The sequence below is a fragment of the Ceratotherium simum genome, chromosome 4 (assembly GCF_057802395.1).
Source record: "Ceratotherium simum simum isolate JZ-2026a chromosome 4, ASM5780239v1, whole genome shotgun sequence".
In the NCBI taxonomy this organism is placed as follows: domain Eukaryota; kingdom Metazoa; phylum Chordata; class Mammalia; order Perissodactyla; family Rhinocerotidae; genus Ceratotherium; species Ceratotherium simum.
Window position 1 is genome coordinate 3,697,712 of NC_141903.1, and position 274,622 is coordinate 3,972,333.

At 44.5% G+C, this 274,622-nt stretch overlaps 7 protein-coding genes across 34 annotated transcripts in view; 3 read left to right on the forward strand and 4 right to left on the reverse strand.

Annotated features, from left to right (window-relative positions):
- RGS14 (regulator of G protein signaling 14) overlaps window positions 1-4,510 on the reverse strand; it is a 15,268-nt gene extending 10,758 nt beyond the window's left edge. For all 3 annotated transcript variants that reach the window (XM_087429322.1, XM_087429323.1, XM_014786071.2), the window contains exon 1: window positions 4,308-4,510. In XM_087429322.1, coding sequence (XP_087285448.1) covers window positions 4,308-4,352 — 45 coding nt within the window. In that variant the 5' untranslated portion in view covers window positions 4,353-4,510. The remainder of the gene's footprint in view (window positions 1-4,307) is intronic.
- A 5,546-nt stretch (window positions 4,511-10,056) lies between these two features.
- On the forward strand, window positions 10,057-27,368 carry LMAN2 (lectin, mannose binding 2). Its single transcript, XM_004428469.3, has 8 exons — window positions 10,057-10,438; window positions 10,614-10,732; window positions 20,206-20,323; window positions 20,982-21,061; window positions 21,245-21,406; window positions 21,510-21,624; window positions 24,441-24,560; window positions 26,701-27,368. Exons 1-8 carry the CDS (start codon window positions 10,243-10,245, stop codon window positions 26,859-26,861), a joined length of 1,071 nt encoding a protein of 356 aa, XP_004428526.1. The 5' UTR covers window positions 10,057-10,242; the 3' UTR covers window positions 26,862-27,368.
- A 27,700-nt stretch (window positions 27,369-55,068) lies between these two features.
- On the forward strand, window positions 55,069-59,976 carry MXD3 (MAX dimerization protein 3). Of its 3 annotated transcripts, none has more exons than XM_087429335.1 (6): window positions 55,069-55,607; window positions 55,857-55,962; window positions 56,404-56,503; window positions 56,638-56,910; window positions 59,216-59,399; window positions 59,474-59,976. In XM_087429335.1, the coding sequence occupies exons 1-6, from the start codon at window positions 55,538-55,540 to the stop codon at window positions 59,587-59,589; spliced, it is 849 nt and encodes a 282-aa protein (XP_087285461.1). In that variant the 5' UTR covers window positions 55,069-55,537; the 3' UTR covers window positions 59,590-59,976. The 3 variants fall into 3 exon arrangements, with proteins under 3 accessions (XP_087285461.1, XP_087285460.1, XP_004428527.1); XM_087429334.1 differs by lacking the exon at window positions 56,404-56,503 and having other exon boundaries at window positions 55,074-55,607; window positions 56,638-56,667; window positions 56,757-56,910; XM_004428470.3 differs by lacking the exon at window positions 56,404-56,503 and having other exon boundaries at window positions 55,077-55,607; window positions 56,638-56,667; window positions 56,796-56,910.
- A 258-nt stretch (window positions 59,977-60,234) lies between these two features.
- On the reverse strand, window positions 60,235-63,636 carry PRELID1 (PRELI domain containing 1). Of its 2 annotated transcripts, none has more exons than XM_087429333.1 (5): window positions 63,306-63,636; window positions 62,577-62,802; window positions 61,217-61,330; window positions 61,025-61,103; window positions 60,235-60,793 (listed from the first exon to the last, which is right to left on the reverse strand). In XM_087429333.1, exons 1-5 carry the CDS (start codon window positions 63,482-63,484, stop codon window positions 60,645-60,647), a joined length of 747 nt encoding a protein of 248 aa, XP_087285459.1. In that variant the 5' UTR covers window positions 63,485-63,636; the 3' UTR covers window positions 60,235-60,644. The 2 variants fall into 2 exon arrangements, with proteins under 2 accessions (XP_087285459.1, XP_004428528.1); XM_004428471.3 differs by having other exon boundaries at window positions 63,393-63,632.
- A 99-nt stretch (window positions 63,637-63,735) lies between these two features.
- RAB24 (RAB24, member RAS oncogene family) lies at window positions 63,736-65,960 on the forward strand. 2 transcript variants are annotated; one of them, XM_004428473.3, is made up of 8 exons: window positions 63,742-64,232; window positions 64,315-64,383; window positions 64,575-64,653; window positions 64,763-64,830; window positions 64,914-65,013; window positions 65,237-65,287; window positions 65,426-65,488; window positions 65,609-65,960. In XM_004428473.3, exons 1-8 carry the CDS (start codon window positions 64,116-64,118, stop codon window positions 65,671-65,673), a joined length of 612 nt encoding a protein of 203 aa, XP_004428530.1. In that variant the 5' UTR covers window positions 63,742-64,115; the 3' UTR covers window positions 65,674-65,960. The 2 variants fall into 2 exon arrangements, with proteins under 2 accessions (XP_087285463.1, XP_004428530.1); XM_087429337.1 differs by lacking the exon at window positions 64,315-64,383 and having other exon boundaries at window positions 63,736-64,232.
- A 1,268-nt stretch (window positions 65,961-67,228) lies between these two features.
- NSD1 (nuclear receptor binding SET domain protein 1) lies at window positions 67,229-232,025 on the reverse strand. Of its 11 annotated transcripts, none has more exons than XM_087429327.1 (25): window positions 231,896-232,025; window positions 228,630-228,743; window positions 227,800-227,889; window positions 225,309-225,443; window positions 163,344-163,479; window positions 150,980-151,152; window positions 146,866-149,437; window positions 129,570-129,694; window positions 126,886-127,156; window positions 125,292-125,401; window positions 119,787-119,862; window positions 116,936-117,054; window positions 115,851-115,994; window positions 112,655-112,778; window positions 104,148-104,348; window positions 102,405-102,584; window positions 93,824-93,980; window positions 91,945-92,150; window positions 89,168-89,280; window positions 83,780-84,049; window positions 82,304-82,420; window positions 80,801-80,942; window positions 77,692-77,798; window positions 75,245-75,449; window positions 67,229-73,644 (listed from the first exon to the last, which is right to left on the reverse strand). In XM_087429327.1, exons 2-25 carry the CDS (start codon window positions 228,657-228,659, stop codon window positions 72,014-72,016), a joined length of 7,434 nt encoding a protein of 2,477 aa, XP_087285453.1. In that variant the 5' UTR covers window positions 228,660-228,743; window positions 231,896-232,025; the 3' UTR covers window positions 67,229-72,013. The 11 variants fall into 11 exon arrangements, with proteins under 11 accessions (XP_087285453.1, XP_087285456.1, XP_087285455.1 ...); XM_087429330.1 differs by lacking the exon at window positions 231,896-232,025 and adding an exon at window positions 230,660-230,866; XM_087429329.1 differs by lacking the exon at window positions 231,896-232,025 and adding an exon at window positions 229,864-230,000.
- Window positions 232,026-255,089: 23,064 nt separating this feature from the next.
- FGFR4 (fibroblast growth factor receptor 4) lies at window positions 255,090-269,078 on the reverse strand. Of its 12 annotated transcripts, none has more exons than XM_087429339.1 (18): window positions 268,969-269,078; window positions 263,031-263,174; window positions 262,124-262,387; window positions 261,952-262,032; window positions 261,652-261,818; window positions 260,951-261,074; window positions 260,233-260,423; window positions 259,963-260,101; window positions 259,409-259,602; window positions 259,161-259,306; window positions 258,952-259,073; window positions 257,623-257,733; window positions 257,347-257,537; window positions 256,820-256,942; window positions 256,667-256,737; window positions 256,280-256,417; window positions 255,900-256,005; window positions 255,090-255,801 (listed from the first exon to the last, which is right to left on the reverse strand). In XM_087429339.1, the coding sequence occupies exons 1-18, from the start codon at window positions 269,030-269,032 to the stop codon at window positions 255,655-255,657; spliced, it is 2,523 nt and encodes an 840-aa protein (XP_087285465.1). In that variant the 5' UTR covers window positions 269,033-269,078; the 3' UTR covers window positions 255,090-255,654. The 12 variants fall into 12 exon arrangements, 11 of the variants coding, with proteins under 11 accessions (XP_087285465.1, XP_087285464.1, XP_087285467.1 ...); XM_087429338.1 differs by having other exon boundaries at window positions 256,820-256,960; XM_087429341.1 differs by lacking the exon at window positions 268,969-269,078 and adding an exon at window positions 266,300-266,430 and having other exon boundaries at window positions 256,820-256,960.
- Between the last annotated feature and the right edge of the window lie 5,544 nt (window positions 269,079-274,622).

Here is a 274,622-nt window from a genome sequence, read left to right on the forward strand (position 1 = left end):
GAGAGGGCAGAGGCGCCCGGGGTTAAGCCAGCATGCACTCCTATTTTGTTTTATTCTTTACATTATGCTGAATTGACTGTGTCTTCAGGTGGTGCTGGCTCCCAGGTCCTCCTGCCCTGCTCCCTGCCCTGGGAGGTGGAGCAGTTGCCGGCTTACAGCTGAAGCTCTGACTAGGCCTGACTAATGAGCCCCTTTGCCTCCCCCATTTCCCTCCCTCACCTCCACCCTACACTTTGTCAAACTTTTCTATTTTCCCCACACCCCTACACACTCCTGCTTCCTGCTTTGCTGTTTCCTCTGCCTCGGTATCTGCTCCTGCTCCCCCACCCAACCGCTCTCCCATCTCTGCCAGTGACACCAGTCATCCCCAAACACCAGGACCCCTGAATCCCTCTGCCCACTCTGCCCCCCATGTCTGGGCCTCTCCCTTGCCAGTCTGGTAGCTCCTGGAGGGCAGGCCTGTTCGTAGGAAGGAACCAACCTGCACCCCCTCCCACGAAGCACCCTCCTTGCCCGGTTCTCCCAAGCAGGCATCAAGGCTCTGAGCAGCCCTCACCCTCCCAGGAGGCCTTGGCAGCCCCTTCACCAGGGACGCTCTGTCTCTGAACTGCAGCCTGTAGTCCTCCTTCCTGAGCCCCTCTCACCCCACCAGATGTTAATCCATATAGCTGGGGCTAAATGAGACGGAACAGAGATCAAGAGGTGGGAGGGAGCGGGGATGGAGTCCAAGTTCAGTGCTACCATTCCGGGGCAAGTAACTTCCCTTCTCTGGGCCTCAATTTCTCCCTGGGTAGCATGGGGTTCAGCATTCCCAACCTCCTGGGGCTGCTGGGAAGGGCGATAGAGGCCTGTCTGTGAAAGCAGCAGGCATGCAGCGGTGGCAGTGGTGTGCTGATGCTGCTGGCCGGCTCCCACCACCTAGGATCCCAGGACTGGGGAAGTTGTGCTGAGCAGGGCCGACCTTGCCCCGCCCGGCCTGCCTGCGAGGAGAAGTGGTGGGTGAATAGGAGAAAAGGGGAAGAAAGGATGAGGAAGGGTGTGGTGGCCAGTGGCAAACCCGACCCCCCAGTGAGGCCTCAGTTTGCCCTACTTTTTTCTTAGGAAATGGGCCCTGGGAGGCTGCTGGTATCTGAGAATACTAAGGTGAGGGTGGCCTGACATTTCCTGAGCTCTGATTGTGTGGCCGGCATTGTTTGACAGCACACATCCATGTTCTCACTCCATCCTCACATCCTTATCCTGTGCAGCAAGGATTATTACTCCCATTCTACAGATGAGGAAACCTAAGCCCAAAGAAGTCACGCAGCTGGGAAGGGGCCGAGCAGAAATCAGAACCCAAGTGTGCCTGACTCTGGAGCCTGAGGTCTTTCCTCCACTAAGCTGCCTCCCTGGGTGGACGGGAGATGTACCAGGGAGCTGGGAGGCCCAGGGCCTCAGTCCTTGGGGCACAGGTGGGCAAGGTCAATCGGAGGTAAAGGGCCCAGGGGCCTCTTTTCAACTCTGCCCTCTGGAGGGGTCAGACCTCAAAGGGAGGGCTGATTTACTGAGCGTCTTCTGTGCTGAGCAGTCTGTACCATGATCTCATTCATCCCAGCTTGGGGAAACCAAGGCCCCAAGATCCTCTCTGGATACACCCCCAGAGAACCCAGGGTGCCTGGACCCTTCAGCTGGAGCCAGCCTGTGGGGCTGACCCTGTGTCCTGAGCTGAATACCAGGGATGCAGGCAGAGGTACAGTGGGCTCTGCCTTGCAGGTCTCCTTGTCAGGTGGGGCAACTAACTGGGCCCCCGAGAGTGACAGGACACAGGGAATGCCCCTCTCCAGGCTCTAGGCCCAGCCCCACCTCGGGCCATGTCCCTGTGCACATACCCTCTTTCCCCATGTCCTGGCCTTTCCCCATGCCATCCCCTCTTCCAGGTCATGTGTCCCTTCAGGCGTCTCCTATGCCACAGTGCATGATATGAATTGAGAAGTTGGCTTGTCCTCTCCAGGTCCTCCTCGAGCTTTCTCTAAGCCTGAGCCCCAGCTCTTACCCAAACTCGAATTTTATTCTGCTATTTGCCCCATGTCTTTTGTGCCTTGCCAGACTGAGAGCTGCTTGAGGGCAGAGGCTAGGGCGCTGGGCCTGGGTCTTGAGTGCCTGGGGCAGGGCTGGCACAGAACAGGCCCTAAGGAGGGGTTGTTGAATGAATGAGTGAGTGAAAAAATGAAGTGGCGGTTGGGGCTGTGTGAAGACATCTCTGGGAGGGGTGCTGGGGGCCATCTCTAAGTGACAGGTTTCCTTGCAACTGCCTGACATGCTGAGTGGCAGAAAGACGAGGCTGACAAATGAAGCTGCCTCAGCAGGGATGACAGCGCAGTGGGTGGGGTGGCTGCAGGGGAGGTGGGGGAGGACAGAGCCAGGCGGCAGGGAGGTGGAAGAGCCCTGGCATGGAGTCAGATCAGCTGGGTTCAGATACGGGCCCCTCTACCTGCCCGCTGTCCTCAGCACGTCATTCATTCCTCTGAGTCTCCCTCATGGAAGGAGCCAGACACCTGGCCCACAGGTGCCTCTCTGCACATCCCTGCCACAGACACTGATGCCTGTCCACCCCTCCCCATCTCCGCTGAGCATGGCCTCAGAAAGCTGCCCAATGGCTAGCAAGTGGCCAATCTGTGACCCTCAGTATTCCAAGAGGTGGCACAGGGAGTGCAGAGCAGGCCCAGGAAGGGCACAGATAAACCTGTGTGTGAGGTTGCTGAGAGCAGCGACGGTGTCTGTGGGCTTGCCAGGACTGGGGGTGGAGTTTGGGCCCTCCCTGCTCTGAATGACTTTTGGGTAGAGAAGCTGTGGGCTGACACGGAGGGGGAGAGGCTGGGTCTGTCTCTGGGCCCCTCAGCTGCCCTGCAGTTCTGGGCACTGCTCGGAAGCACCAAGCCAGCTGCCCTCTGGGGTGGGCATAGGAGTGAGCATGCTCCTTCTTGGCCTGGACACCCAAGTGTCATGCTGCCAGGGTGGGACTGCCAGGCATGGGTTCTTGAACTTTCAAAGTTAGGTTGATGGTAGAGACAGTGAGGTGGGGGACTGGGCCAGCTTAGAAGAGTTGGTCTCTCTCCCACCCAACTAGCCTGGGGCTGAGCAATAAAGAGATGCTGGAAGGAGAGGTGGAGACAAGTCTTGGGAATTAGGAGGCAGGAGTGGGGATGGGGGGTGGCTCAGCTTCTTGGTGAGGCAGGGAATCCTTGAAGAGGGGCTGAGAATGAAGGCGGGCATTGGGCTGACATTTATGGAGCCCCTGCAAGGAGTCAGGGGCCTCATATTCATCATTCCACTTAATCATCTCAACAAGCCTTTGACATCTGTTCCAACGGTCTCATTTTACAGATAAAGAAACTGAGGGTCAGAGAAGACCCCCTAGTAAGAGACAACAGAGCCAAGACCGGAACCCAGGTCTCTCTAGACCCATTGGCTTTGTCCTCCAGTACTAGGCTGGGGCTGGGTGGGAGGCTAGGACACTGTCTCGCCTTCCTGGGGTTGTTAGGAGGGGCTGGGGCTCTGCCAAGTGGGCTGATATCCTAGCGGGAGAAGGGAGGCCCAGCATAGCTTGTCCTATCTGCTGAATGAATAAAGAAGCTGGATCCTCTGAGGGCAGCTCTGACCCGGACACCAAGCACCCAGGGAGTAGGTTTAGGGGGTAGGGCAGCAGCAGCAGCCAAGGGCATCCTAGTGCCCAGCTAACCCCCGTTTCCTGGTGCCCCAGGAATAAGACAGACAGAGGCTGTATCAACGTGGCCTGACCCTGCTGACCCATCCCAAGCTGCCCAAGAACTGCTACTTCTGGCAGGAACCTCGGGGGCACGTCCAGCTGGAGGGCAGCAACCCATTGAGGGCCACCCCTTACCTGACCTTGGGCATCAGGACGTGGGATGAGGAGCGGAGGGCTGAGGCTAAGCGAGGTGTGGGGGCTTGGGCCACCGTGGGGGTGTGCAGGGGGCAAGGGGCATGCAGGTTTCCCTGCTACCCTACGATGCAAGCAGCCCCAAGTGGTGCCAAAGTAGCAGGAGAGGGAGCAGTGAGGGTGGACCAGAAACCTGTGCCTGCTCTCCTCTGGTCTCATCCCCAGGGTTGCCCCAGGTTCCCAGCAGGGCCATCTGGAAGCTCCTGGGCTCAGGGCACCAGTTCCCACCGCCTGCTGCTGTCTGTACCCAACTTCTTCTGCCCGCCGGCAGCATGCAGGCTCTTGCCCAGCCCTGCCGGGTGTGCCTCCCGGGCTCCACCCTGGGTGTGCCCACCCCTCCCCGTGGGCCTGGCCTGGAGCCCGCACTCACCATGCGTCCGTTGGGGACGCCCAGGTGCTTGGGCTTCCCTGGCATGCCGTCGCTGTTCACGGGTCCCCGCCTTGGGGGGTGCCCACCATGTGGACTGTGGGCAGCGCCGGCCAGAGCTTGCACGGCGGAGGGCAGGCAGCGGAGAGAGCCGGGCTCCGCTCCTGTGGGCCCTCACATCCTGAAACACCAGCTCACTACCTCTTTTCTCTGCCACAGGAAGTGTCTCTATAGAAACCGAACCACAGAAAGAAGCAAGGTCTAAGAGAGCGAATGCCTCTTCCTACACACACACGCGCGCGCACACACACACACGTTCACGCACACACACACATGCCGCCAACGCACACTTGGCAGTGCCCCACGCAGGCACCAACACACAGCAGAGGCCTCTGTGTGCTCAGCGAGGAGCCCAGTCTGGTCTGGCCCAGCCCAGGGAGCTCTAAGTTCACGTCTGGGCACAGAGAAGTGTATGCTCACACACCTGGGCACACCCTGGCAGGGGCTCCCATGGACATGCATACATGTGCACTGAGTATCCACACATGTACTTCACACAGCACACACTTATCTCACACCTGCTGGGTGCCAGGCATGTGCACACTCAGCACCCCTCCCCCAGGCAGTTGTGCACATGCAGAGTCACTACCTCTATCCCTGGACACTTCCCAGAAGTGTGCCATGGTGTGCAGACAGAGGGCCACCTCTCATGCATGGTCATGCACACACACCACACCAGTTATAAACACACTGGCTCTCCCTCATCTGGAACACCTGGGCGTTCAGTCATATGTATGTACTGTCCCTTGGCCAAGTGCCTGTGACAGGCACAACTGCACACAGGCACATATGTACTCAGACACGCCAGTGACCTGTGTAACCAGGTGTGCACAAGCTTGCCCACCCAGGCAGGGGAACGGATCAGGTGTATTTGTGTGCAGACACATATGTGCATTCACACTTGCTCACATAAGAATCCCACCTCAGAGCAGGACTGTCGACTACAGAGTGGCCCCTGCCCTCTCAGCCCTGGCCGGGTCCCAGATGACCCCAGGGCCTTTAGCCAGAGTCCTCAATTCGCCTCTTTCTTGCACACGCATGTGCCCACTACGAGGACTTGTATTGGACTCTAAGTCTGGGCTTACTTAGGGCCCTCAAGTTGCCCCACCACGCCTGTCTGGGCCCCTCTCTCTACAGGCACAAGGTGACACTCCCTTTCATATTCTATTCTCTGCCTCACTGCCCCCTTCTAGGGCTGTAACCTGATCCCTTCAGTGGCAGAAACTGAGTGACTTTTCACCACAAATTCATGTCCTCTTCCTCCTGGGCACATGGCTAAACTTTAACCTCCCAGGCTCCCTTGCAGTCAGCTGTGGCCATGTGACTACAGTCCTGCGTCGCTTAACACCTGGGACACGTTCTGAGAAATGCGTCGTTAGGCGATTTCATGGTTGTGTGAACATCACAGAGTGTACTTATGCAGATCTAGATGGTATAGCCTACCCCACAGCTAGGCTGTATGGTATAGCCTATTGCTCCTAGGCTACAAACCCTACAGCATGTTACTGTACTCACTACTGTAGGTGACTGTAACACAATGGTTTGTATATCTAAACATAGAAAAGATACAGTAAAAATACAGTATAAAAGATAAAAAATAGTACACCCATAGAGGGCACTTACCATGAATGGAGCCTGCAGGACTGGAAGTTGCTCTGGGTGAGTCAGTGAGTGAGTGGTGAGTGAATGTGAAGCCTAGGACATTACTGCACACTACTGCAGAATTTATAACACTGGACACTTAGGCTACATGGAACTTATAAAACAATTTTTTTCTTTATTCAATAACAAATTAACCTTACCTTGCTGTAACTTTTATACTTTATAAACTTTTTAATTTTTTTAACTTTTTGACACAGCTTAAAACGAATACACTGTACAGCTGTACAAAAATATTTTCTTTATATCCTTATTATATAAGCTTTTTTCTGTTAAAATTTATTTTTCCTTTTACTTTTTAAACTTTTTTGTTAAAAACTAAGATGCAAACACACACATTAGCCTAGGCCTACACAGGGTCAGGATCATCAATATCACTGTCTTCCTCCTCCACATCTTGTTCCACTGGAAGGTCTTCAGGGGCAATAACATGCATGGAGCTGTCATCTCCCATGATAACAATGCCTTCTTCTGGAATACCTCCTGAAGGACTGCCCGAGGCTCTTGAGGAGGAGTCACTCTTTTCAGAAGTGTGTCCATGGTGGTTTGCTTGTTTTTTTTTTTCTTCTTCATCCCAGATTTGTTTGTAAGCAGATAATGCACGATGAACATTCCTCTCTATTAATGAAAACTTTTCAGTGTTGGGGTCCATGTTTTCAAACTTTTTAGGGAGCTTCTTGAGGTCTGCAAAAACTTCTGCTACACCCTTCACCATGAATTTTCTTGGAGGCTCTTCTTTTTCTTCTCCTGCACTTTCCTTTTCTTTTGCCTCTTCTTCAGCTGTGTGTTCCTGTTTCAGTTCCAACAACTCCTCATTAGTCAATTCCTCAGGGACCACCTCTAGGAGCACCTCAATGTCATCTTCATCCACACCTAGGTTAAAGTTGTTTGCCATCTCAACCACAGTCTTGTTGATGTTTTTTTTTTTTGGTGAGGAAGATTAGCCCCGAGCTAACATCCATTGCCAAACCTCCTCTTTTTGCTGAGGAAGAGGAAGATTGGCTCTGAGCTAACATCTGTGCCCATCTTCTTCTATTTTATATGTGGGACGCCTGCCACGGCATAGCTTGATAAGTGGTATGTAGGTCTGCACCTGGGATCCAAACCTGCAAACCCTGGGCTACCGAAGCGGAGCACACAAACTTAACGACTATGCCACTGGGCCGGCCCCAGCCTTGTTGAATTTGCAACCTCCTCATCCTTGGCAAATCCTTTGAAGTCATGGACAAACCTATTGAGTGTCTTCTTCCAGATGCCTCTTCCAGAGGCAACAGGAATTTTTCAATTCCATTATAATCTTATGAGACCACCATCATATATGTAGTCTGTCGTTGACTGAAATGTTGGTACGCGGCACATGACTGTAGTTCCCACCAATTGAATGTGAGTGGGATGATGTGTGCCATTTCTGGGCCAAGGCTTTTAAGTAGTACGCCGTCCACATTCTCTTTTCCCCTTAGCTGGCTGGATGCAGAAGATGCTGAGGTTCTAGGGAATTGTGGAGCCACGAGAAGGAAGGAGCCTGGGTCTCTGCGTTAGTGCATGAAGGCAAGCCACCCATCAACCAAGAACAGCAGCTTTGGACTCTTATATGAGCAAGAAATAAACTTTGAGCTTGTATACACATTAGGGTATATCTGTTAGGGCAGCTAGCATTACTCTAGTTAATAGACCATTTCACCTAGCCCTGACTCACCTCTTTCCAGGCACCTTGCTCCAGGCCACCTAGACAGAGGGATTCAGTGAGACTTGGTGTGTGTATTGAGGGTTGCTTTTGAGACTGGAGCATTGCCAATGATGGTCTTAAGGGGCATGACAGTGTCAATGTGCCTGTAAGAGGGTTATGTGTGTGAGTGGAAACTGCCCGCCTGTCTGCTGTGCCATGGATCCAAGCCTAGGCTTCATAGGGAGCTTTACAGTTTACAGAGTCTTCTCCCAACATGACCTCATTTGATCCTCACAACCTCTTTGTGAGCAGTGCTCATTATTCCCATTTTACAGATCAGGAAACTGAGACTTAGAGAGAAGTGAGTTGCCCAAGGTTATACATCAAATTAGGGATCTGCTAAGCTGTGAATGTGTGTACTTGGGGTGCCAGGAGCTGGGTCTGGGCCACCACCAGCCCAGGTGCCCACAGCTCATCTTCTTCCCCCCATGGGCCCAATCACAGGTTCTGCCTGGGCCACACCTAAGGTCATCCTCTCCTGCTGCAGCAGAGATGCCTCTCCCCTCCTCTCCACCATGAATGCCAATTTCAGCTCTGATCACATCTTCACCCCAGGGACCCCAGCCAACCTGGGGACTTCCCATCTCTCACCCCTTATCCAGTTTTCTCCACTTTACGAGAGTGGTGGGGGTACCCTCACCCCACAGAACACTGTTCTCAACTTCTCTCTCCCTGGCTTTCCACAGGGAATCAGTTACTGAAGTCTAGTCTCCCTGTGGGATTTCTGATCCCCTCGCTGGCTCAGGCCTCATGCTCTCTCATCTGGTCATAATGACCTCCTATTCAGTCTTCCTACCTATTACTCTCCTCCAATCTCTTCTCCTCACCACAGCCAGAGAAACCCACATTGGCCACTCCCATGCTTAAAACCACCCCATTGCCTTCTGGAAAAAGAGTATGTTCCTTAGCTAGGAACTGAAGGCCCTTTGAGTTCTCGCCTCAGTCAAACTCTCGCCCCCTACTCCTCAACCATCCAAACTGCTCCTATTCCTTACGTTTTCAGGCAGCCCTCCCTGCCTTTTCGTTTCCTGTTCCCTCTGCTGAGAATGACTTTCCCCTTTCTGGTAAATTCCTACTCATTCTCAATGACCCGATTCCAGGTTCTAGAACAAACATTCGTTCTTTCACCAATTACTTATTAATCACCTCTATGTGCCAAGCACTGTTCAGTAGTGACCACAGCTGACAAAACCCACAGCCCTCCTGGAGGTCTAGTGGAATGTACAAGTCCTCATTTATATATAGATAGATAAATCTCTGGACGGGTCTGCCCCCTGGGAGGGGAGTGGCAGAGCACTTTTGTGACCCAAAAAAGATGTCTCAGCACTTAATCCTGAACGAGTTCATTTATTCAAAAGGACAGCTTCTTAAAATAAAATAATAAAGGAGCAACCAACCATCTATCCCACCCTGTGATCTATAAAGGGGTCATTAATTCAAATATCTAGAGGGGCCAGGCAGGTGCTGTAAATGAGTGGCCAAGGTGGAGACTAACTTAGAAGATGGTGTTTGTAGGGCCTTATGCGCATAGTGTGGTTGGATCCCCCGATTTTTCCTGAGAAACTAGAAATTTGAATTTCTGATGTGAATTTAAGTCTCCTGGTTTAAAAATATCAGTAGTTAAATCATTTCTTGAAATAGCATGCGCAGGTAAAACAGAGCTCTATTTGGCTGTGGGCCAGCAGTTTCCGACCTTGGGTCCGTGGCCAGCTTTCCTGGACCTTTCGTGGACACTTCTAGCTGCACCGGGCGGCAATGCGATCGTCTGGATGGGTCCCACCTCCACTGGGGTCCCGGGACAAGATCCAGGTCTGCTCCTCCTGCTTAAACCCGACTGGGCCTGAGGAGCTGGGAGTAGCGGACGCCCTCAAATAACTGGGAATTCTACGTCTCCAAAGGTGTGGAGCTGGGTGGGGCTGGAGACGCCAGAGACGGCTAAAGGCTCTCCTGGGACCACCCAGTGATTCTGTGGCGGCGCGGGAGTTGGAATTCAAGCCCTCTGCCTTCAATTTAGAGCTCCATTCCCCCCAGACTGGGAAAGGTTACTGCAGAGAGGCAGTCAGAGGCGAGAGGTCGTGGGCGTTGTAGTCTTCCTCAGTCCGGCACTCGCGAGCGGCTCGCCAAAACTACAAGTTCCAGCATGCCCCGCTTCGCAGACGACCCTCGTGCTGCCCTCGACTCAAAACAACCCTCTGCTCCCCATTGGATTACAAGCCTAACGTGCTGTTCCATGATTGGTTGCGGCTCTTGTCGCTCGTGAGATCGCGTTGTTGAGGCTGGCCGACAGGTCACTCGGAGCCGCCAAGGAGATTGACTGACGCTCGACTGGGATGTAGGCTGCTCAGCAGATAAAGCCGCTGTCCTCTCGGCTGCGAGGCTTTGCTTTTTAACTCCCCGGCGACACTAGAGTTGGAGGGTTTCCGGCCGGAGGCCATTAGAAGGGACACCCGGAAGGCGGAAGTCCTAGGACGGAAGTGCCGAGAGGAACGGAGAATGGCGGCGGAAGGCTGGATTTGGCGCTGGGGCTGGGGCCGGCGGTGCCCGGGAAGGCCTGGGCTTCCCGGCCCCGGCCCTGGCCCCGCTACACCTGTACTTCTTCTCTTTTTGCTGGGGCCGGTGGCTGCGGATATAACTGACGGCAACAGTGAACACCTCAAGCGGGAGCATTCGCTCATCAAGCCCTACCAAGGTGAGGGCGAGGCCTGGGGCGGGAGTGAGTGCCTGGTGAGGGAGCGGCGGACGGGGTTGGGAAGGGGGTGCCCTCTCTCCTGTACAGAGCAGCTCTGTGGGTTTCCTGCCTCTGGCAAGACTTGTCCTGGCGGGGCCCCCTGCGCATCTGTCTATGCCGGTCTCTCTGCGCGCAGGGGTCGGGTCCAGCTCCATGCCCCTCTGGGACTTCCAAGGCAGCACTATACTCACGAGCCAGTACGTGCGTCTGACCCCTGACGAACGCAGCAAAGAGGGCTCTATCTGGAACCACCAGGTGAGTGGTTCCCAAAAGGCAGACTCTTAAGTCAGCCACTGCTCCCTGTCTCCGCAGCAGCCCAGACCTGTACTTGGTTTGAAGGCTTGCCCCCCCCACCCTGCCCCCTCCGCATCTTGGTCACACCCACCAGTAGTAACAGATAATGGCTATTGAAGCTACTGTGTGTCAGGCGCTGTACTTGACACTTTACACCCTTCTCACTTAATTCCATAAAAAGCCACGTGAAGTAAGTGATGTTATCTCCATTTTACTGACTAAGAAGCTAGGGCTCAGAGTTGAAAGTGCCTTACCCAAAGTCACACAGCCAGCAAGTAGTGGAGCTGTCAGGCTCTCTGAATTGAACCCTCTCAGTAGTGTGATAAATGGAATGAACGGGATTTTTATTGGGTATTTTGCTGTGTGTTAGCCACTGACCTTAACTTGCCTTATTGCATTTAATTCTCACACAGGCTGTTTGTTATAGATGGCTATTGTGACTTTATGCAGAGCTAACACAGACAGGGTAACAGTATTTAAACTCTGATCTATCTGTCTCCCACCCCAGCAATTGACTCGTTGCACTTGACACCCCTGCCATCCCCAACAGTGGAGGAACCCCTTGGAAATACTTGCAGACTCAGTCCCCTTCCCCAGTGCTTGGTTGAGGGTCTCGTCATCAGTGGTATGGAGGGACTGGACTTCTGGGCCATTTTAGTTTCTGTGACCTTTGCTCCAGAGGTCAGGGAGCCTCAAGTGTTACTGGCATGTCATACATGAGCAGTGGCCAAAATCAGCTGCTACACAGACCCCACACTGAGAAAGTATAGGTTAGGAAAGGGGTGAAAGGGGAATAATTTTGGACTGGGTCGCAGCTTGAGGCAGAACCTGCTCCTGCCCCAGCCTGCCTGATCCCAGCATTTCCCCTGGCCTAAGCTGTTGGCCAGTGTCCTAATTTTCTCTGTCACCCTGCTCTTTGGTCCCTTCTGGTTGACGTCTCCATTTAGTTCTGGGAATCCATATTGTCCTTGTGTTGCTTCATCTGCCTGTCCCCTCAGCTCTTCCTCTCCTTCCATCTTGGGGCATCTGGGGTTACTTTGTTCAGCTTTCACTCTGATCCTCAGAGCCTGGGATCGCCTGTGAAAGGATAAACATGCAGTGTGTCTATATAGTCTGGTGCTCGGTGCCTGGCATCTCCTGTCATTTGCCCTGTTAATTTTGTTCCAGCCTCTCTGGGTGCCTTCTTGCCTCAGGACCTTTGCACTTGTTCCTCTGTCTGGGATACTGCCTCCTGGCTCTTCATGCCTGCTTGGTTCCTTCTTCTCTGGAACTGTTAAGTCTCAGCTTGAGTGCCACCCATTCAGAGAGTACTTCCTTAACTACCGTATCTCTTCGGAGTCGCATTTTGTCACATTATTCTGTCTAGGGCTTTCAGATAATTTTTAAAAATGATAATGTAGCCTTATATTTTTCATGGAAATGAGTTCAGTATAGCATTTTTTTTTTTTTTTTAAAGTTACGTACAAATAGTGCTGGAACTGTTAGAAATTGGTTTGGTCACAGGTAACTTAATTATGGTTGTAGGGAGCTGGTGGTTGGCGTTGTCAGTGGCGTGGTGATGTCACAGGGCTGAGAGGATTGTGTGCTTGTCTCCATTGAATTTTCAGTCTGGATTATAATTGTCTTCCTTCCCCCCCCCCCCGTCTCCCCCTTCAGCTGCAGGGACCTTTCATGTTCGGCCGTGTAGATATTCCTTAAAGGGTTGGAATGTTTCCTATGATTCCTGAAGAAATTGCTTGGAACTCTTAGAATTTTCTGCCCAGTGTTTCCCAAGAAACACCTCTTCCTTTATTGGGCTAGAGAGAGGCTGTCTGGACTTTTTCTTGTCCCCTTCACTCATTCCACTTGGGGGAGGCCCTAAGTTAGCAGACACTTCTGAGCACCTGCTGTCTTCCGAGCAGCAGAGATAAGACGCAGCTCTTGCCGTGGCGTGGGGGCGGAGCGGTCCAGATGAAGGAGTGGCCCAGCGGTGCCTCATGGCTGGAGCACAGGACGCGGGGAAGCCCAAGGGGCTGGTCAGGCCCATCCTGAGGGTGTCTTATGTGGAGGCTGTAGCAGTGACATTTAAGCTTTTTTTTGCTTATGGGCTGTCTGAAAGTATGTACCCTCTTGTGCTTTAAAGGTTGATATCCAGGATTGTTTATCATAGTTTAAATATTTGCAAGGGATGTAGTTTCCAGCATTTTTTAAATATTGCTATTTTAAAATAAAACTGTTCAATACTCTTCAATGTATTCAGTGGAATCTAAATATTGCACTTTGATATCCACTCTTTTAATCACTATGAATAAGCCCAAATTATACATCAATTTTTTAAATTAAACTTGTATTTTCATTTCGTTTCCCACACAGAATTTTATCCTAATGCAGTATATTTAATGCTTGAAAATCTTTTATTGAGTAGCCTATCATATTCCTCTGCAACTAAGATAAGTGTAATGATTTAAACTTTTAACTTTGTTGGGACCTTGAAATTGTTTTAATATTTTCTTTGGAATCATTATAATTATTATCGGTACACAGTTGATAAAAAGAAATGCATTACACAATTTTTGAATAATTATTATACAAAAGAAAAAATTTATTGAAATGATAAAGATGTCAATTCTCAAAAAAAAAAAAAAAATCGCTTGAAATGCATCTCAGTGCCGTGTCATCCCCCCACCCGTGTCTGGATGGATATTATTGTGGAAATGAGATGGGCCTCAGCACCACTTCTGCTTTCTGTTTTTATAGGTGTGAATGCTGAGCATCTGTGTTCACTTAAATAGTAAATGGAGATGCAGGGAGGTTGTTATAGCAGGATCCCTCAATATTTTGAACTACTTTTGGTTTATAAACCCAAAATCATGTAGTAGTCTTTCATCAGAATTTTTAATGATGTATCAGCTGACTATTGGATTAGCTCTGCCTTCCACTTAGTTGCAAGCAAAGACATGGAAACCACCCAACTCTAAAATGGTCCGTGGCTGCCTGGTGATTCTGTTTTAGTTGACCTGGGGGAGGGCCAGGGCATTAAGATTTGTGAGCTTCCTCGGTGGCTCAGCTGTGCAGCCAGTGTGGAGAACCATGGCAGTGTCACGTTCTGCCCCCAAAAGCAACTTCTAACTCAGTTCCAGCCCACACCTCACCTGCTTAAGATCCTTCAGAGGCCTTATGTTATCTGTGTTGTGTTATTCTGTCCGCTGCTCTGCAGTCTTCAATCTGCAGCTAAGTGGAGACTTTCTGAGGCCTGGCTAGTCTTGTAGGAATCAGATTCCAGGTCCTCCGCTTCCGTGTACACTCTTTCCTGAAACTGATCTCCCTGCGAACAGGCCAGGGATGGGAAGTAGGTTTTCCTTCCCGGTTCACAGTTGCCCTTCTGCTCAGAGGCATGCCTTGCACCAGCCAGGGGTCTTATCTCAGTGTGTTATTCCAGGTGCAGAAAACCCCTGGGCACCGAAGAGACCATTTGAAATCTGGTTTCTGGGCTGACTTTTGTATTTGTGAGATACGTTGTAAAATTTTTTTCAAATATATGAGGGCTTTTCTAGTTATCTTTTTTTAAAGTTGTTATTATTGATAACTAGTTTAATTTTATCATGGTCAAGGAACATACTCTATGATTTCAATCCTTGAAGGTCTGAGATTTGCAAATGGTTAGGATTTTTGGAAAAATATTTCGTGCGTGCTTGCAAAGAATGTGGATTCTCTGCTGGTTGAGTCCAGCGTGCCGTTTACGTCCTTAGGTCAGGTTGGCTGATTGGGTTCAAGTCGCTCTATCCTTCCTGACATTTTTGCTCATTTTTTTCAGTTACTAAGAGGTGTGTTAAAGTTTCTGTGTGTGGATTTGTCCTTTTCTTTGTAGTTCTGTCAGTTTCTGCTTTATTTATAAAAAAAATTTATGCTTTATATATATATTTATCAGGCCAAAATTTTCCTGGTAAATGGAATCTTTTGTTAAGAAGAATCCCCTTTTAAACTTGGTTGTTGGTATAGCTGGAAGAACTTGCTTTTGGTGAGCATTTGCACACTATACCCTTTTCTGTCTTTTTACCTTCTTTCTCCCATTTCCTTATGTTTTAGAGTTGTCTCTTGTAAACGGCATATAATTAGGCTTTTGGGGGATTGTTTATTTTTATTGTGGTAAAATACATATAACATAAAATTTATCATTTTAACATTTTTTTTTTTAACTTTTAAATTATGAAACTGTTCTGTTCAGTAGGATACACGCTGGCATTGAAACAGTGTTTAAAAATGTAACAAAATGTAACGGCTACTACAAAAAATTAGTTTTGATTATTGTGTTTATGTATCTGCACATGCAAAAGAAAATAAAATTCTTCAAACATTTTTTTACTATGGTAAAATGTACATAACATAAAATATACCATCTTAACCATTTTTTTTTTTTTTTTTGTGAGGGAGATCAGCCCTGAGCTAACATCCGTGCTAATTCTCCTCTTTTTGCTGAGGAAGACCGGCTCTGAGCTAACATCTATTGCCAATCCTCCTCCTTTTTTTCTTCCCCAGAGTCCCAGTAGATAGTTGTATGTCATAGTTGCACATCCTTCTAGTTGCTGTGGGACGCGGCCTCAGCATGGCGGGAGAAGCGGTGCGTTGGTGTGCGCCTGGGATCCGAACCCGGGCTGCCAGTAGCGGAGCGCGCACACTTAACCACTAAGCTACCGGGCCGGCCCCGTCTTAACCATTTTTAAGTGTACAGTTCAGTGGCATTAAGTACTTTGTTGTGCAACCCTTACCACTATCCATCTCTAGAACTTTATCTTCCCAAACTGAAACTCTACATATTAAACACTAACTCCCCATTCCCCGCTCCCCACAGCCTCTGGTCACAGTATTCTACTTTCTGTCTCTAAATTTGACTATTCTAGGGACCTCATATAAATGGAATCATAGAATATTTGTGTCTGGCTTATTTCAATAGCATACTGTCTTCAAAGTTCATCCATGTTGTAGCATGTATCAGTACTTCATTCCTTTTTATGGCTGAATAATGTTGCTGTGTTTGTGAGTGTGTGTGTGTGTGTGTGTGTGTGTGTGTGTGTGTACACCACATTTTATTTATCCATTCATCTGTTGATGGACATGTGTGTTGTTTCCACCTTTGGGCTATTGTTGTGAATAGTGCTGCTATGAACATGAGTATACATGAATGTCAGTTTGAGTCCCCTGGCTTTAGTTATTTTGCTTATATTTTACTTTTTGAGGGCCAATGAACTGTTTTCTATAGCAACTACACCATTTTACATTCCCACCAGCAATGCACAAGGGTTTCAATTTCTCCACATCCTCGCCAACACTTATTTTTTGTTTTTTTGATAATAGCCATCCTAATGGGTGTAAAGTGGTATCTGTGGTTTTGATTTGCATTTCTCTAATAACTAATGATGTCAAGCATCTTTCTTGTGCTTATTGGCCATTTTGTGTATCTTCTCCACCTTTGCCCATTTTTGAATTGAGTTTTTTTGTTGTTGAGTTTTGGGAGTTCTCTATATGTTCTGGATATTAATCTGTTATTGGATATATGACTTGGAAATATTTTCTTCCATTCTGTAAGTTGTCTTTTCACTCTCTTGATATTCTTTGATATGTAAAAGTTTTTAATTTTGATAAAATCCAATTTATTTTTTTTGTTGTCTGTGTTTTGGTGTCATATCCAAGAAATCTTGCTAAATCCAATGTTATGATTTCCCCCATCTTTCTTCTAAGAGTTTTGTAATTTTAACTCTTAAGTTTAAGTCTTTGATCCTTTATTTACTTTTTAAATTAAACTTTTTATTTATTTATTTATAATTTTATTTATTTATTTATTTTCCCCCAAAGCCCCAGTAGATAGTTGTATGTCATAGTTGCACATCCTTCTAGTTGCTGTATGTGGGACGCGGCTTCAGCATGGCCGGAGAAGCGGTACGTCAGTGCGCGCCAGGGATCCGAACCCCGGGCCGCCAGCGGCGGAGCGCGTGCACTTAACTGCTAAGCCGCAAGGCGGGCCCTAAACTTTTTATTTTGAGATAATTGTAGATGCGCATGACTATTCTGGATTCATTTTTCTCTCTGGTCTGGATTTCTTTTAGCTTGCTTAATTTTTATTCCATTTTTTTCTCTTCTTTTGTCTTCAAAGTTCTGTGCTTGTTTCCCAATTTTTTAGTGGCGACTGTGGAGTTTAAAACACGCAGCCGTGTTTTACCAAAGTCTAATTGTAATGTGTACCTCCATCCCGGACAGTGCGAGGATCTTCAAACATGTTAACTCCATTTACCCTGCTGTTGTCATTTATTTTAATCCTTTCTATTTTAAATCACACAAAACATTGTTTTATGCAGTCAAATATTTATTTAGATTTTTACCCTCATATTTACTGTATTCGTTGCTCTTGATTCCTTCCTGAATCTCTGACTTCACATCTGGATCTGGATCATTCTCTTTCTCCTGGAAGGATAAAAGACAGTTTTAATGTTTTTGTTTGTCTGAAAATGTCTTAATTTCACCTTTATTCTAGGAGGATACATTTGCTAAGTATAGAATCCTGTGCTGATTATTAATTTTCTTTCAACTCCAAATATATCCGTCTATTGTCTTCTTGCTGCTAGTGTTTCTGTTGAGAAGGCCAGTATCAGGCTAATTGTAGCTCCTTTGAAGGTAATCTGTCTTTTTTTACTTGTGGTTGCTTTTAAGAGTATATGTTTTTCTGTGCTCGCTCTCCCCCACCCCTTCCTTGTTAATGTGCATAGGTATGATTTTATTTGTCTCCTTTGGTTTTATAAGACTTAAGATTTGTGGCATAATATCTTTGAATCAGTTTTATTAAGTGCTTAGACATCTCTTTAAATTTTTCTTTGCCCTGTTCTCTTGCTACACATTCTGAAACTCCAGTTATACATATCTTAGACTTACTTTCTTCCGTCTCTTACCCACAATTTTGTTGTATCTATTGTGCTTTTGCTCTCTGCTTCATTCTGGGTATTTTTATCTGGCTGGACTTGAGGTAAGTAATTCTCTTTTTATCTGTTTTTAATCTGTTGAAAATCTTTCCATTATGTTGTTAATTTCAGTTATTGTATTTTTTAGTTCTGGAATTTTTTTATAGTGGGATTTTAAAATATTTCAGGGGCCGGCCCAGTGGTGCAAGTGGTTAAGTGTGTGCGCTCCACTGCGGCGGCCCGGGGTTTCCGGGTTCGAATCCCAGGCGTGCACCGATGTACCGCTTGTCAAGCCATGCTGTGGCGGCGTCCCATATAAAGTAGAGGAAGATGGGCATGGATGTTAGCCCAGGGCCAGTCTTCCTCAGCAAAAAGAGGAGGATTGGCAGATGTTAGCTCAGGGCCAATCTTCCTCACAAAAAAAAAAAGAAAAGAAAAGAAAAGAAAAAAAATTTCAGTTAAAATTTCAGTTATCCACCAAAATTCTCAATCTTGTCTTTTATCTCCTTGAACATAGTAAACTAGTTATTTGAAAGGCCAATATTTGGAGTTCCTGTCGGCTTCCTTCCATCTTCCCTTCCTCCCTCTCTTCCTTCTTCCCTCTGGTTTTTGTTCAGATCTTATCTCTTCATGTGCCTGATATTTTTGATTGTGTACCAGATATTGTATTTGTAAGATTTTTTTGTTAAAAAATTTGAGGCTTAGGTGAGTCTGTTTAGTCTAATTTTAGGGATTGAGAGGACTCAAACCTGAGCTACAGCCCCTCGGAGGGCCTTTCTTGTTCATTCTTACTTTTGGGCTGCAGCCTTTGTGGTCCCAACCCAGAGCAAGGATGCGCTCAGCAGGCCTGGGACCTGGATTCTTTGTCCCAGGCCTGAGAGAGCTGGTTTTCATCACCTGTCAGTTGCCCCTCCGGAATCTGCAGATTCTCCCAGAGCCAGTGAACCGTCAAGAACCGAGAAGGCTGATTTCACACCACTTGCAGGCTGTTGTCCAGATGCCTGCTGGCTCCATGCTCTCAGGGGCCGGGGTTGGGTCTCCTCACCTGGGTTCCTGGTACCCAGAGCTCGAATGTGAGTCTGATGAATCAGTGAATGCACAAGCCAAATCACCCACGATGGGATGTAAATTTTTTTATTTTTGATTTGAGTTTTTTCTGATTACAGAAGTAATGTGTTCACTATACAAAATTCAAACATAGAAAGTAAACACTCCTTGAGTTTCTCCCCCAAAGTCACCTATTGTCAATGTTGGTTCATATTCCTTTCATTTTTTTTCTTGCTTTACACATGCACTAATTCCTTTGTTTTTCAAAAACGAGAAGATAGCACTGATACTGTTTCGCAACTTACTTTTCCTCTCTTAGTATCTTTGATGTCTTTAAGTGTAAGTGCTTATGGGTTGGCCTTGGTCTGTTAAACAGCTGCAACAGCCAGATTGTCCCCAAGAAGGCGAGAGCACTCACGATCCCACTGGTTGTTTGAGAGTGTGTGTTTCTCTCCATGCTTGTCTCCAGTGGTGTTAATGTCTCTTTAGTAGTTGCCAATCTGATAGGTCAGCAATATCTTGTTTTAGTTTGCCCTTCTGGTGGGCCTTTGTTTAATCCTTACTCACACACCCATCTGCAGACTTCCCCTAAGTGGATTCTTGTCAAATATGTGTTGACACCTTAGTTTTCATGAGCAACTTCCTGGTGGGTGAGGCCAGGCAGTTTCCCTTGCTGTGGCAGTGCCCAGCTCTGAACTTGATGTTCCTGGCTACCAGGAAGCATCTGCCTCCTCCCGCATTATGGTAGCCCAGAGGCCCCAGAGCATGACCCTTCCAGCCCCCAGCCCTGGCGCTATCACCACACTGGGGCTGGGCTGGGTCCGCAAGAGGCAGGAGGTGTGCTGGCCAAGAGCTTGGGGTTTGGAGTCAGCCAGACCTGGGTTTGAGTCCCTCACTTTGGAAGGTTAGAGGGAAGACAGTGAGGGTGGGAGGCCAGGTGCACTTTGTATTAAAGGCCTGAAGGCCATGGGAGGTATAGAAGACAGAGCACGTTTCCCAGTCAGACAGACCTGGGTGTGGATCAAGACCATCCATTTACCTGCTGTGGACAAGTTATTGTGTCTCTGAATGTGTTTTATTTTTTATAAAATACGTGGCTCAAATAGGGGTAGTAGTCCTACAAGATCCCAGGGCAGAAGCTGTGGGGACGGAGAGAAAACAGGACTAACAGGTTTGGCTGGGGTTGAGGAGAATGGATCAAAGTGTGAGAAGCACCCAGGAGAGGACTGGGCCGGGGTGGGTGGAGTCTGGGCCTCGGGCAGCCTTGGGACCCTGTGGCCTCCCCCTCCCTTCCTGTGGAGAATACTGAGGGGTCTGTTGGTTAGTGGCTTTTGTGACCGTGCTGCCTGGCCCTGTTCTGAGCAGTGCCCAGTGTCACTGGGGGCAGGGCCTGGGCCAGGTCACCCCAGCTGGCAGGAAGGCCCTGGAAACTCTGAGCAGCCCCCTCTGCTCTCCCTCCAGCCTTGCTTCCTCAAGGACTGGGAGATGCACGTCCACTTCAAAGTCCATGGCGCAGGGAAGAAGAATCTCCATGGAGACGGCATTGCCTTGTGGTACACCCGGGACCGCCTGGTGCCAGGTAGGGTGGGGCTCGCTGGTGGGATGTCTGTGGCCACGGATCCTCCACTCTGCACCCTCCTGTTAGGGTGCTGCTGCTCCTCTTTGAGGAAACCTGGACTTCAGGGCGGCTCTGGGGGAGTGTTCCTTCGGGAAGAGGAGCTGCTGGATCCCGCAGCTTAACTCAGTACCGCGTTGTGGCCTGGCATTGTACACCAGCTAAGAACCTGGGAAAGAGGAGGAATCTCTGGGGGGTCTCAGGAGTGCAGCAGAGAGGACTCAAGTTTGAAGCCAGAACTGTGAGGGGACAGCATCTGGCCATGTACTCTGAGGAGTCAGGTGACGAGGGGTATCCAGCCTCTGAAAAACAGGTGGTGACGCAGGAAGGACCGCTCCAGAGGAAGTCTCATGCTCTAACCAAGGGGTCAACAGCTTTCTGTTAAGGGCCAGAGGAAACATTTTAGGCTTCGAGGGCCAAATAAAGTCTCACATAGTCCTTGTTTTTGTTTTTTTTTTAAAATAACCCTTTGAAATGGTAGAATGGTAAAAATCATTCTTAGCTGTAAAATATGTGGCCACACGTCCTCTCTTGCTCCGCCCACCCAGGCATTACTTTGTCCTTCAGGCATCCCGGGGACAACTCCAATTTCTCCCGTTACGAGAATGTCTTCTAATTTCAGGGCCTGTGTTTGGAAGCAAAGACAACTTCCATGGTTTAGCCGTCTTCCTGGACACGTATCCCAATGATGAGACCACGGAGGTAGGCCCCTGCTCTCTCCTGCAGAGCAGGCCAGGCATGGCTGGGCAGTTGGCTTGGGGATGGGGAACGGGACTTCTCCCTGGTCCCTGCACAGAGAGAACCTCCAGGGATTGGGGTGGCGCGTGCCCCTGCTGCCTCCTGCAGGCAGGGCTGGCCATGGAGTAACCGGTGTCTTGGTCTCAGCGCGTGTTCCCGTACATCTCGGTGATGGTGAACAATGGCTCCCTGTCCTACGACCATAGCAAGGATGGCCGCTGGACCGAGCTGGCAGGCTGCACAGCCGACTTCCGCAACCGCGAGCACGACACCTTCCTGGCTGTGCGCTACTCCCGGGGCCGTCTGACGGTGAGCGGGGTTGGAGGCAGCTCTGCCTGCGCTGGTGCTGCGGGGGCTCAGGAAGGCGGGCAGGCTGCCCCCGGGATGTGCTTGACCTGCTGGCTGGCCGCAGGTGATGACTGACTTGGAGGACAAGAATGAGTGGAAGAATTGCATCGATATCACTGGAGTGCGCCTGCCCACTGGCTACTACTTCGGAGCCTCGGCTGGCACCGGCGACCTGTCTGGTGAGTGAGTGGGCTGAGCAAGGCGCTGAGTCTCAGTAGTGACCTTCCCTGGTCTGTCGGGAGCGTGTGACACAGTTGATCACTTTCTTCTGGAAATTCCCTCATTTGGTTCTATGCTCGCCTGGGTTTCTTCCTCCTCTTCCCATTGTCTGTAAATGTCGGCACGCCCAGAGCTTAGTCCGTGAGCCGTGAGCGATCCCTCGGCAATCTTCCCTTCTCTTTAGGAGGTAGGAGGCTTTGAATCTGGACACTGTAGACTCCCAAATTTCCATCTCCAGACCTATGTCACTGACAGGCCTCTCAGCCTTCACATTTTCACAACTGAGGACCACATCTTGCCACAAAGACATAAATGGCACCTCTGTCCTTGCTGCTCAGGCCAAAAACCCTTGGTGTCATTCCGTACTGTTTCTCTCACATGCCACCTCTTATCATTGGCGAGTCTTGCTGGCTTTGTCTTCACAGTGCAGCAGACCACTTCTTGTCCCTCCTTCACTACCTGGCAGGTGCAGGCCACCGTCCTGTCTCTCGGATGACCGCAGGAATCTCCCAAATGGTACCCCCTTCCACACCAGCCCCCAGCAGTCTCTCCTAGCACAGCAACCAGAGCCATCCAGTTAAAACTCTCGTGAGGTTTCATCGCTCCTCCACTCGGAGCTCTGCCATGGCTCTTGTCTCACTTGGAGTCAAGGCCACTGTCTGTCCTGGCTGTGGTCTGCCAGGCCCTGTGTGCTGGCACCTCCCCGCCCCATCGCCTCTGACACATTGCTCCCTGCTCCTCATTGACATTGCCTCCAGCTGTTCAGACACACCAGTGCCCTCCTGCCTCGGGCCTTTGTGCTTGCATCTCCTCAAGTCCTGTCATCTCCTTCAAGTCTTGCTCAGATGTCACTTCCTTAGTAGGCCCTTCCCTTATTCAGAATTGCACACAGCACCCCCTCCGTGCCCCCGTCCCAGTCTGCTGCACACTCTCCCTCACCTTTCTCGGCTTTATTTTTCTTCGTAGCACTTAACCATCTTGGAATCTACCATATAATTTATTTCATTGTCTGTGTCCTCCTCACTGAGTTGTCGCTCCATATGTCAGGGCTCTGTCTTATTTGGCCCACTGTGAGCACTCTGTAAGCATTGGGGTGCCACCAGCCTGTGCAGGCCTCACTGGGCCACCAGGCCTGGGTGGCACTTGAGGGTGGCCCTTGGCCATGCTCCTCATTCATCTTCTCAGGGCCCTCAGAAGGCCCCAGGCCCAAGGCCAGCTCCTCCCCACCAGAATTGGGAAGCGACATGGAGGACCGACAGAGGGCTTGTCTATCCTCAGGATAGACCTTTCCAGGGCCTATAATCCTGTCACTATCTGGGAGCTTCTTCCTCACCATGGAAGTGTCTTCTGAGTCTACTTGGTCCCCAGAGTGTTCATTGTTTTGGGGTTTTATTTTAAAGTTTTTAATCTGGTAATTTCAATTCTATACCCAAAAGAGGGGAGACTGGTCCAGTAAGCCCCCTCATTCCCGTTACCCAGCTTCAGACAATGATTGTGTGGTCATCAGTCATCAGCTCATTGCCAATCTTGTTTCATCCATGGATCCACCATAACCCTTCTCCGTTACCTTGAATTTCATCGGACAGAATCTCTGTCTTATGAGAGGGTTCTGGGAACAAAGTCAAATCTGGGGCACGTGGATTGCTCTCTAAGCTGTTTGGAGAGGCCCAGTGAAGAGTGATAGAGAGGTCCGGGCACATTGTAGTGTCTGACCATTAATCGGAGTGTTGTGAATGCCAGCTCTGCACCAGGGTTCTCACGGGCAGTCACGTGATATGTTCTTAGGTGGCACCAGTCTCTTTTCCCTTGTACACCAGTGAGACTGTTGGGAATTTGAGAGTTGAAGGCATTTTCCCAAATCACACACCCCAGAAGTGACAGAGCTCAGATGGAAACTGCAGTCTGACTCCAGAGTTGTTGCTGGTCCTTGGGCTTCCAGGGCCTGTGCCTGCTGGGCTGTCATGTACTGCTTGCCTCTGCCTGACCTGGCTGCCAGGTCCTTGCTCTTTAGGCTCTCCCGATTCCAGGCCTTTCCTTAGATTCCAGCTGAGCCTATAGCTGGAGTCAGGCTGACTGGGACCCTTGTCTTGGCTCTGAGCCTTGACCTCCCCATCTTAAAAATGGATGATCAATTAGTGACAAGCCGAGGTTCCCTCCTGCCCGTACTGGTTAGACTGGGCCTTTCCCAAGTCTCCTCAGGTAGTCACTGACCATGTATGGGGGCCGAGCCCTCAGCCAGTCGCCGAGTTGTTGATCAGCATCCTGTACTTGGGTCTTTGTGTCAGGAGCGTCTGGCTGCTGCCTGTCATTAGGGGGATCAGGCTTCTCAACCAGCCATAGGACAATGCGCAGGTCCCTTTCTGGCTCTGTTTTCAAGTACATGCTGCCAGGCAGTATGTCTTTTGCATCATTTGTACCTTCTCATTGACCTGCCACCACTCCCATGCGACATGGAGATTATCACCCCCATTTACAAACAAGAAAGCTGACCCTGGATTTAGACCCGGATGATTTTGACTGTAAAACCCATGCCTTTTTCTGTCCACTCTGCCTCCTCCCAGGTTTCTTATTGCTGAGTTCTGGAGGTATTCCAGCCCCTGAATTACTGCCTGCTGGGGGCAGCTGGAGGTCACTGGGAAGAAAACAGACCTGGCAGTGGGCAGGAGCAGGGTTCTCTCTGGGGGACCTGGTCACTTTATGTGGCTGGGGAGGGGCATGCGTCACGTGCCCCAAGGCAGGCTCCAGCCCCCTTATAAGTTAACTCTCTGTCCTACAGATAATCATGACATCATCTCCATGAAGCTTTTCCAGCTGATGGTAGAGCATACGCCTGATGAGGAGAACATTGACTGGACCAAGATCGAGCCCAGCGTCAATTTCCTCAAGTCACCCAAAGGTACGTGTGCTCGGCCCCTCCCGGCCTGGGTGGCTTGGAATGGGGCTAGGGCTGAGGCCAGTTTGGGTTAGTGCCTGTGGCCCATCTGCCCTTGCCTGGTCCAATTGTGGTGGTGGCTGTGGTTCTTGGATGAGCAGTCAGCGCTAATGAGCAGATGTGTGAGCATCTGACATCTGCTTCCTCCTGTGCTTGGTGCTGGGATAATGGCCAGGAAAGCCAAAGGGGCCAGTTTGTTGGTGTAGATGGTGTGAGGAGCACACTGATCCCACATGTGCGTGACCTCAGCATACAGCCTGGGAGGTAGGTCCTGCCACTGGCCAGGGGAACCCATCCCCCAGGTTTCCTAAGCTAGAATGAGGTAAAGGCAGGATTCAAATGTGAGTTTTTGCAAAACGCCAAAGCCTGGGCTCTTACTGTGGCACTAATTAGCCACCACTCCACCCTAACAGTGAGGGTTCTGGTTGGAGAAGTGAAGTCCCTGTGTGTGGAGAAGTCCACCCTAAGAACCCTGAAGTCGTGCCTGTGGGCCCGGCAGGTGATGGAGCACAGGCTCTGCCGGGGCGAGGCCGCTGAGGGGCCTCTCAGCCCAGCCCAAGGCCACCGTGCAGAGTGTGAGCCAGAGTGGAACCGAGCATTTTATTTGACATCTCACTTTTTTTTTTTTTTTAAGTTGTGGGGTTTTTTTGTTTTTGTTTTTTTGTGAGGAAGACTAGCTCTGAGCTAACATCTGATGTCAATCCTCCTCTTTTTTGGCTGAGGAAGACTGGCCATGGGCTAACATCCATGCCCACCTTCCTCTACTTTATATGGGACGCCTCCACAGCATGGCTTGACAAGCGGTGCATCGGTGCTTGCCTGGGATCCGAACCTGCGAACCCCGGGCCACCAAAGCAGAGCGCATGCACTTAACTGCTATGCTACCTGGCCGGCCCCTGACATCTCACTGTTTTAAGATACAACTTGCTTTCAAACATTTTAGGGGGCAAATAAATCCTCCCATACACCACTGTTTTGCAACCTTTAGTTGCAGGGTTTCTGGCTGCCGAGGGCTTTCAGAGACATCATCTGCTCTGACCTGCCTCCAGCGACCCCATGTGGCTAGCAAGGCAGAGATTAACTTGTTTTCAGACTCATTGATCCATTTGTTTCTGTAGCAAACAGTTCCAAAGCTTTCACTCACTGCCTAGCTGTGGCTGGGCACTGCCCCGGGGTTCTGTCTAGTGACTGAGGCGGAGAAGAAGGCAGAGGTGGAGAGAGGCCAGTGATGAGACCGGGTCAGCAGGCCTGCCTGGGTCAGGTTGTGTGGGAACAGAGGTTGTAGGTGGGCTTGTGGCTGGCCTTCCAGCAAGCTGAGAGGGAAGCCTGGGGGCTGAGGTCTGGCTGGGAGGAGGCCTGAATGGACCCCATAATGCAGAGCTGGGGGCCATAGCTGGGGAGGGAGGAGAAAGGCAGGAGCAGAGTGTAGGCCGTGTAAGGCAAGAGGACCTGAGTCTAGACCCTAGCCCCTCCACCACAGGCTGGTAAACTTGAGAAAGTCAGTTTCTGCTCTCAGCTTCCTCTGAAAGGGAGATCATGAGATCCACATCCTAGGGTGGTCAGGATTCCAGGAGATCCCTGTGTGTCAGGGGCTGGTGCCCAGCAGTCATCAATGGTTTTAGTGGGCGGAGGAGTGGTGTGGCCAGAACAGATGGATGGGGTGGAGGAGGGGAGCTGGGAGCCTGGAAGACCCCCTAGGAGCCACCGAATACATCCAAGTGTGAGTCAGGGCACCCTGTGGCCAGGGCTGTGTTTCTCCAGATGGGGACCTCGGACCACTGCGCGGGGTGGGGGGGGCTTGTGAGAGCAGATCCCGGGCCCGCCCCAGGCAGACTCAGGCTCTGCGAGGGAGCCCAGGTATCTGGTTTTCACCAGCTTCTTGTAGCAGAAGGCACTCGGGGCCTCAGTCCCTGGGAACCTCGGTCCCAGTTGGAATGTCCCTCTGTCCACTCTCCTGCCCCTCACTGGTGCAGCTGTGAGAGGACACAGCTTCAACCTGTGGAGGGGTGTGGGCCCTGCTGGGTCCTGTTGGACTGCCCTGTTTCCTGGGGGCCTGCCCATCCTCTCAGCTTGCCACTTCACTCCTCCCTTTGTCCTCCCTCAGACAACGTGGATGACCCGACGGGGAACTTCCGCAGTGGGCCCCTGACAGGGTGGCGGGTGTTCCTGCTGCTGCTGTGTGCGCTCCTGGGCATCATCGTGTGCGCCGTGGTCGGGGCCGTGGTGTTTCAGAAGCGGCAGGAGAGGAACAAGCGTTTCTACTGAGCGGCTGGCGCTCGGCTTGGCTTGGAGAAAGGCCTGGCCTTGGGCCCGGCACTAATGTGAACTTTTTTTTACTGGGATTGTAAAAGAAAAACAAAGACAACCTTATTTCTTAACCGTTTCAAAGATATAATTAAAGTATTTTCCTACATTTGCTTTTTGCCCAGCAGGAACGGGCTGCAGGGCTGGGGAATAAGGGTTTGGCACCCCACAGCTAGGGACAGAGGCCCTGGCCTGTTGCCAGCATCTCAGGAGCAGAGATTCTGTGCCTGGAGCTGGGCCCAGGCCCCCACTGTACTGGGCGGGCGCCTGAGGACGGGAGCAGTGATTCTGTCCTGTGTGTGTGGCAGAAGAGGAGGCCGATTGGGGAACCTGGGCCTTCCTGTTCACCCTCTGAGCTTCTTCATGAGGCAGACCCTCGACTGAGGCTGGAGGAGCAGTTTGGAGGGGCTCAGAGTGTGGCCGTTTTCTAAATAAAGTGAAATAACCCACATCAGCTGGGTAACTGTCCTGAGAGTCTCGCTTTTCTTTTTTTCCAGATAACTCCCAGCTAGCCAGTGCTTTCCAGCTGGCAGCCACCTCCCCTCTGGCCTGCAGCACAGCCCAGGAGGCGGGTGCTGGGCTCCCGGTTTCCTGGGTGGGGAATCATGGCTCTCAGAGGTCAAGCAGGACTCGCTTAGTGTCACACCACAGTGGGGTCATGGGGACAGGACCCTGTGCCATCTCCCATGTGCTCTGGGTCTCTGGGTGAAAGGGTCTGGCAGGGGGAGGATTTGGGGTACCACACCGAGGGTGTGACCTCAGCCCAAGGGAACTCTAGGGCCCTCTGGCTAAGGGGGCTCTGGGATGATCTGGAAGGGATTGGTGGGTGCAGGACAGGTTGGGGTCAGTAGCAGTATTCCCTTTGGGATGCCTCGAGGGGACAAAGAGGGTACAGCGGGTGGAGGAAAGCCAGCAGCTGAAAGGAAAGTGCCATCTGGCGCCTTCCACGGTTCTCTCCACCCAGGCCGTGGTCTGCTGCTGCCATCCAGTCCTCCCCTCCCGACCCTTGACCCCACCTGGAACAGTGTTTCCCCATCCAGTCCAGAGCCACCTTCAGCGTCATCCCACCCATAATTAAATAACATTTGAGTTTCCATCTTAAAAGCAAATGCAAACCCTATCTTCCTGTTGCAACAGGCTTTTTGTAATTATCAATTAGATGCTCATTGTGAAAAATAGGTAGTATATAAGCAGATAAAGTGAAGAATAAGAATTTATTTTCCCCTCAGTCTTTCAGTCTCTCTCCAGAGCTCTTCATGGATCCACTATTCCACGTCTCTTGTCCCTCGCGGTGTTCCCTGTGCATATGTGGGACTCCTTCCACAGGTTAGGTGGTTCACAAGCTCACAGTGACGGAGACATCTGAGCTGGGTTTTCTTCACACGGGTCTGGGAGCCTATTCATGAAGCTGTGAGAGTAAACATGATCCTTTTTATTGAAATATTTTACTGAGTACTTGCCCAAAACAGTTTCTTTACTTGAAAAGTGGCTAACATTGAGTGCTTACCGTGTGCCAAGTGTGGTTCTGAGCAGTTGACACGTGTTAACTCACTTCACTCTACAACACTTACCCACGTGGACGCCGGAAATCCGCTAGGGCTGGTGGCTCCCTCCTCACTGACCATCTCCCTCTGGGGGGAGTGCTGTGTCCACAGTGATATGAACAGCTGAGGCCTGGGGTCTGGAACACTCCATGGCTGCTACAGCCACCTCATCAGCACCACACTCGGCCTTCCTCAAATTCCCGAATTATGAGGCAAATTGGCAACCTGCACTGTGTGGCTCTCACCCTTGACTGTGTATTAGAGTCACCTGGAGTACGCAAGTGAGCCTGCCTCGTTCTCCACTTCCGGTTTAGGAAGTCCGTGGGGCCTGGGCAAGGGCAGTTGTAAGAGGCCTTCCACCCCCTGCGACCCTCAGTGGTTCTGATGAGTATCCAGTTTGAGATCCGGCAGGTGTTAGGCTACTGACTAAGAGATTAAAGTGACCGTGCTGGTCTGTGCTTGGCTGTCAGGGTCTTTGCTTCACACCTAGAGGGGCTTCCCAGGAAGCTCAGACGTGTGTTCTTTCATCTGCCTTTTCACACACCTGGGGTCTTGATGCCATAACCTACATGTTTGTCATGTGCATTTAAAAGTTGAGTTATTTCATCATCTAAAGTTAAGTGTAAATGTATATCCCTGGACCTGCCGTGCAACATGAGAAATAAAACATTGCCACCACACTTGCATCTCTCTCTGTCCCCTGCCCTAAACGCACACCCCACCCTCAACAGAGATGATTGCTGCTGCTGCTGCTTATGTGTTTTTTAAAAATGTTAGTTACCGTGGAGCTATGTATCCCTAAATACATAGTATTATTTTGCATTTTTAAGAATTATAAATGGTACACAGATGTATTCGTCACTTTTAAAATTCAGCATTGTTTGTGAGTCTTTGGGTTATGTGTAGCTCAGGCTGTGGCCTGAGTGGCCTCCAGTTTCTCCATCAGCCACTGCTGGACATTTTGGTGGTTTCCAGGTTTTTGCTCTTAGGTGCAGCACTGCTTTAAGCATCATTGGGCACATCTTGAGCACAAGTGTGCGAGAACTTCCGGGTTGAAACTTAACGTACATTTCAGTTTTACTGGATGTCGGATTGCTGTCCAAAGCTCAGTAACTGAGCTCCCCTCTGCCCACTTCTTAACATTTAATGTTGTCAGAGTTTAATTTTTGACAGTCTGATGGGTACAAAAGTTTCAATTTACATTTCTGTACTAATCAGGTTGAGGATCTCTGTATCCTCAAAGATCCGTGTGTGTCTCCCGTGGGGTGCTCTGCTTTCTGCCCCCTCCTGGTGGAGGTCCTGGAGCTCCCGGCTCAGGGTCCTCAGTTGTGTACTCTGCGGGGGCCCCAGTGTGCTTGTCCTTTTGCTTTTCTAATGATGTCGTGTGATGTACAGGCTACGTTTTAATGTCATTTACTAATCTTTTCCAAAGATTTTTTCCCCCAAAGTTTTAAAATTTTGCTTTTCAAATTTAGTATATAATCTGCTTGGAATTAATGTTTGTGTAGGTTGTGATGTAGGGATCTCGTCGTCCCCACTGTGTGCAGCCAGTTGTCCCAGCACATTTCCTGACTCATTCCTCCTTCTGCACGAGCCGCAGCACCACCGAGGCAGGGCTCAGCGGCCTGCAGGGCCCCTCCTACCACCGCTCCCTCGCCTTCTCCTCTTCCGTGGCCGGAAAGCTAAGTCCTCAGCTAACCCTCCCCGCTCCTCAGCTCGGGTGCCCTGTGAGAGCTGTGCCTCAGGAGCGGCTGGAAGCAGTCTGCTGAGGAGGTCCTGGCTGAAAAGCGTCAGGAGCAGCTGGTGTGGCTGTTTGCCCCTCCCTCCTCCTGCTGGAATGTGCAGGTGACCCCCGAAGGTGCAGAGGCCCCGTGACCGCAGGGGCAGAAGTGAGCACCAGAGCTGGGTGGAGTGTGGGTCCTCAGGACGTCGCTGAGCTGCTGCCCCAGCCCTGGACTGTGAGTGCTAGGCTATTATGTGAAAAAATAAATCCATATTTGTTCAAACTACTGAGTCATTGTTTTCCATTATTTGTGGCTAAAAACAGCTCTGCCTCTGTCCGCCTGTGTATATGTCAGGTTTTCTAACACGTAGAGGTCTGCTCTGGACTGCAGGTAATATTCACACACCCACTCTGTATCACCACTGTTTTAAAGCACTTGGACACAACAGAGAGCAAAAGGGACAGAAATCTGCCTCCGTGGAGCTTACAGTCTACTGGGGAAATCAGGTGAAATATATAAGTAAAATACAGTCATGTGCTGCATAACGATGTTTAGGTCAACGACAGAGCCATATACAATGGCAGTTCCATAAGATTAGTACCATGTAACCTAGGTGTGTAGTGGGCTATGCCATCTAGGTTTGTGTAAATATACTCTATGATGTTCACACAATGACAGAATCACCTAATGATGCATTTCTCTGAACGTATCCCCATCATTAAGCGACGCATGACTGTATACGCTATGTTAGGTGGTGCTTGTATTAGTTTCTTAGAGCTGCCATAACTAAGTGCCACAAACTGGGTGGCTTTAAACTACAGAAGTTTGTCGTCTCACAGCTGTGGAGGCTGTGCTCCTTCTGACGGCTCTAGGGGAGAATCCTTCCTCACCTCTTCTAGTTTCTGTTGATTCTCGGCAATCCTTGGCCTTCCTTGAGTTACAGGCTTATCACTCCAATCTCTGACTCCATCATTGCACAGCTGTCTTCACATCGTCTTCTGTCTGTCCCCAAATTTCCCCTTTTTAGAAGGACACCAGTCATATTGAATTAGCCATCCCCCATGACCTCATCTTAACTTTGTTAAATCTACATAGACCCTATTTCCGAATAAAGTCATGTCCTGAGGTACTAGGGATTAGAACTTCAGCATGGCTTTTTGGGGGATCACAGTTCAACCTAGAACAGTGGTTAAGGAGAAAAAAATTAAGAAAAGGGGATAAAAAGAGTTGGGTGGAGATGAAGGAAGGCTGTGATTTGGCTAACAACCTGAAAGAAATGAAGGAATGAAAATTCATTGAGCCATGTGCTTAAGATTTATGCATTTTTCCATATACAGTATTTGAATAAATGTTAATTTTAAAATGTATGCATTTCAAAAAGGCAGCTTTTTGTAAGAATCTCATGATCAATATTTGGCATTCCTTGATTTCTGTCAACAATATTGACAATGCATATGTGCAGTGAAATAATCTTTCCCATGGTTTTATCATGCTTCATTTCGATTTTCAATGTTAGTTCCATCAGAGACTAAAGGACTAATTAATTAAACAAATCTTTATTAATAAACTTCTAGTATGAACTAGGCAGGAGGCAGGGGATGCAGAGGTACAGTTCCTGCCTTCATGGAGTGAAAGGTAGATTGTATGATTCAGGATCCAGTCTGGAAACACACGCTGCACTAGGTATTTCAAACAGAGAGGCTTTAATATAGGGCACTGGTTACAGGGCTATGGGAAAGCTGAATGAGCCAAAAGGGGCCCTGAGGTATCGCAGAAATTCAGTGTAGGAAGCGGATACCTCCCAGAGGGAACAAAAGGAAGAGGTGATGTCACCAGAACCCCAGAGCTTGGAGTGCCTTTGGTTAGTGCTCAAACCTCTGAGAAGGAGGAACTTCCAAGGGAGGCACAGCCCCAGTCTGGAGGGAGCGTGGTACAGCTGGTGTTTCTGCTGATGGGCAGGGGAAGGTCTGTGCCACTGGTGGCTGCTGTTGCTGGTAGCCTGGGAATAAAGGAAGTCCCTTTTTCCAGCTTCCCCTTCCAGTCTCCATCCAATGTCAGAAGCCACCAGGAGGCCAGCTGGCTAAGAGCCTGGGAAACAGTTCTCCGAGTTCCAGAACTGGCATCCTACAACAGTATAGAAAGCTGGGCTTGCGGCTTAGAGACGATGGCTGAATACCCCGCAGACAGCAGGCTGCTGGGCATGCGGCTGTCTGGAGGGTGGCATGCCAAGTTCCCAGGACTGGCCACCACTGCAGACAGCATTCACAGGGAGAGAAATCAACTTGGTGCCTGCATTGTGTTGGGTTTTCTTTTACTCAAAGCTGGACCTAATCCTAACTCATTCAAGTGGGGAATGGTGATTAGAGGGAGAGTCTATTATGTAGAAGGAGGGAAAGATACTAAATGGTTAAATTGGGAGATTTAGGGGAAACTTCACAGGTCAATGAGTGGGATCTTAGGGAGAGGGAATGTTAGGACTAACTTGCCTGAAGTCATGCAGTGGAGGTGACTGAATCATAACGAACTGGGTGGCTTAGGTCTCGTGCCTGTGCAATGGCACATCCTCATGGTCTCAGCTGATCGACTCCTTAGGAACTACTGCTCAGCTGAAAACTCCAGAAATCTGGACTCCTGAACCCAGGTCTCTTAGGATCCTGTGGGAGCAGTCTTTTTTTTTTTTTTTTTTTTTTTTTTGCTGAGGAAGATTCACCCTGAGCTAACATCTGTTGCCAATCTTCCTCTTTTTGTATGTGAGCCCCTCCCACAGCATGGCCACTGACAGACGAGTGGTGTAGGTCTATGCCTGGGAAGTGAACCTGGGCCGCCAAAGCTGAGCATGCCAAAATTAACCACTAGGCCACTGGGGCTGGCCCAGGTGCAGTCTTAAGTAGCCTGTGCTCACCACCATCCTGGGAGGGGCAGAACAGGGAACCAACAGAAATTATTTGGGATTTTGGTTCCAAAATTGCTATTAATTTTTTAAATTACACAATTACTTGCTTTCTTGGTCTCTGCTCTCCGCGTCTTGTGTCCTGTGTCTTCCTTTTGCATTTTTTGGTTTTGTTTTGTGTAGCACATACCCTTTAGAAACTCTTTTAGAGATGGCTTGGGGTAGTATGAATTCTGAACTCTCCTCTGAAAATAAATATATTTTACCCTCATACTTGTGTTTAGTGTTGCCAGCTGGAAGTCTAATGTCATCTTCTGATTCTTGTTCCTTTTGAGTAGATTATTTTTCTTTCTTTCTGGAAGTTTTTAGGAATAGTTATCTTTGGTGATCTGAAACATCGTCAGGATGCGTCCAGGTTTGAATCTTTTTTCTTTTTTTTCCTCCTTGGCACTTGGGGGTCTTTTTCAATTTGAAGCTTTCTTCAGCTCTGAGAATTTTTCTTCTATTATCATTTATTATTTACTCTTCTGATGACCAGCTGTGATGGTTTTACAACACTATCCCAAATTCTTTGATGTTTCTCCCATCGAGAGGTAGGGTTGATGTTCCCTGGGAGGGTTTGTGATTACCTCCATTAGTGGAGTGTGGCAGAAGTGATTTGCTGTGACTTTGGAGACCAGGTCATAAAGGCCAGGCAGCTTCACCTGGCTGGCTGGGACGCTGGCCTTTGGAGCCTTGAGCCACCGTGTAAGAAGCCCCACCACCTGAAGCGCCACGCTGGGGAGCCTCGTGCAGGCCTCTGGTTGTCAGTCCCAGCTGGTGCCCATCCTCAGCCACTGGGGCCCAGGCGCCAGATGTGCGAGGGAAGAAGCCATCTGGGTGCTCATCTGGTTCTCATGAATCATGGTTCTCATCTGTCTGCTGTTCAAGTCATCCCAGCGGAAGCCCAGACATCGTGGAGTAGAGAAGAGCTCACCAAATTCCCATGCTCCTTCCAAATTCTCAACCCACAGAATCCATTAACACAAAAAATGATTGTTGGGTTATACCACTAAGCTTTGGGGTGGCCTTTTATGCAGCAATAGAAAATTGGACCATGCACACACCCCTGACCCCTCCTTGCCATCTCTTGGTTCTCTCCTTCTGAACTCCTGTTGAGGAGAAAGAGCATTGAAGTGGTCTCGGCCTTGGTCATCCTGTGGTCTTGTGCTTCCGGTTGGAACACAGACCTTGCCCACTGCAGGTGTGAACCTTTTGCCAATACCTCATGTCGACTCTACAGTTCAGATGCTTGACGTCTGGACTAAAGGCATACACGCCCCCTCTGTCAGCTGACCCTTGGGGACATGGCACCCAACTTGCCACCTCCCACTTCTTCCCACTGCAGCAGGCGGGGCCAGGGCAGTCCCTGCACATGCAAGGCCACAGGTTTGCAGTGTCAGGATAAGTGGCCACTGACCTATTGCACCTACTTTAATATACAGTAAACATGCTGTGCAACTACTAACCAGAGAAGTTCTTCAGAGCGGTGGGTGCCGAGGCCCAGGTCTTTGAAAAACGTGAGTGTTCCCCTTTCCAGTCTCAGGAAGGTTGGATGCAAACATCCAAATGATTGACATTAAGTTAGACCACGGTTCTCAGGAGGGGTTCTGTGAGTCCCCAGGCCTACGAGCCAAACTGCTGGCAGTGGGCGTGGGAATCTGCATTTTAATAAGCACTTGAGGGGAGTCCTGTGTACCCCACAGGCTGCGGCACACTGGATTAGAGCCTTGTGTCGTGTTAGCATTCTGTAGTGGCTTACACAAACCCACCACAAAGCGAATTTGAAACCTATGATAATAATAAAACAATCCAAAGAAAGTATTGCTTTATCTGCTGTAGAATGAAACTGTGTATATTTCAGTATTCATCCTGGACACAAAATCCATTTGGTAATGGTGTTCCCTACTCTCCCTCAGGAAGCAGACAAGCACAGGATTGAAACTCTAGCGTGCTAAGCATTCATCTCGTTAGCCAATCTCCACGTAAGGATGGGTGCAGGGAGCAGGGTCAGTATAAGCCCCCAAAAGTGCCTCTCAGCAGCTCGTTCCTGCTAACACTCCAGAGTCAGATATAAAGTCATTTAGTAAGAAAATTCCCAAACTGAGGACAGATCCAATCAGAATTTTGATCTCATATTTTCTGTCTCAGAGACCCAGGGTCAAGAGTTCTCTCGGTTTTGAAGAGCACAGCCACGCTTGAAGGGCACTTCATCCGAGGGGGAGCCTGCTGGGTTTTTCTTGGCTGGTTTTTGAAGCCCCAAGGTTGTGGGTTGGAGCTAAATTTTAAAATCAGCCCTTGATTTCTTTTTTTTTTCCTCTGCACCCTTGAGCTGTCTGATTCTGGATTTTTATAAGGAGCCTCTCCCTTAAATCTACTTACAGAAATTGAAACCAGGGGCCGGCCCCATTGCATAGTGGTTAAGTTCAGCGGGTTCCAATTTGGTGGCCCGAGTTTGCAGATTCGGATCCGGGGGCCAACCTACACCACTCGTCAGCCACGCTGCTGTGGCGGTGACCCACATATAAAAAGTAGAAGACGGTTGGCACAGATGTTAGCTCAGGGCTAATTTTCCTCATCCAAAAAAAAAAAAAAATTTAAACCTGGAATGCAAAAATAAACTTTTTAGGATGCAGTCTAATTCTTAACGTCATTATTTGACTTCCTTAGGTTTCTGTTCATCCCTGCACATCATTTGGGAACAAATTTAATATCACCCAGAGTATGCACAGCAGTACAAGTTCCCTTAAGTAAGCCAGCTCACCATTCACGTGAGACAGGTGAGAGAACCATGCCCTAGAAACACTTATGCCTCTGAAAAAGGATACTATTCTCTCAAAGCAGAAACTTACCATCATGTTAGGAACTTAACTTTTCACCAAGGAAAGAAAAGACCTTGCTAAAAACAAATAACTATGTGAGTTAATTGAAATGATTTACAGGTAGTATCAATTTTGTTTAGTTTTTATTTAAAAACACATCAAACAATATATGCAAGAATTTAAAAACCAAACATACCAAAGGCCCATGGCAACAACAAAAGTGACCATTCTGCTGTGATCCAGGAGCAATGATTTTCAACTTTCAGCTCTTTCTCCTAGTAGTTACTTTTGTATTTCTACATTATATGCCTGTGTTGCTTTTGTCTTAATTTGTAAATTTTCAGCATTATCTATTTACTTCCTCATATGATACTTGAGGATTAGCTCTTTTATATCCCGCCTTCATTCCAACCTCCAAATATGATTGTATCCCTATTTTTAGCTAAATAAACGATCATGATCATTATGCAAATGTATTCCACTCTCAAGCTAGGTACAGTGTCCCAATTATAGCGCCCTGACTGTGCGGCTTTGAAGTTTTCCTGGAGCTGACACTTACCTCATTTTTAACTTGGACTATTTGCCACATACAATTCCTCAGTTCTTTCTAAAGCTCCATTGCGTTGTCTTAGCCTCCTTTCCCAAACGTTCCTCCTCTGGCCCAGGGTGGCCAGCAGGCTGTGAGGTAGCCACACACCCATGCCCATCTTCCCTTCTTTGCCCCTTGAGTAGGAGCCACTTCTGGGGCTCACATCTCTCTCTTTCCAGGCACAGCTGCCTTGCTTTCCTAGAATCGAACTCTCAACCCTGGCGTGGCCTTGGGGTCTCTTTCTCCTCCCAACTCTAAAATAACCACAGAACTTTAGTTAAGCATCCGCCTCAACCTGTTACATGCACCCAAACAGCTCCCATGCCACTCTTCCATGAACACACCATAAAGAAAATGCCTTAACCTACACAGTGTTGTATGTCAATTGTAGCTCAAGAAAGCTGGGGGGAAATTTACATGAAATTTTAGATAAATTTAGATAGTGACAGAGTGCAGTGGCTGTAGACACCTGGATGTGCTTGAATCCTTTCTCCATCCCTTTCTAGATGTAGGAAAGGAGCAAGTTCAGCTCCTTCTGTGTCACAGTTCATCTTAAACTGGGGATCATGTTATCGTCTGCCTCAGCACTGCTGAGAGTAATACAGACATGAACCGACATAAGTCACGGAGTTTAATTTCTGCCACAGATAGAGCATTCAATAAGTGTTAGCTGTTACATTTATTACAAATTATTCTCAGGCTAATTCTTTCCATTTAGTAACAGCCTATCCATATATGCAAATTATTTTTATGTCCTTCAGTAAAGTTTGTAGTTTTATGTCTAAAAATTTCTGAATATTTCTCGTGACTTTCATTCTAATTATTTTGTTGTATGTTTAACAAAATCTAGTTTATTAAATCTTTTTTATTTTCTGATTCCTCTTTTAAAAAATAGGAAAATTTTGAGTTAATTGGAATCCAACAGCTTCCTTACTTTCTAATCAGAGCAAGTGTATCAGCAAGATTTAAAAAAAAAAATTCATATCACCTGCAAACAATATAAGATTTTCTATCTAGAAGGAAAGAAAGAAAAGACCCACAAGTTTCATACATTCTCAATTGGGGGACTGATAGTTGTATCCCCAATATGTGATATCTCCTCCTCCCATCTTCTCAAAACCCAGATTTAACTTGGGGTGGCCTTTTCCAGCTCTCTTGCTGGTGGTGGTTAGGGAGAAGCTAGTGGGAGTCATTAGTGGCACTTCTAGAATGTTCTTTGAACTAGCTGGCTCAGCCAGAAGATCACCCTTCCGCCCTTGCCCCTCCTTCCTGGAATGTCCAGCTAATGTTTGGAAGTGCAGTGGCCACCTCGGACCATGAGGTGGACTTCAGGACAGACAGCCCATGCTAAGGATGGTCTAGAGAAAGGCAGAAGGGCCTGCTAGCCTGCAGCCACCCTACCAGCCCACACCCAGTGCTAAGCACGTCCTCTATGGGAGGGGAAAACAAGTCCCTACTTGGTTAAGCCACGGGCTGGCCTATGTCACCAGCAGCCCGACTCCATTTCTGACTGATGCATGAAAGACTTCGATTATTTAATGAAAAGACCACTTTCCCTCAACAAAGATCTGAAGAGTTCCAGTTAACTATGAAGTAATTTGCATTTATCCAAAAACGTGTCTGGGACCTACTTCTTCACTCAGAAAGGCTCAAGTCCTATTTGAAAGTAGACAAGGAATGGCAGCATTTTCATGGAAAGAACTCACGATTCTATCATCTCCAGCACGCCCTGAGTCTCACCTAGGCCCTATTGCGTTTGCTCTATTGCGATGCCCTCATCCCGTGTCTGCAGGGCACCTGGGGGAGACAGGGCCAGTCCGCCTTTTGTAGCTTGCCTGGTCCTCCCGCAAGCCCTCCAGATGAGCAGGGGCGGGAGCCCTGCCTACATTTCTGCTTCTATTTCTGGTGCCTTCCCTGTTTCTGACCAAGTTATGCTCCAGCTTTTTTTTTTTTTTTTAAATCTCCTTTAAAAAAGGCAAGAGGCAGTGGAGGGACAGGACCCCCTCCCACAGATCTAGTTGGTATTTTCCTGAAGCCCCCTGCCACAAGTCTAGTTGGTATTTTCCTGAAGTTTTCCGGTGCTGTGCCCTCCAGTCCCCTGGAATGTTTGAGACCCGACTTGCTCTGCTCTGCCCCAGGATCAGCTCCTATTTGTAGAGCAAGTTACATGCGGTCCTCCCCAGACCACCGACATGAAAAACTGTGTCTTCTTTTAGTTGGTTTCCTTGAGTGCTGTGCAGTGGAGTCACTTCCCATCTATTCTCCCAGGGGTTAACCTCTCTGAACAGTCTCATCCTGTGGGTTTTGGTTTTTTCCTGCTTAAATTTTCTGTCAATCTGTATCCAACTTCTAGAAATTTCTTTCAAAATTGTGGAGGCTGGCAATACAATATCTAGAAATTTGTCTCAAAATTATGGGGGTCTGAACACACCCTCTACATGTTCTTTTTTTTTTTTTTAATGAGTTTAATGGAGTTTTTGGAGAGAGGAGAAGTAAATGTCTGTGCCTTCCATCAGGGTCTGGTCTGTATTTTTCTGGCAGTCAGTTCGGCTTTTCTTTGTGGCGTAGAGATGTAGTTGATTTCTGTAGATCGGCTCCCCCCTGGTAATTGTATAATTAGTCTTCAGAGGTGGAGCTTGACATGTCTGTATTAGATTAGCCTTATTCTATTGTTCAGATACTTTATTTATTTATTTATTTTTTTGTGAGGAGGACTAGCCCTGAGCTAACATCTGATGCCAATCCTCCCTTTTTTTCCTTGAGGAAGATTGGCCCTGGGCTAACATCCGTACCCATCTTCCCCTACTTTATATGGGGCGCCGCCACAGCATGGCTTGATAAGCAGTGCATCGGTGCGCGCGCGCCTGGGATCCGAACCTGCGAACCCGGGGCCACCGCACTGGAGTGCACGCACTTAACCCCTGCACCACTGGGCCAGCCCCTAGATACTTTATATTTTTCCTTTTTGTGGTTTGTGTGATAACCAGTGAGAAAAACTAATTGAAGTTATTTGTTTTAGAGTACTTTTGGTATCTTTAATAACTTTTTATTCACGTATAACATACATAGCTGGTTTTCTTAACTTTTTTTTTTTTTTCTGGAAGACATATGAGGAAGCCCTTGATCTTTTTTTCTTGATCTGTCTCTAATCTTTAGTCTACCCAGCTATACTTGTACAAACTGGAATGAAACCCTCTTTAAATGATATCTTGTTCCAACTGAATTAAATCAATCAGTATTAAGGAAAAATAGCCATTGGGATATCATATAGACTATAGGCTAATGAATTATCAGAAGATCTTAACAAGATGATTCTTTGAAAATATGACATATTGACTTGCCTTGTCTACAAAACTACCCAGAATAGTGGTCAAATGTTAAACTGTCTGTACCAAGTCACTTGCCTTTTTAAAATTTTTCAGTAAAATATACCTACTGTAAAATTGACCATTTCAACCATTTTTAAGTGTACAGTTGTGTAGCATTAAGCACATTCACATTGTTGTGCAACCACCATCACCATCCATCTCCAGAACTTTTTCATCTTCCCAAACTGAAACTCTATGCCCATTAAACAATAACTCCCCGTTTCCCTTCCCCTCAGACCCTGGGAACCTCTATTCTACTTTCTGTCTCCGAATTTGCCTATTTTAGATACCTCATATAAGTGGAATCATGTATGATTTTTTCGTCTGGCTTATTTCACTTCTCATGTTTTCAGGGTTAGGGTTAGGGTTTCAGTGTCATTAAGGTTAGCGTGTATCGAATATCATGGCCAAATAATATTCCATTGTGTGGATAAACCACATTTTGTTTATCTGTTCATCTGCTGACGGACACTTGGGTTGCTTCCACCTTTTGGCTGTTGTGAAGAATGCTGCTGTGAACTTGGGTAGACAAGTATTTGAGTCCCTGCTTTCAATGGTTTTTGACATCTACCTAGGAGTAGACTTGCTGGGTCATATGGTAATTCTGTGTTTAACTTTCTGAAGAACCACCAAACAAGTGACTTTCCTTTCCATGGCGCTGTAACTGTGTGCATGCGCTCAGTCAGAGTCTGTCCTCCTTCCTGCCAGGATATTGCTGGATAAACTGGACTTGTGACCGTGCCTGTGCCCACTGTGCCTCACTCACTTAGGGCTGGCTGGCTCGCTCTGAACACCTGTGGGAAAGTGCCCGTCCAGTGCTCCAGGAAGCTGTGAGGTCCCAGCCTACAGGCAGTAAGGAGGCCACTTCCTGGCAAGTCGGGCATGTAGGCAGACTTGGGGCTATCAAGAAAGGTGACACCCCTCTAGTTAAATGTTCTGCCCATGAAACCTGGTAGGGGCTAGTGTGATATTGAACTAGTTCCTGAACCCAAAATGGAGGAATGATAAGGACCGTAAAAAATACTTCGGGCATGACAGAAGTTGTAAAAAATATGACCACTGGGGCTTAAGCCCCAGCCTCAGTGCCAAGATCGAGTTTTGCTAGCTGCCCAAGGAGGCTCTAAGTATCAGAGAACAATTCTTGTTCTACCTCTGCAGAGAAGACATGCCAAACAGCACTGCACATCAAGACAATTATACACATTCAAAAATGCGGTGAGGGCTCTCACCCTACTGGTGGAATTCTTGGTTCCCTGACATGTTCTCAGGACAAGCGGTTGGCTTCTTTGAGGAATAGTGTCATTTTTGGCCGAGTTTGTGTTTGCCCGAGGTACTCGCATGTACTTTTGGATCACAATATCTCATTGAGGAAATATTATTCAGCCTGAGCCAGTGCCTCGACAAGACAGACACACAAGTCCTAGGACAGAAGGAAACAAGCAACCCTGTGTCCCAGATGCCTCGGGGCACCTCCTCCATCCTCTCAGCCATTTTGAGCCTCAGTGGCCTACAGAGGCGACCAACTCCCTGACACCCCCTTGTATTGACTTCCCTCCCTCCCTCTCTCATTCCCTCAGCCCCTACTCCTGTTTCCTTGGATCATTTCCCAAAATAACCCAGCTGTGCACTAACCCTTGCCACAGGTGCAGCTTTCAGGGGTGGGAGGTCCCAGCCTAGAAACCCACGTCAGTCCAACCTAAACCCTGACACCTAATACCTGCTCTCATCTCTGCCAGATGCAGCACAGGGCCAACAGGGGAACTGAGGAAGGCCCTTGATCACGGTACTGGCCTCCATCTTTGGTTCCCTACTCTTGGTTGGCTTTGCCACCATCAGCAGAGAATGGACAGCACATGGGCACAACTCCTAGAAAAACCAAAATGTAACAGACTGGACTGGCCAACGCCATCTTTAGGAAAACCACAAGTTCATAGACCAGTAACCAGCCTACACTGCACACTGCTGTACCAGCCAGTCCTGAAACAGACCACCCACAGGCTTAACTAAATACCCCTTCAATTTTGTGAGTGGATTTTGGTTTTTGATCGTTTGGCCTTTGTAAGTCTTGCCTTTGTGCTTTGTTCAGGAGAAACTCTTAAGAGAGGCTATTCTCTCTCATGAAAAAAAATCAATCCTACCATCCCCACCCTCCAGCCCTAGGGAACCAGTTTTTAAACTCTTCTAGTTGTTTCTCTCAACCCAGGAGAATGGTGGCAGCAAGACCCAGGCTCACGGAGAGGCAGAGGCAGCCCCCAGTACTCTGCATCAGACAGAGATAACACACCTGCGTTCGTGTGGGTTCACTGAGAAGCCAACGCCAAGCCTGGCTTAGATGAGCTGGAGATTTTTTGGTGCAGGGAGCAGGAGAAGGCAGGGAGAGCCTTCAGACCACAATGCAGGCCAGACACCTGTGCAAGGAGAGACGGAGGGATGGAGAACTGGGTGGGAAGTTCTCAGACTGCAGCACGGTTCCAAGAAAGGTTCAGTCAAGCAGACGGGGAGTTCGCAAGCCAAGAGGAAGACTCCCACATCTTGCCGGAATGGGCCTGCCTTTCTACCCACTCTGTGCTCAGTCTTCGGCTCAGGGACGTGTGGTCTCCATGAAAGTATGGCGGTGGGTCCAGAGGGGAAGCAGCTGGAGCCATGTTCCCAGCCACCACAGTCCACCCATTGCACCACACAGATCTACAGGTTCAGGAAGGAGCTCCTCCGTGGTTCCTGTTGGCCTCTTTTCTTGGCAGGAGGGTACCTTTGAAAATGAACGTTGGTGAAACAAACCACAGTCTCTGTTGCTGCATGTGGTCTCAGGGCCACAGCTGGTTTTGATCCTCACCTTCCTCCACTACCTATTCCAAGTTGCCCTCACCCTCATCTATCCCCTTGGCAGGTCTTGGTGCTTAGCTGGTGGTATAACCCAAACCTTCATTCCTGAGAGATCTGGACTCCTGAGGGTCACACCCCTCTCAGGCTGGGCTTGCTGCCTGTGGACATTAATGAGGCCACATCCTCAGGAGTTTGGGGAGAGCTCAACCCAGATGTTCCTTTCCCTTCCCCTGTTTCATTAAACATTGAGGCACTGGTGTCCAGGGATGGGCCCCTGATATCCCACTGGGTCAGGGGATGAATTGTGACAGTAGTAAGCAGACAATTGCAGAGAGGTTTGTGACCTGAACAACGACATTTGTGGGGTGCCATGGTCCCTTGAGGATGCCCTCACACTGACCCCATGAATGGCCTGTGACACGCGAGGGAGTGTGCAGGCGGAGCACTCTCCCACTACTCTGTGGAACAGGCTGGAATTTTGACTCAGCAAGGCTCAGAAGGAGAAGGGGCAGTGGTTTATGGAGTGCCCTGGGAGCACATAGCATCCTGGACACTAGGCACTTTCTATAAATGACTCAGTTGGCCCCACCACTGGTCAGTGCTGCCTGGTCCATGGATCAGGCTTGTGCCGTGGCACTAGGAGGGTAGTCACTCCTCATCCCCTTTGGAGGGAGCTTTTTGAAAAATTGATGTAGGGCCGGCCCTGTGGCTTGGTGGTTAAGTGCGCGCGCTGCGATGCTGGTGGCCCGGGTTCGGATCCCGGGTGCGCATCGAGGCACCACTTCTCTGTTCATCCTGAGGCCGAGTCCCACATACAGCAACTAGAAGGATGTGCAGCTACGACACACAACTATCCACTGGGGCTTTGGGGGGAAAAATAAAATAAATAAAATCTTTGAAAAATTGATGTAGCCAATTAGCTATACACCCCAGGCACTCCATCTGGCCCCTGGGTGCTCCACCAACACGGAGAAGGATGTCGCATGCCTGTGCACTCAGCCCAGACACTCGACGCTGCATCCTACGCAGCAGCTCATGGAGGACTCAGCTTTTCAAGATCCTCAAGGTTGGGAATCCTTAGCAATATCCCCAAAAAGGCAACACAATGCAGCAGCCATCAAGGGGCAGGCATGTCAACAGCCAGCAGTGCCTTCCCAGGCAATGGCTGCTGCCTATTGGATCCAGTTAGCAAGCCAAGAGCAGTTTAAGGACACAGCATCTCCATCTGGTGTCAAACCACCCTGATCACTGCACCAGTTGTTGTCAGGGTACCTGGGATTTGTTTTAATCCGGTATGGCAAGACACACACACAGAATGACTGTCATAAAGGAAGAAGTTTATACTTACACTTCCCTAGAAACAGGAGGCATGCCATGCCATGCAGGGCCACATGGGGAAACACCAGGGTTGGTCAGGAGGCAGAGGGAGAGGGGAAAACGTGGGCAGGAGCCTTTATTGTGGTTTCCATGGGAAGGAATGGCAAGGCAGGCTAAGTGTCTCAGAATTGGCTAGTTTGAATCATTTCAGAGGGCTCTGGGATGTAGGGGCCGTCCCAAGTTGTCTGGTACCTGGCTCTGGGGTGATCAGGTCAGGGGGAGACTGGCCCAGAGTGTAAGGGCCCAATAAGTGAGGTGGTGAGGGTGTGGGCTCCGGATTGCTTGGTTTGAGTATGAAGGTGTGCTCTCAGGTGAGTCGTTCACAATCTCTAGGAATTGGATGAGAGGTGGGGTATGATGAAGCTTTGATTTCTGGAGGGTCATGGGTTCACCATGTTATGAAACTGCAGCCACGGTGCCATCAGGTACTGGAGGCAAGTCAGTAATGAGATTTAGAAATGACAGATCCATGGGCCGGCCCTGTGGCTTAGTGGTTAAGTGCGTGTGCTCCACTGCTGGCGGCCCGGGTTCAGATCCCGGGTGGGCACCGACGCACCGCTTCTCCGGCCATGCTGAGGCCGCGTCCCACATACAGCAACTAGAAGGCTGTGCAACTATGACATACAACTATCTACTGGGGCTTTGGGGGAAAAAAAATAAAATAAATAAAAATTAAAAAAAAAAAATAGAAATGACAGATCCAACTCCAGAGGAGTTGGTTCACTGGATGCATGAAGAAATGCAAAGTAACAAGAAACAAGCAAAATATGCCATCCCTTGATTATGTGATCAGTAATAGCTAAAATGAAAGCCAAAGAGAGTGTTGAGGCAGATCCTGAGATTGGGCCAAGCCTGGATTACAGCTGGTCTGAGCTACAGCAACTAGTCTCAGGGCCACTCTCGAAGGGAAAAGTGATGCTGAAACAACAAACAGCGAAGACAGTTGGCATGAATCACAAGAAAGTGAGGAAAAACAGAGGGAAAGTCATGGGACTCATTGCAGCATGGAAATCTTTAAATGATTATTAAGAAATGGGATGAATAAGGCAGGTCAAAACAGAGGTCATAAACTCTTGCAAGTTTGTGGACTGATGCGAGCCCCTGCTGGTCTCCCAATAGTGAAGGGCCCTAAACAAGTCTGCTTTATTCACACCCCTCTGGAGGAATTTAAACAGCTGGAAGGCAAAGATGGCTATGAGAAGTCGGACCTCCAGTGGCCTGGGCAATAGTCCTGCAATATAATCAAGAGAAGGACCGACCCCCGCTGAGGACCTGTGGCCACTTGAACTTGAGTGGGTAAAATGGTCAGAGGATGCAAAAGAGGCTTTTCTGGGACTCCTTGATATGGACCCCCCATTCACTGTGATTCCAAACCCTGTTTGATGAGTCCTAACAGGTGCTACAGCTAGATTGGAAGGATATAGGAATGCAGTGGTTGACTGGATAAAGAAAGTCTGGATGAAAACTGGAAGGTTTGGACAGACTTTATGTGAAGTGGTTGCGTCTCCTTTACCTGGATGTATTATGGGAAAGGACATTGCCTCTGACAGGGGAAAGCTTCCCCTACCTAGCATTGTAAGACAGAAGGCATGGAAACCTACCCTTCCGCCAGTATTGACTGGACATGCTAAACAGGAACCAGTGAGATTGCAGGAGCCCACACAAATTGTTAATTAGCTATACCACAGCCAGACTGGAGCATATGGCAAAAGCCTGTGAGTGGCACCTAGTGGCAACTGCTGGGATTTGGGACCAGAAAATTTCCACTTGAGACAATTACTAACTAGCTTGCTATTGGACATTAATTGAGATTTCCCCTATGACTGAAGGACATAAAATAATCTTGAAAACTGAAATGCCCACAATGCCTTGGGTGATGTTGGAGAAATGCTCTAATGGGGAGGGCATTGATGCCCAGTAGTGTTCCATCATGAAATGGAAATGGTTTGTATAAGAACATGCTACCAGGAGAATGCGAGGAGGAACTCATGAGCAGGGAGCCTCTTTTACCCTGAGGAGCTGCTGGATCCTATGGCCACTGGGCTATTTGGGCAGTGCCCTATGAACAGCTCTCCATTGACCAACAAAGAGCTGCATGGTTTGTGGACAGTTCCATGGTGAATGGACAGCTCCTGTTTGAAGGCAGCCGCTCCGATGGAAGAAGGTCAAAACAAATCAGCTTAGTGGACTGAATTGCATGCTGTTTGCCCCATGTTTGGGTTTTTACCAACTCATGGGCAGTGGCCAATGGCCTGGCCATATGGTCAGGCAGAGAGTAATGGAAAACTGGCCTATTAGTGGGATGTCCGTATAGGACACAGCCCTATGGAAATGGCTACGGGAATTTGAGGGGTGCATTAAAGTAGGACATGTGTGTGACCATCACAAGAACCCCCATCCAGGATCGGAAGGTGATTGGAACCGGTGAGTGGACATTCTGGTGTGCTCACTTGAGGTGGCCACCTGGGTCCAGGAAATGAATGGATGGTGGGGGCTGCAGCAGTGCAGAGATGGGCTGAGTTTGGACAAATTCTGCTTGCACCTCTGACTCCAACAAGATGCCAGCAAGAACTGCTGTGTCTGCCAACAGGCGAGACAGAGACTGCGGATGGCTGTGGGCAGACTCCCCAGGGATGGCCCCCACGGTAGCTGGCAAGTCAGACTGATGCCGGTAAACCCTGGGGTGGGGTACAGATGGGTCCTGACAGGAATATATGGTTACCCTGGACTGGGTTTAGCTCACCCTGTGGTAGATGCAAATACTTAGGGTACAATAAAAGGACTGGAACAGAAGGTACTAGAACAATTTGGACTGCCAGGTCACATATCTTCAGACCAAGGAACACATTTTACAGCTCATTAATGTGCAATGATGGGCAGAGAGATATTATCCTCAGAGTCATGGTTTGATGGAGAATTGGAACAGGCAAGATTTTTTGTCTAAAACGGGGAAATAAAGGCATGAAGGGCTGGCTTACACACCTTCATGAGTCTGTGCTCACACTCAACACGAGGGGGCCAAAGGTTCCCACTAGACATATTCCTCTGCTTTTTGGGAGGGATTTGGGGAAGAGAGGGTGGGAAGGAAGCTGGTATAACTATACTTTTTTCTTTCTGCCCCACATCACCTCGACTCCTTTGTCCTACCTGCTGCAGTAGTCCCAGGGCTGCAACTGTGGGGGCCGGAAGCAGAGATGATCCCTAAGTGAGAAACTGTAACTAATCCTTTAAGCCTTTATGTCAGAATCCCTAAGGGTCTGATGGGATGGGTTGTGTCTTCACCCTGACCGGGCTGGCAGCAAATGCAGCAATACTGCTTTGTGGTTGGGACAGCGCACAGTTCTGCACCCAGGTAACCCCACAGGAATGGGAGTGGCCTGAGGGGGGCATGTGCTAGACTAGTACTGCTGCTGGCAATCCGGACCAGCACAGTGGCTGAACCTAACATCCCTTCCAAAGGTGGAAAAGTTAGGGTATAAATGGAGAGGAAGAGGAATGGTAGCTGAGGGTAAAGGAATGAATAAATGGTTTATGCGATAAGAGAAATCCGATATCACACTGGTGCCTCGAGAGAGGCCCAGAGCGAGATGTTATTGTCTCTTAGCTCAGTTACAGCAGGTGGCTGAAAGGGTGGAGTCATATGTCACTGAGACCACTCCTGCTTTCGGAACCAAAAAAAATTGAGTGGAAGTCTGCAAACCGGAATGCATCACTCTGGGAGACATCTCAGTCACACAATGTGATGATGGACTGGACTAACTGTTGATGGCTGGGGGGACGCTGGTAAGGTGCCAGAGGTTTTCAGGACACATCTTCTGCCACACTGCGATAGGGTGTAACACCGGCCTTGTTATAATACTGATATTGATAGTCAAATGTATTGGGAAATTGAGTTAAGCCTCCTCGGCAAGTAAAACAGATGGAAAAATGACTGGCCTGAGGAAGACCTGGATTTACCTAACCATCAGCTAATTTCTATGCTTAAATAGTTCTGCACAAATTTATCATAAAATACAAGGTAGAAAATGAATAATTAAATTAGTACAAAATGTATGTCCTGGCTTTATAGGATGGATGAGTTGTTTCTTTAAATCTATCACTACTCCTGCACTGGCCCCTCCAAATGTTAGGCAACATGATCATTTGGCTGTAAGAGTCTTGACCAAAGGCAAGGAGTAGCCTGTGTCCTAAAGAATTCAACTTTGCCCCAGAAGAGGTCTGGCTGTTGCCCTCACTTCCTGGGAGATAATCTTTCTTTGCCCAGGGGACTTAGACCAGCTAGGGGGTAACAATGTGATTTAGGGTGGGGGCTGACCACACCAGCAAGACCAGCAAAGTGATTTAGGGTGGGGCTTTGGGTCATGTGATATCAGATGACCTGCAGACTGAGATCCACCACATGAGCCACCAATCAATCAATCATGCCTATATAATGGAGCCCCAAACTGGAAACTGAGGCTCAGATTAGCCTCCCTGGTTGGCAATACTCCATGTGTATTGTCACGCATTGATACCAGGAAAGTAACATGTCCTGACTGCACGGGGAGAGGGAACAGAAGTCCTGCATCTCATACTTCCCCAGACTCATGAGCTTGTCCCCTTGGCTGATCTTAATCTGTATGCTTTCCCTGCAATAAACTGTATAATACAGTATATACAGTGAGTATAATAGCTTTGAGTGGGTTCTGTGAGTCCTAGCAAATTGTCATCCCTGACAGTGGTTTTGGGAATCTCCCCAAACTTGCAGTTGGTGTCAGAAGTGAGGGTGGTCTCAGGTGGATTGTATTCCCTCTAGCTGTAGAGTTTGCTAAACTCCTCACTAAGCTCAGCTCTAGAGGAATCTGAATGATAAGCCCCTTACTCTAAATGCCAGACAGATAAGGACTTGTACTCTCAGGAAAATAAACAAACAAAACAAAATACTTTGATATAATTATACTCCATTATATTTTTCCTCACTTTTATATTCTAGAATCAAGAAAAAATTATAATACATGAGAAGAAGCAAGAAAATGTACTTTATAATCAAGAGAAAACACAGTCAATAAAAGAAGTCCCATAAAAAATCAAGTCATTAGAGTTAGCAGACAAGGACATTAAACAACTGTTACAAACATATAAAATAATTAATGGGAAAAGATAATAATTGGGATAGAGAAGGGGTATAATGAGTTGAATAGTGTCCTTCAAAAACTCGTGTGCACCCAGAACCTCAGAATGTGACCTAATTTGGAAATAGGGTCATTACAGATGTAATTAGTTAAGTAAAATTAGGTCATATTAGAGTGAGCCCTAATCCAGTGACTGATGTCCTTACAAGAAGAGGGAAATTTGAACACAGAGAGACACAGGGGAGAATGCCTTGTAAAGATGGAGGTAGAGATTGAAGTGATATGTCTCAAGTCAAAGAATGCCACAGATTGCTGGCAACCACCAGAAGTGAGGATAGAGGTGTGCAATATATTCTCCTACAGAAGGAACCAACCCTGCCCACACCTGGATTTTGGACTTCTAGCCTCCAGAACTATGAGAGAATAAATTCCTGCTGTTTTAAGCCACTCAGTTTATAATACTTTGTTATGGCAGCCCCAGGAAATTAATATACGGGGTAATGAGATATTCTGGGATAGGGATAAAAAACTTTAGAAAATGAACCAAATGGAAATTCAAATTTTGTATTCTGAAAAATATAAAAGCTGAAATAAAAACTACAATGGATGAGCTAAACATCAAACTGGACGCTATAGAAGAAAGAATAAGTGAACTTGAAGACAGGTAAATTGAAATTATCCACACTAAAGCAGAGAAAGGTAAAAAAACAAAAAAACAAACAAAACCCCTGAGAACATTAGCAGCATCAGTTACTCAGGAGACATTATCAAACTGGGAAGCATACATGAAACTGGGGTCAGAGTAAGAGAGGAAATAGAAAGAGAATAGGGCAGGAAAAAATATTTGAAGAAATAAGGACTGAAAAATTTCCCAGAAGCTCAGAACACCCCAGGAGATGAATACAAAGGAGAGCAGCCCAGGAGTTGCACGGCCTGGCCTTTGCTCTCACCTGGGAGACAGCTTTGTTTACTAGGGACCTTGGCCAGTCAGGAGTAACAACGTGAAAACCAAAGTCAAAGAGAAAATACTAAAAGTAGACGGAGGAAAAAGACACATTACATACAGAGGAAAATGACGAGAACTCCAGCTGACTTAGGAAAACAATGTCAGTCAGAAGGCAAATGAGCGACATAATTAAAGTGCTGAAAGGCTCTCAACCTCGAATCCTATATCCAGTTCCTCAGGCTGAAGGGAAATGATACCAGATGAAAGCACTACAGGACGGAACAAGGAATGCTGGAAACGGTAAACGTGCGGTGAAATAGAAAAGACTATTTATTCTTAATTTTTGAAATTCAGTTGGCTATTTAAAGAAAAATTATGGCAGTGTGTTTTAGGATTTATAATATATGTAGAAGTAAAATATTTAACAAGAGTAGTAAAAAGGATGGTAGGGAGTAATAGGAGCACAATGGTGTATAGGAAGATGTTATTATATATCATATATTATAAATGCTATAATATTAATTCAAAGTAGACTGTAATAAAGACATATACTATAATTCTTAAAGGAATCACTTAAAGGACCACTTAAAAGAGGTACAGATAAGAAGCCAATTGTGGATGTACAATGGAATACTAATAAAGACTCAAATAATTCAAAAGAAGCCAGAAAAAGAGGAAAAAAGGCAAAAGGACAGATGAGACAAATACAAAATAAAAATCAAGATGATAGACCTTAAACCCAACCATACCAAAGTAATTTTATTAAATACAATTTAAAGGCAGAGATTATCAGACCACAAAAGGAAAAACCCCCAACCATATACTGTTTGCAAGAAAAACATGTTAAATATTAGACACTGATAGGTTAAAAGTAAAAATACGGGAAAAAAACAAACCAGCAAAACACTAATCAACAGAAACCTGCTGTGATTATTTAATTTCAAAATAGTCTTAAAGAAAAAGAGATTGCCAAAGATAAAGAGGGATTTTTCACAATGCTAAAAGAATTAAGTCATTAAGAAGATATAACAATCATAAATGTATATGCACCCAATAATAGAGTTTCATAATATATAAAGTAAAATGTGACAGAACCGAAGAGATAAATAGGATAATTCCACAATTACAGTTGGAGATTTTAACACTTGTCTCCCAGTAACTGATACAAGTAGACAAAAAAAATCAGTAAGGATATAAAAATTTTTTTTACAACACAATCAACCAACTTAATCCAACTGACATTTTAAGAACACTACACATAACAACTAGAGGATGTGTGTTATTTACATGTGCTTATGGAACATTCATCAAGATAGATCATAAACTGGACCATACAAGCCTTGATAAATTTCAATTGGTCAAAATCATAAGAGTATATTCCCTGACCACAACAGAATTAAATTACAAACCAATAACAAAAAGATATCCAGAAAATTCCCAAATATTTGGAAACTAAAGAACACACTTCAACTTATCCATAGGTCTCAGATCAAAGAAAAAATCAGAAGGGAATTTGAAAATATCTCTTTCTAAATGAAAAACAAAACAAAACCATAACACATCACAGTTTGCGGGATGCAGTTAAAGCAATGTGCAGAAAAGAAGAAGGGAATAAAATGAATTATCTACATACCTTATGCAGCTGGGAATAAAGGAGCAAATTAAATCCAAAGTTGGTTCTTTGAAAAGATTAATAAAATTGATAAACTCCTAGCAAGACTTATCAAGGAGAGAGAGAGACAGAGACAGAGAGAAACAAACCACTTATATCAGGAATAAAAAAAAAGACATACTACAGGTCCTACAGAGGCCTCTCCTGGGTGGCCCCACCCAGGGTAACTGGGACTGTCAGCCACTTCTGAGACGTAGTCTAGCCAGGCCTGCCTCATGGTCTATTCCCCTGCAATATCAAGTGAGGGACCAGCTGGCTCCCCCGACTCTGTCAATCATTGTGCCGCATTGCCCCTGACAGCCTGGGGGTGGCATTCCAGCAGTGGCCTCCAACTTGGGGGTCTGCTGACTGCTACACCACCAGCCTCCTGTGGGCCTGGAGACCCAGGCACACCAAAGCCCCCACCCCCTCCCCATGGCTCAGCCAAGCCTCTTTCTCAGCACTGGCTTCCTCTGTCATGCGGTCATAGTCAGGTGGAAGAGGCTGACCCTGAGGGACACAGCTGCACCGCTGTTTTGGGAGGATGCCCTAAAGGAGGGAGGCCCTGGAGAAAGTGATATTTAAGCCAAGATGGCAGAGGCAGGGAGATGGGTAAGGGCATGGCATGTCACCGGCCGTGGCAAAAGGAGGGGCGCAGCCTAGCTTGAACTTTGTCCTGAGGGCAAGGGGAGCCCAGGTGGGGCTCTCGGCAGGGATGTGACCTGGTTAGCTCCATGACTCAGGAGTGCTACTCTCTGGGAAGAGAGGAGGCTGAGTGAAGGGGAGAGCTTGGGGGCAGGGAGCCCAGGAAGAGGGCTGGGCAGGAGTCAAGGATCTGAGCCAGGCCCCAGCTCCAATACTGCCCCAACTCCCCCCCTCCCTCCGACTGCCATTGTCACCTGTAAGGAAGAAGGTGAAAGGGGGGACAGGTTCTGGCGGGACAGCAGAACCCATCTCCTGCATCCTGTCCATAGGGTGGGAGAAGATGGTGAGCCCGGGGCTGGGGCCCCTGCAGTCCCCTTCCCGCCTCTCACCCAGGGCACAGATGTAGGCTCTGTCCCTTGGAGCTCAGAGGACACTACTGCCTGACAGAAATTGCACTGAAGCGCAGGCAACATAGCCACATTACTTTGGGCAGGCCAGGCTGAGGGCTGGGGAGCCCACAGGGCTCCAGGGTTCAGGCTGGACCTGGGAGTCTGGGACAGAGGTTCTAAGACCAGTCACTGCTGAGGGGGCAGGAGCACCCAGGTCCTCTGCTCAGTCCTTCCCCAGTTGCCACTAGCACTAGCATTTCCTCAAAGGTGCCCAGAGGGGCATCCAAGGGCTTGGGGCAGGAACCCCCCTCTCCCTATTCACCCTGCTCCCTGGGAGGTATTGTTTCCTGTCCTCCTGGCCAGTGGCCCTGACCTATATTCATGGGGGCCCGAGGCCAAGCTGACTTTGGCCTCCATGTTGTTCCCTAGCTCGAATCTTACCTGAGGCTTCTAAGATGTGGTGGTCACTCCAGCCCCCCTTCACCACCTGCCTCACTTCCATAACCTCCAGTCCCTTACTCTGCTGGGAACTCTCCTCCTTCAGAATCCCTCCCCCTGATCCTACTCCCACCCCAAGGCCAGGCCACTTAGGTCCCAGATGTCTGACCAGAAGGTTTGTGTCTGCACTGTGTGGGGGCTGACTTTAGTGAAATAAAATTGGAAATTCATTCACAAGCCTTGTGACTCCTTCCTTCAGACATAACTGTTTGGGGGTGAGGGTTTGGGGAACCCATCAGCCTGTTCTGGACCCTGCCAGCCTCTCCAGCATCAGTCTGCACCACACTCTTTGTTCTCTCTGTGCTAGCCACCTGGGCCTTCTTTCAGTCTGCATATATTCCTTTCAGCCTCAGGGCCTTTGCACCTGCTCTTTCTGTGTCTGGAATTCTCGTACATCCCTCCTATATAGGTAACACCTATTCATCCACTTCCCCAGAAAAACCTTTTCTGACCTCCCTGATTCGGTCAAATGCTCCTTAGGATATGCACTCACCTTGTGTCTTTTCCTGTGAAGACCTGTCAAAGCTGCAACTCTATTGTGTGATTACTATTTCCGTGTCTCTCCTCACCTGCAAGCTCCACAAAGGTAGGAAACCTGTCTGCTTTTGCCCATTGTTTTATTCTCTGTACTCCAGCACAGTCCCTGGGGTCCAGTAAGTGCTCAGCAAATCTTTCATGAGTGAATGGTTAGGTGAATGGGTGGATGGTCCTGGGCAGCAGTTCTTGGCTGAGCATGTCAGTGATTCCTCTGGGATTGACTCTTAGAGAAACCTCAAGGTTCTTTCCAAGAAACTGAGGGCTGACTGTCGTGTGCCGTGTGTTTACCCAGCACTGTCTCTATAAAGGATCTAGTCCCTCCTTCTCCCTCCTCTCCACTTCCCAGTCACAGACTCAGCCCCAGCCTGGCAGTAATGCTCACCCTATAACAGCTGCTTTTATCTTCCTGTCTCCACCCTTAGACTATCACTGTCCCCGCAGGTGTGGCCACACCTGCTGGCGCTGCCCCTAGAAGTCACTGCAGCTACTCCTTCGGGAGGCTCGAAAGTCACGTTAAGGAAGGGCTGGTGGGCTGGAAGGCAACGGGGGCTCTGTGGAGGATGTCTGCGTCTGGTCGCACCGGCCTGAGAGATGAGCAGCTCCTACGTCCCGGCAGGGCATAGGCCTGGGTTCCGATCCTTCTACAACGCTGTCGCAGCTTCTCCAGTTTACAGGAGGGAGATCACTTCCCAAGTCACACGGCTGAGAGCAGCGGTGACAGGAGAGGAACCCGACTCTGTTGACTCCAGAACCCAGGTCTCTCTAGCCAGCCAGTTTGCGTGCTTCCAGGGTACGGATGGCTTGGGGAGCTGGTCCCCTACTGCCGTTTTCGAACAATAGCTTCCCTGCAGATGAGGAGGAGGAGGCAGGAGGCTATTCCCATTCGCCACAACAGGAAGCTGAGGCCCAGCGGGGGCCTTCGGGGGCAGATGGCAGGCAGGCGAGGGGACAGACCCCGGAGCGCGAGCCGGACCCGCGCCCCCCTCCCCCAGCGCCTGCGCACTGCGGCCACGTTCCCCGCTCAACCCCGCCCCCACCGCCCAGGTTTTCAAATTTGAAACCTGCTCCTTTTCCCGCCCGAACGTGTTGACCAGCAGCGGGAGAGGGCGGGGCCGCGCGCAGCCAGTAGTGCCTCAGAGGCTGCCTGGCCCCGCCCCGAGGGTGACGACAGCGAGCCGCAGGAGGCAGCGGGCAAATGGGCGAGGGCGCCCGCCCGCTCCGCCCTCGCGGGGCCCACGTGCAGCGCCGGAGCCAGGGGCCTCCCAGGGACCGGGGGACCCCAAAGCACCACTCTTGTACCCTGCCCTCCCCATCCGTACGGGGCTGGGAACTGAGGCCCAGAGACGCCAAGAAACCAGCACGGGGTCGCTGAGCAGAGAGGGCAAGGCGCAGCACCAGCCAGCCCAGGGGTTCACCCAAGGGCCAGGCCTGGAGCCGGCGCCCGTCCCAGCCCCGCAGGAGTCCGAGGGGACGAGCCGGAAGGCTCGCGGAGGCTGGGCTGCGGTTCCCCGGCGTATTCCAGAGGGGCGGGGCTCAGAGCTGGGCCGTCCCGGGGGCGGGGCGCCCTGGGGGCGGGGCCGGGCGCTTGTGTTTGTTGCACCGTGTCAGTTACATTGTAACAAAAGTGGTGCAGCCGCTCCTCCGGCCAGCACCCCAGGCCCGCCCGGCGCCAGCTGTCGCCGACATGGAACCCGTGGCTAGCAACATCCAGGTCCTGCTGCAGGCGGCCGAGTTCCTGGAGCGCCGCGAGAGAGGTGAGGAAGAACCCTTGGCTGGACTCCAGGCGGCGACCTCGCTGACACGGGCCTGGGCTGGACTTGGATCCCAACTTGAAGGATGCATGGCCTTAGGGGTCTCCACTCGAGAGGGGTCTGCGGGCAGTCGGCCTGGGAGGGGTTGGGGAAATGGCCCTCGCGCCAAAAGCCCCTCCCTGACCGCGCTGTGCCAGGGGCGCCCGCTGGGATCAGCCCCAGCCTGACGCGGGCGGGGGCTCTCTCTGGCAGAGGCGGAGCATGGCTACGCGTCCCTGTGCCCGCACCGCAGTCCGGGCCCCGTCCACAGGAGGAGGAAGCGACCCCCCCAAGCTCCTGGCGCTCTGGACAGTGGGCGGTGAGGAGGGCTGGGGGCGGCGGGGAGTAGGGGGGATGGGCGCCGTCCCTCATCAGGCCTCTCCTCTGCCCACTTCCTCCTTGTTGCTTACATCTTCTAGGCCAGGTACCCTGCTCTGGAGGCATTCAGACCCCTCCTGCCATCTCCCCACCCTCTAAACACACGCTTTTCCATTCCTTCAAGGACTATTTCTTGATGTGTCAGGAACTGTGAGCAAGACAGTTCTGGGTCCCGCCTCCACTCACCCCTACACTCCACATAAACCACTTGCTTTCCCCCACAGGTTTCCAATCCTTTTCGCTCCTCGTCTCAGCCTTTTTTGCACATGCTGTTCCCCGCAATTTGAATGCCTCTCCCTCCACTACCCGCTTTGAGTAACTTGTGTTGCTGGGCACAGCTCAACTGTCACCTCTGTCCAGGAATTCCTTCCTGACTGCTGGTGGGGGCCCTCATTTGGACCCCACAGCCACCTGGGCAGGACTCTCTCAGTATTTGGCCCCCTGTGTGTCTCTGCCTCTGCCTGGGGACTCAGGTGACCAAGGCCAGCACAAGGTCCCCACACTGGGCTAGTTGAGGCAGACATCTGTGGTGGATTTTGAGCCTCTGGAAACCCTGGGACTGAGGGGGTGGGTAGTAGCTAACGCCCCCTCACCGCATCCTCCCTGGCATTGGCAGGTCTGTGCACAACGAACTGGAGAAGCGCAGGTGAGTCCCAGCCCTGCCCTGACAGCACCAGGTCCCAGGAACTGCCTCCCTCTGACCTTCCCTTCCCTGCTGTCCTTCTGGCCAGCAAGGCTGGGCTGGCACTGCCCTCCAGACCCCTTCCTCTGCAGGAGGGCCCAGCTGAAGCGGTGCCTGGAGCAGCTGAAGCAGCAGATGCCCCTGGGGGCTGACTGTGCCCGCTACACCACACTGAGCCTTCTGCGCCGTGCCAGGATGCACATCCAGGTAAGGAGCTGACCCTGCATCCTGCGGCCAGCTTGCCAGGACGGTGACGCGTAGAAGTAGGGAGGGGCTGGGTGGAACTGGGGAGAGAGGCTTGAGGTCACAGCCCAACTGAGTGACATGGGACAGTTCTATATGCTTTTGGTTTCCAAATTTGTTAAATAGGAAGAAAAGCAGAAAATAATTCAGAGGATTGTTCTGAGGCTTAAGTGAGTTCACCCAATAAGCATTCACTGTTGTTATTACAGCTCTTGTTACTTCCATCCCAACTGTGAGACCCTGGGCCAGTCACTAAGCCTCTCGGGACTTCACTTCCTCTTCTGTGTGGGGGGCATGGCTGTTGAAAAGATTCTGTGATGGGTCATGTGTGAGGGTCCCTCTGACTGCAGAGGCCTGGTCCTTGCTCTACCTCTCCCCCATCCTTCAAGGCCTCCTGTTCTGGGTGATCTGTTCTGGTGCCACTTTGGGAGGCAGCTCCAGTGGCCAGGAGGGGAAAGGACTGAGAGGATGCCAGTCACCTGTCCTCGCAGGACCCTTGCCCTGCCTGGGCTGATCTCAGCGCCCCCTGGTGGACAGGGGTGGGGTGTGCTGACTCAAGCCCCGGCAGTCCCAGCGTGGGGACTAGAAGCGCCTTGGGACCAATACAGGCCTTTTCCTGCCCTCCTGGCCCTTTTGACAGAGGGACAAATGGGGGCACATCCGGGCTAACGACCAGGTACTACAGCTGAGGAGAGGCAGATTCAGAACGCAGGCCCAGGTCTCCTGACTTGCATTCTTTCCTTCAACAAGTATTTATTGAGCACCCACTCTGCCAGTACCAGGACCGTGGCAGAAACAGATCCACGTACCACACAGCAAATAAATCAGGTGTGGGAACTGTCCCACTGCCCGATGGGTGCCTGCATTCCCCTCATTGTGGCTGAATGAAACCCTGGCTGGGTGGTGGGCCCCAGTTTCTCACGTGGAGCTTGCCTGGCCTGGTTCTTGGAGGATGAGATGCCCCTCAGGTGCTGGCTGGCCCATGGGCAGGACCTGGGGATTACTCCTTCCGTGAAGCCCCATCACCCCTCTCCTGGACTCCCTGCTTCCTGTTTTGCCTATACCAGGCTGTCCTCCACCTTGCCCCAGAATATTCTTTGCAGCACAAGATCTGTGCAGGTCTGTCTCCTGCTGAAAACCTTCCATGGCTCCTGACAGGACCGTCTCAGTTCCTTACTCTCTGTGAAACCCAAGGCCCCTCACAACTCAGGCCTTGCCACTGGCCTGCTTTTTTGGTCTCATCTCCCCCCATTCCCCACCAGAACGCTTAATTCTCTGTGCTCTTCCCAGTTTCCCTCTACCTGGATGTGTCTTCCTTCCCCATCCCTGCCTGGGCAGCTCTTACTCCTTCTTCTACACCCAGTCTAAATGCCCCCTCACCCACTTCTCCCCTTGTTGGCTGAATGCAGGCTTCTGCCCACTAAGGGCTCCGCTGGAGGGCCCTTGGCCCTCCATCCCTGGAAGTCAGGGACGGCAGGGCTGGCAGAGCTCAGTGCAGGTGGGAGTGGGAAGGAAGAGATTAATACTGAATGAAGCCTTAGGGTCCTGGGACGGTCTTGACCAGGAGTTACAAACTGGTAGCCTGTGGTCTGTCGTTTTCTAAAAATTAAATTAGTTGGCAGCACTTAAAAGGACATTTGAGGGCTGGCCCCGTGGCTTAGTGGTTAAGTGCGTGCGCTCCGCTACTGGCGGCCTGGATTCGGATCCTGGGTGCGCACTGATGCGCCACTTCTCCGGCCATACTGAGGCTGCATCCCACAGACAGGAACTAGAAGGATGTGCAGCTATGACATACAACTATCTACTGGGGCTTTGGGGAAAAATAAATTAAAAAAAAAAACAAAAAAAACACATTTGACATGAAAAAAATTGGACTTTCAAGCTTCTCTTAAAGAAATTGGGAGATCTGGCAGCACTGCGCCTGTTTCCATGTGGCAGTAATTGGCTGGAACCTGGAGATGACCACCTCCTTGAGCCGTACACTCACCAGTCACAGTCCCCTGATCCCTGTTGCTTGCCATCAGCACATGCCCCCCTCACATCACTTGACTAGGCCCCAAGGCCTGTGAGAGTGTCCTGCCCTCCCTCCCCCACCCTTCTAGACAGAACTCAGAGGCTTCCTGGAGGATGTGGGAGCAACCCTCTGGGACCCAGATTTAGGGAGCTCCTTGTCTGGAGCAGGCAGAGTCACCAAGTGGTCATGGCCCGCTGCTGTGTGCTGAGCCCCCAGGCAGCTGACCCCAGCCCCTTGCTCCTTTGGGATCTGCAGAAGCTGGAGGAGCAGGAGCAGCGGGCCCAGCGGCTCAAGGAGAAGCTGCGCAGCAAGCAGCAGAGCCTGCAGCAGCAGCTGGAGCAGCTCCGGGGGCTGGCAGGGCCGGGCGAGCGGGAGCGGCTGCGGGCAGACAGCCTGGACTCTTCAGGCCTCTCCTCCGAGCGCTCTGACTCAGACCAAGGTGAGTGCCCTGAAACAGAGGGGTCACGTGGGCCGTGCGGGTGAGACCTCCTGACTGGCGTTCTTGCTGTGCAGAGGAGCTGGAGGTGGACGTGGAGAGCCTGGTGTTTGGGGGCGAGGCTGAGCTGCTGCGGGGCTTCACCACCGGCCAGGAGCACAGCTACTCACACTGTGGCGGCGCCTGGCTATGACCCTCGCCACCCCAGAGCGGGCCTCTGCCCTCAGACTACCCTCCACTCTGCCAGGCAGGAGCCTCCTCAAGCCTCAAGGGCTGCTCGGAGTCACCTCCTGTTGGAATGGACTAAAAGGACCCTTGTGTGAGAACAGGAGCTCTCCCCACTCTGCTGCTGGCTGCTGGCAGGCCCTCCTGGGAGGGGTGCCTGGGTCCCCCCTGAGCCCTGCAGGGCAGGCAGCTTGGGCCTGCACTGCCCTTCTAGGCGTCTTTTGTAGCACTTGGCTCTGCCGTCCCCATGGGGGCAGGAAGCCTCTTGGGCCTTCACATTCCTTCCTAGACAAGGGCCACTGGCCTTTGCCCCACAGATACTGTACAGTATTTTCATTAAAAGCCTCTTTCTTAACTTCCTGTCCATGGTTTTGCCTGATGAAAATGGGGAAACTCCCAGCCACAGACAAACTGGAAAAGAGGAAGTGCAATCAATAGCCACCACTAATACTGTTGACCGTGACAGGTGCGGCCCCTTTAACCCCCACAGCTTGGGAGGCCGTCTGTCCCCACTTTGCAGGGGCACTGAGGCTGAGTGATGTGACTAGCCTAAGGTCCAAAGCCAAGAAACAGTGGAGTCAAGATTCGAACCAAAGCTTTCTGACTCCAGAGCTGGGCTAACTGAACTCAACAGATATTTATTCAGTGCCTGTTATGTGCTAGATCTTGTTCCAGTACCTAGACACAGCAGAGAACAAAACACAGGTCTTGCTCTCGTGGAGCGTACAGTCTAGCATTTATGACCACGTAACCCACATGCTGTCTGTGACCCTGAGCAGGTCACTGCACCTCTCTGTGCCTCTGTCCTCAGCTGCCCAACGTGAGAATGAGCAGGCCCGGCTCAGATATGGATAATGTGCCTGGTGCACTGTAGATGCCTAACAGGATACCCCATCCCCAGCCCACCACCCAGACAGTAGAGAGAGCTAGAAGTTGCCTTTTAATCATCAAGTACGAGGGGGAGAAGGCAGAGGGACCTGAGCCTGGTAGTCTGGTGGGCCGCCGCCCCAGGGCCTGGGCTGCCTACACAAATTGCTGTTGCTGCTGCTGCTTCTTGGTGGCTGCCTTGCTGGCAAGGTCCTTGGCCTTCTCTGTAGCTGCCAGTGCTGTCTCCTTTGCCTTCTCCTTGGCTTCCTTGGCTGTCTCAACAAGAGATTTGGAAGGAGCCTCACCTGCAGCAAAGGGCAAGGGGCTGGCTTCAGAGGACGCCACAAAGACCCACCTAGTCACCCCCCGCGACATTCACCTCCTGTGGGCCGGGCCCCACTGGAAAGGCAGCGTTTGCCCCAAGGTACAGATGAGGCACCCCAGGCTTAAGAGTTGGTAGTGACAGCCCCATGCTCCACACCAGTCAGGGCAGCTAGGACTTGACCCCAGCCTCTGCCTGTGCCCAGAGCACTCACCTTGCAGCTTGGCCAAGATGTATTCAAAACCTTTCATAGTCTTGGTCACGTTGCTTTTGAACCGGGCAAGACCAAATTCCTGGCAAAATGTGGGAAGGGAAAGGATTCAGAGCTGCCCACTGACCCCCAGCCCAGCCTCTCTGCCAAATGCTCTGGGCTCCAGAGCCCCAGCACCCCCACAACGCTGCTCACCTGGACAGCTCTGGAGACGCCAAATAAGCTAGAGGAGACCCAGGCTTCCCGGCGGATTTCGGTCCAGCCACTGTTATCAGAGTTCACACAGTAAACACATCGTTCCTCCACCACCTGTGCAGGGAGTCGGGCCAACCACAATCATGTGGCAAAGTTCACTTTGCCAACTTGCATATAAATTTGATCCCCTGTCTCTTTTCACGAGAGAAAGCAAAAAAATGAAAATCCATTCCTTTCCCTTATTGCATCCCCAAGCTGCATTTCAGGAAAAGAGTAAGAACATAAAATAGGTTATTTTGTTCTCTAAAACCTCTCCTCTGACCCTTCAAACTAAAAGGCACGTGGAAGGCAGAGGGCCTTCCAGCTCCACCCTGGCTCTGGATTTTGTTTTGTTTTGTTTTGTTATGTCTAGACATGTGCAGTGTTGTTAGCCTGCCTTCCACCTATCGCAGCTCTTGAGCTCCCTGGCAGTCCAAATAAAAACGGAAATCTGGCAATCCTCACAGCTCTCATTATGAGAGGAGTGTGAACCAGTACTTTCAAGAGAAACACTTAAAACGTGTCTCATAGCTGGATTGAAAGACATTCTCACAACTGGATGGCTATCTTGGTTATTTACAGAACAGAGGTAATGCCCTTAGGATAGTCAGCTGGGAGGCCTTCAGATAACTCTGGGGCAGAGTATTAACGTGCCTACTCACTCTGTGACCTCATAGGACACTACCCCTCTCTGAAGCTCACTTCCTTCTTTGCACAATAGGGAGTAACAGATTAGCTGAAAAAGAGAATGAGCATTCTCTGAAAGCTTTCAGGGTATTCACATGTGAGAAGATACTGTAGAATGTTCTTTGAACTGTGGGCTTTCAAGCTTTTTGAAAGGCAAGAGATTAAAGGTATGTGGAACCTCTTTTCCCCAAATTCTCAGGAAAAAACCCATTATATAAGACAGATAAAAGTGCAACTTCTCTAGCCAACGTGAGGCAAGGGCCCCAGGTCCTCTCTCTCAGGCACATCCAAGGCACCCTTATGGCTTGGTGGACTGCTGGTTGAAAACCACTGCCTCCCTTTCTCAGCATCACTCCTGTAGGCCCAACCTATACATGTGCCAGGAACAGTGTGAATGCCCTGCATTTACTACCCGCAACAACTCTGTAAAACAGGTACCCCGCCCACTGTATGAAATGGGTTAAAAGAGAGGTCAAGAGAGGGTAGCCAACTGAAAAGATCATTAGAATCTGTACTCTAGAGCCATCATTCCTCAGTAACCCAGCTCTGCCTCAGACCATAGAAGCTCCCTCGTGGCTCCCTAGCCACATGTACTGGAGCTCTCTACTTTTGGGGGGACCAAGGAGGGTCTCACCATCAGCCGTGCGTGGTTGATGTTCCAGGTGAAGGTGGTCATGGTCTGGTTCTGTGGGTCCACAATAGAATCCTCCAGGATGTACACCGAGTGAGCAACATTGGCAGGAAACAGTCGCTCTGCCCAGCGGGGCATCCTGTTGGTCTTGGTCAGGAGTCGCCGGGACAGGAGCTTCTGGTCAGGGGTCACCTCCCGGTGCACTATGTCTTCCGTCAAGACATGTTTGCTGCAGGTGTCAGAGTGAAGGTGACCCTCTGGAGCCTGCCCCTGAGAGACGGCCTGTTGGGGTTCCCATCTGGAGCCCCCCAGCCCAGAATGGCCATGCCTTCCCCTAAACTTGCAGAGTGATCTGTGCTGTGGCTCAGACCTGAACTCGAAGCCCTTGAGCCTATCCTAGGGCAAATTCCAACTCCTGCCCCCTCGCTGACCTGGATTCCTGGGCCATCCAGCAGGGCTGGGTCTCATGATTTATTGCACCACCGGAGAGCGCCACAGGCAGAGGACTAGGCAAGCGCCAGGATTTCCAACCCCAAGGTCCCTCCCAACTCCTGTGCCGCCGGCTCTTCCAGTCTCACCACCCAGAGATGAGAGAACCTTAGACTAGGGCCTCAAGTAAACCACCGCCCAGGCCCAGCCTCCTTCCAAGTACCTTTGCAGGCCTGGCCCGGCCGCTTCCCGGATAGGGTCCCTCTTGCCCTACAGACGGCCACAGTGCCGGCGATCCCCTACCTCGGACTCGATGTCGAGTCTTTCCTGGCCCCACACTTCGAACTCCAAACAGCGAGGGGGAGGGCTGCTCTCTCCAGGGCCACGTACCTATAGGGATTCGGGTAACGCTGCCAAAAGGCAGCGAACACTTGGTCCCAGGAACTCCGGAGCACGCTCTGGCCCAGGAAATACTTCACCATCGTCCCAGCCGGGGCGGGCTCAACAACCGCGAAGCATCAGGGGTGCGGAGCCCGGGGGGCACGCGGAGGCCGGGCCGGGGCTCGGCGCACGCCCGCCAGGCTCGCAGCTCAGTCACCACTGCGCCGCGCCCAACCAGCCACCGCCGCCATGAGGAGCAGTCGGGACGCGCACTACTTCCGGCGCAGCAGCGCTGAACCCACCACTTCCGGCGCCTGTGCACGTGACCTCGTGGCCCCGCCCCTCCCTCCTCCCCCTGCGGGAGTCCAGGCGCAGCAGGCCGGAGGCAGGTCGGCGGGACCCCGGGCTCGGTGAGGAATCCGTGCCGGACAGCGCCTAACCGGGCGGGCGAGCGGGCGGCGGCGTGCGGCGCCGTTGAGGGCGCTGCCCCGCGCGCTCCCAGGCCGCCCCGGGTCCTGGGCTCTTCCTTCGAAGGAGCAGCAGCGCCCGGGACCGAAGAGCGGGGGCGGACGGGGGCGCTGCCAAGGCTCGAGCCCGACGCGGTATCTCGAGTCGCAGGTTGGCGCCCCGGGTCAGGGACTGAGGCTTGGGCGCCGCCTGCCCGACCGGAGATTCGGGTTTGCCTCCCGCCGCCGCTCAGGCCCCTGACGTGGGTGAGGCGGCCCCGGGAGCATGAGCGGGCAGCGCGTGGACGTCAAGGTGGTGATGCTGGGCAAGGAGTACGTGGGCAAGACGAGCCTGGTGGAGCGATACGTGCACGACCGCTTCCTGGTGGGGCCCTATCAGAACGTGAGTGCGCCCCGCGGGAACAGGCACGGGTGGGAGGGGGCCAGCTCACACCGCGGCCCTGAGCCCTTCGCTCTGGTTGCAGACCATCGGGGCCGCCTTCGTGGCCAAGGTGATGTCTGTCGGAGACCGGACGGTGACTTTAGGTATTTGGGTAAGTCCCGTGGGCAAGTAGTCCTGGGAGACCCCATTCTTGAGGAGGCTTAGGTCCTGCCTATTACTGACTGACTTGTGGCTTCACAGAGGCCATTTCTCTTCTAGACCCCAGTTTAAAAATGGGGGTGTGGAGGACCTGGGGAGTGCTCAGGAACTCAGGCCAGGTCTGAGCCTCCCCCTGCCTTTCAGGACACAGCAGGCTCTGAGCGCTACGAGGCCATGAGCCGAATCTACTATAGGGGCGCCAAGGCTGCCATCGTCTGCTATGGTAAGGAGGGTTCTGGCCTATTCCTCAAACAAGAAGGGGTGGGTGCCAGGCTGGCCTTAGAGAACAGCCCCTGACTCTTGGTTGTGTTTCTTGCATGTCCTATACCAAGACCTTACGGACAGCAGCAGCTTTGAGCGGGCAAAGTTCTGGGTGAAGGAACTGCGCAACCTAGAGGAGGTAGGCAGCGAGACCTCACCAAAGGACCAGGAGCTGGGGCGCTGGTGGTCTGTGGGGGTGACCCACCTTGTGTTCTGCTTCAGGGCTGTCAGATCTACCTGTGTGGCACCAAGAGTGACCTGCTAGAGGAGGACAGGCGGCGTCGACGTGTGGACTTCCATGATGTCCAGGACTATGCTGACAGTAGCTGCTCCTCAGCTCCCTGGGGGAGGGGGAGGGAAGTGGCTGCTTGGGTGGGTCACAGAAAATAGGGACTGCCTTGGCTGCCATGGCAAGATCACCTGGGAAGGCTTTCTAGCCTCCCTGGACCTGTGGGGTCCAGAAGATTCCCTGAACTGCTAGCCTTCCCCTTTGTCTGTGTCCACCTGATTGTCAGATATGAGGCCTTAGTCACTTCTCTTTACAGATATCAAAGCTCAGCTCTTTGAAACATCCAGCAAGACAGGCCAGAGTGTGGGTGAGTGCTGTCTTGGGCCTCACAGCAGGAACAGGCAGGGCACCAGAGGAGGCAGGGAAGAACCTAGAGAGCTGGGTCACTGGGTGATCCCAGGGCTACTGGGATTGGGCCCTCACTGACCGTCCTTTTTCCTGCCAGACGAGCTCTTCCAGAAAGTGGCAGAGGATTACGTCAGCGTAGCTGCTTTCCAGGTGATGACAGGTGTGTGCTTCCCTAGCCTCTTTGGAGACTTCCTCCAGGCCCACGGCATCTGGCCCCATTCACGGAGTTACCCGATCCCCCAGCAGAACGGTGCTGAGCTACCATCTCTCTCTCTGACAGAGGACAAGGGCGTGGACCTGGGCCAGAAGACAAACCCCTATTTCTACAGCTGTTGTCATCACTGAGTCATCACTCATCTGGCCTGGGGGAATTAAAGGAATTCCTCCAGAGGGGCTGGACCTAGCTCTTGTCCGGGCCTGGGTGGTCAAGCGTTTGAGCTACCCCAGGTCCCCATGGCAGCAGAGGTGGCACCTACCTGTGCTGGCCCATGGAACAGAGGCAGCATTGGGCTGACTGATGGGCATGAGGGTAAGGGCTGATTTGGACCTCAGGCTTCTGCCCTGGACAGCACTTGTCTCTGCGGATTACTTAAGTGGCTTCTGATTTGTAAATAAAATCAATGCACTGTGAATCACACTCACCCCTTTCCCTGCTGTGTGGACTGGGTGTCAACAACCTAGTTCTTTCTGGGGCCACCTGGCTGGCCTCATTTCCTACATTAAGGCTCCTCTCAGGTCTTATTTTCCTTTGGAAACCAAGTAACTTCACCCCAGGGTTGCGACTGAGATAATGGAGAAACAAAAGGGCCCTTTCCTATTCTTTAGTGGGGGCAAAGATAGGGTGAGAGATTGGGCAGTGGAAAGTTCAGTTTGTTCCTGGTGCTGAGTAGAGCAAAGCAGGCACTAAATGGTGTCTAGAGATCAAAGGGTCAAGCACTTCCACCTCAGACTGGCTGGCTCTACCACATCTGTCATGTCTAGGTCTGTGAGTTATGCCTGTGGCTCAGATCCTAAGCTTACCAGCAACATCCTACAAAGTGGTTCAACAGTAGAAAAATCATAGGTTCTGCAAGACAGAAAGGTCTTATGGATCCAGACTGGGATCCAGTTCAGCTACTAACTTAGAAAAGGGACTTGAACTCAGCCTGAGTTTCTCTTCTGTAAAATGAGGTGAGCACTACCCAGTTCAGGACTGTGAAGATCAAGAGTGAAAAGTAACTCTAGGACTAAATGTTTGTCTTCCCTCACTCTTCCCTGGAGAGCTTTTTGCCCAAGGGGCAGGAAGTTCAGGACTAGTTCAGAAGAGAAGGCAGACTCCCAAGTTTCCCCCAAAGTGTATTTTTGGACCTTGGAGATCCAGATATTTCTGAAGGATCTGGTGTTACTGTAGACAGGGCTGAAGCTTCCTGTTCAACCAAAATGAAGTGTATGCAGCCCTTTCCGGTATGAGAGGCTTGGCCCCTTTGCCTCTGCTTTCCTGCCTTAGGCCTGGGCTGGGTCCTCTGCAGTGCCCAGCACCTGCCTCTGAAGAACTAAAGACGTGGCCAAGATGGTCAGACTCACACTCGGTAAATTGGTTTGGTTCCACTTCCTTTTTTAAAATGAATTCCTCAAAATACCCTTCCTTCATGGTTAATATATATAGGCTTCCTGTGTAGGGACTGAAACTGACACCAGCCACTCCCAAAAGAAGTGAAAAGACATTCCAGCAGCTGGTGGCTACTGGCAGGAAACACACCACCACTCCCATGAGGTGCTTGGAGGAAGGGCTTGGCTCCACTGTGTCCCCACCTGGGAACTATCTCAGGGGCTGGCTTCTGCTCTCACCCCAAACCCATCCTCCCTCCTGTTAAGCTACATCTCCCCACGGACAACAAAACAAAACACAGGGCAAGGGCCATAAGAGTAAAGTTAAACTTTACTTTACAGTAATTTTTTTCTATATACAAAGAATTACAGTACATGTTTATGGGGACTCCTAACACAGGGCTCCCCTCTTTTTCACTAGGAGTTTCACTTACAGCTGACAATCTGTGGGGGTGAGGAGGAGCAAAAAAATCAGTGATGGACCTCAGCTGACCCCCCCACCCCTTTCGTAAAAATATAAAGATAGATGTCTATTGTCAGCTTGTTTCTTTGCCAAGACTTAGAAAGCTGCTCTTCCTGTGTGAGCTCCTGTGTGCTGCACTCACCCATCTTCAACACATTCTCACCTACATGCACACACAGGCAGCACCCCCTCAGACTTGGACACTGCCTGTTCTCTGCCCCTACCCTGGAAGTCTAAAGCACCGGAACCATTCATCTCTCCTACTCCAGGGGTTCACCTTCTGTCGACACAGCTTTGCTTGACTTCCAGGGTGTTACACCTGAAGCCCCTCAATAGCCTGATGTTTTGAAAGGCATGAGAAAGCAGCTCTAGAGAAGGGACCACATACGAGTTTAACATGTGCTGTTTTTGCTTATGTTGATAGGAAACATTTCTTCTCAGGCTGTGGATTTCTAATTAAACTCTTTTCCACTTAAGAAATATTACCCTTAATCTTCATTAAGCAATAGAGGTCCTCCCATGAGAGTGGAAGAGGTAGTGAGGGGCAGAAGGTAACCGAGGGAGACCCCACAAATGGAGCTTTCTACTGACCTGTTCCAGGCAGTGTGGACGGAGGCTATGGACAAGGTGACACCAGCCCTGAGAAACTCAATGGCCACCCTCATCTACCTACGGCATCTCTTCCACTTCTGGATTGCGCTGGACCACTCCAGGGTCAGGTGCAGGCTTCATGGAGGCTCTGCCTTCTCCTTCTCTAATAGAGCCTCAAAGAAACTGTTTTACATTAAATCTCTTCCTCCCAAACAGGAACCTGGGTTTCTCAAGTCGCCAGTCCCTCAACCCTTGGCAGTGCTTGTTTATACCAGGAAATTAGCACCATCATTACATTTTTTTGTGTACAATTATCTATTCTTATTTCAATTTATACTACAGCAACCTCTGGCCCTGCTGCACTGGCCTAGGAAGCTCAGCTGAGAGCTAACTGGCCACAGCCAATGCAAGTCTCATGCAGCAGCTACCTAGCTCTAAATGATCTGGAATGTCTAACACATGGAACAGCCCAAACATTATTCAACAGAAGGGGCTTGTGGGAGCTCCTTTCCTGCCATGATCTGAGAGGGTAGGACTCTGGGCCACTCTGACCTCCTGGCTGACAAACCCCAAGAGGATGACAATATCCCCCAAAAAAGCCTTAGGAGAAAACCCGCTTTATAGGAGCTGAGGGCAAAATCCATCCACGTTTAAGCTCTCTTGACTCCTCTCCACGGGGGAAGCTGCCAGGACCAGATTTCCTGCCACTCTGTTCTCACAAGGCGACCTGGGAGACCAGCTCCAGTGAGTAGACACTGGCGAGCCTGGGAAAGGATCGCTGATGCACACTTCATGCCCTGACCGTAGTGTGGGGTAGAGGATGTTAAGAATAAAATCATTACTTTCATCAATGCTAAAGATGTAGATTTCGTAGTTGAACAAGGAGGATCAACAACACAGTGATTTAAATCACCTCAAATGCAGTAACTTTGGGGGGCGGGAGCAGATATTTAAAAACTTGGATGCTTTTGTAGCAATGACAGCTATTTTGCTATTAGAATGGGTTTGCTCCTGTAGAAGCAAATGAGGCTTTGAAATCTAATTTCAACACTTTCCATACAATTTTCCTGACTTAACAGGGCTAGGAGAGGTATTGGTTCTCTAGCTACCTATGGAAGCTATGGCTTCCCCCTCAAAATGGCTTCCTAGGGAAATTGGCTTAGAGGCAGACTCTCTTGAGATCCCAATTTCCAAGCACTTGGCCAAGGACCAAAATACCATCCTGGAAAGAGCAGGAGTTTATAAGAGGAAAGATTTCCTTTTAACTGCCAATCCATACCCCCTGGAGAAAAGATCTCGGAACAGGCTCCAGGAAAGTCCCCGAGGGCCAGCAGGGTCACTCCCTCTCCAACAACTGCAAGTCTCACTTCCCAACAGTCCTTCCGACTCTGCTTCTAATTGTACACTGATTGCTTTCCTGATGTTAACAAGCTGGATCAGATGCTGCTATCAGTGGGCCTGACAGTTGAATTTCTAGTTTCCATTCAACCTGAGAGGGTGTTTCAATGGCCCTCACGAAAGCCTGGCTGTCCGTTCATGTACATAAAGAACTGACCCCCCCTCTCCCCCTGCAAACAAAGCACAGCTCAGTTGTTTTCCCAGGCAGGTCTGGAAGGAAGTTTCCAGTGAATGGTGAAGAATGGAAAGAATCAAAACAAAACCACAAAGTGGCCAATCATGGCCCACCTTTCCCTCACTCCTTCCTGTCCTGTGAGACATTTCTAGAGTGGCTGTCAAGTCAATTACCTACCAAAGCCTACTTCAGAGAAGCTACTTCAGGATCAAACTTCTCCAATTTTTCTTTTTACATAGCCTGCACACAACCCCTCCCCCCCCAAAAATTCACAGTTTATTTCATGAAACAAAGAGCTACGGTAATTTAACACATAACAGGGTGAAGGATTCTGACAGTGCAGTGCAGATATCTTTTTCTGATCACAACTACAGATGACAGTAGAGAAGAGGGCACAGGACTGGCACCAAGCAAACCCTACTCATACAACCTAAGAGGTCAGGGAAAGGGACCTACTAGCTGCAGTTATATACTTATTCTCACACATGATAAATACTTAATATAATGAACTTTACGGTTCTGGGTGGATTTCTTTAAAAATATCTTTTCCATGATTTAAAATTTTTTCAAAAGAAAATAAGATGCTTTGTTTTCTCTTCCTTTTAAACAAAGAGCTTTTCCTCTCTGATGATGTGGGAAGAGAGATAGGATGAAAATAGAGAACTAGGCAGGTGGAATTTAGAGGAGCTTCTGGGGTCTGAGAGGCAGGGATAGGCCCCTAAACTTGGGGCTCCCCTGCCCAGCCTCGTGCCTCCGCCTGAGTTCAAGTGTCTCAATACCAGAGACAGACTTTGGAAAATAAAAGCAAATTCTTCTTTAAATTTTTATATAAAGCGCAAATGCTTCTATAACAACTGTTCCCTCCTTAGAAGTGATGGGAGTAACCTCAATAGGAACCTAGGAGGAGGAAACTGGGACAAAATACAGAATCCTGTTGAGGGTGTAAAAGCCATAACTGAGACAGAATGGCCAGGAGACGTTTGGGCCAGGAGATGGCCTGTTGGCTAAAGCTGCTGGCTAAGTTGGCAAAGCAGAGAGGTAAACATGTTTGGTCTAGGGACAAAGGAAGGGTGGGTGAAGGGGAAGGAACTGGCCAAACAGCACTTCCTGTTGGCAGTCGGCGAGCTGGGTGAATGGTAGGGCAGGGTAGCACCAACAGATTTCCCAGCCCTTGGGCCCCAGCTCAGGGCAGCAGTAACAGATAATCAGCAGTTATGAGGAGTCATCTCTTAGACTGGACATTGCTCTAAACGCCACATCTTGCCAGTCCTAGGGGAAGGGTTCTGGCTTGCCTCTGAGCTAAGTCAGTAGGCAGGTGCTCTCAAGAGAGAGCACAGCAATTCTCAGGGAGAGGGTGGTAGAATCCACTAATGAAGAAGAGGACTCCCTCCATTCAAGTAGGAGGTCAAAGGATCAGAAGTAACTTTCTACCAGAATCTGGCACTCTCCCTGAGCTGGTGGAGGATCTAGCCCAGAGCTTGCCAGAGATTCCCTATGTCCACTGCCCGAGATTCTGAAATCTGAAAGCACCTGAGTGTTTGGGGGACAGGCATGAGGTGGGTTATGTAAGAGTAAAATCGGTAGAAAAGAAAGGTAAGCTTGCCAATTGACTTCTTACACTGCAGGAAAGCTAAGTCCTCAGATTGCCCAGGCCCCCCAAGCGGATGCTCCACCAAGGACACATCTTCAGACTCTGTGCAGCCCAGAAAGCAGAGGCCTGAAAAGCCCAGCTTGGACTCAGTGCAGCCCCTTCCTGCATATAGAGACCTCTGCATGAGGGTGCATGCGTACACACGCACACCTGATCAGGAGACACTTACTCAACACAACCACTTCTGGGACCACAAAGGACCTTACAAAATGAGTCTGGAGCCCTAGGGCTCCTCAGAACTTCCTGTTATTTCCTGGTCAAAGGTTCCTGAAAACGGCCTGAGAACCCAGGCAGCACATTAGGCTCACAGAGATCAGGTCTTATTTATCTTTGTATCTCCTGTCAGTGACTAGCACCTGGCCTAGCACACGTGAATGCTCAAGAAATCACCACTGATTTGAATGGATATCAGTTCCTCCCAAGGGTTCATCAGGTGCCTTCAGTGGGGCTCTGTAGGGCTAGGGTAATAGCTTTGGGAGCCCCTCTACCTTCCAACCTGACCAGCGGAATTGAATCCCATGCTTGACTCCAGAGTGGACTTTTTATTTCAACTTGACCACATGGTAAAGGTTGGGGGAAAGAGACCCAAATCTGTCTGTCTCCTTGGCTGAGGCCCACTTGGATTTCCATACATGATTCATACAACCACAAGCCCCCACTGGCTAATGTCACAAGAGTTCTGAGTGTTGGGATTAAAGAAAGAATGACAGTGGAAAAATGTTGGGGTCTATCTGTTTTTTAAGGGGGAAAAAGAAAAGAGGATTTCCCTTCCCCAAGAACTCTGGGGGCAGCTGGTCTGGTCATATGACGTTTACTGGTATTATTTCGGTTCTGACTCTGCACATCTGTGACTAGGAGGACCCTGGTTAAGAGCTGGAAGTGTATTTTGCTCTGGCTTAGGGTCTTGCCCTCTTCCAAAAGACCAGCAAGTCTGTGCCAAAGTCTGTGTGCTCCCAGAGGACCAGCAAGACTGCGCCAGTGTCTGTCCAGCCACCATGGGCCAGAGCCCTGGCCCTGGTGAGGCCTTTCCCAGGGCCCAGGGACTCTGCTCTGTAGTTGCCAACTTCTTCTCTTCAGTGGAGAGGGATGATGGGGCCTTCCCAAGAGGCCTGAAGGACTGCCCACTCTTGGCAGCAAGTCCAGGTAGTTGCTGGACTCCAGCCATCTGCTTCACTTGTTTCACCAGGCCCGGTGCTTGGCTGGGAGGCCCTGGGGTCTGCTCAGCCCCTGGGGGTGCTCTTCCTGAGGCCTGAGTTGCTGACTCATATAAAAAAGCCTTGGCAGAGGGCTGAGAAAGAAGTCTGGCCTGGGTGAGCGATTTAACAGCTTGCCAGGGGTGCTCCAAAGGGGCTGCTGCTTTCCCAGGTGGCTGAAGGACAGAATCTGACACACTGGCTCTCTCAACAGCTCGCGGTATCTGCCCCAGACCTTTGCTGGCAGGCCACGAGCTAGACTCCAACACTGGCAACTTCTCATCAGCCTGTGGTGTGACCTCATGAGGAGAAGGTGCCCGCTCCTTCTGGCGAGGAGTTAGGTCTATGAGATCCATCACCAAAGCAGCTCTATTTTTTGACTGAGAATTCTGGTCCACGGGCCTCAGTGCTTTTTCTTTAGCTACCAGGGTCTGGACCACAGCTGATAGTACTTTGTCAGGAGGTGGGAGTCTCTGGGACAAAGAGGCATGGGATTTGTCTGGGAGCCTGTCTGAAGTCTGGGGTTTGGGACCGCTGGGGACTAGCAGTCTTTCTGGCGGTGGAAGTCTCAGGCCAGTAGGGACTAGGGTTTTCTCCACTGACTGGGGCCTCGGGCTGGCAGCACCTATGGATTTATCCAGCCTTGGGTCAGCTGTCCCCAGAGGTCTTTCCAGTGGTAGGGACCTGACTGAGGTTGAGGAGCTTGGGCCGGTCACTGGAGAGGGTTTGTCAGATAGTTGGGGTCTTGGTCTTGCCACTGCAGGTGGCCTGTCCAATGGCTTCTGGCTGGATACCAAGGATTGGGGTTTGGTCCCTGACCCAGCAAGGTCCCTGACCCTATCTACAGGCTGGGGCCTGGAGTCAGTTCTCTCAGGAGGTCTTTCAGGCAGCGGTAGCCTCTGACAAGTCCCAGCCAGAGCTTTTTTTGACAGCGACAGTGTCTGGTTGGTGTCAGCGGGTGGCTTGTCCGACATCTTGGGCCCCTGAGCAGCCACTCCTGACGATTGCTCAGCCAGGTGAGTACTTGGGCCTGGAGGCAGCGGTACTGGGGGAGGCACATACTCACGGATCTCCCCAGGTTCCAGAGGGTTGGGCCCACAAGGGTCATGTTCAGTACAAGACAGACGCCCATCCAGTTTGGAGATAAAGAGCATCCCTTCCCGATGCTGTTTGCAAAAGGAGCTGGGACACATCTCACAGAAAGAGGCTGCTTCCTTCCCACAAATGTCACACTGATGCCAAGGACACTCCCATTTCCCTGAAAACACAGATGTGAAACAAAAGCTTAGGAAAATAAGAGATGCATATGAGATGGGCCATGGTTCTAGAACCAGGTCAAAGGAATGATTTCAAACTGCTGCCTTCTGCAGCGACACATGCCACTTCCCTGGACCTCCCCTATCCCAGGATCTCACCTTCCTCTTCTGTACAAGGCATAAAAAAAATACAGCCAAGTATCAACTGAGTATCAACTAAATACATAGGCAGGAGTAATTCTTTATTTTGGCACTATTGCCAGCAAGGAGAAAAACCCCAAAGCTCCCCTTTAGATGGAATGTGAAGATATTACTTTCATATTTTTGCAAGCTCTATTTGTCCTATATAGCCTTTAAATATTCAACTCTAAGCAGAAAATCTCAGCTATTTAAACTCCTACTTATTTGGTTATTAGTAGGAACAGGGAGCAGATATACCAATGTGAAAAATGGAAGCGGATTTATCTTTGCCCAATTTTAAAAGTCTTGAAACTAGCAACAACTTTACCTGTGTTGTCCACAAAGAATCAGTGGAAAAGACGCAAAGCTAACCTGAGCAGTTATCCATTTGTCCCCATTACATGACACCTGAGTCTCTGCCATGGACAGTGTTTCCACCCCAGCTCCTGCCAAATAAACTATGCTAGACGTTGTTCCTGGCTCATAGGCAAAATCAGTTCTATCACAGCCTGTGCCACCTATGGCCCTGAGTAACTGATTCTGAAACAATTCCCCATTTTCACATCCTGGCACTGTCAGGTCAATGTTATGGCCTTGCCCTCACACTGCCTCAGTTTCTATTATTTCATTACCCTGGCAACTGAAGGAAAGCTAATTCAGGAACAAACTCCTCTCACTCCCACCCCAAAGTTCTTCTCTTTCTGCAATTCCTGGAGGCAGGCCACTAGTGATGTATAATCTGCTCACCCAGAATGGCTCCCTAGTGGTTTCTCATCTTGTCATTTAAAACAGATGGCACATGTAAATCCCTTAACTGCTCTAACCCCACATCACCACCCAAAGGTTAGTAACTTCTCCAACCACAAATTCCTGGGTACCATATCTGCCTAAGCAGCTTTCTCATGTGTTAACTGATACAGCTACATCTCCTTCAGAGGAAGAATGTGCTGGGAGGGAGGCTAACGGTGTCAGTCCATACCTCACTGACTAGAGTGACCCCAAACTCCACTCTGTCTCAACCTTGCTTTCTTTAGAAACGGAACATGATTTAGAGGTCTTGAAATCAGAAAACCTGGCTTTCAATCCAGCTCCTCCATCTATATGCTCTAATGTGACAAGTCATCTCACCAAACTTAACTCTCAGTTTCCTCATCTGCATCATGGAAAGGTGAAAAGGTCTCATCTTTATGGGTTGCTGGGAGGATAAAATAACATGACATAAATGTAAATAAAGTGCTTGACACACAGCAAGTGAGTTTCTGTGCCCTTCTCTACAATCTAGGGTCCTGAGCCTTTGTTGTCATTTATTTCCAGAATGAGAACATGGACCAGACCCTGTCAACATTATGCATGGGAAGACCAAAGGGCTCTGAGAATCCTGACTAAGAACAAGGAGCACTCTGAATGGATCATGGCACCAACCTGCTGGTCGCTTGGTTAGATTGAGACAGTCTGCATGGTAAACTTTTGGGCAGCCTGGCTTCTTACAGGAGACGAGCTGGCCAGCATCCCCACAGCTGAAACACTCATCCTCTCGCTCCTTTGTGATTTCACCCTGGGTCCTGCGCTTCCCCTGTTGCTTCTTCTTGAATTTCCTTGACTTCTCTTCCGTGGCAATGGGTTGATTCTAGAGGTCAGATATTGAGCAGTCAGCATTCTGTCGACACATTAGTTGTGTGATCTTGACCAGGTTAACTATCCTCTCTGAGCCCCAGTCTCTCCTCTGGGAAGAGACTGTCCTCATAGACTGTTGTAAAGGTAAGAGAAAATGCAGGAAAGGCACCTGGCAAATCATAGGTACCCAATAAAGGGCTGCATTAATTGTAACTTTTTTATCAATTACTTCTGCTATGTGAATGAAATAAAAGAGAAATGTGCTTCTCTTTGTTGACACACAAGACTGGTGTTACAGGTCACCCTTTCATAAGTTTTAGTTTTATGTTTGTCTAATTTCAAAACTAAAGAAGACTTCTCTAGGTGTGTGCGCGCACATGTCTTAACTTATTCAACAAACCTTCACTGAGCACTTAGTATGAGTCATGTGTCAGGAAGACACAGAAAACTAATTCATGGTCCTTGCCCTCAACAAGCTATGAATCTTTAAGTCAAATTAGGTTCATGTCCACCACTCCCCAAAGCAGGTCCTGTTGCAATGAACAGGTCTTCTCTGTGCTCCCTACAGCCCACACTTGGTCACCAAACCCCATGGTTTTCATCATATTATCTACCTTGGCCTAGAAACATCCAGGACCAATCTGATTTATTATTAGCCCACACTGATCTCCTGCCATTTCTAAACTTCTGCTCTTGAATTTGTCTCATTGATACACGTGTGAAATGCTACACAGACCTTAAGGATATAGAAACTGACATCCCCAGTGCACACAATACCATTAAACTTGGGTTAAACTCAGTTACTATTTTAATTTACAGGGAGTAAGTCAACTGGCCATCTTAAGGAACTAAGACCATTTAACCAACCATCTGAACAAAAGACAAAACAAAATCCAATAATATAAAGATAATTTTCCTTATTTAATAAGATAAAATAATTAATGAGTGTTCTTCATCTTCATGTGTTATTGCTCAAAGTGATTATCCTCTTTAGTTATTGGTTTCTATGCTAATTTGCATTTTTTAGTCCTTCATCTTGACTTCATAATCAAAAAAGCATAATGGGAAATACCCAATTAGAGTTACTGTGTAGTCTACTTTGCATCACAAATTAAACTTCAATTTTCAATGTGAGACTTATGATAGAGAAATCTGGAAGCATCCAGATGTTCATATATTATGGTCCATCTATTATATAAAAAATTTAACAGTCACTACAAATGATGGTTAGGCAGCCCTGGTGGTCTAGTGGTAAAGATTAAGTGCCTTTACCGCCATGCCCTGGTTTGAACCCCGGTCAGGGAACCGTCTGTCAGTCGTCATACTGTGGTGGCTTCCTGTTGCTGTGATGCTGAAAGAAAGCTATGCCACCGGTGTTTTCAAATACCAGCAGAGTCACCGATGGTGGACAGGTTTCAGTGGAGCTTCTAGACTAAGACAGACTAAGAAGAAGTAACTGGCCACCCACTTCTGAAAAAATTGGCCATGAAAACCCTATGAATAGCAGTGGAGCATTGTCTGATATAGCACCAGAAGGTGAGAGGATGGTGCAAAAAGACAGACAGGGTTTCACTCTGCTGTATACAGGGGGTGCTAGGAGTTGGAATAGACTTAACAGCACTACCAACAACAAAATGATAGTTAAGAAGACTATGTAACAGTAAGCAAAATTTTTTATAATACCTAAGAAAAGCAGGATACAGACTTGTAAACAATTCTTAACAGTTATGGAATTAATAGTTCAGTTAAAGTGCACATAAAAAACAAGGAAGACACAACAATGTTTATCCTTTGTTACAATGTTAAGATCATGGATCCTATGTTTATCTACAGTGTTATATACTACATTTAGAATCTTAAATTCAGTATCAGATTCTTTGATATCTTGAGAGAGATACAGACACAGATACTGAGAATCTAAGTAGCTTATTAAGAAAGGTGAGTGAGATCAGCTGAGACAAATAAAGATTCTGAAGTAACCTACTTTAAAGATTTCTATTTTACAGCTTTTTAAGCCAGAAATGTATCACAAATTAGAAGTCAGGTTGCTCAAAACACTTCAACAATACCCAAAGATCCTCTCTTGTATAACCACAGTGATCATCAGAATGCTTAGTAAATTACCAGTGGTCCTACTATCAACTATTCAATGTTGTTATTTTAAAGATATCTTCTTAAAATAAAGGCTCAGCCCTGCCACTGGTTAGGGAAGGAGGATCACACCATTATTCCAGATGCAAACATTTGGAAGGTACCTTTGGCCTTACACCCAAAAAGCCACTGCAGTTCGGGGCTCCACATTTGCAAACGGTCTTTCCATTCCCGAGACATTCTAGGTTGTAGTTGAAGGTAAGTTCAGTGCCTGCATGAGAGACCATGAAAATATTAATATCTATGGTTTTAAGTACATTATTTCTATATTAATCACAAAGGATACTGACTTCCAAGAGAACAGATTAATTTTAGAGGATAAAAAAGGATTTAACTCTAACTCCACAATATTAATAAAATATTAATAATTCTAATCCTGTAACATTAACCAGCTAACACAACTTAGTAACAGAAAAACTTATGGCTTAACAAGTAATATTTAAAATAACTTTTACTATAGAGGTGTTAATTATCCCAAGTTGTTTTTTGTTTTCTAACCATTTAAATTCAAAATATATTAATTCCTTACCCAAAACCAAGAGACAAACAACGACTTATTGTATATTGATGTGCAAGGCACAGGGAATGCAAGTCTGAAGAAAAGCTGTCATTCTGTGCCAAGGTGAGCATACCTTACCAGGCAGCACTCAAGGACAGACATCTCAATACAGAGTAATACTAGAGGACTCTAGACCATAGACCTAAGCCCTGGTTTTACATCCCAGTCACACCACTGTCTAGCTGGGCGATCTGAGCTGTGGGTCCATTTGTTAAATGGAGAAATAACAATCTCACATGCTTATTGAGATAATATGACATAGTGCACATAGCAATAATTTTTAAACTTTAAAAAGAGATGTACAGATATAAGGTACAAAATGTTCCCATTCTGTCAAAAGTACATTTCATCAAAACTGAGAGCAAATAAAATATACACTCAAATGCAAAACACATTACGGAAGGCCTAACAGACAAAAGAATTTTATATATGTATACAAGAAGGTTGTCTCTGGGTGGGGGTAATGGCTTACAGTTATGTATAAAGTGACAATCAGTCAAAATTGTCAAATCTTAGGAAGATTTCCCATTGCAGATTGACCTATCTTCTGTCAGAGGGACTAATATATTGGAAATAGATCATCATTTGTTTTTTCAGTTGAGCAAGTTATAAAGCAGCTGGCTTTTATTTAGGGGTTCCAACGGTACGAATACTAGAATCATTCATGGCCTGGTGAGAAGTTCACACTGTGAGGAGCTTGCAGGAACTGAGCCTGACCAAGGTTAACAGCAGGGTCACGCCTCCCCTCGCAAACTCACTGTGAACTTACTGCACTGAATGTTGGGTAAATCTATGCACACCATTGTTTTCTTATTAAACAGTTTATGAATATATAACTGAATTTTCATAAATTTAATGTGCTTATAATGCAACTCAACCATATACATACACAAGATAGCAGGATACTGAGAATAACTTGCTGCTCACTCAGCATCCACTACGTAAACAACTGCACAAGCGGATAAATCAGAAGGTATCAGTGCACATCAAGGAAAAGACTCAAACCATTCTAGAAAAGAGTCCAATTTACAATAACTTGAGAGGTCTGCACTTACAGGGGATGTCAAAGGGCATGGAGAAGAGAGAAACAAGGAGTATGACACGTGGGAGATGAAAAATAACAGGTATGTGAAGAGCCCATGAAGTTGGATGAGTAAGGATGAGAGCAAGCTGACAAGTTCTATTCCATATGCCAAGGCTGCATCTCCTACAGGCACTCTGCATGGCACTTAGCACATTCTGTCTCATCTCCCCCATCCCACCGCACAGACTGGAAGTCAAGTGAGGACAAGAACAAGGTCTGTGAATTCCCACACCATGCTACCTGAGCTGAGGGAATACGGAAGGAGAGAGAAGAGAAATTTGTGGCTAGACGTGGTAGAGAAGGCCATCCTCATGGACACAGACAAAGTTCTGAGTACAAGTGTGGTGCTGAAAGCAGTTGGGAAAGATAAGAACTGAAATCATATAACTGAGTAACATTTGAGTAATTAACACAGAGAATCACCTCCTGAGTGGTTAGAGAGAAAAATGGAGAAAAGAATGAGAGAGGGGTCAGACTCAAGAATCCAAGTAACATAGCTATAATACCACATACTTGACGCACTTTTTCAGGGATTAAATGAAACAGTATGCTTGGAACGGTGTCTGGCATCCGATAAATAAACGGTAGCTCTTATAGCCTTCACTTGATCATCTCTGAAGACATCCATTCCAAAAACTTGATAGAAGTCAGCATGTTAAAAGCTAGGATCATTTAGTCCAGCAGACGAGTGCACAGTGATGCTCAAGCCTTGTTACCAATATTTAATACTTTATATGAAGCAACGCAAAAAAGAGAAAGGAACTAGTGGCTCAATTTTAAAATACGAAAATTGTGAGAACATTTAAAATTCTGAAAAGCCTAAATGACTCTTGGGCAGTATATTTAAATTGTTGAGAACAAGATATACTGGGGCATGTGGGGTAGGGGCGTCCACCGATTTGAAAAAAAAAAAAGCAACAGGCCAGAAGTTGACCAAATTGTTAATTAATTTATTGTGATTAAGTTTTCCTGAGGTAAACAACAATGACTCGGCAAAGGAGAACTCTGGTCTTCTTATGGGATTTCTCCTTTGATGGTAACGGGAGTATACTATTGTCAATCTTTGAATCTGTGAATCTTTCGTTTATGAAGTGGGTGAAGGGTAACCAGGAAAAGGATGCTAAGAAAGGAGATCTGGATTGCTGGTGCTTTGTAAGGCAGATCAATATTCAGAGAGTCAAAATCAGACACAGAAAGTAGAATGGTGGTTGCCACGGGCTAGGGGAGAGGGGAATGGGGAGTTAGTGTTTAATAGGTACAAAGTTTCACTTGAGGAATATGAAAAGAGTTATAGAGATGGGTTGTGGTGATGGTTGCACAACAATGTGAATTAATGCCACAGAACTGTACACTTAAAAATGGTTAAAATGGTAAATTTTATGTTACGTATATTTTATCACACCATCACCACCAAAAAAAAAAGAAATACCATGCCAAGTACTACCTGGAAAGCCTTTTACTGTATCCTCAGGAGTTTGCACGCCTCATTTTGGATTACAGGACATGAGATTCTTAGATGATAAAATCTGAAATTTAATTTTTAGCTCCAGGATCCTTAAATGAATCTTACCTGCTTTAATGTCACTCAGGGCAAAAAGACCAACCCGAGTATCTCCATTCACAGACCACTTCTGTGTTTCACAGTTGGGCTGGCAGCAATGATTCATGAACCGAGCATAATTTCCTTTGGGACCAGCATCAATGATCCGGTCCTAGAATTCCAAGAGATGCTGCTCATCAGACACTTCCTGAGTATTCTCTCTAACAAGCTCGAGTTCCTATTTGTAAAGTTTGAATCTCCCAGAGGAGTGGTTCTCAAAGTATAGTCCCTGGCCCAGCACTAGCGTCACCATCTGGGAACTCGTTAGAAATACACATTCTTGGGTTACTAAGAATATACACTAAAGCAGAAACTATGTGGTGGGGCCCGGCAACCTGTTATAACAAGCCTGCTAGGTGACTCTGATATGTGCTGAAGAGTTTGAGGAGAACTGCTCCAGAAGCAGCAGCTTGTTTCATCCTCTGAGTTAAGTAGTTCTGAACTCGGGCTACACGTTAGAAATCACCCAGGGAGAATTTAATACTGATGCCGAGACCCCATCCCAAATGGAGATCACAATGTCTGGAAGTGAAGATCTCACAAACCCTAAGAATACAACTTGATAAATGTTCACAAATTTCAACACCAGGAAAGGGCTCTGTTACAAAAGCTAGTGGAAGGAGAAAAAAAAAAAAAAAAAGCTAGCAGAACCTAATAGGTACAAAGAAGAATACACAGAAAAGATACACATTAGGATGCTTGAATTTGTAATAAGTTCCAAATATAACTCTAGGTATCAAAAAAATGAAACTCAACAGAAAATTCCTTTAGGGGGCCGGCCTGGTGGCGCAAGCGGTTAAGTGCACACACTCCGCTGTGGCGGCCTGGGGTTCGCCGGTTCGGATCCTGGGTGCACACCGACGCACCGCTTGTCAAGCCATGCTGTGGCTGTGTCCCATATAAAGTGGAGGAAGACGGGCACGGATGTTAGCCCAGAGCCAGTCTTCCTCAGCAAAAAAAGAGGAGGATTGGCAGATGTTAGCACAGGGCTGATTTCCTCACAAAAAAAAAAAAAAAAAAAAAAAAAAGAAAGAAAGAAAGAAAGAAAATTCCTTTAATTTGAAAGCTGACTTGGGTTTATAAGGTGAGTTCTATAGTCAATTTATATCACCTTCTCAATGAACTAATATTAACAAATTAGTTTCTCAATCTATAAAAGGGTAAAAGAATGATTATTTCCTTTTCTAGCTTTAAGTTTTAATCCTATAGGAAAAACGCTAAAAAACATAATCCCCAAATTACACTGGATAGTTCAAAAAGAATGCTAAATGCAGCTCTTCTGCCTTTGGCCATGGATGTACAGCCAGAAATGAGCAAACTTATCTACTTCAGAACCCTGATCAAGCAATCCTGATGAATATGGGGGTAAGAAACTGTTTTGAGCAGTGTATGACATGCCTACAAACACTACGGCTGGGACAACACTAATTTCACAATCTTACAACAATGGAAATAACACTCTCCATTACTTACTTTGTCTAGGGTGAGCATATAGAAATTAGTGATATCATGTTCTTGGGCGTAACGGATTCGAGCTCTGCACTCTTCTTCATCTATTAGCTCACCCACATACTCATTCACAAATTCACCCTAGAACAAGAAACAGCTCTTAACTTGATGGCAAAAAAGCACAACTGTGTTCACAGGTACATCTTATTTTTTAAAAATTAATGAAAATAACAGATTCTCCAAAGAAGTTCATGTGCATGTAACTAGTCACTTCAACAAAGGTTTATTTAAGAAACACAACATAAATATGATGCTTCAACTATCTGACAATGAGAACCACACCCCTGTTCCTACTATGGCTACCAAGAGAAAGACTGGGATATACAGGATACTAAAGAACAACCAAAATGGAAGTAAGTAAACTAAGGCTCCATTATAATGATGAAATTAACGGCAGACCCCTTTACCTGCCCAAGAACCTAAAAGTCGGTTTCCCTAAACTATGTTTTCTCCTTGGAACATGGCTTGCCTACCGCTCTTCCACATTTTACACCACCGTCCTCCTGACTCACTACACTACAGTCACACTGGCTTTCACTCATGCTGTCCCCTCTACCTACAATGCTTTAACACTCAACTGGCCGAGGCCAACAACTACCTATCTTTCAAGTCTCAACTTAAAATATTCTCAGAGACAAGCTAGTTTCAAGCACTTTGCAACATGCCACCAGAACCCCTTTGTGCTTCTACATTGGGTGGTAACTTGTTCAATGTCTATCCCCGTCTAGAATGTAAACTTTATGAAAGCATGGCCCACAAGTCTCTTATTGATCACTGCATCCACAGCACAATGCCTGATATACATAGATAGATCAGAGCTACTTAGCAAATGACTAAGCAGATCAACCCATATTCATTTCCTTTCCTAGAAACAAACTTCAGTAAAATTCTTCGGAAGGTACAACCAGAGTAAGGTTTGTTTTATTAAAATGTCAAATAAGATTTATTCTACACAAAGCTGTACAATATTATTTATTAGAAACTTGCAGGTCCTTCCAAGTTTGAAGTTGAAGATGTTACTGCATTTTCATTAGAGAATACCTAATTTTCTTCTCCTTCATGTTCCATGAACCTAAGCCTATTCCCTTAGTAAAAAGATTTTATGTTATTAGTAGGTGATTAACACCTCTGTATGAAACACTCACTGTTCTCTCTCTTTTAACTATAGGTTCCAGGATTTTCACAAAAGAGCAACTAAGGTCATAGTATCTCTATGAATTTCCCTCATTTTTTCATTCTTATACATAGTGAACATGATCAACACTAAGGACTTAAGAGATAAAAGAGACTATTTTCAAGCCTCAACTCTGGAAGGATATGGGAAGATAAAAATACGGTTAATCCCTACACTACATTATTTTCCTCTATGATCAATTACTCACACTAAGAAATTACCAAGAAGAAAAAAAAAATCTGGAAATTAAGAAAAGTTTTTTCCACCTTTTTAATATCTGTTTTTGTCCGGAGACCCCAGCCCCTCTGTAATGTGCGAAAAATTTCAACCTCTGGATACTGGCGCTTAGTGAAGCATTGGTTTTGGCAGCGCCCTCCGGCAGGACAGACGGTGGGGTGGCACTCATAGAGCAGCATGCGGTTGATACACTCAGAATCTATCCCACAAGGGTTCTCATCAGTAGCTTTACAGTTGCAACGGGGAATTTCAGACAAGTCTGCGGTGAAGATCTGTACTCTGCCAATAGGACGGTTCACCTAGAGAAAAAATACATATTATAGTAAATCAGGCAATTCAACACAAGACAATTCAGGACCTATAAAAGGCAAATTTCTCCTCAGAAAAGCGGCATGCCACATTTTACATGATTTTGAACTATTAAGATTTAGCAGTATTATTCACAATAGTTAAAATGCAGAAGCAATCCAAGCATCCATGGACAAATGAATGGACAAGCAAAATGTAGTATAAATAATGAAATATTATTCGGCCTAGAAAGGAAGGAAATTCTGACACTTGCTACCACATGAATGAACCTGGAGGACATTATTTTACGTGAAATAAGCCAGTCACACAAATACTGTATGATTCCACTTATCTAAGGTACTTAGAGTAGTCAAAATAGACAGAAAGTAGAATTGTGGTTGCCCAGGGCTGAGAGGAGGAGAAAATAGGTAGTTATTGTTGAATGGGCATAGAGTTTCAGTTTTAAAAGATGAAAAGAGCTCTAAAGATGAATGGTGGTGATGGTTGCGAACATTATGAATACATTTAATAACACTGAACTTCATGCTTAAATATGGTTAAGATGGTAAATTTTATGTTATCTTTCTTTTATCACACAAAAAAATTCGAGGAAATAAAGATTTAGGCAGTTTGACACAAAAATAAAGCCTCACTTGATACACAAAACATGAATTCCATAAATTTTTTTTAAAAAATCATAATTTCAAAGCTGGTAGGCCAGGTGAATTGTAAACTGGATTTTTGCTATTGCCACAGTGTCACTTTAGCTTCCACATTAAAAACACACCCTTCTTAAAGGGTAAATGGTTGGCATGAAAACATCCTTGGCAAACACTGTATGACTTCACTCATATGTGGAAGATAAACCAACACATGGACAGATAGAACTGTTTGGTGGTTACCAGGGGCAAGGGGGTAGGGGGTGGGCACAAGGGGTGAAGGGATGTCTTTACATGACTGACAAACAATAATGTACAACAAAAATTTCACACACACAAACAAACAAACATCTTTGAGTAACGGGGATTCCTATATGTGAAGATGTATTTTAATATTTACTATCATAATTTTAAATCTTTTTAATAGACAGCAGCAGTATCACTCATGCATTTATTTAGTAGTGGTGCCAGTACTTTACAGCAAAAATCCAGTGTTGATTAAACCACAACGTCAAACAGCTGCTGTGATACTGAGTTTTTACATACACTACAAAACAATGCTGAGAAAAAAAATTAACATTCCATAATAGAAATGGATCTGTGCACTATGAGAATGAGTCTCCCTCCCGATATGATTTCACCAGGAACAGTCAAACCGCGAGTCTTCAAAAACCCATCCCATACATAAAATTTTACTCTTCAGAAATTGCTCGATTTTGATAAGTTACTTTACTTGCCAGACTGTTGTGAGAATAAGAAATAGATGTAATTAAAGGGTCTACTACAGAGCCTAGCAGCCTCTTAAACATGGTAGATATAATTAAATTCTCTTTCTTTTAATGTCCCTTATAATTGTTTCTGTCACATCAAATCTTCTAGATTACCAATGCAAATCAATCTAAAATCAGTATGATTATCTAAATAGTTATTTCCATCCTCTAAATTCTCAAATGGTTTCATTTCTAACACTTTATTGTTTGCCTCCTATTCTTTAACAATATTATAAAATCTATAATACGTTTATAGAAATATAGTCCTCAAACCAGGTCTCTATAACAACTTAAAAGGACGTTAAGTCTCATCGCCAGATCTCTTGGTAGATTCTTCAAAATACTAGTAAAAACTAGAAACTTCTTGTTAATGGAGGAATATTCTCACCACATTCAACAGGAAGCCACAAATCGACTAAGGCAAGTTCTAAGAGGAGAGAAGACAAGGGCTAAGCTCTGTCAGCTGAGACTACAGGTCCTACACAGGGCATGTGAATATTCACCTGATTCAAGATGACTATCTTTACCCAACACCCCCCACAAAAGTTTCATCCTACTCCTTTTCTCTACATAAAGGTAATGTTTCAATCATTCTTTCTTGACATCTGATCTAACCTGTTATTAATCCCAAATAAGTTTCTTATCTAACATAATATGAAGCAAAAACACAAACACGGTTAAGTAAAAACAACATAGATATGTAATTGCAGGTAAACATTCACTCTAGATCAGGGATCGACAAACTTTTTCTGTAAAGAGCCAGACAGTAAATATTTTAGATTTTGCTGGCCATAAGATCTCTGGTACATGTAACTCAACTCTGTCATTGTTGCACAAAAGCAGTCATAGACGATATTTATAAATAAATGAACAAGCATGCTGTGTGCCAATAAAACTTATTATTTATTGGACACTGACATTTGAATTTCATAAAATCTTCAACATGTCAGGAAATAGTCTTTATTTCTTTCCCAATCATAGGAGGCCAGAATTGGCCCATGGACCATAGTTTTGCCAACCCCTATTCTAAATATCTTCTCTGGTAATATGTTGGCTTTAAAAAAATAAAAAAAGGTGGGGGGGGGGCGGTACAGCCCTATGGCCTAGTGGTAAAGTTCTGCATGCTCCACTTCAGCGGCCCAGGTTCGGTTCCCAGGTGCAGACCTATGCCACTCATCGGCACCCATGCTGTGGTAGCCATCCACATACAAAACAGAGGAAGACTGGCACAGATGTTAGCTCAGGGCAAAATTTTCCTCAAGCAAAGAGAGGAAGATTGGCAATGGATATTAGCTCAGGGCAAATCTTCCTCAGCAAAAAAAAAAAAAAAAAAAAAAGTGAAGGAAAGAAGCTGGCCTTTAAATTCTGTGATTAGATCACCCACAGGAGGTTGCTCTCTCAATAGCCAGGCTCAACATGGTTGATGTGCTACTCTGAAACGTCTATCTTGCTGTTATCTGACGTCTATGACTAAACCAGACTACTTTCCCTCTTTTTGAGGCCTCACTACACTTCAGTGTTATGTCTCCATGCCCAATTAAACTCCATTTAACTCTCAGTATGCCACCAGGATCCATTTAGACCCAATTTTAGGTTTTGAGTTACATTTTTTCAGCAGTTTTAACTATTTTTAAGGATGATATTTTATGACTTTTATTCTTTCTTAGAAGTCTCCCAAAGACCAAAAAGAAAATTTACTTATTTTCAAAAAAAAAGAAGAAGACTTATTCTACCTCGCAACTACCATGTAGGTCCATGAGACCCTTTTATAAATCTAAGCTATATTATGGAATTTTAGTGTTCTTACTTCTCCTGTATCTTGTAATATTTTACTGTTTCATCATTACTCACTGTTACTTCATGATTCCCAACTACGTGAAAAAAGACTAAAATCATAAGAAAATGGAAAACTGATGGAATCACAAAAGCATGACGCAATAGTGAAATAGTCACACTATAGTTTTTGTATTGCATTGTCCAAAGTACTATATCACCTTTCCAGAAAGATTAAAGACCGAGATAACATCTTTGTACTCTGCTTCTAGTAGGGTTGCTGGATAAATCCAGGACACCCATTAAATTTGAATTTCAGATAAACAATAGTTTTTTCATTTAAGTATGCCCCATGGAATATTTGAGACAGACGTACTAGACTCTAAAGATGGTGGTGAAATTGATCTGTAAGTAAAATCTCAGACAACAAGACTTCAGAAACTCAAAAAATCAATGAGTATGCCAACATTGTATTTCTTTTTCTTTTTTTTTTTTAAAGATTTTATTTATTTATTTTTCTCCCAAAGCCCCAGTAGATAGCTGTCTGCCATAGCTGCACATCCTTCTAGTTGCTGTACGAGGGACACGGCCTCAGCATGGCTGGAGAAGCAGTGTGTCGGTGCGCGCCCGGGATCCGAACCCGGGCCGCCAGCAGCGGAGCGCGCGCACTTAACCGCTAAGCCACGGGGCCGGCCCCGAACAACATTGTATTTCTAATGACAAAAATATATACATATATAGCGTTCTCATCCAGGAGTGACATCATCACAAAAATTTTACAATAAGAACCCAGGCAATCTCATTTTGTTAATAGAGCTGAGAGTATTCTTTCATATTTTCTGATGTTTGAGCACCAAAACTAACTTGATAAAAAGATTTTTAGGGGCTGGTCTGGTGGTGCAGCAGTTAAGTTCACGCACTCTGCTTCAGCAGCCCGGGGTTCACGGGTTCGGATGCTGGGCACAAGACATGCTGTGGTGGCATCCCACATACAATAGAGAAAGACTGGCACAGATGTTAGCTCAGGGACAAACTTCCTCAAACAAACAAACAAACAAAAAAGTTTTTTTAAAGATGTTTTAGGGGCCGGTCCAGTGGCACAGCGGTTAAGTGTGCGCGCTCCGCTGCGGCGGCCCGGGGTTCGATCCCGAGTGCGCACCGACGCACCGCTTGTCAAGCCATGCTGTGGCGGTGTTCCACATAAAGTAGAGGAAGATGGACACGGATGTTACCCTAGGGACAGTCTTCCTCAGCAAAAAGAGGAGGATTGGCAGATGTTAGCTCAAGGCTGATCTCCCCCCCCCCCCAAAAAAGATGTTTTAGTAAATCCTAAAATGTCTACTAAATTTGTTCTTCACTATTCCTTTATTTTTACTTCTATAAATTATTCATAAAATGACTTAAAAATATAAAAAAATATAAAGGGTCCATTGGACCCAGATGATAAATGGCGATGACTCTTTTACCAGGTTTACTAAGAGTCAGGTCCACCCAACATGAATTCTCTTGACCTTGGGCATCCTAGTCACACTGATCACCTAAAATATCTTTAATATCAGCCATAACCAAGAAGCCTTACCATGTGTACTATTCACACTATCTCAGGGCCATTTATCGTTTTTTATCATGGCTCTTTGGTCCCTTTCAAACCACAAGATGCTGACTGTGAACAGAATCTAATCCAATTCACCTGTATGAAGGCTTTCCAAAGCAACAGAAAAGACTATCAATGCACAATTGATTTTATAAAGTGTACACAATGTGCTAGGAATGGTGCTCTGGCACTTTTTCTTATCTTCTTCACGCTCACACCTCTACCCTAAAGTAAGTGTCCTTGTGCTTCCAATTCTCATCATGAACAAAGTGGGAAAAGGGCAAGCTATACAGGGTCTCTCCTGGAGACGGAATCTCCTGAGTCTTTTCTTACCTTTATATGTTTATAAGGTGGTGGCTTCTTGTCATTCTTTCTGTCTTCTTGCAGCTGTCTTAGCTCTTTTTGGGCCTTTAACTCCTCAAACCTTGCTGCAGCTTCCTGAAGAGCTAAGAAAACACACAACACAGCCACTTAATCTCTGGGTGGAGTTGTTTAGTTAACTCTTTTCTTTTATATAAGTTGGAGAAAATCCATGTTTTAGACAAAAAGTCAACCAACACTATATACAAAACTAAGAAGTATATATGACTTCTATTTCCCAGTAAGTTATAGCCCCCAGGATATTCAGATGTAGCCTTAAGACAAAATATAATCCAGCACTAAATGGCACAATACAGATGACCAGCTTCATACAACTAGACTGCATTTGCTCAGCAAAGTCACTGCTTTTAAGCCTAATTCTTTCCACAGACCTGAATCTCCTGCTTCCAGAAACATTCTGCCTCCTAGCTGCCCCGGGTAACACACCATGTTCCTCTGGAAGAAATTCCAAGTTTCAGTTTTCCTCTTCTTGCCTCTTCACTACAGTATCTGTTCTACTCTTCTCCAAAGCCTCATTCTGTAAATATGAACTATTAGCTCTAACGATACCAAGGCAGATCTTCATAGCTGATCTGCATTCAAGTCTTGTACATTTTCATATGCTTAAAAGATTGTAATACCTAACAAGTCTAACAAAGTCTTAAGATTCTCATGCTTCTCCACTTAAAAAAATTTTTTTATTGATTATTCTTGACCCAGGTTAAAAACACGGAACAGAATTCCAACTCTTTCCTCTCTGTGGCTGTCCCCATGTTGTCAGTTCTTTTAAAAAAAATTTTCCTCTGATTCATCTCTTTTTCTCCATTTCCCTGTCACCATCTTACAGAGTTTATTGCCTGGAGTCCTCTAAATTGTTCTAAAATCCCTCCTTCCTTCCTTGTTATTCAGCTTGTCCTGCCTACTCTATCTACTTAATGTCTCTTCAGTACCTATCATCCTCCCCACTCCACGGACACTTCCTGTGACAGGCTTGTCATCTCTGCCTAGAACTACTGAAATAGCCACCTCATTGATGCTCCCGGTTGTAGCCTCTCACCTTCTACGGTCCCGATATTCCACTGAGATTGAGATTTTTAAAACTCTGCTCAGACCATGTAACTTATCTACCTTTTTTCAGGCCAACAGCCCAGTGCTACCCCGCCCCTGTGTTTAAACTATACCAAGTAAATACTTGGAGGTTGCTAACTCAGCATGTTAGATTCAATGTGTGCTTTCACATGTGCTGTCTTGTTCCAACATTTTAAGTTGTCAACTTCTTCATCGTCAGTGTACGGGTTAAGAGTTTGGATTCTGGAGCTCAACCCACTACAGTTTAAAACCTTCCTCTATCATTACTGGGATTTTGGACAAGTAATGTAACTTTTTTGTGCCTCAGTTTCCTCATGTGTAAGATAAGGATAATGGCATCTAGCTCCACAAGGACATAAAGCAGAAAACAAACATTGAACAGGGCCTGGTAAACAACAAATGGTAACTATTATTATTATGGTTCATCTTTCCATCCATGACTCCCAAACTTCAATCCCCAAATTAGTTATGCTTCCTCTTGGGTCTGTTCTCACAGCATACCATGCACACTTCTGCCACAACACTCAATGAATGGCATTTTGACTGCTGGTATCTGTGTCCAGTTCCTCCATAAAATCATGTGTTCTGTGAAGGCAGAGGCACCCAGAGAACCCAGAGTCGAGGCACAGAAAGAACTGAGCTTCGGCAGGCTCAGACGCGATGTTCCCTACACTCCACCTTCTCCCCCAGTCTGTGCAGAAGAACTCTGTGCAGGCCAAAGATGTTGGTCACTTGGTCCCAGACCATCTTAGACTAAAAGATTCAAGACCCAAGCTTCTGTAGTATTAATATTGATAACCCATATCTACACAGAAACCACATGGCCATCGGAATAACATGAGGCAAACAGAATCTATGTTCAACTTGTTCCCTATGGACATCATTCTCATTCCCCATCAAGGAAGTTTCACCTGATTAGAACCCCTCTTCACCTCACTGTGCAGATAAAATCTTATACTTCAATGTCCAAATATATTCAAGTAACAAGAGATAGCTGTATTGCCTTTTGAAGGACAGCTAAAGGAAGAAAGTAATTATCATTGATGGAAAACCACGTATGTGCCCTGCAGACTGATTTTTTTATTATCTCATTCAATTCTCAGAACAACCTTTACTCATTATATAGTAAGAGAAAACTGAGGCTCATAGTTGACTTAACCCATCCTGGTCCCAAATGTCCCCACTCCTTCTCTGCTAGACCAGCTTACAAAAATCTCTTGATTCACAACACTTAAGCTTTGAATTTTACTATCTTAGTTTGCTCTAAAATTATTGATGAACTTTATTTCTTCCCAACAAACTAAAAAAAAAAATCTCCTTGAAACAAATGTGGCTCTGCTAGAGATTCTGGCCCTTGCCCGGTAAACCAGTGTTTATTGTACAAAATAGTTCCAAAGTTCCAGTACTTGATGAGATGCTGAGAAAACAGAACTGATAAGACAAAAAACCTCCTTCAAGGAAATTCCAGTTAAGTAAAGGTTAGGCTCAAAAATAACGAGGTATGTGGGCTAACTTGCCTGCAAAGTCCTATACCTGCAGCTACATACTGCCCCCAGAGGGCAGAACTCAGCTGCCAATGGAAGGTATGTGAATTCTAACAAAGCAGATACTCGGGCAACAGAGGTCTGTGTTGGTCTGAGAAACAAAAAGGATCAGTTTACCTTTTTTATACGTCCCATCCACTCCTTTGCCCATCTTATCCTTGCTGCTCACATCCCCCTCCATGTAGGGAAAGACTCGGGCCTGGTGAGTCCACAGATAGTCATTAGACCCAAAGAAGAGCACAGGGAACTCGCCTACATCATGTCTCATCTTATCGATGTTGGAAGGTACAGCTCGAGGATGGCATATCTCAGCTGGCCACCACCTGGGAAAGGTAAAAACAAGGAAAGAAACCTCTAGAAGGCTGCAAGGCACTAGGAAACTAACCTAGTTTCAGGACAGGAATAAGGAACAGCAATGTCTGTCTATCACATTAAAGTGTGACCTAAGGCATTCTTACAACCTAACTAGAGAACAAATAGTATGTGCCAAAGGCCTGAAAACACCCACACTCATGCACATGCTCATACACACACACTCCCTTAGATTCAGTTATTCTCTTTCAAGGAATCTCTGAGAGGAAATAATTAGAGATATGACAAAGCTTTATGACTATTATGTTTATCGAAGTATTGTCTATAAGAATAAAAACCTGGAAATAACCTAAATACTTAACATTAAGGGAATAATAGAAGTAACTATGGTACACTGAATAATGAAATACAATTTGGCCTTTAAAAAGAAAACTTTCAGGGGCCGGATGAGTGGCGCAAGCAGTTAAGTGCGTGCCCTCCGCTGCGGTGGCCCAGGGTTCGCCGGTTCGGATCCCGGGCATGCACCAACACACTAGTTGGCAAGCCATACTGTGGCGGTGTCCCATACAAAGTGGAGGAAGATGGGCACGGATGTTAGCCCAGGGCAGTCTTCCTCAGCAAAAAAAGAGGAGGATTGGCAGATGTTAGCACAGGGCTGATCTCCTCTCAAAAAAAAAAAGAAAGGAAAAAAGAAAACTTTCAATAATTATTTGGAGCATATAAAAATGACACCAGGAAAAAAAAAAAAGCACATAAATTAAATTAACCACTTTAGGAAGAAAGACAATTTGGCACTGGCTATTAAAGCTGGAAGTCGCTACCCTGCTATTCTATTCTGAGAATGCCCTACACAAGCTCCCGTGCAAGTACACCAAGAAACACTGACAAAATGTTCATAGTGCAAACAGCAGAACTGATAAATGAACTACACTACCTTGTATGACTATATAAAGGGGTAGAATAGCAAAGTATGAACGAACTAGAGCACTGCACTAACCACAATAAATCTTAGGAACATAAGAGTGAATGAAAAAAAGCAAGTTGCAGAAAAATGTAACAATAATTCCTTTATATAAATGTACAAAACATGCAGAACAATACATTATTGGTAAACCTATACAGCAAGGCAAAAGAATAAAAAACACAAAATGCAGTAGGGTGGTTATCTCTGAGGGTGGGGAGAGAATGGTTTCAGACAGGTACATGGAGGGAGCCTTAAATGGACCAATAATGTGCTATTTCCTTAACTGGGAGGTATGTACACAGGTGTTCCTTTTGTTATTCTTTAAAATCATGCATTCTTCTGTATATTCCATGTTCAACAAAAATAATTTATAAAGAAAAAGCAAGGCACAAAACTAGGTATAAACTATAAAGCCAATTATTTTGAAGGTGCATATACTGGCGTGTCTGCAAGTAAATATGCCAAAATGTTAGCAATGTATATTCCTTGTTTGTGAGACTATGGGTTTCTTTTCATTAATGAATTTTCTCCCAAGAATGTGTATTATTCCAATTATTGCAAAACAGAGTGAGTTTTTCTTCTTTTATAATGGAAAGTTAATGGAGGGGAGTGGACCTTGCTTAATCAGAGAGATTTAAAAAAAAAAAAAAAAGTTAAGCATTGTATCTATGAGATCCCAAGAAACAGGATGGTAAAAGAAATGTGTGCCAGTCTCCTCACCTGTATCGCCCAACTTTTACCCAGACAATTTCCCTGTAGTGTGGCTTTTTGCCTGCCTTACAGTCATTGCAATACCAGTTTCCTTCAGGGATATCAATGTTCAGGCATTCACGATGAAAAGCAGCAGGGCAAGAATCACAGCACAGAAGGCTGCCTCCTGTGGAAATCAAAAAATCTGGCACTCAGGATCACAAGGCTGCATATAAGGACCCATCTGAAACAGATTTTGCTCAGTTCCTAAACAATTCTTTATCTCCCAGCCAAGGGCTTAGTAATTTAATTAGTTGTTCAGACTGACTTTTCTATAAGAGTATTCCCACTCCGATATTCCTGAACCACACCCATGGAGGTTTGTTAGGTTCACACCAAATAAACATGAGATCTTACTGGCAAACTTAGATTAGGGCAATGAAATTAGAAGCATATCTCTAAAAGTCATATATGTGTATATACGCACACATACATTTCTTCCACTTCACTAAAAGACAACACACTAAATAAAGAATATCAGTGACACACAAGTATAGCTTTAGCTAATGTCAGATAAGAGCTCGAACATCATATGACCTTGGGGAATTCACTTTTCTTGCTGAGCTGTAATTTCTTCAGTGGTAAGGTGTTTTCTACAATGAACAATAATCACATCTGTTTGAGGACTAAACAAGAGAATAAACTGCCTAGTAGTATCTGACATATAAGTATCTCCATAAGGTCAGTTCCTTCTCCCCACTTTTTTTTTTGGTGAGGTAGATTAGCCCTGAGCTAACACGTTGCCAATCCTCCTCTTTTTGCTAAGGAAGATCGGCCCTGGGCTAACATCCGTGCCCATCTTCCTCTACTTTATGTGTGGGACACCTGCCACAGCACGGCTCGATATAAACCGTGAGTAGGTGCGTGCCTAGGATCCGAACTTGCAAACCCAGGGCCACCAAAGCTGAGTGCGCGAACTTAACCACTAACACCACGGAGCTGGCCCCCAGTTTCTTTTTAAATTACTAACTTTCAAATCTTTTTTGTTTGGCATTCTCATGACACCCATGGACTCTTTTCAGAAAAACATTTATAAATGCATACACAACACATAAGATAAAAGACACAGATTGTATTAAAATATAATGATCAAAATGTTAGGACAAGAGATTAGTTATGTTTCTTTGTAACGCATAAATAACAGGATCTAACAGTGGTAATGACTGCAAATGATATTTCAAAGAATCTACAACTGTAATATCTGTGATTTTCATTGGTGACAAAAATCACAGGTACTTATGTGGTTTGCTGCCTAAACTTCAGTTAGATGTAAGTTCCCCCCCTCCATTCAAGTTTTCAGACACCAGGTTAATTATATATATTACAGTGATGATGAAGTTATACATCCATGTCCACCTTGGGCTCCCTGTGCCTCTTCTATCTCATAAAATCCTATGAAATCTTAATTTTGTGACACTATCCTTGTATAATTTCTACTGGTGCTGACCTTTTCCTCTTCTCAATGACCTAGAGCAGGCTCTCAAAACAAGCTTTGGGGTGTCTGTTCCTTTTGTTGGGGCCAGAAATGTGTGCTTGAGACCTGCCTTCTGCTTCAACTGGAGCTCTCATTTTATCGGTGTTGTATACCAGAGCTCAGATTCAGAGTGAGATTTTATTTGGAAAAAAATCTTTAGCTACAAAATAAGTTTGAAGAATTTGTTTACTCAATACCTACACATCCTGTACTCTACACTCTGAAACCCATATTAAGCTATTCTTGTGCATTTTATCGACAAGTCAAATAATCTTAGCATGGGACATGAAGAGTGATGTAGGGTCAAGTTTAATGCCCCAATAATGGAATACCTGCTACAATAATGAATACCTACTACACTAATGAAATACCTACTATACTTAGTTACCTGCTGAATCACAATTTGATTGATTTGGCAGTTTGCCAACTACATGGTCTTGGTAAAAAAATCTTCCTTTTACTATGCTGGCACCATGACACACTAGAAATATTTCATCTACAATGAGGCATTAGAATTATGCCTTCAAAGAAGGATATAACATGAAAAAGAATCTGAACAGAATACCCAGTGAAGAAAGGCCAAGGGTCAGAGCTGAGGAGAAAAAGTGGCAGGCAGATTAGTTTTGCAGGGAAGGACATAATGGGGTATGAGCTGAGGAAAGAAATCAACAAGATTAGTCTGGATAGATGGATGGGAGGTAGGCAGGGGGGGTCTGTCTGGTGGTAATACAGGAAATGCATAGGAGAAAGAAGGGAGACAGAAGAGGGAAAAATCACATGAACCATCAAAAGAAAGCAAAAGATGAAAAAGTGATATTTGGTGGAAGAGGATAAGAGAAAATAAATTTTAAACATATTGCTGAATCCTAGGAACTGATTCAATTTAGTAATTTACCATACTCTGGATGATTACTTTCAGTTTCTTCCTATACATGAACAATAAAATATCCTAAGACTCTATTCTTTCCCTGTCCTCTAACAGCAGCATAATCTTAGGTAACGGGATCAGCAATTTTCCGGCTTTTTAGCCTCAGGATGACTTCATACTCTTGAAAAATGGGGGAGATTCCCAAAGAGCTTTTGTTTATGTGGGCTAAAAATATTGATATTTACTAAATAGAAATCAAAATGAAGTAATTTAAAAAATATCAATTCATTTTCAAATAACAATAAACCTACGTTAATACATAAATAACATTTTTATGAAAAATAACTATTTTTCAAAACAAAGTGGTTTTTTTTTTTTCGTGATGAAGATTAGCCCTGAGCTAACATCTGTCACCAATCCTCCTCTTTTTGCTGAGGAAGACTGGCCCCAGGCTAACATCCATGCCCATCTTCCTCCACTTTATATGGGAGGCCACCACAGCATGGCCTGACAAGCGGTGCGCGCCCGGGATCCGAACCCCCAGCCAACGCAGCAAAGCACACACACTTAACCGCTATGCCACTGGGCGGGGCCCCCAAAAAATTTTAATAAGCTCAGTGTTTTACATTTTTCCAAATATTTTTAACTGAATTTGCTGCAGTATGTTGTTTGGATTATGTACATGAAGAAAATCTGATCTCTCAGATAAACAGTCGGCAAAAGGAGTATTTTAATAACTTGTTCAATAACTGTACATATTCCTTCTTTGATACTATACACTAAAACGCCACAGGGTAGACTTTAGTTGCAATGTCTAATCTGAAATCATATCGATAAACTTTTAGTACTACTGCATTAAAATTCATTGATCTGTCTTGCATTTTCAATGGACCTTCATGTGTGTGTGTGAGGAAGACAGGCCCTGACCTAACATCTGTTGCCAATCTTCCTGGTTTTTTCCTCTTGAGGAAGATTCACCCTGAGCTAACATCTGGGCCCACCTTCCTCTATTTTGTACTTGGGACACCTGCCACAGAGAGGTCCGCACCCGGGATCTGAACCAGCGAACCCCAGGCCACTGAAGCAGGAAGCATGAACTTAACCACTAAGCCACCGGGCCAGCCCCATCAATGGATCTTTTATATATGCGTGGTTTTTAACATCATGCACTGGTCATTTGGAAAATACTGGTTTGCTGAGTCAGGTGGATCTTCTAAATGGTGACCTATTTCATTATATATATTAAAATGCCACATTTATTAACATCACCACGATTTCTTCAGTGAATACTGGGAAGCTGTTAAGCTCAGGGTGGTAGATAACAGTTTTCCAAAATTGTAATTTTCATGTAAGAGTGCTCAAATTTTATCAATTTCTGTCAATTGTTTTCCTTGAATCGACACTCACTTTTACCCATTTTCAAGAAAATGTCTGACAAATATCCAAGTATGAAGAGTCCGAGTTTGTAAGTAATGATTACAACCAAACATAGTGTTCCACGAACAAGGCAGCTCGTTCAGACTGCACCTCAATTGCCCGAGTGCTTTAACTGAAGATAACCACCAGTATGCAACAGAACTGCTTTATGTGCACTTCCCATCTTTCCACAAATATTAAAACAATATTCACTTGATGGTCGAGATTTAATAAAATTAATAAATTTTACTTCTTTATCAAGGACATTCTTAGGTGAAACTTCCATGTTTTTACTGCGAGTGTGGGGTGCCACAAAATACAATGACTGCTTTTACTAGTATGGTTTACAGCCATCACCCTGATTTGCGCTGAGCTGATAGCTGCTTTACCTGCCATTGGTTTTGCACCATCAGTGCAAATGTCAACAAAGTAAAAAGGCAAGTAGCATCTTGGTATTATTATGAAGAGTTATTTCACAGAAGCCCCTGAAACGTTCTCTGGGCCCTCTGCCCTTCCCAGGGAGTCATGGATCACACTTTGAGAGCCGCAGCTGCAGCTACTAAATTTTCTTGAGGACTCAGTTATCACTATGAGCGTCCGTTACTGGACTCAGTAGCTTTTCAGTGTCCAACCATGCCACAAGTTAGGACTGCTATCACACAGGTACCTCTACCCTAAAACCATCTCATTCATTCCACTCTGGAATTAAACAGTCTAATGTTGAAACTGTTTCATCTTTCCATGTTAGAGAAACATTCAAAACTTTTGGAGTCTGCACTTCAGCCTCCCAGAAGCCTGTTTTCATTCTAAGAGAACGTCACATTTAAATGCCATTGAAAGAGTTCCTGGACCCAATTTCAACATGTGCGTGCAGGCTTCCCCAAACCAACAAGCAATTCTCAGGCACCAGCAGGGTGTCTGAGAATACAACTCAATTCTAACACTAGCTACCCGGAGACAGAACCAGATTCTACAGGTAAAGGGCCCAGTCCCATAATACCGCCCTCCGCTTCAGTATCCAGTTGCAAGACCAGGTTGCTACCTGCCAGCCTGACCCACTGGCTCTAAATAAGAAGGCTCCCAGAACCTCCTCCTCAGCTTCGATTATTTGCTAGAGCAGCTCACAGAACCCAGAGAAACGTTTTACTTACTAGATCACCAACTTATTACAAAGGATATTAATGATACGAAGCAACAGCCAGATGAAGAGATGCATAGGGCAACGTCCCAGACAAAGGAGTTTCTGTCCTCCCAGAGCTTGGGAAGCATTCCAGTTCCCCAACGTGGAAACTCCCCAAACGCCCACCTTGTGGGTTTTTATGGTGGCTTCATTACGCAGGTATGACTGATAAACTCGGTGGCCCTTGGTGATTGATTCAACCTCTAGTCCCTTCCCCCTCTCCAGAAATAAGGGGATGGGACTAAAAGTTCCAACCCTCCAAATAAAGGTTGGTTCCTCTAGCCACCAGTCCAGCCCCTCCTTAGGTGCTTTGCAAAAGTAACCTTCATTAACATAAACCCAGTTGAGGGTAAAGGGCTTGTTATGAATAACAAGACACCCATTTCACCTCTATGGCTCTGAAGCATTTTCAGGAACTGAGGACAAGAGACCAAACAAAAGATGCTCCCATTTGTCTTATCACTCAGGAAATTCCAAGGGTTTTGGGAGCTATGACTCAGGAACTGTGGATGAAGACCAAATTTATCTAGAAAATATATTTTAGGGGCCAGCCCAGTGGCATAGTGGTTAAGTTCGCAGGCTCCAATTCGGTGGCCTGGGGTTCGCAGGTTTGGATCCAGGGCACGGAGCTACACACCGCTTATCAAGCCATGCTGTGGCAGGCGTCCCACATATAAAGTAGAGGAGGATGGGCACGGATGTTAGCCCAGGGCCCATCTTCCTCAGCTAAAAGAGGAGGATTGGCAACAGATGTTAGCTCAGGGCTAATCTTCCTCAAAAAGATAAATAAATAAAAATAATTGGTCATCTGAATGACCAAATAGATATATTTCTTATAAATCACAATATCACAGCTATTAAATACCAAAACTCTGTCTTTAACTTTATTCTAACCAAAAGAGAGATGGTATAATGATAAATAGGCAGCAAGGTTCACCACAAGACAGTTTTATAAGCAGTTACTATAAGAACAAAAAAGAATGTCGTCTTCGTGTATTAAAACATCCCTAACTATAACAAAGTTCCACTTTCCGCCTACACAACTGTACTTAACATGCTATTTATTCTGTATTAGCACCATAGTTGGAAGATATAAACTATGTCCTAATGCAAACTGCAGCGTTAAAGAGAAAACCACAAGCCCAAAATGGCGTCACTTGTGCTAAAGCCCATAAAACCAAACCTAGATTTAATACCTAACTTAAATGTAGTTTCAACCTCTCCCAGGAACGTAAATCTTAATCAACTGGTCTGGAATTTTCTGGTCAGTACTAAAGAGGTAATCTTTCACGTAGGCCCTCTCTCCTTCCTTCAAAGGAAGAAGAGACAATCTACATGATAAAACCCTTCCCCTCCAAAAAGAGGTCCTGGGCCAAAAATAATCTTTTTCTTTTCTTTTGCTAACAGCTCCCTTGCCCCACCCTTCCTTCTATAAAAACCTTCCATTTGTAGGGCCCCTCAGAGTATCTCTCTCTGCTTGCTAGATCAGATGAATCGCCCAATAAAGCCAATTAGATCTTCAAATTTACTTCGTTCAATTTTGCTTTTTAACACTAGTCAAATTAGATTGCTATGTTACATAAATCTTAAGAGTACAAAAAAAAGGTCCAAACTGACCATTTTCAATCATAGAAAGTAGTCATAAAACTTTTTTTTTTTTGTGAGGAAGTTTAGCCCTGTTGCCAATTCTCCTCTTTTTTGCTGAGGTGGACTGGCCCCAAGCTAACATCTGTGCCCACCTTCCTCTACTTCATATAAAATGCCGCCACAGCATGGCTTGAGAAGTGGTGCGTCTGTGCCCACCCGGGATCCGAACCCCGGGCCGCTGCAGCGGCGGAGCGCGTGCAATTAACCGCTATGCCACCTGGCAGGCCCTAAAACTTCTTTTTTAACTTTAGCACTATTTAGTATATCCAATTTCTCAAAAGAGATGCTCATTCAATTACATGTTGACCCTTTTTTAAATCAGTCCCTCAGAATGTTCATAAGCAGCCAAGTTTTCATGAAATGGCATTGTCAATGAGCAGATATTCAAAAACAGAAAAGTCAGGTAAATTGTTCCCAAAAAATTACTAATCAACAAAATTTAGTCATTTGAAAAGGAAGAAAGAAACTGGATAAGAGAACTGGTCCCACCCTCAACACCAGAAGATAGTGAAGCAATGTCCACAACAGGCTTAGAAAAAGAACACATAGCCTAAACATGATATACTAACCCAACACGTGCTTCTAGTACAGAGGCAAATAATGAATAGCCTCAAGCAGAGAATTATAGCACCTGTGAGTGCTTCTTAGCAGTTCAGCCAACCAAGAAGAAAATTCAAACAAGGAATTCAAAACTATAAGCACCACAGTAAACAGACTGGTGATGAATACTAAATCCTCTACTTAACGTAAACAGCAAAAATCAGGCTATGAGGAATGGAAAGAAAAGAAAATGTATAAGAAGGATAATATTGACTGTTCTAAAGGAGAAATATGTTTTAAATTGGAAAAAAGATATAAAGATATAAAACTTATTTTTCCTCCACTTTAGAAGATATTTTAGGAAATAATATCCCTTACAGTAAGGAAATATTTAACAGAAGTTCATTAATTCCTTCATTTTCCTGTTTTCTTCCCTTTAAATTCATGTAAAATAGGGCCGGCCCCATGGCTTAGCGGTTAAGTGCGTGCGCTCTGCTACTGGCGGCCCAGGTTCGGATCCCGGGCGTGCACTGACGCACCGCTTCTCCGGCCATGCTGAGGCCGCATCCGACATACAGCAACTAAAAGGATGTGCAACTAAATTCATGTAAAATTGATTTTAAAAAACCCACAATTATATGATGATATCATCTTCTGCAACTGTTTCTATCCAGATATCTACCCCTTTTATCTGGTTATATGCACAGATGTCTGGGGTAACATCACTTAACATTAAGCAATGGTTTTTTCTGACACTGGGACTTGGGGTTGATTTGGAGTTTGTTTTTTATTTCCTATTTTTTTACCTCCAGTTTTTTTTTTCTGCCCAGCTTTATTGAGATATAATTGACATATAACATTGTGTAAGTTTAAAGTGCACAACATAATGACTTGATATATGTATATATTGTGAAATGATTACCACAATAAGATTAGGTAACACACGCAACACCTTACATAGTTACAATTTTTTTTTTTTGGTGGTGAGAACTTGTAAGATCTACTTTCCTAGCAACTTTCAAATATACAATACAAATTGTTAACTACAGTCACCATGCTGTATACTACATCTCCCAAACTTATTCATCTTATAACTGGAAGTTTGTACCCTATGACCACATTTCCAACCATTTTCCAAGGGTGATTTTGTCTTGTCCTTGCCTTTCTCGTCTTTTTCTTTATTGTTTCAATTGTTTATCATTTTAAGAAAAACCACATCATTATTATTCAAAAAAACAAAAATAAAACTTCTCCCTATTGGGGGACAAAAACCAAGTTTAAAAGTTCTGGTATGTTATCATTAATTCAGGACATCACTTCCCAATATTTCGTCTAGCGGCAATGTGAAGAAACTATTTTTGTTGCAATTAAAATATTGTATTAATCTCTTTTTAGACTATTCATACATCAAGAAGTCATGTCTTACCTTCTGAGCATACAAAACACCAGCTAACATTAACATGCTCATGATTGCGGCAGCCTCGCCTGGGGGTAAAGTGATTAGGGCAGATGATACTATTAGATGCAAGGATCTTGGACCCGGCAGCTAGACAAAAGTCATTGGCGTGGTATGCCACAGGGCAGCGGACACAGCGCATCAGACGACCTGAAAGCAGGAGAAGCAGGAAAACCAGGGAGGAAGAAAACAAAAACAAAGAGATTAAATATAAAAACAATGTAGGTTATTCAAGTCTATTTGCTAGCACTGAGAAAATGTCACAAATAGAAGGAAGCACTACTAAGCAAAGGGAACCGAAACACCCAATTCACTATGAAAAGCTCAAATGGGAACTATGTGATAAATCGCCACAAGGAGTCAGATCCCACAACTGCAAGTAAGCCTGCCTCACCAAGGAAAGCCCTACTCAAACCACGGCCCTGACTCCTAGGAAACCTGGAATCAGCAGCAAACTAAATAGGGGGGGTGGGTACACACAATCAGAATAAAAGGCCAGCTGAGATGAAACACTAATGGTTGCTTTTTGTTGCCTGGTGATCTGTGATTCTTACAGCCCCTCAGGTAAATAAACCTCTCCACCTCTTCCAGGTGAAATATACCCTCTAACTTCACCAACTAAAAACCATTACCAAACCACCTAAATGCAATCTACAATAGCAACTGAAAAGGGGAAGGTAGCTGATGGTTAAACTGCAATTTTGATCAAGCAAGTTAAATTACTTGATGAGATCTACAGCAGGAAATCATCAAGATATTGCCAGTCTGATTAAAAGAAAAGTCAACACTGCTAATTTTTCCTGCTCAATCCCCTATGGGAGAAGTGGGGCCCTTTGGGCACACAAGCGTTTAACAGCAGAGACAGTATTTGGCTTTTAGGAAAGTCAGTAAGAGACCCACTACTATTGAACAGAAAGAAATGATTTTTTTACCTAGTGGAAACAACTTTAAAAACGTTAAGTTCACCCATATCCAAAGACAGTTTTGGAAACCGCAGCTCTCAACCTAACTATGAAGCAGGAAAAAAAGCTTTCAGGATAGGAGTTTCCATTTTAAAAAATAAAACAGGGGCCAGCCCTGTGGCGCAAGCGGTTAAGTGCGTGCGCTCCGCTGCAGCGGCCTGGGGTTCACCGGTTCGGATCCCCAGCGCGCACCCCAGCACTGCTTGGCAAGCCATGCTGTGGTGGCGTCCCATATAAAGTGGAGGAAGATGGGCATGGATGTTAGCCCAGAGCCAGTCTTCCTCAGCAAAAAAAAGAGGATTGGCAGATGTTAGCACAGGGCTGATCTCCTCACAAAAATATAAATAAATAAAAATAAAACAAATTGACACAAAACAAAAACTTGAATTCTGCATTATATCCATGTCTGTATGAAATCACAGCTGACAACCATAGATATAAAGGGTCCATAGGAGAAAAATACACTTTGATCTAATGGAGTAGGGGGAAGAAGACATGCAGGAGAACACTCAAACTAAATCGCACATAAAATCCAAAATTTAAAACTACTACATAAGGCCAGAGCTCCATAGAATACAATGTGGTGAGTGCTGAACTAGTCCATTACTCTCTTCTCTCTCACATAAAACGCTGGTACTCTGACAAAAGCTAGAGAGGCCACAAAGAGACATGCCAGACCGCATCTGTAAATATCCACTGTCAACAAAACCGAGGTTTCACAATTAGATTGGTCCACATGAGAAAGCGCTACCTTTAGATGCAGAAACACTGGCTGGATTAGCAGCATGGCAGGTTATACAGATGTGGAGGGAGCACCGGAAGCCCTTGTTCTGCATGACAGTGGGTGGGTACTTCTGGACACACTCTTCATGGTAAAACTTTCCACACAAGGGCAGAAGGCACCTTTTAACATCTTCCCCACTTTGCTTACATACAAAACAGGTATGGATTCCTGGGAAATAGAGAGAAGGTAACAAATTAATACCAGTTCAAGAATTCACCCAATGCTAAACCACTAGATGAAAAGTTAGTGAGTACACAATTCTGCAACAAATTCCAACATGGTGGGGGCGGGGGGCGGTTTACCACACCACCAAGCAATTCTCCACATCAGCTGGGTGTCCTACAATTCAACTCGATTTAGATCCCACAGGATAAGGGCTCAGTCCTACAAGACTGCCCCCCACCCCCCACTTCAGACGCCAGGCTCAAGTCTAGGTTGTCACCTGTACTTCTCACCCACTAACTATAAATCAGAGGTTCACATGACCCCCTCCTTGAGTTCAATTAATTTGCTAGAGCAGCTCACAGAACTCAGAGAAACATTTACTTACTAGATCACCAGTTTATTATAAAAGGATCTAACTCAGAAATAGCCAGATGGGGCCGGCTCCGTGGCTTAGCGGTTAAGTGCGCGCGCTCTGATGCTGGCGGCCCGGGTTCGGATCCCGGGAGCCCCCCGAGGCACCACTTCTCTGTCCAACGCGAGGCCGAGTCCCACGTACAGCAACTAGAAGGATGTGAACCTATGACATACAACTATCTACTGGGGCTTTGGGGGGAAAAAACTGAATAAATAAAATCTTTAAAAAAAAAAAAAAAAAAAAAGAAATAGCCAGATGAAAGAGCTGCATAGGGCAAGCAATGGGGAAAGGGCATGAAGCTTCCATGCTCTCTCCAAAGGTGCCACTCTCCCGGAAAACCCCATGTGTTCAACGACTCAGAAGCTCTCCAGGCTCCACGCTTTTGGGTTTTGATGGAGGTCTCATTAAACAGGCATGACTGATTAAATCACTGGCCACTGGGGATAGATTCACCCTGCAGCCCTGTTGCCTCTCCCAGAGGTCAGGGTGGTGGGACTGGAAGTTCCATCCCTCTAATCACATGGTCGGTTCCAGGGAAACCAGCCCTCACCCTTAGGTGCTTCCAAGGGTCACCATTAACATAACAAAAAGACATACAAAGGACAGCTTTAGGGCTCTCAGCACTTAGGAAATTCCAAGGGTTTTAGGAGCCTTCACCAGAAATTGGATGAAGACCAAATGTATATTTCTTAATATAAATCACAATATTACAGTAAGGAACTTTATAAGAGACTGACTGGGCACAACATGAACCCAGTGAACAATCTTCATATCACTATTAAGCGGTAAACTCTAACAATACTTGCTGAAGTGATGCAATAGGAAGTACACGTCACCTAGGAAACATTCTTGCCAAAAGAAAACTGCCCTTACACTAATCCAGACTCTAGATCTAACTGCAAGTTTCTAGGAAATATAGAAGATAGAGGAACACGTTAATGGGACACCTCAAGGATGCAATCAACCAAATTTAGAATGTGGAAAATTTAGCAGGACAAGTGACCATTGTCTCAACAAATGACATTAAAAAATAGAGTGAGGAAGGTAGTACTGTTGTAGATTAAGAGAAATTTAAGAGACATATCGAAAAATACGATACAGGGATCTTATTTGGATCTTGATTCAAAACACTATAAAAAGACATTTTTTTTTTTTTGAGGAAGATCAGCCCTGAGCTAACATCTGTGCCAATCCTCCTCTTCTTGCTGAGGAAGACTGGCCCTGAGCTAACATCTATTGCCAATCCTCCTCCATTTTTTTTCCCCAAAGCCCCAGTAGATAGTTGTATGTCATAGTTGCACATCTGTCTAGTTGCTGTATGTGGGATGCGGCCTCCGCATGGCCCGACAAGCGGTGCGTCGATGAACACCCGGGATCCCAACCTGGGCCGCCAGTAGCGGAGAGCGCGCACTTAACTGCTAAGCCACGGGGCTGGCCCCTAGACATCTTTGAAATAAGTGCAAAAATCTGAAAATGGGACTGGGTAGATGACACATAGGGGTTACTGTATGATTTTGCTACATATCGGATACTTTTTTAAAACTTGTTAATTGTCAGAAAGACCTTTTGAAATATATGAATAAAATGAGGCAGAAAGTTGAGAAATATTGAAGCTAAGTGACGAATACATGGGGATTCTTCACACTGTTCTCTCTACTTTTGTGTATGTCCAAGGATTTCTGCAATAAAAAGTTTAAGAAAAAATAAACAAACGGGACTACATCAGACTAGAGTTTATTCAAGACAAAGGAAACCAGGAACAAAACGAAAAGACAACCCAACAACTGGGAGAAAATATCTGCAAATCATATATCCCACAAGGGGTCCATTTCCAAAATATATAAAGAACTCATACCACTCAACAACAAAAAAACAACCTGATCAAAAAATGGGCAAAACAGTAACCATCAGCAGCTGTTTCCTGGTGGCCATTTTGACATGACAGTCTTCTCCTAGGTTGCTCCCCACCCCCCCACTTAAAAAGCTTGTATAAGTTAAGTCTGTTCAGTGAACTGGCGTAGAGCAAGTAAAAATATAACAGAATCATGTTGTTCACAATGTCTTGTGAGGACAGTGGTCTAGGTGTCAGAGCCACCTCTGTCACCCCATAATTCCCTTCTGGATATAGGCCTGGCAAGGACTCATGGTGTTCCATCTTGTCAGCTATTTGCAGTCCTCCTCTGGCCTAGCAGTCCCTTGTGCCCTTCTTCAAGCACCTAAATCCATCTGGCTACTTGTGTTTGTGACAGAAGCCAAAAAAGCTGTTCCTGTGTTCTCTTATTCTAACCCTCATTTACTTTCAAAGGATGCGATACGCATTGCTGGGAGAAGGAGGTTGTAATTTTTACTTATTCAAGTTTACTTAAGTATTTTAAGTATATCTGTTGGGTTTCCTAATTGTTGGTGATCTAAAACAAAAATAGTAGAACAAAAAATATAGTAGAAATAAGGAACAAAACAAAAATAGTAGAACAAAAAATATAAAATATTTTGATTAAAAACCTAAGGGGGGGCAGGTCCGGTGGCACAGCGGTTAAGTGCGCGCATTCCGCTTCAGCAGTCCAGGGTTCACCGGTTCAGATCCCAGGCACGCACCGACACACCACTTGTCAAGCCATGCTGTGGCGGCGTCCCATATAAAGTAGAGGAAGATGGGTACAGATGTTAGCCCAGGGCCAATCTTCCTCAGGAAAAAAGAGGAGGATTGGCATCACATGTTAGCTCAGGGCTGATCTTCCACACACACACAAAAAAAAACCCAAGGGGGCCAGCCTGGTGGCATAGTCGTTAAGTTTGCACGTTCCGCTTCAGTGGCCTGGGGTTTGCAGGTTTGGGTCCCGGGCATGGACCTACATACCACTTATCAAGCCTTGCTGTGGCAGGTGTCCCACATATGAAGTAGAGGGAGATGGGCATGGATGTTAGCCCAGGGCCAGTCTTCCTTAGCAAAAAGAGGAGGATTGGCAACAGATGTTAGCTCAAGGCTAATCTTCCTCACTACATACATACATATGTACATACATAAACACACATATAAATACATTAAAAAAATAAATCTAGGGACCTTTAAAAAAATGGGCAGATGTTATAAACAGACATTTTTCCAAAGAAGATATACAGATAGCCAACAGGCACATGAAATGATGTTCAACATCACTAATCATTAGGGAAATGTAAATCAAAACTACAATGAGATGTCACCTTACTCCTGTTAGAACGGCTATAACCACCAAAACAAAAAACAACAAATGTTGGAAAGGATGTGGAAAAAAGGGAACCCTCATACACTGCTAGTGGGAATGCAAACTGGTACAGCCACTATGGAAAACAGTATGGAGATTTCTCAAAAAATTAAAAATAGAAATATCATACGATCCAACTATCCCACTACTGGGTATTTATCCAAAGAACTTGAAATGAACAATTCAGAGACTTATGCACCCCTATTATTCACATTAGCCAAGACCTGAAAGCAACCCAAGTGCCCAACAACTGATGAATGGATAAAGAAGATGTGTAAATATATATAATGGAATACTACTCAGCCATAAAAAAAGACAAAATCGTCCCATTCACAACATGGATGGACCTTGATGGTATTACGTTAAGCAAAATAAGCCAGTCAGAGAAAGACAAACACCATATGATTTCACTTATATGTGGAAGATAAACAAACACATGGCCAAGAGAACAGGTTAATGGTTACCAGAGGGGAAGGGAGTTGGGGGGTGGGCATAAGGGGTAAAGGGACACATATATATGGTAACTGACAAAAATAATGGACAACTGAAATTTCACAGTGTTACAAACTAGTACGACCTCAATAAAATTTAAAAAAAAGTTTAAGAGAAAAACAAAACAATCTACCTCTCTCTGAAAAGCAATACAACGTAAGGGAAAGAGCCTACACTTGAAAGACCGACCTGAACATGAATCCGGCCTCTAGCACTTGCTGAAAATAAGAGCTCATTAAAATAACCCATTTTGGGCCAGCCACAGTGGCCTAGTGGTTAAGTTCGGCACCCTCCGCTTTCGTGGACCAGGTTCCATTCCCAGACGCGGAACTACACCACTCGTCAGTGGCCATAGTGTGGCGGTGGTTCACATACAAAAAGAGGAAGATTGGCAATAAAATAAACAAATAAATAACCCATTTCACCTATGAACAGTGAGATCACCTAGCTAATAATGATTTTAGGAAAATATTTAAAATACGTATTTGCAAAGGAGCAAACTACTGCCTGATGCTGAATAACTGGTATCCAATATTAAACTGGAGTAACCTAAATCAGGGTGTGGTCATCACACTGTAGGAAAACAGGGTGAGCCACAAGCAGTAAGAAATGACCCCCTTATTCCTACTCTATTCATCTTTACTAAAACTAGGACAAAATTTCCTAGCCTCAAAAATAATAACCTCTCCTTACCTCACACATCATATACAAAAATTAATTCAAAATAGATCATAGACCTAAATATGAACCTAAAATTATAAAATCTTCAGAAGAAAACAAAGAATCTTTGCAAAAGATTAAGATTAAACTGGACTTCATCCAAATTAAAAACCTATGCTCTTCAGAAGACATCATTAAGAAAATGAAAAAAACAAGCCACAGATTGAGAGAATAATCTGAAAAGTATACCTCCGATAAAGGACTTGTATCCAGAATACATATAGAGAACTTTTAAAACTCGACAGTAAGAAAATAAACAACCCAATCAAAGAAAAAAAAAAAAAGATTTGAACAAACACTTTATCAAAGGAGATGGCAAATAAGCACATAATAAGATGTGCAATACCATTCGTTATTAGGAACATGCACATTAAAACCACAATGGGGGCCGGCCCCATGGCCTAGTGGCTAAGTTCGGCGTGCTCCACTTTGGCGGTCCAGATTTGCAGGTTCAGATCCCGGGTGTGGACCTACGCCACTCACTAGCCACACTGTGGCGGCGACCCACATACAAAATAGCGGAAGACTGGAACAAATGTTAGCTCAGGGCGAATCTTCCTCAGGGGGAAAAAAATCCTCACTGAGAAACTACTACACATCTGTCAGAAAGGCTAAAGTTAAAAAAACTGACAATACCACCTGTTGATGAAGATGTGGAAGAACTGAAACTCTCATACATAGCCAATGGGAATTTAAAACCGCACAAACACTTCGGAAAATAATTTGGATGTTTCTTAAGAAGTTAAACATCACCTGCCGTATGATGCAGCCATTCTACTATTAGGTATTTTCACAAGAGAAAAGAAAATGTGTCCATACAAAGACTTGAATATGTTCACAGCAGCTTTATTATAATAGCCCAACCTGAGAACAACCCAAATGTACATCAACAGATGAATGGACAAATAAACTGTGATATATCCATACAATGGAATATTACTCTCTCATACCCACAACAATGTTGTTGAATCTCAAAATAGCTATCCCGAGTGATGGTTTCAGAGGTATATGTACACACACATACATATATGTCAAAACTTATCAAACTACACTTTGTGCAGTTTATTGTACATCAATTATCTTCAGTAAAGCTATTTTAAGAAAGAGAATGGGGGGCAGGCCGGGTGGTGTAGCAGTTAAGTGCGGGTGCTCCACTTCGGCAGCCCGGGATTCACAGGTTCAGATCCTGGGTGCGCGCCAACGCACTGCTCATCAAGCCATGCTGTGGCAGCATCCCACATACAAAAAAATAGAGGAGAATGGGCAAGGATGTTAGCTCAGGGCCAATCTTCCTCACCAAAAAAAAAAAAAGAGAGAGACAGAGAGAATGAACTACTGACACACATTAACATAAATGAGTCTCAAAAACATTATGCTGAGCCAGACACAAAAATCTACATACATTTTGATTCCACTTATATGAAACTCTAAAATAGATAAATCTAATGTGTAGTAACAGAAAGCAGATCATTGTTTGCCTGAAACTACAGGGGGTGGGGAGTGGTTTAAGAATCAACTGAGAGTAAGCACAAGGGAACCTTCTGGAGAGATGGAAATGTTCTAAATCTTCATTGTCATTGTGGCTCTATGGGTATATAAATTTTATCATAATATATATTAAAATGGGTACATTTTAGTAGGTCAATTATACTTCCATGAAGTTGATTTTTTACAAAATAGTTTTGCCTTAGATTAACCTGTTCAGAGACTATCACATCATAATAAAGATAAGACTAGCAAAACTACATCATTGGCACAAAAGGCAAGAAGATCTTTCTAAGATCAAGATAAAAAAGATATGCACACACATACCTAAAAATTTTTCTAAATTTCATTTACAGAGCTGGATGTCTCTATTTCCCATAATGATCAAAATCCCAACTGTGCAGAAGGCAAAATAAACCCACAACTATCTTGTCCTCCAGCTTTCCCTCCCACACTGCTAAAAGTGGCAGCAGAAAGATGAAATAAATCTGACATGGCTGTCTATTTACAAACACAAGTTAATTTGGTCACTTGTTTCTCACAGGGGCTACTCTAAATCTACTCGTCCCTTCAAGTTAGAAACAACTACCTTTTCCCATCATTCTTACCAAGCCAAGAAAACACTTTTTCGGCTTCCTTCTTTTGCCTCACAACTGCAGGGTAAATTCACATTTTACCTTTCTGTCTCTTCAAGATTATCCTCTCCTGTCTGTGTGACTGTACTCCACCAATTATTCCCTCTTCTGTTCCGGAAATTTATTTCCCTACACGGTTCTTAACCTTCATCCTACAAATACTCAATATGTTCTTCCTCTTGACCCTATAATATCTTCCCTTCAGCTACTGCCCTCTTTTCCATTGAAACCAAACTTCTGTAAGAAATAGTATACACTGCTACCCATTTACACTGACTTGTGTGGCATCCTCTGGCAAAAAGTCAAGCATTTTCTCACTACCAAAGACAACAGCCTCTTTTCACTCCACAACCTCCTTGGTCTCTCTGCCACATATATCCCTCTGATGACACCCCACTCCCATGGCTTTACAAACATTCTGTGATGAGTGCCTCCTCACCCTCCAGTAGCCCCTTTAAGTAGATATCCCCAGGTACTGTCATCAGCCCTCTTCTCACTCTACAGATGCTTTCTCTTTGAGCAGCATCATATCCACACCTATGGTTTTAATGATTTATGAGCATAAGATCTATACCTTCAGCCCTCATTTCTTCACTGTTTAAATGTTATAACATCCACATATAATGCTGAAAAAAGAACAATCTCCTTAGCACAGCCTGCGAGGTGCTTACAGGCTGGTCTCATCTAACCATTCCTAGTTTCTGAGTCAATCTGTATATTATAACTCTCCCAAAATATCTCTTTCTTTTTTTTGGGAAACAGTTTTATTGATATATGATATATACACAGAAAAGTACACACATCCTAAGTGTATATTCCACAAATAATCACGAAGTGAACACCCTTAATGTAATCACTACTCAGATCAAGAAATATAAAACATCACCAGTAATCCAAAAGTCCTCCTTGTTACTACCAGTACCTCTTCCCTAAAATATCTTAAACTTGGAACACACTGACCTATGCTTCCTAACCCCCAAATATTCCATACTTTCATTACTGGACCTTCTATCCTTCCCTTCCCCACACCAATTTGTATTTCTCTCTTAAAGCCAAACTCAGATGTCTTCCTTGTGTCACTGCACTGGCTCATCTCTGTTCACCATATCTCAGTACAACACTTTTTATACTACATTAATGCTGTATATTCCTTATTTATTTGGTATGCTTTTCTGAGGGCAAAGACCACACGGCACCTATCTCTGTGTCTGTAACAACTAGCCCAGTACTGCCACAAAACAGTGTCTCCAATAAATGTTCTTTTCCTGAAAAACTTAAAATTCAAACCTCTGGAGGAACACCCTTCTATATCTACTTTACCTGTGCGACATTCATTGCAGATAAATTTTCCTCTGGGCATCTCACTTAATCCAAGGCACTCAAGGTGGAAAGCCCCACAGCACTGAGCCTCACATAACAGCAGCTCACCAAGTTTCTCACAGTTCTGTTAAGAGAAAGAAAATAGATCTGTCTATAGAAAAAGGTTTCCAAAAATCCCAAGCAGAAGGCCCTCATGAAGGCAAAGATTAAGCAGCAGCTTTGCCAGAAATAAGAAATCCCACCATTCATTCAGCCAATATTTAATTATTACTTGCTCTATGCCAGGTACCACAAGGTCCCTGGCTCTCATGGTTCTTATATTCTAAGGAAAAAAAATATAAGTAAAAATTTAAATAAACAAGAAAAATATCAGACAATGATAAGCATTAGGTAGAGAATTCAAATAGCTACTTTGGAGTGGGTGATTAGGAATGGCCTCTCGGACAATGCTCACATGACCTGGAAGGAAGGACCAGGAAGGCAGCAAGTACAGAAAGTTCACAGATAGGAGAAACTATGGCATGTCTGAGAATCACAAGGAAAGCCAGTGTCATTGGACTAAAGTAAACAAAAGTTAGAAGTGGTAGAAGACGAGGTGAGAAAGAGGCAAAGGCCTGATGTGCAGCCTTCCAGATTATGGTACAGAGTTTCAGATTTTATTCTAATAGCAAAGATGAGCCATTAGCTAGCTTTACCAATGGCAGGCTGAAATCAGGTATTCATTTAAAAACAGATCACTCTGACTGCTACAAGGAAAATGAGTTCAAGAGTAGAAAGGTGAGGAGCTGGCCCTGTGGCCTAGTGGTTAAGTTCGGTGTGCTCCGCTTCGGCAGCCCAGATTCAGCTCCCAGGCACAGACCTACACCACTCATCAGTGCCCATCCTGTGGTGGTGGTTCACATACAAAAAGAGGAAGATTGGCAACAGATGTTAGCTCAGGGCATATCTTCCTCAGCAAAAGAAAAGGAGTAGAAAGGTGAGAATAGAAGCAGAGAGAATCAAGGAGGCAACTGCAGTGGTTTAAGCAAGAGACACTGGCTAGCTGGACTTGGGTCATAACAGTCCCAAAAGGGCTCCAACCAAGGTTTGAACAACCCTTGAGGTATGTCTAGAACCACCTCAGAAAGATCACCTTTCTGAGATGATCTCATCTAAGACAGGGTGTCTCTTAGGAAACAATGATCTGGATCTGTCGCTTTGAAAACGTTGTAAGATTTATGAAAATTCTGCAAATTCTCAACATTTGTTACTTTTTACCCTTCTAACATCCTGATTTGTTTCCTCACAGTGATTAGCAAAAAAATGCTAAAAATGAACAAGTCATACTTAAGCTGTAACACAAGAAAGGGGAAAGGTGCCTAGGCAAGTCTAGTATCTTCAGGAACTCAAAGAAATAGAACAGGTCTTAGCCACTTAACATCAAAGCTTAAATAAACAAATGAGTAAAGAGCTTTGGGTGAAAAAGGCCAGAAGCAGTCAGCGATTAAGAGGGGACTCCAAGGTCTGAATCAACCCGTAGTCTGAGCTAGTCTCACATGTTTGGCTCTCCCATTATCTACTATTCATACATAAAAACTGACAAATACCGTAAATATTATATATTTTGTTTTATATATTCAGAGTACCAGTGACATGAGTTTTAATGTACAATAAACAAATTCACTTTCATCACTTAAACAGGAAAATTTCAATTACAGTATTATGGAATAATAAATTTTTCACATTAACCACATGTTATGGACTAACCCTTTAACTGGGATGATCATGTAATTCATCCTTCAAACTGGGACACTTGAGAGTGAAAGGAGGCACTGTTAATAAAGTATACAAAGACAACAGATTTAAACAAAGACTGATCCAAACAAGCCAGGACCAGAGGGTCACCACACCTTTAATCAATTTTTGTTGATAATCTTTGTAGGCATAACAGTCTTTGCAGATTAACACTGTGTTTGGGAGCTGGTCTGAATGTGATCAACCTTAAAAACAGTGAAAACGAACAGACAATGAAACTGAGTTGAAACTAGATTGACCATAATAACATATTCTGGGCCTGGGTTAATTTTATATTTTAACTGTCGCAATTAGGAAAAAAAAAAAAGAAAAAGCCACAAATATCTTCAACTTTTTATATGCCAGCTTTTAAGAATTTACAAAGGTAAATCAAGACCATAAAAAGAGGGGCCGGCCCAGTTGTGTAGTGGTTAAGTCCGCGCGTCTCGCTTCGGCAACCCAAGGTTCACCAGTTCGGATCCTGGGCATCGACCTACTCATCGCTCATCAAGACGTGCTGAGGTGGTGTCCCACATAGAAGACGTACAACTCTACAACTATGATATACAACTATGTATTGGGGCTCTGGGGAGAAAAAAGAAAAAGAGGAAGACTGGCAACAGATGTTAGCGTGCCGCCAATCTTCCTCAAAAAAAAAAAAAAAAAGACCATAAAAAGAGAACAAAATCAAAGCATCCATTTACTCCCAAATCACATAAAGGCTCATAAAGGCTCTTTAACATTAAAGTGGAGTCACATCTCACGGAGAGGCAACAAAACACAGTGGTTAAGACTCTAAACCCAGATTGCCTGAGTTTGAATCCTGACTTCATTCTGTGACTATAAGCAAGCTATTTAACATCTCTGTGCTTCCGTTTCCTCACCTATAAAATGAGGATAATAATGGTAATCTACCCGAGACTGTTATGATGACTAAACGATGTAACATTTATAAAGTGATTAGAATGATATTCGACACATAGTAAACACTATGTAAATGTTTATTAAATAAAGAGAAAAATTAGGTGATAGATTCTCTAAAGTCATTACTTAAAAAAAAAAAAAAAACTCAAAGCTTAAATTACCTTTGAAAAATTCCTTAGAAACCCAAAGAGTCTCACACATGAGAGATACAGGAAAATGATCTTTGACTAAGCAACCACAGATTCATCTCTCTCATCTCAGACCTGCTTCAAGTCATCTATTCATGGGCAACAAGGGCAAGTGGTTGACCAAAACTAAATGTTTCTCCTCCTTTCTCTTTTTGTGGGGAGGGAGAAGAGTTAAATCCTTAAAAGGAAGGGACTCCAATGGAATCATCCAAGAGAATTTTTATTCTAATCATGACTGAGTCAAGAGATGGAGAAGGATTCTCTTAAAAGATAAGCATGCAATCAAAATGCAAGTGGGCAACATTTTCTACCTGACAAACATTCTCCTTGAGCGCAGCTCCTCCGCCTCGTTCACCTTGCAGTTTTTTAGATGCAGTCATCCCGTGGTCATTTTCTACACCCTCTTCAACAGGCTCCTTAGGGCTTGCAGCAGTCCTGTGTGTCATCAATTCTCCCTTCCAGAGAAAAAATAATATCCCACATCTGTATTATTGATGTCTCCTCCATCTGACCCCCTCCCTCTGGGCTGCTATTTGTCTAGCCATTAAGCACTTACAGATGTTCAGCCAATCACGCGGGCGGACTGCATGCAATGTTAGTTCTAACCCTGCTGTGATTGGGCGGGTAGTGGGCGCCTCATGCCCTGCCACTAACTGCTCTGAGGCTGTTCCACTGGAACTTTTTGAGCTGTTCCATTTTAAGGTTTCACTAAGGGAGAGAAAACATTCTTAAGTTTATTTGATTACTTATTTGTCCTTCCAAGATCAGTGTTTCCTAAATAATGCCCCCTTGGGCATTCTATTCAAATTGTCCTGGATAGAAACATTCTGTATCATAATGTGTGGTGATGACCTGACTTGTTCTAATTCTCTTTTAACCTGAGTTGGAAAGCTCGCTATAGCATCAATGACTGCACTGATGCTCTGCAAGAAAATGGTTTTAAATCTACCTTTATTTCCTAAAAGCCAACGTTTAGAAACATTATACTAAAATTAAGCAGTTGATGGTCTCAAGAAATAAGCAAATGAGTTTTCCCCCTAACAGCAGCAGTCTTTAAAGGGCAATATCTAAGTTCATTGGGATCACATGGTTACTTGATATCATATTCTCTGGTTTTAGAAAAAGTTTACTTCATGATGAAACAGTTATATATTTCATCTGGCACTTAGAGCGTAGGAAATGATCTTTTAAAAAGGTCATACCCACAGCTGTCATACGTGCCTTGCCTTATTTTCACTAGAATTAGGCTCTCCTTTTTCTCCAGGATTCCTTATAGCTATTAGTTGTTTCACTAGAACTCTATTCTTAAATAAACTCAAGGGAAAGAGGGATGTGGCCTCTAATGTGAAAAGTAGCTTCGATTTGGAAAGTCAAAAGATGAGGAACTGAGTAATACCTCTGAGCTTGTAGTTTCTTTTGATGAGTCGTCATTTTTCACTTTTTTACAATGCACTTTCGCTGTAGCATGCCTCTGTCGTTTCCGCTTTCTTGGTTTATCAAATATCTTGGTAGTGCCTATGACAGGAAAACAGGTGTTAACCTGCTGGCTAATCATGCACATGTCCAAGAACTCCTACCCTCAACTAAAGGGACCTCATAGAATTATGGAATGTTAGAGTAAAAACCAACCTAAAACCCATTTAATTCTCCAACTTTGTAGATGAGGAAAACAGGAGCAGACAAGAAAAGACTTACCCATGATTATATAACTAGTTGAGGAAATAGCTATGTATACTATATAAATTCTTCCTCATAGAGATTAAATAATAAATGTATAGGTAGGTTATTGAACCAATTTTATTTTACATGACTGAAACAAAAGATTTTCTAGCTCCTCAAAGGACTTTCATATCCTATAGATGGGGATAAAATGCATTTAATAGGAAAAGATACTAAAATCTGGCCTCCAAGATTAAAGATAGTAAATTTTATCACTACATGATCTAAAGATTAAGATGAAAAGTTGAAATATATATGATCTGGCTTATAGGAGGGGGGAAAAGACCTCCCCTAATACATTTAGTGGCTTAAAGAACACTCATGCAGCAGTACTAAACATCCAACAATATAAAATGAATGCATGGTCTTGTTTTGGTGGGATTTTTTTTTTTTGTAAGGAAGATTAGCCCTGAGCTAACATCCATTGCCAATCTCCTTCTTTTTGCTGTGGAAGATTGGCCCTGGGCTAACACCCACACCCATCTTCCTCTACTTTATATGTGATGTTGCCACAGAATAGCTTGACAAGCGGTACGTCAGTCCGTGCCGGGGATCTGAACCCACGAACCTTGGGCTGCTGAATGAAGTGGAGCGTGCGAACCTAACCGCTACGCCACCGGGCTGGCCCCATGAATGCATGGTCTAATCTGGCAAATTTAGAAAATGAAATTCCAGTTTCTCCCTCATTTTCTATTATACATATTTCAACCCTTTGGTATAGAAACATCAAAAGGAAGACATAAGAGAGAAAGAGATTTTGCATAAAATGTTCCAGGATAATTACACTAGGTATCAACATGAAGGCTAGACTCTGGAAAACTGCCTTAGTGCTCTCTTCTTGGACTACTTGATGGAGATGGAGAGGCTCTGTTATCAAAGCTGCTGATAGCCTATGACTAAAGGAAGAGTTAATACGATGGCAGGATAAAGGTTCAAAATTCTCACAAGCTGAAACATTTAGATGCAATTTACAAAGGATAAAGTGCAGGTTGTAGGTTTTACAAAAAAACTGAAGTACAAAAGTGTAGGAAAAGAACTGATACTATTTTGGAAGCAGTTTTTTTATTGTTTAAAGCAAGGAAGCAAACTGATGAACCTATGGAATTATATTTAAGCACAAGATTAAAATAAGCTAAGATACTGCTAAATTTACTTGCTGGAAAACTTAATAATCACGGGTCACATTTAGAGAAGTGTGCATTTAAAACCACGTGAAATATAATCTTCCCATGATACCCTTTGCTGGCAGACCACATTTGATGCAGTGCGCTCATATCTGGGCCAGTATTTCAGAAACGACACTGATCAATAAATGACATTGGCCAAGGAATGATCAAAGTGGTAGAACTGGCATGGAGAAAATCTAGGGTGGATGACAAGACAGTAGTGTGGCAATCAATTTGGTCAGGTCTGGATTTAGTTTCCTAACTCTGCCATCTCTTTCATCTTCGTGTTTCTTCTATAACATACAGATAATGTGGATAATATTGTCACGCTCTGTAATGCTTTAGATGGATTAGAAGTAACAGTCCTAAGCAAAGGACCTGAGTAAAGGACCTGCTAGAGTAAATGCTCAAACTATGATTATTATATCTGTTATTGAAGGAAGGGCTCCCCATTCTTCCTGTGGGCAGAACCAAGAGGACCAAGTAGAAGTTCCAGGAGACAGATTCTAATTTATTTTATTATTATTTTTGTGAGGAAGATCAGCCCTGAGCTAATATCCATGCTAATCCTCCTCTTTTTGCTGAGGAAGACCGGCTCTGAGCTAACATCTATTGCCAATCCTCCTCCTTTTTTTTCCCTCCCCCAAAGCCCCAGTAGATAGTTGTATGTCATAGCTGCACATCCTTCTAGTTGCTGTATGTGGGACACGGCCTCAGCATGGCCGGAGAAGTGGTACGTTGGTGCACGCCTGGGATCCGACCCCGAGCCGCCAGCAGCAGAGTACGTACACTTAACCGCTAAGCCACTGGGCCGGCCCCACAGATTCTAATTTAATCTAGAAGATTCCCAAGCCCTTAAGAAGTAACCACAATGGACTAGGCTCAAATATAAGTTCTCTTTTTCAAGCATATGCTCACTGACCAAAGGTCATAGATGTGATAAAAGAAAATAAGACTATTTGTGAAAGACTGGCTTAGATGACTATTAAATTCTCTCTTAATTAAGATTCCATATTTTCTGACCTATAGAAATAAAAACTGAATCAAAGCCAAGAAAGTAATGATGCCACCTGGAGAATTATCTAATAACAAAATTAAGGAGCTGATATTTCTCTATTCTTCCTAACATTTTCTTACTCTAATATAATTCTAATTCCATTTAACTAATTTTAGCATAAAGCTGAAAATGACAAGACAATTTTCTGGTGTCATACACAGTTTTAGGAAGCATATTTTGGGCAAATAAGTTTTAGAACTTGCAACCCCACTGGTCTTGCTTATACCTAACAACTTTTCTAGCTAACTGACAGGTGCTTCACACTTGTTTTTGCATTACCTTTTTTAAATCTTAAAAATACTCACCTCCACCAAACTCTTTAGAATGAGATGCAGCACGTGATTCAGTAATGTCATTCTCCAAGCGACCAGCTTCATAGCACTACAAATAAGTAAAATGCAACATGGTTTACAGAGGAATAGAAAATAAACCCTTTACATTATATGCCAAAAACTGAACTATCTATTGCCATAGAAACAGAATCCTGGCTGTTTTTGATAATTAAAAGAACAGTATAATAATGGTAAACGATTGAACAGCAATTTCACGGGGAAAGGTACCAGAGGAAAAAAAAAAAGTTCCGAAAGACTCAGCCACTACATACTCCTTAAAAAAAAAAAAAAAAAAAAAGGGCTTACCCAAAGACTCCCAATATTTAAAGCAGATACAGAATGCTGCTCTAATGGAAGTGGGAAAGAAAGAGAAAGGGTATGTACCCAGAGACCCACGATATCTCAAGTTCTATTCTACACTACCCTGTATTTAAAATCTACTTTCTTAAAACTGTATTTATAGCCAGAAGATCTTACACAGACTTATTTACTTGATGAATTCTAAATATGAAAAGCTCTGATTCATGGAATGTCTTTCTAATTTAAGTGGCTGGAGATTAATATAAATTAAAGCAACGTTAAAACTCAAAACAAAACACTTACTCATCAAGAGTAATTCCCTACACATTTTATGCCCCTACTACTAATGCTTGTATGAATTAGTTCCATTCTAAGAAAATGTCTCCTCCTACAAGAATAATATTCTTCATCATGACTGTAAAAGAAAATTTAGTGGCCACAAGAAGTCCACATAATGGATGCTATTCTTGCTATAAAGTTCCCGAAGTTCGAGGTCAAAACAAGATAAAATACAGCTGTGAATTTCCAAATGCTATGTATATTAATAAACCATAAGAATACAACTTTCCTCCTGTTCAATATAGATCAGATTCTTGCAAAGCTAAATAAAATGAAGGAGCAAATGTTAGGTATCCGGTTAAATAAACAAAAGACTAGTAGACAAACCCACAAAATAGATTTGCACAATTGAAAGAAAAATATCACCTATATTTTTTAGATAACCAATTTATAGATCATTGTTTAATACACCCAAAAGCTATGGAGTAAAAACAATTAGAATGTTCCCAAAACTACAGTCAGAGAATACTAGAGAAAATATTCTCATTTCCAACCTTTTCAATTTTGTAAGTTAAAATAGATATAACAGCACAAAAAAATCCATCTGGGGGCCAGCCTGTGGCACGCTCTGCTTCAGCAGCCCAGGTTAGGTTCCTGGGCGTGGACCTACACCACTTGTCAGCAGCCATGCTGTGGCGGTGACCCACATATAAAATAGAGGAAAACTGGCAAAGATGTTAGCTCAGGGCGAATCTTCGTCAGCAAAAAAAAAAATAAAAACAAAAAATCCATCTGCCCTGCTTAGAATGAAAAAGACCACAGAACTTGGTAAGTGCTTTGGAGCACGTGACTAAGATGACAGTAACTTACTTTACACACAGTCTGGCGTGGCTATGCATTAAGTCAGTGCACCCTTAAGATACCACTACCTCAAAAGATAATCCCTCTTTCTCTAACTCATTGATTGATCCATCTACAGACAGGGTGACCTGCCTGGTAACCCAAGGTGTAGTCCCAAGATGGAACTGAATCACAGCTTCGACCTGATGACAAAATATACCTCAGAGTAACCAGGACCTCAACTGTGAAGCTGACCATGCCAGATGGCAGGACTGACTCCTAAAACAGAAAAGAGGTCACTCTTCTCCAGAGTCTGGTTCTAGCCATTACCTAATCTAATCGAATCAAACATTTCTCTTTTTCTAGCGCCAAATCTGATGCCCACCTACCTACCAAAAAAGCTAAAATTCAACAGTGACAGTTATTACTTATATCTAACGCTTAAAAAAAAGGAGACCAAAATTATAGAGAGACAGAGAGAGAAGTTAGAGAGATATCAGAGATTTTTAACAAATGGTGCTAAAAAAAAACTGGACATTCATATGGGGAAAAAAATTCACTTCAAAATTCCATCCCCAAAATGAAGATGGAACAAAGTCTTGTACATAAAATCCAGAACCATAAATTCCTAAAAGGAAATACAAGAACATCTTTGTGTCCAAGGAGTAGGCAAAGATATCTCGAAATAGACACAAAAAGTATTTATCATAAAAGAAAAAGAAAAGATGCATTAAAAAATTTCTTCTCATGAAAGACACAACTAAGAAAATGAGTAAGCAAGCCTCAGACTGAGGCTTGTACTGTAAAAAATATTTACAGTACATACATCTGAAAAGGGCTCGCATCCCAAATATAAAAAGTACTCCTAAAAGCAACCATAAAAAAAAAGACTGGCCCAATTAAAAATATAAGTATGCTTGAACACAATAGCTAGTAAACACACACTATGGAGCAAAACATCACTAATCATTAGGGAAATACAAATTAAAACCATAATTAGATATCCTTTCACATCCACTAGAATGGATAAATTTAAAATGACTGACAAACCAAATGCTAGTAAAGATGTAGAGCAACTGGAACTCTTATACAGTAGTCCCCTCATCAAGGTTTTACTTTGCACGGTTTCAGTTACCTGTGGTCCAAAAATATTAAATGGAAAACTCCAGAAATAAAAACATAAGTTTTAAATTGGGTGCCATTTTGAGTAGTGTGATAAAATCTTGGGCTGTAGCTTTGTCCTGCCCAGGACATGATTCATCCCTTTGTCCAGCTTATCCACACTATATAAGCTACCCACCCACTAGTCACTTAGTTGCCATCTTGGTTATCAGATCAACTGTTGTGGTATCACAGTCACAATGCCTATGTCATTCACCTCCCTTCATCTCATCAGGTAGGCATTTTATCATCTGACATCATCACAAGAAGAAAGGTGAGTACAATACAATAAGGTGTTTTGAGAGAGAAAGAGAGACTACATTCACAGAACCTTTAGTAATAGTATATTGTTATAATTGTTCTATATTATTATTCATCTCTTACTGTACCTAATTTACTTTATCATAAGTATGTATGCGTAGGAAAATACACAATATATACAGGATTCAGTACTATCTGTGGTTACAGGCATCCACTGGGGGTCTTGGAATATATCCCCTGGGGATAAGGGGGGACTACTGTATATTACTGGTTTTGTGTGTGAAGTCATACAACCACTCTGAAGAACTGTTTGACAGTTTCATTAAAAGGTAAACAGGCGGGCCAGCCCCGTGGCTTGGTGGTTAAGTGCGTGCGCTCCGCTGCTGGCGGCCCGGGTTCAGATCCCAGGCACGCACCGACGCACCGCTTCTCCGGCCATGCTGAGGCCATGTCCCACATACAGCAACTAGAAGGATGTGCAGCTGTGACATACAACTATCTACTGGGGCTTTGGGGAAAAAATATATAAAAATTATAAAAAGAAAAAAAAAAAAAGGTAAACATGCATGAGCCAACAATCCCACTCTTATTTATACCAAGAGAAATAAAAATATATGTCCGCAAAAAAACTCAGAAAATATTCACACTAGCCTTACCATTAATGGCTCCAAAATGAAAAAACTCAACTATGTATTAACAGGAGATAGGATAAGCAAATTGTGCTTGGAAAACTACTCAGCAATAAAAGGGAATGAATTACTGATACAGCATCCTTGTGGATGTACCTCAAAAACACATGTTAAATAAAAGAAACCAGATTAACAAAAATGCAATAATATATATGACACTCAAGAACAAGCAAAACTAACCTGCGGTGACAGAAGTAAGAAAGCATTGCCTCTGAGAAAAACAAGCATGAGGAACTGACTGAAAGGGGGCAAGAGAGAACTTTTGGGGGTGATGGATATAAAGCATACACAGTTTAGGTGGTATTACACGATATATACAATTGTCTAGAGCCATGAAACAGAACAATTAAGATCTGTGCATTTTATTGGTGTAAATTGTATCTCAATTTTAAAAAGTAAAAGAGTTCTGGGATATATTTGCCTATTTAAATTAAGTATATAAACTAAATCATGCTTTTTATCCCCTTAGGAAAAAAATTAACCTACAAATGTGACAAGTCAGATTAGAAAACTCCATTTGATAGAGCAAGGTTATACAAATTAACACTATTTCTTAAGTAACCCAGTCTCAAAACCATTAACGATTCATCTTATTCCTTCAAATCATTCACTTATGTATGTCAATTATATCTCAATGAAACTGAGGGAAAAGATCATTTACTTAACTGGCTAGAATTCTTATTTTCTTTGAAATTTGTCATCACTTTACCTCTAACAGTAATGCAACAGTCTCCCATGACTCACCTTGTACACTACTACTAAATTTATCATCTGATTGCAAATGTCACTTCCATGCTCAAAACATTCAACTGAATTCCAGTTTCCCTGGCCCTTGTCATCCACCTCTTCCAATCATCTTACAAAGTGGCTAAGATTTGAATAAGACAAAGCCAGGAGAGAAAGCACTGCAGAAGGAGATGATCACAGCCTTACCAGACTGTAAGGTACAATGAGAGGACGGTGAATTGGAGACATGATATTGTCACTGAAGTTTGTACAAACTGCAGAGAAAGTTCAGAGGGCAGGAGATGAGCCTAAGAATAATTGACAAGTCCTCAAAGCAGTCTTTGAGAAGAATAAAAGAATAAAAAGGATATAATATGGCTTTTTAAAAATAGTATAAAAATACAAATAAATTAAATTGTACATTCACACACTAATCCAGACGGTGAGTATCTAACAAAAACAAAAAGTAGGGGCCTTAACATAGGATTAAAGGATAGAAGTTTGCTATACCTGAGGAAAGAAGTCCAAAAACTCAAATTATTTGTGATTTCATTACAATCTGCATTTTTTCTTAAAAAAAAAAAAAAAAAAAGATTTTAAATAGGAAATCTGTTCACGCTACAACTGAATTTCTAACATTTACCCTGAGTTATTCCTCACACATAAGGGGAGCAGGATGTTTCCTAAGGAACCAATATCCAGCTATCATCTATTATAGACTCATAAAATTTTCCATTTCCATCTACTATTTAATGGTGCCTTCTTGGCTAATGAAAACCAAGTTTGCAAACTCAAAAACTTAAGTTCAAATGTTTCTGCCTGGATCATAGCTGAGTTGGGTGTTTTCTGAGGTATTATGCAGAAAGGGCAAATGGCATAAGAGTAGGTTAGTGGCTTATAGAGAGAGAAGTGAAGTAGAAATCGGTAAGAGGTTTTGAGCCCAGAAGAGAAATTACAACAAATACAAACTTAACTCAACCTTAAAAGCTTTCTTCATTTTCATTTGAAAAGAAAACCTAAAAGCAACTGATACACATGTCCACACAAATGAAAATAGCCTCTTAAACAGGATCTCTCAGACTGACCAAGTGAACTGAACAAGCTGGATATTCTGTAATTTCTATGTATATGTGCATCAATGTAAGTAATATTAAAGGGTTTGTTTATAAATCCCAAATTTCCTGGGTTTAATCCTATTTTAGAATTGACCAAAATAACATACCTTTTTAGAAAGGCCAAGATCCCCTTTCTTGGGCATAAATCCAGGGTCTAAATCATTGGATTCAAGAAGTTTCTTAGTTGGTTTTCTCTGACGCTTACTTTCATAATTTCCTGAAATGCATGCATCTTTTCATTAGATGATTTAGAAACTGGGCACAAGCTTATTAAAAAAAAAAAAAATCTATATATCACACAAAAATGAGTCATGGTATTTTTTATGTTTTTCTCACCAACCTGTGGGGAGGAACAGGGTACAAATTTATTTATTCTAAAATATTAGTTAACATAAAACAAAGCAAGAAAATAGTTCTCGATACAGATACAAACTAACGTGAGGATATTCTTATGTCAGTATACATATGTGTGTGTGTGTCTATGTATGTGTATATATATTTTAATCACAAAAAAACAAAGGGCAGAACTGCCTTTATAGCAATTAATGGTAGAAAGGACAAAAGGAGAAGTGAGGTCAAGTACAGCCTGAATTCTGGGCATAAATCGACCAAAATTAGAATTTTATTCTGCTCCTAAACAAATAAAAGACTTTTATTTATTTTATAGGATTACTGTTGAGAATTGTATAAAAGAGCCTAATAGCAGAGTTTGGCACATAATAGGTCATGAAACAGTAACTGTCTTTATTTTTTTTTCTCAAGTCTTTTTGATTCTGCCTTACTTGATTAAGCACAACTGGGATATCTTTTTTAAAGGAGTAACATCACAAGCTATTGTTGGAAATATTAAAAAGTTATATCCTTGGGCTGGCCCCGTGGCTTAGCGGCTAAGTGCGCACGCTCCGCTACTGGCGGCCCAGGTTCGGATCCCGGGCGCGCACCGAGGCACCGCTTCTCCAGCCATGCTGAGGCCGCGTCCCACATACAGCAACTAGAACGATGTGCAGCTATGACATACAACTATTCACTGGGGCTTTGGGGGTAAAATAAATAAATAAAATTATTAAAAAATAAATAAAAATAAAAAGTTACATCCAAGATTTTCCTTGGCTGATTACAATATTCAGTAGTCAGAAGGTGAATTAGAGACAGTATGTTTAGATACAACTATCACCAGGTGAGGTGACACGATAAAGGGAAAGCAATTGGGAATTAACTTCAAGGGAATATTTACACTTAGCTGCTTACTATGTGTCAGGTAAATTACTATTATTACACTATAATCTCCATATTATATAGGAGGAAACAAGTTCAGAGGTTAAACAACTTTCCAAGTAATACAAGGATTGGTGGAGCCAGTATGAGAAGCATGTTTCACTTGCTTACGCCACTAGTGTGCAGTGCCCTCCCAAAAACGCTGTTATTCTGGATGTTCATTCACACAGTGGTTGGCCAACAATCATGAAGAGCAACAACGGCGTAAGTAGAGTAGTTTTTAAAAATATGTCTTCTTGACAGTATACCATCAATTTGTGGTCAGGAACTATATCCAATTAGCCAGCACTTATGGACTTTCCCAGGACAAAAGTGGGTAATTTGTTGTATAGAGATACACTATTTGTTTTCCATCAAAACATACTAAAAATCTCCTGCTTCCTCTAATCATATCCACTTACATACTAAGCCCCAACCCCATCTTACCTGATGTTTTAACTAGCAATTCCTCAGAATCAAGGGCAGGCCGTGGAGAGACTTCCGGAGCCACAGGCACAGACAAGGTCAGCTGTGGCAACTCAGCATGTCCACCTCCAAGCTCTGACTGAGCCAAGGGCCCTTCCAAAAATGGAGCCTCCCTCTCAAGAACTGGAGGCTCTTCTTTGGTTGAAATCAAAGAATTCTCATCCACCTGCTTGTTCTGAGCATTAGATCGACATCGGGCTAAAAGGCTTTCCTCTTCACAGCGGGAACTTACCTAAAAGCAAAAAATAAAAATAGAATCCATAAGCCAAAGCTGTTTTAATTTGAGTATCAAAAAGAACAACATACTTAAAAAGGAATACAATTCTGACACATGCTACAACATGGATGAATCTTGAAGAGAGGACACTAAGTGAAGTAAGTCAGACACAAAAGGACAAATATTGTATGATTCCACTTATATGACATACCTAGAATAGTAAAATTCATAGAGACAGAAAACAGAATACTGGTTGCCAGGGGCTGGGAGAAAGAGGAAATGGAGAACATGAAAAAGTTCTGAAGATGATGGATCGTGGTGAAGGCTGCACAACAATGTGAATGTACTTAACGCCACAGAACAGTACACTTAAAAAGATTCCTTAATATGTCATCATTTAGAATAGTTAATAATAACTCCTAATGTTAAGTTGGTAAATTAATGGAAAAGAAATAAGCACTTATTCTGCCGTTCACGTATTTCAGGACAATAAAAGGGTTCATTAATGAGAGAGATTGTCAGCTCATTAAAGTAGAAGAAATAATAAAATTTGGCACCAGCCAAGTGGTGCAGCGGTTAAGTGCATGCGCTCCGCTTTGGCGGCCCGGGGTTCGCAGGTTGGGATCCCGGGAGCACACCCATGCACCACTTGTCAATCCATGCTATGGCGGTGTCCCATATAAAGTAGAGAAAGATGGGCACAGATGTTAGCTCAAGGCCAATCTTCCTTGGCAAAAAGAGAAGGATTGGCATCAGATGTTAGCTCAGGGCTGATCTTCATCACAAAAAAAAAAAAAGAAAGAAAGAAAATCTGAAAGTGTTTATTTTGTAACCCCAAATGAAATTATTAATATAGGCAAGGATCTTCAACTGATATTTTATAAAACCATCAGAGAAAAGGCTGATGGGGAAGAGGACATTTTTTCGCAGCCAAAGTAATTAACACACATACCGCTTCTTGACCAAAAGGGGTAAAACATAACTTAAAAGAGAGGAATCAGTTAGTCATCACCGAGGAAAACTGGATGTTAAATACCTTCTGAGGTCATGCAATATATGACACAGTATCACCTAAGACGTAATCTAGCTAAAAATGTTTAACTTGAATCTATCAAACTTTAGTTATATCGTCCACTTAACAGGGAACATAGAGGATAGAGAAACAAGCTGAGTGACACCTATGAGGAAGCAATCACACAAATCTAGCAGGCAGATACTCTTAAATGTGTCACTCTCAAGACTGTTCTGGATTTAAAGAGATTTAAGAAACATAACAACCAGATATAATGTGTAATCCTAGACTGGATCCTGGTTTGCATAAACCAAATATAAAGGTTAGGGGACAACTGGGGAAATCTGAATATGGATTTGTTATTAGATAAACTGATTGTACTAGATTTGATAATGTTAAATTGGTTATGGAGGAAAATGCTCTATTTTTTAGAAGTGCCTATTATTTAGGGATAGAACAAAAAAAAGTCTCTAATTTACTTTAAAATACTTCAGTTTAAAGAAATTGAATTAAAAAATAAGGTATCATAGGGCCGGCCCTGTGGCTTGGTGGTTAAGTGCGCGCGCTGCAATGCTGGTGGCCCGGGTTCGGATCCCGGGTGCGCATCGAGGCACCACTTCTCCATCCATCCTGGGGCTGAGTCCCACATACAGCAACTAGAGGGATGTGCAGCTATGACATACAACTATCTACTGGGGCTTTGGGGGGAAAAAATAAAATAAATAAAATCTTAAAAAAAAATAAGGTATCATAATATTTGTTTAAAAAATTAGGATGGGGGCCGGCCTAGTGGCTTAGTGGTTAAGTGTGCACGCTCCGCTACTGACGGCCCGGGTTCGGATCCCAGGCGCGCACCGATGCACCGCTTCTCTGGCCATGTTGAGGCCGCATCCCACATACAGCAACTAGAAGGATGTGCAACTATGACATACAACTATCTACTGGGGCTTTAAGGAAAAAAAAAAAAAAAAAAAGGAGGAGGATTGGCAATAGATGTTAGCTCAGAGCTGGTCTTCCTCAGCAAAAAGAGGAGGATTAGCAAGGATGTTAGCTCAGGGCTGATCTTCCTCACAAAAAAAAAAAAATTGGGATGACACTATATATTTTCTATATCCTATGCTTTTTACTAGACGTTTTATCATAACAATATTCCTAAATCATTAAACACACTTTGAAAGCGAAGGGGAAAACACACACACACCCCCCCCACACACACACATAGTACACAGACTCATTTATACATTTCCTGTATAAATACTATATGCTAAGTACTATACCAGAAGCTGGAGATAAAAACCTGAAAAAGCAAGATCCTGATTAAGGAAGTTACTGTCCCATGAAAATATATGATATTGAAAGCAAAATTGCAGTACTTTAAAAAGACCAATTAAAGATTGTTGAAATGTTGGAACATACCTTGTGTACCTGTTCCTGTACCTTCTTTTGTTTTTTCTTAGGAGCAAATATCTGATCATATTCTTCTGTATATTCCAGAAGCCACTTGCTTGGCTTCCTAAGGCGTTTCTTCTCTGACCGCACAGCTAAAGAGGAGAAACAAGTGCAGTATTAATCAAAAAGTTAGAGAAGGAGCCAGCCCAGCGGCGTAGTGGTTAAGTTCGTGCACTATGCCTCAGCGGCCCAGGGTTCGCAGGTTCCAATCCCTGGCATAGACCTATGCACAGCTTGTCAAGCCATGCTGTGGCAGGCATCCCACATGTAAAAGTGGAGGAAGATGGGCACGGCTGTGAGCCCAGGGCCAATCTTCCTCACCAAAAAAAAAAAACAAAAAACCCACCAACTTAGAGGAAAATCCACTGTTTTCATGCAACCAGTCCTGCACTCCCAAAGGTACAGAAATGAGAAACTCTCAAAAACACTCTGGCTTAAATTCCAAGAGGCTAAAAGTGATTTGCTATGGTTTATCATATGCAAAAACTCAGAAGGAGGGAGACTTTTGTTCCTCAATACACACACAAACAGCCCATCAGATCTTAAGGAAAAGATTAAATTGAAACTAGTGTCCTTTAGTGACAGATAACAGCTAACATTAAAATATAGATTAAAAATCAGGTAAATTCACAAAATACACCATGAATTATTTTAAATAACATCTCACTGGATTATGCAGAATACTAGATGGATATTCAGATAGAATATTTACCTAATCAGCACTACCACATGAATTTCAAACGCACTTTACGCACACTTCGTTGTTAAGTGAGTTTCACGTTAGAAAACTGAGGAATATTTCTAGATAGAATTATCAGAAAATATATAATTATATATATGTATACCATTATCTCAGTGACATAAAAAATGTATGCCAAAAACACAAAATAAGATAAAAATATAGAATTTTGGGTACTTGCTTAAAAAAAAAACAAACCTCTTGTCATGTTTTATGGAAAAAATATCAAAGTATCATACCAATTTTTCTTTGAATTAATGGTGAAACAAATATCTATTATATTATAATTTCCCTATAAAATTTTGTCCCAGTTTAAACACACTTAACAAGCTATAGTCATTTTACTATACTGTAAGCTCTTTGGGAGCAGGGGCTAATGCCTACAAAATGCAGGATACAGTCTACTCAAGAGGCAAAAGGCATTTCCGGATATGATGATGTCAGAGGAAGTTGTTCCTGACTCAGTTGAATGTGGCAACACTCGTGTTCTCTCAATAAAAGGAATGCAAGAGGTGAGGCCAAAAAAAAAGACCACAGGCACAGTAAGCTTGGCAAAGGATCCTACTCCTTAGCGCCGTGGAAATGAGCCACAAAACCTTCATTAGGACAAGATGTGGGAAATAATTTCTTTTTACTAATTCTAATTGCTGTAATTTCATAATAGTAATATACCATTCAGTTTAATTATTTAAAGTTAATGTAAAAGGAGTTGAAAACTTATGTCCACACAAAAACCCATACATGGATTTTTACAGCAGCTTTATTCATAACTGTCAAAACTTGGAACCAACTGAGATGAGGGGCAATGGATAAGAAACTGTGGTATATCCAGACAATGGAATAGTATTCAGCACTAAAAAGAAATGAGCTATGTGTCATGAAAAGACATGGAGGAACCTTAAATGCATCTTACCAAGTGAAAAAAGCCAATCTGAAAAGGCTACATACTATACAATTCCAACTATTTAACATTCTGGAAAAGGCAAAACTATGGAGATCTTAAAAAGTGTTTTCTGGGTGGTGAGGGAGGGACAGGATGGGGAGAGGGTTAACAGGCAGAGCACAGAGGACTTTTTGGGCAGTGAAAACACTCTGTATAATAGCATAATGATGGATAAACATCATTATAGATTTGTCAAAACCCACAGAAAGTACAATACCAAGAGGGAACCCTAAAATAATCTGTGGACTCCAGGTGATTATGATGTAGCAATGTAGGTTCATCAATTGTAACAAATGTTCCACTCTGGTGGAGGATGCTGATAACGGGGGAAGCTATGTATGTGTGTGGACAGGAGGTATGTGGCAAATCTCTGTACCTTCCCCTCAATTTTGCTGTGAATCTAAAACTGCTCTTAAAAAAAAAAAAAAAAGAATTCTTAAAAAATAAAAAGCTGGGGCTGGCCCAGTGGTGTAGTGGTTATGTTCGTGTGCTCCACTTCGGTGGCCCGGGGTTCACAGGTTCAGATCTCAGGCACGGACCTACACACTGCTCATCAAGCCATGCTGTGGCAGTGTCCCACATACAAAGTAGAGGAAGACTAGCACAGATGTTAGCTAAGGGACAATCTTCCTCAGGCAAAAGGAAGAAGACTAGCAACAGATGTTAGCTCAGGGCAAATCTTCTGCACCAAAAAAATTAATTAATTAAAAAAAAAAGCTAATGGTAGAGGCTAAAATAGTTATCAAAACTGTATACCTACAGAGCTCCCAAAATAATTATGGGGCTAATTAAACCTTGCAACCACTGGAATATTCCTAACTTCTTGGTTTTAGACAATAAGCCTGTAAGTGAACCAAATTGGAGAGTTTTTCCCAAGCAAGTATTTCAAAAGAAGTTAAAATCATAAGCCATGCAATTACTTAAAATGTTCCCCTTAAATAATAATGTCTGAAAAATCTCTCTTAGAGAAAAGAAATAAGCCAAAACATATCTTGTGCATCTGTACCTACAACAGTTGATGGTAATTACTTTATGCTCTCAGGCAAACAGATTATGCCTTTAATATATTCCCATTGCCAGCCCTGGTGGTCTAGTGGTTAAAATTTGGTGCTCTGACCGCCGCAGCCCCAGTTCATTTCCAGTCAGAGAACCACACCACCCATCTGTTGGTTGTCATACTGTGGCAGCTACATGTTGTTGTGATGCTGAAAGCTATGCCACTGGTATTTCAAATACCACCAGGGTCTCATAGTGGACAGGTTTCAGCGGAGCTTCTAGTGTAAGACAGACTAGGAAGAAGGACCTGGCCCCCGACTTCTGAAAAAATTGACCATGACAACCCTATGAATAGCAGTGGAACATTGTCTGATATAGCACCAGAAGGTGAGAGGATAGCACAAAAAGACAAGGCAGGGTTCTGCTCTGCTGTACACAAGGTTGCTAGTGACCAGAAGGCACTAAAAACAAATATTCCCATTAGACATGGGATCCAAGTTTTCAAACACCAATGACTTTTTTTTTTAACAGAAATAAGACCAAAGAAATGATAAGGAACAACACGGGTTTACTATGTGGAAGTCATTGTTCAGCCATGTAGTGTTCATGAATCTCTAATCCTCACTTCAATCCACAAGCTAGGTGATGATACCCCCATTTTATAAGAAATGTAACTGAGGCTCAAAGAGGAAAGTGACTTGCCCAAAACCTATTGAAGTTAGTCCATTATTTTAGTGGCAAGGCCATGACTCCAACCAAAATCTGTCCAAACTCCAAAACCATTGGGTTCTTTTTACTAAAACAGGTTCCTATGCTATCATCATATCCCTCATGCCCCTTCATCACTATCTCTCTGACACTAAGAGGATCTCAGTCCTAGACAGGTTATGTTCTCACCTTTGTCTTTTAGCATGTTTCATGGGCTAATCATCTTCCTTCCCTTTCCTCTTGAAGCTGCTGTCCCCATTCTATCTTTGGGTTCACTTCTCTCATAGAATAACTTCTCAGACTAAGCTTCAGTCCCTCCAGCTTTCTATTTTCTTGAGATTCACAAGAAAACCAGCAAACAGCATGAAAGATTGGAAATTAATATGAGAAACTCTGTATCTGACACACCTATTAGGTTCCTGCACAAGTGCATGCACTGCTCCTCACCAAAATTATACAGAACAATCCTTTAAAGTTTTAGGGTTTGGCAAACTACCAATGGGACTGTATTTGTAAATAAAGTTTTACTGGCATACAGCCAGGCTCATTTATTTACAAGTAGTCTATGGCTGCTTTTGTGCTACAAAGGCAGAGTTGAGAGTGACAGAGACAGTATGGCTCACAAAGCCATATTTACTATCTGTCCTTTCAAGGAAAAGTTTAGCAACTCCCTCCCTTAAATGAACAATAGAATAACACACTGTAAATGAAAACAGCCTGGTCACAATTGAATAACTTAAAACCGAAGATGCTTCCTAGCTGTTCCTAAGCTCCTATTTCTTCCCTTCCTCAACTATACCTGCCACCACATCCCTTCCCCGCCACCCCAACTATATTCTCACCTAAACTAAATTGCTCACCCAGTCAAACTATTTTTGAGTTGAAAGAGCCTGGAGAACTCACCTAATCCAACTACTCTATAAATGGGCAAACCGAGGCCAAAAGGAAGTGATTTGCCAAGCAAAGAATATCAGGAACAAAAGAGGAATATGACCTTTTGGATACTAAAGGGAAATACTAAAAGCTAGAAAATTACAAACGCCAATGGAGAGAGGAGTAAATCACACAAACCTCAATACACGATACACAGCAAATATGAAACAGAGCGGGAACAAAAGCACACCACCACTAAGTTTCTTTGCAAATATATTTTAATTCCTAACATAGAGCCAGGACCTGTTGTGGAGAATGGAGATAAACTGCTCATACAGGACAAGTCTAGCACAGCTTTAAACTATAGAGTGTACACATAACAGCTAAAATAATAAAATATCCAAAAAGGTGAACCAACCCCAAACATTCACCAACTGATGAATGGATAAATAAAATGCAGTATAGCTATATGCGGGAATATTATTCAGCAATAAAAAAGAACAAAATATTGATACATGCTACAATACAGAAAAACCACAAAAACATGCTAAATACAAGGAGCAAGACACAAAAGATCACGTACTGGTATTCCATTAATATGAAATGTCCAGAAAAAGCAAATCTAGAGAAAGAATAGATTAGTGGCTGCCTGGGGCTAGGAGTACAAATACGGACTAATTGTAAATGGGATAGAGGTATCTTTACTAGGGTGGCAGAAATGTTCTAAAACTGATTTATGGGGATGGTTGCACATCTAAGTAAATTTACTAAAAATCATTCACGTGTACACTTAAAATGTGTGAATTTTATGGTATGTAAATTATATCCTGAATAAAGTTGTTTAATGAAAATAAGAAAAATCAAGTCTCTTTAAGGCTGAATTACAAAGTTTTCTCCTTTTCATCACAATGGTGAATTTTCCCAGAGGACTAGAGTACTAACAGCAACATCACTCCTCTCACACAGATTATTAGCCCTTGTCATGTCTCTATTTCCCTAGTTCTGGAACCTCAGACGCAAGAGTTCAAAAAAAAATAAGCAAAAGCCCAAACAAACAACTCCTCATAATAATGGCAAATGACTCAGCCCAAACCTCCTGCTGAAAACAAATAAAAATGCTGTATAAAGTGTTTTAAAAATTCCCTTAAAAGAAGCAAAGTATTGACGAGATTGTAAAGAACTACAAACCAAAAACTAATGAAAATAATAACCCTAGGTAAATAAATAGCACTGAAACTAATTTTTGTCCTGAGGGCTTTTTGGCAATCCTGTTAAAGTGAAGGGGGCAGTAGTTTAAAGGACACTAAGCTAGGGCCCCAAAGGGCTCTATCCTCAGAGTTACGGTGAAGCAGAAGTACACCATGTCTCAACTTCCATGAGACCACAAGGAAAAGTGCCTTGGCATAAAGTAGAAGGGGAGTAGGAGGGAGAACAAGTCCTTGAGAAATTGTGACTTGGGGCTGGCGCGGTGGCGCCAGCGGTTAAGTGTGCACGCTCAGCTGCAGTGGCCCGGGGTTCGCCGGTTCGGATCCCGGGCATGCACGGACTCACTGCTTGTCAAGCCGTGCTTGTGGCGGCATCCGATATAAAGTGGAGGAAGATGGGCATGGATGTTAGCCCAAAGCCAGTCTTCCTCAGCAAAAAGAGGAAGATTGGCAGATGTTAGCTCAGGGCCGATCTTCCTCACAAAAAAAAAAAAAAAAGTTGTGACTGGTCCTCTTGTGGATTTGAAGCCCTGTGGGCCAAGATAATTCAAACCCCCATAAGAAAATTAATTAATGTAATTAATTCATCATGTTGATAGAATAAAAGAAATAAAAAAGAATGATTATCTCAATAGACACAGAAAAAAACATCTGACAAACTAAACAAACTAGGTATAGAAGGCAACTTTGGCAATCGGAAAAGCCAACTATCAAAATCACAGCTAACACCATAGTTAATGGTGAAAGACTGGATGCTTTCCCCATAAGATCAGGAATAAGACAAGGATGTCTGTTCACTCCACTTATCCGCAACACTGCAGTGGAGGCTCTAGCTAGGGCAATTAGGCAAGAAAAAGAAATGAGGCATTCAGATTAGAAAGGATGAAGTAAAACTATCTCTATAGCTGATAACATGATCATGTACATAGAAAATCCTGAAGAATTCACAATAAAACAACTAGAGATAAAAAATGAGTTCAGCAAGGTTGCAACATACAAGATCAATATACAAAAATCAACCGTATTTCTATATACTTGCAATAGGCAATCCAAGAATAAAATTAAGAAAACAATTTCATCACCAGACTGAAGAGCTTCTGTAAGGCAAAGGAAACCAGGAACAAAACGAAAAAGACAACCAAACAACTGGGAGAAAATACTTGCAAATCATATATCTATCTCACAACAGGTTAATTACCAAATATATAAAGAACTCATACAACTTAACCACAAAAAAACAAACAACCTGATCAAAAAATGTGCAAAGGACGTGAACGGACATTTTTCCAAAAAAGATACACAAATGGCCAATAGGCACATAAAAAGATGTTTAACATCACTAATTATTAGGGAAATGCAAATCAAAACTATAAGGAGATATCACCTTACACCTGTCAGAGTGGCTATAATTAACAACACAAAAAATAACAAATGCTGGAGAGGATGTGGAGAAAAGAGAACCTTCATACACTGCTGGTGGGAATGCAAAGTCTGGTGCAACCACCATGGAAAACAGTATGGAGATTTCTCAAAAAATTAAAAATAGAAATACCATACGATCCAGCTATCCCGCTACTGGCATTATAAATGAAATTGTTTTCTTTTTTTCCAACTCGAAATCAATAACGCAAAGAGATTTATGTACCCCTTGGTTCACTGCAACATTATTCACAATAGCCAAGATGTGGGAGCAACCCAAGTGCCCACTGACTGATGAATGGATAAAGAAGATGTGCGGGGTGTGCGTGTGTATATATACACAATTGAATACTACTCAGCCATAAAAAAAGACAAAATCCTCCCATGTGCAACAACATGGATGGACCTTGAGGGTATTCTGTGAAATAAGCCAGACAGAGAAAGACAAACACTGTATGATTTCACGCATGTGTGGAAGATAAACTAAGACAGGGACAAAGAGAACTGATCAGTGGTTACCAGAGGGGAAGGGGGTTGGGGGGTGGGGTGGAAGGGGTAAAAGGGCATACATATATGGTGTCAGATAAAAATTAGACTATTGGTGGTGAGCACGATGCAGTCTATACAGAAACTGATAAATAATAATGTACACCTGAAATTACACAATATAATAAACCATTATGACCTCAATAAAATAATTTTTAAAAAAGAAAACAATTTCATTTATAATGGCATCAAGAAAGAATAAAATATTTAGGAATAAATTGAACAAAAGAAGCACAAGACTGGTACACTGAAAACTACAAAACATCATTAAAAGAGATGAAGGCCATCCCTTGTTCATAGTTTGGAAAACTTAATATTGTTACAATGTTAACACTGCCCAAACTGACCTACAGATTCAGCACAATCCCTTTCAAAATCCCAGCTGGCCTTTTTTTACAGACATTGACAAGCTGGTCTTAACAGGGAAATACAAAAGATCCAGAAGACCCAAAACAATCTTGTAAAAGGACAAAGTTGGAGGACTTGCACTTTTCAATTTCAAAGCTACAATAATTAATAACTACAAAGATGGAGTAATTAAGACTATGGTACTGGCATAAAGATATATATATATATATCTGTTGATATATATATATATATCAACAGAAAAGAATTAAGAGCCCAGAAAGAAACCCTCATATTTATGGTCAAATAATTTTCAACCAGGGTACCAAGATCATTCAAGAGGGAAGGAATATCTTTTTCCCTCAAATATGACTCCGAAAGCACAAGCAACCTAAGAAAAAATAGACAAACTAGACCTCATCAAAATTAAAAACGGTTGTGCTTCAAAATAGATAATCAAGAATGTAAAAGGTAGGGCCGGCCCCGTGGCTTAGCGGTTAAGTGCGCATGCTCCGCTGCTGGCGGCCCGGGTTCGGATCCCGGGCATGCACTGACGCACTGCTTCTCCAGCCATGCTGAGGCCGTGTCCCACATACAGCAACTAGAAGGATGTGCAACTATAACATACAACTATCTACTGGGGCTTTGGGAAAAAAAAAAAAAAAGGAGGAGGATTGGCAATAGATGTTAGCTCAGAGCCGGTCTTCCTCAGCAAAAAGGAGGATTAGCATGGATGTTAGCTCAGGGCTGATCTTCCTCACACAAAAATAAATAAATAAATAAAATTTTAAAAAAAAGAATGTAAAAGGTAAACCCGTAAAATGGGAGAAAATATTTGCAAATCATATCTAATAATAGACTTATATCTAGACCATGTAAAGAATTCTTACAATTCAATAATATGATGACAAATAGCCCAATTAAAAAATAGGCAAAGGATCTAGACAGATAATTCCCTAAGGAAGATTTACAACTGATTATGAAAAAAACATGAAAAGATGCTCAACATCGGGCCGGCCCTGTGGCTTGGTGGTTAAGTGCGCGCGCTGCAATGCTGGTGGCCCGGGTTCGGATCCCGGGTGCGCATCGAGGCACCACTTCTCCGTCCATCCTGAAGCCGAGTCTCACATACAGCAACTAGAAGGATGTGCAGCTATGACATACAACTATCTACTGGGGCTTTGGGGGGAAAAAATAAAATAAATAAAATCTTTAAAAAAAAAAAAAGATGCTCAACATCATTAGCCATCAGGGAAATGCAAATCAAAACCACAATAATGAGATATCACTTGACACCGACTAGGACAGCTATATCAAATAGTGAGCGTGAAGATTTGGAGAAACTGGAACCCTCATACATTTCTAATGGAAATGTAAAACAGTAAAACATCTTTGCAAAACATTCTGGCAGTTCCTCAAAAATTATACACATACATATACCAAATGACCCAGCAATTCCACTACTGGGTATATACCCAGTAGAAATGAAAACATATCCACACAAAACACTGCACACAAATGTTCATAACAGCATTATTCATAAAGGCCAAAAAGTGGAAACAACCCAAATGTCTTATCAACTGATGAAAGAATAAATGAAATACGGTTTATTCATACCACGGAATAGTATTTGGCATTAAAAAGACAAGAACCAAGAGTGACAACAGCGAGACGGCAGAATAGGAAGTCCTCACACTATTTCCCTCACAGAGATGCCAATTAACAACAATATATGCATCAAAATACCTTTATGAGTACTCTAGAAACCAGTTAATAAGTTGCAGTACCCCAGACAAGTGCAAAGCAAAGAACAATAGCATTGAAATGGGATAAAAGAGCCAATTCACTTAATCTGAGATTGCCACTCCCAAAGCAAGCACAGCTGAGCTCCCCTTCAAGGCTCCTTGAGGGAGCAGGACAAGCATGTGTCCAACACTCCAGTTTTTCAGAGGGTTACCCGAGGGACTGGTTCCTGTCTAACCTGAGTGTGAGCACTACCAGAATCTACATAGTTTGGATTCCTAGGAGCTGCTAAAAACAAGCGAGAGAGTGGGCAGCATGCTGCAGAACCAGAGGGCCTGCAAAGAGGCAGAGCCAGAATAGCTCGGTGAGATGGGGAGAAGGCACTGAACTCAGGGCTTCTCTCTACAGAGGAAGGGAAAAGAGTGGAGCCAGTATTTGGCAATCTGGATTTCTGGAGAACAGTCCAAGAGACTAGTATCTGTCTAGCCTGCATCTGGGAGCTGATGGGGAGCCCACAAGCTTTGGATACCTGGGGACCACTGAGAATAAGAGTACTACAAACCTGTAGTACTGCAGAAAAACACTAGAGGGGGGAAGAGATTACAAACTCCTGAAAAAGAAATGGACAAACCTCTCTAATCAGGAAATTACACACAAGCCTAGAGAAGACCACCCTCCAAAAAAGGTTCCAGAGGTTCCCAGAATCTCTAGCCAAGCTGACTGGTAAAAGTCTTCCCCTGTATCAAGTCAGTCCATAAAGACTGGAAGAAGTAGTTGTTTATTCAAAAGCATAAAACTCAGCAAAAAAAAAAAAAAAAAATCACAAAATACATGAAGAAACAAGGAAATATGGCCCAATCAAAGGACCAAAATAAATTTCCAGAAACCAACAACAAAGTAACAGAGATCTATGAATTATCAGACAAAGAAATCAAAATAATTGTTGTAAAGAAGCTCAACAAGAGAACAGAGATAACTAAAAGAAATCAGGAAAACAGTTAACACGAACAAATGAGCATATCAACAAAGAGAAAGAAAGAGAACGAAACTATAAAAAAGAACTAAACAGAAATTCTGGAGCTAAAGAACATAACTGAATTGAAAAACTCACTAGAAAAATTTAACAGCAGACTTAATCAAGCACAGGATAGAACCAGTAAACTCGAAGACAAGTCATTTGAAATTATCAAGTCAGAGGAGCAAAAAGAATACAGAAAAGCCAAGCATAAGGGACTTATGGAACCCATCAAGCAGACCAATACACACATTATGGGAGTTCCAAAAGGAAGAGAGAGAGAAAAGGACAAAGAGCTTATCTGAATAAATAATGACCAAAAAATTCCTAAATCTGAGGAAGGAAATGGACATATAAATTCAGAAGCTCAAGATCTCCAACCAGGGTGAACCCAAGAGGCCCACACTGAGACACCTTATAATCAAACTGTCAAAAGACAAAGACAGAGAATCTTGAAAGCAGCAAGAAAAGCAACTAGTCAAGGACAAGGGAGCTCATATTACATTACCAGTGGATTTCTCAGCAGAAATCTTACAGGCCAGAAGGGAGTGAAATGATATATTCAAAGTGCTAAAATAAAAAAAATGCCAACCAAGAATACTATTATCTGGCAAAACTGCCTTTCAAAAATAAAGGTGAAATAAACTTTCTAAAATAAACAAAACTGAGTTCATAACCACTAGACCTGCCTTATAAGAAATGCTTACAGGAGTCCTGCAAGTTGAAACAAATGGATGTTAGACAGCAACACCAAAGCACATAAAAATATAAAAATAGCTGATAAAGCTAAATATATTGACAAATACAATACTGTAATACTACAATGGTGGTGCATAAAGCACTTTTAAGTCTGGTATACAATTTAAAAGACAAAAGCATTAAAAAATAACTATAAAACTATGTTAATGAATACATAATATATAAAGATGTAATTGTGACATCAATAACAAAGTGGGAGTGGGGAGATGTAAAAGAGTAGAGTTTTTGTATGTGATTGAAGTTACATTATTATCAGCTTAAAATAGACTGTTATAACTACAAGATGTTTTATGTAAGCCCCACGGTAACCACAAAGAAAATGCCTGTAGGAGATACACAAAATGAGAAAGGAATCAAAGTATGTCAATACAAAAAAAAAGAAAAAAGAAATACAGAGGAAGGTTACAAGAGAGGAAAAGAGAGAAAAATTAATTAGCTGCAAGACAGAAAACAAAAAAATGTCAAAAATAAGTCCTTCTCTATGAATAATAACTTTAAATGTAAATGAATTAAATTCCTCAGTCAAAAGACAAAGAGTGGCTAAATCGATTAAAAAAAACAAGATACAACTATATTCTGTCTACAAGATACATCACCTTAGATGTAAAGATACACATAGGCTGAAATTGAAAGGATGAAAAAAGATATTACATGAAAATGAGAGCAGAGGTAGCCACACTTCGTTTTGACTCAGGTCTATTTTGTCTATCACAAGAGACAAATAAAGATATTATATAATGATAAAAGGGTCAATTCACCAGGAATATGAACAATTATATACATATTTTAGAGGATAACAATAATAAATATACATGTACATAACATCAGAGCACCCAAATATATGAAGTAAACACTGACAGAATTGACAGGAGAAATAGAGAGTAAAACAGTAATAGCAAAGTTTAATACCCAGCTGTCAATAATGGGTAGAACAACCAGACAGAAGATCAAAATGAAAACAGAGAACTTGAACATCTCCATAGGCCAAGTGGACCTAAAAGACACATACAGAACACTCCACATTACAGCAGCAGAATATACATTCTTCTCAAGCACACTTGGAACATTTTCCAGGATAGATCATATAATAAACCACAAACAAGTCTTAACAAACTTAAGACTGAAATCACACCAAGTATCTTTTCCAATCACAATGGAATGAAACTAGAAATCAACAGCAGTGGAAAACTGGAAAATTCACAAATACATGGAAATGAACATACTCTTGAACAACGAATAAGTCAGAGAAGAAATACCAAGAAAAATTAGCAAATATCTGGAGACAAATGAAAACAAAACCACAATATACCAAAACTTACAAGATGAAGCAAAGGAAGTACTAAGAGAGAAGTTTATAGCAGGAAGCACCTACATTAAGAAAAAAGATGTCAAATCAACAACCTAACTTTACACCTCAAGGAACAAGAAAAACAAAAACAAACTAAACCCAAAATTAGCAGAAGGAAGTAATAAATATTAGAGCAGAAATAAACAAAATAGGGGCCGGGCCAGTGGCTTAGCGGTTAAGTGCATGCGCTCTGCTCCCGGGCGCACACCAACACACTGCTTGTCTAGCCGTGCTGAGGCGGCGTCCCACATACAGCAACTAGAAAGATGTGCAACTATGACATACAACTATCTACTGGGGCCTTGGGGAGAAAAAGGGAAAAAAAGGAAGAGGATTGGCAATGGATGCTAGCTCAGGGCCGGTCTTCCTCAGCAAAAAGAGGAGGATTGGCATGGATGTTAGCTCAGGGCTGATCTTCCTCACAAAAAAAAAACAAACAAACAAACAAAATAGAGAATAAAAAATATATATCAAAACTAAAAGTTGAGTTTCTGAAAAGATCAACAAAATTGATAAAACCTTAGCCAGATTAAGTAAGGAAAAAAACAAAACAAAAAACAGAAGACCACAAACAAAACCAGAAATTAAAGAGGAGACATTTCAACTGATGCCAAAGAAACAGAGTATTATAAGACTACTATGAACAATTATATGTTAACAAATTGAATAACCTAAAAGAAATGGATAAATTTCTAGAAACATACAATCCACCAAGACTGAATCATGAATAAATAGAAAATTTGAACCAGTAAGCAGTCATCAAAAACCTCCCAAGAAAGAAAAGCCCAGGACCAGATGGCTTCACTGAAGAAATCTACCAAGCATATAAAAAAATTTGCTAAACCTTCTCAAATTCTTCAAAAAACTGAAGAGAAGGGAACATTTCCAAACTCATTTTATGAGGTGACCATTACTCTGATACCAAAGCCAGACAAATACACTAAAAAAAAAGACAGACCAATATCCTTTATGAACATTGAGGCAAAAAATCCTCAACACATATTAGCAAACTGAATTCAACAGAAGCACGTTAAACGGATTATACACCATGACTAAGTGGGATTCATTCCTGGGATGGAAAGACGGTTCAACATATAAAAATCAACAAATGTAATACAATACATTAACAGAATGAAGAAAATCACATGATCATCTCAGCTGATGCAGAAAAGGCTTGACAATATTCAACACTTTTTCCTGATAAACACACTCAACAAACCGGAATAGAAGGAAATTATCTAAACATAATAAAGGTCATATATGAAAATCCCACAGCTAACATGATATTCTATGGTGAAATACTGAAAGCGTTTTCTCTTAGATCAGGAACAAGGCTAGAATACGCACTCTTGCCACTTGATTTAACACACAGTACTGGAAGTCCAAGATGGAGCAATTAGGCAAGAATTAGAAATAAAAGGCATCCAAATTGGAAAGAAAAAAGCAAAATGATCTCTGTTCAAAGATGACATAATCTTATACGTGGAAAACCCTAAAGATTCCACAAGAAAACTATAAGAATTAATAAATGAATTCAGTAATGTTGCAGAATACAAAAATCAACATTCAAAAATCAGTTGCAATTTTATACACTAATAATGAACAATTCAAAAAGGAAATTAAGAAAACAGTCGCATTTATAGTGGCATAAAAAAATAATAAAATACTTAGGAATAAACTTAACCAAGGACGTGAAAGAGTTGTGCACTGAAAACTACAAAACATTGCTGAAAGAAATTAATGATACAAATAAATGGAAAGATAACCCATGTTTATGGATTGAAAGACTTAATATAGTCAAAATGTCCATACTACCCAAAAGCCATCTTCAGATGCACTGCAATCCCTATCAAAATCCCAACGGCATTTTTTTTCTGAAATAGAAAAAAAAAATCCTAAAATTCACATGGAATCTCAAAGGACCCCAAATAGCCAAAACAACCTTGACACCTTGACAAAGAAGAACAAAGATGAAGGCCTCACACATTCTGATTTCAAAACATATTACAAAGCTACAGTAATCCAAACAATGTATTGGCATAAAGACAGATATAAAGATCAATAGAACAGAATAGAGAGCCCAGAAATAAACCCTTATATGTATAGTCAAATTATCTTTGACAAAAGGTGCTAAGACTACACAATGGGGAAAAGATAATCTCTTCAATAAATGATGCTAGGAAAAGTGGATATCCACATGCAAAAGAATGAAGATGGATCCTTATCTTACACCATATACAAAAATTAACTCAAAATGGATCAAACACCTAAATCTAAGACCTGCAACTATAAAACTCCTAGAGAGAAAACATAAGGAAAAAGATTCATGACTTTGGAATGAGCAATGATTTCTTTGATATGACACCAAAAGCAGAGACAACAAAAACAAAAACAGACAAACCGGACTACATCAAACTTAAAAATTTTTGCACAGCAAAGGAAACAAAAGAGTGAAAAGACAACCTACAGAATGAGAGAAAATATTTGCAAACCTTGTATCAGATAAGGGGTGATTATCCAGAATAAAAAACTCCTACAACTCTATAAGAAAAAAATAAAAAACCAATGCAAAAATGGGCAAAGAACTTGAACAGACACTTCTTCAAAGAAGATATACAAATGGCCAACAAGCATATGAAAAGATACTGAACATCACTAACTCAATCAGGGAAATGCAAATCAAAAGTACAAAGAGATATCATCTCACACCTGTTAGGATGGCCACTATCAAAAAAATAAAATAAAAGTAAGTGTTGGCGAGAATGTGGAGAAATTGAAACCCTAGTGCACTGTTGGTAGGATTGTAAAAGGGTGCAGTCTCTACAGAAAACAGCATGGAGGTTCCTCAAAAAATTAAAAATAGAATTATCATATGACCTAGCAATCTCACTTCTGGGTATACATCTAAAAGAACTGAAAACACAAACTCAAAAAGATATTTGCACACTCATGTTCAACACAGCATTATTCACAACAGCCAACATATGGAAGCAACCTAAATGTCCAATCCTAAACGTCCACTGACAGAGGAATGGATTAAAAAAATGTGATATGTACATACAATAGACTATTATTTAGCTTCAAAAAAGAGGGAAATCCTGTCATATACTAGAACATGGATGAACCTTGAGGACATTATGCTGAGTGAAATAATCCAATCACAAAAAGACAAATACTGCATGATTCCATTTATATGAGATGTCTGAAGTAATCAAACTCATAGAAACAGAAAGAGGAATGGTGGTTGCCAGGGCTTGGGGGAAGAAGGAAATGGGGAGTTGCTGTTCAATGGGTATAGAGTTTCACACAAGCAAGATGAAAAAGTTCTAGAGATCTGTTATACAACAACAATGTGTGTATCATTAATACCGCAATGTACACTTTAAACTTGCTCAGAGAATAAATTTGTGTTTCTAGCACAATAAAACTAAAGCATTGATATATGCTAAGTAAAAAAACCACACGCAAAAGTACCACATGTGGATGATTCCATTTATATGAAATGTACAGAATAGGCAAATCTATAGATTAGGGAGAAATGAAGGAAGACTGATAAAGGGTACGAGGTTTCTTTCCAAGGTGATGCAAATGTTCCAAAACTGATCATGTTGATGGTTGCACAAGTCTGTGAATATACTAAAAACCACTGAAGTATAAACTTTAAAAAAAAAGGTGAATTTTGGGGCCGGCCGGGTGGTATAGTGGTTAAGTTCACGTGATCCACTTCGGTGGCCCGGGATTAGCAGGTTCGGATCCCAGGTGCAGACCTATGCACTGCTTATCAAGCCATGCTGTGGCAGGCGTCCCACATAAAATAGAGAAAGATGGGCACAGACGTTAGCTCAAGGCTAATCTTCCTCACCAAAAAAAAAAAAAAAAAAAAAAAAGGTGAATTTTATGGTATGTGAATTCTATGCTAATAAAGCTGTTAGAAAACAGAATCTACTATGGTAAACAACTTTGAGAAATCTTATGTTTAAGGATAGTCAGTTTTATCCTCAATAAATACAATTTATAATATCTTGAAAGACTTCTATTTTCCTTCTGCTTTTAAGATAGGATACTTTCATGCTTCAGGGTTTTATTTATTCACAAACTTCATTCCAGAAGGGATGTAAGACACCTAAGGCCTTCAAATAAGTACTACAGAACAATTTCACTTTTTCAAGAGTACATGTCCCTTTTGTCTATGTAACAGGTGGACCTTCCTTAAGTTGTGGTCAAAGGAAGCTTAACATTCAATAAAATCTATTTGCTTTCTATACACTAACAATGGGATTTCGATCTTAGGCTCAGAGCCTCTCCATTACCTACAATACCAGATTGAGTCCCAAAAATTTCATAGATTTAAAAAGGTAGGGAATGGGGATCAGAAACAAAATATTCTTGCGATTTATTAAAAACAAAAAGAAAAAAAAAGCTTCTGTTCAAACAATTTCTGAAAGTATATGGAAACCTGGTCCTCAAAATTCAGACCCTTCTACACGAAGCTCTTTCTTCACTTCAAGTGATAATCCTTCCTTCCCAATTTACACTTAGCCCTCCCATTAAAACAGACCAACTTCAGAAGGGCATCATTATCATCACTTCCTCTAATCCTTTTCTGTCAGTCAGGAGTCCTTACCTGGTTCAGGGAGCTCAGGCTGGGGAGTCAAACTGGGAATTCCTGGCTCCTTTTCCATCTCCACAATGCTGGCACTGGATTTATCACAAACATTCAAGCGTGGCCCAACTGAATCTAAGTGGCCAGCATGATTTGGATCGGTCAGCGCACCCTCTAGTATGTTCGTTGAAGGAGGAGGTCTATGCTCTGGGAACTCATCCTTCTTCTTTACAGGGTCAGCAGAAAGCAAGACCCCAAAGGCACCCTTAGAGTTTTCTTTCTCCCTAAATCTGTTAGTGCGCTTGCGAGGTTTAGTGCGCCTTTGGTTTAAACGCTGCCACCGCTTTTTAGGCACCGCTTGATTTACACCATTGGGTTCATCATTCTCGCTGTTCATTTCAGAGTCCAGCTCTGGGCCTTTTCTGTTTTCAAAAGAGGAGCCTATTTCAGGAATTTTATCAGCGTCAGACTTGTTGACTTTGTTATCAAAATGAACATCTGAAAAATGGGCACTGTCTTCATTTGTTAAATGGCCCATTAACTGAAGGGGTTCTTCTTTACCAGGGTCTTCTGCCCCACCTCTTGAGGAGCCTTTCTCTGAACCCCCACTCTCTCTGTCTACCTGCAGTGCAGTCTCAAGAGTCACAGGTGGAAGCTGGTTCAGTTTTCTTTTGCGCTCTGTCTTGAAGGCTTTACGGTTCACTGTGTTCTTTCCCATCTGGGCTGAAAAACCATCTCGCAATTTGGCTGATGGCTTTGATCGCCCGCAGTTGCGCCTAGTAACACAGTTGGAACGACTTTTGCCAGAAGCAGCGAGGTCTCTTCTGTCGGACACTAAGCCAGGTAGGGAGGAACACAATTCCCCAGACAGTGCAGAGTCACCCCCACTCGGGCTAGGACGGATTGGGTCCTGAGTGCCATCTTCATTTTTTTCTGAATTGTGAGAGGAGCCTCCTGAAACCAAGACCTTAGATGCCCCAACAGGACTACTGGTAGAACAGTCCCCAAGACCAGGACTCCGATAGGAGACCAAGTTTTGAGCAGTCATCAACCGTTGCTCCTTGGTCTTACTATCATGCATATCTTTCAACATCATTAGTAATGTACTGAATTTGTAGTCTGGTTCAATAGGTATATGATTCTGACTAGAGGAAGAAGAAAAAAGTAATGGTTTTGATGGCTTTGATGTTCCAGAGTCACTGACATCTTCACTTAAGGATCTATAAGAGAGCTCCTTCAACTCTGACAGAACGTGTTTCACCACTGCTGTTTCAATGTCACTTGAATCCCTGGTTTTCTCATGCATGTTACTCAGTAGTTTTAGTCCATCCACTTTCCCGCTTTTGGAAATGCTAGCCAAAGGAGAGCCTTTGGTATCAGAAGAGCAGCATTTCAAACTGCAGTCCTCATTTGTAACTGGAGGTTCCACCACAACTGGATTTTCTTTATGTTTGCACTTTATACTTCGGATCTTGGGTGGTTTGCTTTTTGAATGTAAGAGAGCTTGATTTGTAGTGCCCCCCTTTATTAGTGAGTTCTCAATGGAAATGCTTGATGGTGTGTTGAATTTTGGAGAGAGATTATCATTTCTAAAATCCGATTGAGGTTTGCGGACAAGAGTGGACACTTTAAGATCAGAGAGATTAACCTGAGATGTCTCAGTTCCAGGCTCTACTGTCTTAGTACAATCCGTTAAGTGGTCAGTATGTGAGTTAGTAATGAGGGACTTCTGCTTTGCTTTTACCTTAGTGTTTGTGGCAGGATACCGAGAATACTTTATCTTTTCATTTTTCTGCACAGAGAACATGTTCTCTGTTCTATCAAAAGCATCAGTAATTTCAAGGACACTATTATCAGACTCTGAACTATGATCTATGGGATCCAGGTCACTGCTTCCATCATCAGAAGTGGTACCGATACTAATAGAATCACTTCGTTTTTCTTCATCACCTGCTCCAATATAGCAGAGCTGCACTTTTGAATTGCATACCAGACCTCGTTGGAGTTTCTTCTTCTCCCCAGAACGTTTCGAGATCAAGGCACCCTCAGACAAGCCCAGTAAAGAGTCACAATTTGAAGTCTCAAATTCTTTCTTTGCAGTGTTTTTCACACAAGAAGAAAACAGGAAACTTCCCGGGGCAGTGCTGGACCCTGTGAGGCTGTTTGCTATCCGGGAAAGTTCATTAGAGGCCTGCTTATCAGATACATCCCCAGAAATAAAGTTGAGGCCAAGGTTCTCCGGAATCTTTCCCCTCCGTTCTTCCTTATGTGCTTCAAATTGCATGTGGCCCTTTTTCACACTAGTCCTTTTTGGATTATCAGAGCTCTTTCTGGCTCGAGACTTAGCACAAGGCTTTTCTTTCTCATCTCCAGAGTGTTCAGAGTCAAAAGCCAGAGATTTTAAGCAGCCATTAAGCAACAGGTCATGTTCTGATTCGGGATCATTTGTACAATCCTCAAATGGCATATCCTCCTCACTGTCCAACTTAATCGAACTGGTGACACATTTTCGGTTCTTCGACCCTTTGGGAACATCATACTGTTCAGCAAGACCAACACTGGCTTCCCATTTACTCAGAATTTTCTGAGGAACCTTAAATTTAAAGGAGAAAAAGATTATCACTTATCAAAGAAATAGGAGAGGGAACAGGGAGATGACCAGTGAATACCTCTCAAATCAGAAGCTTTTCGAAGCCTTGTTGCACTTCTTCAAAGCCCCCTTTTATGGGACTGGCCAAATAGTTAGCACTCACAGCTCACCCAGAGCTTAACTAATGGGGATTCCTCAACAGTACTTCTACCAATAAGATCTTTCATTAGGAGAAAGATGGATCCTATAAATCCTCCATTCTCCCTGTCTTTATAAGCACAAAGGAGTGGACCATAACTTAGATTACAATACTATATTACTAATCAACATTACATTACTAAATCAAGGAATAACCAGATCCTTCCTACTTACCTCTCTACACCTTAGAATAAAGATATATTTTCTTCCTGACTTACGAAGGCCAAGCACTTGCTCAGTTGCATAAAAGAGAAAGCAAAAGGCTAACGAAGCTAAATATGGAAAAATGAGGACAGGAGAAATGAGTGGGTCAGGTCTGCCCGAGGAGACCTTAAATTCAACCTCTAGTTATCACTAGGCATTTTGCTAGTCAAGATTCTTCTATACATGTTACAGACAATCTGGATTATAACCAAGCAATCTTCTGGGCTTAATCATATAGAACAGAGACACCAAAACACTCTGGGTCTAACAAATTACATATGCTCTTTTCTTGATTCTTCATAGCATGAGGACATTGAGGCTCTGGAAATATACCTAATTTCCCAGACTCTTATTTCTCTCCTCGGCTTCATAAAACAGATATTAGTCAAGGTTCTAACTATCAGTTAGTGTTGACAAATACTTTAATACTTGTGAAAGGGATGTTCTGCTGAGCATGTAAAAATTCAGGTCACTAGATGGTAGCCTCCTCTTATAAAGCAATAAACTGATCAGCTGGTTTACTTTACACACAAACACGCACCCACTAATTCTCATGACTGTGACCAGAGCAAATCAATTTCCCAAAACCTGAAAACCCTAGCAAACTCCTCTGAAATGCCAAAATTTTATTTGGCCAACTTTAACACAAAACATCAAGCAAATGAAACAAAAACATAATGTTCTTTATTAAAATGTAACCAGGTTTAAAACTGCAACCTTAAGCAATAACAACCACACACAAAAACCAAAATAACACAAAAATGTTTAAAGGCTTATCTTTCTCATTTTTAAGAGAAATAATCCAGAGAGTAAAAAGTAGAATATTTCATTTTGATGATCATTTTATTCTTACATAAGATATAACCAAAGAAGATTGGTAATGCCATTTTGTACTGTCACATCTAAGTGACATGGCAAAAGTTAGCTGAAATCATTTCTCAAAAAACTAAGTATAAATATTTGGAAGGCTAGCCCATCTCATCCCTGCAAAAAACCTTGTTCTCTACCTATTTTCTCACAAATATCCTACTACCAAAGGAAATAACTTATATTTCAAAAATATAATACTTCTTCCTTCCCGCCTTCCTGCCCACCCCCAAGAAGATAATTTGAGAGGTGTTTGGTTGGTTCTTTGTTTTTTACCTTATGCCTATATCCTTTTTCTTTCTGCTTCCCTCTTCTCCTAAGGACAGGCAGTTCTTCAAATTGATGTCTGCCTTCAAACATGACGATTGCTTTTCCAGCCACCCAGGCTCTTTCAGAAGGGTCTCCGAAAGCTTCCACGTAGTACTGTCGATAGGGCCTCCGGTTGGAAACTACATAAGGATAAGAACCACTGTCATTACTATAAAAAGATGATTCTTCATCATTAAGAGAACAGCCACACCACTGTTGCCAAAAATGCCTCTATTTACCAAAAAAATCAACAAGCTAAAAACCTAGAGAATAAAAAACTCTTAAGTCAGAAAGAAGAAAAATTTCAAATATGCAATTCATGTGGCAAGAAAATACTTAAGAGTTTATGAAAGAACTCAATGTTTTGGTCTGTTGATATGCTATATATTCCAAACCAATTGGAGGTTGATTAGCTAATCACAGAACAAATTAATATAGCAACCAACTAAGTTCCTTTTACCATCAATCTATAAAGTCTTACACCCTCCTTACCAGAAAATACAAAGGGCATATAATAAGCTGAAGCACCACAAATATAATAATCAACAAGAACTAACCACCAAACTCTAAAAACACTATGCTAAAATATAAGGAGGAAGAAATGCTTCAACCTCATACCATGTATGATCTACTAATATTTATGGAGTAGCTGCTCTGGGCCAGGCAGTCCACTAGGTCCTCTGAGTGGATTCTTCACAATAACCATCTCATTAAGAAGTAAGTACTATGATCCCCATTTTATAGACACAGTAAGTCCAAGGACTTCAGAGAGGGCAAGTGCAGAGCGAAACACTGGCTTTTCAGAGAAAGTGAAACTTGATATTTCAAAATGCAGAAATTAAAAAAAGAAAAAGGGAATCCCAACAGCAACAAAAACAAAACCAAAAAATCCAGTTATTCAACAGTTTCTTGGTTGTCCAAAGTTCTATGCATACAATTACCAAAAATAAAACAATACAAATCTCATTCAGAGAAAATTATAATCAAATTTATCTAGTTTACATATCTTCCATAAACTTAGTAATTTTTCGTACCAGTAAAAAATGTCACAAAAGAAATATAGTCAGTGCTACACAAGGTTTAATGATTTGTCTCTTTTTAGAAAAGGAAATCATCTCATATAAAACTTCACTTGAACTCACATCTAATTCCCTTAAAACAGCCATATGCTATTTCAGAACACACAAAAAAAAAACCAAACGTCTCTTTAAAGAAATAAAAACAGCCTACTTCCTTCAGAATGAAAAAAAAGAAAGAAAAGAAGAAAAAGAAAGAGGAGGAGAGATTTATAAACTGAACTTTAGAACAAGTATAAGCAGCTGTGAATACTTTCAAAACTCCTTTCTCTGCACCAATTGGAAGAGTAGTCAAAATGTCAACTAAATTTCAATGGCAGCCTCTTTATAAATGCTAATTTCAAAACTATACAATCAAAGAATGCAAAGTACCCATGAGCTCTCATAAACTTTAGTTGAAATGGTTTTCCCATAAAACATAGCTTAATAATAAAATTACAACCTGGTTAAATTGTTTTTTAGTCTATTTTAAAAACAAGTTGTGTGAAAAAACTGAACTTAGTCTCTCTACATACTAAATTAAATCCTTCAATAGAAACAATCTATAAAGGCGGATTAAAATTGGCAAAATATATATGTACCTATATAGAGGTTCTTCAAGTCAATTTGAGAAGTAAATCATTCTCTCATAAATAAGTAAATTCAACTAATACAGACAGAACACTTACGATGTATCAGCACTATACAGAGGATAGAAAAGAACTCACCACCTGGTGAGCAATAGACAAATAAATTATGGTAAAAGAGCAAGATAACTGCAATAATATAAACATTCACTTTTTAAAAATAACACTAAAAAGTGGACATCATTAATTGGAGGATAAATGGGACACCTGAGCAGAATATTTAAAGGTAAACAGTTTTACAAGAGGAGAATTCCAGTATGAGGGTCCAGAACCCTCAAAGGCATGAATGAATAAAACAAACAAAACAGCTGGGAACTACAAGTAGTTCAGAATGCTAAATCATAAAATGGAAGGAAAGGGAAACGAAGCAGGTAAGCAGTGGCCAGAGCTGAAAGAGCTTGGATTACAGGTTAAGAGCTTGACCGTTATCCTGTTGGCAATGAGAAACCTCATTTAAAATGTGGAACCACAGGCTCAGTTTTGCATTTTAGAAAGATGAATTTCCTCGACCTCTGAATGACAGATTTAAGAGGAAACAGAGAGGAAACTCAGTAGACCAGAGATTACCAAAATAGTGCACACGTGAGATGACTAGAACTTAAACTAAAGTAGTAGCAATGGGAATTAAAAGAACAAAATTTGAAAGATGTTTTTTAAAAGCAAATCAAAAGGCCTTGACATATAAGTCAGACAGAAAAGATATCTGAACACCAATGTTCATATTCATAGCAGCACTATTCACAACAGCCAAAAAGCAGAAACAACTCAAAAGTCCATTCAAGGATGAACGGGTGAACAAAATGCGGTCTATACACACAAGGGAATATTACTGAGCCTTAAAAATGAATGAAATACTGACATGTAATACAACATGGATGAAACTTAAAGACATTATACTAAGTGAAATAAGCTAGACACAAACGGACACAGATTGTATGATTCTACTTATATGAAGTACCTAGAATAGTCAAATTCATAGGGAAAGAAAGTAGAATAGTGGTTAACAGGGGCTGGAGGTTATTGTTAGCTGCGTGGAGTTTCAGTTTAGGAATATGAAAACATTTTGGAGATGGATAGTGGTAACAACTGCAGCACAACAATGTGAATGTACTTAATATCACTAAACTGTACACTTAAAAACGGATAAAGTGGGGGGCCGGCCTGTTGGCGCAAGTGGTTAAGTGTGCGCACTCTGCTGCAGCGGCCCGGGGTTCGCCGGTTTGGATCCCGGGGGTGCACCGACACACCGCTTGTCAAGCCATGCTGTGGCAGCGTCCCATATAAAGTGGAGGAAAATGCGCATGGATCTTAGCCCAGGGCCAGTCTTCCTCAGCAAAAAAAGAGGAGGATTGGCAGATGTTACCTCAGGGCTGATCTTCATCGCAAAAAAAAAAAAAAAAAAAAAAAAAGGATAAAATGGTAAATCTGTTATGTATATTTTACCACAATAAAAAAAAAGTCAAGGGGCCAGCCCCATGGTGTAGTGGTTAAGGACAGTGCACTCCGCTTCAGCTGCCCAGGTTCGCAGGTTCCGATCCCGGGCACAGACCCACATCACTCATCAGCCATGCTGGGGCAGCAACCCACATATAAAGTGGAGGAAGACTGGAACAATGTTAGCTCAGGGCTAATCTTCCTCAGCAAAAAAAAGGTCATATAACAAGTTAGTGAGGATGTGGAGACATCAGAACCCTCACCCACTCCTGGTGAGAATGTAAAATGGTGCAGCAGCTTTTCAAAACAGTGTGGCAGTCCCTCAAAAAGCTAAACAGAGTTACCATTTGAGCCAGCAATTCTTCTCCTGGGTATATACACAAAAGATATGAAAACATATGTCCACACAAAAATTTATACATGAATATTCACAGCAGTACTATTCATAATAGCCAAAAGTCGGCTATTACTCATTAATCCAAATGTCCATTGACTGATGAATTCATAAATAAAATGTAATCTTATCCATACAATAGAATACTACTCAACATAAAAAGGAATGAAGCATTGATACATGGACAGACTTTGAGCACATGATGCTAAGTGAAAGAAGTAGTCACAAAGTAACACACATTACATGATTCCATTTATATCGAATGTCCAAAAGAGGCAAATCTACAGCAGACAGAAAGTAGATTACTGATTGCTTAGGACAAACGGGTATGAAGGGGTGAAAAGACTTGGGGGAGGGTAGCTAAAGAGCATAGTGTTTCTTTTGGGGATGACGAAAATGTCCTAAAATTGACTGTCCTGGTGGTTACACAACTTTGTGAGTATACCAAAAACCACTGCATTGTATACTTTAAAGGGGTGAATTGTATGTTTTGTGAGTTATATCTCAATAAAGCTATTTAAAAAAGAAAAAAGAACTTGATGGTATAGGGCACGAAAAGGATGACTCCTGGGTATTTGGTTTGGGTAACTAAGTGGCAGTGATCTAGTCACTAAGGCAGGAGATGAAGGAGAAAGTACTGGTTTGAGGAGGAAAATATTAGGTCAGTATTATTAATATTAAACAAGTTGAGCTCAAGTGCCTAAAGGATACCCCAGTGAAAGCTTCAAGAACAGAGTTGGGTATGCAGATTTGAAGCCTGGGGAAACACTAGCACTGTGGATGTGAATTCGGTTTACTGATGACAGTCAAAACTCAGAGGTAATAAGACTGCCATTCAAGAAGGATGGAAAAGGTTATAAGGTTAGGGGGAAAAAAAAAGAAAAGAATTACCAACATTTAAAGGCAAGGTAGAAGAGGATCCAACAAAGGAGAATAAAGAGAATTAGATGAAAATAGCAACTATTATACCAAGAGAACACGAAAATCAAGGACTAGAAGGAAAAGGAAGTGTTTTCCTGTACCAAACACCCATAAAATTAAAAACTAGTATCCATTCAATTACCAGGTCACTAATAACACTGCTTAGAGCAAGGTTAGGGAAATAAAAAGAGTGAATGGGAGATTTTAGTGCATTCAGAAATGGGTGGCACATCTGGAAGTGGAGAAAGTCAACAATTCCTGCAAGCACGATTATGAGCGAAGGTGACAGCCGCCAGAGGAAGACAGAGTCATAGGTAGGGTTTTTAGGGCAATAGGTTTATTCAAATATTAGTTTCTTTCAGTACTTTAGAGCCTCACTAATTCTTTGCTCTAGTAAACCAAGTTAAGAAGAATGCTTTTAAAAACTATTATTAGGGGCTGGCCCGGTGGTGCAAGCGGTTAAGTGCACGTGATCTGCTACGGCGGCCCGGGGTTCGCCGGTTCAGATCCCAGGCGCGCACCGACGTTACTGCTTGTCGGGCCATGCTGTGGCGGTGTCCCATATAAAGTGGAGGAAGATGGGCACGGATGTTAGCCCAGAGCCAGTCTTCCTCAGCAAAAAAGAGGAGGATTGGCATTGAATGTTAGTTCAGGGCTGGCCCTCCTCACAAAAAAATAAAATAAAATAAAAACTATTATTAAATAACGTTAAAGTGGAAATCTTTAAAGGAAAACAATGCAAACTGAATACTCAAATCTAGTTTTGCTCCCTTCTGAAACCCCACTAAAAAACCAGTAAAAGCAGTTTTTAAAAGGAATAAATACAAAGGACAGGGAAAAAAACCAATAAAAATTTGCAAAAGTTGAAAGTCAGATGGTGATAAGAGTTAAAGAGAGTTGAATGACGGGCCAGCTCTGAGAAAAAATAGGAAGCAATCTGATATACCCCCAGATTACTTTGCAATGGATACCCTAGAAGTATAGAAAGGTCTAAAAAACAAGATTGGCTGAAAGTCTGTTGAAGATGAAGTTACAGTATTTCCAGGTCAAGATGAAGAACTGAATAAACACTTCCAAATTCATTCCCCTCCTAATCTCCACTAAAGCTACAGTAAGGAGATTTTCAAGACATAAGCCCATTAAGGACAGGGAGAACAAGAGAGGACAGCTGAGTGTAATTAGATGGCTATTCAGGTATGCTACACAGTTTTGGAAGCTGGGAAGCACACGGATAAGTATTATGGTAACTAATTTAATAGATCCAAGAATACCAAATCGTAAGTCATCAGTGAGCAAAGCCAAGAAGCAACTGTATCTACACCCCGCACGCTCAAAAGGCCCAGGAACTGGCAACACCTGGTACACCTCTGGAGTTTGGGAGGACAAAATAGAGAGCATTAGTTGAAAGCTGTCACGCAGACTTGGACACCTACATTTCCTCCTCCACTCCAACCACTGGATCACTGCCTCACCCCTTCCCTCAGGAGAAGACTAGACGTTTTTCCACTAGATAGAGTAAAACAGAAGGTCTCTAGACTACGCAACACCAGGCACAGTCTAGGAGTATAACTACATCAAAAACAGAAGGAGTGACTGAACTGAATGCTACCACCACCCAGTCGTATTACCCCACTGAGCTCCCAGAACACAAGAAGCCAGATTCTTAGATTCTCTAGGTCTCACCAGGGAAGTACAAAATGAGGAGTCTCGCCAAGCCAAGTAAAGAATGGAGGAATTGGGAGTGGGAGGGGAGTCGCCGTACCAGCAAATTAAAGGTTCACAAGCTCCACACATTCAGAAGTGCCCACATGCTCTTTAGTCTTCACTCTTGAACACAGATCTGAGGAAAGCCTCAAACGTAAAAAATAGACAACAAAGGCACAAATAGTGAAGAGAAAAGGGAACTTGAAAGAAACAGACTATGTACAGAGGAAAAAATTTCACAAAAGCTACTATTAATATCCTCAGAAATAAAAAGGATATTGCACTCATGAAATAAGATGCAGGAAACAAAAAGGAATTCTTGAAAATTAAAAACAGCAGCAGAAATATAAAATTCAAAAAATGATTTGAAGACAAAGTTGAGAGAACTCCTTATAAACTATAGCAAAATAACAAAAATGCAACAAAGAAGATGAAAAAATTATGAAGTCCAATGCAGGAAAGTCAACATCTGAATAAGAGTTATAGAAAGAGAGAATAAACAAAGGGAAAGAAATAATCAGTGAAATAATTCAAGACAATGCCCCAGAACTAAAGAAACTAAATTTGTAGATCAAAAAGTCCCCCTAAGTACCCACTACAACGGATGAAAACAGACTCGATGAAAACAGACTCACTGCAAGGTACAGCCTCATGAACCAGAGGAACAAAGAGAAGAGTCTACAAATATTCAGAGAGAGAGGGACAAAAGTCACATACAAAAGACCAGAAATCAAAATAATCTCAGATTTAATAGCAACTCTGGAAGCTAGAAGACAATGGAGCAATGCCTTCAAAATTATGAGCAAAAATGATTTCCAGCCTGGCATTTTGTACCAGCCAAACAATCAAACAAGTGTAGGAAAAGAATAAAAATATGTTCAGATAATGCAAAGTCTCAAAAAACCTACCTCTCACACTCCCTTTCTCAGGAAACTGTTAAAGAACTTGCTATACATTCAAAATGAGTGAGTAAACCAAAAACAAGGAAGGCATGGAATTCAATGCAACAAAGAGTTGAAGGGAATTCCCAAGATGACAGTTGTTCACCAGGCACAAAAGGTGACTAGTTTATATTGAAGGAAGATATAAGGCTCTAGATGAGATTTCCACAAGATGATGAAAATAACAAATTATCAGTGTATCAGATCATGTGGAGAAAATAAAAACTAGGAGGAGAGTTTTACTATGAATTAGTAATAAATACACAGAATACTAAGAACCCTCTCTCTCACTAAAACACACACACACAAGATAACTGCAAGAAAAACAAAAGCTTGTGAGGACAAGGCAAGCACAGGACACTATATGGCTAAGCTGAGAATATAATAACGTACACACTGAATTCCTAACCAAAATTACAATATAATACGGAAGACAGGAGGATGCCAGAGGTAGGGTGGGAGATGGGGCCCAATACAAGGATGAAAAATGACTAATCCACAACTTCTATAACGAGAAGTAAAAAATAGTCCAGAAGAATGGAATTCTGAGATGCTGAAGCAAATATCAAATGATCCAGCTAAAAGAGGTGAAGGTGCTTAAAGAGAGGGGTATAGCAACAGCAGACTTTTCCTAACAGGGCTTGTAGAATTAACCACTTGACTTTTTAAATTATATGCACTGCATATGATAAAAGTAAATAATGACCGGGCCGGCCCTGTGGCTTAGCGGTTAAGTGTGCGCGCTCCGCTACTGGCGGCCTGGGGTTCGGATCCCGGGCACACACCAATGCACCGCTTCTCCGGCCATGCTGAGGACGCGTCCCACATACAGCAACTAGAAGGATGTGCAACTATGACATACAACTATCTACTGGGGCTTTGGGGAAAAAAAAAAAAAAGGAGGAGGATTGGCAATAGATGTTAGCTCAGAGCCGGTCTTCCTCAGAAAAAAGAGGAGGATTAGCATGGATGTTAGCTCAGGGCTGATCTTCCTCGTAAAAAAAATAATAATAATAAAAAAAAGAAAAAAGAAAAAAAAGTAAATAATGACTTAAAAAAGAAAGAACAAAACTAAAAATGATTTCATAAAAATTTGGGTTTTCTAACACCATTTGAAATATTTGGCTTTGCTAAGAAAACAATAACACGAATGATCACAAAAATATGAACACTGCACTACAATTTTTAATTTTTACACTGATATTAACTAATAATTGGTACAAAATAACTGTTGAATCTATGTAAAGTGTATATACATGTTCATTGCACTACTCTTCAACTTGTCCTCAGGTTTGAAACTTTCAAAATAAGAAGTTGGAGGGGGGGCCGGCCCCGTGGCTTAGCGGTTAAGTGCACGCGCTCCGCTGCTGGCGGCCTGGGCTCGGATCCCGGGCGCGCACCGACGCACCGCTTCTCCGGCCATGCTGAGGCCGAGTCCCACATACAGCAACTAGAAGGATGTGCAGCTATGACGTACAACAATCTACTGGGGCTCTGGGGGGGAAAAACTAAATAAATAAAATCTTTAAAAAAAAAAAAAAAGAAGTTGGAGGGGAAAGTTACACTGCTACGAAAGAGTCAGACATCAATAGTGGTCACAGTTTCAGTGAGGTGGGGAACACGATTACTTTGATAGCAGTCTATCCAAAATTTCCTACTACTGGGCAATGCAATTGCAAGACTGGTGGTGATTCCACCAGGTACATGCTATGAAGGCGAAAAATAGAAAAAGGAGCACATTCAAAGAAAAATGGAGAGTTAATAACTACTAAGAGTATTTAATTAGGCTTTCTAGAACTTGGCTGACTACAGCTTGCCATAAACTATAGAGAAAAGAAGACAAAAATGAAAAGTACAACGAGAAAATGGAAAAAAGTAATATGAAATAACTAGCTGTAAGGTTAAATAAATCCATTTTAACATGATTTATCATTTCTCCTATAAGAAGCTGTATAAATTCACCCTTTCTGAGACGCTCTCTTGAATTTAAGAGTTTTAACCTTTTATAGCCTGAAAAAACATGGTATCTTCCTGCCACTAATGGCACTTGCTCTGTGGTATGACCACACTCTTGACTCAGAGAAACAAGCTAGATAGGAATCCTCAAGTATACCACACCAAACCTCCAATCGCAGCACCCTCACTCACCCCTAATAACACTAGAAGGGTGCTGCTCCTCCTCCCATCAAGGCCAATTCCTGACTGTGTTGTGAATCCCATCCATCTCTTCCCTTCTCAGAAAGACTATACTACGATCCCATCTTTGATCCCTTATTACTCCAGTCTTCAGCCTCTCCCTATCTCCAGAACTCTTCTCATCATCACTAACTGCGTGATCATTTCCATTTTCAAAAATCTTTCTGGACCTCATATCTCTCTCTAGCTGTAGCATCCCGACTTGTCTGCCTTTGACTCCATTTTCTCAAACTCGTCTCATCTAACTTCAGCCACAATCGTACCCCCAAAAAGATTACCAAAGATCTCCATCTTCTTACACTTAATGGGTATTTTATTTGATCTCTAGACAACGTAGAATCAAATGGACCACCCCTTCTTTTTTAAAACACTCTAGTCACCAACACCACATTCTCCTGGTTTTCCTCTTCCATCTCTATCTGATTCTTTCCCATCTCGTTTGCAAATTTAGTCTCCTCTATACAGACCTCAAATGTTCGCTTCCTCAAAGCCACCCTTTTTCTCACTATATATTTTGTCCCAAGGCCATCTCATCCATGCCCTGCCCATGACATCAATTAATATCAACAAGCAGATGTCACCTCAGAGTTATGTTCCAGTGCTCACAGTAAATGGCAACACATGTATGTACTGGTGAAACTAAAAACTTGGGAGCCATACTGAGATATAGAAACCTGGGAGCTAGAAACCTCAAGACTTCATTCTTGCTCACTCCTCATTATCTATCCATTACCAAATCATATAAATTTTGTCTCCTAAGTTGTTCTTTATCGTCAATTCACCACTTTCATCTCACCATAATAATCACTGCAATCACCCTTTTAATGATCTCCTCTTATTTACCTGTGTCTCCCCCCAATCCATTTCCCACATTGTAGTCAGAGTGAACTTTAAAAAACACTGATCAGATCACATCATCCTCTGCTCTTGGCCCTTTAACGGTATCCTTTAGTTCTTAGGATAACATAAAAAATTTTACACGGGGGGCCAGCCCTGTGGCTTAGCGGTTAAGCGCACACGCTCCGCTACTGGTGGCCCGGGTTCGGATCCCAGGCGCGCGCCGACACATCGCTTGTCCAGCCATGCTGAGGCAGCGTCCCACATACAGCAACTAGAAGGATGTGCAACTATGACACAGAACTATCTACTGGGGCTTTGGGGAGAAAAAGGGAAACAAAAAAAAAAGGAGGAGGATTGGCAATAGATGTTAGCTCAGGGCAGGTCTTCCTCAGCAAAAAGAGGAAGATTGGCATGGATGTTACCTCAGGGATGATCTTCCTCACGCACACACACAAAAAATTTTAAACGAAGTCTATGAGACACTGCATGATTTGACTCATATCTACTTTCCCAGCCTCATATCATGCTACCTTCCATCATTCTATGGGCTGCAGACCTCACAGAGCCAGAGTATATACTATTTTCTGTGCCTGGAACTATCCTCTCTTTCTTTCCCTAGTTAATTCCTACTCATCCTCTGAAGTCTCAGACCAAAGATAACTTTACTAGCATAAATGGCCCTGAATACCCCCACACCGAAAGTCCAGGTTAGGTACCGCCGCTATATCACTGATTGTACACCAACATTTTTCCTTGGACACACTTCTCAATTAAGTAATTATCTATTTGTCTGATTATTGGCTCGTTTCTTGTCTCTTTAACTGTACTCTAATTATACACAAGGGCAAGCAGGACTGATGGTTTTGCCTATTACTAGATCCCAATACCTAGCATAATACCTGTACAATCTATGTATTTGCTGAATAAATGGCATGGACCCAACTAGTGTGCATAAAGAACAATACAATGAGTAAGAAACCACTAGGAAGGATAGAGGGGGAGGACTAAAAGAATTTTCCTACTAGTAGAATTTAAATGTCCAAACAGGCCACAAAGGATAAGACATCATTTTTTTTAAACAGTGAGCTATAAAGGTCTTTGGGTACCTCAATATTCAATATTCAAAATATAAAAACAAATCCAGCAATACCACTTTTGGTAATGATCCTACAGAAAAACAGACTAGTACATGTGAAACACACAGTTATTGTTTACAGCATTGTTTGTATATGCAAACACATGTATTTATGTACATATGCATGCACAGTCTTCACAAGATTAGAAACAACCTAAACGTCCATCAACAGGGGAATGGTTATATAAAGTACAGCATATTCAAAAAGTGGGAAACTATGCAACTGCAAAAAAAAAAAAAAAGAGGAAGTTTTTCAATGCACTAACACGGAAAAATCTCCAAGAAGTGGAAAAAAAGCAAGTAGAACATATATACAATATGCTACTTTTGTGCTAAAATAAAAAGGAGGAGGGAAATGATAATATATATATTTGGATTTACATAAAGAAATTCTAGAAGGAAATATTAAAAACAATTGGCTATTCTTTAAAAGGAAAGGGGTAAAGAATGGGACAGATCAGAGCAAAGGAGAAAACAATTTCATCTTTTTGAATCTTATGAATATACGACCTATTCAAAAACAAAAAAAACTACAGTAAAATCACAAAACGTCTTAATAGAAAAAAGGGAGCTCTAGATCAAGTTTCAACCCCTACCGTATAGTATTTTAAAGATAAGATACCTGAGATTCAAACAGAACAACCCAATAAGAAACAAACTGCAATGATTAAAGGGAATATTCTAAATCAAGATTTTAAAATTCAAAATAACTTATAAGCATTCTTTATAATTGTTTCAGCTTTAAAACTAAGAGAAACGATACAAACCTGAAGACTGAAGTAGAAAAATACAAATAAAACAAGTGATTCCAGACAATGTAAACTTTAGGTAATGAGCCTAACATTTTCCTGGCACCTATAGATAGAATAATTGAGAATTTTTAAATCATTGAGTAAAATACAACAAAACTCTAAAACAACCAAAAAGGTGAAATACACAATTCATTCACAAAATGCTCAAAGGTAAAAATGGATTATTAACAAAAATTGGGTTATATTAAAGGCAACTGCAAGTTTATAATTCCATACTGTATTTTATCATGTATAATTAACTACAAGCATTACCTTTCATTTTTGAATGTGTGTTAATCAATGGATCAGAACAAATCCTGCAGGGCCACCATGGGCGTCTCTTGAATTTCGCCCAGATGAGATCTCCAACTTCGTACTTCAGTGGCGTAGACTTTTTCTTGGGTTGACACTTTAGACAGACAAAACATGAGGCATCAATAAGAATCAAAATCTTTTAAAACAGCATATCATCTTCCTACTAGCCTTCTGAGCAAGCAATGCCTAAGGAATTCCAGATGGAAACACTCCAACTTAATAATAATTACAAAATAAGTACAACTAAATTACTTTGTCTTAATTGTTCATAACAGAGCCCTTTATACAATAGTAGCTCTCAATTTATATGTTTTATATAAGTAGTCAGTCTATCTACATTCTGGGGGAAAAAAATTAGCTATTTTGATTTATAAAAAGCTGAAAACTGGGGCCAGCCCTGTGGCATAGTGGTTAAGTTCGGCATGCTCCACTTCGGCGGCCTGAGTTCACAGGTTCAGATCCCAGGCACAGACCTACACCACTCATCAGCCATGCTGTGGCAGCAACCCGCACACAAAATATAGGAAAGACTGGCAGTTTGAAACGTTAAGCTCAGGGCCAATCTTCTTGGAAAAAAAAAAAAAAAAGCTGAAAACTGAAATAACAGATAAACAGAATCATCCAGAAATTAATTAATTATTTAATTAAATTAATTAACAGAAAATATATCTTTGCAGTAATCCTTGCATCATAACACAACATGGGGCAGGAAGGGTGTCAGTTATAAAAAGAATTTTTAACAATGTCAAGAGACTATGGTCCCAATACAAAGTTATATGTCAATTACATCTCAATAAAAGGGCGGGGGAGACTGTGGTCCCTTCTGCAGGTGATAGTCTACATCCTTCTCAAACAAACACATTTCTATTAATTAATTAACAATAATGGCTCTAATGAAATAATACTGAAAGCTACAGGCTAGACTCTAGCGATGTCAATGCAACTGATCTGGATTTTTCCCAGAACATGCAAGAGAGGCTGCATGCAGAACAGTGCACTGCACAACTCCCAAGGAACACCACTCATGCAGAATACACTATGAATCAAGCTCACTGGACTTGTCCAATGCAGAGACCCTGGCTGCATCTTTTCTCCAAAAATAATATGCCTACTTGATCTGCAATCCAAATGCCTCCATCTTAGCTCTAAACTCATGTCCATGCCTTTAACACCCCATAAATACATGTGCCTTGAGAGGAAGTCAGCACTGTGTTTAGGAGGACTAAGCTTCCCACCTGGTGCCATACAAAGGAGTTGCAAGGGTGCTGAGATATTTCTGGGTAGCCAAAAGAAGCACCTAGAGTACTTGGACAAAGAACAACCTCTTCCATTTCACTTCAAGGGGACATACAAATACTATGGTTTTTCTATAAGTGCCATGTCTTGAAAAAGGCTTGGTGAGCTCCCCCCTCAGACTCAATCGTCCCTCCTTAATGCCTAAAACAGTATACACCTGGCACAGATTAAGTGTTTAATAAAGAGTATGCTAAATGAACTGACTGAAATCATTCAAATAAATGATGAATAATGCCCCAGTTCAAGGATATCAAAGGACTGGGCTGAATTCAATGATTTATAAGCTACCACTCAACTTGAACACTCTGCTTTCAGACAGAAGTTAAGTTAAACCCCATAGAATGCCCTTACTGAAAATATTTGGTTAGTTCTTCATGTATCGAGTTACTAGGAAACGAGACAGAAACCATATTTTATTTAAGAGAAAAGCCCCAAGGGGCCATTTTTGCCTGTTACCAGTTTGTAAGTACCAGAAAAAAAACACGACATCAAAGCTAGTTGGCTTTGAAATTTTAAAACCAAGATACCAAGACAGGATGAGGAAACAAATCTTTTATTTGCCTGTTTACTGAAAACTACAATTTGAGTAGGTTCCCATAAATTTCTGATATAATTTGATTTGTGATCACTTATTTATTTGGCAGTCATTGCTAAATATGGAATTGGCTTATTTGTTCAAGTCCTAAATGACTTTAAATATAGTAACTAATATCTACTTAATGTTTGCTATGTGCCAGGCACCATTCCTTCTTGAATTCTCTTAAGGTAGATACTATATTATTACTCCTGTTTTACCATATACCTATGGTCATATAGTTATTTAGTAAGTGGCACAGCCAGGATTCAACCCCAGGCAGTCCAACTCTCCACTACTACCTAATCAACCAATAACAATAAAATCTTATGATTATTACATGCTTTATGACAAATTCAGCCAGTCAATCTATGACACGATGTTAGTTGTGTCTTCCCCTCATATTACTACAACAAAGTGATTATATTCTACTAGCAGGAAGTATAGCCATAAAACACATGCCTTCAACACACATCACTTCAACATGAGTGATACCAGGTAAAGCCAGAATCACACAACCAGACAAAGCAGTAATGAGTTCTGTTTTCTGACTCCATCACGAATTGTGTCATCTTAAACAAGTAGTTAATTCAGCCTCAGTTTCCTAAGCCATAAAATCAGGAAAGAACACCTGCTCTAACATGAACCATCAAAATGAAAATAACAATTATCCACTCCTGATATTTTAACAAAGGAAATAATCCAAATAAGTAAAAGAATTGTAGAAAGATATTTCAAGCAGTTATTTGTGACAACAAAAAGTTAACATCTAACAAGATACCTGTTAAACGAATTTCCTGCCATCTCAACAAAATACCATAAAGTGCTGATGAAGTCGTGGGATACTGAACATGTAATACACAGCCACACATGCAATATACCAACCATTTAGAAACTATGCTGAAACTGTACTGATGATTAAAAAAAATAACAGTCATTGAGAAATACAAATACAAAATAGTTTCATTAAATTAACAGTATCATGGGTGACGATTTTCACAAACCTGAAACATTTTCTCCTTACTATCCTGATTAATTTACCATGACGACCAAATAAAACAATACATGCAAACCTACTGGAAAAAAATTTCTATACAAATACATATTGTTAATACTATTATTAATGGACAACAACATCCAAATCCAACTGACATTAATACATAAAAAGTTAGACACAGGCAAGAATTCCAGACCAAAGAAGCCTCCAAACATGAAAACAGAGAAAATAAGAACAAGGGGGGGGTGGGGGAGGAATATGACTCTTCTCTTCAGAAGAGCTTAAAATTTCACCTTGGAAAGAAAGACTCACAACACCTTGTTAAACCCACAATTCAACTGCATACAAACTTACTGAACACTTAACATACAAAGCTCAACAGGAGATAAAAAGATGAATTCCTGATCCTGAGACACTTAGAGAGTATCAGGGAAGACTTCGAGTGAAGCAACGTAATCTGAGCTTGGACTGGCCTGATATCATATTTCAGAATGGCTTTTCCTAATATCTCTATATGCCTTTTTACATATACCATTGGGTTGACCTATGCTCGCCCAAAAGATATATCCCTCAATACCTGTAAACGTGACCTTATTTGGAAATAGGGTCTCTGCAAATGATCAAGAGGAGGTCATTTAGGGTGGTCCCTAATTCAATATAACTGTGTCTTTATAAAAAGGGAAAATTTGGACACAGAGATAGACACACATAGAAGGAAGACAATGTGAAGACATAAGGAGAACGCTATCTACAAACCAAGGAATGCCTCAGGCCACCAGATGCTAGGACCTGAGGCATGGAACATGTCTCACAGCCCTCAGAAGGAACCAACTCTTGCTGACAACTGAATATTGGACTTCTATCCTCCAAAACTGTGAGACAATTAAATTTCTGTTGTTTAAGCCATCTAGTTTGTGGCACTTTGTTATAGCAGCCCCAGAAAATCGATATACATACATTATCTTGCCGGGGCGGGCCCCGTGGCGCAGCGGTTAAGTGCGTGTGCTCCGCTGCTGGCAGCCCAGGTTCGTATCCCGGACGCGCACCAACACACTGCTCGTCAGGCCATGCTATGGCGGCGTCCCACATAAAGTGAAAGAAGATCGGCACGGATGTTAGCTCAGGGCCAGTCTTCCTCAGCAAAAAGAGGAGGATTGGCACGGATGCTAGCTCAGGGCTGATCTTCCTCACAAAAAATATATATATATATAATGCCATATGTCAATTATATCTCAATTTAAAAACTAACAAACAAAAAAAACCATACTTCCTGACCACCTGGGATTTATTCCTGGAATGCAAGAATTACTCATCATATGAAAATTGACAAATTTAATACACCACATTAACAGAATGAAGGATAAAAATCACATGGTCATCACAATTGATGCAGAAAAAGCATTTAACAAAATTCAACACTCATTCATGACAAAAACATTCAACAAACTAGGAATAGAAGAAAACTACCTCAACATAATAAAAGCCATATATGAAAAACCCACAGAGAACATCATGCTTAATAGTGAAAGACAAAGCTTTCCCTCTAAGATCAGGAACACAACAAAGATGCCTGCTTTCTCCACTTCTATTCAACATAGTACTAGATGTTCTAGCCAGAGCAACTACTCAAGAAAAAGAAATAAGGCAACCAAACTGGAAAGGAAGAAGTAAAATTATCTCTATTCGCAGATCTTGTATGTAGAAAACCCTAAAAATTCCACAAAAAAATTTTTTAGAATAAATGAATTTAGCAAAGTAGAAAGATACAAAGTCAACAGACAAAAATCAACTGAATTTCTATACATTACCACAAATAATCCAAAAAGGAAATGAAGAAAACAATTCCATTTACAACAGCATCAAAAAAGAATAAAATACTTAAGAATTAACTTACCCAAGGAGACAGAAGACATGTACAATGAAAACTATAAAACATTGGTAAAGAAATTAAAACATGAATACACGGAAACACATACCATGTTTATGGATTGGAAGACTTAATATTGCTAAGGTGTCACTACTACCCGAAGCAATCTAAAGATTCAATGCAATCCCTATCAGATAATCACAATGACATTTTTTGCAGAAATGGAAAAGTCACCCTAAAATTTATATAGAATCCAAGGGACCCTGAATAATCAAAGCAATACTGAAAAAGAAAAAAACATCTAAAGGACTCATACTTCCTGATTTCAAAATTTACTACAAAGCTACAGTACTCAAAACAGTGTGCCACTAGCATACAGACAGACATATCAAGCAATGGAACAGAATAGAGACCCCAGAAATAAACCTTTGCAAATATAGTCAAGTAATTTTGACAAGGATACCAAGACCATTCAATAGGGAAACGACAGTCTTTTCAATAAATAGAAATGGAAAAATTGGATATCTACATGCAAAAAAATGAAGTTGTACCCTTACCTAACACCATATACAAAAATTAACTCAAAATGGATCAAAGACCTAAATGTAAGACTTAGAACAATAAAACTCTTAGAGGAAAACAAAAGACAAAAGCTTCATAATACTGGATTTAGCAATGATTTCTTGGATATGATACCCAAGACACAGCTAACAAACAAAAAAATAGACAAATTGGACTTCATGAAAATTTTAAAATCTTGTGTACCAACAGAGTAAAAAGGCAACCCACAGAATGGGAGAAAATATTTGCAAATCATATATCTAATAAGAGATTAATATCCAGAATATATAGAGAACTCCTAAAACTCAGCAACCATACCCAAAAAGATGAACAACCTGATTAAAAAACCCGCATAAGACTTGAATAGACATTTTTCTAAAGAAGATATTCAAATGGCCAATAAGCACATGAAAAGATGCTCAACATCACTAATCATCAGGGAAATGCAAATTAAACCTACAATGAGATACCACCTCACATCCATTAGGATGGCTACTATCAAAAAAAAACAGAAAATAACAAGCGTCAGTGAGGATATGGAGAACCTGGAACCCCTGCGCACTGTTGGTGGGAATGTAAAAATGGTACAGCCACTATGAAAAACAGTATGGCGATTCTAAACAATTAAAAGAAGAATTACCAATATGACCCAGCAATTACACTTGTCGGTATATATCCAAAAGAATTGAAAGCAGAGTATTGAAGAGATATTTATAACCATTGCAGCATTATTTACAATAGCTAAAACATGGAGGCAACTCAAGTGTCCATCAACAGACGAATGGATAAGCAAAATATGATATATACATACAATGGAATACTATTCAGCCTTAAAGGTAAGGAAATTCTGACATGCTACAATGTGGATGAACCTTGAGGATATTATACTAAGTGAAATAAGCCAGTCACAAAAAGACAAATACTGTATGACTCCTCTTATATGAGGTACTTAGAATAGTCAAAATCATAGAGACAGAAGGTTATTAGGGCTGGAGGTAGGGGGGAATGGGGATTTATTTTTTAACAAGTACAGAGTTTCAGTTTTACAAGACGAAAAGAGTTCGGGAGATGAATGGTGGCAATGGTAGCATAATACTATGAATGTATTTAATACCACTGAACTGTCCACTTAAAAATGGTTACAATGGTAAATTTTACATGTATTTTTTTACCACAATAAAAAAATTGGGAGGAAAAAAAGAAGAAACCGAAGATCTGAATATACATTCTTCAAGTGGAGAGACTGAATTAGTAATCAAAAAACTTCCCACAAAGAAAAGGCCAGAATTAGAGAGGTTCACTGGTAAATTCTACCAAATATTTAAAGAAATATTAACACTAATCCCTTCACAAACTCTTCCAAAAAATAGGAGAACACTTCCCAACTCATTCTATGAGGCCAGTGTGACTCTTGATACCAAAAGACATCACAAAAAAAAGAACAGACCAATATCCCTTAAAAATATAAACATAGACAACCTCAATAAAATACCAGCAAACAAAATCCAACAACATATGACAAGGAGTATACATAAAACCAAGTGGGATGTACCCCTGTTATGCAACATAGTTCAACATATGAAAATCAATCAATATATTACACAACATAATAGAATGAAGGATTAAAAAAAACCACATGATCAAGTCAATAGATGCAGAAAAAGCACTTGACAAAAATAAACACTTCTTCATGATAAAAATACTCTAAAAAGTAGAGATAAAAGGAAATTTCCTTAATCTGACATGGGGCATCTATGAAAAACCCACAGCTAAGAACATACTTAATGGTGCAAGACTGGGCCGGCCCATGGCTTAGCAGTTAAGTGCGCGCGCTCCGCTACTGGCGGCCCGGGGTTCAGATCCCGGGCACACACCGATGCACCGCTTCTCCGGCCATGCTGAGGCCGCGTCCCACATACAGCAACTAGAAGGATGTGCAACTATGACATACAACTATCTACTGGGGCTTTGGGGAAAAAAAAGGAGGAGGATTGGCAATAGATGTTAGCTCAGAGCCGGTCTTCCTCAGCAAAAAGAGGAGGATTAGCACCGATGCTAGCTCAGGGCTGATCTTCCTCACAAAAAAATAAAAAAGTAAAAAAAATAAACAATAAAAAAACAAATGATGAAAGACTTAAAGCTCTCTTCCTATGATCAGGAACAAAACAAGGACGTCTACTCTCACCACTTCTATTCAACATTGTACTAGAAGTTCTAGCCAAGAGAGATGGATAGAAGGGAGGGAGGGAAAAAATGCTTCTAGATTGGAAAGGAAGGAGTAAAACTATCTCAATTCACAGATGACATGATCTTCTATATAGAAAACCTAGGGAATCCACAAAAATACTATTAGAGCTAATAAACTAATTCACAGCAAGGTTGCAGGATATAAGACCAATATACAAAAATCAACTGTATTTCTATACACTAGCAATAAACAATTTTGAAAACAATTCTATTTATAATGGCATCCAAAAGAGTAAAATAACTAGGACTATATTTAACCAAGGAGGTGAAAACACTTAATACACTGAAAACTACAAAACATCACTGCAAGAAAATTAAAAAGATCTCAATTAATGGAAAGATGTCTCTTGTTCATGGATCGGAAGACTTAATATGGTTTATTTTTTTTTTTTTTTAAGATTTTATTTATTTTATTTTTTCCCCCCAAAGCCCCAGTAGATAGTTGTATGTCATAGCTGCACATCCTTCTAGTTGCCGTATGTGGGACTCGGTCTCAGGATGGACGGAGAAGTGGTGCCTCGATGCGCACCCGGGATCCGAACCCGGGCTACCAGCATTGCAGCGCGCGCACTTAACCACCAAGCCACAGGGCCGGCCCCTTAATATGGTTTAAATGGCAGCACTCCCCAAACTGACCTACAAGATTCAATGCAATTCCTAACGAAATCCTAGCTGCCTTTTTAGAGGAAATTGATATGCTGGTCCTAAAATTAATATGGAAATACAAGGCACACAGAGAACAAAAACAATCTTGAAAATGAAAAACAAGGTTGGAGGACTTATAGTTCCCAATTTCAAGTATTACTACAAAGCTACAGTAATCAATACGTTGTGCTATTGGCATAAGGACAGACATATAGATCAATGGAACAGATTTAGAGGGTACAGATATAAAGCAATACATTTTTGGACAACTGCTTTTCAACAAGGGTGTCAAGACAATTCAATGGAGAAAGAATAGTCTTTTCAATGAATGTAACTGAGACAACTGGATATCAATGGGCAAAAGAATGAAGGTGGACCCTTACCTCACACCACATACAAAAATTAACTCAAAATGGATCAAAGACCTAAATGTAAGAGCTAAAACTATGAAACTCTTAGAACAAACCATACACATAAATTTTTGTGATCTTGAAGTATGCAAAAGTTTCTTAGACATGATACCAAAAACACAAGCAACGAAAGAAAAAAGATAAATTGGACTCCATCAAAATCAAAAACTTTTGTGCTTCAAAGGATACTATAAAGAAAACGAAAGACAATCCACAGAATGGGAGAAAATATTTGCAAATCATATATCTAATAAGGGACTTATATTCGGAATACATAAAGCACTATACTACAACAATAAAAAGACAAATATCTCAATTTTTCACACTTCAAAGTATGCTCAACAACATTAGTCACCATGGAAATAAAAATCAAAACGACACAATAACACTTCACATCCAGAAGGATGGCTAGACTCAAAAAGACAGAACAACAAGCATTGGTGAGGATATGAAAAATTAGAACTCTCATACACTACTGTTGGGAAAGTAAAGTGATGCAGCCACAGTGGAACAGCTTAGCATTTCCTCAAAAGGTTGAACAAAGAGTTACCATATGACCCAGCAGTTCTACTTCTAGGTATATTATACCCAAGAGAAATCCACACAAAAATTTGAACACAGAAGTTCAGAGAGGTATTATTTATCATAGCCAAAAAGCAGAAAAAACCAAATGCCCATCAAACTGATGAATGGATAAACGTGATGTAGCTATACAATGGAATACTATTTAACAATGAAAAGAAATAACATATTGATACATGCTACTACATGGATGAACATTAAAAACTATGCTAAGTGAAAGAAGACAGTCACAAAGGACCACATACTGTATGAGTCCACTTACATGAAATATCCAGAATAGGCAAATACACAGAGAGAGAAAACAGATAGGTATCATATTATTGCTATCATCACAGTATCGCTGCAAGGTTGGTATTACTAGGTCCATTTTCTGGAAGAGGAAACTAAATTTCTAACTATGTTGATATGATCTCCTCATACCACAGTTATGATGCCACCTTTGTCATTAGTGAGTTTTATAAATATTATAGGCAATTTATGAAACATCCTTCTCAAAATAACTACTCACCCAGTCAGAAATTATTTACTGAACTGTTTCCATATCCAGGCACTGTTCTACATACTGAGAATACAGCAGTTAACTAAACAGACAAGAATACCTGTCCTCATGGAGCTAACATTCCAGTGAGGGATAACAACCCTCCCCCCTCTCCCCAAAAAAAAGGAAAATTTGAAGGGGGCAGAAATGGGAGTGAGTGCTTAAGTTTGGGGTGATAAAAAAGTCTGGAACTAGATAGTGATGACATTTGTACAACATTGTGAATGTACTTAATGCCAATGAATTGTGCACGTTAAAATGGTTACAATGGTAAATTCTATTATGTTTATTTTTCCACACACACAAAAAAAGTGAAGGAAGAGACACATATACCCATATATGTACGTATACATATAGACATATATCTATATGTATGTATACATATAAATAAATATATAACAGAATAGACAGAGGTAAGAGACATAAGAGGTAAGAGTATTCCATGAGAAGGGCCAACACACACTTAATAAGGGTCTTAGAAGGGGAGAAGAGAGAGAATGGAGCAGATGGAATAATAGCAGAAATTGGCTAAGAATTCTCCAGAATTAATTAGTCACTAATCCACTAATTCAAGGAGGGCAACAAATCCTGAGTAGAATAAACAAACAGAAATCTATACCTGCACACATGAGAATGAAATTAGAAACAAAAAAAAGAAAGAAAATCTTTAAAAGCAACCAGAGGGAAAAAGACACACTACCCTTAAAGGCAGGAGATTTCTAACTTTGAACTGCTGACCTCTCATCAGCAACAAGGGGAGTCAGAAGACAGTGGAATGATATTTTCAATATGCGATAAGAAAATATCTGTTAATCTAGAACTCTTCATCCAGCAAAAATATCTTTCAAGAAAGAGAGCTAAATACAATTTCGGACAAACCAAAACTGGGAGACTTAGCCACCAGCAGACTCTCAGGAAGGAAAATTCTAAAAGATATGCTTCAGACAAAAGGAAATCATTTTGGGTCTGAGATGTGAAAAACAAAGAAAGAAGTAAATGTGCAAAATGAACAGTGACTGGTTAAATAATGATAATGTTTAATGGAATTTAAAACAAAAACAAGAATGAATTAAAATTCACAACAATATTCCATGTTAGAAAGGGGTAAATGAAGTTGAAGTGTTCTTAGGGTTTACATATTATTAGGGAGTAATAAAGTGTTTTAAAGTCTATGTATTGTCATGGAGGAAGGTAACAGGAATTTTAAATATTGATAAGTCAGGGAGGCCTGTTGTAATTTTTAGGGTAACCTCCAAATGAAGAGAAACCAAATACACAAGTTCCAAATTTGAATGGGGGTAGGAGGGACATAAAAGGAACAATGAAAAATATTTTGACTCCAAAAGAAGGCAGGAAAGGAGAAAAAAGAAAAATAAACAAGACAAATAGCACAAAATAACATGGCAAATTTAAACTCAAACATATCACTAATTAGAAGTGGACCAAATGTTACAGTTCATTTGACCAGAAAGATAATTTTTAAAATTTTATGCCTCTAAGAACAAAGCCTCAAAATATAGAAAGCAAAAATTGGCAGAACCACAAGAAAAAATAAACAAAATTATAATCACGGTGGAGATAAACCTCTCTCAGTAATTAACAGAAGAAGCAAAGAAAAAAAATCACTAAAGGTTTAGAAAATTTCAATATTATGAACAACAAACTTGACTTAATGGATATATATAAAAACTACTACATGTAATTGTAGAATATTTACAAATATTCACCACATACTGGGCCATAAAGTGCATCTCAACCAATTTGAAAGGACTGGAATCATTTGGAACATATTCTCTGTCCATAATGTAATTAAGTTAACAGTTCATTACAAAAATGTAACTAGAATATTTCTATGTTTGGAAATTAACAAGTATACTTTTAAATAATCCTTAGGTCAAACAATAAATCATAATGAAAATTAGAAAATATTCTGAGTGGAATGATAAAATACCATCAAAAATGATGAGGAAGGAACATGCTCTAGCATTTTTCAAAGAACAGCAAGAAAGTTAATGTAGCTGGAACAGAGTGAGCAAATGAGAGAATAGAAAGAAATGAGGTCAGAGAAATGATTAAAGGAGAGAGAGACATATGCCATATTATGCCCTTTAATTCTGAGTGAGACAGAAGTCTTTGAAGGGTTGATGTTTTAAAAGGATCCTCTCAATGCCATACTGAAAACAGCCTAAGGGTTTCGAGGTGGAAGCAGAGAGACCTGCTTAGAAGGTTACCGCGATAATAATCCAGGTGAGACATAACAGCTATGTGAGCCAATCTGGGATTGGCGGAAGGGGCAACAAGTAGGAAGAGTCCATGAAATTTGCTAATAGATTGGATATGGATGCTACAGAAAGAGAGAACTCAAGGATCGGATCACTCTAAGAGTTTATGCCTTAAATACAAGAAAGATAGAGTGCCATTTATTAAAATGGAGATGTCTACAGGAGAAACATGTTTTGGGAAGAAACATCTGGAATGTGGTTTCGAACAAGTTAAGTATGAAACTTCAATTTCACAACCTAGTGAAAATGCCAAGAAAGCCATTGTATATATGAATATGGAGTTCTGGGAGGAGATCCAGGCTAGAGCCAAGAGGGCCCAGATAAAAGATCATCAAGAAAGGGAGCATAGAGAAAGGCATCTGAGGACTAAATCCTGAGGCATAGAAATAGGTAAGGATTCTTTTTAAGCTCTGTTGGAATCACTTGACCAAGAGACTCCTCAATTCTATTCATATTTCTGTCAAGGAGAAGGGGGAAAAAAGAGTAAGAAAAACAAACGGCAAAGTTCTTGCAAATAACTTACCACTATGGTCTAATCAATTTTAGTATCGCCTCTTAGAGAGCAACATGGCAATACTCTTTGACGCAATACTCACATTCCTGGGATTCCATCCTAAGAAAACAATCCAAAAGAAGGAAAAAGACTAAAGGCTATAAACACATTTTCACTGCAACTTTAACTGTTAACAACAAAAGTGAAGATAAAAACTAATTGAAACTACAATAAGATGGCTAAGCAAATTTAGAACAATTTGCTGGTCTATTAAGCAGCCATTAAAAATTACTATGGGAAGCCAGAAAAATATGTTACAAAGAAGAAAAAATACAAAACCTTTAAAGATGTTATTACCACTATGAAAAACGTAAACATGTATAATAAAGCAATATGCAAATCTTAGATGTTAGCTAAGACTCTGGGGGTTTTTTCCTTTTTAAACAATTTCTTGAATCATGTAATTGTTTTATGCGATTCAGTTAAAAAGACATAGAGTAAAACTTACCATACAGGTTTTTTAATTTCTCCTGTTGCTCGTCTAGTCATTTTAGGATATATCATTGTTTTAATAATACTAAAAAAACTTAGATCACTTGATAGTAGAGACTATTGTTCCCCCTAGTGTGTCACATAGTAGTAGATGCTCAGATGATGTTTGCTGTGTTGATTAAATTTAGTTTAAGTAATTCATGTAGGATCACTCATTTATTCAAATATTCACTAAGTCTGGAAAGTGGTAAACAGTGATTATTTCTAGGAGGTGAAAATTATTTCTCTTTATTATTTTTTTTTACAGTAGCACTTATTTTCAAGGAAAATATTTTTCTTTATATTTAAGCATTTAATAAATATTCTGAGTGGCATATAACTGAATATAGAGATGGAACAAACAAGTTCTCTTGGAGTTCACAGTCTTTGGAAGAGAGAAATGAGCAAAGTAAAATACTATAGCTGCTAAAGCGGCAGGGGCGGGTGAGTCTTGGGGAAGCAAAGTAACTAGCTTTATTAGTAGTAACAAATTTCTCAAAACAAACTTCAAGAGATAATGACAGTCAAAGTAAGAATAGCTGGCTCTTTCTTGCGAAATAAGCTGAGAACCTTGATACTATTTTGCTTTCAATCTCATATTTCACCATTCCCCCTCTCAAAAGCTTACACCAAGCTGACCACAGTTCCCCTTTTAAATCATGCTCTTTATCCTTCCATCTCTTCTCTGCCTGGAATTCCTTTCTCCTAAGTCTCTTCAGGAAGCCTTCCTTCCATTAGCTCCTACCCCTTGGCCAAGTACCTCTCCACTATATGTATTCTATCCTGTCTCTTAGCTCATCATTATATTGAGTTTCCAGTTTATGTTTATCTATTTCACCAGTCTCTAAACTTCATGAGGACAAGGTGTCATTCACTTTTTGTATCTGCATTATCTGGGACAAAATACAAGTTCAATTAAAAAAACATGTTAACTGAACCAAAATAAGCTACAATGAGCCACTTCCTAAGCAGTAAAATTAGGTGCCTTATTCTGTCCACTTCAGCACCTACCAAAACTTATGGGTCCTTAATCCACAAAACCCTCATTTTTTTTTTCTTTTTGAAATTTTTTTTTTTTTTTTGTGTGTGTGAGGGAGATCAGCCCTGAGCTAACATCCGTGCTAATCCTCCTCTTTTTGCTGAGAAAGACCAGCTCTGAGCTAACATCTATTGCCAATCCTCCTCCTTTTTTTCTCCCCCCAAAGCCCCAGTAGATAGTTGTATGTCATAGTTGCATATCCTTCTAGTTGCTGTATGTGGGACGCTGCCTCAGCATGGCCGGAGAAGCGGTGCGTCGGTGCGCGCCCGGGATCCGAACCCGGGCCGCCAGTAGCGGAGCACGAGCACTTAACCGCTAAGCCACGGGGCCGGCCCCACAAAACCCTCATTTGTCTTAAAAAAAGATAAATGATATATTTAAACACATCTACATTAAAGGTCTTTACTTCAAACATCACCAGTATATTTAAACACATCTACATTAAAGATCTTTACTTCAAAGATGGCCAGCAATCAGTCTCTATCCCCAAAACTCCCTGGTTTGGAACTGAGCAATACCACTAAATTTGGGACAGGGACAGCACACTGGAATTTAGTCACAGACTATTAAATTTTTAAACTATAGTTCTCTAAGCACTCTTCAGATTACCAATTAGTCTCCCACATATCCAGACTTTAGAAAGGGGGTACTCTGGCTACTCAAAACAAATATTCTAGTACAATGCAAGTGTCTCTTTCCCCAACATTTTTTCATCATGGGGGCATGGACTGCAGTTATTCTATTCAGACACTGGGTACACTAACAAATTTGATTTTCTACAAAACTATGGAGTAATCCTAGATTTGGGGAAGGGTCACCGATCAACCTTCCTCTCTGACTCCTCTCTGCCTCTCTCAGCTCTAACTTCAACCTTTCTAAGCACAAGTGAAAATGGAAACTTAGGGCCAGCCCCGTGGCTTAGCGGTTAAGTGTGCACGCTCCGCTGCTGGAGGCCTGGGTTCGGATCCCGGGTGCGCACTGACGTACCGCTTCTCCGGCCATGCTGAGGCCGCGTCCCACATACAGCAACTAGAAGGATGTGCAACTATGACATACAACTATCTACTGGGGCTTTGGGGGAAAAAATAAATAAATAAAATTATAAAAAAAAAGAAAATGGAAACTTACTTCTAATGTTCTATTACTGTATGTTAGAAACATCCCCAGCTATTTTCCATCTGAACATTCATAATCATGTCTAAGTGCTCAAAATCATTCTAGAGTCCCCAGCCCTCTGCAAAGAGAAACAAAAACGAAAAAAACAAAATCCTCTCCAGTCCAGTCTCACAACAATATTTCATTTTAGTCAGAATTGAAGAGGGGTCAAAGTGCCTCTCAACCACGTCACACATTGAGCAATTCCTAAGTAAAATAACTGTACTAAGTACAGCGATCTAGCCAGCTACATTTGAGCACAATAAAAATCAAGCACTGTGCTGAACACTTACTACTTAATTATCTCAGGATCTCATAGTAGCTTCTAAGGAAGGCTAGGAGGATATTTTTCTCCATATTATGGATGAGAAAATTGAGGCAGAAATTAAGTCATTTGCTCAGGTTCACAAAACTAGTATCCAAATAGCAATGGAGAAATTCAAACCTGACTCCAGTAAAAATGCTTTTTATATTGCACCAGTCTGATTCCCAGAAGATAAACCAGAATTTCCTTTACATAGGATTTTACACTTTACAAATGAATTTTCCACAATATTTAAATATAACTGACATTTCCCCAAACATTTTAGAAATCCAAATATTCCCCGATCAAGAATAATTAACTTAAAAAAGTCTATTCAGGGCCGGCCCCGTGGCTTAGCGGTTAAGTGCGCGCGCTCTGATGCTGGCGGCCCGGGTTCGGATCCCGGGAGCGCCCCGAGGCACCACTTCTCCGTCCAACGCGAGGCCGAGTCCCACGTACAGCAACTAGAAGGATGTGAACCTATGACGTACAACTATCTACTGGGGCTTTGGGGGGAAGAACTGAATAAATAAAATCTTTAAAAAAAAAAAAAAAAAAAAGTCTATTCACACAAGCAAAGCCACTGAAGCTGTTCTCCTGCAGCTGTCAATACCTTTTCTGGTTTTCCAACAGCCTTTTCTTGAGCCAAGGAGGGCACTGACTAAAATCTCAGAAAAGATTTAAGAGAACATGGCATAGTTTAGAAAAGCAATAACTTAAATGTGCTTTAGTCTCACCACTTTTTATTTATTTTTTTTGTGAGGAAGATCGGCCCTGAGCTAACACCTGCCAATCCTCCTCTTTTTGCTGAGGAAGACTGGCCCCGGGCTAAGATCCATGCCCATCTTCCTCCACTTTATATGGGACGCCGCCACAGCACGGCTTGACAAGCGGTGCCACGGTGCGCGCCCAGGATCCAAACCGGCGAACCCCAGGGCCGCCGCTGCGGAGCGCGCGCACTTAACCACTTGCGCCACAGGGCCGGCCCCTCATCACTTTTTAAAAGGCCAAGAAATGGAAATAATCTAGACGTTGGACAGGGACTTGGCTAAATAAATTATAGAACATCTATAGAACTGGAATGCTATACAAAAAGTTTATACACACATGTACATACTAAGTGAAAAAAAGGTTACACAAAGGCATACATCCAATGATCTCAAATTTTATAAAGATACACATTTTCATATGCAAATATACACAGGGAAAAGTCTGGAAGGATAGAGGTCAGAATAATAACAACTGGATCTCTGGATACTGCAAAGTGATTTTTTGGCTTATTGACATTTTCTAATTTTTGTACACTGAACATGTATTACGTGCATAGTTTTCTAGGTAGATTTTTTTAAAGATAAAATTCACATATCACAAAAATCACCAATTTAACCATTTTAGAGTGTCCAATTCAATGGTTTTTAGTATATCTTACAAATATTTTTAAGTAAATTTTAACACATATTTCCTTTGTAGGGCAAAATAAAATGTAAAGAAATGCAACTGGACAGAATTTCTTAGCAATAGCAAGCAAAGTGCACCAAAGACATCAGCATTATCATCCTCTGAATTGTCTTGAAAGAATCTGAACGTGCCTTGGCTCTGTGCTTCATTTGCATCATGTGTAAAATGGGACAATTATAGTATCTACCACACAGGGTTACTGGAAGAACTGAATAAGCTAATATGTAGACACATTAATATGTAAAATGCTGGTAATGTGTTAAGCACTGTAGCTGTTAGCTTATTTCAAAACCTTGAAATTAGAAGACTGTTACTCCTCCTCTATTTGAGCCTGATTCTACCCTAAGCAGCAACATTCAAGGGTTCTATTTATTTTTTATCTTAAAAGTTTGAAACCCTTATTTTGAGAGACAGTATAGGATAATGGTTAAAAGCATAGACTCTCTGGAGTCATACGTCACAAAGGTGTTATAAAGTGCCTGGCACATAGTAACAACTCAAAAAGCAGTTGCTATATTATTCACTGTATTTCTTTGCAAAGGTACATTATTTCAATTACTTTAAGAATTAATATGACAGTATAGGCACTTAACCTCCATTTAACATTACGTTAACAGAAAAATATTTCCAATTCCAAATAAATAACCAAAACTAATGTTTAAATAGAAACACAATTTAGCACAATTCCAATACTGTTACTATCTTTCCTAAAAATCTTTGATGCCTCCCTATTGGTCAATCAAATCAAGTATATACCACTTACCCAAACAGTATTCAAGGCCCTCCAAAAACTGGCTCCTATCTGCCCACTCCACCTTATTTCCTACATAATCTCTTTTCTATACCTTAAAATCTAGCCAGAATGTAATTTGCACTACTTATTTCTTCATACTCCTCCTACCTCAGGGTACCCTACACCTTCATTATGCCATGTCTACATCTGTCCCAAGCACCCTTCAAGACCCAGATTGAACAAACCCTTCCCTCCTCAAATAACCTACTCCCACAGCATCTTGCCCTTTTGGAAGTGCTGTTTTGCTGTCCTGTATGCTAAACACTTTAGAGATGCAGCTACTGCCCCTGCTACTAAGGACTTATCTTGGATCATTTTCATTAAGGAAACTACAACACATGATTAAGAATACGTAGACACACAAAGTCAAAACAACATTATCAAACCCAAAATATGCTTACAGATGACTTCCTTCTCTTTTAGGCCAGCTTAAATTTAATAACAAGATTTACATTATATTATAATTTATTAAAAACGAATGTCCTCTCTGATGGATAAACTATTCCCAAACAAAGAATATGAAAGGCAGAGGGACCAAATGACTTGTCCAAGACTATGAGATAAGCAGAGTAAGATAAATATCCATACTATTCTGGGCATTTGTAAACCACTACATCTTTAAAGTCTTAATCCCTTATATATATTACATTTGCTTATAATTAAATGAGAAAGTATACCCAATGAATCATGCTTCTTATGCCAGCATAACAGAGAAGCTCTGTCTTATACTAGAAATGCATGGACTTAATTCCTGCTCTGCCCTTAACCACCTGTGAGATTTTGGAAAGTCACTTTACCTCTTTGAGCTGTTTCTTTACCTGTAAAAGGGGGATACCACTGCCTATTTTGTAGGAGGTTGTGTTGACTGAACAAATGTTAAATACACTCTTAAGATTATTCTTAATCTAGTACAGGGCATTAGTAATAAATGGTGGGCCGGCCCTGTGGCTTAGCAGTTAAGTGCGCGCGCTCCGCTGCTGGCGGCCCAGGTTCGGATCCTGGGCGCGCACCCACGCACTGCTTCTCCGGCCACGCTGAGGCCGTGTCCCACATACGGCAACTAGAAGGATGTGCAGCTATGATGTACAACTATATACTGGGGCTTTGGGGGAACAAAAATAAATAAATAAAATTATTAAAATAAATAAATAAATAATAATAATAATAATAAATGGTATTGGGCCTGCTTGGCGGCATATTGGTTAGGTTTGCATGCTCCATGTCGGTGGCCCAGGGTTCACAGGTTCAGATCCCAGGCACGGACCCACACACCACTCATCAAGCCACGCTGTGGCGGCATCCCACATACAAAAAACAGAGGAAGACTGGCACAGATGTTGGCTCAGGGACAACTTTCCTCAGCAAAAAGAGGAAGATTAGCAACAGACATTAGCTCAGGGCCAATCTTGCTCACCAAAAAAAAAATAATAATAATAATAATAAATGGTAGCTATTTATAGTTGGCGATTACAATTCTTCTACCTTACAAAAATTGTGATTTCCCTTCCCAGTCTCAACTCAAAACTGCAGAGGAAATGTTCAACTCTAGAATAGTATGATGAAGTAAAATAGTACAACATTACTAAAAGCATATGCATTACTCAACCTCACTCACAGCCACATAATCTAATAAACGCATGTATGTATTCTAGTTGTCAAAGCTCTTTTAACATCCATTATATCACCTGGACCTCAAAAATAACCAGGTGAGGTAGGCAACACAGATTTTATTGTCTTCTATTTACAGACAAGGAAATAGAGGCTCAGTGACCTTGCCAGATAGAGCCCTTTAACAAAAAGCAGGGATTAGAGCCAGCATCTCTGACCCCCCCCCATTCCACCACACCAACCACAGGACAAAGGAGTGAACCAGAGTACTACCTGAAGTCTCCTCCCATCAATCCTCCTCCGCCTGGTAGAAGGAGTTAAGAGCTCAGTCTGTTAACTTCTGCTGAGAAGAAAATGGAACTTGGGACCCAGGTAAGCAAATCTAGCAAGGAGTAGTAGCTAATCAGATGATCTCTGGCAGCATTACAATTTTAGCCTGCAGCAATCTAAGGCAAAAGACTAAAGATTATTGTGTAAAAGTTAATTGCTACTGACTAAGTAAGAAATGACCCTTTCTTATTGGCTGGACCTCAGGAACAATAGATCAAAAAGAAAGCCTGGACAATAGATCAAAGGGAATCACTGAAGTCCTGGAAAAGGACAGAGGAAAAGCAAGGAATTTCCAACAAAAGCTGGAAAGCAGAGCAGCTACTAGGTTGGTCATGAAAACTAGTACAGTCCAGAGGTATCTGCAGGGGATTGGTTCCAGGACCCCAGGGGATACCAAAATCTGCCTGATGCTCAAGTCTCTAATACAAAATGGCATAGTATTTGCATATAACCTACACACACCCTCCCATATACTTTAAATCATCTCTAGATTACTTATAATACCTAATACAATGTAAATGCTACATAAATAGTTGTTATACTGTATTGTTTAGAGTTAGGGAATTCCCCCCACCCCAAATATTTTCCATCTGAGGTTGGTTGAATTGTGGATGTGAACTGACTATATATTGAGGACCATTGTGGTCAAGTTGGGACTATCAGCAGAAGCCCAGCCCGGAGCATGAGCTGCTCCGAGAGGGCAGACTGCTCAAGAGTTAGAAGAGAAATATGAAGGTCAAGGCATTCCTGCTAGCCCAGGCTTTTGGCTTACGCCTTATAAATCCTCAGACCCTCAATAAAACAGGTTTGGTGACAGTGCAGAAGATAAGCCTAAAAGGGTACATACAGCCCTCTATGACCCCAGGAGCTGTAAAGGAGGGAGGAGAGCAGTACTCTCTGGCTTAAGGCAACAAAAGAAACTGCTGTATGCAGTTGTACCTGTATGTTACGCTGGAACTGAATGATTCAAACCCTAGTTCAAAGCCCTCCTTGGGCTCTTACTCTGGGGAATTTCCTAACACTGACCATAGGCATTTTCCCTATAATAGAAAATCTAGTGCTAAATCAGTCCAACATAAATCAATTTTACTCTGCATAGTCTTTCTGCCCATAAATTTTTCTTTCAATGTTTGAGAACCTACTATGCACCCAGCAATTCTCATTTATCATTACATCATCATGTAACTGTTGGGTATGACCTGGGGTTTATTTTCCCTTTGACTTCTGCTTTAGTCTGTGCCTTTTAGGGAGTTGTTTCTGAGTGCTAGAGGAAGAGGATCAATGGTTCCCAACCCTGGTTGCACATCAGAATGACCTAAGGAGTTTTATAAAATAATACAGTCCCCCCATCCACCCTACGGGCCCAGAGATTCTGATTCAGTACATCTGGGGTGAGGCTCTTGGCACCGCATTTTTTAAAAGCTCCATGGGTAGTGATTCAGATAAACAGCCAAGGTTGAAAACAAATGCACTAGTTAGTACAAACAAATGTACAAATATAGCTAGTCAGTATTTCATTGTAATTACAGCCTTGAGTGAGTTTGTTTTGGGTGGGGAAAGGGGTAAGACAGGACAATCTCAAAAGACGTCTGACCCTGATACAAGGAAGAGGGATGTGACTATACAATTCCAATGCTGTCTAATTCACAAGGGAAAAAGGAAGCATTTATTAGATACCCAAGTACCAGAAACTGCTAAGAACATTCATATATTTTGCTTCTCTTTTAAACCTCATAGTGACAATGAGGCAGGTATTAATTACTGTCTCTTTGTTGTAGGTATATAACCTGAGGCTCAGAAATGGGAAGTGAGCCGGACAAATGCCAAACAGAGCTATGCTTGTGCTCTGTTTGATCGCCTGTTCCCTTTCCACTAGGTCACAGACAAAACTATCAGTCTGTTCTAGCCTTTAGTACTGATAACTGCACTTAACCTTGACACAATTAGTGATCTTACCCTCTCATTCAACGAAGGAATTCTGCTTATAAACTCTCACCAGACAAATGTTCCTCACAACACTTTTACACTGTAATTCAACTAACAGAAGACGCCCCTAGTCTCTTCAAAACAGACACATCATACACATCTGTGCTCCTTATTGTACTTCTTTACTGGGGTCAAAACCAATCAATGTTGTTAAAAGGCAAGTCACCAATGGGTAATACTCAACTTCAATCTAAAGTTAGCTTATGTTTAGACCAAAGATGCTTTCAAAAAACATAACAAGGGGCCAGCCCGGTGGCGCAAGCGGTTAGGTGCACGCGCTCCACTGCAGCAACCTGGGGTTCGCCGGTTCGGATCCCCGGCGCACACCAACGCACCACTTGTTAAGCCATGTTTTGGTGGCATCCCACAAAGTAGAGGAAGATGGGCACGGATGTTAGCCCAGGGCCAGCCTTCCTCAGCAAAAAAGAGGAGGATTGGCATCGGATGTTAGCTCAGGGCTGGTCTTCCTCACACACACACACAAAAAACAACATAAAACAATTAGTATTCAGCCTTTTGCAATTTTTTTAAAAAAGCAAGTTTTACTCATACTAACCTAAACTTTACACGTAACTTTAAAAAACAAAATGATGCCCTCTGACACACCTAAGTGATTTCCTGAGGACAAAAAAAAGACTAGAACATCTGGCCTCCTATTCTAGTGTCTTTTCGCTAAAGCTATGCGGTCTTTCCAGTCTTAATATTGTACTTCCCCATCCCTCTCATGCAATGGAGAGGCCCAGGACAAGAATTTTGGCACAGGCTGTGATACTCTACAAAACTAGGTATGAATGGATCCTGATTCTTAATCCGCCGACTGTAAATTCAGACAAGTTACTTAACTTCTCTCAACCTCAAATCCTCCGTTTGTAAAAATGGAGACAATGTAATTAGAAGTAAATGTCTACCATAGGAACTCAATAAATGGTTGGCATATATTACTTTTGAAATTCATCCACAGCGCATGATTCAAATAACTGATATCCTTAGTCGAAGATAAGCTTTGGTCATCCAGACAGTTATGCCACTTCAGAGTCTCTGGTGACTTACCTCTGCCAGGTCTCTGAAGTCCCTCCAGGGCTGCTCCAAATCAGTTACTGCCTCAGCAGGGAAAATACAAGAGAAGGAGATGACTTACAAGGACGAGAGTGCGTTTGTCTTCTGTACTGTTTTATTTTTTTTTTTTTGAGGGAGTCCTTTTATGAAACTAAACTATAATAAACCTGCAAAATATCACTTTCATTCACTTAACAAATATTTACTGACTACTAGGCCAGGCTAGGCCACAGGGCTACAGAAATGATTAAGACATAATTTCTCCCTCAAAAAACTAAGTCTAGGGCCGGCCCCATGGCTTAGCGGTTAAGTGCGCGCGCTCCGCTACTGGCGGCCCAGGGTTCGGATCCCGGGCGCGCACCGACGCACCGCTTCTCTGGCCATGCTGAGGCCGCGTCCCACATACAGCAACTAGAAGGATGTGCAACTATGACGTACAACTATCTACTGGGGCTTTGCGGGGGAGAAAAAAGGAGGAGGATTGGCAGTAGATGTTAGCTCAGAGCCGGTCTTCCTCAGCAAAAAGAGGAGGATTAGCACGGATGTTAGCTCAGGGCTGATCTTCCTCACACACACAAAAAATAAATAAATAAAATTTTTAAAAAATAATAATAATTTTAAAAAAAACTAAGTCTAGCTCAAGGTTTGAATTGTTCTCCAACCGTACAATAATACAGCAGCCTTAACTCTAGTGGAATGCTCACCCTTCAAATAAACAGGGATGATAGTCCAGGTCTTGTGAAGGCTCTACAACAGTGTTCTTTCCCTAGAACCAGAGAATGAGTAATCTCGTGCAGTTAATTCCCTTCGAGCTCAACTATAAAATGGATACAATAGCAACCTGATATTAGTTGCTTATTAAGTACTGTCAGGAGTGCAATAAGTACTTAAATATATATATATACACACACATACACATACCTATAGGTTGTAGCCCTTTAATGAAAATGCCAGTCACATTAAGCCAGTACCAGAACAAAGCTTCCTAATGAGTTAAAACCAATTCCAAAGCAACCCAAACTTAAGTAAATTAATCTGTTTATCCTTGAATACTAATATAGCTTATAACTGACAACAAAAATTAACCTGTCAATTACCTGAAGATACTTAAAAAACTATAATTACTCATATCCTTCCTCATAATTACTCATAAAAAACAGTTTAGTTTAAAAAGCATAATTACGTATAACACTACACTTGGATATTTATAAATAACTAAAAGAAATTTCCTTCCAAGAAAAGCACTAGAAAAACGATAGGGCATTTTCACACATAGTTTGAAGTTTAACACGTTTTAAAACACATATCTCAGTCTAAACACTAATATTTATTTTATGGTTCATAACTATCAATCAGTAACAAAGTTATTTTTCACTCAGTCTAAAAAAAATTATCCACAGAACTTCTCCCTTTTTCAAAATTCTTGTGGAAAATGTCAAATATATACAAAAGCAAAAAACAGTACAATGAATTCCTTGGTAACCATTACTCAGCTTCAACAAATAACAAATCATGGCCCACTTCGTTCGTTTATAATCCCATTCACTTCCTACCTACTACTTCCATCCCACAGCCCCCACACCTGGATTATTTTGAAGCAAATCCCCAGATATCACATCCTTTCATTCATATTATTTCAAATCTCTAAAAGGATCATTATTTCTTAATAGACTATTCTAAAGAAGAGCAGTAGCAATTTCAGAACAGCCCAAACACAGATGACTGGCTTCCTTTCCTCTTGCCCTCCTCGACACATCAGAGCCAGTGATTTCCACCTCTAACAATATAGTTTACACTCATTAGTTCAGGTGATCTCTCCCTCTGGACTTCTCAAAATCCTTCCGTCAAAACTCCATCCCAGAGGTAGTTTCAACGTAGTTTCAAGTAGTTTGTATTCCTCAGAGACAGTGTTCTGGAGTGTCCCTTAGGGGCTGCCCAAGGGGTGAGAAGGAAACCTGCCTGCTCTCTACCCCAAATCAAAGCAGTTCCATCTTTTTTGTTTTATACTGGTGTTCTGTATGAGATTTCATTTGAAGCTAAAAAGTAAAAAACACAAAATCAAGCCCAAGTTCTTAGACTGACAAACAAAATACTTCCTGACCTGGCCCCTACTTACCCATCCAAATTCAGGGCCCACCAGCATCTGCATCACACGATATATACTTGGCAGTTACACATAAATCTCATGCTGTTACACCTCCAGGCCCTTGATCCTGCTTTTCCATCTATCGAAGGTAAGCTTCCTTTCCCCTTGAGGCTAATATCTACTCACACTTCAAGATATGGCTCTAAGAAGCTTCTCTTTGGCCCAGGCAAATGCTCTCCTTGGGCTCGCTTTACCCCTACTTAAGGCTGTGCATTCTCCTCTGCATACCTCTTATTACTGCACTTCAAATATTACATTGATAATCCCAGATTCTAACAGTCTCAAGGACAGGGACACTAGCTTATTTTTTATTCATTTTTTGTCTTACTCATTTTTTAAACTCTAGCACTTACTAGGTACTCAAAAAATGTCTACTCAATCAAACACTATCATCAACAAAACTTAAGACAATGCAACTGCTCAATAAGTATTTGTTAAAACAAGTAAGTAATTCATCCTGTCGATACATACATGCTCGATTACAGAATGAGGAACATACAAAGTTAATGGCTGCAGTACTATTTGTAATAGCAAAAGATTGTGAAACTAAACATCCATCACTAAGGGACAAAATTATGGTATGTCCATAAAATGATCTGTTCTGCAGCCACAAAAATGAATAGAAGAATAAAAGAATAAAAAGAAGTTCTTTATGTACAGATATAGAATGATCTGTCAGATACAATAGGTGGAAAAAAGCAAAGGTGCAAAAGTGGTATAGCATGCCACCATTGTGAAAAACAAACAAAACCTGGGGTGGAGATTATATGCATTTGCTCACATATGCATAAAATATCTGAAAGGGCAACACATAAAAAACTGACAACCAATTGACAGGGAGGGGAGCTGGGTGATTTAAAGACTTTTCACTATAAATCCTTTTATATAGGCCGGCCCGGTGGCTTAGCGGTTAAGTGTGCGCACTCCGCTACTGGCAGCCCGGGTTCGGATCCCAGGCGCGCACCAACGCACCGCTTCTCTGGCCATGCTGAGGCGGTGTCCCACATACAGCAACTAGAAGGATGTGCAACTATGACATACAACTATCCACTGGGGCTTTGAGGAAGAAAAAAAGGAGGAGGATTGGCAGATGTTAGCTGAGAGCCAGTCTTCCTCAGCAAAAAGAGGAAGATTGGCACGGATGTTAGCTCAGGACTGATCTCCCTCACAAAAAAATAAATAAATAAATCTTTTTATATTTAAAGCATAAAAGTGTTATGAATTTAATAAATGATGCCATTTTCAAGCAGGAAACAAAAAACATGGTTCTAAAATCTTAACTGAAATATTTCTTTAAAAGCCATCTTGAGAGAGCGAGTTTAATCAGAGCAGAGAGGAAAATCTAGGCATTGGTTTGTATGAAGTTTCTTCTCACCCATTTTGGTGTGAATACACAATCAAATACTGAATTTTAAAGAAAAGAAAAGAAACCTGAATGGCAGACCCTCAGGATGCCCAGGATTCAACCATAAGTTCACAGCCTTCGCAAAGCTACTAAAACCAGTCTAGCTCCCTTTGGCCTTTACTCAAGCTGGTCCCTCTGCCTAAAATGCTCTTTCAATTCCTTTCTCCCACTCCCCTTACCACCCTCCCAGTCCCTTTTATGCTCAAATTAACTCTTCCTCAATTCTTGGATCCCAGTCTCCATGTCACTTTCTTAGGGAAGCCTCCATGAGATCCAAACCAGATCAGGTCTCCCCAGGATGCATGCTCAAAGTTCCCTACCCTTCCTCTCTTCCTAGTCCTTAGTTTCACTCCAATTACATAACTATTGTGGGATCACTTCCCCCCTGGACCGGAAGATCCATGAGGGCAGACCAGGTATGTTTTGCTTATCACTGTATTCCCAGCTACAACCAGTGCCCGGCACCTTGTTAATGCTCAAAATTGTTGAATGATGAATGAATGAATAAATACAAGAGCAAAAATAAAATAGCAATGAAATACTGTAAATGTGAAAATTTTTATCTTCCACTTCAGTCCTTGGAACATAAGGTAACATTAAATACATGTTTGTGGGAAAACAGAATGCAATGCAAAAGGAAATCTTGAACGCACAAAGCTGCAAAGCACCTGCTGAAGTGTCACACACATTTAAAACCACAGCCAGTTGCCAGTAGTCTACCAGGAATATTCCAGAAATTTAATCAGTGTCCTTTGGTGCTGTAAGCTTTGATTTCCACCGAGGTAGGGATGACACAAGTATAGAGAGCAATTGAGAAAAAGCTATTGCATGTGCTAAGAGGCTCCTAATCTAAATATGAAGGGACCAGAAAAGACAGTATATTCTACACTTTATCCACATTTCTTAGATTCTCAAAGCTAAACTTGTTGTATTTATGGAAATTCTGTATGCAAAGTTTCTGGTGAACAAACAGGATCAAATACAAACTTGATGAAAGATGAACAGCCAACAGGTCTTAAGTCTACTGAGTCAAATAAGTATGTTGAGCTGATTAGCCACATGTATAATTTGAAAACCCAATGTTTAGGGGCCAGTGTTGAATTATTAAACAAAAATCCTGACATTTTAAAAACTGGGACCAAGCTGAATCTCAGGCTGAGAGGAAAATAACATTTCTGAGAACCTTCTACTAAGTGCCAAGCCCTTTCACATGTAATATAAGGGAATCACACAAATTCTAGTAGGTGGGTACAGCCTCTATTTACTAGTGAGAAACCCAAAACAGAAAGTTTCCAATAAGACATCGTTAACTGCTGAGCTCAATTCTGACTGATCCCCAAAGCCTGGGTGTCTACCATCTTGGTCTCTCCAAAAAGTTGGACCTGGGCTCTGGACTCAGTTCTGGAGTTAAAGAATCCTGAGGTCTCCACCAGAGGCTTTTCCGAAAAATACAAAAAAAAAAAGTTGTTATAAGCTCTTCCAACATGATATATACCTTACAATAATAAGTCCTTCTAGATTTTTACTGCACTAATCAGGAAAAGTAATGATAAAAACCAACTAAAACCATTTCGTGTAAACGCAGACAGTATACTGAATATCATAAAAACTAATAGAATAATCTAATATTTAGTTTTTAACTCCTCAATTTCAAAACACTGAGTTTGAAGTCACTGAAATAAAGAAAAGGTAGAATTTTCTCATCTGAATGCTCACATCAGAAATAAACTTTGCTATAAAACGCAGACAGGATATACCACTTGCCATTCCGGAGATTAATTTTTTTAAACTTTACTCTGACATACAAAGAATCCTTTGACATACAAAGAATCCTTTTCCATATAGTCTAAGTGATATACCACACATTACAGTCAAAGCTTTAACATTATTTACCCTTCCAAGAATAGCTTCTAAACAAGATTTTCAAAATGCTATTACTTTCTGTAACTTACATATGCATTCAAATTATCTTTCTACTCCCCACAGAAATTAACTACAGAAAATTAACCCTAATCTATTGTGACCACACTTGTGATGACACAGCCCAAGAACAAAATCAATGAAATAATAAATATTTCCAAGATATACTTGATGAGTCAAAAGGTAGCTTACTATTTTGGGCAATGGTGCCTTGAGCGTGTAATAAGAGTCTCCGACTGATTCAGTCTCAGGCAAGTCCCAACTATTTTCTTTTTATATCTCTAAAATATAAATCTAGCTTTCCTTTCTGCAGGAGGACCAACATGAGAAACGACTTGAATGTTTATCTTCCAGAATACTCATTCATTCCTCCTGCAAAGATTTATTGCTTCCCTGCTTACCAGGAACTGTGCTAGGCCTCAAGGATACAACAGAAAGACGACAAAATCCCAAGCTTGAAGTTGTAAGATTAGTAGGGGATAACAGGACACAAAAGTAATCAAAATATATTATGAAGAATGCTATAACATTATTACAAGAACACAGAAGAACTTTTTACCCTCTTTCCTAAAAACCAAGAAGAAATACTCACCAAAATGACAATATGAATATCAGATCACCCATAAACATCGTTCTCATTAACCAGAAAAGTTGTGGGCCGGCACCGTGGCATAGCGGTTAAGGGCGTGTGCTCTGCTACTGGCGGCCCGGGGTTCGGATCCTGGGCGCGCACCGACGCACCGCTTCTCCGGCCATGCTGAGGCCGCATCGCAGATACACCAACTAGAAGGATGTGCAACTATGACATACAACTATCTACTGGGGCTTTGGGGAAAAAAAAAAAGGAGGAGAATTGGCAATATATGTTAGCTCAGAGCAGGTCTTCCTCAGCAAAAAGAGGAGGATTAGCATGGATATTAGCTCAGGGCTGATCTTCCTCACAAAAAAAAAAATAAATAAAAGTTGCATTTGTAGTTAATTTAACTACCAAATTATTGTTTCCATTCATTAAAACTTAAAATATTACATGTGCCTATGAACAAAATAATATTTTGACATACACACCAGAACTTGTATAAACACATATTGTCCTTACAAGACCATTTAATAACTCTTGGGATAACATACACAAGAGGTTGATAAACTTCTTTGTTAAGGGCCAGATAGTAAATATTTTAGACTCCTATAAGACATACAGTCTTCTTCCCAACTATTCGACTCTCTCATCATAGCACAAAAGCAGCAACAGACAACACGTAAAAGAGCCATGTTCCAATAGAACTTTATATATGCTTACTCAAATTTGAATTTCATAAAATTTTAACATTTCAGAATATTTTCCTTTTGATTTTCTCTCACTCATTCAAAAATGTGAAAACTCTTCTTAACTCATGGGCTGTTACAAACACAGGTGGTGGCCAGATTTGGTAGTGTTTGCCAAACACTACCACTAAGAAGTGGACTCTACATATCACATTATGAAAACCATTCATGTTATTCTGAGTCACACTTAGAACCTAAACTGTTATCTACTAGTTTAGCTACTTCACCAGACTCAAGCCTTACTTGATTTTAGCTGATAAAAGCAGCAAGTTCTATTTATTTTAAAATAAACTTTGTGTGTGTGTGTGTGAGGAAGATTGCCCCTGAGCTAACATCTGTTGCCAATCTTCTTCTTTTTGCTTGAGGAAGATTGTCCCTGGGCTAACATCTGTGCCAGTCCTCCTCTATTTTTCGTATGTGGGACGCCACCACAGCATGGCTTCACAAGCAGTGCTCAGGTCTGCACCTAGGACCTGAACCCATGAACCCCGGGCCACCGAAGTACAACGCACGATCTTAACCACTACGCCACCGGGCCAGCCCCTAAACTTTACTTTTTTTATAAAAATAAAAATATAAAAAATATAAAAATAAAAGTAAACTTTATTTTTTAAAAAATATTTTGAGCAAAGGTTGCTACAGTCAAAAGTGTCTAAAGCGACATCAGAGAAAATGGGGGAATAGGGAACTTCAAGGACCAGTCTCTCTACAAAAATAGCAAACAAACAGGGAAAAAACTATCACAAGCAACTATCAGAACTGGGGAAATATTAAAATGCTTATAGCAACTAAGCAAACGCTTAATCAAGAAAAGGACGGGGTACCTCAAAAAGGTAAACACAGATATGATCCAGCAATTCCACTCCTAGGTATATATCCAAAAGAACTGAAAGCAGGGATTCAATCAGATATTTGTACACTCATACTCACAGCAGTATTATTCACAATATCAAAAAGGTGGAAAAAAACCAAATGTCCACCACAGATGAATGGATTAAAAAAATACAGTATATCCATACAATGGAAGATTATTCAGCTATAAAAAGAATAAAAGTTCTGATACGCACTACAACATGGATAAACCTTAAAAGTATTATGCTAACTGAAATAAGCCAGACACAAAGAGACAAATATTGTATGTTTCCACTTACATGAGTTACCTAGAAGAAGCAAATTCATAGAGAGAGCTCTATAATCAAATAGAGTTTACCAAGGGCTAAAGGGAGGGAGCAATAGGGAGTTACTGTTTCACGGGTACAAAGCTTATGTTGGGGATGATGAAAAAGTTTTCAGTATAGAAAGTGGTGATGGTTACACAACATTGTAGACATAATTAAAGCCACTGAATTGTACACTTACAAATGATAAATACGTTATGTATACTTTACAACAACAAAAAAACGATACCATCAAAAAAATCAATATAATACACTATATTATAATATAACAAAAGAACCCATGATCACCTCAATAGATGCAGAAGAGCATTTAACAAAATCCAACACCCTTTCATGATAAAAACACTCAACAAACTAGAGAAGAGAAGAGAACTTTCTTAACATAATAAAGGATATTTATGAAAGACCCACAACTAACATTATACTCAATGGTGAAAGACTGGAAGCTTTCCCCTTGAGATCAGGAACAAGACCAAAATACTTTTACAACTGCTATTCAACAATGTATACCAGTTCTGGCCAGAGCAATAAGGCAAGAAAAAGAAATAAAAGACATCCAAACTGGAAAGGCAGAAGTATAGCTATCTCTATTTGCAGATAACATAATTCTATGTATGGAAAATCCTTTAGAATTCACACATACACACACATACAATTAAGAGCTAATAAACAAATTCAGCAAAGTTGCAGAATACAAGATCAACACTCAAATATCACTTCTGTTTCTATTCAAGAGTAATGAACAATCCAAAGAAGAAAGTGGGAAAAAATTCCACTTTACAATAGCATCCAAAGGAATAACAGTGAAAGACCTGTACACCAAGAACTACAAAAGATTGCTGAAAGGAAATGAAAGAAGACCTAAATAATGGAAAGACATCTGACGTTCATCAATTTGAATTCTTAATATTGTTAATACAGCAATACTCCCCAAAGTGATCTACAGATTCAATGCAGTCTACACGAAAATTTCAAAAGCCTTTATGGAGAAATGGAAAAGCCTAATCTCAAATTCACATGGAAATGCAAGCAGACAGAATAGCCAAAACAATATTGGAAAAGAAAAAAAAGTAGGAGGACCAACACATCCTGAATTCAAAACTTACTAGAAAGCTACAGTAATCAAAACAGTGTGATGCTAGAACAGAAATACAAATCAATGGAATAAAATGGAGAGTCCAGAAATAAACCCTCACAAATACGTTCAATAGATTCTCAACAGTGCCAACACCATTCAAGGAGAAGGAATAGTCTCTTCAACAAATGGTACTGAGACAATTGGACCACCACATGCAAAAGAATAAAGTCAGACTCCTTCCTCATTCCATATACAACAATTAACTCAAAGTAGATCAATGGCCTAAATATAAGAAATAAAGCTATAAAACTCTTAGAAGAAAACATAGGAATAAGTCTTCATGACCTCGGATTTGGCAAAGGATTCTTAGATTTGATACCAAAAGGACAAGCAACAACAAAACACAGATAAAGAAGACTTCATCAGAATTGAAACTTTTGTGAATCAAATTATCAAGAATGTGAAAAGACAACCTATCAAACAGGAGAAAATATCTGCAAATCATAACTGGTAAGGGCTTAATATCCACAATATACAAGGAACTCTTAATAACTCAACAACAAAAAAAGCAAACCAAATTTTAAAATGGGCAAAGGACTTGAAGAGACATTTCTCCAAAGACAATATACAAATGGCCAACAAGCACACGAAAAGATGTTCAACATTATTGGTCACTGAGAAAATGCAAATCAAAACCACAATAAGATATCACTTCACATCCATTAGGACAGCCTTAATTAAAAAAAAAAAAGTAAAATAAAGCACTGGTAAGGATATGGAAAAATAAGAACTCTACAACATTGCTGGTGTGGATGTAAAATGGTGCAGCCATTGAAGAAAACAGTTTGGCAGTTTGTCAAATGGTTAAACATAAAATTACCATATGACCCAGAAATTCCATTCCTAGGTTTTTACTGAACAGAAATGAAAATATATATCCACAAAGAGACTTGTACACCCACGTTTATAGCAGCATTATTCATAATAGCCAAAAAGTGGAAAAAACCCAAATGTCCATGGACTGGACGAATGGACAAAAAAATTACGGTATAATACAATGGAAGATTATTCAGCCATAAAAAAGAATGAATTTCTGATACATGCTACATGGATGAACTTTGAAAACATTACGCTAAGTGAAAGAAGACAGACACGAAAGGTCATGTATTGTATGATTTCATTTATATGGAATATCCAGAATAGGCAAATACATAGAGACAGAAAGTAGACTGATGACTGCCAGGAGCTAGGGTGAGAGGTGTATGAGAAGTGACTGCTTAACGGGTATGAGGTTTTCATTTGAGGTGATGAAAATGCTTTGGAACTAGATAGAGGCAGTAGCTACACAATACTGTCAATGTACTAAATGCCAATGAAGCATACATTTTAAAGTTTACATTTTAAAATGGTTAACTTTATGTTATGTGAATCTCACCTCAATTTTTAAAAAAGTAGGGGGAGGGCCGGCCCTGTGGCTTGGTGGTTAAGTGCGCGTGCTGCGATGCTGGCGGCCCGGGATCGGATCCCGGGTGCGCATCGAGGCACCACTTCTCCATTCATCCTGAGGCCGAGTCCCACATGCAGCAACTAGAAGGATGTGCAGCTACGACACACGGCTATCCACTGGGGCTTTGGGGGGAAAAAATAAAATAAATAAAATCTTTAAAAAAAAAAAAAAAAAAAAAAAAAAAAAAAGTAGGGGGAGAACATCGGGGTGTGCAAGAGAGCAGGTATAATTTCAGAAATAATGATTTCATTTTAGTTGCAATACAAGCGTACCTCATTTCACTGCTTTTCGCTTTATTGCACTTCGCAGATACTGCATTTTTGACAAATTGAAGGTTTGTGGCAACCCTGAGTGGAGCAAGTCTATCAGTGCCATTTTACAACAGCATTTGCTCTCTTTATACCTCTGTGTCACATTTTGGTAATTCTCACAATATTTCAAACCACCACCCTGATCAGTCAGCAGCCATCAACACTGAGACAAGACCCTCCACCAGCAAAAAGATTATGACTCACTGAAGGCTTAGATGACAGTTAGCATTTTTTAGCAATATTTTTATTTTTGTTTTTTGTTTTGTTTTTTGTGAGGAAGATCAGCCCTGAGCTAACATCCAATGCCAATCCTCTTTTTTTTTTTTTGCAGAGGAAGGTTGGCCCTGAGCTAATATCCGTGCCCACCTCCCTCCACTTTATATGGGACGCCGCCACAGCATGGCTTTGACAAGCAGTGCGTTGGTGCATGCCTGGGATCCGAACCTGTGACTCTCGGGCCACCAAAGCGGAGCACGTGCACTTAACCGCTTGCACCACCGGGCCAGCCCCAGCAATATTTTTAAATTAAAGTATGTACATTGTGTTTTTAGATATAATGGTATTGCACACTTTAAACAGACTACAGTATAGTACAACTTTTATATGCACTAGGAAACAAAAAAAAGTGTGACTCGCTTTATTTCGATATTCGCTTTATTACAGTGGTCTGGAACCAAACCCACAATATCTCTGAGTTATGCCTGTATTTAACTTTAAATAATATTAAATGTAGATTCAAGCTAGGTATATAGCCAAGAGAAATGAAAACACATAACCACACAAATACTTGTCCACAAATCTTCATAGCCGCGTTCATCACAGCCAAAATGTGGAAACAAACCAATTATCCATCAGCTGATGAACGATAAACAAAATGTGGTATATCCACACAATGGAATATTATTCAATCACAAAAAGAAATGGAGTACTGACACATGCTAAGACATGGATGAACCTTAAAAACATTATGCTAAGTTAAAGAACTCTGTCACAAAAGACCACATTTTATATGACTCATTTATACGAAATGTCCAGAACGGGAAAATCCATGAAGAATACAGACTGGTGGTTGTCTAGGGCTGAGGGGAGTGATTGCTAACACGGTGATGAAAAACTTCTAAAGTTAGATTGTAGTGATGGATGTACAACTCAATGAACATACTAAAAATCAATGAATTATAAATGGGTACATGGTATGGTAGGTGAATTTTATGACAAGAAAGCTGTTAAAAATTTAAAACATGAAGTTGAACCCTTATGTCCCACTATATACAAAAATTAACTCAAACATATCAAAGATCTAAATGTAAGAACTAAAACTATAAAACTCTTAGAAAAAAGCACAGCAGTAAACCTTCATGACCTATGAGCTAGCAACAAGATTCAAAGAAATGACACAAAAACACAAGCAACAAAAGAAAAAATAGGTAAACTGGACTTTATCAAAATTAAAAATTTTTGTGCAGAAGAGGACACTATCAAGAGTGATCAAAGATCTCTCAAAGAATGGGAGAAAATATTTGCAAATTACATAGCTGATAAAAAGCTAGTATCCAGAATACACACATAATTTCTACAACTCAACAACAAAAAGACAAACCCAATTAAAAAATGAGTAAATGAAAAAAGTCTAGAAATGGATGATGGTCATAGCAACACAACAACGTAAATGTACTTAATGCCACTGAAATATACACCCAAAAATGTTTAAAGTGCCAGATTTCAGGGGCCAGGCCGGCGGCGTAGTGGTTAAGTTCGTGCGCTCCGCTTCAGTGGCCCAGGGTTTGCAGGTTCGGATCCCAGGCACAGATCTACACACCGCTCATCAAGCCATCCTGTGGCAGCATCCCATATACAAAATAGAGGAAGATGGGCACAGATGTTAGCTCAGGGCTAATCTTCCTTAGCAAAAAGAGGATTGGCAATGGATGTTAGCTCAGAGCCCATCTTCCTCACAAAAAAATAAATACATAAAATAAAATAAAATGGCAAATTTTATGTTACGTATATTTTACACTCCTTTTTTTAAAAATGGGCAAAGGACCTAAATAGACATTTCTCCAAAGAAGATAAATGGACAATAAGCACATTTCAAGATGGTCGTTTGAGCCAGCCCTGATGGCCTAGTAGTTCAAGTTCAGCACTCTCGCCGGTTTGGCAGCTGGGGTTCATTTCCTGGTCACAGAACCAAACTACCTGTCTGTAGGGGCCATGCTGTGGCAGTGGCTCACACAGAAGAACTAGAAGGACTTACAACTATGATATACAACCATGTACTGGGCCTTCAGGGAGGAAAAAAAAAAAAAAAAGATGCGCATTAGTCATTAAGGGAATGCAAACCAAAAGCATGAGATAGCACCTCAAGCTAAGATGGATGTAATCAAAAAAAGTGAAAACCAGTAAGTATTGGCCAGGATGTAGAGAAATTAGAACTCTTGTACGTTGCTGGTAGGAATATATAAAAGGGTGCTATGGAAAACAGTTTGGAAATTCCTCAAAAAGTTAAACACATCCAATAATAATCAGAGAGAGAATCAGAAATCAAAAACCTGCCAGCAAAGAACAGTCCAGGACCAGATGGCTTCATAAGTGAATCCTACCAGACACTAAAAGAAGAATTAATACTAATCCTTTTTAAACTCTTCCAAAAGATAAAAGGAACACTTCCAAACTCATTTTATGAGGCCATCACCACTCTGATACCAAAGCTAGACCAAGATAACACAAAAAAAGAAAACTATAGCTCAATATCCTTGATGAACATAGATCAAAATATCTTCAACAGAATATTAGCAAGCCAAATTCAACAGCACATTAAAAGAATGATACACCATGACCAACTCAGATACACGCCTGGGATACAAGAATGGTTCAACATCCTCAAATCAACGAACATGATACACACCACATTAACAGAAAGAAGGATAAAAATGACATGATCATCTCAATAGATGCAAGAAAAGCATTTGAGAAAACCCAACACTCTTTCATGATAAAAACACACAACAAATTAGGTATTGAAGGAACTTACCTCAACACAGTAACGGTCATATATGAAAAGCCCACAGCTAAAATGATACTCAAGAAAGGAGAGAGAGTCAAGATGGCGGCGTAAGCAGACTCTGAACTCACCTCCTCCCGTGGACACAGCCAATTTACAACTACTCATGGAAAAATTACCCCTGAGACAGAACTGAAAACTGGATAAGAGGAACTCCTGCAACAACGGACAATCCTAACTGAGGTGGAAGAGGCAGAGACTCCCTTCTGGAGAGGAAAAACGTCGCCTTCACAAGCCGCCAGCTTCACGGCCGCCGGGAGCAGCTCACAGGTACGCAGCCTCCCTGGAGGAGCGGGGCCCTGAGCCGAGGAGCGCCCCCGCTGTGGGCATTTTGTGGACCCAGCACAATCGAGACAAGCGGCATAATATCTGACTTTGCCTGCTACTAAAACATTGGGGAGTACCCCCAGAAAAGCTGGTTCATAAAGAAAGTAAAACCGGCTCTTAAAGGGCCCACGCGCAAACTCACCCGTTTCAGAAAGCATCCTAAAATCACCAGGAAGAAAGGTGCACAGTGCTGTGGTGAAATGAGACTCACCTGATAGGCCCTGAGTGCATCTCGGTGAGGGTGAGACCTCTCCAGGGACAGGGACATTGGCGGCGGCCATTGTTGTGGCCTGGTATGGGCATGCTGACACAGACGCCATTGGAGTTCTCCGTGGGGCCTGCTAGCCCAGGGTCTGCCCCACCCGCTAGAAGGGTCTGCCCCACCCGCTAGAGCACCAATTTAATCCAGCTCAGCCAGGGAGGGCAGCCCACCCTAGAGACTGGCCCCACCCAACAACAAGCCCTCAGGCAACTTGTGGGCCTGCATAGATTGGTGACAGGATTCTCTGCAGCCTGGCAACTGAGCTGACTTTAGCAGGGCAGGGCGTGCACAAGGAGCGGGTGGAGAGTGTGGGGCGGTGGTGGAGTGTGTGGGGCTCCCGCCATGGAGAGACTGGGTCCGCTTCGGGAGGTCAGGGCGCGCACACGGGGCAGAACTGTGTTGACTGTGTGTGCAGTCCTGTGGGCGGCAGGGCTTGTCAGCTGCAGAAGACTTGTGCTTCTCAAAGACCCACATAGGGGGTTTGCCCCACCTTCCAAAGCTTGAAACAATTGAGTGCTCCCGTGCCTGAGGCCAGCCCCACCCAGCTGCAATCCTCAGAGAGCTGACAAGAGACCTAAAAGCTGGAGGCTTATAGCAATTGTAAGGCCCTGAGCCTAACAACCTGCCACGCTGGGGGCCTACTCACTTAAAAGAAATACTGCAACACAAATGTGGTATTAGAACTTGGAGCCAACTGTGCTGGGGCTCCCTACACCTGATAAAGAGACTGAAGGGCCCACAACAACTACAAGCAGCTGAGCATTACAACAGCTGGCCAGGAGCATAACTCGGCCACCCTGGGCACCTACAGGGAGAGCAAACAGGCCACAACAGAAGGACACATGTAGCCCACATAGGGGTCACCCCCGGAACATTGAGAATTGAGGGAAGCACATGGCAGGCCTCCTAAGCCATCACTTACATAAGGTCACCTATCCAAGAGCAGGAGACATAGCTGACCTACCTAGTACGTGGACACAAGCACAGGGAAAGAGGCAAAATGAGGAGGCAAAGGAATACATTCCAAGTAAGGCAACAGGACAAAACCCCAGAAAAGGAACTAAGTGAAACAGAAATGAGCAACCTACCTGACAGAGAGTTCAAACTAAGAGTGTTAAGGATGCTCACTGATGTGGGGAGAAGAATAGATGAACTCAGTGAGAATGTCAACAAACAAATGGAAGATATAAAAAAGAACCAATCAGAAATGAAGAATACAATACTGGAAATGAAAAATTCACTAGAGGGACTCAAAAGCAGAGTAGAGGATACAGAAGAACGGCTCTGCGAGCTGGACGAAAGACTAGAAGAAATTACCCAAGCTGAACAGGTAAAAGAGAAAAGAATTAAAAAGAGTGAGGACAGTCTAAGGGACCTCTGGGACAACATCAAGTGCACTAACATCCATGTAATAGGTGTCGCAGAAGGAGAAGAGTGAGACAAAGGAGCAGAGAATCTATTTCAAGAAATGATAGATGAAAACTTCCCTAACCTAAGGAAGGAAACAGACATCCAGGTACAGGAAGCACAGAGAGCCCCAAACAAGATAAACCCAAAGAGGCCCCCACCAAGACACATCATAATCAAAATGTCCAGAATTAAAGATAAAGAGAGAATCCTAAAAGCCGCAAGAGAAAGTCAAGTTACATACAAAGGAAACCCCATAAGGCTATCAGCTGACTTCTCAGCAGAAACCTTACAGGCTAGAAGAGAATGGCATGATATATTTAAAGTGCTAAAAGGAAAAAACTTACAGCCAAGAATACTCTACCTAGCAAGGTTATCATTCAAAATGGAAGGAGAGATCAAAAATTTCCCAGACAAGCAAAAATTAAAGGAGTTTGTCACCAAGAAACCAATGCTACAAGAAATGTTTAACATTTCTTTAAAGGGACTGATTTAAGGGGAAAAGAGAGGACCACAAATAGGAAAAAATTATCTATTTCCATGATAAGAGGGTAATGGATACAAATGCACAAAAAAGAGGTTAGATATGATATCAAAAACATAAAAGGAGGGAGGAGGGGAGTTAAAGAGTAGAGCTTTCAGACAGAGGTCAAACTAAAGAGACCACCAATTCTGTATAGAAGGAAGGAACAGAGGACTACTAAAACACTGAGAAAAAATAAGTTAAAAAATGGCAGTAAGTACATACTTATCAATAGCTACTTTAAACGTCAATGGACTTAATGCTCCAATTAAAAGGCACAGGGTGGCTGACTGGATAAAAAACAAGACCCATATATATGCTGCATACAAGAGACACACTTCAGACCTAAAGACACTCACAAACTGAAAGTGAACATGATGTAATCTATGCAGAAATAGAAGTATAATGATGTAAACCTGAAATTTATACAATGTTATAAACCAATGTTACTGCAATAAACAAAAAATTTAAAATGATACTCAACAGTGAAAAAATGAAAGCTTTTCCTCTAAGATCCAGAAGGAGGCAAGGATGTCCACTTTTACCACTTCTATTCAACATAGTACTGGAAGTTCAATTAGACAGGAAAAATAAATAAAAGGCACCCAAATTGGAAAGGAAGAAATAAAATGATCTGTTTGCAGATAACATGATGCCTGTGCAGAAAACCCTAAAGACTCCACAGAAAAAACTATAAGAACAAACAAATTCAGTAAAGCTGCAAGATACAAAAATCAGTAGTATTTCTTTACATTAACAATGAACTAACTGAAAAGGAAATCAAGTAAACAATCCCATTTACAATAGCATCAAAAAGAATAAAATACTTAAGAATAAACTTAACCAAGGAGCTAAAAGACTTATACAAGTGAAAACTTTTATAAAACACTGATGAAAGAAATTGAAAAAGACAAATACAAAAGACGTTCGTGTCCATGGAATGGAAGACTTAGTATTGTCAAAATGTCCATATTACTCAAAACAATCTACAGATTCAATGCAAACCCTATCAAAATCCCAATGGCATTTTTTATAGAAATAGAAAAAAAAAAACTTAGAATTCATATGGAACCACCAGAGACTCCCAAATAGCCGAAGCAATATTGAGCAAAAGAACAAAGCAAGAGGCCTCACATTTCCTAATTTCAAAATATATTACAAAGCTACAGTAATAAAAACAGACTTATCAATCAATGGAACAGAACAGAGAGCCCAGAAATAAACCCACACATTTACAGTAAACTGATCTTCAACAAGGGAGGCAAAAATACAATGGGCAAAGGACAGTCTCTTCAATAAATGGTGCTGGGAAAACTGGATATCCACATGCAAAAAAATGAAACTGGAGCCTTAACTTCCACCATACACAAAAATCAACTCAAAATGGATTAAAGACTTAACATAAGACCTAAAACTGTAAAACTCCCAGAAGAAAACATAGAGGAAAAGCTTAACACTGGCCTTGGCAATGATTTCCTGGATATGACAAAAAAAGCACAGGAAACAAAAGGAAAAACAGACAAATGGGACTACATCAAACTAAAAAGCTTCTAAATAGCAAAGGAAACAATCAGCAAAGTGAAATGGCAACCTACAAAATGAGAGAAAATATTTGCAAACCATTTATCTGACAAAGGGCTAATATCCAAAAATGTATAAGGAACTCTTACAACTCAATAGCAAAAAACAAACAACTTGATTAAAAAATGGGCAAAAGGGGGCCAGCCCCATGGCGTAGTGGTTAAGTTCAGCGTGCACCCCTTCGGCGGCCCGGGTTCCTGGGTGTGGACCTACACCACTCATCAGCAATGCTGTGGCGGCAACCCACATATAAAGCAGACGAAGACTGACACAGATGTTAGCTCAGGGCTAATCTTCCTCAAGTAAAAAAAAAAAAAAAAAAAAACAAGGAAGATTGGCTGCAGATCTTAGCTCAGGGCTAATCTTCCTCAGGGGGAAAAAAAAAATGGGCAAAAGATCTGAAGACATTTCTCCAAAGAAGACATATAAATGGTCAACAGGATACATGAAAAGGTGCTCATCACTGATCATCAGGGAAATGCAAATCAAAACCACAATATGGGCCGGCCCCGTGGCTTAGCGGTTAAGTGCACACGCTCTGCTGCTGGCAGCCCAGGTTCGGATCCCGGGCGTGCACCGACGCACCGCTTCTCCGGCCACGCCGAGGCCGCGTCCCACATACAGCAACTAGAAGGATGTGCAACTATGACATACAACTATCTACTGGGGCTTTGGGGCAAAAAATAAATAAATAAAAATAAAAATTATTAAAAAAAAAAAACCACAATATGGTATCACATAATATCTGTCAGGATGGCTATTATCAAAAAAAATCTAAAAGATAACAGGTGTTGGTGAGGATGTAGAGAAAAGGGAACCCTTGTACATTGTTGGTGGGAATGTAAATGGGTACCATGGAAATCAGTATGGAAACTCCTCAAAAAATTAAAAAGATAACTACCATATGATCCAGAAACCCTGCTTCTGGGTATATACTCTAAAAAACCGAAATCAGGGGCCAGCCCAGTGCCAAAGCGGTTAAGTTCGTGCGTTCCACTTCAGTGGCCCAGGGTTCGCCAGTTCGGCTCCTGGGCGCAGACCTACTCACCACTCATCAAGCCATGCTGAGGTGGTGTCCCACATAGAAGAGCTACACCTCTACAATTATGATATACAACTATGTAGTGGGGCTTTGGGGAGGAAAAAAAGAGGAAGATTGGCAACAGATGTTGGCGCAGGGCCAATCTTCCTCAAAAAAAAGAAGTGAAATCAGGATCTCAAAGAGATATCTGCACTCCCATGTTCGCTGTAGCATTAGTTACAACAGCAAAGACTTGGAAACAACCAAAAGGTCCATAAACAGATGAATGGATGAAGAAAATGTGGTATATACATACAATGGAATGTTATTCAGCCTTCGTTTTAAGAAGGAAATCCTGCTACTTGCTAGAACACAGATGAACATGGAGGATATTATGCTAAGGAAAATAAGCCAGACATAGAAGAACAAATTCTACTATATAGAAATCCAAAATGGTCAAATTCATGGAAGAAAGTAGAATGGTGGGCCGGCCGGGTGGCACAGTAGTTAAATGCGCGCGCACCACCCTGTCCGGAGTTCGCAAGTTTGGATCCCTGGAGTGCACCAACGCACCGCTTGTCAAGCCATGCTGTGGCGGCGTCCCATATAAAGTAGAGGAAGAGTAGAGGAAGATCGGCTCGGATGTTAGCCCAGGGCCAATCTTTCTTGGCGAAAAAGAGGAGGATTGGCATCGGATGTTAGCTCACGGATGATCTTCCTCACAAAAAAAAAAAAAAAAAAAAGAAAAAAGAAAGTAGAATGGTGGTTACCAGGGGCTGGGGGAGGAGGAATCAGAGATGTGTTAGTCAAAGGGTATACAGTTTCACTCATGCAAGAAAAGTCCTAGAGATCTACTGTACAGCATAATGCATATAGTTAACAATACTGTATTATATACTTAAAAATGTGTTGAGGGTAAATTTTATGTTTAATGTTTTTAACAAAAAAAAAAGGAGAGAGGAAACTTCTAGAGGTTATGATTAAGTATATGGCATTATATGTGGTGATAGTTTCATGGGTGTATATTCATCTTCAAATTCATCAAGATGTATACATTAAATATGTACAGCTTTTTTGTATGTCAATCATACCTCAACAAAAAAAATAAAACAGGAAACAAAAGTTCAACAAAACTACCATATGGCCCAGATATTCTTTTCCTGGGTACATATCCAAGAGATTTAAAAACAGGTATTCAAATAAAAACTTGTACACAACTATTCACAACAGCATCACTCATCATAGCCAAAAAGTGGAAACACACCAAATGTCCATCAACTGATGAATGGATAAACAAAATGTGATATATCTACACCATGGAACATTATTCAGCCACAGGAAAGAATGAAGTACTAACACATACTTCAATATGGATGAACCTTGAAAACATGATGTTAAGAAGCCAGAAACAATAGGCCACAAATTTTGATCATATTTATATGAAAATGTCCAGTATATGTATATCCATAAAGACAAAAAGAAGATTAGTGGTAGCCAGGGGTTGAGGGCAAGGGAGAATGGGGAGTGATGCTTAATGGATAAGGAGTTTCTTTTTGAGGTGATGAAATGTTCTGGAATTAGATAGTGGTAATAGTTGCACAACATTGTAAATATAAGAAATGCCACTGAATTACACACTTTAAAATGGTTAAAATGGTGAATTTTAGGTTATTTAAATTTTACTTCAATGAAAAGAAAAAGTTAAGCATCTAGCTTCCTAAGTAACTATTTTTTAAATAGAACATCCAGGGGCCAGCCCTGTGGCGTAGCAGTTAAGTACACGCCCTCCGCTTCCGCGGCCCAAGAGTTCGGATCCCAGGTGCACACAGATGCACCGCTTGTCAAGCCATGCTGTGGCGGCATCCCATATAAAGTAGAGAAAGATGGGCACGGATGTTAGCCCAGGGCCAATCTTCGTCGGCAAAAAGAGGAGGATTGGCATTGGATGTTAGCTCAGGGCTCATCTTCCTCACAAAAAAAAAAAAAAATAGAACATTCATATCTGGTTATGATAAACTGAAAGCACATTTCATTACTTCATAGTTACACTTATATTATGGTTATTAGTAAACAGACATAACTCAAAAGTCAGAGGGGTCGGCACAGTGGCATAGTGGTTAAGTTCACGTGCTCTGCCTTGGCAGCCGGGGTTCACTGGTTCGGATCCCATGCACGGACCTACACACTGCTTGTCAAGCCACGCTGTGGCAGCGTCCCACATACAAAATAGAGGAAGATGGGCACAGATGTTAGCTCAGGGACAATCTTCCTCACGAAACAAAAAAGAAAAAGTCAGACAGAAATAAATCCTCAGACTAGACAGAAGTTAACATTTCACTTTGAAGTACAGGGAAAGATTTGCAGATGTCACTTGTCTTTCTATTCACGTTTTTAGGCCAAATTGATGTGCAGACTTGAGAAAAATTAATAATCAAATTTCTGCCTCTCATTTTAACCTCCCATACATTTACTAAAAATACATTATGTAATGAACAGTGCCTTAAGTCCTTTGCAACAGGTGAGGCAGCATAGCAGAGACAAAATGCTCTGAAGCCAGATAGCCTCAGCTAGAATACCACCACCATCACTTGGGAAACCACTTAATCTCTCGAAGCGTCCATCTCCTAATGTGTAAACCCAAAATAATGGCTTTACCTGGCAATTTATGTGGGGTTGTTCTGAGGATTAAATGAGATAATACTTATTAAGTGCTTAGTACAGAGCCTGGTTGCCCAGCATATGGTACTCATTATATGTTAACAATGATAATTAACAATAGCAGCAAATACCCACCATGTACTATGCACTGTGCTAGGAGTTAATTTTCAAAACATCTTATAGATTAAGAAACAGAGGTTGAGAGGTCACTTGTCAAAGGCAAACACAGGAGTCAAGTCTGGTCTCAAATGGAGATCTGTCAAACTCCAAAGCCCACATTCTTTCTACAACCCCAAGCTGCCTTTCTATATAAGACACTTCATTCATCTTTATTGCTTTGTCATTATATGTCAACTGGGAGGGAAGTTAACTAAATTACTTCACATTTACTATAGAAAAGTACAGACAAAACATAATAAAGTTAAATACAATATTTACAAATGCTATTACTTTTTTAAAAACTGTAATGACTTTCAGTCTGGTTAACAAAACCTCAGTAACAGTTTAAAGACTGTCATAACTTTTTTTGTGTGTGAGGAAGATCAGCCCTGAGCTAACATCCATGCGAATCCTCCTCTTTTTGCTGAGGAAGACCGGCCCGGAGCTAACATCTATTGCCAGTTCTCCACCTTTTTTCTCCCCAAAACCCCAGTAGATAGGTGTATGTCATAGTTGCACATCCTTCTAGTTGCCGTATGTGGGACGCCACCTCAGCATGGCTGGACGAGCGGTGCATCGGTGCACGCCCAGATCCGAATCAAGGCCACCAGTAGCGGAGCACGTGCACTTAACCGCTAAGCCACGAGGCCAGCCCCTGTCATAACTTTTAATGAGATTTAATCTATGTTTTTTTCCTAGTGAGTAGCAACCAAAATTAACAAACAGATTAATAACAGATTCAAAAATCAAAGTTTACAATCCAAGTAGAAAAAAATATAATTTCAATCACATAAATAAAAAATGGGAGACTTTAGGGAAATACCTAGACCTGACTACATCCTCCAATACCATCCCTTCCTGCTCCACTCTCCCAGCCTAATCATGGCGTAGTGAACTCCTTATTCTCCCAAAGCAGCAGCTATTTCAATCCTTGGAATCCTAAATCATATTCCTCTCGGCCTAGCACACGGTGCCCTACCCCAACTTCTACCACATTTCCGCCTTACAAATGCCTGGCACATAAAAAATAACTGAGTGATGAATGAATGAATGAATGAATGAATACATGTACCGTCTCAGTTAATGCTGGCAATTTTCAAAATGTAAAACTATAATAAAATGTTCTTGGTAAAGTCACTTTTAATTGAAAACTCAGAAAGTAACTCCTAAAAATAATCACCTAAAAAAATGAAGTGAAACTCATTCTATTAGGAGAGTATTACACTGATAACAAAAACAGACTAAGACATCAAAAGAAAACTACAAACTGGTATCCCTTATGCATGAAGATGGAAAAATCTTCTAGAAAATACTAGCAACCCAAATGCAGCAACACAAAAAAATATTATATACCATGAACAAGCAAAATTTATCCCAGGAATGCAAAGCTGGTTCAAAATACCAAAAAGATCAATCAAGGTAATATACCATATTAAAGTAACGAAGGGAGGGAAAAAACATATGATCATCTCAATAAAAGGAAAAACATTTGACAAATGCTGACACTCTTTCATGATAAAAACATTCAACAAACTAGGAATAGAAAGGACCTTCCTCAGTCTGATAAAAGGCATATACAAAAAACTCAAAAAAATCATACTTAATGGTAAACAACTGAATGCGTTCCCTCTAGGATCAGTAACAAGAGAAGGATGTCCACTCTTGCCATTTCTATTCAACATCATACTGGAGGTTCTATCCAGGATAATCAGGCAAGAAACATTAATAAAGCATTAGGATTAGAAAGGAAAAAGTAAACCATCTCTATTTACATATGACATGACCTTGTATACAAAAAATTCCTACAAAATTTTTAAAACTATTAAAACTAATAAATGAGTTCAGCAAGATTACAAGATACAAGATCAACATACAAAACCCATTGTATTTCTATATACTAACAATGAACCATCCAAAAATAAAATTAGCAATTCCATTTACACTAGCATCAAAAAAATAAAATACTTAGGAATAAATGTTTAAAAAGGAATGCAAGGGGCCGGCCCGGTGGCGTAGCGGTTAAGTTTCACGCACTCCACTTTGGCAGCCCAGGGTTCCCAGATTTGGATCCTGGGCACAGACCTATGCACTGCTCATCAAGCCACGCTGTGGCGGTGGTCCCACATACAAAATAGAGGTAGATTGGCACAGATGTTAGCTCAGGGCCAATCTTCCTCAACAATCAATCAATCAATAGGAGTGCAAGACTTTTTATATGCTGAAAACTACAAAACACCATTGAAAGATATTAAAGAAGACCTAAATAAATGGAAAGATATCCCATGTTCACAGATTTGAGATAATATTATCAAGATGATGATAAGACCCAAAATGATCTACAGATTCAACACAATTTCTATCAAAATTTCAGTTCCCTTTTGTGCAGAAACTGACAAGCTGATCCTAAAACTTGTATGAAAATGCAGGGGACCCAGAATATCCTAAACAATCTTGAAAATGAAAGAGAGGACTCATACTTCCTGATTTCAAAACTCACTACAAAGCTACATCAATTAAAAATGTGTGGCAGTGGCCGGCCCGTGGCTTAGCAGTTAAGTGCACGCGCTCTACTGCTGGCGGCCCGGGTTTGGATCCCAGGCGCGCACCGACGCACCGCTTCTCCGGCCATGCTGAGGCCGCGTCCCACATACAGCAACTAGAAGGCTGTGCAGCTATGACATACAACTATCTACTGGGGCTTTGGGGGAAAAAAAATAAATAAATAGAAATTAAAATAAATAAATAAATAAAAATGTGTGGCACTGGCGTAAGGATAGACATATAGATCAATGGAAGAATAGAATTGAGAGTCCAGAAATAAATCTCTATGTGTTTTCAACAAGAGTGCCAAGACCATTTAACAGGGAAAGAATAGTCTTTCAACAAATGGTGCTGGGCCAAATGGATACCCACATGCAAAAGAAGTTGAGAACCTACCTCACACCATATATGAAAATTCAAAATGGATCAAAGACCCAAATGTAAGAGCTAAAAATATAACTTTTAGGAGAAAACATAGGAGTAAATCTTCCTGATCTTGAATTAGGCAATGGTTTCTCAGACATAACACCAAAGGAACAAGTGAAGAAAAAAAAAACAGATAAATTGGACTTCATCAAAATTAAAAACCTTTGCACTTCAACAATACCGTGAAGAAAATGAAAAACCCCACAGAATGGGAGAAAATATTTGCAAATTATATCTGATAAGGGACTTATATCCAGGATATATAAGGAATTATTACAACTCAACAAAAAGATAACTCAATTTTTTAAAAGTAGGCAAAGGATTGACATAGACTCTCCAAAGAAGCTATACAAATCGTCAATAAGCACAAGAAAAGATGCTCAACATCATTAGTCATCAGGGAAATGTAAATCAAAACCACAATGAGAGGGCCGGCCCTGTGGCTTAGCGGTTAAGTGCATGCGCTCCGCTGCTGGTGGCCGGGGTTCGGAGCCCGGGCGCGTACCAACGCACTGCTTCTCCAGCCATGCTGAGGCCGAGTCCCACGTACAGCAACTAGAAGGATGTGCAGCTATGACATACAACTATCTACTGGGGCTTTGGGGGAAATAAATAAATAAATAAATAAATAAACCACAATGAGATAACACTTAACACTCACTATGATGGCTAAAATAAAAAACAACAAGTGTTGGCAAAAATATAAAGAAATTAGAACCCTCATACATCGATAGTGGGATTGTAAAAGTCCAGTCATTGTGCAGTTTGGCAGTTCCTCAAAATGTTCAACATAGAGTCACTATATGACCCAGCAATACCACTCCTAGGAATATACCCAACAGAAATGAAAACATATATTCACACAAAAAACCAGTACACAAATGTTCATAACAGCCAAAAAAGTGGAAACAAAATGTCCATCAACTGACAAATGGATAAACAAACTGCGGTATATCGACACAATGCAATATTATTTGGCAATAAAATGGAATTAAGGGGCCGGCCCCGTGGCTTAGCGGTTAAGTGAGCGCGCTCCGCTGCTGGCGGCCCGGGGTTCGGACCCCCGGCGCGCACCGACGCACTGCTTCTCTGGCTATGCTGAGGCCGCATCCCACATACAGCAACTAGAAGGATGTGCAGCTACGACATACACTATCTACTGGGGCTTTGGGGGAAAACAAAATAAATATAAATAAATAAATAAATAAATAAATAAATAATCTTTAAAATGGAATTAAGAACTTACACATGCTACAACGTGGATAAATCTGAAAATATTATGCTAAATGAAAGAAGTGAGACACAAAAGGCCACAGATGATATGATTCCATTTATATGAAATATCTAGAATAGAAAAATCTATAGAGACAGAAAGTAAATTAGTAGTTGCCAGAGACTGGAGGAGGGGAGAACAAGGAGTGACTGCTGGCTACAGGGTTTCTTTCGGGGTGATAAAATCTTCTTGAATTAGACAGTGGTTTTGGGTGTTCAACTCTGTAAATACACTAAAGCCACTGAGTTGTACCCTTTAAGAGGGTGAATTTTACAATATGTGAATTATATCTTGATTTTTAAAATGCAGTTACTATGCTTTTTAAAATTGTTAATTATATAAGCTGGGAGGAGGGAGAAGTAGGAAGTTGCTTAATGGGTAGAGTTTCAGTTTTCCAAGATGGAAAGAGTTCTGGAGAATGGTGGCACAAAAATGTGAATACAGGTTTTCCCTGCTATCCAAAAGTTCGCTTCACGCCACCCTGCTTTTACAAAAGACCTACATTAGTACCTGTTTTCACTAAGAGAAAGAAACCTGAAGGATTTTCACTTTTACGAAAAAAGGTGAAACTTGAAAATAGCATTTGGCGTCTGTTTTGCAAAGAGCCATTATAGAGGCTAAGCAGTCAAGCATACTGTCGCATTTCATGCCTCCCACATCAGCCACAGCAGACCAGAAATCTTGATCTTCAACATCAAGGCAGGCTGACCTGCTTGTCCTGATGTACTCAGGCGACAATGAGATGGTACCAGATGACCCTCTTCCTCTCTCCTACACCCCAAGACTCCTGTACCTCCCATCACTCCAATCTTCAACAACTCAGCCTAACACACCATGATCATCATCACCACCTCTCAGACTTCCAGTGTGCCCACTGTCTTCCCAATTCTAGTAAGTGAAACTGTACCACACACATAGTGGTCCCCCCTTATCCGCCGTTTCACTTTCTGCACTTTCAGTTATCCTCAGTCAACCGCAGTCTGAAAATATTAAATGGAAAATTCCAAAAATAAACAATTCATAAGTTCTAAATTGCACACCATTCTGAATAGCGTGATGAAATCTACTGCCATCCCACTCCGTCCACCCCAGACGTGAATCATCCTTTTGTCCAGCTTATCCACACAGTATATGCTACCCACTCATTAGTCACTTGGTAGCCCTCTCAACTGGCGTGGTATCACAGTGCTCGTGTTCAAGTAACCCTTATTTTACTTAATAATGGCCCCAAAGCAAAAGAGCAGTGATGCCGGCAATTCAGATACGTCAAAGAGAAGCCGGCAGGGGTCGGCCCAGTGGCATAGTGGTTAAGTTTGCGTGTTCCACTTCGGCGGCCCAGGGTTCACAGGTTCAGATCCCAGGCAACGGCCTGTGCACCACTCATCAAGCCATGCTGTGGCAGCATCCCACATATAAAAATGAGAGCAAGATGGGCACAGATGTTAGCTGAGGGCCAATCTTCCTCAGCGAAAAAAGGAAGACTGGCAACAGATATTAGCTCAGGGCTAATCTTCCTCACCAAAAAAAAAAAAAAAGAAGCCAGTAAGTGCTTCAAGTAAAAAGGTGAAAGATCTTGACTTAATAAGGAAAGAAAAAAATTGCACGCTGGGGTTGTTAAGATTTACAGTAACTTTTATTACAGTATATTGTCATAACTGTTATATTTTATTATTATTGTTGTTAATCTCTTACTGAGCCTAACTTATAAATTAAACTTTATCATAGATACATACGTATAGGAAAAAACATAGCATATATAAGGTTCCGTACTATCCTTGGTTTCAGGCATCCACTCAGGGTCTTAGAACATTTCCCTCTGCGGATAAAGGGGAACTACTATACGCTATTTCTATTTTATACAGGCTGTGTATTCATCATATCATTCCTGCTTTTACTATATGTTAGTGTTATTTTAGGTTTTATGTGTTATTTGGTATGATTTGGTAGGCTATTTTTTGGGTCTGGGAACACTCAAAAATTTTTCCCAGGCCCAGCCCCGTGGCCAAGTGTTTAAAGTTCTGCACGCTCTGCTTAGGCAGCTGGGTTCGCAGGTTGGGATCCTGGGTGCCAACCTATTCCACTCACCAGTCATGCTGTGGAGGTGTCCCACATACAAAAAAAATAGAGGAATATTGGCACAGATATTAGCTCAGGGCTAATCTTCCTCTAGCAAAAAGAAGAGGAAGACTGGCAACAGACATTAGCTCAGGGAAAATCTTCCTCAGCAAGGAAAAAAAAAATTTTCCCACGTAAATTAAATGGTAATTTCTTCTTTGCTTTATGCCATTTTGGCTTGGGAAAGGTTTCACAGGAATGCTCTACTTTCAGATAGTGGGGGAAACCTGTATACTTAACACTACTGAACTGCACACTTAAAAATGGTTAGGATGGTCAATTTTATGCTATGTGTATTTTACCACAATTAAAAATAAAAACTAGGGGCTGGCCCCGTGGCGTAGAGGTTAAGTTCGGCGTGCCCCGCTTTAGCAGCGCCGGTTCACAGGTTCAGATCCCAGGCACGGACCTGCACCACTCATCAGCCATGCTATGGTGGCGACCTACATACAAAATAGAGGAAGACTGGCACAGATATTAGCTCAGGGCTAATCTTCCCCAGCAAAAATAAATAAATAAACACTAAATAAAGAGAGAATCCCCACTGAAATAGGCACATTCATATATTGCTGATTGGGAGTGTAAACACTCCCCACTCTTAATGGGGAACTTGGCAATACCTTTGAAAATTATAAACATATTTAACTTTTACAATTCTAGTTATAGAGATTTATCCTACAGATGTATTTGCATACTTTCAAAACTGCTTGTGTGTCTGGATGTTCACTTTCAGCAAGAGAGTATTTGAATTGAAAATGTCCATATATTCATCCAATAGAATACTATACAGGTGAAAAATAGAATGAGAAAATTATATTTTAAAATGGCAAGATCTCAACAATATATTACATGAAAAGCAAGATTAGGGCCGGCCCCGTGGCTTAGCGGTTAAGTGCACGCACTCCGCTGCTGGCAGCCCGGGTTCGGATCCCGGGCGCGCACCGATGCACCACTTCTCTGGCCATGCTGAGGCCACGTCCCACATACAGCAACTAGAAGGATGTGCAGCTATGACATACAACTATCTACTGGGGCTTTGGGGGAAAAAAAAATAAATAAAATTATTTTTAAAAAAAGCAAGATTAAATGTGCACAATATGCTACATTTGTCATTAAAAAGGTTGGAGGGGCCACAGGAATTGAAGGTGTTAACTGAGCAAAGTACAAGGGCCCTTCACTGGTTACCTTTCTATATTATATCATATACCTATTCAATCATATACCTATTCAAAAATTCAGTTTGAAAAAACAAGGTCCATTAGCTCATCTTAAAAGTAAAAAGTGGTTAATCACTGTCTATTCTGTACACTTAAGCTTTCTCCTTTAATTAAAACTATTCATTTCTTGTTGGGTGGGTGTGGTAATCAGCCTCCCAGATGGCCCCCAATGATCCCCACCTCATGGTATTCACGCCCTTGTGTATGCCTCTCCCACACTGTATCTCCTTGGATCTCCGTTTGGTTTCTCCTTCTCTCTTGGATCACTCACTCTGGGGGAAGCCAGCTGCATACTGTGAGCAACCCTACAGAGAGGCTCAGATGGCAAGGAACTGATGCCTCCTACAAACAGCCAGCAGCCATATGAGTGTGCCATCTTGGACACGGATCTTACAGCCAGCCTTCAGATAACTGTAGCCCTGGCCAACATCTTGCTTGCAGTATCATGAGAGACTCTGAGCCAGAACACCCAACTAAGCCACTCCCTGACTCCTAACCCTATGTGAGATAAATGTTTATTGTTATCGGCTACTAAATTTGACGGTAATTTGTTAGGCAGAATAGATAACTAATACAGAGGGAAACATCCCTTCCACAGCTCTAAGAATTTATGTTTTCAAAAAGGCTATTAAAAACCTATAAAAATTATCATCAGCAAAGTGCCAGATAGTACAATAAAATCCCATTAAATCAATAGGATTGTAGCAGATATGATTTCTTTAAATGTTTATAAGTCTGTAAAGCTGGTTTATCAAATATATAGAAACACAGCAAGCTTTGAATCAATGAAAGAAATTCTGTAAAACACTGATCTGGCTATATGAAAATTGAAACTTGGGCTGTAAAACTAGAGAACATCATTAACTAAAATGAAAAACAGATTGAGAAGAAATATTTATAGCCAGTAAGATATAAGGATAATAGCTATAAAACACCAAAATCCAAAAGGATATAAACACAAAGGTCATAGGAAAAATATAAACAGTAAACAAACAAAAATCATTTTCAACAATAAAGTTGTATTAATTAAATCAGTCTTGTGGTAGTATTATGCACCCATTTAATAAAGAAAAAAACTTAAAACAGCAATGCTATCAAAAGTTGGCTTTGCTATCAGCGAAGCAAATGCTAGACTTACACACTATTTAGAACTGTGAAAATGGTACAATCCTTTTGGAAAACCATGCAGAAGTAGGTATGCCAAGAGACAAAAAAAATTTAACCTACTGCCCTGATAATTCCACTATCAGCAGTTTATCTTTAGGAAATAATTCCACAGACATTACTATGAAATTAATAAGACCTATCAAGACTTTACTTACAACTCTAATATCTACTCCACCAAAAAACTAATTTCAGTGGTTTAATTACCTGCACTATAACACTTCTCCACCAAAGCTCTACTATGTTAAAAAAAGCACTTGAAATGTAGAAGTGTATTACCTCTCAACTGTTCTGCAATTCTTTACAGATCACAGCATGGTGGAAGTGCTGTTTCTTGACATACTAATTAAAAAAATAGATTCAACATACTGTCCATGGAACCTGCAATGTTAAAGAAATGCCTTTGGACGTAAAATTCCAATGACAATTAGCATGGCATTGATGTCTGTTATTTTTACTGGGTTCAGGTATAACTTGCACATTGCTTGCTCTCACCAGGGATCCCCAACAGCTCTAATTACAGCATCAAGAGAAATTAGAGATGACAAGGGGAATATACCCTCATAATTTATAAAGAAAGACTACCTTCAGACTCTTCCTGGTATATAAGGGGATATCATATAACCAGTAATTATTTTTAATTTAATCAAATGTATAAATATAATTGTTCATTCTCCAAAATGGATTTTATCCTTCTAGCAATCTTTAACAGAGTATTATGGTATTTTATATAAGGTCACTAGAGATGTGAAAAGAACTTCAGAAGCCTTAATAAAGTAATTTCACCTAATAACCGCAACAAACACTAACATCTGTTCCAATTTATAAAGGGAAACTACAAATATGTATGATTTTATTAGTTCTCAAATTATCTAAAAGTGGAAGCAATATTTAAAAATTATGGTTTGTATACAGCCATTATGAAGAATGTAGATCATCTAAAATATATAAAAAACTCAACAGTAAAAACAAACAATCCAATTAGAAAATGGGCAAAAAACATGAATATATTTCACCAAAGAGAATATACAGATGGCAAATAAGCACATGAAAAGATGTTCAACATCAGCTATCAGGGAAATGCAAATTAAAACCATAATGAGACATCATTATATAACTATCAAAATGGCTAAATAAAAATAGTGACAACACCAAATGATGGCAAAGATGCAGGGAAACTGGATCACTCATATACTGCTGCTGAGAATGTAAGTAGTACAGTCACTCTGGAAATCAGTTTGGCAGTTTCTTATAAAAGTAAATATGCCATTATGATATGATTCAACAATTGTACTCTTGGGCATTTATCCCAGAGAAACGAAAACTTATGTTCACACAAAAACCTGTACATGAATGTTCATAGCACTTTACTTCTAACAGCCAAAAGCTAGAATAGGCCCAGATATCCTTCAACAGGTGAATGGTTAAACAAACTGTGGTATATATGTACCATGGAATACTACTTACTAATATAAAGGAATAAAATACTGATATATTCAATAACTTTGATAAATCTCCAGGGAATTACACTAAGTGAAAAAATCCCAATTCCAAAAGGCTGCATACTGTATGATTCCATTTATACAGACATTTTTGTAACGACAAAATTTTAAAAACAAAGGACAGATTAGTGGTTGGCAAAGGTTGGAAGAGGAGCTGCCAGGAAGGAGATGCGTGTGGTATAAAAGGGCCACAGGAGAGACCTGGTGGTGTTGGAACGTTCAGTATCTTGACTGTGGTGGTGCCTGTAGAAACCTACACAGGTGATAAAAATGTAGAGAACTTAATACACACGCACAAATGAGTACAAGTAAAACTGGGGACATCTAGAATATGTCCTTATAGAAATACAGAATTTTCTTTAAAAAAAAAAAAACACGAAAAACAAAAATGAGTACACACAAATGAGTACAAGTAAAACTGGGGACACCTGAATCAGACTGATGGATTAAATCAATGTCAATATCCTGGTTGCGGTATCAGACATTTTTGCAAAATATTACCATTGCAAAATGAGGCAAAATACACAAGTGATCTCTCTGTATTATTTCCTACAATTGTATGTCAATCTACATTTGTCTTAATAAAAATTTCAATAATTAACAAAAAGAACAGAGATCTATCTACATGCTCATATGAAAAGATGTCCTTAAATATTAACTGAGGTAGTCAATAACATGTACATCAGGCCACCTGTGTTAGCAAAAGATTTAAAAAGGTATATATATACAAAGAAAATTCTAATAGAATATTAAGAGTGAAAATGACGGAGTATATGAAGGGTGACAGAAATAAAGAAATTTTTACGTTCCATTTTTAAGTATGCCTTTTTTTTTTTTTTTTGTGAGGAAGATCAGCCCTGAGCTAACATTCATGCTAATCCTCCTCTTTTTGCTGAGGAATACCGGCTCTGAGCTAACATCTATTGCCAATCCTCCTCCTTTTTTTCCCCAAAGCCCCAGTAGACAGTTGTATGTTATATTTGCACATCCTTCTAGTTGCTGTATGTGGGACGCGGCCTCAGCATGGCCGGAGAAGCAGTGTGTCGGTGCGCGCCAGGGATCGGACCCGAACCAGGGCCACCAGTAGCAAAGCGTGCACACTTAACTGCTAAGCCACGGGGCCGGCCCTAAGTATGCCTTTTTTTTTTTACCATGAATATTTATTACTTTTCTAACTGAAAAGATTCATAGCAATTTCTTCAAAAGGCTACATTTGAGATCATTAAAAAAGTTTCAGAAATGACTGCTCAATAAAAACCAAACCCACCACCACAAAAGAGGTGGGGTCTCCTTTCAACAGGCTCCCCTGAAAACCAGGGGGTGGAAATGAAACATTTACATCCATGACAAAGGACAACCAGCAAAAAGCAATAATGTAATAAAGTTACACTACTTAATAGTTGTGGTACAGAAAGATACTGATTCTACTGCACAAATTAAATTCTCCTGATTACCAAACAAAAATATGGATCAAATTCTCTTGATTATTAAACAAAAAGAGAAATAGTTAATGTCCTTATCTTACCAATTAAGCAAGAACAGTTTGGAGAATAGAGAAAAAAGCAAAAATACATTTCTCAAAATTCACAACCCGTTCAAACGTGCATTTGGCTCTTGACATATAATAATAATAGGCATCGCTTACAGTGCCAGCTGCTTCATATAAGTTATCTTGTTGCATCCTCTCAAACAACCCTGCAAGAAAGGTACTAGCCCCAATTTAGAAATGAGGAACTGGGCCTCAGAGAAATTAAAGGGACTTCTCCAAATAAACAGGTAGCACAGTACACACTCAAGAGATCTGTTCATCTTAAAACAATTATGATTTAATATTCTTAATTAAGAGATCAAAAGTGAGAATGGAAAGAAAAAAGAATGCTTGAGGTATTAGGGAGCTCAAATTCAAAGGCCTCAGAAATTGAGTGCACGAGGAGATGAAGTCAAAAAAACCTCTGAAGTTTTGAAATTTGGTACATTGAGGATGAAAGCTGACAGTTCACTCATCACCTTCCTACCTAAAATATACTCCTCTCCCCAACTTGTATCTCTGTAATAGCACCATTCATTCTTGCACTCAATAAAAATATGCGTGTCTACTACAAAGAAAGTACCATGCTACACACTGTTAAGATGCAAAGACGAATCAGATAAGGAGCAGAAAGGCATAAGCCAGGGGAGAATATGGAGCAAGGCACCACAAACAGTTCAGTTTGGCTGAACCCAGGGTGCCATGGGTATAGCATATGAGATTTGATAGGTCAGGATGCGGTCCTATCAAAGAGGACACTGAATTTGGGCTTTATTTGTTAGACAAATAGGGAGACGACTGAAGCACTGAAGGTAAAGCTTTAACCAGAGACCTAGTAGTTCTCATTTTGGAGGTCAGAGGTAACTTTGTGTAAGACAGGCTGGGGAGAAAAACTATATGAAGACCAGTGATAAAGACTTCATAGGGGCCGGCCCCGTGGCTTAGTGGTTAAGTGCGCGCGCTCCACTACGGGCGGCCTGGGTTCGGATCTGGGGCGCGCACCGACGCACAGCTTGTCCGGCCATGCTGAGGCAGCGTCCCACATACAGCAACTAGAAGGAAGTGCAACTATGACCTACAACTATCTACTGGGGCCTTGGGGAGAAAAAGGGAAAAAAAGGAGGAGGATTGGTAATAGATGTTAGCTCAGGGCCGGTCTTCCTCAGGAAAAAGAGGACTGGCATGGATGTTAGCTCAGGGCTGATCTTCCTCACAAAAAAAAAAAAAAAAAGAAAACGTTTAAAAAAAAAAAAAAAGACTTCATAGTAAAACAGGAATGAAGAAACAAAAAAGACTGGAGGAATCTGTATAATGTAGAAATAGCACTAGAGGGCCGGCCCCGTGGCTCAGCGGTTAGGTGCGCGCGCTCCGCTGCTGGCGGCCTGGGGTTCAGATCCTGGGCGCGCACCGAGGCACCGCTTCTCCGGCCATGCTGAGGCCGTGTCCCACATACAGCAACTAGAAGGATGTGCAGCTATGACATACAACTATCTACCGGAGCTTTGGGGGGGAAATAAATAAATAAAATTATTAAAAAAAGAAAGAAAGAAATAGCATTAGAATAATTCAACTCTATAGGATGGCATATAAGGCCCATCTTTATACTTTATCTCCTGACAATCCCACTCCTCCCAGATTCCTATCAAAGAATTTCTTGCCACTTGCATATGCTATTCCTTCTTACTTACTGGCATGTCTTTCCTCAAATTATATATAAGCCCCCTGTGAAGTTCTTCTTGATTACTCCAAGCATGCCTTCCTCCACACTCCCACAGCACTGCATCTGTACCAGACCACTTAGTATTCTGTGTGGTCATTGTTTACACTTGTCTCCTCCACACAGTAAAGTTCCTTAAAAACATAGAGTCTGTCTTTCCTTTTTTTAATACTAGCAGTGCCTGACACAGAGGAGGCACTCAGATGTGTTTTGATCATATAAATGAATAAGTGACTTCAAGGTTTCCAGCCTTGATATGAACAGGAGGATAATGCCATCATTAACACAGAAAGAAACTCATGTTTGGCAATAAAAGAGAGAGGTTCAGGGGCCGGCCCTGTGGTGTAGTGGTTTAAGTTCAGTGCACTCTGCTTTGGTGGCCCAGGTTCATGGGTTCCAATCCTGGGCATGGACCTATACCACTCACCAGCCACGGTGTGGCAGCGACCCACACATAAAGCAGAGGAAGACTGGCACAGACAGATGTTAGCTCAGGGACAATCTTCCTCAAGCACAAAAAGAGGAAGACTGGCAACAGATGCTAGCTCAGGGCTAATCTTCCTCAGCAAAAAAAAAAAAGAAGAAGAAGAAGAAGAAGAAGAAAAGAAAGAAAGAAGGGAGGGAGGGGAGGAGGGAGGGAGAGAGGATGGACGGGGAGAGGGAGGGAGGAAAAAGAGATAGGTTCAAAAATGAATACGATACAGGTAGAAGAGAAGTTTGGTTGGCAATTAAATTTCTTGGTCCAAAGCTCAGAAGTCAGGTCAAGAGACTTTTCATACAAGAGAGTAGCAGTAAAGTGAATCAGTGAAAGTGGTTAAGACTGCAGAGAATGAAGCAAAGGGGACGAGAATAAGCAGTCAAAAAAGGACTGTTGAAAGGAGTGGTGATCAAAAGGCTGCAAATCTAGTAGGATAAGTATGGAGGTGTCATTTGTGACCTATGAAAGAACAGTTTTTGCAGAGTGGTGAATACAGAAGCCAATCCATAGAGCTTTAATGAGAGATAAACAAAGGAGACAACTCTTTCAAGAAATTCACCGGTAAAGGAGACAGATAACTGGAGGGGTTACAGAATAGAGCAAGATTCTTTTTTTTTTTTTTGTGAGGAAGATTAGCACTGAGCTAACATCCGCTGCCAATCTTCCTCTTTTTGCAGAGGAAGACTGGCCCTGGGCTAACTTCCGTGCCCATCCTCCTCTACTTTATATGGGATGCCACCACAGCATGGCTTGAAAAGCAGTGCATCGGTCCACGCCCAGGATCCAAACCTGCAAACCCCCGGGGCGCCAAAGCGGAGGGTGTGAACTTAACAGCTATGCCACCAGGCCGGCCCCAATGAAGACTCCTTTAGAATAGGAAGATGTCACCCTGTTTTTAGGCAGAAAAAGTGATGCAGTGGAGAGGTAGAGAATAAAGATCCCAGAGGGCAAGAAGAAAGAGTAATGAATAAAACAAGGTCCTCTAGCAAGGAAGGAGTTGGATAGAAAGCAGAACCCGAAGGGTGTGGAGATAGGATCAATTTTCTTCTCAGAGAGGAAAGGAGAGAGTAGAGAACTGCTGGGATGATGAGGAGAGAATCCCTGAGGAATCATTTCTTCTCAGGCACCAACATAACAAGCCTTGGACATCATCTGCACTCATCTCTCTCCTTCATACCTCAAATCCAGGCAACCCCAGAAGGGCTGCTGATTTCCTTCCTCGGAAATAATCTTTTGGATTTACCCTCTTTTTTTTTTTTTGTGAGGAAGATCAGCCCTGAGCTAACATCCATGCTAATCCTCCTCTTTTTCTGAGGAAGACCGACTCTGAGCTAACATCTATTGCCAATCCTCTTCCTTTTTTTTCCCCAAAGCCCCAATAGATAGTTGTATGTCATAGTTGCACATCCTTCTAGTTGCTGTATGTGGGACACGGCCTCAGCATGGCCAGAGAAGCGGTGCATTGGCACGCCCCTGATCCGAACCCGGGGTGCCAGTAGCGGAGCACGCGCACTTAACCGCTAAGCCACCAGGCCGGCCCCTACCCTCTTTCTTTCTACTACTGACTGCTCGAGTCTAAATTTTAATAGGTTTTTTTTTTTTTTTTTTTGGGAGGAGATCAGCCCCGTGCTAACATCTGCCAATCCTCCTTTTTTTGCTGAGGAAGACTGGCCCTGGGCTAACATCCATGCCCATCTTCCTCCACTTTATATGGGACGCCACCACAGCATGGCTTGCCAAGCAGTGCATAGATGCGCACCCGGGATCTGAACCGGTGAACCCCGGGCCGCCGCAGCGGAGCGCGCGCACTTAACCGCTTCCACCACCAGCCGGCCCCTCAAGTCTAAGTTTTAATTAGTACTGCAACAGACTCCTAGATCCTAACATTGCCTCTACTCTCCCTCAGCCAAAGTTTTCCCAACACAGATTTCATATCACCTATTAGCTAAAATCCCTCACTGGTTCCCAGTTTCTATCACATCAACACCAAATGCCACAGTCTGGATTTCTAGGCCCCATTACCTGACTATAGTCATTCTACCCACCCTATCCCCAAGAAGTACCTTCTGAAAATACTATGTTCATTTAATTCTCCACATCCAAAGTTCCCTTCTAAACCTAACCAAACCAAACCCAACCCAGTCAAGGCCAATTCAAGTCCCACTTCTTCCTTGAAGCCTTGACTGCTCTAGGTTTCAATCATCTCTCCACTCAACTCCTTAACCACTTAAACATTCAAGCACCCCCATACAGGGGGTGGTTTGTGAGTATTTTCTGAATCCCCAAGATTGTACAGGGGTAAGGGGGATAAACCGTTATAACACCAAAATATCTATTTTTCAATGGCAAAAAACAAGTCTCTATTCAAACATCCATCCCATAGACAATATAGTGTCTATCTCCACCTAATGAAGCACTAATTAGTATTACAGTGCAAACCGATTACAAGGTAAAAACTGCAAACAAATCTGGCAAACAGATGCTGTGTTTCTTAAAGTCAATGTAAATAATACGGAAGAACTACTCCAATTACACGCAAGAAAAAGATGATCTAGGTCAACAAGTAAACAAGTGACAGCTGACAATAATAGGACAGGAGCTTCAAAGTGTGATATGATGAACAGCAAAGGATTAAGAAATGTTAGTGAATGACATAATGAAGGGAGGACAGATAAAACAAGATTGGCAAAATATCAGTAATTCTTGAAGCTAGGTAAGGAGTACATGGGGATTTCTACTATTCTCTCTTCTTTGGCATATGCTTAAAATTTTCCATAGTGGACATTTTTAAAAAGAAAACCTTACTAAAACTAATTATGTCTTTAAACATTTTTACAAAAATTTATCCACCTTATGACATGATGAGAAAGTGAAGCAAAATAAAGTATGTCATCTCCTTATTGTACAACTTCACTGGACAAAATTTTTTAAAACTTATTTGACTCTTGGCTTATTGTAACAAATAGCTGCCATCACAACCAAAATTTTGATAAAGCTTTAAAAAACTTATTTTCATAATGCTTAATTTTACTTTTCAATATAAAATGCTAAATAAACCTTTTCCTATTTACTTATGAAATTTTAGTCCTCGTTTTAAGTGGATTCATTTTTAGTGGTCTTCTTTTTAGATAAAGAGGATCACCAGCATAATATGTACGTCAGACCATCCTGGAGCTAGCTACATCCTAAGAACGTTGAGGATCCCCTAATTCACGAATACCGCCATAGAATAAATGCTCCGTAAAACATCTAAGTGAGGAAGAGTAGAAAACAAACAACTGCTGCAAATCAGCCTAGTAAGAAAACAGGAGTTACTTCAGGCCCAGGCAAGAGTGTCAGAGACCTTCAGAAGATACTGAAGAAAACCACGAGTATTCGATACTTCTATGATTTCAAGGGTTTCAGTCTTGTCTCCAAAAATCTCAAGTGTCTTGAAGGTTGACCTATGTCTTCTACGACATCTCTTCTTACTAGAAAGCTATGAAGACAAAATGAGACAATACAGACCAAAGCACTCAATAAACAGTAAGTTATGGCCTCATAGTTAAACTTGGAGCTCTGGGGACCAACCTTCCTTCAAGATTTCATCAAGCACCTCCCATGTACAAAGTACTGTACACTGTATATGTACACTGTCAGGAATCAGAGTATCAACAGAATTAAGTATAAAAGCACCAGGTCAGGATTACTAACTATAATGACAATCATTTCCCATCATTGTACACAGAGAAAATAACTGAAGAACACGCGGGTAAACCGAAGAGGATGCTCATTCATGACAGGAGGCAAACAGCCTGCGTATATAGATAGATACACAAAACAACAGACAATATGATCTTAAATTGTGTGTCTTCCTCTAATTCCAGACAGGGAGTTTACAACCCCCATAACTACCCTTACTCTCACCAAGAGAATCTTATTCTATCACAATATGACACAGAGAATAGGACAAATAGCATTTGCCAAGGATTTTCTAAAATTTCTAGCCCTGAGCATAGGACCTATGAGCACAGAGTAAGTGCTCTATACCTGCCGCATCAATGAACCAACTGTGAATAGTCTGAATATGTCAATAGGGTACGGCTACATAGGAATTATTTTTAATTATACCTTTCCCAAGCTATATTGTTCAACTAAATTTGCATTCTGAGACTGACTTCACTTTTTTAAAATCCTCAGTTAAAAAATATCAAAAGTGAAAATCAAAGCAATAGATTTCAACCACAACCTTGAACTGAAGTCCTAAAAGAATAAATTACAGATACTTGCTTCTTCAAGCCCATCAAGTCTTTGAGCAATTTAGATTTTCTGCCTGGAAAAAAAAATTTATACAAGTTTGCTAACTCCCATTTTAGATGCATAACATACTGTCTACAGGCTCCAATATTTTCAATTGTTTTTAATAGAACCAATACTCCACTGACATCTCTCTGATGAGAACCAGACAGATTTATACTTCCATTTGTATGCTTCTAGAGAAACATCTATCACCACCATCAGATCTAAGTTTTTATGTGAATACAAAGGCAAAACTATATATATGTAAAGTAAATTTCGATGTGAACCCAAGAAAACGGATTTGTCTGAGCTGCTAATAGGTTCCCAACAGTGTATCCACCCTAAAAAATATTCTAGGACAACAGACTCAAGAAAACTACCAAAACAAATTTTTAAAATCTGCAATTGCCAAGCTAAGAAAGCAAGAAGTACTAAAGCATATTTAATATATGAATCAACAGAAACAAAAGCGACACACCCATATTCTCACTCTGTAACTTTGAAGAACAGCAGGACTAAATGGTAAAGTGAATGTTTAATGCACTCAAAATGATCACCACATACCATAAAATTTTTTCTGATTAAATCTCTACATAGTATTTCAGAGGCACTTGTTGGGGGAAAAAAGTCCTCTTCGGTGGCATTACAGGTGACCATGACAATGTGTCTAAGCAGAAACAGAATCAAATATTTAAAGCTGAAAGGAACCTTTTAACAATCAAGTAGTTTCAGATTTTGAAGGTGATGAAACTGAGGCTAAGAGAAGTCAACTGATGATTTAGCTAACTAGAGACAGTCAAGAAACTTTGCATAAGATCAAATAAAAAAGAACTTTACCATTTGCCACCCTCTAACAATGGTACACTGCACTACTGAGTTAACAACTCAAATTAGATTTTTTTCCATTTCTATACACATACACACATACCACACATACACACACACTTCAAAATTAAAAACTAGAAAAAGTTCAAGAGCCTACTCTGATGACGGCAATCATCTCAAGCATAGGATGCTGTACCTTCACAACAGGCAGTTCAGAAAAATTAGCCTAATTTAAATTTTGACTGATGTCCAAGGCTTTCTCATCTTAGCTACTTACAATTTGTGCCCAAAATGCACTTCAATCTGCAGCAAAAGTCACTCCATCAACTAAAAACATAAGCCACGACTTATGTGGAAACAAGAGTCCAGGTAATTAACTGGTTCACTCATGATGTCAGCAAGCCAAAGCCCACTTTAAAAAAAAGCTAAACAAATGTGTACCTCCATCTTGAAAAATTAAGTCTGAACTCAATCAAATGCCCTTAGAAGTTTAACTCTTAGCCAGTCCTCAATGGAGAGTTAATTGGGAAAATCTGAGAAGAACCAAACTCATACAAGAGAGATAAATTTAAAAATCAAAGTAAAATTTCCCCAAAAACCTTATCAATAGAAATAGGCTTTCAGCTGTGAACTGATAAGCAACCAAAAACCAATTAGTTCTAAGTTTTGCTTTAAGTTGCCTGTATATATACATTCATGTATATATTTAAGTTGTACCAAAAACTGCTTACAAATGGCAATTCCTGTGAAGTAGATGATGATGAAGTTCCAGGTAATTCTAGCATGTTTCCTAATGTACTGGTACTGGAGTCTGGATCATCCTGAAAAGATAAATTTATTGAGTTTAATTGCTCTTCTATGGTAATGTTTGTATCTCCTAGTGAAAAGGGGGCTGGGAGAAGGGCTGCTTTTTCATTGCTGCCGTCCACTTCATTTCTTTGCTTATTTTTCTGTGTTTCAGTTTGAGGAGCTAATGGCAAGAATGGCGGTTTGACTGCACCGTGTCTACTCTCTGGTGTGCTGTCTTGTTCATTTCCCATGGCCACGTCTACACCATTCTCTGATTTAGGCTCATAATTGCAGGTGGCATTGGTCTGAGTTTCCTCAAAGATCTCCTCTATACTCTCATCCTCTGCGACTGGCTGTTCTGGGTCCATTTCAGAATCTACATCTGCATCGTCCACACAAGTAAAATTTTCAAAGTGCAGAAAGCCATTCTTGATAGTCTTTGTTACTTTTACCTGGAGTTCAGGGGAGTTATTACAAGAGGGTTCCTGTTTCATAGCAAGTGCTGTTGGACCACCAGGACTCAAGGAAGTGCAAACAATTGGCGACTGAGCTCTTGAATCACTTTTTTCAGGGTCTTGAAAGGATTCTGATCCATCAGTAGACCCATTTAAATACTCTACATTGATCATGGAGGCCAAATCCTGTAGTCTCCGCAGTGGAATGTAACAAGATGGAGAATCTTGTCCATAAGCATTTTGGGATGTTCCACTGGCAGTCGATAACTGCATAGTACACCCATTAAGTGGCTCAGAAAAATTGGATTGACCATTACCGAAAGGGCTGTCCTTGTCTTCAGGGGCATCTAAATTCACTGGATTGGAAAAGGGCAGCAGACAATTTCTTCTAGGTAGTTCACAGGTCTGATCCATCCTGGGCCAGCATCAACCTGGAATCCAAAAACACAGCGATTAATCTGAGTTAATAGGCCACTTGATTCTTATCTTCAAAATGGCAGCCACTTGTCAAGGCCTAGTGGCCTCGATGCCTTTCTGCTGCACTTCCATGGGTGGAAAAAGTTCCCCAGCTGACGATGGAAAAATGGCCTCGGTGAGCCTCCGCAAACTCCATCTTCCCAGAGCTGGGCAGGTCTTGCCACATGGAAACAGCCCGTCCCTTTTTCCTGCACTGCAGACTGGTGGACAGTTGGGCTGAACTAAAATTAAAATCCCTTTGGCAGTAGAAATTCCCAAATCTCAAACGACAATCGTCCTCCCCCTCCCCCGCTGGGGGTCCAGTGGCCGGATCTCCCCAAGGGAGGGAGCTCTGGGGTCCGAGGGGGGCTCCCGGACGCTGCACAAAAAGGTTACCCCCTCCTTCCTGGCTCGCTCGGGCGCAGCGGTCACAATAGCGCTGCACTCTGCGCCCAGCCGGCGCCGGAGCCTTTGCAGCGGCCGTGCACAGGCCGCAGGCGAGTAGGCCGAAGTGGCTGCACCCGAAGCTCGCCTTCCTGACTGCAGGCCTGCTCAGTCCACGGCTGCGGGGCCCGGAGGCCGGGACGCGGCAGAGGGAGAAACGGAGGCAACGCCGAAGCCGAGTCAGGGCAACAGCAGCTGCTACAGCTTGACAAACATGGCTGCTGCCGACGCCGCCGCCGCCTGCCCGGGCCGCGCTCCTTCCCGCAGCCGCGGCAGCACCTCCTGGCTGAGCCGATCTCGCTTATCAATATTCAGCAGCAAGCAAAGTTTGCTGCGGGAGGGCAGCCGGCCCCGCGCCCCCCAGCCGGCTACCTGAGGGGAGGCGGAGGCCGAGGTGCGCGCGGGAGGCCGGCGGGCCACGGGCCGCGCCGGGAGGAAGTTCGCGGCGGCCCGGCCGGCTAGGCCCGAGCCCGGCTGGTAGTGATGGAGGGGGAGGGGGCCCGCGGCTGCAACGCCGCCGGCCACCAACCCCGCGCCGCGCCCGGCCCTCCCCCGCGCCCCTCACCTCACGGCCACCACCATCTTCCCCGCCCGGCCGCCTCCTCCCTCCTTCTCGCGCCCGCCCGCCGCCCACCCCAGCTCACTAGTTACCGTGCCCCGCGCCCCCTCCCGGGCCGGCAGGGGGGAGGGGGTGACCCTCATTACACTGGGGCGCGCGCGGAGCGGTGGGGAGAGAGCGGAGCCGCTCGCCGCACCCCCCTCCCCCCGCGTCTCTCTTCAGGGGAGAAGGCAGCAAGCGCGACCTGCCCCGGCCTATTCCGCCGCCGCCTCCTCCTCCTCACACCCCCACCGCGCGCGCCCCCGCGGCGGCGCGTGCGACCGAGCGCTTCGCGCCGGCCCGCGTGCGGCTGGGGCCCCGAGTGCGCGCGCACCCCTTCCCCCACTGCGCGCGCACTCCCTCGCCTCACTCTTCGGGGTTCAGGGCGGGTGAAGTCGGGCTCGTGAGCGCGCCGCCCAATCAGCGGAGCCGCCGCTGCCGCCCCCTCCCCTCCCCCTGCGCGCCCGATCGCTGCCCGGGCCTACGGGCCGCCCGGCTGCCCGGGCGGGGCCTGAGGCGGGCTCCCCAGGGGCCTCGCGCGCCTCCCCGGAGTGTCCGGGCCTGCGGGCGTCGTGGGTGGCACTCCGATCCCCTCGCCTACCTCGGGGCGCTACGCCGGCCCCGGGCTGCACACGGTTCCAGCACCCTAACCGTCTGGAGCCCCAACCCCGGCGGCACCTGGCCCGGCTGAGGCCTGTCCGACCGCCCCGCCAGCCCCGCTCGGGGCCGCGTCAGTCCCGGCCTCCATCTTAGGTTACAGCCCGGGCTCCCCATCCACTGGGCACCTGCCCTCAGCCCGCTCGGCTCGACCCGAGGCGAAGGCAGTCCCCCTCCTACCGCGGGGCTCACCTGGGGGCTTGGGCTGGGGTCTTCGAGGCCTCAGGCCCCGAGCAGGCGCGGCCGCAGGTGAACCCCCTGCCCGGCCGCACCCCAAACCCACACCACCACCACCACAGACCAAGCTGAGCAGGAAACAAAATGGAGGCAGCAGCTCGGGTCTGCCTCCCCGAGCCAAGCCTGTGCAGCCCCAGGGCTCCCTCCTGCCGCAGGCCCGACGCCCGCGAGGCAGGGGGCTGGCTCGTCCCGGGCCCCGCAGGCAGCCGCCTTAGAGCAGCGCAGGCAGGCCGGGGACTCGGCCCTGCGGTCCCCACAGCCCCTCACCCACCACCCCTTCCCTTCCCCCTCCCCCCATCCCTCTCCCTCCCCCCTGCCCGGCCGTGCGGGGTGAGCGGCTACCGGGAGCCGGGTCGGGTCGGGTTACCCGCGCGGGCACTGCCCGCCCGGCCGTGGCTTCGGCGGGGGGATGAGGCCCGGCGACCCCCGCGCTGAGCCCACCCCCGCACCCGAGCCGGGCAGCCGCCTGACAGCGCGCCCGCACCTCGGCCTGCCGCCGTGCGGCCCCCGCCCAGAGAGGCCGAGTCCCCAGCCCGGGCACCGCCGGGACGAAGCTCCCTCACCACCCCCGGGCCCAGGGGTCCTCGCTGCCTCGGGCGGGGCGAGGGGAGCGCTGGGGGAGGGGTCCACTAATCCCTGCACCGCCTCCCGCGCCTAGTCTGGGTCTGGGCCTGGCACCGGGACTCGGGCCGCGGGCGCGGGCGGGCATCGGGAGGTGCGTGCGCGCGGGGCAGGGGACGCGGAGAGGGGGCCCGGAGGGGCCGCGCCTCGCACCGCGGACGCTGCAGTTCTCGGCACCCAGGCAGATGGCCCTCTCGTGCCGCCACAGCCGCCCGCCGCAGGCCGCCTGCTCCGCAGCCCTGCTCCCCGGGGAGCGCGCGCCTCGCCCCTGCAGGCCGAGCATCGGGACCCCGGCGGAACTGCGCTGGGAGGGCGGACCGCCGGCTGGCCCCGCCAAGCCTGCTGGCCTCATCTCCGGCCTGGGGTGCTCTGCTCTCGGGCGCCTGGGCCCTCGAGGCCTGCTCCCAGCGCCCGGGGCCCCGCAGCGCCGGCCTAGCGCGGCCGCGGCGCGTCCAGTCATCAAAGACAGCGCAAGGGCAGGTCGGAGAACCCAAGCCCAGCCTGACCCCGCGACTCCAGCCCCCCAGGCCCTTCCCCCAACCCTGGCTTGCTCCCTGGCAAAAAGCTCACCTCGGGAGCTAGCTGGTCCCTAGAGTGCTAAGCGCACCCTCACTGTTCAGAGAAAACCACAATCGACCGCCATAAAAATTTCGCCTCCTCCAGAAAGCCTTCTGTGATTAGAGTTAACTCCATCGGAAAGCTGAGGGCGCCGCCCTCGGGAGCCACGTGACTACCATTCCTCCCAGGGCTTAGTAAATGTGCATAATTATTGCCCCGGTGGAGGTTTACCCGCAGCCCTTCTCTCCGTTAACCGTGAGCCCACTTCGGAGAACGGCCAATTTTGGCATTGCCCTGTTCGGCATTGGCGCAGGCCTCCCTAAACTCCATCCTGCAGCCTTCTCCGACCTTCATCCTAAGACTGGCCCCAGTAGGCTTGGAGCGCAGGATGCCCCTAGTCTTCTCTCTCCAAGGCCCACAGTCCAGCCATGGAGGCACACAAGTAAACAGATCTTTAGCACACTGTAAGTGGGGGGATGCAGGCCCTGCCAAGACAGCAAGCAGGCTTTCTCAGAGAGAAGGTGCCCCCTGGAACCAGAGTGGGGGGGCGGGTGGCACTATGACCCCAGAGGGCCTGCCTCTGATGAAGAGAATGAGGTACCCTGAAGGTTCCCAGGGGCACAGTCAGGTTGGCAGTGTTCTGTGTGCTAGGATCAGCCAGGGAAGAGCTGGATCTACACCCCAGGGTCTCACCCTACAAGGACCAGCACTTTGTTCCTCTAAGGAGTCACTCCTGCTAACCCCATCTGGGCAATTCAGTAGGAAAGCTCTGACTGGTTCCCTCTTCACACCTAATCATTTGAGCCAATCATTTCTGACTGACATTTACCCCCTGCCAATGACCCAGTTCATCAGGATTCCTCTAAACTCTTTACTTTCCCAGGACCATCCTAAGGGCCTGGGAGCTGCCACTGTATGCCCTTGAGCCACTCATGTAATAGCTCTATGCCTCAGTTTCCTCACCTGTGGCTTCCAATGCACAGAGCAGCTGGAAGGGTCCCATAATGTAAAGATAAGTGTTAGGGGCCTGTACAGACTAAGCACCTGATGAATGCTGAAATGTAGTTCATTGCTTCATTCAGCAACCATTTCCTGCATCCCAGGCAGTATGCTGGGCACTGGGGAAACACAGGATGAGATGCCTGTCTCAGGAAACCCCAGGCCTCAGGAAAAGACACCTTAATAAAGGAGCTAAGGTGTGAAGAGGGTCTGGGACAATAGTTCCTTCCAGAGCTAAGCTCTGGACATCACTGCCCTCCAGGAACCCCTCTTTCCAACCTGCCAGCCCTGGTGGAAGAGGAGTAGAGGCTAAAGGGGGACAGGCAGCTGGGCACAAACAGGTTACTGACAGGTCTCAGGGAGAAGACTGGAAGCCCAGGGAGAACCTCTTGGACTCCCCAGGATGACCTCAGGGAGCCCTTCCTGCCTCTTAGAGTAGACTTTGGCTGCAGAGGTCTCTACCACAGCAGCCCCCTCTGGAGCCTCCCCATCCAGCAGGCCCTTGCCAAGCACCTTGTGTGTGCCAGCACTGGGCTGAGGGGACCCACAGGCCGCATATTCTCCCAATCACACTGGCTCCTGAAATGGGGGCAGAAGGGATAGAGCCTTGTCCTGCCCTCCTCATCTCGGCTCAGAGATCTTTTCTGGGCCTGTGCCTCCCATCTTTAAGACAGAGATTAGAATCAATAAATACTTGCTGAGTCTGTGCTGGGTACTGGACACCATGCTGGGTACTTGACACGCATTTAGTTCCTTTAACTCTTTAGCAGCCCAGTGAGGAAATAATGTCCTAAAGATCAAGCCCTTCTGCAGGGTCTCAGAGCCCTAACTGTCACCTGGTGTGACCGGCCTCACCTTTCTTGCTCTCAGCCAGCATACCTTCCAGATACTGTCTGTGAGAAGTCCCAGCATAGTGTCTCACCCACAGGAGCTCAGGAATTTGAGTGTCAGACAAAGTGAGAGTAGCTTAGCCTCAGTTTCCTTGTCTGTAAATTGTGGTTACTGGTCATTCCTACCCGCCTGAGATAGACACCTGTCAGGACATCTGGCCAGGGTACAGTGACCCCTTTTTTCTTAGAACTGCCCCCCTTTCATTCATTAATTCAACAGATATTTATTGAGGTCCCCCTCATAGCCTTGTGCGGAAGGCAGATAAGTAATAACAAGGTAGGAAGCTGAGCACTGAGAGAGAAGCCAGAGGTGCTGGGGTAGCTGGGGAGCCCTCATGGACAGTCAGGGAGGGTCTCCCATGGAAGCGACATCTGGAGCGAGTCCTGAAGGATATGCAGGAATTGCCAGGAAAGGAGGGGACAAAGTAGAGGTTCCAGCAGAAGAGCCCAGAGAAACACCAGGCCTTGGAGGAACTGACGACAGTTCAGTGTGACCAGAGGCTCATGGGGGGCAGGGGGGAGGAAGTGGTGAGGCAGTAAGAGGCCTCTGATGAGGATGGGGAAGGCCATAGAGGCCTGACCATGCAGGGCCTTGTTGGTCAAGTTAAAGAATTTAGGCTTTATCTGGAGGGCAGTAGGGAGCCACGGAAGGTTAAGGAGCAGATTAAGGATCACATCTGCACAGCAGAAAGCTCACTCTGCCAGCAGTGTCCAGAAGAGATTGATACCTCCTCCAGAAACACAACCCTGCCCAGGGCCTTGACTCTGGGATATGCTAGGACTATCTTGTTCCAATAACAGTTGTGGCTTCACCTCCTCTGTGCCAGCTACTCTCCAAGGCACCCTCTCATTTCATTCTGAGATGGGCACTATTGTTATCTCCATCTTTGAGGGAGGAAGCGTGACTTACTCAGAGCCAAACCCCAACCCCAACTCCCAGTGCAAGCTCTTCATCCCTACTGAACAGGAGGAGCGTCTGCTTTCCAACTAAACAGCTGGGTTTGGAGGGAGGTATGGAGGGCTTCGGTAATTAATCCCAAATGCTGCTGGTAAACACTACAACCATCCCTTTTGATGGGCCCAGGAATTGTTTCCTTTCTCTCCCCACCCAGTGGTTTCCCCAGAACTGGATCAGGCTTCCCCTTATGATCAAGGAAGGCTTGACCACAGCTGAGGCCATACGGCCCTCTAGCAGAGTCCTTCTTACTCAAAATACCAGGTTTCTGTCTGCTTACCTGACTCTGCAATCCCAGCCCCAGCCCCAAGAACTCCAGTTTCCATCTTCAAGCGTTCTTTCTCTCCAACATTCTCTTTTGAAAGCCCTCTGTGTGGTGGCTACTGATCCCTGCCCTTTTACCCTCATCACTTCCCCTGCTGCCCAGCATACACACTGTGCCAGGACAGGCTACATTCCATCCAACCTGTGCTCATGCTGTCCCTCTGCCTTTTATCCTGTCAAGCAAACTCCTGTTCATCCTTCAGGCCCAGTTTAGAAGACTCCTCCTCCTGGAAGTCTTCCCTGATCCCATGCCTAAAGGCAGTCATTTATCCCTGAGTGAGCCCCTGCAGTAACTATTGGCTTCCAAACCTGGTCCCGGCCATTTGGTGAGCCCCTTACAACCAGACTTGGGGCTTATGGTTCTCAGACCTCTAGTGACCAAGCCCGGGACTGTGAAGCTCAGACTAAGTGCTGAAGAAATATTTCCTCCCTGAGCCTCACCAATGGGGTAGTTGTGCAGATTAATATGTGAATGTAGGCAAAGCCTGGCACTAGGCCCCGCACAGAGCAGTGCCCACTGGATACTTCCTTCAGATGCCACCAGGCTCCTCAACCCAGTCTGCCCCCTCCTACCCCAAACCTGCTCCTTCTCTGGGTGCCTGATTGTCTTAGATGAACCCTCAGCCTCCAGCCAAGCACTTCTGAACATTCCAGTTCCAAGGGGAGGAGGGAGAAGTAGAAGACCGCTGGGCTCTGGGGGAATGCAGTCAGGGAAAGGGGGAGGTTGCAGCCTGTGGCCAGGAGAGTGGCTGTACCTTCTGCCTGCGTATGGGTTACTGCTTTACACTCACCGCTCAGTGTCTCCCTGCAAGGAGAGGAGATTATTCTATTTTGCAGATAAAAACGGAGGCTGAGAAAGAAGAGGGGGCTTGTGAAAGGTCCTGCTCTGGCAAAGGGTAGAGTGGCACAGAGTTTATACGCAGTAGTCGCTCAATAAATACCAAAAGGAAATCAGGTAACATAAAGGCAGAGCTGAGACTCTCAGGTAAGGGCTTAGTGAAGTGGATGGTCTTCCAAATTTTTTGATCAAGCCCCCTGCTGGGTCCTAATTCTAGGACAGACAGACAGATAAATCCAGAGATTTGTCTTGAGTTTGTGGTACAGTAAGTCCTTGGGAAGCTCAGAGGATCTCCCAGTACAGTTTCTCCTGAGGTGCCCCGCCAGGGAGATTCATTCAAGTAAGGTGTGGCTTTTCTCTTACACGGGTAAGAAACCCTGTGAAAGGAGGCCTGGAGAGAGGTGCTTCCTCAGGCAAACCAAGGATTTCATGTGGAAGTTAAAGGTCTGGGAACTTGTTCCCTTAACTCCAACCATGCTCAGAACAATCTGGAAAATCTTCACATCCCCCAGGTGAAGACCTTAGGCAAAAACTGTGATTGGAAAAACAACCATGCTCAGAATAATCTGGAAAATCTTCACATCCCCCAGGTAAAGACCTTAGGCAAAAACCAAGACTGGAAAATGTGTGACTGTACAGAGCAGGAGGCAGCAGTTGTGGAGAGGGACTAGGGAGGGAGGGCTTTTCCTAAAGGAAGCTTTTCCTGTCTGTGTAAACTGTTCCACCTCAGGGCCTGTGTTTGCTGTTCCCTCTGCTTGGAAGACTCCCCTCCCCTCGTTCCCAGGCCTCTTTCCGGCTCTCAGCTCAAGAGTCCCTCTTCAGACAGGCCCACCTGGCTCCTGCTTCACCGTAAGGAGCTCCCACTCACCCCAGGTCCCTCTATCACATTTTCCTGTTGAAGTGACTTATAGCTACTACCATTCTCTGAAATTATCTGATGTTTTTTCCTACTTCTTTATTTTCTTCTTATTCACATACCATAAAATTCATCCTTTTAAAGTGTACAATCCAGTGGTTTTTAATATACTCACAAAGTTGTGTAACCATCACCACTATCTCATTCCAGAGCATTCATCACCCTAAAGAGAAACCCTGTGCCCAGTAGCAGTCACTCCACATTCCCTCCCTCCCCCTAGGCCCTGGCGACCACTAATCTACTCTCTGTCTCTATGAATTTGCCTATTCTGAGCATGTCATATAAATGGAATCATACAATATGTGGTCTTGTATGTCTGGTTTCTTTCACTGAGCATAATGTTTTCCAGGTTCATCCATGGTGTAGCAGGTATCAGTGCTTTATTTCTTTTTATGGCTGAATAATATTCCATTCTATAGAGAGACCACATTTTGTTTATTAGTTGACATCCATCAGTTGATGGATATTTAGGGTGCTTCCACTTTGGGGCTACAATGAACAATGTTGCTATGAACATTTGTGTACAAGTTTTTGTGTGGACATATGTTTTCATTTCTCTTGGGTAAATACCTAGGAGTGGAATCGCAGAATTGTTGGGTCATATGGTAACTCCATGTTTAACTTTTTTGAGGAAATTTTTGAAGAATGTTACCATAGTAGCTGCACCGGTTTGCACTCCCACCAGCAGTGTGTGAGGCTCTAGTTCCTCCACATCCTCGCCAGCACTTGTTGTCATCTGCCTTTTTGAGTATATCATCCTAGTGGGTATAAAATGGTATCTCATGGTTTTAATTTGCATTTCTCTAATGACTAATGATATTGAGCATCTTTTCTTGTGTTTATTGGCCATTTGTATATCTTCTTTGAAGAAATGTCTATTTGGATTCTTTACCCATTTTTTAAATTGGATAGTTTGTCTTTTTTGTGTTGTTATAAGGGCTCACCATGTATTCTAGATACAAGTCCTTTATCAGATATAAGATTTACAAATATTTTTTCCCATTCTGTAGGTTGTCTTTTCGCTATCTTGATAGTGTCCTTTGAAATACAAAAGTTTTGAATTTGGGTGAAGTCCAATTTATCTGTTTCTTCTTTTCTTGCTGTGCTTTTGGTAATACCTAAGAAACCACTGCCTAATCCCAGGTCATGAAAATTTACCCTTATGTTTTCTCCAAAGAGTTTTATAGTTTTAGCTCTTACATTTAGGACTTTGACTAATTTTGAGTTAATTTCTGGTGTAAGGCAAGAACTTCATTCTTTGGCATGTGGGTATCCAGTTGTCCCAGCACCATTTGTTGAAAAGATTTTCTTTCCTCATTGAATGGTCTTGGCACCCTTGTTGAAAAATCAGTTGACCATAGAAGCATGGGTTTATTTTTGAATTCTCAACTTAGTCCTGGGATCTATAGGCCTCTCGTTATGCCAGTACTACATGGTCCTGATTGCCTGATTTATTTATTTATTATTTTTTTAATGAGGAAGACTAGCCCTGAGCTAACATCCGTTGCCAATCCTCCTCTTTTTGCTGAGGAAGACTGGCCCTGGGCTAACATCTGTGCCCATCTTCCTCCACTTTATACGAGACGCTGCTACAGCATGGTCTGACAAGTGGTGCAACAGTCCGCACCCGGGATCTGAACCCATGAACCCCGGGCCGCTGCAGCGGAGCGCGCACTTAACCGCTATGCCACCGGGCCGGCCCCATGATTGCCTGATTTTTTTTTCTGTCCACACCCCCATCTTTCTCACTGTCTGGAATGGAAGGACCAAGAGGTCAGGACTTGCTCACCGCTGTGTTCCCAATGCCTAGAACGAGGCCTGGTGCAGAGCAGGTGCTTGATAAATATTTTTAGATTGAATGAATAAATCCTAGAATGAGTACAGTGCTGTTGGGAAGAAGCCAATTGATGGGGAAAGTTGAAGGTACAGGGCCAAGAGGCCACTGAGGTGAAGGAGGTGCAGGGTGTATGAATGCGGTCATAGGTGGAGGGACGGGCCACAGAGCAGAGGAGAAACCCCTTTTCCTCTGAGTTATGTAGGGAAAGGCAAGGTGGGGCCTCAGCTATGTTTTAAGTGGAAAGGGAAGGAAATTGAGGGAATCCCACCCAATGCCTCTGTTTTCTTGGAGAAGTAGGAAATGAGAGGGAAGGGAGGGGCTGCAGGCTCAAGGAAGCTAAGGACAGCTGAATGACCTTGGGGCCTGAGCCCAGGGTTGGGCCTAACTGGTGGGCACCTTCCACCCATGATTGGATCCCCTCCAGGGTTCTGGGAGGGAAGGGGTACCAGATGAAGGGTCAACAGGTAAAGTGCTAGAAAGGGTACATGTATAGTAGTGGCCTTGGGCCCAGGCTGGCAGAGGCAGGAGAGAAGCCCCAGCACAGCGCCCCTGACTACAGGCAACATTTCCAAACCCTCAGCGCCAGCCATCCCTGGACACACACACAGGACAGTGAGGGGAGGTCGGGCAGTGCTACCTCCTGTGGGTGACTTCTCCAGGCTGGAATGACCTGTGGAAGCTCACCTGGCCAACATGAGTGGGGTGGAGGCAAAGGCAAGCCATGAGGTCAGCTTGGGGGCAGAAGTGAGGCCGAGCTAAAGGAACCCTCATGCCTTCCCTCCTCAATGAGCTTGGCTGGTCTCTGGACTTGCCGTCTACATATTTTTGTCTGCAGATTTGTAATATTCTCAAGTGTTCAGGAGGACTTGGAAAATATTCCTAAATATAAATGGGATATAAAGGGGCCAAGTGGTTGAATGTGGCTGAAAGGGAGAGAGGAGAGTTTTAAGAAATCATCAGGAGCAGACCCTGAAGGGCTCTGAGGGATTGGGGTTTAATTCTACTGGCATGAGGAGCGCCATGATCAGACATAACATTGAGAAAGATGACCCTGGGACTATGTGGAGGCTGAGAGTGGAGGCAGGGAGACCTGAGAGAACGCTGGGGCCATGAAGCAAAAGGTAGCTGTGACCTAGACCAGAGCAGTGGCAGGGAAATGGGGATAAAGGATGGACTAAGTCCTGGAGATGTAATGTACAGCATGGCGACTACAGTTATATATAGTTGTATATATATATAGTTGTATTATATATTTAAAAGTTGCTGAGAGAGCAGATCTTAAAATTCCTCATCACAAGAAAAAGAAATTTGTGACTATGTACGGTGATGGATGTTAACTAGACTTACTGTGGTGATCATTTTGCAGTGTGTACAAATATCGCATCGTTATGTTGCACACCTGAAACTAATATAATGTTATATGTCAAGTATACCTCAATTAAAAAAAAAAAGAAGAATAGACTAAGAAGAGTTTCCAAAAGTAGAATGGGCAGGACCTGGAGATGGGATGGGAGCATGAGGCAGTACGAAGGGTCAAGGTGGGGTCCAGATTTCCAGCTCAGATGAGGTGGCTAGAGGGATGGAGGCATCAACCACTGAGAGGGAAAGACAGAAGGAATACAGCTAGGGCAGGGGTGGGACATATGTTCAGTTTTTTAAAAATATTTTAGTGACATTTTCAAATATACAGAAAAAGAAAATTATAACCAATACCACCTAGATTCAATATATGTTAACATTTTGTCCTATTTGCTTCCTAGATGAAGAGGGTTTTTTTCTGAACCACTTCAAGTGAATTACAGACATTCTGATACTTCTCGCCTCAATGCTAGGCAAACTTCTCCAAACCTGAGGACATTCTCCTACAGCACCACAATGTCACCTAATAATAATTCCCTAATATTTAATGCTCTGTCCATATTCAAATTTCCCCAAAATGTCTTTGCCGGATGGTTTTCCTGAACTATAATCTAATCAAGGATCGTATATTGCATTGCTCCTTGTATCTCTTAAATCTCTTATAATCCAGAATGCCCCACCTCATGTTTTTTGTGCCTTTTGACTTTTGAAGTGACCAGGCCAGTTATCCTGAGGGTGCCCTGTGTTCTGCAGTTGGCTGGTGCCTCTTCATGGTGTCATTTAACCTGTTCCTCTGCTCCTGCATTTCCTATAAACGGGGTCAGAGGCTTGATTAGATTTGGTTTAAAGTTTTTGGCAAGAATGCTTTTAAGTTTGGCAAATGCTGGTGTTGTGGCATGTTAGGTTTGGAGAGCCTGAGGGACATCAGGGGCAAATGTCATGCTAATGGTTGGACATCCATGTGGCTTGAAGGTCTGGAGGAAGAACCAGGTGAGAGAGAGTACTTTGAGGGTCATCATAGAGGAGAAGGGACCTAAAGCCTTTGGGGGAGTGGGAGAGGACGTGAGAAAACCCAGGAAATCTGAAAAGAATCCCGGGGAGTTTCCAGAGGAGTCAGTGGGAAGACAGGACCAATGAGATGACCACCTGAGGCCTGAGAGTCAACAAAGGCTTTGCCTTCCCCGTAACCCCCACCTTGCAAAAAATCCTGGGCCCCTCAACTGGAGAGTCAGTTGATGGGTCTAGAGTTGATGACACGCACCGCAGGGAGAACTGCAGAGCCTTAAATGATAGAGCATCTCCAAAATCAAAACTGGAAGTGCAGGGCTTGGATAGCCAACGGGAGGATGCAGTTGGTTTCAGAAGGCCTGTCTGAGTTGTATTAATGAGCCTAAGGCAAAGGATGAGACAAGAAAGGAGGAGTTAGGGGGACCTTAAGGTGATGGCATCTCCAGTCCTGCCCAGGAGGGAGCCCAGGGGGAAGCCAGGGGACTTAGGGCTATGATGGGCCCTGGTCTCCAGGCTGGACAGGGACTGAAGCTAAACCATAAAAAGAGAGAGGGTCCTGCTGCCTTCTGCACTCCAGGCCTGTGGCAACGAGGAGTCAGAAACACCCGGGTGACTCCCTGTCACATGCTTCCCATGTGCTGATACCAGCTCCTCACTGTGGCCTGGACACCTTGTGAGATGTGGTCCTGCCTGCAAATCTAGTCTCATCATCTACCCTGTTCCCCTCCCTCTCCACCCTTCAGCCACACTGGCCTCCTTTGGTTCCTGGATGCAGAAGCCTTTGCCCTGTTAGCACCGGTCCTCTCCATAGTTCTGTGTGTGGGGTCTTGAGTGTACCAGCTGCCTGTGCTGGTGTCTGAGAGGTAGCCAATTGCAAAGTTAGGAGCACAGACTGACCCAGAAGGCCGGGTTTGAACCCCAGCTCTGCCACTTAATAGCTGTGTGACCTTAGGCAAGTTTACAGAACATCTCTGTGCTTGTGTCCTCTCTGTAAAGGAGGTTGTTGAGGGTTAATATGAGCTTTGAATAGTGCTTGGCACCTGGTGAGTCTTGCAATGGTGATAGTCATGATTCCTGTGCTCATGAGGCCCAGAGACATCAAGATCTGCGTGAGCTCACAGAGCTGGTATGTGGCAGCCTTCTAAGAATATGTTTTTCCAGTACATCCCTGGTACCTTATAAATATCCCCACCTAACTGCTGAGGTTTTCTGTGCTATAAACCTCATGATTTTGTATCCTCTATGCTACTACTGTTTCTGTAGGTTAAACTTACCCCTGTCAGACCAAGTGAAGGGATTGTGGGGTTGGAAGACTAAAAAGGCATACCCGTGCACCCCTGTTGAAAAGCAGGTTGCCTTTTAGTAAGGAAATAGGAATAAAAAGTAGCCTTAACACATGGCCATGTGTGATGATTGTGAGTGCCTTGAGGGTAGGAATATCAACAATCATAAGAAATATAACCGATGTTTTTTGGGAGCTCACTGTGTCAAGCTGACTGCCGGCCACTGGGCTTTACAATCCTCACAAAAACACGAGGTAGGTCCCACCTTACAGATGAGGAACCTGAGGCTCAAGGAAGTTACACACCTGTCAGAGGTCATATGGTGAGTGAGTGACTTGAACTTGGTTCTGTCTTCCTTCAGATCACCACTTTGGACCAGTCAAGACAGGAGGACGGGGACGGCATGACGGGGGACCGAACCCCAGGAACCGGCGAGATAGAGGAGGGGGATTTAGCAAAATGACACGGGGTCGTAGGAGCCAGATCGGCAGGAACCCGGCGAGGTGGAGGGAGGCCCGGCCCCAGTCCCTGCCCCGGAGCCCCGCCGGGCCGAGTCCCGCAGCACGCACGTGGCCCCTCCGGCCGCCGGCCCCACGCCACTCGGGCTTCCGCCCCGCGGGCCCCGCGCTCCCGAGAGAGCGCCTCCGATTGGCCGGCTCGGTCACGTGGCTCCCGCCGGTTCCTCGGCCGCGGCCCGGCGGTGGGCAGCGTTGCGCGCTGCCGGCGTGGAGTCTCCGCAGGGCGATGTTTGTGCGCTGGGCCGCACCGGGGAAAGGCCGCAGTGTCTGGTGCCGTCTGGCGTGCCCTAGATCCAGCTGGCGACCGCACTGGCCCTATGCTCCTGTTTGTCTGAATTCGCCCCCAGCCCTGCCCCAGCGCTCGGAGAAAGACAGAAGAGGACTGCGTCGGTCCTCCTCGGGGGCTTTGGGTCCCGCCCTAATGCTCCGCCGCTTTTGTGCATCTTTCTCCTCTCGCGCCGCTGGAGCTCCAGCCCTTACTGTCTTCTTGCTCCTTCCCGGCAGCCCACACACGGTGTAGTCTCTTCCACTCAAGAGAAAAATCCCGATGCCCCTCCAGCCATGCTCTGCCTCTTCTCCCCTCCACCGCGCCCGGCCTCTCTTCCTCATCTCCTTCCTCATCCCGCTGCAGTCTGGCTTCACGTCACCAACAGTCCCACTCTGGCCAAGTCTGGTGGCATTTCATAATCTTCGCTGCTTCACTTCACGCAGCATTTGACTCTCTTGACTCTTCGGAACGGACAAGTTCTCCAGGGACTTCCACTCTTGTCAAGTCCCCTCCTACCTATTTCTCGAGCCCTTCTCTTGCCTCCGCATCATGGGCCTGCCTCCACTTCTTCCTGTCTGGCAAACAGAGGCCCACTTTGCTGATCGTTTACCCGTCTTCCTGAGGGAGCTCATCCACTCATCCCCGGTGTCCCCCATATGCCAGCACGGCCGAGTCTCGATTTCTAGCTCCCAACTCCCCAAGTCTTACTGGTAGCTCAGGTCAAGGGAGGTCATTCATTGGATAAATACTTATTAAACTGCGTGCTCATTTACAAGTATATATTTTAAAATATATATTTAGGGGCCAGCCCCATGGCATAGCGGTTAAGCGTGCGCTCCGCTGCTGGCGGCCCGAGTTCGGATCCCCGGCGCACACCCGATGCACCGCTTGTCAGGCCATGCTGTGGCAGGGTGGACATAAAGTGGAGGAAGATGGGCACGGATGTTAGCCCAGGGCCAGTCTTCCTCAGCAGAAAAAAAAAGAGAGGAGGATTGGCATGGATGTTAGCTCTGGACTGATCTTCCTCACAAAAATACAGCCTTCTTTAAAAAATATATATATATATATATAAAGTAAATATATAAATATGCCTTTCCTTATTGCTAAGTGCTGTGTCTCCTGTGTCCAGTGTACAGTGGGTGCTTCGTTACTGTGCTGAATTCATGTAGGAATGAATGCCTGCATAGTGCCTGGCACGGAGGAGGCGCTCAAAGTTAGCAGCCTCATCCCTCAGCCCAGCTCCTCCCTACTCCAGGGATGGGAACTGTCCCATCACCTCACCCCTAGTGCAAAAGCTGGGTAAGCCAGCTAAGCTTCAGGGAGAGAAAGCCAAGGTGAAAGTCCTCCTTGTCCTGTCTGATATTCCACTCCCAGTGCAGTCTACTCTGTCAGCTTTTTTTTTTTAATAATTTTATTTATTTATTTTTTCCCCCCAAAACCCCAGTAGATAGTTGTATGTCATAGCTGCACATCCTTCTAGTTGCTGTATGTGGGACTCGGCCTCAGCATGGCCAGCAAAGCTGTGCGTTGGTGCACGCCAGGGATCCGAACCCGGGCTGCCAGCAGTGGAGCGTGCACACTTAACCGCTAAGCCACGGGGCTGGCCCCTCTACTCTGTCAGCTTAACAAAGGCAGCACTGCCCAGTGATGAGGGCAGGAGAGAGAACCAGGAGCTGCCATCTAGGACAGGCAGCTGCTGCAGCCAGACTGGGAGATATACAGACCAGGGTTCAAATCTTGGTTGGGTGATCTTAAGGGTGCTATTGAACTTCTCTGAGCCCTCATTTCCACATGTAAGTTGGAGGTATGAATAGACTCTACGGCACAGGGGTGTTGTAAGAATTCTCCCCAGAGCTCTTAGAGGCAACTAGAAGGCATTGGTACTTGGCTACTGTTTTGGCTGAAAGACAGGAGGGTAAAGAGGACTTTCATGGTGCACTATCGCCACCGTGTGACTACCTGGGGAATTACACATGGGAGGTTCTCCGCCCTGGAAGGGCTCCCTGGACTGTGGAGTTCTCTTGACTGAGAATATTCTCCCTGCTGCCAGTGCCCTCCTCTGCTGTCCAGGCTCCCTCGGGCCTCAAGGCCAGCGCTGTCACCTTTGGAGGAGAAAGCATCCCTCTCCTGGGTCTAGGACGCTGGCTGTGCCTTCTCTGACTCCAGAACTTTTAGTGGCTCCACAGTGTAGCGTTCAAGGCCCTTTAGAGCTGGTCCTCTTGACACCTGCTCTGTGCTTGGAACTCAGGGTGACTTAGCTCTGGACCTGTCCTGAAATGCTCTCTCTGCCTTCTCGTCCTGTCCTGGCCCTCCTGGAGCTCCCTTTTTCCTCCCCCTGGTTCAGAAGCCTGCAGCACATTTCCCCAGTGAGCATATTAAGTTTCTGGGAAAATATCCGTGTGAACAGCAACCATTTATTGAGCACCTACTGTGTGCCTGGTGCTGTGCTGGGCCCTTTATGGGCATTTATTCCATATACTTTTCACAAACCCATAGAGCAGGTTACTATGATTGCTCTTGTTTTGTAGAAGCGGACACTGAAGCAGAGAAAGGTAAAGCAATCCACCCAAAGTCACACAGCCATCAGGTGACAGAGCCCTGCCTGTAATTGCTAGGCCTTCTAGTGGGGTGGAGGAGGCAGACAGATCCCGATTCAAATCCCATCTCTGCCACTCACACTGACTTCCCAACTTTGAGCCCAAGTGTCCTGTCTTCCTCTGAAATGGGATGGCAGCTCCTATAGGGCACAGGTGCTGGCTCCAAGGAGCAGGCAGCGTTTGGGGGATGAGAAGTGGGGAGGGTGTCGCAGCAGGCAGCCAGAGCTGGTGTGGAGCAGGGGTAAGTCAGGGTCCCCTAGGGGAGGCCTGAGCCAATGACTCGGAGCCCCAGTTCAAGACCCAGCCAGGAAGAAGTGGGAGCTCAAGGGTTCCAGCCCCATCATCTCTCACCTGTGCAGCCCCCGCCTGTTCTCCCCACATCCACTCTAGCCTCTTCAGTGCCCTTCCCACTCAGCAGCCTCGTGTGGGCCTTCTGAACACATGTCTGGTCATGTCCTTTGTAGCTGAGAATCTCGTCCTCCCCCTGCTCACCAGGGACTCAACCCCTCAGCAGGGCCCATGAGCTGTGTGGGGTCTGCTGCCACAGCCCTGCCAGCCCTGTCACCTCTCTGGCCTCTGGCCCCCTCCCATCTCCTTGAAGGCATTTTGGCCTTTGCACATGCTGTCCCCACTACCTGAGACACTCTTCCCTCCCCCCTTTGCCTAGTCAATGTGAACATGCTGGAAGGTCTCTTCCTGGGGGACAGGGAATTTGGGACCTGACGTAGGAGTTTGGAAAACCAGTAGGGAGCTGGAGGGTGTTCCAGGAAGAGAGACCAACCTGTGCAAAAGGATGGAGGTGCACCGGCATGTGTGGGCAGGGAGGGACAGCTCAGGACTGAAACAAATAGGAATGAGGCATGCCTGAGGCCAGGGCCATATCCTTCTGGGCTGTGTTAAGGAGCTTGGACCCGATCCTGAGGGCAGTGGGAGGGTTTTGGGGGGATGGGTAATCATAGTCGTTTGCCCATCAGCGATACCCCTGGGTAGAGTAGAAAGGGGCTTATCAGCACTGCTCTGAAAAATATAGCACCCAGAACTGAATGGTCCTCCCGGAATGATCTGATCACCGCCACTAGGGGAAGACTTCTCTTCAGAAGATCCCGCCTGAAACCTCTGTGGGTACAGCCCAAGATCCCCCCATCCCCACCCGACATGAGGCAGAAGGGGGATGCTGCACTTCTTGTGGTTGCCAGGAGGTGGCACCATCACCCCAGGTGTCCCCTCCACTCTGCTCCCTGCGCAGGAGACCTCTCCCAGGGCGCAATTACAGGGCAGAGACCAGAAAGGAAAGAAGAGGTGGGTGAGGAAAGGAGAGGAGAGCCCAGGGGACAGGGCTGGGGGTTGTTGGGATGTAAGGCACCAGGACGGGGGAGTTGGGGTGGTCTGGCTTCCTGTTGTTTTTTTCAGGGTCAGGCAGCGCAAGGTGGTCTGACTTACATTTTCACTATTATCTGCCCCACCCACCTCCATGCAGCTCCTCCTCCCGCCCCTGAAACACACCGAGACTCTGCCTGGTTCCCCAACTCTTGGCCCTTTCCCACCTGCAAGTTCTTGACCCCCTTCCTCCCCCTCCCGCCCCCTTAGCGCCCTCTTGTTCTGCATCTTGGAACTCTCTCCATTTCTGCTTCCCTCCGTCTCTGGCCTCCCCCTGCTCCAAGCCTGGGAGCCTGCAGTGCTGCTGTACAGGACAGGACGGTGCGGGTCCCAGGCCAGAGGGTGGGAGGGGAAGTGGACAGTCCCTCTATGGGCGCTCTGGGGCTCATCATTTGTGTCCCCTGGGAGACCACATGTGTATTTTGGGAGTGCTGTCCCAGTTCCCAGCTCTGTCTCTAACCACACACTGCAACAGTCCCCCTGCCGTCTCCCACATCTGCACCAGCAGCCCTCGCTCCCTGGTCTCTTCACTCCCCCGGGACGAGATCCGCAACCTGTAGGGCCCTCTGTGGTTGGCCTTGTCTGGCACCCTCGTCTCCCTCACTCTGTGTGTGGTCTGTCCGCTGGAGTGCCTCAATTCTCCCCACTCCCCAGGCTGGCCTCCAGACCTGTGTGGAGACTGTTGCCTCTGCCTGGAATGCTTCTCCTCCCACTCCTCACAAGGCCAGGTGCTCCCCTCCTCCGACTCAAACATCCCTTCCTCACGGTCCCTTCCCTGAGTGGGTCGGGATTGGCCGCTGTTGTAGACACTCCCAGAGGGGCGGCTAGTTGACCTGCAGAGTCTGTGTTTAATGACAGCCGGCACTTTCCTGGCGCCCTTTGTTTAATTTCTGTCTCCACCTCTAGATCTTCAACTCCTCAGGGAAGGGGCCTGTGTCCGTCACAGGGTGTAAGAGGATGGCGCCTGGCCTACAGGAGGTGCTCAATAAATGTGTGTTCATTTACTGTGCCCTCCGGCCTTCCGTCTGGTCGTTACTCTTCAATGCGGGTCAGGTCGCCTCCTCTGGGAAGGATCACTGACTCCTCCCCCAGTGCCCGCTGCTCCTGGGCGTCTTCCCTTTGTTTGTTTTTTTAATTCCCTTTGATCCTCATTCCCCACTCTTATCACCCTGCTCCTCAGGCAGGTGCTAACGGTTTCTGTGTGTTCTTGTAACGGGTGTGTTTTCTGTGTCATCATTCCTTTTGTGCAAATGGCTTTGTGCTCTAGAGCTCATCAGTGCCTTCCCTTTCCACCCAGCACTGGGTTTCTGAGTCCCTCCATGTGGCTCTGTGTCCATCGGGTCCTCCACGTGTTATCGATCCACCTCCCAGTGAAGGACTCGGAGTGCCTCCACCCCTCCCCCAACCTCCCCAATGTGGTCACCCGTGAGTATTTGGGGGGGTATATATTCAGGGGAAAATTGCTAGTTCATAGGGCATGTGTTCATATAGTTAGCTGAAAGCTCCCAGCCGGCTCTGGGGTGGCCATCCTCATGGTCCCAGAGGGCCCCCATCCCTGCCTTCACCTGGCATTCTCCAGTTTTCACCAGTCCGATAGGGGCAAATGAGAGCATCTTGTGGACTCTCCTTGGGCGTCAGGATCTCCTCGTATGGTCGTTAACCTCTGCATTTCCTCGTGGGTCCATCGCCTTGTCATACGCTCTCTGTATTTGTATTTTGATGTGTCTGTCTTTTTCTTGTGGATTTGCAGGTCTTCCTTAGATATTGGTCCCTTGTCCCCCAGGCTGTCCTTGACACAGTTGGGGGAATGCTGGTTTACAAGTAGACACCCTGAGCCTGGAGGTCCTTTAAGGGCAGTGACAGTCCTGAGCCCTCTCTGGGTTCCTGGCTCCACGTCAGGCCCGGGCCCCGGGTCAGGATAGGAGGAGGGTTGACCCTCCTGGGTCCACAGCTGGGCCCTGCTGTCCCTCTGTGGACACTGTGGGGCTCATCATGGTGAGGCTCATCACGTGGTCCCCTCAGGAGGCTACATGTATTTTGTGTACTTTGGGGGCACTGTCCCAGCCCCCAAAGAGTTTGGGGAGCCTCTTTGAGATCAACTCACCAGCTTGGGATTTAAATTTTGACTTTGGGAAGTTCATTCAACATGTATTCATTCCATGAACACATCTGGGGCACTTCCTATGCGCCAGACCCTGTGGTAGACATTCGAGGTATAGCTGTGACCCTTCGGCTTTTCAGAGCTCTCACCTTCTAGTGAGCTGGTAGCCAGTAACAAGTGAGCAAATAAGATACAGAAGAAAACAAACAAAGGGCTAAAATATGGAATAACAGAGGGAGGACTTTAGCCAGCGTGGTCAGGAGAGGCCACTCTTGGGAAGTGACCTTCGTTCTGAGAGCCAGCCAGAAAAACCAGGGGCCTAGCATTCCAGGCAGAGACCTGCAGGTGCAAAGGCCCTGAGGATCGAGTGAGCTTGGGGTGGTGGAAAAGCAGAAAGAAGGTCTTGGGCGCTGGAGGCTAGACGGGAAATGCGCGGAGTTTCGGGAGTGGGCAGGGATCAGTTCAGGCCTCAGTTCCAGCCTGGGCTGGTGTGTGAGGCCGGCAGGAGGACAGTGTGGCTGTGCTGGAGGGTGCTGGGCCCTGGGGGGCACTGAAGCTGGCTCTGGGGCAGCCTGAGGTTTGGGCCAGACGGCCCTGGAAGCCAATGTGTATTCAGCGGAGATACTTTTCTTCTCTGGTATTTTTTCTTTTCTTTTTTTGCAAAATTTTTAGAAATAACGGTCCCCTCCCTCCCTGACCCCGGTCACCTAGTTCCTCTCCCCAGAAGCAGCATTGTGCCCACCTGCCCGCGGTTCCAAGCGACTGCATCTCTACACCACAGGCACACATTTACGCGAATGTGAGCTCACTGTGCACACTGCTTGTGCCTGGAACTTTCCCCTCAGTGTAAGTGTGTAAGCAGTGTGAGCAGGAGAGAATTCCTCATCAGTGCACTTAGAGCAGCCTCTTTGTGAAGGCTCTAGAGCTGTCCTGTCAATACACAGCTCTTTAAACTTATGTTTAAATTAACTAAAATAAAATAATCAATTTCTCAGTTGTGTGAGCCACATTTCAAGTGCTCAATAGACACGTGTGGCTAGTGGCTACCCTTGGACAGCACAGATACAGAACATTTCCATAATTGCAGAAAGGTCTATTGGACAGTTCTGCTCTAGTGAATCCATGCCACCTGTCATTTGTCTCTAACCTGTCTGGCTTCTGGGGTTGCTTGGAAGGGGCCAGTGCCCTCGGTGGCAGAAGCTCAGCTGTGTTGGTGAAGCCTTCCTCAGCACATGCAGTGGGTCCCCCAGCAATGACAATAATCTCGGCCCCCTCCCCAGGACCCAAGAGCTGCTCATTTTAAAGATTTTAGAGCTGTGCTGTCCAATATGGGTCTTGCTGTCCCAGCCTTGCCAACCGACCCTCCTCTCCTGCCTCCCAGGAAAGAGGACTGAGACCCTTGGTTTCCTGGGGGGCTCAGCTGTTGAAGGAAAGGGCTTCCCGGGCCAGAAGCCTCATCACCACCCTTACCAGGTCATTCAGTTGTTTGATGAGGCTTAGGGTGGCCTGCTCTGCACTGGGCCTGAGTTCTCAGAAGTGGAGGCAAGAGGCCCCTGCCTTGGGTGGGACAAAGAGACATAAACAAGTCATTCCCGTCGTGCATAGAGGTGGAATGCCAGGTTGCACTGTGAGGTCCACATGGGCTTCCTGGAGGAGGTGGTAACTGAAGGGTACAAGGATGGCCTGGAGGTTCTAGAGCTGCGAGGAGCCCGCAGCCATACCTCGCAGGGCCAGCTGGTGAGACTGGTAGGGCCAAGTCAGGCTGGGCCCCAAGTACATGAGGAACATGAGGGTGGCACTGGGGGCCCCGGAAGGGGCTGGCGCTATGGAATGTGAGAGGATGTGAGGAAAGGCTGCGTGAGTTCAGCTGTTGGCGATTTCACGCCCCTCCTCAACCACTTCTTGGGGACAGGCCCCAGCCATGGGGCCCAGGTGCCAACGAAGGTCAGATTTCGGTAGCAAGAGAATAAAAGGAGATTTCCTCTGGAGAGGAGCCGTCTCTCCCCAGAGAGAGCTGCAGCTGCCTCACATGCATACCCCGGGATTAGGCTAAATCCTACAGCAGGTGGAGGGATGGAGGGGAGGAGGGGACCCCAGTGAGGGTCCAGGAGTGTGGGAAGGGGCGGGCAGTGGCGGGCTGAGTGTGCACACCTGAGTGTGTGTGCCCTGGGAATGGATCTCCTCCCTCCAGTCAGCTCTCTACTGCACCTCAGTTCTGCCGGGTGCAGCCTGGGGGCGGGGCGGGGGACGAGGATGGTGAACACTAAACGGGATCAAGCACTGCACAGCAGGAGCGGGAGTGTGCAAGAAGACTCGAAAATGGGGCCGTTTCCGGGGAACGGGGAGCGTGAGAGCAAGGGGGTTGCTTTTCATCGAAAAGCTTTTGTGCCATTGGAGGGTTTTTTTCAGTTTTTTTTTTTTTTTTTAAGATTTTATTTATTCATTTTTTCCCCCCAAAAGCCCCAAGATAGTTGTATGTCATAGCTGCACATCCTTCTAGTTGCTGCATGTGGGACTCGGCCCCAGGATGGCTGGAGAAGCGGTGCCTCGGTGCTCGCCTGGGATCCGAACCCCGGGCCACCAGCATTGGAGCGTGCGCACTTAACTGCCAAGCCACAGGGCCGGCCCTTTTCAGTTGTTTAAACCGTGAACATGTGTTGCCTCTTTAAAACTGTGGTTCTCAAAGTGTGGCCCCCAGACCAGCAGCATCTGCATCCCCTGGGAACTTGTTAGAAATGCAGATTCCCAGGTTTCACCTCAAATCTACCAAATACAAAATTCTGGGGTGGAGCCCAGCAGTCCAAGCCCTCCAGGTGATTCTGAAATATGCTTGAGTTTTCGAACTGCTGATTAAAAACTACCAAAGCAGTGCTTGCTTCTTGGTGTTCGCAGTCTGGGGACAGGAGACTGCTGAGAGCATCCTTCTCTATAGCAATGAGAGCCTCTGAATAGGGGGCTCAGCGAGAAGGGGAGCTGAAGCTGGAGGGCGGCCTCCCCGGGCCCTCTGAGAAATGAGGTTGAGTGAGATCTAAAGACCGGTAGGGCTTGACCAGGTGAGGGGGGCGGAGGAGAGTTCCCCAAGAAGGAACAGCCTGCGTGAGGGCCCTGTGGTGGCAGGGACCAAAGGCCATAGGGCTGGAGCCCAAAGCTCTGGGCCCGGCACGTCTGTGCTTGGGCATCGTGAACGTCCGTCCTCCCATGCGCATAGATGTCCCATCAACAGATGTATCCTGCTTCGTGCAAACCCAGAGCCTCTCCTGGTCCCCAAAATGTCCAGGCCACTGGGGCTGTGGGAATGAACCCTGGCAGTGGAGAGAGCACCTGGTCCGGAGCTCCGACCCTCCCACTTACTGCCCCATGACCTCCTCCTTCTGAGCCTCCGTGTCCTCATCAGGGCAACAGGGAGAAGAATGCCTTCCTGGAAGGGCTGCCACCGGAAGGGAGTGAGATCATGGCAACCTGGCCCTGGGGGCCACTCCCTTCTAGTCCTGTGCGACAACAGCCATCGTCGACTGATCACTTAGAATCACTCTCTGGGGTGTGTCGTCATTCCTGTGTTTCAGGCTCAGAGAGAGTAACTTCAGTCATAGCACCCCCACACACACACTGTGGACAACCGGACCCTCCCTCCCGGGTGCCGATTGCCTCCCAGCGGCCTCCTGTCCCTTGGCTCCCACTTCCCAGATCGGGGTGGCTGTCTATCTATCTGCCTGGACCGATACACACAGGCAGCAAGTGGCAGAGTCCGGAGGTGAGCCAGTGCTTTTTCTATAGGCTCTCGAGGCTGGCGTCCCTAGCTGGGAAGCTGCTCAGAACCCAGCAGCCAGAGGGGACCGGGCTCCAGATGCTGCCATGCTGCCCAGACCAGGCTGGGGGAGGGGAGATGGAATAGCAAAGCTTGCACGGGGGTTAGCAGCATCTGTCTCTTTCTGACGTGGGACGTCAGGAATGTGGAAGGGCCCCAGCAAGCGTGTGCCTGCCAGGGATGTGGGCAGGGAGGGGGCACAGGGTGGGCAGCTGGCCCCCGGGACCTACCAGGCAGCAGCTGCCCCGTCACTCTGAGTGACCTGGCTCTGGTCCCTCATGTGCACAGGACCTGCCCAGAACCTGGGTGGATCAGCTCATCTCCTTCCTTCGTCCCCTATCCCTGTGACCCTGGACCCGTTACATCCTCAGTTTCGCCACCATGAAACTGGGAAGACTAATCTTCATCTGGTGAGGCTGTGATGAGGGAGAGTGGTGGGTGGCTGAGCCTGGCACAGCAGTGGGCTTGCGTTGGGACAGTGGAAAATGGGGCTCTCGTTTGTCACCCCCTTGTCCTTACACACTGCTTTAGCCTCCCAGCCCTTTCCTTCCCCGGATGGGCTCTGAGGGATCTGCCTCTCCTGTGATTGACAGGGCTGGTGAAGGACATGGTCACTGGCCAGTGACCTCCACTGGGAGACTCTAAATTTGGGAGTGGGTCTCAGTCAGAAAGTTTGGGGGCTCCTGGGGGCCAGTGGGGGTCCTTCAGTGCAGGAGGAACATGAGCCAAGAGCCGCTTTTGGAAGCTGCCTCTGGAGCCACCTGCAGGGGAACTGGGAGGAAACCTCAGGACGCCTGTGAAGGTCAAGCACCAGTTTTTAGTGAAATACTCGGGCATGGCCCGTGTGGCGCCCTTCCCATGTGCTCATCCAAGCCTCATTTCATCCTAAACCCTAAGCTCTGGAAGGTAGGCAGGGCAGGAGCACCCCACTCCTACAGGCGGAGAAAGTGACCATCAGAGAAGTGACAGCACTGGCCTTGGGTCGCTGGAAGTGGCAGGCTTTGTACCTCCTGGCTCCAAGTCCCGTGTTGTCTCCACCCCATTAGAGAATAGGGTTCCTGAGGGAAAGGAAGTGGTCGGTGAGGAGTCCCTGGTTTCTGGCCTGGTGCCTTCTCTGAGACAGGGGTCTTGGAGGAGGGGCAGTTTTGGAGGGAAGATGAGTAGTTCGGTTTGGGACATGGTGAGTCAGAGAGGGCAGGGGCAGTGTGAAGAGACCCGAAACAGGAGGGGGAGCAAGGCCACGAGCTGCTGCTCAGTCTTCTGGGATGGCCCCAGCCCCAAATCTTTATGCCCAATGCCTTCTGACCCTGTATGTATTATCAGCCACCACCCACAGGAGGCCATGGGGCCAATCCAGGCGGCCTCACAGTGTCTGTCCCGACTGGGCAGTCTTGTCCAGAACAGAGCAGGAGAGAGTGCCAGGCACTGGGTCAGATACCTCCACCCCGTGGTTCAAGAGCAGCAGTAACTGCCGGGATGGAGGCGGGGAAGGTTCCAGGCTCAGAGCCCTGGGAAGCTGATCCCCGCCCCCCCTCAGAGGGTGTTTGAGAACAGGCCTGGGACGGGCTGCCCAGGGAGGACCCAGCAGGCAGGGACAGCTGCAGCCCAGCCGGGCGGCAACCAGCTGCTGCCTGGGAGACTAGCCAGGGTGGGGTGGGGCGGGCACAGCCCCCACAAGCCCCCAGCCTGAGCGGAGAGCGTGGGAGCGGGCGGCAGCTCGAGACTGGGTTTCAGGCTTTCACGCTGTGTTAACGGTCAGCTTGGTTAATGCTGAGCAGATGGAGGAGGGGCGCTGCCAGCTCCCTTGGGGACAGTCCCAGGGCATGCACATGCACACGCATGTGCAGGGGGTACAGGAGTCTCGCCCAGTGGATGGTGCCCTGTGGAGTCCTCTGCTCATTAGCACTCGTTCACACCATCATGTACACAAGATGGTGCTGGAAAGACAGACAGACCAGGACAGAGGTGCACAAAGGCTCCTGGATCCGAGGCAGCTGGAGGGGGATGCAAACCCAAGCCTGCCTGGCACAGAGCCCTCAGGCTGTGTCACCCAGCAAAACTCCCAGCTTGGGGATCCCTCCACTCTGTTCCCCCTCCATTTGCTGCAAGGAATACACCAGGCACACAGAGGTTTCTTTCAAAAAAATAATTTATAAAAGGCCACTTGCTTCTGTGTTTTCAGCAGGCTTCCAGCCTGTCAGCTAAGAGCCAAGGGGCCAATGCTCCTTCCCAGGATGCTGGGACAAGCAGCAAAGGGGTGGCAAGGGAGGCCTAGCGAAGTCGGGTCCAGAGGCCCAAGACCTCTCCTGGTGTAGGGAAGCACGGAGGCTTAGGACAGCCCTGCAGCCAGGTCCAGCCAAACTCCTGGAATAGGACCAAGTGCCAAGGCCCAGCAGGCCAAGTAGAACCCGGCCTCTCAGGCCTTTAGAACACTCGGCCATGGCGCCAAGGGCAGGGGCAGGGCCTTGAGAGTGGGGTTGAACTCTGGTTTGGGAACCTGACGCCAGAGCAGGAAGCCTCAATCAGGGACCTCGGCACCAAGGACGGACCTCCCCAAAGCAGAACCAGAGCTCTGGGACAGCACCCTGAGGTCAGGGCCGGAGGCTGCCAAGGTCAAGCACTGTCTGGGTGCGGCTGAGCCAGGAGGCCCAAAGCCGCCAGCCAGCCAGCCTGTGCGCACAACCTCAGGCCCCGGCTCATGTCTGCACTCCGGGGAAGGGGAAAGAGCTGGAACCCAGTGGCAGGGGGTCATGGCTGAAGACAGAGTCGCTGGAGGAGCAGGTGCTGCTGGCGTCCACACTGGCAGGGGAGTAGGGTCCAAAGGTCAGGCGGAGGTCGAGGTACTGCAGGGAACAGTGCTGGTCAGCCCTGGGAGTTGGCTCGGGTGAGGCCCAGAGGGGAGCGGGCGGAGGGAGGTCATGGGACAAGAGAGGAGTGGTACCTCCTCAGAGATGGCCAGCAGGACCTTGTCCAGCGCCTCCACCAGCTGCTTGAAAGTGGGCCTCTGAGAGGGCGCTGCGTGCCAACACTCACGCATCAGGACATACCTGGGGGGGCGGGGGGCAGACGGTTAAGAGGAGCCTCAGACTTGGGTGAGGGGAGGCCCTCATGGCCCTGGGTGGGGCGTGTGATGAAGGGGCAGGTGGGACCATCTAGTGGAAGGGCACAGAAGCCAGGCCAGGACCTCCCCGCTGGGCCGAGGAAGAGGTGGTGAGAGTTAGCGAGAGTTGGTGCTGACCACTCTCCAGGGCCAGACCCTGAGCTAAGGTCAGGGAAGAAGACGAGGACCGGAAAGTGAGGGAGAGTGGGGCGAGGCCTCACAGCTCTGGGGGGCAGTTCGGGGGCCGGTCCATCCGATGGCCCTCCCGCAGCAATGAGAAGAGCTCCTCCACTGGGATGCCAGGGTATGGGGAGCCCCCGAATGTGAAGATCTCCCACAGCAGGATCCCAAACGACCACCTGGAGGCAGGACAGGGCTCAGCAGGGCACAGCTTCGCTTCCTCCTCCTGGGGCTGGGATGGGGGCATGAGGGTAGCCATGATCTACCATGGGGGCTGGGGATTGGGGCCCCTTTTGGAGTCTAGTCCCACTCAGGTGATCTTGGGCAAGATCAGGGCTGTGTGACCGTGGGCAAGTGCTTTGCCCTTTCTGTGGGGTAGGGCAATGATCACTGGTGGACACTCTGGACCCCCAACTTCCAGGACTCACACGTCACTCTGGTGTGTGTAGACTCGGTCAAACAAGGCCTCAGGTGCCATCCACTTGACAGGCAGGCGACCCTGGATGGGAGAGGTGTGAGCATTGGTGCCAAGTCCCACAGTGCCCCCAGCCCCCCATCCAGCTCTGCCCTGCCTCCCTCACGTTGCTGGTTTTCTTGTAGTAGTCAATGTGGTGGACGCCGCGCGCCAGCCCAAAGTCAGCGATCTTCATTACATTGTCTTCAGTCACCAGCACGTTGCGAGCAGCCAGGTCCCGGTGGATGCACTGGGGCAAGGGCAGGAGCTTAGGGTTATGAGGACACACGGCTGGGAGCTGGGCACACACCGCCTCACGGTAACCCGGGCGTGAGGGGTCATCCACCCATTTTACAGATGAGGCAGTCAAGATCCAGAGAGGGGAAATGTAAGCCGTCTACTGTTAGGGCCCATACCCTCTCTCCTGCATCGCCTCTTCCCTTGCTCTGCCTATGGGTTAAGCAGTATGTGAGGAAGGAATGGGGGCATGCAGTGTCAACTGCATATGGTTGGGGGTACTGAAGGACTTGGGGACATTTAGGCGGGGTAATGAGAAAGGGGAGAGAGGGAGAAGTTGGGGACATTTAATGCCAAGGGCATGAGTGTGGAGATGGAGTGATTGGAGTGGTCCAGAGTGCTGCCCAGTGCCTATACCTTCCGAGACTCCAGGTACTGCATGCCTCGGGCCACCTGATAGGCGCAGGAGACCAGGGCGGGAAAGGAGAGTGGCCCCTCACTGCTCCGTGGCCCATCAGGGCTGAGGTCCGGGCCTGGGGGGCGCCGGGCCCGCAGGAACTCCCGCAGGTTTCCCTTGGCGGCACACTCGACAATTACGTACAGAGGCCCTACGGAGGCGAGGGGGCACAGGGAGGCTGCCGATGCTGTGGGTCATGCCCTGACTGCCCCCAGCCAGCCGCTGCCCTGCCTCACCTTCCTGGGTGCAGACACCCAGCAGGTTGATAATATTCTTGTGTCGGCCAATCAACTTCATCACCTCCATCTCAGAGACCAGGTCTGCCAAGTCCTTGTCGGAGGCGTTGTCTGCAAGGGGACAGCTAGGGTGACTACATAAGGGAGGCTGCAGGATGGAGGACAGGACTTGGATCGCTGGACCCAGAATCAGGAAGGTCTGGGCCTGAATCCCCATTGGGCTGTGTGGCCTTGAAAAAGTCTCCTAACCTCTCTAAACCTCAAGATCCTCTTATATGAAATGGGACAATGGCTCATGCCCTACCTCTCACAGCAGTTGCAAGGATGCAACGAGATCAAGGATCTAAAAGAGGTAGGCCTGCCAGCGAGTGGGACCAGGAAACAAGAGAGAGGGGAAGAGCTCTGAGCAGGAAGGAACTCCATCTGGAGGGCTTGGCGTTAGTCCCTGACCGGGGTGAGAGCTCCGGGGGGCGGGAAGCAGGCTGGCGCCCTGAGGTCTGTCTGACTAAGGCCTGGCATCCATCTGCCTGGGAATTCAGGGAGCTGCCAGTGGGGCGCAGTGAGGGGAGGCCAGGAAGAAGCTGCTCCAACTTCTCTTGAGAAGGCTGAGGACCAGGGGCTGACCTGTGGCCCTGGGCCAATGACATACCCTCCCGCCAGAACTCACAATGCACATTTCTCAATCCCTGCCTCCCAGAGTGCCAGGTGGCCCCAGCTGTGCAGGGGTGCAGGGAGGGGCAGAACAGCGGTTTGGGCCACTCTTATAGAGGGGGCTGGGGACAGCAGTGAAAGGCCCCGGTGGCAGGTCCCTTGTGTGTCCTGAGCACCTTAGGACTGCTGCTTGGGGGCTGGGACTGAGTTTAAGCAGAAGGTGGAGAGTGGTGGACACAGGGAGACAGACCTGGGAAGGGCCCAGGGGATGGTGAGGGTGTGACTAGGGGGAATCGTGGGGGATGCGATGGAGGCCTGGGAGGCTGACAAGGTTAAATGAGGCCAAGCCTGACATGGGTCCAGGGCTGAGAGGAGGTATCAAACCCCAATCACCCCCAATCCTTGTAGTCATCAACATCCCAATGGTTAAGACTTTACGCACTAGGCACTTTCCATGAACCCCAGGCTGGGAGGTAGGGACTGTTATTTACCCCAGGTGTCACATGAAGAAACTGAGGCTAAGAAATGACTTGCCAGCATCAGTAGCAGAGTTGAGCCCCAAGTCCAAGGGTGGGATCCTGCAGCTTCTCCTGGCCCTCAGGGCTCAGCTGGTAGCACCATGAACCCCTTCTGTTTGTCCCAAGGCCACAGTACCTCCCCCAAGGCCACCACACTCACCCTTGAGCATCTTGACGGCCACAGTGCTGGCCTGGTCGGGCCGGGCAGGGTCCATGCCGAAGGCCTCCGCACGTACCACCTGCCCAAAGCAGCCCTCGCCCAGTGGCTTCCCGAGCAGCAGCCTGGAGGTGGAGGAAGCTGAGGCCTCAGCTGTCTAGGCAGCACTCTTCCCCAGGGCCTGCGCCCCACCCTCACCCCACTCAGCATACCTGTCTCGGGGAAACTCCCACTGCGAGTCGAGAGGTAGGTCTAGACTCACAAGGCCAGCGAGCAAGGGCGGGCCACTGGAGGAGAGACGGACGCCCCTCACCAGTGACGAGCTTGACTTGGCTGAGGAGCCGGACTCCAGGGAGAACTGCAAAGTGGGAGACTTGGTGGGCCTGCGGGAGCCAAGCTGCAGCGGGAAGGCAGGCCGAGAGCCTCGATACAGGGACATGGGATGGGGGTCCGCACGTACCTGTCGGGCCAGAGGGAAGCGGGACAACTTCTGCACAGCTGCGGGCTGCCGGGGGTGCCGGCTGTGGAGCACCTGCCCACGATACAGCCCGGCCAGCAGCAGGAGCACCACCAAAGCCAGAGAGCCCGACGTGTACAGGATGATGTCCGTGTACCTGGCCTGGGGCGCTGCTGCTGTCCATGTGAGGTCCTCTTCTGTCCACAGATGGACACACACACACAGATAACTGATAGGTCAGTGGTCAGATGGCCAGCCCCACACCCTCTAACTCAGGCCTTCACAGCTCCCCCCCCACACACACAGGGGTACACATACCAAGAAAGCTGCAGTTATACCCAGTCCCACATATCCACACCCCAGAGGGTCACATGGACAGTCACATGTGGACAAACACAGAGGGGTTGTTGCGTGCAGAATCAAACACACAAATCCACACACCATGTCCTAAGCCCAGACCCCACAGGTCAAGAGAGACTATCCACCCAACAGGTCATAGCCCACTGCTGGACCAGAGCGGGATCCCGAAATCTCTCCTGGCCCCCTGGGGTGCTCACCTGGCAGCACTGTGAGCCAAGCCGACTGATAGGAGAGGCCGATGGAGTTGCCCGCCAGGCAGGTGTACTCGCCTGCATCCTCTGCCGACACATTCCGAAGGTACAGGACCTCTACCTCTGAGCTATTGATGTCTGCTGTCTGGGGATGCAGGACACACTCCAGGGTCACAGCAGGGCCTGGGGCCACACTGTGGCTGGGAGGGGAGCTGGGGACCACCTCCCGCCCCCCAAGGGAGAAGGGTGGGGCTCAGGCGCCGGCAGGGGATGGACCTTCAGGACTTGCACATAGGGGAAGCCGTCAGCACCGAAGCTGCTGCCATTGATGACGATGTGCTTCAGCCACTGGATGTGGGGCTGGGCGTCGCTGTACACCTTGCACAGCAGCTCCACGTCACTGCCCGCCACAGCTGTGGTGTTGGCCGGGAGCCCTGCCTGCAGGATGGGCCGGTGTGGGGACCGCTCTGGGGGCCAGATCGGGCCGTCAACCTTGACCGGCAGCACCCACAGAAGCCTCCTGCCCACCGCCTGCAGCATCCCGCAGATCAAGGCAGAGACCTTCCTGATATGCAGCTCAGACCTTGTCTGTCCCCTGCTTACCCTGCTTAAACCTTCCATGGCTCCCCACTGCCTTCGGGGTCAAGAACAACTTCTCAGCCTAGCATTCAAAATCCTCCATGGCCTAGCTCCCCACTTAAAAGGCACACTCAGGCATACACCTCCCCACACACACACGGCATTCCTTACACCCAGGGCCTTCACTCAGCCTGTGCTCTCTCCCTCGATGTCTTTCCCACTTTTCCTCTTGGCCCACCCCTGCTCCTGCAGGCCCACTTTAGCCCCTGTGCTTCCCTCGGACCCACCTGGACACTCTGAGCAGCTTGAGTGAGTCATCCAAGACTCAGTCCATGTTGCCTGCCAGACTAGGCCCCACCTGAAGGCAGGGACAGGGCTCCCACCCCCATGGCGCCTCGCCTACCCATCCGCTCACCCAGCACGTCCAGCAGATAGCTGTAGCGGATGCTGCCCATAGAGTTCTCCACGAGGCAGGTGTACGTGCCACGGTCCGAGGGCACCACGCTTTCCATCACCAGGCTCCAGTGCTGGTGGCGCAGCTGGGGGCAGGGGAAGTGTCCATAAGGGGCAACCAACCCATGCCCACCCAGGGGCCCAGGGCATGAGGAGGCCAGATCCTGCCCACGAGGCTCTTCTCAAGCACTCTAGGCCCTGGGAGGCCAGGCCAAGGCCAGGACTTTGGGACAAAGGAGAAGGCTCCAAGAAGTGTCTGAGCCCTGGGTCTGAGTCTCTGAGTTTTAGCTCGACCTCTTCCTAGCTGTCCCACCTCGAGCCAGTCTTTGCCCTCTTGGAGTCTCAGCATCCTCACCACGGCCTGGAGCTGACCCTGCAGGGTCTCATGAGGATGAACTGCTAAAATTAATTGATACCTGCCGATCAGTGATCCTGCCCACTTTACAGATGGAGTTTCTTAGGCTGAGAAGTTAAATCACTTGCGGGAGAGTGGCAGACAGAGTGGGAACATGAACCAGAGCTGTCCAAGTCCACAGTCTAGTGCTCCTTCTGGGCCCCTGCAGCTGCCTTCCTCATTAGAGAAAGAGCTGTGGGTTTGATTTGGGCAGACCAATGAGGGAGTGAAAATGGAGGAGCTGATGGTCTTGGAACCCAGAGACTCACCCGAATGCCTCCAATGCGATGTTCCCCGTGGAAGTCCTGTCCATCCTTGAGCCAGCGGATGGTGGGCGTGGGGTTGCCTGCAGCCGGGCAGCGGAACTTGACGGTGTTCCCAGCAGGCACTGCATGAAGTTTCTTCTCCATGCGTTGAGGGTGTGTCCAGTACGGTGCTGGAGGGAAGGGGAAGGGAGAACCTAGTGCCCCAGGATGACCACCTGCTTCAATCCTGCTTCCACATAGGTTTCTTCTTCTCAGTGACCAGCTGGGAGGTAGGGAAATGAGTCCCTGAGGACTAATACTGACCTTGCTGGGGGTACACATGCCCATTCGAGGGGCCCCTGTGGGCCTTGGGGTCCTCATCACCATTGCTGGAGGTCAAGGAGTCTATGTCAGGGACAGAGGGAGGCGTCTGAGGTCCAGGATGGGGAGGGTCTCTCTCCCCAGGCAATCCTTAGCCCCTGCTAGATCCCCTTACCATCCACAACCAAGGTGACGTTGTGCAGGACAAGCATGGAGCCTCGTGCCAGGCAGAGGTAGTGGCCAGCATCCTCCAGTAGGGAGCTGGCGATCTCCAAGCGGCCCCTCCAGCCTCGTACTCGGCCGGCAGGTGCCAGGCGACTGCCCTCCTTGTACCAGTGGCCACTACGCTCAGCCCGCCCACAGCATAACCGTACAGGCTGCCCAAGGGCCACAGTCAGCTCCTGCTCTTGCTGCTCTGGGCTGGGGGCCAGGCAGGGCTCTGTGGACCAAGGGCAGAGGTCAGTGAGCCCCACAGCCTCTCCTGAGGCAGCCCCCTGCATACGGAGAACATGCGGCACACACGGGGCACAAGCACCTCATGACACATGCTGGACACCTGCAGCTCCTCAACACACACACAACCACATGCTACAAACGCTAGGTGCAGAGCAAATGCCATGCCTCTGGTGCACATCACACACAGTGCGGAGCACACATGCTGGACTGGACATGCCACTGCCTGAGACACACACACACAGCACACGCCATAGGTGCCACACACAGGGCACATGCCACACCTCCGGCCACATCATACTCACAGTGTATACACCGCCTATGCTGCCTGGGCCTCCCAAGTCACACGCTCAGTGCACAGCACGCACACACACACACACAGCCAAGGGGCTCACCACACCAGCTCTGCAGCCCAGCTCAGGGCCTTGCGCCCTGCAAGGCCAGTCCTCTCTCGTGGACACAGAGACAAGTGGACGCTTGCTGGGAGCCAGACACTAAGTCTCAATGGTTGGGTCCTGCCCTGCTGCCACCTCCCCAGGGCCTGGGCCAGGATCCTCCCAGCTTTGCTCAGCCAGCAGCCCCCTCCAGGTGCCTACCCCTGCCACCCTCTCCCACCTTAGCGGCCATACCCAGCTCCATTTCCTCAGAGGCCTCAAGGGACAAAGCTGGAGCCCTGAGCACCCCAAGCAGGACTCCCAACAGGGTCAACAGCAGCCGCATCTCCTTCCTGCTGCTCCCGGGGACCCAGGCTGGGCTTCCCACCGACTGCCTTCCTGAAACGGAGGGAGAAGAGCTCCTGCGTGTGTGCACCTTCACTGGCACTACCCCCTATTCCTGCAGATGCGGAAACTGAGACATGAAATGGTGGGCAGACTTGTCCAAGCCCCCCGCCGGCCAGCGGCAGAGCAGAGACCGGAACCAGCTCTGCTGTTGCCGAGCCCAAGGCCTCCCCACAGTAGGTCGTGCAGGGCGGCTGGGCTGGGCTTCCTGCTCTCCTCCTGTCCTGCTGAGACCCTGGCACAAGTTCACAGAAAGGGCAGTTTTGGGATTCCTTCCTTGGAGGGAAGCAGAGAATGGAGACATATCTTCTGCTCGCTTTCAGCACACATAATTTATTTTTTGCTGAATAAATGAATTTATTGCTAAAGAGCCTCCCCCCTGCCAATCTGAAATATAATACAAGGCCAAACTTCAGCATCTGGCTGTTCTCTGATCTGACCCCCACTCCTTCTAGCATTGCTGACATTCCCCTGACCCACTTTGGATATCTCCAGTGGCACGGTGCTCACTACTAACAAGGCAGGACGTCCTATGGCAAGCAGGAAGTTCTTCCTGATTCTAAACCAGAATTGCATCCTGGGGATACCTCTGCTTTACCTCCCCCATATCTCCATCTGAGGCAAGACACACCGTGGTAAAGAATGTAGACTCGAGTGTCTGATAGAGCCAAGTTCAAAACCTGACTTTTATCAACTTGCAAGTCCCTGCCCCTCTCTGGGCTGCTGTCCTCAGAACAGCTCTGAGGATAAGAGATATTGAAGGTAGGGGCTGGGCACACAGAATGTTGAACTACTCTCCCCCTCCTCATGACTGTCACCCTGGATCTGCCCACGGCCAGTCACCTCCGGTTCTGGCGCTGAAGTACACACCCACCCCATCCTGTTACCCTCCTCCACATGCCACCAATGATGAAGCCATCCCCCAAAAGGAACACTCAAAACTGAGCCTCAGCTGGGGCAGGGGAGGATAGGTGACCAGTGTAGTCCCGGCGCCCACTGGCTGTTACCTGGGGCTGGCTGTCAGGTGACACTGGTGTCTCTGGATCTACCTTGACCAGGAAGCCCATCACACCCTCCCTTCTCAGCCACTGCCCCCTCCCCTTCCCACCTCCCCCCAAAACACATCCAGCTCTGGCTCTGAGGCAGGGGGCACTTAGCTTGTCCAGGCCAAAGCCATTATCTCCCCTTCAAGTTGCTCCTTCGGTGGGTTTTCCTGGAAGCTGGGGCATCATCTCTGTCTATGCCCTCTCCTCTCCCCTCCCCTCCTTCCAGTCCATTCTGCCTCCTCAATCCCTTTCCAATCCATCCTACCTCCCCTGCCTGTACCCAGGGCAGGCCATGGTCATCTCTAGCTTGGGCCTTTGCAAACATCTCCTTGGGCTCTTCAGCCTCTGGTCTCCAGCAAGGTTTTAAAGATTACAAGTATGCCATGTCACCCCCTCCCCCAGCTTACAAGCCCCTAATGGCTGCCTGTATCCAGCAGGATCCAGTCCACACTGTTTATCTAGCATCCTAGGCTCCCTCCCTGCCCTTGTCAATGTCTTTGGTCACACAGTCTGCCCCTTCAGCCTCTTGAATACCGAACCATTGGCTTTCAAAACTGGGCACATCTTCTCTCTTGCCCATTCCTCTGTGGTCTCCATTTCTCTTCTGCACCTGGCTGGCTGCCACCATCTCTGCACCCACCCCCAGTTTCCATGGCCCCTCCTCTGTAAACCAGCGCCCCCTCCCCCACCCGAGCTCTGCTCTGCAGGGAGGTCGTCTCTCTGGGTCCACAGCTGCGGCTGGGAGTGGGGTGGAGGGGCCCGAGGATTTTATTCCCACCCCCAGGCTGTCCTGACCTCAGAACCTCAGGGCCCTTAGTCGGGTCACAGGCGGCCGATGACCGGCACGTGGGGCCGAAGGGCCTGACTCTGGCATCAGGCAGCCTGGATTCTCCTCCAGCCTCCCGCAGTCAGGGGCAGGGGGACCCTGGGCCCATGACTGCACCTCTCGGAGCCTCATCTTCCTCATTTCTACTCGGGGCGCACAGAAGGTCCAGCAGCCGAGGGACCAGCGCGCTCTCCTCCTCCACCCCTACCCGGCCACTCTGGGGGGAGGTGAGAGTCCGCAGTTCCGAGGGGGCGCTGCAGAGACAGACGGCCCGCCCCCGCCCCGGTGGGCAATGAGTAACCAGCTCCGCGGCCAGGGTGCTCTTTGGACGGAGCGGGACAAAAGGCCCTGTGTGCACTGCGGGTTACTGATTTACCGTCCCCCCAACCCCCGCCAAGCGGACGCCCAGGTCCCCAGTGCTGGGAGGGGGCAGCTCCAGGAACCCCGCCGCCGCTCGCCCCCTGGCGGCTGGGAGCGCAGCCTGGGCCGCATGGGGTCCCGGTCACCTCGATCCTCCGCGGCTCAGCTCCCGGCACAGGGTCCTCGCTCACCTGGGTCCTCCGCGGCCCCGCTCCCAGCTCCCGCCAGCCCCGACCCCGCGCCCAGCGGGGACCGCACTCAGCCCGGGCGTCCCTCCGCCCCGGGCCGCAAAGCCAGGAATGCACCCGCGACAGCGGCGTGGCCGGGGGGCCAGCGCCCCGCCCACCTAGGGCCCCGCCCCGCCCGGACCAGCTCTATCCTGACCGCGGCGTGCTGGCGGGTGGCACCGCGTCCCGCCCACCTGAAGACCCGTCCCGGAACCAGACAGCGGAGAGCGGCAGATCGGGTCAGCCCAGTCCCGGGCCCGGGCCCAGCCTGCCGCACACCCCCTCAGACTCCGCCTCTCCTGCCCCGCCCCGGCCAGGCTCCCAAGTTCTAGTCCATCGCTCTATCTCCTGCTCTTCACCCCTTGGGGAACGAGACCCAGCAGTCCTAACCCGCCCGCCTCCGCAGACCTCTGCCCAGCCTGGCTGCTCTGCCTTCTGCGCAATCGCGGGACAGTGGCTAGCAGACCCCCTCTGCCCTCATCCTTGTCCGTCCTCTGCCCACCTTCCGATTGGTATTTTAAATACAAACCCGACTGTACCAACCACAACCACCCCTCTAAAACCTTCCAACAGCTTCCTATAAAGATTCTTGGCGTGACCTGGCCCTGCCCACATCTCCAGACGAATCCCTCATTCACTTCTTCCTTGCTCCCACCCTACCTCTGGGCCTTTGCACGCGTGGTGCCTGCTTCCTGGAATGCTCTTTCTCCTCTAGGTCTGGTTAGCTCCGTTTCGTTCTTAGGTCTCAGCTCGCTTCCTCGGAGAAGCCTTCTGGACTTGCCACGGTCTTCCTTTTTTTTTTTTCGTGAGAAAGATCAGCCCTGAACTAACATCTGATGCCAATCCTCCTCTCTTTTTTGCTGAGGTAGATTGGCCCTGGGCTAACCTTGTGCCCATCTTCCTTTATTTTATATGGGACGCTGCCATGCATGGCTTGACAAGCCGTATGTGGGGCGCCGGGATCAGAACCTGCGAACCCTGGGCCGCCGCAGCGGAGTGGGCACTTAACCGCTGCGCCACCGGGCTGGCCCCACACGTTCCTCTTTGGTGGCTTCTCTTCGGCGAGCATGGAGAAAGAAGCTGGGAGGGAGGTGGTTCAGATCACACATCGCAGGACTCCGATCTCTCACCATCACAAGTGGCCTTGGGACGTTACTCCATCTCTGTGTCTTCCTCTTCTCGGCAGTGAAACAGGTGTGATGATAGTATCCTCAAGAAGTGGTAGCAGGGGCCAGCCCAGTGGCGTAGTGGTTAAGTTTGCACCCTCCGCTTCCGTGGCCTGGGGTTTGCTGGTTCGGAACCTCGGGCACCGCTCATCAAGCCATGCTGTGGCGGCATCCCACAACCAAAATAGAGGAAGACTGGCACAGATGTTAGCTCAAGAACAATCTTGCTCACACACACACACACACACACACACACACACACACAAAATGGTCGCAAAAAGTAGACATGTTGGTATGTGTAAGCCTGTTGTTCTAAAACACTGCTTGACATATAGCACTTGCTTTGTAGTGTTAGCCGTGATTATTTAGGACCCATTATTTCTTCATGGCACGTTCCAGAATTGTAACTAAAGAGTTAATTCTGTAAATAGAAGGCAGGAACTCCCTGCAGACCCCACCATTGTGTCTCAAGTGCCTGGCACACAGTGGGTGGGCCGGAATCGCTCTGTCCCACATGCCTCAGGTCTGCCTCACCTGGAAGCACTTGAGCATCTTGACAGTGGCCAAACAGGAGGCCAGGCAACCTTTGACTTCTGCACAACCCTCACCTCAAGTCCCAGCCCTCTACTCCTCTGAAGGTTCCTTGAGGAGAAAGGAAACCCCTCCCCTGGGGCCTCAGGCTCTCCTTCCCACATAGCTCTCTGGCTGCTGGAGACTCTGCCCTGGGGGAAGCAGCTTCCGTTCCCATTGTTATGAGGAGAGGTCTCGCTCTCTCCACTCTTACTCCCAATGGGATAGAGGATTTTCCTTTGTATGACTAAAAGGCGCATTAAAGTGATTTTCTTTTCCTTCTCAAACTAAAGAATGGCCTCCTCCCAAAGATAAATCAGACAACAATTGGCTAACTTTTAAGAACAGCTTGTCCTGATTCCCCTCATCCAGGGTCCTTCCTCACTGGAGCACCCGGGCAGGCTGAGGCTCCTGGCACTGGGGATGCGCAGCAAATGGGAGCCTCCTGCCCAGAGGGGCCTCGCCAGGCTTCCTGGACTCCTGGAGAGACTCAGCTCCCCGCCTCTGGTCCCTGCTGGCTCCCTTTAGTGAATGTGGTTGTTGGGGGTGGGTGAGCTGCCAGCAGGAGCTGGACCCTACACAGCTTTCATTCAACTTCCAGGCACTTTCCCAGTTCACCTGAGCCAAAGGCAGAGTAGAGGCTTTCATAGCCCAGGTCGTGCAACCTCCCTGCCCCCTGAGACACACAAGACCCTTAGACTGGCAACCTCACCCCTCCACCCCACATCCCCTGTCCAGCCCCCCTCCCACACTCACGGCCTCTCACACTGACCCTCTGCAGAGCCTGACGCTCTGTCACAGCGTCATTCATTCACTCATTCACTCGTCTACTGTTTATTGAGGGTTCAATATGTGGGATGCACTGTTCTAAATCCTGGGGATAAAGCAGTGATCAGACCCAGCCTCCACCCTTCCAGGAGCTGCTGGCATTGTGGGGAGAGGTAGATAAGTAAGCAGAACCCAGAAGGAGGCATGCTAAGGCTGTCTGGGAGAGGAATCCTAGCCCATCTGCCTGTCACAGGCTCACTCTTTGGTTAACAATCTTTCACCAGTTGCATTTACAGTCTCTCTCTCAAAGACTTTCACACACACACACACACACACACACACCCCTAGCAGGGGTTCAGAAGCCTGCCATTCTAAGATCCTGCCTTTAGCCTGCCTCTGCCTCAGTTTCTCCAACCAGAAAATGGGCACACTCCTGCCCCCTTTTCCCCAGGGGTGTTGGAAGAAGTGAATGAGTTAAGAGGTGGGAATGGGTTTCACCAGAACAGGAAGTAGGGAAGAAGTCCTTGCCTTGACTGAGCTCCCCTGTATACCAGGCATCATACAAGGTCAGGCAGTATATGGGCATTAAGTCCTTTGATCTTCCCGTCAGCCAAATGAGGGTAGGAGTCCTTAGCTCTGTTTTGCAGGTGAGGAAACAGAAGCTCAGGCAAATGGAATGACTTGTCTGAATTCACATAGCAAGTGAACAGAACTGAGATTGAACCCTAATCATTTGGGACAAAGAGAGAGAGCTCAGGGTGACTGTCCACAGAGCTGAGACTGTGCATGCTAACACATCGGCCCACTTTTTGCCCCCATCCTTACCTGTGACCCTGGAAGGTGGAGATTCACCTGAAGGGGAGGGTGTGTGGAGGCTGCGGCTGGGCATTGCTCTCCCTGCCCATTTGCAGTACTGATGGGGCACCTATGAAGCACCGGGCCCGAGGCTCCTGGAATGCCAGGCCGGGCCAGGAGGAATTCCTGAGGCCATGCCCCGCCCCTCACCTGCCTGGGAGCAGAGTTGGGGGGAGGGGGCAGACGTTGCCTGGTGCCTACTGTATTGCTCTTGGATGGCAGCCGGGCCCTGGGAACAGTGCGGCTCTTGTGCGGAAGGGCTGCCCTGAGCCCCTGCCCGGCCCCGCTCCAGCCCCAGCCCGGCCCCAGCCTCTGACCCAGTCCTGTGCTTTCTTGTCTTCTCTCCTTCATTTCTTTCTTTTAAAACAATTTTTATTTTCAGAAAGTTTTGAAATATAGAAAAAGTTACCCAGGGTAATAGCATACAGTGGCTACTCAGAATTGACAGTTGTTATTACTTTACCATTTTTTCCAATCCTTTTCTATCCTGGCTTCTCCCACAGGCTCCGGGGGGGTCTGGCCTGGCTCATTAAAATTGAGGTGACATTGACAGCAACTGAGTGGTGAAATATTGGGTGTTAGAGGCAGATAGATGTGGGTTTGAATTCTGAAAACTTTGTAACCTTGGACAAGTCACTTAACTTTAAGCTTCAGTTTCATTTTCTATAAAATGGGAATGATGGCTCTTTTGTGAGGACTCGGTGTGGTGCTGCATATAAAGCTTAATGCACACAGCCATGTTCAGTAAAGAGTGGCAGATATTCATATTAACAACTATGGTCCAGGGTGGGACCCACCTGAAGGTATGGGAAACTCACTCCTGTGACCAAGAGGGAAGAATGTGAGGGTCACCCTCTCCAGCCCTCAAATCTCCCCATTCCCCACCCCTTGGGCACATCTATGTCGAATTTCTACTCTGGAGACAACAAAGCCATGAATTGCAGGCTGCCCAGGGCATTGTGGTGGAGGCCGGGAGCCTGGCGTTGATGTCGGCAGCCTGGGAGAGCTCTTGGGGAGGCCCCTCAGAACAAGCCAGATGGAGGGGAATGGGCTAGGAGGGATCTGAGGCTCTCTCTGGGCTAGTCCTGGTGCTACCCAGCATCTCAGCAGCTCCCCTGGTCCCCTTGTTCCCTGGTCCCAGATACTGTGGGCCCATGTCCTGGCTTATTTGGACAGGGAGTGTCTGGGGCTTTCATGGTTTGCCAGACTCAGCTCTCTCTAGACTTGGGCCTACAAACCTCACATCCCCTGGATCTTGGCATGCACCTTTGTTTGGAGGAGGGAGGGGGCCAGGACACCTGGGAAGTGGCAGAGGCTGGGCAGGAAGTGCTAGAGGGTTTGTGGTCTGAAGGGAATCAGGAAACAAGCCCCAGAGGGGCCCTCACCCTTCTCTACCTTGCCTAATGCTCACCTGGACCACATAGGATTTTGTTTGGGCACAAATAACAAGGGCTTAAACAAAACAGGGGTTTATTCATCCCTCACTTAGCCCCAAGTCTGGAGGTGGGTGAAAGTGGGTCTGAAGTCAGAGTTGCAGTCTCTTCAATTCTCTAGACTTTTCCCTCATGGTTTCAAGTTGGTGGCTTCAGCTCCTGCCATCACATTTGTGCTCATGCAGGAGGAAGAAAGAAGCCACAAAAGGGTTGAATCTGCACCCAGCAACTTCTGATTTTATTTATCTCCTTGGCCAGACTGTGACACATGGCCAGGAAGCATGTTTATTCTGCTGGACACATTGCCTCCCCTAACAAAACCAGGGTTTTAATAGAGTAAAAAGAAGGACTGATTGACTGTTGGGCAGGCACCCAACAGTCTCTGTGTCACCAAGCTCATCAGCAGCCCCAATGGCTTCTTTAAATTACAGACCTAACCGAGTCAACCCTCAGCTTTGACTACTCTCTTCTCACCACGCATGGGCATCCCCAGCTCCTCAGAGCGGCACTCAGGGCCCCTGGCCTCAGTTGCTGTCTCCTGGGCCATCTCCCCTCTCGCCAGAGACACGTGCTCTGTTTCCGGCTGCACTGAGCTCCAGCAGGCCCTCCTGAGCATGCGCAATGTTCACAGCTCTGTGCCTTTGCCCTTGCTGCTTTTGCTGCTGCCAGTGCCTCTCTGGCTCCCTCCAGCCATCCCCCCAGGTGCCTGCCATTCCTTTTTCTGGACTCCTCTCATGCATTCCTTCTTCTCTGAGACCCTTCCTGACCACCATGAACTGGACATCTAAACCCTCTTCCTCTCTCTGGAAACAGCCTCTCAATTTTCTTTGAGGTCCTGGCTCTCTCCTACTCCCAGTCCGCTGGGGTTTTGGGTGGAGCCAACACTTCTCCCTGGCTCCTATGGTGGGCATGTGCCCCTGGACTTGGCTAATGAGAAGAGTCCATCCCCCAGGCTATTGTGATTGGGTCAGAGATGAACATGTGACCCAAGCAGGGCCAACGAGAGCCAGTCTGGGCCTTTTATTGGAACTAGTGGGAAACTAACATGCTCAGAGGTTACTGAGGTATGACTATGGAAGCCTAGAACTACTTCAGACAGCCTGCCTGTGAATGAAGCCAACACAGGAAACAAGAGGGCCAGGAGATGGAGCATGCCTGGATCCAGCCATGCCTGAGGCCAAAATTACCTCTTTGAACATTTCATTTATATGAGCGAAATAATTTTTTTCTTAAGCTAATCTGAACTTTTTTTTTTTAACTCTATAGATAAAAGGCTCCTAAAAAGTGTCCTCCCCAGTAGAAATTACCCCGTCCTCCTCTGTGTCTCTACTATCCTCTGTCGGCTCCTAGGCCATAGTATTCATCTGTTTACATGTCAGCAAATTATCATGTCATTGCTCTTATTTGTTTAAAAGCTTTCAATGCCTTCCCATTGCTTTTAGGATAAAAACTTGTATTAGTTATCTGTTACTGCATAACAAACTACCCCAAAACTTAATGGCTTAAAGTAACAAATATTTGGCCAGCTGTTGGCAGGAGACCTCCACTGCTCTCCACATGAGCCTCTGCACAGGGCTGCTTGAGTGTCCTCATGATATGTGGGCTGGTGCCCCTCAGAGCTGGTGAGCCAAGAGGAGACTGACATTGTGCTGTCTTGCACAAGTTCCTCTCAGAAGTCACACTCAATCATTTTCACCTTCTTCTAATTGTCAGGAGTGAGTCACTAATTACAGCCCTCATGGGGGCAGGGAATGGGGTAGGGGGAGAGGAGATGAAACTTGACTTCTTGAAGAGAGGAATATAAAAAATTTTGCAGACGTATTTTAGAACCACCACAAGACGAGCTCTTACCCTGGCATTTGTCATCTGAACCCTTTTCTAGGTTTGGGAATACCCCCATTTTATGTGGCAGAGTTCACCTCTCATGACAGAAGCCGAAAATGCTAGCTACTCCTCCAATCTCTCTTCCAGCTAAGGCTCAGTTCTGCGAAATCATGGCATCCACTCCAGAAAACCAAAGATGCCCAGGAGTTGGGCTAGGGAGGCCCAGGAGGAATGTTCCCTGGTGGGGCCATGGTAACAGGACTGAGCTCTTGGGCATGGGGCACTGGGAGCCTGTCCAGTCTCCAGGCTGGCTGGGCTAGTGGTACAGGCAGTAGTGTCCAGTGCTTAGTGTTGGTGGAGACAAAGGTGTCCTTTCTGCACCCGTTCTGTGATGTGATACAGGGGGATGCTGGTCGTGTACCCCGAGCCTAGTTCTTTAGTCCTCTTGGTAGTTCCGTGAACTTAAACAAGCTGGAGTTTGTTTCTGTTGCTTTTTGCTGAAAATCTTGATGTGTCCTGAGGAACTTGGCTCCTGCCAGTCTCTCTCCTTACTTGGTGACACACTATCCCTCCTTTCAGGTGAAAAGCATCTTCTTGCCTCAGGGCCTTGGCACATGCTGTTCCCTCTACCTGGAACATCTCCCTTCACCTCTCTCCCCTCACCCACCAGCTAACTTGTATTCATCCTCCAAATCTCAGTTTGAGTCACTTCCTCAGGGGACCTTTCCTGTCCCACTCCCAGCCTTAGGCTCAGTCTTCCTATTATATGCAGCACTTTATCACAATTGTAATGAGTCATTTGTACCCATGAGGTCCTCCAGGACAAAGATTGTCTCTCATTCCAGGGCCCTGACATACAGTAGGGGCTGAGGAAAAATAAATTCCCTTTCCCACATTCTTTAAGGACCTCTGTCTTACCCTAACAACTCTCTGCCAGGGACTGCTCAGCCCTTATCAAACTCTCTGACCCTCAAGGAACATTTTCATTCATTTGCAACTCACAGATATCCCAACTCAAATGGGCTTAAGCAAGATAGTGAATTTATTGGGTTATACAATTTTAAAGTTCAAGAGTGGATTTGGCTTCAGGAACAGCTAGATCAAGACCAATTCTCTCTTCTGCTTTCTTCCCTATGGCTCTATTCTGTGGCAGATGCTCCCCAAGAGGTGACAAAGAAGGCTGTCAACAGCTCTGGGCTCAAGATCTTCCCATTTAGCAACTCCTTCCCCATAGTTCTAGCAGAAGCCAGGAAGGTGGAGGTCATCCCCACCCAGACCACATAAGCTGAGGGTGGGGGTCCTCAAGGTAATCCTATTACAGGAAGAAAGGTAAATAGATACCAGGAGGCCAAAACAAGATATGGTTACTATACTTGGTGATTCCGGGAGCCTTTATTGAATAATAAGCCATCCCCGAATGTAGTGATTTAAAACACTTTGTTATTGCTCATGATTCTGTGGATTAGCTGGGGTCAGCTCAGCAGTTCTGCTGGTCTCTCCTGAGGTCACTTATGCTGGTGGCTCCACTGTGCTGGAGCGTCTAAGATGGCCTCCTTCACATGTATGGAGCTAGCTGCTGGCCTTTCTCTCCGCGTGGTCTCTCACCTCCATGTGTTCTGGCCCAGACTTCCTTTCACAAGCGGCAAGAGTGGAAGCTGCAAGGTCTGAGTCCCAGCCTTGGGCATTGCACAATGTCACATCACTGCATTCTCTCATCAAAGCAAGTCTCAAGGCCAGTCCAGATTCAAGGGGTTGGGAAATGGACTCCCCATCTTGATGGCTGGAGTGACAAAGTCACACTGCAAAAGGGCACAGACACAGGGAGGTGAAGACTCATGAGAGGCCATTATTGAAATTATTGAGGCCATTATGATCTACTGCACCCCACAACCCCTCACTAACTCTCCTCCCACCCCAGTGACCTGGTTCCTTTGACCTAGATAACCACTAAAGGCTCAGGTCCTTCAAGAAATCTTTCTGTGAAATCCCACCAATGGTCTCTACTAGCCTATACCCACCTTTATTCATTTATCCATTAATTTACTTAATCCCAAGCAGTTACTAAAACAATCACAGTCCTATGCTGGGCACCAGGGACTCAGTATGATGAATAAGACTCAGTTCCTGCCCTCAAAGAGTTTCTAATCTAAAAGAAGAGACAGGGAATTAAACAGATCATAACACAGAACATTCAGGGCAATGCTGGAGGGGCACAGGGCATCTGGGAGCATGGAAGGGCAGCCACTTCAGCCTTGGGGTCAGCGATCTTCTCAGGATGAGTGCAGGGCTCCAGGTTGATAAGGGGAGGTGGAGCATGTATTAGGCAGAACTTTTGGTTGTAAGTGATAGAAACCCAACTTAAACTGA

What these genes read in the sequence shown, in the direction of transcription:
- LMAN2 (XM_004428469.3), top strand. Translation starts at nt 10,243, where the DNA reads ATGGCGGCGGAAGGCTGGATTTGGCGCTGGGGCTGGGGCCGGCGGTGC. An exon ending in CCGGGACCGCCTGGTGCCAG is followed by an intron (nt 20,324 to 20,981) that starts GTAGGGTGGGGC and finishes TTCTAATTTCAG; the next exon opens with GGCCTGTGTTTGGAAGCAAA. An exon ending in TTTCCTCAAGTCACCCAAAG is followed by an intron (nt 24,561 to 26,700) that starts GTACGTGTGCTC and finishes GTCCTCCCTCAG; the next exon opens with ACAACGTGGATGACCCGACG.
- MXD3 (XM_087429335.1), top strand. Translation starts at nt 55,538, where the DNA reads ATGGAACCCGTGGCTAGCAACATCCAGGTCCTGCTGCAGGCGGCCGAG. An exon ending in GTGCCAGGATGCACATCCAG is followed by an intron (nt 56,911 to 59,215) that starts GTAAGGAGCTGA and finishes TGGGATCTGCAG; the next exon opens with AAGCTGGAGGAGCAGGAGCA. An exon ending in GCGCTCTGACTCAGACCAAG is followed by an intron (nt 59,400 to 59,473) that starts GTGAGTGCCCTG and finishes CTTGCTGTGCAG; the next exon opens with AGGAGCTGGAGGTGGACGTG.
- PRELID1 (XM_087429333.1), bottom strand. Translation starts at nt 63,484, where the DNA reads ATGGTGAAGTATTTCCTGGGCCAGAGCGTGCTCCGGAGTTCCTGGGAC. An exon ending in GACTCGACATCGAGTCCGAG is followed by an intron (nt 62,803 to 63,305) that starts GTAGGGGATCGC and finishes TGACACCTGCAG; the next exon opens with CAAACATGTCTTGACGGAAG. An exon ending in GCGTCTCCAGAGCTGTCCAG is followed by an intron (nt 61,104 to 61,216) that starts GTGAGCAGCGTT and finishes ACATTTTGCCAG; the next exon opens with GAATTTGGTCTTGCCCGGTT.
- RAB24 (XM_004428473.3), top strand. Translation starts at nt 64,116, where the DNA reads ATGAGCGGGCAGCGCGTGGACGTCAAGGTGGTGATGCTGGGCAAGGAG. An exon ending in AACTGCGCAACCTAGAGGAG is followed by an intron (nt 64,831 to 64,913) that starts GTAGGCAGCGAG and finishes GTTCTGCTTCAG; the next exon opens with GGCTGTCAGATCTACCTGTG. An exon ending in TGCTTTCCAGGTGATGACAG is followed by an intron (nt 65,489 to 65,608) that starts GTGTGTGCTTCC and finishes TCTCTCTGACAG; the next exon opens with AGGACAAGGGCGTGGACCTG.
- NSD1 (XM_087429324.1), bottom strand. Translation starts at nt 228,726, where the DNA reads ATGGATCAGACCTGTGAACTACCTAGAAGAAATTGTCTGCTGCCCTTT. An exon ending in CAGTGTTTCTGCATCTAAAG is followed by an intron (nt 102,585 to 104,147) that starts GTAGCGCTTTCT and finishes TCCTGCTTTCAG; the next exon opens with GTCGTCTGATGCGCTGTGTC. An exon ending in ATATGCTCACCCTAGACAAA is followed by an intron (nt 80,943 to 82,303) that starts GTAAGTAATGGA and finishes TTGGAATTCTAG; the next exon opens with GACCGGATCATTGATGCTGG.
- FGFR4 (XM_087429338.1), bottom strand. Translation starts at nt 269,032, where the DNA reads ATGCCCAGCCGCAGCCTCCACACACCCTCCCCTTCAGGTGAATCTCCA. An exon ending in CCGAACTGCCCCCCAGAGCT is followed by an intron (nt 256,006 to 256,279) that starts GTGAGGCCTCGC and finishes CCGCCCCCCCAG; the next exon opens with GTATGTCCTGATGCGTGAGT. An exon ending in TGCTGGCCATCTCTGAGGAG is followed by an intron (nt 255,802 to 255,899) that starts GTACCACTCCTC and finishes TGTTCCCTGCAG; the next exon opens with TACCTCGACCTCCGCCTGAC.